This window comes from Rutilus rutilus, assembly GCF_951802725.1.
Source record: "Rutilus rutilus genome assembly, chromosome: 10".
Lineage (NCBI taxonomy): Eukaryota > Metazoa > Chordata > Actinopteri > Cypriniformes > Leuciscidae > Rutilus > Rutilus rutilus.
In genome coordinates, this window is record NC_140215.1 from 25,533,572 (window position 1) to 25,742,327 (window position 208,756).

General features: G+C 38.0%; 3 protein-coding genes across 4 annotated transcripts; 2 read left to right on the forward strand and 1 right to left on the reverse strand.

Annotated features, from left to right (window-relative positions):
• The first annotated feature begins 10,370 nt into the window (after positions 1-10,370).
• On the forward strand, positions 10,371-76,256 carry nck2a (NCK adaptor protein 2a). Its single transcript, XM_084420727.1, has 4 exons — positions 10,371-10,560; positions 64,574-64,815; positions 72,696-73,486; positions 74,664-76,256. Exons 2-4 carry the CDS (start codon positions 64,590-64,592, stop codon positions 74,856-74,858), a joined length of 1,212 nt encoding a protein of 403 aa, XP_084276853.1. The 5' UTR covers positions 10,371-10,560; positions 64,574-64,589; the 3' UTR covers positions 74,859-76,256.
• Positions 76,257-90,732: 14,476 nt separating this feature from the next.
• Positions 90,733-97,247, forward strand: ecrg4a (ECRG4 augurin precursor a). The gene is made up of 4 exons (XM_084422342.1): positions 90,733-90,855; positions 92,105-92,149; positions 93,023-93,186; positions 96,163-97,247. Exons 1-4 carry the CDS (start codon positions 90,786-90,788, stop codon positions 96,310-96,312), a joined length of 429 nt encoding a protein of 142 aa, XP_084278468.1. The 5' UTR covers positions 90,733-90,785; the 3' UTR covers positions 96,313-97,247.
• Positions 97,248-97,824: 577 nt separating this feature from the next.
• On the reverse strand, positions 97,825-175,770 carry uxs1 (UDP-glucuronate decarboxylase 1). Of its 2 annotated transcripts, XM_084422340.1 has the most exons (16): positions 175,641-175,770; positions 175,175-175,298; positions 155,926-155,953; positions 154,342-154,390; positions 148,873-148,916; positions 146,628-146,688; positions 144,892-145,072; positions 139,525-139,629; positions 133,359-133,418; positions 130,060-130,181; positions 116,203-116,322; positions 115,415-115,458; positions 103,780-103,840; positions 101,190-101,247; positions 101,009-101,112; positions 97,825-98,593 (listed from the first exon to the last, which is right to left on the reverse strand). In XM_084422340.1, exons 2-16 carry the CDS (start codon positions 175,260-175,262, stop codon positions 98,462-98,464), a joined length of 1,257 nt encoding a protein of 418 aa, XP_084278466.1. In that variant the 5' UTR covers positions 175,263-175,298; positions 175,641-175,770; the 3' UTR covers positions 97,825-98,461. The 2 variants fall into 2 exon arrangements, with proteins under 2 accessions (XP_084278466.1, XP_084278467.1); XM_084422341.1 differs by lacking the exons at positions 154,342-154,390; positions 155,926-155,953; positions 175,641-175,770 and having other exon boundaries at positions 175,175-175,248.
• Positions 175,771-208,756: the final 32,986 nt, after the last annotated feature.

Consider the following 208,756-nt stretch of genomic DNA (forward strand, 5'->3'; position numbering starts at 1 on the left):
CGTGTGCACGAGAGAGCATGCACGAGCCTAGTTCTCCTCGTGCACGCTCTGTTTACAAGTTGCATACAAGCCTACTTTCCTTTACCTGTCGAGTAGAAACTTCGCGACTGAGGCATCAGTGGGAAGCCCAACCTGTGCTTTTAGCGCACGCCAGCGTATGAAATATTCTCCCAAAAACACTCTAACTCAAAAACATTCATGCAAGACAAAATGTCAAATGCCCTTCCGAGTTTTATTTACTTATTATACTGATCGATTGAGTGAGGACTCAAGACATGATCTGCAATGGAGAAGTAGCTTGTTGCATTTGTGTAATAAATACTATGTGAACACATTGGAATTATCAAAAATGAACACACAAGGTTTTAGAACATTTCAGCGTGATACCTTTTACCATTTGGTCATAATTACTTTAGACAAATTGAGATGTTTACCGTGTCTGCACTGTGCGTGACTTGTGCCAGGGCTAGCATCGCTAATCATAGCTTACATTAACTTTTACTAGCAGTGATTTTAAATGGATTTCTCCAAATACCATGCCAAACTTTACCTGTCGAGTAGAAACTTCGCGACTGAGGCATCAGTGGGAAGCCCAACCTGTGCTTTTAGCGCACGCCAGCGTGTGAAATATTCTCCCAAAAACACTCTGGTCTTGTTTCTTTCTTCAGAGGCCTTTCTCTTCTTGTCATACAATTCGTAGACACTTTTTCTCTTGCGACCCTCAGACATTTTGAAAAAACCCGGTGAGAACGGGCGAGCTTCAATGAATGGCTGAAACCGTAGCTCACCACACATATACACCTGAAAGTGCGCATGCGCAGAAAGCGAAAACTACCTAGGGACGAGCACGTACGACGGCCTTACGTAAACATATCACCAGAATGATTGACAACTAGGAGGACCAATAGTCTTGATGATCCACCTGGAAAAAGAAAATCCTCCGCAATACCTTTAATACAAACGTAACACGTATATTTTTATAATCAATCATAACTTTAATGACCTCATCTGTCGACATGTTGTAGATGAATTGCAGAGCTGGTGCAAACATCCACATCTCTATGATCAGATGCTTTCTGACCTGCTGACTTCTCATCGCTATGATTTTTGCTTGTTTGCACATATTTTATTTACATAGGCTACTCATCTAAAAAAAAGCTCTCAGCAGCGTGGATGGCTTTGGGACGTTTGTCAATAGTATCGCTGCAAAGGTATTTCCAAGTTCTTTTTACTTCTAAGCAAAGAACGAAAAAGAACTTTTCCATGAATATATCAGTGCTTTGAATCAGTCTCTTGCATGTTACGTGTGCCCCTTTTTACAAGATGTAATATAAGTTTCAGTTGTCCCCAGAATGTGTCTGTGAAGATTCAGCTCAAAATAGAGCTCCCACAGATCATTTATTATACTATGTTGTAAATGCCAATTTTTGAGTGGAAGCAAAAACATGCCGTTTTTTTCCGCATTAATTCAAATGAGCTGCTGCTCCCCATCCCGCTTTCCAGAAGAGGGCTGTGCCTTTGCAGCTCATGCCTCTGTTAAACATCTGTTTGGTTTTGATTATCATCTCTAACTTGATTATTTCACGGTCACGCTCACTTGACATTGTTTTTTATTTTATTTTTTTATCTGCATGTGTTTTAAAGCCATTTCATTCTTAACTTCTGATATATGGTTTTCTGAGCGAACACATCCGAAGCACGCACACAGAATGCTGGATGTCAGACGGCGTGTCCTGTGAGTATTAAACTAAGTTCTCTTTCACGTCTTATTGCGCTTAAACTTGTGTCAAAAACACACAAAGTTCACATAAACAACAGTTCACATTCGGTTATGTCTGTGAACGTAAACTAAAGAAATCACATGTGTATATTAGATGTGTGTATTAAATTGAAAGCAGCGCAATAAACAGTAGCCTACCTGCTGCTATATATGTGTTAATATGAATCAAACAACAAAAGAATAACAGAAAATCACTCACTGTTCTTGACTGAATAACTTTTGTAGCTTTAATAAGAATACATGTTTTACCTGGTGCTGTTAAATGCTCTGGCGAAGTGATAAACATGGTGGACTCTGTACAGCTCACTCAGGACAAGGTCTGTTAAATGCTCTGGCGAAGTGATAAACATGGTGGACTCTGTACAGCTCACTCAGGACAAGGTCTATGCTAATAGGGGAGAGTCCGTCAGGAGTTGTGGGTGGGGCCTGTGCAATGTGACGTCACGATATCTAGAATCTGCAAATGGCTTGTTCTGAGACACTGCTTATAATTTATGGGGATTAAAAAAAGAGTAGGTGGATTTTTACCATTATAGTGTGGTTGTGTACACACACTGCCGACACACATTCATGTTCAAATGTAAAAGTGAATTCTGCATAATTGGTCCCCTTTAACGGCCACCAGTTTCGCGAATAAGGGTTTCTGAAATCTACATACAGACCATTTAACATAATACTGAATGTTACATTTTGTTTTGGAAGCCTTTTATAGTCACATCCACTCAAATTGATTTAGCATTTTTATATTTAATCTCATATTCCTCTATTTTATAGTACTTCACAAGTAATTGTGCAATTAACTTATGTCATTTTCTGCACAGATACATTTACTACTTTAATGATGCATCCTCTGGCTTGAAACAATAGTTTTATTAGTTTTATCTCATAGTCTTAACAAAGGGACTGCCATGGAGACTGGAATTCACTTCTCTGTGTCTGGGCTTTGTTGAACAACCCCATTCAACTCTCCCAGGGTGCAAAGAGTCCCCATTTTTTCTATTCTCCCTTTCCCCATAAATGCAGCACTCTTCCATGCGAAATTAGAAAGAAACAGGTGGATCCCAGCAGGAGAGAAAAACAGTTTCTTCACTGGTAGGTTGAGCAAGTCTCTTAAGAAATATGTGACACCATATCCTGCCAGTTCTTACCGACAACAATGTGGAAAAAAAATCAGGTACAATCATGAATCGTGTGCTAGTGATTAAAGGATAACAATGTTCCTCTGTCTTTATGAATCCTTGTGATTCTCTTTTACCATTTTTAGAGAACAATTGAAGGCATTCAAAGAGGAATATTTATGCAGTAGCTGATTTTGAAATTATATTAAAGTTCACAAGAATAGACGTTGGCTCAGGTCCATCCGGGAAAAGAAACTTTGGGACGGAAAATTACAGGCCAGACAATCAGCTCAAAAGAACAGTTAAGAGTATAACTGACCAAAAGAAGAGCAAAATACTAGACAACAACAATTACATCTCAAAATAATTTTCTCATAGCCAATTATCAGAATGTGCCACAGTCAATAGCATTACTGTTCATGTTCGAGGGGCTGGAAAAGGAAAGTAGCCTATACCTAAACTGTTTCTTATCAATAATTTGACTGTGATTTTACACCAGGATAACAAGAAGCATGTGAGTTCATGAATTAAAAACACTGGCACCGGAATTACATTTTTGGCCTTTGATTCTTCATTATAATGTTCCAAAACACACAATTTGATTCTATGTCTTTGTCCAAACTGCATAGGAACACGGTCACGGTCTCAACTGTTACAGTCAAGGCTAGTTTTGTTGTGGTAGCTGCAGCTCCGGTATATTTATTAGACTACAGCACAGCTTAACCAAATCCCACAAAACAAAGACACATTACCTGCCATTAAGTAGATAAAACTTATTTGCCCCTCCGAATAGTAAGCTAAATGTGCAAATATGTAGAAACGATTCAAAACAGTGTCTGTGGTCACAACTGAAAGCTCCCTCTGTTGGTGCAATTGCACGCTGTAAAACCATCATCAATCACTTGGGGGCGCTAAAACATCACAAAATATCACCCCTGTCATATCAATAAGATGATATTATATAGCCTACGTCGATAGTTGTATCTTTTTATTTCCTTGCTCATTTAACCAACCCGAAAATCTCATCTCTAGTCTAATTCTCCATGATAGTGTTTGGCTTGTTGACTTTTCAGTTAATGTACTCCAATCTCCTTTAAAATTCTCCTCAATTCCCATAATCCCCTTCTGCCTAAGAGCAGCTTTTAATGCACACCGAGTTCATTAATGGAAACACTCGTTTTGATGCTAGTGTACATTTTTAATGCACACCGAGTTCATTAATGGAAACACTCGTTTTGATGCTAGTGTACATAATCTGTCACCTTTCATTTCCATAATTATAGGGATGTTCTGAATTTTGTAGAAGACCTCCACTTCTGCTGAAACAGACAGTAGCCTACTACCTGTAGATGTTAACAAACAAAGGTAACCACTAGCCAAACATTTAAAGATAAATTCATTCGAAACTATTAATCATGACTGCATTTAATGGGTCTTAATTGTGAGAAATGCACTCTTTCCTAATCTGCAAATGATCTCATTAATCAGTCAACTTTGTCACTTGAATTACTTTGCTTCTGTGCACAGCCCAATAATTCATCACACAGAGAAAACACTGGATAATTGACCTCAATTACTTTGTTGTCTTCCCATTAGAGGAATGACAACATCCAAACCACTTCTATTATTGAAATTGATTTTCTATTTGAGGTCGAGTCATTGTCATTCTTTGTTGGTAAACTTAGGCTGTCACACTATCATTAAAATGGCCATCAAACAGACTCGAAAACCCTGCAGAGAAGGCTATATATATATATATAAGTCTCAGTAAAATCGAGTAGTTATTATATCCAGCTTGCCATCAGTGTTCTTATAGGCTCACCAGTGTTTGCTGAAACAGCATATACAGTAACCTGTTTATGCAGGCTAGTTTGATAAATACGCCACGCAAGGCTATAGATGCAGCTGTGCCCTGTTGATGAAGCAGGGTAATATTCAAAGCCAGAATGGCATATTAGCTTACTACTGACTGAAAACTGCACACTATTTCTTTAAAAAAAAAAAAAAAAAAAAAAAAAAGAATAAGTAGGTGTGTTACAATAATTGTTTTTAATTGATGCTTATCCTTTATGCAAAATATTAATATGTAATAATAAATCAGAGTGCCTGGTCCAATGAGTCCTGTTTTCTTTTACATCATGTGGACAGCCATGTACATGTGCGCCGTTTACCAGGGGAAGTGATGGCACCAGGATCCACTGTGGGACGATGACAGGCCGCTGGAGGAAGTGTGATGCTCTGCAATGTTCTGCTGGGATACCCCGGGTCTGGCTATTCATGTGGACGTCAGTTTGACACGTGCCACCTTCCTAAACATTGTTTCAGACCAGGTACACTCCTTTATGACAGGTGTGTTCCCTGGTGGAAGTGTCCTCTTCCAGCAGGATAAAGCCCCCTGCTACATTGCACACATCATCCAGGAATGATTTGAGGAACATGATGAAGAGTTCAAGGTCTTACCCTGGCCTCCAAATTCCCCAGATCTTTATCAAACTGAGCATCTGTGGGATGTGCTGGACCAAGAAGTTTGATCCACAGTGGCTCCGCCTCGCAACCTACAGCACTTGAAGGATCTGCTGCTAATGTCTCAGTGCCAGATCCCACAGGACACCTTCAGGGGTCTTGTAGAGTCCATGCCTCAGTGGGTCGGTGTTTTGGCAGCACAACAGAATATTAGACATATGTTTACACCAAAATTTAAGATTATGTATTTGAATGGCACAGTTTTAACATAAACAAACTGGTCACACTTTATATTAGGTGACCAAAAAATTAGTGCAATGTACTTATTGTGTGCATGTTGTATTGCAAAACAAGGTAACACTTTATTTTACAGTCCTGTTCCCCATGTACATACTATGCACTTATTATAATAAATGCAAGAACTAGGTACTAACCCTGCCCATACACAAAAGAAATATATTTGAAATATATATAAATATATTTTAGTTAAATATGTGAATATATTTATATGTCAATATATTTACTAACAACATATATGTTCATATATGTTTTAACTTTTTAATATTTTTTTGAACATGGTGTATTGGATGTATATGCGTATATAATGTATATATTGTAAATGTATAAATTGTATATAAATGTACAAAAAATGTATATATTGTATATGAAATACTATTATTTGAATTATTTTTACAGAATTGAATACAGTTATTTAATAGTGTGTGTATGCAGTGTTAGACACTGAGTTCTATTAAGTGTACTTCACTGTTGGAGTGTCACTGTTATACTTGCATCATAAATATTGTGCATATTTTCAATATTTAAATGACTTCAGGAAAGATGTAAATAAAACACAACAATAAATCTAATACTTGCACTCAGTGTTAGGTACGTGCCACCTAATATGGCCTAATAGTCCTAGGAAAGCAACTATCTGTCATTTTACATTGCAGTCATTTAAATGTAAGTACAGTATTTATTATAGCTGTGTGTCATAATACAGTAGTGAAATATGGTAGCCTACTGTTGTGTACAGGGGAAAAGGTAGAGGAATTACTATGATCAAAATACATTTTCGACCCTTCTTTAGCAAGCTAAACATTTTATGACCATATATTTTGTCATATATTTTACATTACATGTTATAAATGTAAATATATTTCACATTTAACATCATATATTTTTGTTATATTTCAGAATATATTTCAAAATGATAAATATAAGTGAACAACAATGCAAATATGTATTTGGAATATATGCCACATATATTTTTGACACTTTAAAATATATTTCAATATATATTTTTTTTTCTGTATGGGTGAACCTACCCCTAACCTTAACCCATGTAGTTACCGCATGTTACCCAGTACTTTATTAGGTAAGTACATTGTGAGTAAACGTATTTGCACATTCTGTAAAAGAAAGTGCAACCACTTTTGGTGTGGGATACGGGTAAGGTTAAGAATAGGTTTGGTGGTATGGGTAAGTTTAAGGGTTAATGTGTTAGGGAAGGCTTACCAATGTAATTATAGATGTAATTAGAAATGATTTACAGCTGTAATTAAATGCAGTTTTTTTTTTTTTTTTTTATGTAAGTGCAATGCAAAAACTTCTATGTACACAATAAGTGCATTGTATCAAATGGTTCAGTTATTGGTAATATGTTGGTAAGTTATGAACACCTACAGTAATATAAAGTGGGACCAACAAACTAATGAACCTAATGTGATGCATATTTGTCAGTCATACATAAATGAAAGATGTAAAAACAGGTAAGATTTACTAATACACTGAATATGACTTAAATACACAATTACCAGGTTTATATATCATCAATAATGTCAAATTGTTGGGATTTCATACATTTTAAGTAACTGAACATGGTTTGTTCCACAACCATATAATTTAGCCATGTTCCTATTTATTAACTAACCATATTTACCCAGATTCCAAAATAAAAAATATATTTAATGTATTTAAATAAAATAAGACAAATGCAAATTTGTAAAAAATCTATGCCACCATTTGTTTGAATAGAGAAATCTTACCCGTTTCATTTATGTAACAAATGTATGTGACACATATGCATCCCATTAAGTTTATTAGTTTATGTTAAAACTAAATCTTAAATTTAGGCTTAAATATTTTTTGAATGCAGCTTTGCCATGTGAAATCAGAACGTGCCAGGCACAAATCCATGATTGGAATGTGCCGTTTCCCATGTTTTCAGTCGGTAACATGCAGAGGATCACAATGACGTTCTTCAAACACAGGACTAGGCGTGATGCCCAGTTGTGAGAATTTAAAACACAGCAGACTGGCTCAGTTCATGCGGGAGAGACACAGATGCTGTATACAGTATAAATACATTGGTTTAGATAGTCCATATTGTGTTTTGTAGACATGTCCAGTGATTTCTCCATGTTGGCATCTGCTTAATTTGACACGATTCTACTAAGTGGAAGGTAATTTTGCATAAGTCACCCATATTTTGCGTCACAACCCAACAGAAACAGCCTTATAGGTGAAATTTTGTGACTTTTTTTGTATTAGTTCCAGGATATTATATTCATAGTTCCCTACTGGCCTTTCTTTGCACCGTTTATCTTGTTAACCATCATTAATATTACAGCTCCAGTTCAAAATGTGATGAACTTTGTCCATTTCTTGCATTTTCACAATAAGCACTTGTTTTATGCATGATTTAATCAAACTAAAGGGAAGAAGCATGATTAAACTGCCACAGAAAACTACTCAGATGAAAGCACTTTCGGTCATTGCATTGCAGTCAATTATTGAGCCAATAAAACATCGTTCTCCAGCCTGAGAGAAACTCTCATCAAAATCCAATAAATGTGTGTGCTTTTTTCCCCCCATCTCCTGAAACTATAAAAATCTCAGTGGTGAATCAGACTTAGTCATTCTTTCATGTGACAACGATGGGGTGACATTTTACTACAGTGTAGTCTGCAGTTCCCGTCAAGTTTTGGCAGCAGACGCGGTAGTTCTATGAATAAAAATGTTCAACGCAATGATACATTGCTGAAAACATTTACAGCTTTTACTAAAAGCTTGAAGGGAAATAGTAGAAGGATATAGCCTGTCAGTGTCACCACATGACCCACATGATTTTGAGTCATGATCCATTGCATCCATGTATCATTTGCTCTCTGTTTTGATAGAGTACACTCTTAAAAATAATGGTATGTTGTATCATGAAGAAATCTGAACGCTCTTGGAATCTTTCCTTTGCACAAAAAGATTCTTCATAGTGGAAAGTCTGTTTTTTTTTTTTTCTTTTTTTTTTTTTATTAAAAAAGGTCTTTTAAGAAATGTCCACTGAAACTGAAAGTTTCTTTCACAGAATGGTTCTTCTGGCATCACTGCGACAACCCGCAGGGCTAAAGACGCACCGGGGTAAAAGGCGCATTTGACTTTATTCTCTTTTAAACCACTAGATGGCACACAATTCAGCCCAGCAGGGATAGGTAATTTTTTTAATTTTTTTTCATCATTTACTCTCCCTGAAGTAGTTCCAAACTGGTTTCTTTTGTCTGCTGAACACAATAAGAAGATTAAAAAAAAATAATAATAAAAAAATAAAGTTTTAAGGTGGTAACCAGAGAATTGATGGGCCCCATTGACTTCCATAGTATATATTTTTTCCTACTATGGAAGTCAATGAGACCAGAAACTGTCTGGTTACTGACATTCTTCTAAATATCTTCCTTTCTGTTCAGCAGAAGAAAGAAATTCATACAGGTTTGAAACAACATGAGGGTGAGTATATGATGACAGCATTTTCATTTTAAAGTGGAGTATCCCTTTAATAATTTTCAGTTTTGTTCAAGGAAATTAAAGCAACAGTTTTTCAATAACGGAAGAATATGAAAAAGTATGGTATTTGGGGTAAAAGGTGCCCCTGCTGTTGGGGCTAAAGGCACAATTATTAACATGTTAATTATTAACATGATAATAAACAGCTGGCTGACTTTTCCATTTGCTGACATGACATGGTTAGATTCACATGGTAAATATAATTGATTATGTTGGGTGTCCACCTTAATATATGGTGCACCTTAATCACCATATTTATAATGAAACCATCATATTTAAAAATATCATATTAATCATATCATATAATAAAATGTAATATTTGTTTGTTACTAATGTAAAGCTATATTAAATTATTATGGGATCTCATTTAATGTTTTCAGAATCTTTACTTTTTAAAATAATGTAGTCTCTGTATTTTTTAAATTAACATTTTAATGACAGTATTTATTGGAGAAAAAAATAATAATTTTATTTAAATAAATCGGAAATAGTACAAACTTTGCTAAAGTGATCGTTTTGAACAAGTTTATAAATAAATAAATAAATGTATAGCCAAGCCTAATATTTTTAAACAAACAAACCACTTTTATGATTTTTTTTTTTTCTGCAGTCATACACAATGGGATTGAAAAGCACATTTTTCTTAAGGTGTGCCTTTAGCCCCGTTGTATAGGCTCTCATATGAAATCTTATCTTTTTTTTTTTCTTTTTTTTTAGGTGCAGGAAAATGGAATTATCAAATTTAAAATCCCAAAATGTAAAATAACTATATAAAAAAATAGTGGATATTCCCCTTTTTTTTCTTTTTTTTTTTTGTTAAAATAATGTAAGTCATACCATAGACAGTCTAAACCTTACATTACGGATCATTTATTTATTTATTGTAAAATATAATTGTAGGCTACTAGTAGGCACATGCATCTTTCACTTTCATTTTAAATGTATTGCAATGTATTACATGAGGGCACTGCTCTCATTCATGTATTAACTTCCACATGCTTGTAAACTTTACCCTACTTCATTAGTATTTAATATACTGTAAATGTTTCAATAATATTTGAGCAACCCCTCCATTATCATCAGCACCCCCAGAGCTCTCGCGCCTCCCTCCTCGCGCGCGCTGTGCCATGGCAGCGGTGACGTCACCCGTGCATTGACTCGCGCTGCTGGCTGAGCGAGCTAGAGGTTGAACACAGACCGAGGGTTAGAGAGAGTGAGAGAGAGAGAGAAGCAGCCTGGGCCCACGGACAAAAACTCACCGAAACGGATTTACATTCTCCACGCATCGTCTTACCCAAGTCTGCAAAGAGAGCGTGTTTTTCTGCGTGTCCTAAAGCCCGATCTATCAGGAGTTACTGCAAGGTAAGAAAAAGAACACACAAACATGTCAACTAGAGTAATAAAGGCTCGCTTAAAGTTGCCTGGGTGTGCTTTCCTAGCAAAAACTGTGTTCAGTAACGCGTCTATTGCTTCTATATCGAGGATCGGTGTATATGTTACAGTTCAAAATGAGAAAGAAACAAGAGCACTTTGAGTGATTGTCTCTCTCGCGCTCGTCTTTTGTCTCTACCAGCTCTGTTGCCACAATAGAGATCCCAACCGCCTCCTTAAAGTTGCTGGATTTGACACATCCGTGTAACAGAGAGTCATCTGTTGATTGATAGTAGCCTACAGTTTAAATGCCGCTTTTGGTTTGTTTTTGTTTTGAGACATCATATTAGAGAAAGAATGAAATGATGGCTGCTGAGAATGTCCATTGTCATTTTCTACATGTTGTGTGCTCGCGCCATGGAGTCATTCCACATTGTAAAACAACAGCTTTCCCTGACATATATATCCAGTGCCTTAAGAGATAATTATCTATATTGTTGTTTATTGTTTAAATATATATATAAATGTAATTCACTGAGGTGAGAGTGCTTTGAATGAATTAGCATGGCAATAAATGCACATTAGGCTACTACTCTGGAAGTGAATGAAACTTGGACCTTGATGTGAAGTGTGATTGTTTTCACTGGTATTAAACGGGTTATTCACCCAAAAATGAAAATTCTGTCATTAAATACTCACCCTCATGTCGTTTCAACCCCGTAAGACTTTCGTCGTTCTTTTTCGGAACACAAATGAAGATCTTTGTGGTGAAATCTGAGAGCTTTCTGTCCCTCCATAGACAGCTATGCAACTGCCACTTTGACGATTGAAAAAGTTCATAAAGAGATCGTAAAACGAATCCATATGTATTGAGCGGTTTAGTCCAAATAGTCTGAAGAGACGCAATCTCTTTATAACGATGAACAAATTTAATTTAGGCTTTTATTCACATAAACATTCAAAAACTTACACATCAGTTGTGGTAAACGGAAGCTCAAGCATGTTCGCTTGACGTGCGAGAACCAATGAGGTTCATTCTCGTGTTACGCAGCACGTTTGAGCTTCAGCAAGAACCAATGAGGTTCATTCTTGTGCGTCAAGCAGGTTCGGTTGAGCTTCTATGTTCGCTGATCAGTGTTAATATGTGAATAAAAGCCTAAATTAAATTTGGATGACTCTTCGTGACTGTTCCCCCTAATACAACTTAAATGCAATTTATGGCATTAATGTAAAATTTGACCTTGTTTCATGTTTTCTATTAGGATTTCTGCCATAGAAATCTCATGTTTTATTGAAATTGTATGTTTCAATAAACAATGTTACTAAATTTAATAACAGTCACATTCTACTTTGTGATATAGCAGAGGGGTTAAAGTTCAGTGAAATCTGCCTATTGGGTTTTGATGAAGTATATGAAGCGGATCCTTAAGTAGGCTACAGCAAAATACACAGTCTCAACAGAGGACATCGCTTGTTAAAAAAACTATGATGGCAAATGAAAATGCTTAAATAGTTGATTTTACGACACAGTTAAAGGTCATTTGAGAAGTTGGGCCCCCAAATGAAATATTTAGTTAATTTAATCCACTGTCTGATTGCTGGAGTTTGTTTAAAAATAGTTTCTTTCATGCACAAAGTAAACATGAAGCATCATGTGATTTTAGAGTTGTTGTGGATTTTCTACATTTACGGTCAGGTTCTTGACACTGTATTCCTTTCCGTCTCCCTTTCACAGACTCTCGGTACTTGCATACTTACCAGCATTATGATAATTTAATTTTACACCAGTCAGGATTTCTCCTGCCCGGCTTACTGAGTAAGTGGCTCAAATGCTGGGCTACTTTGAAGACAATAATCCTATTTTTATAGTTTCTCAAGAAACATCCTTAGAGGATTGAAAAAGCTTACATGCTTATACTTACTACACAGCGCTGGTACTTGTGCTAATATATTCCCATCACAATCACAAAATTCCAAAACCGTGTGCGTTTCAACATAATGTTGTATTTCTTGTCTGAGTAACTGAGTATCGATTTGAATGCATAATATGGAGATTTTCAGTTTCGACCGGTTCAAAGTTTCGCTCTGATCACACCCACTACTGACGTTTCTTTCACGAGTCGTGATTTGCAGTGTGTTGCCTTGCAGTGACAGGAATGTGGAATCTAAGGCATGACGACTGAACACGGTAGCAACTCTGGTTGCATTTTCTTTTACAAAACTCATGTAAGTGTCACGTTGTGTCTGTCATTGCGCAACGAAAGACAACATAATTGAGCTTACGTAATGCATCAGGCACATTCTGCCATAAACTGGGTCCCAAAGGGAAGGAAAACCCCAAAGTGTTAGGACATTTTTGGAACTGTAATCTTCAGGAATGGAAAAATGATTGACATTTATAGATTTTTCTAGAGATAGGCTACACTGTAAAATATTATATGATTAATATGATATGACAACATGTTTTTACATCGCTTTAACTCATCAAAATAAGTTAAGCAATTTTCAACTGTTTTTTCACAAGTTCTGTAAGATTCAACACATTTTTTAGAGTCAGTTTAATGTAATTTAGGTTGAAATGGCTTAAACATCCAAGTTGATTGTACTTAATTTAAGGCAGCAAATCTTTTTTTTTTTTTTTTTACAGTGTAAAATTAATTTTTATTTAAATGATTTTTAACCAAGGCTTAGAAAATCATTGCTTGGGGAACTTTTCTATTTAAAAATCTAATACAATACTGTCATCACAGTGTTCTCCTTTTATCTATGTGACCAAAGGAGGGAATTTGAATAGTCTTTTAGTGCTGAAATGGGCTAAAAATATCCCAAGCGCTCTTTTTTTTTTTTTACTTTTTTTTTTTTTACTGATCTCATTTACAAATGTGCTGTTTTCTGGACCGAGGCTCTGGAATGTGCTGTGCACATGGTACTCTCTCAGTACCAGCCACCAGTCTCCAAACAAAAGACTGTTTAGTCAAAGCGTTTCCCTCCATCTGAGCTTTGCCATTTATTTAGTACATGGGCATAGCTTTCGGTGTAAGTTCATATGTCCACCGTCTCCGACTTATGGAGCGCACCATCATTTCTGCTGTTTTTTGTTGTTGTGCATGTTATTGAGTTACAGTCTGTAAAGGCAAGATATCTATTAGTGCTGTCAGCCCTTGTTCACAAATGATGTACTTGTGATTTACAAATGAATCAGTCAATTAGAGACAAGCTTGGTTTTGCAGTTCCAGACATGATTTGTTTGAAATTATAGTTTGTGCTTGTTGGTAATTGCGTCCGGCATAGAAATCTTGCAAGGCAAGTGTTTTCTGCGTCTCTCAGCTGGCTTACGCCAACGTCTCCGCAACTGGCTCCCTCAGAACTTTGACCTAAATGTACTTTAACTTTTCTATAAAAGGCTGTAATTATAGTGTTTATGGATTTGGCAGAGTCTTGCAAGTATTCAGCGTGGCCGCAGATAGTTTGTGGTTTAGTATTTTGTAAATGTATTGATTTATCACATACTGGTGGTTAAGGCTACCCGTTTTCCCTTGCTGGGTGGATGTCCGCTAAAATGTTGTCAGTTTATATAGTAAATGTTCATGGCGCGCACATTTTTTCGTGAAATTGTGACCCTGTTTAAACCCTCTATCTAAAGCTGTAGAATGGATCTGGATGGTATGAATAAAAATCCCACTTGTCATCGTCTCCATAAATTTAGATTGTGGAAATCGTGTTGGGAGGGAAAGGCTCGCATCTGCAACATCACGTCACAGCAGAGCTTGTGGTTTGGAGCTGGAAATTGCTTTTTTTGTGACGTGCCGTTCTACAGCAAATTTTAATCTTTCCCAAAATAAGAGCCTTCATAAAAGAGAGAGAAGGCCCAGATTGCAAGCTCCGGAGACAGGCGTCCCGTCTAATAAAACGCACAGATGAAGGTTAAAGGTCAGGCTGGGGTTTTGTTATTTTTACCATAATCATTTGTAATCTCAAGCGGGCATTATGCATGCAGCTGATTTAGCAATGATGGAACTGAATTGGTCGGCTTGCCTCTGGTAAGAAAGAGGATTTAGGCTATCCTGCGCATCACAAGCGCTCCTACAATGTGTCATTCCTCTGCTTGAATGGGATTGAAAGGCTGTATTATATTTTTTCTTTCTTTAGCACTGGTTTTTATAGGTCATATGTGTAGGCTAAAGAGATTTGACTGTGAAAACGATCATCCACCGCTATTCCAGACTGTTCCACTAAATCTGCAAAAAAAAACCTCCCTTTTTTTCCACGTGGAATATTCAGTGCATGCAAAGCCACTATGAAAGATGACAGTTTGTGAAGATCTCATCTAGGGATGAATTTTCAACAATCTCACAGGTAAACATGAATATTTTACGAGGTGGCGATTCCATATGAATTTGTAAAACCGTACGAAAACATTCGATTTTTAGGGAAAAAGCATGAAGGTCCACCCCTGAACATAACCGTCACTGAGTCATAGGCGAATCGTATGAATAAAATTGTACAAATTCATACCAATTAGCCACCAATGCGCCAAAACGTAAAATAGTTCCGAATTGCCATTAGATTGTGTTGGGAACTGTGTTTGCTCGCATGTAAGATTTTAAATTTGACAAGTCTCAACAAAAGACAAATGTGATTGCTCAGGATCTTCAGGCGGTTTGTGCGTTTGCACAAAAGCCTCATTTAGCTTTGTTTTCCATGCAGACTTTGTTTGTGTCGGTTGCAATCTGGGTGTTCAGTGCTGTTGCGGTGGCATCCAATTAGAAAGGGCAATTTATTTAACGAGGGCATTGTTTGGTTAATTGTGTTTTCATTAAGGGATTGAGGTTTGTTGACCATGGGGAACGTTCTTATGAGTAACTATTAGCAGTTAAGGAGATTTTTACTGAGGAGCTGTACATAGTGTGAAAACTCACTGGAAAATTGAACTAGACTTTGTCCCTTGGCTGAACCTTTTCCTTTCACAAGCTTTCCAGGGACTATCTCAGACTTGTATAGCGGCATTGAGCATCTTTCTCTTTATGGCTTTGTTCTGTCTTTGCTGGATTGCAGTCCTGGCTGCTTCTTCCATCTATCCTCTTATCACTCTTTTTTTTTTCTGTCAGACCTCCTGTAGACAGAATTATGACTTCCCAGTTGGGGTGTAACGATACCCTCGTGTCCCGATTCGATACATATCACGATAGTGAACTCACGATACGATATTATTGCAATACTCCAAGACACATACTGTTGATTAAAATGCTAAATTTGGTATTACATTGTGGGTGTAAATGAATAGGCTTGGACTTGGAACCCAATTCACAGGACAATGGTGACACCATAAAAATATTCATGATTCTAAAGCTGAAAATACAGAATTATTTTAGACGAATATGCTTGTACTCGAACACTGACTAGATATAGGCCTATTTAAAATAATGTAGGCCACTTTTTACTGGTAACATTAGACATTTGGCATTATCAGGACCCAAAAATATCCCCCCAGTGAATATTATACACTATTTCAAATTATATAGTAGTTTAATGTAGTACTGACACTAAAACTCTGTAATAAACTAATAAAAAAAAAAATATATATATACATATTTTTGTATTGCGATATATTGTGACATGATATATTGTTGTTACACCCCTTCTTACCAGCATAAAGTTTGGCAGGCTATTTGACTGACATGTAAAGCAGCCAAGCACTGTTCGTTTTAGCATCGATATCGCGACATCGCAGGATATACGATGTACGGAGTATAGATCGTAGTTGATCTGTGATCCGGACGGACCGGCACCATGGTTTGAAACGCACATGATTCACGGATTAATTGCGAAGTTTATCATTTGGAAGTGTTTTAGGTCCTGTCAGTTTAAACATTCATCCTAATATACCCTCTGCTGTCTGTGTCATTGTCATGTTAATCAAACAACAAAATACAAAGAGAAAATCTCTTTTGTAGCTGTAACAAAGATGCATTTTATTTATATATTTATTTTTATTTTATACACTGTATATTTCATTATACAGTGAAGACTATGCAGTGTTATTTTACATTTGATTATTCAATTTATGTTCCTAAATACTGTTAGACTTACCTGAAAAACATAAAGCACTGTTTATTTAATTTGTATCTTTGTTCTATTGTATTTTTTTATGCTTGAAATTGGTTTATTGTATTATTTTCTATGCAGACCTAGTTTTAATGTTTATTAATTTATTAATATTAAGAAGTGTTTTTGGCAAGTTGCACCACATGACATTAGAGCCTGCATTAACCTAGCCATAACATTTGATAGTTTAAGTGATTATTATATTTTAAAACTTACCATGACACACAGTCAAGGTCTGTGATATCATTTTCCTGTCCATAAATTTTTTTGTATGTTGGTTGCACCACATGACTTGATTGAAATGATTGAAAAGTTTTTAAATATTTGTAGTATTTTTTTTTTACAAAAATGCTTCATCGCTTAGGCTACTTTTACTTCGAGAAATAATAATAAAGCATAATGCCAAACTACTTAATTGCTACTTTTGTTTTTAATGAGGATGTTTTCTTTGTGATATCACAACAGTTGAATAACCCTGACATTATTGATATTATATCCCAAAAAATAATTAAACAAAGTGCTATTTCAGAAATTAAAAACACACAAATAATTGAATAGGTATATTTAAATAATTGTAGTTATTAATTAATACAATTAATTAAAAAAAGTATTTACAAAATCAGCATCATATCAATGACAGATTTGTTGCCTGCAAGATTGATTAACTTCTCATCCAACCTGGTTAGATCCTGCGATCTTTGTAAGGGCTTTCCAGTAGGTCGGCAGTCTGTGGGCATAGAGATGCTTTATCATGTCACTCCATCAGCTGCTCCAGCAAGGTGATTGTGTTTTCTTGTAGCAGATATCAGACCTAATCTCCCTTATGAAAGGTTCTGTCATCTGTCTGTGTAATACAAATGCTCTCTCTCTTACGCACACACATCTTCTTAAAAAGTGCACAGATGCATCCCTTCTGAACATGATCAGACACAACATATTCAGCCCTTCTCTTTAGCACCCTATTGCCACGCACACTGAACTGATCATTAATTCATTTTCCAGTCATAAACACCCTGTGAAGGGCTTCTTGGGCTGCAATTAAGGGTCGCCTGCTCTTAACTGCATGGCTGGTTTTGAATTTCCTCAGTGAAATGGCCATTCTGGACTGGACAGGGCAGGAGTGTGAAATTCAACACTGCCTCTAAGTGCTTCATTGCAGGTCGGAGTGAGCAGCAGATTTGGGCCCTGCTTGCCTCTCTCCCCTGCTGATTCAGAGCCTTCTCCAGCCCTCCCCCTCGCTCAGACAGGACAGAGCAGAATGCAGGCTCAGGTGTAGCTAGAATTCATGAGAATTTGAAGAAGATGGCTCTTGGGTAACTGCATGTATACAAGTATAGTTTACACAAACATGAAAATTCTATCATCATTTGAGGCCTTGAGACGAAGAACCGTATAAGTCCATATTTTCAAATTTTGAATAATACATTTTTTTTTTATTTGGACTGTGAACATTATATTATATATTTTTATTTTACTTGAAGATAGACAACAAAAGCTTCCCAATTCTAATGAGATACGGTTTTTCAGTGTCAGTCTTAAAAATAAAAAGTTTTATGTTTATAGTTTTATTTTATAAAAGTTTATAAAAAGATATGTCCAGTTAATGTGGAATAACAGTATAAGTCCAATTCATCATATCGCTTTAAATCACTGGAGATCTGATTCCTTTATCTTAGTTTTAATACACTGTAGCTCTCCATTTTTTGCCGAGGTTTTGCCTATTGATGTCCGCAGCGGACATTAAAGCAACCGCCGTCTCCATTTTTCCTTAGTAGACATAAATGTTTTTTCCGCGTGAGACTATTTTAAAGTTGAAAATACAGAGTATTGGTCGAGCGAACAACGTTTCAGCAATATCAAACCTCATTCGGTTCCTGTATGTCACGTTACTTAGTGTCATAAAGACAACGCACAAGAAGATGTCAATCATTGGACTTACATTTGCGATCTTGGCCACTTGAGAGCGAATGTATGCGACAGGAAGTAAGTGCGCTACTGTTCCAGGTCTAAACAAATCCCAAAGCTCACTGCTCTTAATGAACATTACAGTAAATCCACACTATCTATGGCTTTGGAGCATTATTTATCATTTTTTATATTATAAATTATTCATAATTTATGATTTTATTGGTGCAGAGATTAGTATGTGTTGTGTATTTTGTAAAATTCTGCTTTTTGGAGTAATTAACAGACAACAGACAATAAGAAGTAGGCTATTAGATTTTAAATAACTTGGGTAATTTATAAATTTGTAAATTGGCCCTGACGGTTCCCCTCTGCACATTTGTGTTTTCGTGTTGTATTCTTGTGCAATAAACTCGTATGAATTTTGTTAATGATTAATGATTGGCTGTTGGGTGATTGGATAACATTTTTGGCTGAACTATCTCTGTCAATCAATAGGTTAAGCAGCAGAAATTCCTGTATAGTGAGTGTTTTAGCAGCTAGAACATGAGTAGATGTGTTGAAATACACCGCGTTCCAAATTATTATGCAAATTATATTTTACACTGATTTTCCTGAATAGTCGATGCAAATGATTAATTTTCAAGTCACCAACCGTTAAGGTGATACACAGGGCAACTTTTTGAGCAATGTTGCTGGGCAATGTTGCTGTCAACGGGCAACCAGATGAGACACAGGGCCCACGACCAATCTAAATTATCCAGATATAAATGTTTTGCCCATCTTCAATGGGAAAGTGCCCAAGCAACAATCGCTCAGCAAGATTGCCCAGCAACATTGCTCAAAAAGTTGCCCTGTGTGTCATCACCTTTAGGGTATGAGTTGAATTTCATTGAACAAACCACCCAACGAAAACAGTATTTAAAAAAAATAATGCACTGTTCCAAATTATTATGCACAACAGAGTTTGAAAACATTTGATAGGTTGTAAAGAACTGAAAATGGTCAATTGTTGAATTTGCAGCATTAGGAGGTCATATTTACTGAAATCAAAAGCTATTTCAATCAAACATATCTTAACAGGGCAAGTTACATGCTAACATAGGACCCCTTCTTTGATATCACCTTCACAATTCTTGCATCTTGCATGAGTTTATAGAGAGTTTCTGCTTGAATTTCTTTGCAGGATGTCAGAATAGCCTCCCAGAGCTGCTGTTTTGATGCAAACTGTCTCCCACCCTCATAGATCTTTTGCTTAAGGATAGCTCCAAAGGTTCTCAATAGGGTTGAGGTCAGGGGAGGATGGGGGCCACACCATGAGTTTCTCTCCTTTTATGCCCATAGCAGCCAATGACACAGAGGGTATTCTTTACAGCATGAGATGGTGGATTGTCATGCATGAAGATGATTTTGCTACAGAAGGCACGGTTCTTCTTTTTGTACCATGGAAGAAAGTGGTCAATCAGAAACTCTATACTTTGCCGAGGTCATTTTCACACCTTCAGGGACCCTAAAGGGGCCTACCAGCTCTCTCCTCATGATTCCGGCCCAAAACATGACCCCACCACCTCCTTGGGACATGGTGGCCATCCACCAACCATCCACTACTCCATCCATCTGGACCATCCAGGGTTGCAAGGCACTCATCAGTAAACAAGACTGTTTGAAAATTAGTCTTCATGTATTTCTGGGCCCACTGCAACCATTTCTGCTTGTGAGCATTGGTTAGGGGTGGCCGAATAGTAGGTTTATGCACGACTGCAAGTCCATGGAGGATCCTACACCTTTGAGGTTCACGGGACTCCAGAGGCACCAGCAGCTTCAAATACCTGTTTGCTGCTTTGTAATGGCATTTTAGCAGCTGCTCTCTTAATCCGATGAATTTGTCTGGCAGTAACCTTTCTCATTATGCCTTTATCTGTACGAACCCGTCCGTGCCCTGAATCAGCCACAAATCTCTTCACAGTACGATAATCACGCTTAGGTTTTCGTGAAATATCTAATGTTTTCATACCTTGTCCAAGGCATTGCACTATTTGACGCATTTCCGATGGAGAAATCCTTTTTCTTTCCCATATTGCTTGAAACCTGTGGCCTGCTTAATAATGTGGAACATCCTTCTTAAGTAGTTTTCCTTTAATTGGGCTCACCTCGCAAACTAATTATCTCAAGTGTCTGAGATTGATTTCAGTGATCCAAAGGGCCCGGAGACACAATACCATCCATGAGTTTGATTTAAAAAACAAAATATTGAATGTTTATGACACTTAATTCCAATTTGCATAATAATTTGGAACGCGGTGTAAATGTGCTGACCAATGCCAGATGTTGGAGACAGTGAGGTTAATTGTCTGTGAGTAGGTGACCAGACGCTGTGTCTGTATCTGGGACTGCTTCAGTGCTCCACAGCCCAAGGCCTGACCATTCACAGTCAGCCTCTCAGAGAAAGGTAATGACAACAGATTTGTGCTGTCAACCACATAGAAGAAGAGACAGGAGATTGAGTTAGAGGGAGGGTGAGAGATAGAAGGAAAGGAGGAAGAAAGAGAGAGGAAGAACAGAGGAGTTCACATGGGAAATTCACTATGCTATGTACCAGTGGGAAGTTGAGCGTTCACTGTCAAGTCTGATTCTGTTTGTGCAGTGTTTGCTTCTTTGTTTTGTCAGAGGGTTTGTTTGGAGAAGCGTTGGTGGCTGTTGCTCCACTTAATTTAATTAACTTGGTTTTCTGCTTGTTTGAGTCTAGTTGTGTCTAAGTGTTTGGCATCTCTAAATAAACAGTTGTGCTTGTTGCTGAGGTCCATGACCCGATGTGAGATCCACCAATCAGTGAGTTTCCCGAATCTCAGTCAAATGTTTGATTGGTTGAAATTATGGAGAGTATCTCACGTTTGTCCTTGGATGCTCGGCCGATGAGCGACTATGACATGATCCGTCAGAAATCATTCTAGCATGCTGATTTTCTGCAAACATTTCTTATTATCAATGTTGAAAAGAGTTGTGCTGCTTAATATTTTCGTGGAAACCCTGATACATGTTTCAGGTTTTGGTTTAAATAGAAAGTTCAAAAGAAAAGCATTTGCTTTTGACTTTTGTAACATTATAAATGCCTTTACTGTTACTTTTGATTAATTGAATGCATCCTTAATGAATAAAAGTATTAATTTATTAAAGAAAATCTTACCGACCACACATTTTCTCTGTTTCTTTTTTTGGTAAAACATTTTAAAACATGTAAAATGCCACATTGAACTTCCATGAACCTTTCTGAGTGATGACAAATCTTTAAAACAGACAGTCTATTAATTCCGTGAAATGGAAAGAAAAATATGCTCGTAAATTATGAGAGAAGGAGCAGGTATGGAACTGGCCCATCCACGCATGTTTTAGAAAAGGCATTATCAATAATGACCAAATAAAAAGCTTTTTTTAAATCATTACAATGATGTTTAACTTGTATTGTTAGTAAAATAATGAATACATCATTAATATCTAATATCTTGCTCTATACACACTCATAAACACACTCATACATATTAAGAAAGCCATAGCAAACATTGTGAGGATAACTGAATCCCTTCTCGGAAGGCAGAGTACATACACCATAATGTGAATTTGATACCCGGAGTCTTTCCTTATCTCCCCTTTTCTCTCAGTTCAGGGAACGGATGTAGAGAGTAGGACGTGTTAAGCTGTGTTTACATCAAGAGTTACGTGATCCTACGTATATTCTCCATCTCCGGACCTGTTCTCTCTCATAAGTGAACTTTGAACATGGGTGAGGTTTCTGTGAAATTTCTCCTCTAGTAGTTCTTTTGTAAGACAATACAGCTTGAACTCTTACCCAATTTCTTAGAAACTGTGATGGGGCCTGATAGACAATCCTATTATCTCTTCTTTTATCTTACTTTCTCTCTTCTTTTCCCCCTCAGGGTTTTTTTTTTCTCTCTCCACAGTTCCCCCCTTTTACCATACCTCTATTTCTTCTCTGAGTCTGTCATAATCTTTTAGGTTCACTCATGGTTGGAGACGGTGCTTTTTAAACCTTAACATTGTGACTCCAACAGTAGAATTTTTTAGATTATTTATTTAGTTTAGCTGACTGCTCAGGCTTTGACTATTGGCATGAAGTCCGGTCCACTTTGCAGCTTATTCTGCAAAATCCCCAAGTTAGACTCAAACCACAGTTGCCTTTGACTTCATGCTCTTAATGGGGCAGGAAAATCTGCACTGTTAAAAATCATCATAATTTTAATGTTGAAAGACTTTAAAAATGCTACAGTAAAAACCTATTAATTGGTGAACATTAAGTTTCCTTACTATATACAGTGAAGAACTATAATGAATCTAACAGGACATTTCAAGTAAGTCTAAAAGACGGTTTACTGTAAACAGTGTTTGGAAATGAAAATTTTCAGTGAAAAGCCTTAAACTGCGTTCCCAGAATTCCCTGTGTGACACTTCACATTTTATGTTTTTCTTTTCATTTAAATAATTGCTTCATCTTAGTATTTTTCTGAACACTTATTTACTTTAGGTGTTCATGTTACATCTTATGTTATTAAATGAATGTTTATTGCATTATTTTAGTGTTATGTGTAGGAATGCACCTATATGAAAATTTTCTCCGATACGATAATTCTTTATATTTGAAAGCCGAGAACTGATATATTGGCTGATCAATCTAAATCCACATTTTTATATACATTTTGAGAGCCTGATTACAAAAACAAGTCTCATTATTAAAAGCCACATCCCAAGCACACAGTTATAATGTTCTTATTGTACTTTTATGTAGCCTGTATGACAGACTTAACTGTTGCACTTAACTGTATTTTCCTTTTTTGAAGTGATTCCAATCATATTTCAAGCAATTCAAATAATGCGCACCTGAAGTGTCAGCTGAAGGAAATAATCCATTATTTATCAGCTTTAATATATCGGCCAAATTTTCTTATCGGGCCGATAACAATATGGTGGCTGATTTATCGTGCATCTTTAGTGTGTTGCCATGACTGTTATGTATTTGTGTGCATCTTCTATATTTGTTGAAAAGCTACTTGTGAAAAACTTTGAATCATCGTGTGGCTTTCTCGTTACCACGTGTTTTTATTGTGGTTGTCACTCAGTATATTATAGGCCTACTGTGTATAAATTCACTTTAATTTAAGTTCACTTTGTAAAACCTAAATTGCTACATCCACGGGTGCCTTTTTTACCGTACATTTCAGAGATTGTTCAAACAAACTCTGAATATTATTCGATGGACTGTGTGCGGGTCCGTAAGAATGTCTGGTGATTATCTGTGTCTGATCTAAGTTAAACTGTTAAGACTGTTCTTCTTTGTCTATGTCCCAGTGGTGGATCCCATCAGCCCACCGCTTTTTGAAAGTACCCTTGCATTGTGTCCACTGGCCTTGCTCTGGTTGTGCCGCAGTGTGAATTGCATGTCGGCTGAGTGTGCAAAACGCTCCTCCTTTATTCACGAAGGGGAGTGATAGTCCCAAAGAGAAAGAGAACACACACGCTTTCCCTCTCTCGGCCCTCTTTGGTGGAAGCACGTGAAAGTATTTGCTGATGAAGCTATGGTGTGTGTTTGTTGGACGGATGCCACGGGTGCTTGGGCCATTGACTCTAGGCATGGGTCAGCCGACTAGCCGTCGTCCATCAACCGGTCGACTAAGAGGATAACAGAGATTTGCGTCTTTTAGTTTTTAGACCTTTAGCATGGTATAAAAACTCTGAAAGCCATCAAAGGACCACTTTTGTAACCGATTCAGCGAAATATAGCCTAACTGTTTCAATCATAGAGAGGATCCCTGCAGAGTGCTGACCCTATTGAAGTGTCTTAAAACTTGACAGCTATATGATTTCAGGTTGTTAAGTGTCATGTGGTGCAAATTCTAAAAATGTAATAAATGTATGAATAAATAATTCCTAAATACTTTTTACCTGGAAAATAATACAATACCATTCGTGGTTCGTAAATAGAGTAGTACATTTATTCAGCAGGGACAAGTGAAATCAAAGTGATATAAAGACTTTTATTATGATTAGTGTTGTCAATTGATGAACTATTCGCACATTTTTCTGTAATTAATCGTGAATAATCGCACCTAACATTAAAGTTTTATTTTTTAATATATTTTTATATTGTAATTTCACATTTAATCTCAAAATTAATGTAGAAACAACATAAAGACATTAGCATATATTTTAAATATTTGTTTAATGGCATCTTTTTATCAATACTGCTACTGATGTTTCTATGAAATATAATTTTTCTCAATTTTAGCCATTAATTATAGCCATTCAGCATTACAGTATAATTTAAAGCCAAAGGATGACGGGAAAATTTTTTATTAATCGCGTTCGTTAAGTAACACGTTCATTTTGACAGCACTAATTACAATACAAAAGATTTATATTAAATGCATTATCACAGTTTCCATAAAAATATTAAGCAGCACAACTGTTTTTAACTTTATATTTAATAAATGTTTTTTTTTATGCATGTTAGAATGATTTCTGAAGGACCATGTGACACTGAAGACTGGAGTAATGATGCTGAAATTCAGCTTTGCCATCACAGGAATAAATTATAGTTTAAAATATATTAAAATAGAAAACAATTATAATATTCTAATATTATTTCACAATATTAATGTTTTACTTATTTTTGATCAAATAAATGCAGCTTTGGTGAGCACTAGAGATTTCATTCAAACACATTTAAAAAATGTTTAAAAAAAAAATTCTGCACACATTTAATCAATATATAAGGAAAATATCTTATTACTTTTTACTTAATGTTTCACCACATTACATCTTCACAGTAGTTAATTTTTAAAGCTATAAGTTTTTAAAAACCATATGAACCCAATATGAATGCAAAGATAACTATTTACAATAAAAATTAAAGTTTTTTTTTTAAATATATATATATAAAAAGAATACTTTTCTTTATCATGTGTACTCTTGGATGCCATTGACCGTGTAGTTTTGCACATCCATAATTGCTTCAGACTCTGGCCTTGCTTTCTGCCTCAAATGGAGAATCCAGCTTGTGTCGTTGTTGGTGGGAATTTTCCTTGATTTTCTACAAGGGGAAAAAGGCATGCATCAGTGCTTTTTTTTTTTAGATTTATGATGAGAAGTTTTCCTGTGGTGTTTTTAGATGTGTTTTCAGACAGCTTTGAATCGCAGTTCTAGCCTTGGAGATTAAACACCACAGCATCAGTTGGCAAAACCTGGAACTGTTCAGCTGTGAATGTGAGTATGGGCCACAGCTTTGATGGATGTAACAGATTGGATGCCGAGGGGTTAATCTCTGTAAACCTCAGTGCAGTAAGTATAAATGAGAATGGAAAAAATGAGTATGAATGGCAGAGAGACAAGCGACAGGAACGACCTGACCTGAACCTTCACTGTGGAGACGAGATTCTTGGGCTGCTGCCATCTCTCCTGTTTGTTTTGTATGACTGGAGCCGGAGTGGTGTGGTATGTTAGCATATTATTTATTTGTACATGTGCTCACACATACTCGGTTTCAAACTTAAGAGCTTAACAAAACAAACTCAGTCAAATTACTCACAACTATTAGCATTGTGTTAAGGGTGTGGACAAGCACAGGTTAATGAGTAAAGCTTTTATGGCACTCAGGGCCCTATTTTTACGATCTGAAACGCAAGTATCAAACGCGAAACGCAAGTAACTTTGTGGGCGGATCTCTGGCGCTGTTGCTATTATGCCGGCGGGATAAATAACTCTTGCGCTCGACGCAAATCTAAAATGGATTGATCTGAAGTTCAGACCAACCCATTTTAGATTTGCGTCGGGCGCAAGAGTCATTTATCCCGCCGGCATAATAGCAACAGCGCCAGAGATCCGCCAGAGGGCGTAAAGTGAAATAACCAATCAGAGCGTCATCTCACATTCCCCTTAAAAGCAGGCACGTTTGTTCCATGGCGGATTGCTATTATAACGGCGGATTTGCCAGGCGCACGTCATTCAGCATTACAGTATAATTTAAAGCTATTCATTTTAACATTTATTTTAGGCTTTAAAAATAAATAACAAATGTGTAAGCTAGATTTATGCCTATTTTTTCACATCTTCATGGACACCACAATGATTTCCCTCGTGTGGAATATTTTTCCTTGTAATTATGTATGGTTTGCAAAAATGTAAACTGCTGCATCTGTGTAGAGTAGAGAAGCAAAGTGTATGCACGTTGTGCACACGCTACATTATGGCATTAGTCAATAGTAGGGGTTGCACGACTACTGATTTCTGCTAGTCGATTTCTTATCAAAACAATACTCGAGTTACTCGACTACTCGTGGTTCATGCTACTGTAAATGAAAAGACATGAAATAGCTAGATCTTATCAATAAACATTATTAATTCATAGCCTAATGCAACAATTACATAAGTAAACTCTCAAAACATTATAATTATGACATTTCATTTTAAATTTTTCATGTAACAGTCTAAAGCCAAATAAATAGCCGTTCTTGCCTTTCATTTCAGACGGGGCCGTTCACATATCGCGTCTTTTTCGCGCTCAAGGTCAACATTTCAAATGTAGGCGAGCGGCGAGCGCGCTCATAATGGAAGCAACGTGGTGCGCTAGTTTTTCCAGGCGGGTTTTTCCTTCTCATCTCCAGAAATATATCTAGTAGTAAAGCTAATGCAAGGGCTAGAAATCAATTAATCCTTTGCTGATACTTCTTCGTTGTCATCATGGAGAGCACAGTTCATGGTTGGTTGCATAGCAACGACAGACGCCATGGGAGCGCAAGCGCTTGTAGGAGACAGCGGCACGGCCGCGCTTTCCGCACGTTTTTAGACGCAATATGTGAACGGCCTCTTGCAGAGTTGGCCAATTACTATATTTTTGTCATGCTTGATGAAATACTTCCACACATCTGACGTGTGGTGTCTATTGGTGACGTTCGCCATTTTTAATTCATTTATGGTTAATGGACGCTCGAGTAGTCGATTGTTTCCGACAGCGTCGACTAGTGGTTGAAGTAGTCGATCTATCGACTACTCGACTAGTCTATGCAAGCCCTAGTCAATAGTCTGTAGTATGGTCAATAGTCAACCATGTTTTGTCTTCTTTTATTCCGTGAAGTTGAAAAACTTCACTAAACATTATTTCTAGCGTGCCCGCCATCCAGTAATTGCAATAAGCTTTCGAAATCATTACTTTTGATATGAAACGGTTTCAGCTTGAATGTTGTTTTCACACACTTTAATGTGGCTTGACAGATCACTGTATCTCTTTATATTTACTACAAGTTAAGAAATAAACATGAATGAACATCACAAGGTACATTGAAAGAAACAGTACCACTAACTGAAATGTATCATCATGTAATTAGGGCTGGGTTAAAAATATCAAATTCACGATTTTAATCGATTCGCATTTTGAAGAATCGAATTTGATTCTTAAATCTCAAGATTCTGATATGAAACAAAGTCTCAGCTTTCGAATTTGGTCAATTTTATTACAAAATTCAAACAATAAGTGCCGTTTTGGTGCTGTTTAATGTGGTGTGACAGATCGCATACAGTGTAGCGCCTCAGTTCAAGAGAAGCAAAAGGAACTGATAATTTCCTCCGCTTTAATAGTTAACGCATAAAATAAACATGAATGAACATCAGAAGGCACATTGAAAGGTATAGTACAACTTACTGAAATCAGTATCATGTCTCATGTAATCGCTTAATCAGTGTTTCAACCGCAGAGAGACGTCAATAAAACAGCTTAAACAATGTCACATAATCTAACATTTACCTAAGGGAAGCAAAGTCCATCAGTGGTCATGGGCGGAGCATGTTGGCTTGATTATTGAGAGTGTTTAGACTTTTTGAGGATAAAAAAAAAAAGAGAGGAGTGAATAGATTTTTTTCATTGTATGGTGGTTGTGTCCACACACTGCAAAGACATTAATATGCAAACACCATATGAAAGTGAAATTTGCATTCGATGACCCCTTTAAACTGTTAGTCACATATTCATTATTTCATGTGTGTTTGAATAAATCTGTCATGGAAACAAGTTTTTAGTACAGACACCATTTAAATGATTTTGTTTCAACAACGTAGTGGAGTAGAAACATCATTATGTCATAAAGATGATGACAGGATCACAGATCATGATGATAGGACTACTGCTTAAAGGGATAGTTCACCCAAAAATGAAAATGCTGTCCTCATTTACTCACCCTCATGTTGTTCCAAACCTGTATGACTTTCTTTCTTCTGCTGAACACAAAAGAAGATATTTTGAAGAAAGTCGGTAACCAAACGACTGATGGACCCCATTGACTTCCATAGTAGGAAAAAATATATATATACTATGGAAGTCAATGGGGACCAGCAACTGTTTAATTACCAACCTTCTTTAAAATATCTTCTTTTGTGTTCAGCAGAAGAAAGAAAGTCATACAGGTTTGGAACAACACGAGGGTGAGTAAATGATGACAGCATTTTCATTTTTGGGTGAACTATCCCTTTAATGTGCAATTTCAGTTTTTGTAACTGTTTGTACACATTTTATTAATTAATTAATTGATCATTAAACAAACTTTATTTTCTGTTTTCTTTTGGGGCAAAATGAAAACAGTTTAGTTGTTCTGGTAAAAAAAAAAAAAAAAAACACAAATAAATATTTTGCCGCATCACTAGTACAGTATGTGTAAGTCCAGTCGCACGATATTTTTCATTATTATTTTTTTATGAGAAAACTCTTGTCATTATTGTAGGTCCACACCATATCTCTAAATGTACCAAAGGATAGCTGAAAACAAAATTGTCAATTTGGAGAGGAAGATGTAATCTCCAAAACAATATGTGTGCAAAATCATATAATTAAAAATTCCATGATGCAGGTTCCTTGAGGTTAATATAATCCCAAACAACAGTATACCATTAATATCAAATTGCATAAGTCCCAGGTCTTACTCCATAAACTGCCAATTAAGAAAAGCTTAGAAGATTTCATCTTAGAATTTGGAGACCATTGACCTTTGTAACAGATTGACCTAATTAATTGGGGTGCCATGCAGGTGATAAAAAAATGTAGTAGGTTTAGAGTCAGTCAGCCATACAAAGGATTTAAACATAAAAAGTAGGAACTCTTAATATGTGGATGAATAATTAACACACAATTATCAACAGGCTCAATTCATAGAAACTGGTATTAGTTTTTTGAGCAAAATAACATTCAGTGAGGGGAAAGCATTAATGATTCACAAATGCAAAGTTCAACAAAAAAGAAACCAAAAAATGATTGAATTTCTTAGAAAAGTATCCCAGAAATTCAAATACTCAATTCCCAATTCTGGGGCCCATTTAACATGACAAAATCTTTCAACAAAAATAAATCAGTTCATTCAAAAATTCAATTCGTTTAAATTCACTTTTTAGCTCATTTGGGGTGCAAACCACCAGTTTCACAAGTTCACATTAATATTTCTTGACTGAGTTCTCAATCCAGCATAGTAGCTTAGAGTTCATATGCTCTTATACCATTGAGTCCATTCAGACCAGCACTGAGCAACCAGTCCACTGTGCAGTTCAGAAAAAGTTTTTTCAGCACTTCAAACAATATTTACCATGGACACTCAACTGGCAAACCCAACATAAGAATATAAGAAAAAAAAAAAAAAAACTTGTTTGGTTATTTTGAGTGAACACTTCATGAAGGGGATGGAGAGCCAGTGGTTCCCGAAGATGAAATATTTTGTACTGAGACGTGATCGAGCAAAGAAACTTAACTGATTTTCAGGCTGCATCATTAGACTTGTTTGCCAGAAAGAATCCCCTTTGCCTTTCACAAACCTTCTTTTTTTTTTTTTCAATTGCTGTCCATCTATCCTGTAAGCCATTTCTGAAATGCATCCCTCTGTTTACAGAGGAAATGATGTGCACTCTGACCCAACCATTTCCTGTACAAGAGCATGTTTGTCCATTTTGTTGAGTGTCACATTCCTGTGCTGGATTTGGCAGTGTGAGTGTGTGTGCTGTTATTATTTCCCCAGCTCTTTATTCTCTTTTTTTTGCCTTTTTGCATTACGTTGCGAATGCAAATAAATGCTTTGTTAGGTAAATAAAATAGAAGATAACTTTATTAGGAAGTGCAACGTAATTCATACTTTACATGGAACTGTAAAAATTATAGTCTGACCCTCAAACAATTCAAAGACGCAACCATCTTCTGAAAAAACATCTGTTATCTGTTAACAGAGAGACTGAGAATAGACTGAGACCAAATGATGCTATGACACGGTGAGCTCAAACTTTTGGCACACATATATACAAGGAAAAAAAGACAATTTAAATTACCAAAAAATACTAGAATACGCTACACTACATAATCGCAAAGCTAAATTTTCAACAGCCATTACTTCAGTCTTCAGTTGCTGTTTCAATCTACCTATTTGTATGCGCATTTTGAAATATCACATAAAAAATTCTAAAAGCCCTGTATGCGCTCACTTGAGGTGAGTTTATGTGCATAAATTATGATGAAAACACATTTACCGAATGAATCCCTCGATGCGAAAAAAAAAAAAAAGGAAAACCTCACGTGGCTTTGCCTCAACAGTTGGATGTGATTGGATAACTGGACTAACCAGCTGACCAATTTCATTACACAGCATCTCAAATGTTGTTTTAGTTATTCTGAAATGCCTCAAAGTCTGTCATCTAGGGCTGCACAATATATCGAAAAATTATCGTTTTCGCGATAATAGTATATGCGATATCCGTATCGCAGAGAGGTGCGATAAATTGCATTTTTTTTTTATGTGCCAAGCATTTGTGTGATGCATGCATGCATAGGTTGTTTATCCAAATTCGACCAATCAAATGTGGCCTTACTATCTTTATACCCGCCTCCCCAGTAGGTGCTATTATGCTATTGGCTAGATCGGGCCCAAAGGGGAACCTAGTGGCTCAGAGCAAAGAGTGGAAAATAAAAACTAATGGCGGGTGTAGAGACAAGCGAGGAAAATGACAACAGCGAAGAACCTGTGCCTAAAAAGAACTGTACGTCTGAAATATGGCAATATTTTGGCTTCAATAGAGAAGAAGTGTCATAAATGCAGGTACTGTGTAAGGGGTCGTTCACTTATCGCGTCTAAAAACGCATGGAAAGCGCGGCCGCGCCGCTATCTCCTTCTTTCCACAAGCGCTTGCGTCTGTCGTTGCTATGTAACCATGACCTGCGTGAGCTTGAGGAATTCTGAAAAGTTGAGATGTTCTCATCTCGTCGCGGCACAGGCGGGCCTGGAAAAATGTGCTTCCATTTTGAGCGCGCTTGCCACGCGCCTGCATTTGAAATAACGAATTTGCACGCGCAAAAAACGCGATATGTGAACATAAGTGACGGTGTCACTAAGTCGTGTTGAAAAATTTTGGCCACGTCGAGAGGAAACTAATCTCCACAGTCATCTGGAACGCAACCTCAGGGAGCTATATGAAGACTTCAAAACTGCTAATGCCAAGTATCAACAACAGAGTCTCACAGACAACCATTAATCAAAGTGTTGCATGTGTAACGTTAACCCCTTATGAAAAAAACTGAGATATTCTTCTGAAGATCAGAAGAATATTTATTAGCCTACCTGTTGCCTGTTTATTTTAGTATGATCATTACATATATAAATGATTAAAAAAACTTAATAAAAATAGCATTTCTCTAGGGAAATGTTATATCGCAAGAAATATCGTTATCGCAATACTCAACAACAATATTGCATATTTTCCCAGTATCGTGCAGCCCTACTGTCATCAGAATGATTTGGTTTAATTCCCTCCCAGAAGCATCTCACAAACACCAGGCATCCGAACGCAAGAGAACACGACACCGGTTATTGTGTTTTGCTGCGGGCTCTGAGACGCAAATCTTTTATGATGTAGGAAAAAAAAAAAGCCACAGTGGCTTCCCTGATTGCAGGAACTTAAATTTTTTATTACAGATATTTTGCGGCAGGTTCCCAGGAATTGACTATTTTGTTCTTTTGAACTCATGGGATGGAACAGGTGCTTTAATCGAAAATGTTTTATGCAATATTCCAATTTTGCGCAAACGTTAAATTCGCTACTTTGGATGGAAACACAGCCTGAGTCACATGATCCTTTTAAAATCAATCTAATATACTGATTTGCTGCTCAAGAAACATTTTTACTATAGTATATATATCAGTGATATATCAGTGTTGAAAACGGTTGTGCTGCCTACTATTTTTATGGAAATCATTTCTTTCATGAATAAATAACAGAAATTTCTAAATTTGCAACCTTATAACATTTTTTTTTTTTAAATAAAAACAGTGAAAATACAGTTTCATGGCTGGTAAAATTTCCTAATTCACTCACTATACAGTATATGCAGAGGCATAAAGCTTTTGGGTGCTAATTGTAGTGTTTTAAAACTGAAGGGTGGTTCTAACTTTATTGAAAGCGCCCTGAAATGAGTGTTTTGCGTTAAGTTAATAAACTGAAACGCATACATTAGGTTGTAGGCTAACTGAGCTTGCAAATGTAGAGCGTCACCTGGGTTTGAGTCATCTGCATGCTAACAATGGCGGGCTCTTTATGGATCTCCTGGTGGGCTAATTGGATGACACATTAATTGCTTGGGCCGGTACTCAGTGAAGTGGAATGGTAATTATTGGGTGCTGCTTCTAATAAAAAGACTCCCTCATCCATCACAGACATTTGGTTGGCAAAGAGTTTTTTTTATATAGAGATTTTTGCATTACTGGCTTATTAGGCAATGGGAATAAAGCCTGTGACAGCTGCAATGCACCCCCAAGCTCAGCGAGAACATTTTGAGGAGGGCACAGCGAACAATCATGGAGCGAGTGTCCTCTCTGCCCTAAAACCTCTCTAGCCAAACCAGATGAGTGTGTAATTGAAGTTCTGTTTCATTGCCTAAGCCATCTATGTGCTGAGTTGATGTCAACAGAAGTGGACATGCAGAGAACAGAGGGATGTGTGAATACATGTTAGTGCTCCATGCTCCAAAATCCCACAATCCTGTCTCTTGCCAGCCCTTGTTTAGTTGGCACATGGCTTTACAATGACATCATCTGCGGGAAGATAAAGATGGAAATTGAGACCCAGAAGGAGAGTCAACATAAGCCAAGGACAGTCTCTCAGTCGTATATTGATAGACTGAGATAGCGAGGGATGAGGTTGGATGAATTTCTCTGCTGGGCTCTAGACTGCAAAGAAAATGGTTGCAAAAGCGCCAAAAGACAGTGACAACAACCATTTAAAAATGAGTCACTATTGATTACTGATGCGTGATATATCAGTATATCATAGGATATAAACTGATATGAGATTTTATTTTTCATTTATTGCAATCATTTCCTCTATTTTTACATTTAGATTATCTTTTACTGTCGTCAATCACATGTAAAGTTAATCTTTTAAACGCTGTTAATTTAATAACACTGTTAAATGTAAGCAAATCTCATTTGTCATACTGTACACTTTGTAAATCTTGTGATGCCTAAATTCACTTGTAGATTTATTTTTATTTTTAATCATAGACAATGGTATTTATTGGTTATCAACCAGAACAGAACGCAATTGTCATCTTATTGGTATAGGCCAGAATGTTAAAGTTGGTGCATGACTGAGGTTGTGCTAGAAGTTATTTAGTTGCACTAGGTGATCTTTATGTTTCCTTCACCACTATTCTGCATATTTCATGTTCAATGAACACAATGTTAGTCATTTGATTTGCAAACAAATGACTCTTATGAAACATTCAGAGCTGTTACTGAGTTCACAACTGTCTGAACCATGATTCATTTTCCCGGTATGTTCACTTTAGAAAATAAAGCAACTGCAAGACATATTATACCTAACATTTAAGGCTGATTATTTTTCAGTCGGTTAATCTATCGATTTTCTTTGGATATTCTATCTTTTTTTTTTTGGAAAATCTAGTAATTATTTGCTGATTAGTCAATTAATCATTTGGTTAACTTACCAATATATAATAACCATGACTTGCAATTAATCTTTTAATGTTTTAACAGCACATAAATCAACATATTTGTGTAATCAATGTCATCGATTACGTTGTTGCATTGTTCCACCCCTACATATATTAGTAAACCAGATAACTAGAAAAACTGTTTGCCGTTTATAAAATTTCAATTGTAGTCTGTATCTTGAATTTAATTGTTCCTTCATCGCAGCAACAGTGACTGTTATTAAAGGGTTGAATAAGAAGCTTTGCACTTTGCCCCATTCATTCTCAATTACCCACCTACCAAACCCACCACATGCTTTAGGGGGTGTGCTAAAAGTCAATGGTCTCAGGGGAGGCAAGAGAAATGCGCCATCCCGCTGTAACTTTACATGTGGTGTTGCTGTTTTACAGTGTTACTTTTGAAAAACAAGTGATTTATACACTTTTTAATGTAACATTTGTAATATTTGCGTTATTTTATTTTTGTAATGTGGATTATTTTCTCATTCCTTGCCTCCTCGGGGGAAACTCCCATGACTGAAGCACTTCCGTACAGCCAACTTTATTGCAAGATTATACTAAAAAGTTGCATTGTAGAAGCTGCAAGTTTTTGAGTGATGGATGGAAAGGTAGATGGGTAGGTGGAGGTAGAGAGAGGTGAAGGATACGTTTTTGCTGTCTCACCCGTAAATGCTGTTTTGACTCGGTATGACATATGCTGTGCTTTGACACGCTGCCAGGCTCTGCCCTTCAGGAGCCCAGAACACGATCTGCTCTAGCGGGACGCTTCCTGTCTTTCCTCTGGACCCTAACCTCGTTTTCCAGAACCGCCTGCTCTGTCACGATAACGCCATAGGGGTTACATAATGACCCACCACCCCCTAAGCTCGTCCCCCGTCAGGCAGCATGGAAGGGCCAGAGTGACCCAAATGCACTGTTGCATTGTGGGATGCGGTAGTCCCCTGCCAGATTTTGTGACTTTTCTCTGCCACTGCGCTAAATGCATCGTCAATGCGCTGACCTTCAAGCATCAGCTTGGCGACATCATTAACCTTTGCCCTTCGCCATAAAAGCCCCCTCACTTTCCTGACTGCTCATATTCTGCCTGAGGAGGGAAATCTTCCCAAACATTACTCTCATGTGATCTCAAAACTGTAGTGGTCTGTAGGGCCAGAATAGTTAACTGTGTGAACAATAAAATAAACAATACTTACAAAAACAAGTAGCCTAATACTTTTAGTTGAATAGTTATTGGATGGGGGCTGTTTAGGTTAAAAAATAACAAAAAGCAGCATAAAAGTAGTTTGACTCGAGCTGTATTTGTGTTTTTAAGTTATGTTATACTGTAGTGTGCTATTTGTATTTAGATATTTTTCTATAATATACTTTTACACTATAAAAATCGTAATTTTAATGGTAAAAACCTGTTATAATTGGTTAATGGTGAAGATCAAAAAGAACAAATAGGGGAGAGCGGGGCACAAAGTAACGCTTTTTGACTTTCTCAGTTTGTGTAAATCTACTTATGGTTCAGAGTATTTTTTTTTTTCCCACATTAATTTCCCACATGTCTACTACAATTATGTGTTTTTGTTTTATTAATACAGTATATACTTTTTTCTTGATATACCCCGAAAGAATGGAAGTGAAATGTGACAACATGCCCCATAGGTGGGGTACATTGTAACATGTCGAGGGGCACATTGTAACATGACCATATGACAGCTTAAAATGTTATCTGATCTAATAAAAAAAATATACAAAACAAACTAAAATATTTTCTAAATAAAATACAATTAAAAAACTTTTTCATATAAAATAATGGCAATTTTTAATAATTAAATATAAACTCATTTTTGAGTTTTGACTACGAACACATGAAAACACAGCTATACAACATAGTTCAAAACAAATAAATAATTAGTCATTTCTGAACATTGACTCTCAGTCTTTATTCACCTTTTTTCTCACGTTTTCTCAATAAAATTAATACAAGTATAGAATATAATAGCATATTTCTAATAGGGGCACATTGTAACGCAGTGTTACAACATGCCCTCGCTTGCACAACTGGGATTTAAACCCTGCTAGTGTCTTCTGCTAGTTAGCGAAGCATTAAATAACTATCTCAACTGTTAAATAATAACATATTGGAGATTAAAATAATATCAGATTTGTCTTATTTTAAATAAACACAAAAAATAGAGATGACAAATTAACTTAAGTAAGAAATTTACTTTTGCTATGGTTTAATAAATGTCTATGGATATCTTCCAAAAAAATAAATATTTTAGCGGATTTTTTTTTTCTATATAGTGTTGATATGGCAACTAGTAAATACACAAAGTTTCGTCATCCAAGCATGTGCGGAAGTATTTAAAACAAGCGCGTTACAACTAACCCCGCGTTAGGTTGTGCCCCGCGCTCCCCTAATTTATAGTGAGAAAAAATAAATATAATATATAAATTGACATTCCCAGAATTTACAGTATGATACATTTGTTTCTACCATAAATTTAAGTTACTTTGTCCATATTTTTTTACAGTAAAGTTATGGCAACCACAGTTGTATGTATTATTTATATATATATATATATATATATATATATATATATATATATATATATATATATATATATATATATATATATGTGTGTATATGTATGTATGTATATGTATATGTATATATATTATGTATGTATTATATATATATATATATATATATATATATATATATATATATATATATATATATATATATATATATATATATATATATATATATATATATATATATATATATATATATATAAAACCTTGAGCTCAAGGCAAAAGCTGAATAGTTTGATATAAAATACAATACAAAACAATACAATTAATTTAATTAATTAAAAGATTACAAATAAGAAAATGTGTGCAAAAAAGGTTGCAAACAAAACAAATGTGCAAGTATAAATTACTGTGTACAATGGAGAACACAATATACAGTAAATAATGCAATATTAATATACAAAATTATGTAATCTGCAAAACAGGAGAAATCTGTGCACTAGTTAAAATATTGAAAATAGGCTATGATGATACTGATGTGCATGTAAACATGGGCCTTAAAGTGCACCTGAGGTGTAATATGGTTACTCTACAGATGTTTATTGAGCAGCCTGGCAGCTGTTGGAAAGAAACTGTTCTTTAATCAGGAGGTTTTAGATGTTAGTGATCCCAGGTGTCTGCCTGAGGAGAGCAGCTGAAACCAGTTATGTGCTGGGTTAGATGGTTCCTCAGTGATCTACTGAGTGTGTGTGATAGTGAGTTAGATGAGAGAGACGGTTTAAGGCTCCGCAAAAAAGAAGTTTGAAATACATGACCAGCAGTAGCCTATACAGTTGGAGAACATTCCAATAACTAAAATGACAGCACTGAGAAAACAGCAGATAAGAAAGCATCTGATCGATGTTGATCTGTTTGCACCAGCTCTGCAATGCACACTCCAGTCAATTCATGTCACGTTTATATATACAATCTATTGCTTTAAAGCAAGCAGCTTTACAGTATTAAACAATGTCAGTGTCTTTTCATTAGAATTACAACTTCATTTTCTACTATAAAGCAGTGTTTTCATGTTTTTACACGCGTCTAGGGGTGAAACGGATCGCAGTTGATCCGTGATCCATATGGATCAGGCCCCACGGTTTGGCACGCATGTGATTTGCAGATTAACTGCTACATTTACCCTTCATAGAGTGAAAGTTTATAATTTTGACGTGTTTTGTCTTGCCAATTTACACATTCAAATAATTATAAACGCGGAAGAAGAGGCGAAAATCGGGACTCGCGCATTATCTGTGTGCGTATCTTCACACACCTGAAGCGCAGAGAGAGAGAGAGAAAGAGAAAGAGAGCGCTCGAATATAGAATTGATTCCTCTTTCGCGTTTCCTTGCCCTTGAACGGACACATAAACAATATACCCGTCTAAATGGCCGTCTCGACAAGTATTCTCTCGTTAATGTCATAAGTGAACAGTTGAGAAAGAAACGGATGTTTGTCGGTTTTTTCGGTCCGTGCAGTCGGTCTTAAAGTGACAGCACACACCTAATATTCCCTATTAGTAAAACAACAAAATACAGCTTTAACAAAAATGAAACTATATTTAATTTCTACAGTGGACAAGTAGCCTATAGTGTTTTTTTACATTTAGGCTTAATTATAAATTTCTGTACCTGAATACTACTGTTAGACTTTGTAACTTTGTTATTTAGTATTCATCACTGCTTGTAATTTGTATATTTGATCTTATTTTATTACTGACCATTCACTTGTTTTAAATAATGTGTGAACTTTATCAGTTAGGCTAGTAGTTTTTGATGTAGTAGCTATTGAAGAACTTCAAGTGAGCTTTAAGTAATAAATGAAAAGCAAAGTTTATGATTTCACACCAGTTAGTTATTTTATTTCGCTTGAAAAATATCGGGGCCTTAACCCTTAAATGCATGAATGTTTCACCAATCAATATTATATATTCAGGTCTTTAGCGACCTGGATCTATATCTAACAAGGATTGGATCTCTACCTGTCGCAATATTATACAACTCTCCTGATATTACAGTAACAATTACAGAAAGAGCTTGGAAGGGTTCAGTTTATATCATCATCATCTGTCCTCATCAGAGCTCATTTCCCAGTACATTCAGGATCTGGATCATATTTACGTTCTTTGCATATTGCGTTCAGTACTTGCTCTGCAGTAAATCACTGAACCATTTCAAGTTTTGCTGATGATACTTCCTATTCTTTTGTTTTCTGCCTGCTGTAACTACGAGTGAAACGTCACTTCATCACTGTGTATCAGACTTTGCCACCTTGTGGAATAAATGTGAATTGCACTTACTCAGTCATCAAAGACTCAATTATTGTTGTGCAGAAAAAGATATACTTTAGCGACCCTATACAATTTTTACAAAAAATTAATGAGAAAACAGGCATTCTTTTATAACTGTATTATTTTTTTCATGTTATATGGTTTATAATGAATTGATTGAGGAATACTAAGAAGGTTGATATCTAACTTCAAAAAATGAATGAGGATGAGGGTAATGAATGGCGTCCCGGGTCACTAAAGACCCAAGGTGTGCGTTTAAACTAAAGGCTAAAAGTGCTGTTGATTATTCCTTGCATTAACTGATGAATTGTCCTAATAATCATTAGATGAGATTCTTATCAGAATAGCACTTGTTAGTTACAGCCGTAGTCGTTTGTAGTTACATTTTATCATCTGAACTTTGGCTCTCAACCAAGTGATGTCTATATATATATTTGGAAAGACACGCGCTGCATCTGTCTCCATGAATGCTTCTCACTGATAGCTACAGGGTAAGTGCATAATATTCTCTTAACGGCATCTCTTCTCTGACAAGTGCACATATCTCAGCTGCGCTTTTTGAAGTCCTATCTTCATTGTCACAGCGGAGCTTAGAAACCAGTTTTATTTGAGACTGTTTATCTCTGTGATAACTTCACAGTACTTTGGTTTCTAAATATACCACTGCGTTCTTTAATTTGGTTCAGTCTTTAAACATGTCTTTAAGCGCACCTTCTCTTGTTTTAGATCTAATTGCCTCGTTCCCTTTGCAGCGTGCTGTCATCCTAGTTCTTGTACAAGTGTTCTATTTTTGGATGAGGGTCGTATTGTAGAGGAGGTGGCTGAGAAGAGATACGTCGAGCAGGTGAGAAGGGGTTCGCTTTTAAGAGGCTTGTGGATGCCAGTCATTTGTTCACGAGTTGCAGTTTTGCAGGTTGAGTGAATTTTCAGTCTCTGCCTACTTCCCCTGCGATTTGATCAATCAAGGAAAAATGAAGGGGAAAAACTCTATTCCGTTCAAATTGGAGCTGTCATGTAGCTGATGTGTAAATGGAGGACTATATGCCTGAATTACTGTGATGAATCTAGGCTTTTTGAGGACACTACTCTTTCACATCATTTGTGTAGATGTTCAGCTAATGCCACTGCATACTTGTTACTCAAATTCCGAGAAATTTTAAAAAAGACACGTCGAAAGCGTGTCATGAAATAATCACCCTTCAATCATGACACCATTTGCATGACGATTTACATGATGCTCGTGTTGATATGTTGGGTAGAGCCCTGAAGTCATGTGAAAAGCACTTGACGGTATAGTTCAGTCAAAAACAAAAATTCTGTCATCTTACTCACCCTAATGTTATATAAACCCATGGCTTTCTTTCTTTCTTGGAACACAAAAGGATATGTTTAGCAGAATGACAACCTTAGTCACCGTTCGCTTTCATTATACTGAAGATGCAATGAAACTGAAGGTCACTGAGGCTGTCAGTTTAAAGTTTAAACCCTTATTACACAAAAGAAAGAAAGTCCTACACGTTTGAAAAACGAGGGTAGGTTATTATTGACGACTTTAATTTTTCAGAAAATGAACTTAACAGAACCACTCATGCTATTGGTTAATGACTGATTTGGATACTCGAACAAACAGAAGTGTTTACACTTTGAGGAAATTAACCCATGAATGGCTTACTTTAACCCACTCTGGGACATCGTCATTTATAAATGATGCAAATAAATTTGCATTGAAAACATAGGCTAATAATAATATTAAACCAAAAAAACAAATTTTTTGTATTTTCATATGACATCCCCTTCAGGCAATCAAATTAAAATCTATGTGCCATGTGCGTGACATTTTTGGCAACAAGAAAGTGTAAGAGACATTAGCACATCATGTTAGGTCACATGCTGTCAAGGCTCCATTGTGAGTTCATTTTATACTAGAAAATAAATGAATTCAATTTAAAAACCCATTGCATATCCAAATAGGTTTTTGGTCATTTTAAAGTACATTTTGTAAAATCAATAACTCAAAAAGATCACAAAATCTGTGTGTTATGCATAAATGACAAAGTCCTTTTAGGGGATACATATTTTCTGTAGCTGGCACTATTGCTCAGTACTGGCAGGCAGTATAATAGCCTTTTTGCCTGTGTTTTAGGTTGACGTTAGTAAGTTTTATAGAAGACAGAGCAAAAGCTCTACCTTTTCCAGAAAGTATTGATGATAGTGATTGCAGTGCATCAGAAATTAAGGTCGTAGTAAGTAAGGATAAAGTTGAAGATCAAGTAGGATAGAAGCAGATTGAAGCAAATCAACAGATTGTTGTGGAAGTTAGCTATTTGAGCACATTATGCCAGTTTGGAAGATGTGATCCATAACACAACCAGAGGTCAGGAAAGATGCCACTGCCTATTGGCCCTCACTGACAAGCAGGGCTTCTCCCAAAATAATGACTAAACAGGTTAAAGTCCCCCTGTAGTCAATTATTTTATCCCTTATAACTCACCTTTGATCATCAAAATGACATATTTAAACGTTTTTTTTTTTTTTTTTTTTTTACTTGAAAATGTTTTCTTCATGCCTTAAAATAGCTTGAATGTAACTCTACAACCTTGCTTCATTTAGTATACGTGGTTCTATGAATATGCAAATTAGCCCCACCTCCACTCACTCATACCAGCTCAGAGACCCACTCGTTGACGATCACACATTGATCTGATTGGTTACAAGGGAGTTTATGACGTCAGGAACACCAGCGATTTCAAACGGGTTCACTGCAGTTTTAAAGAGAAAATACTCAGCAATGGTGCTGACTTGTGAGTTTGTACATGGTTTGTCTTAAAGCACATTAAAAACACCACATAGACATATAAACTACACTAAAAGCCTGAATTTCACCGCAGGGGGACTTTAAAATCAAGTTACATGTGGAAAGTGTTGGCTACACTGAAAAAGAAGAGTCTGTTGATTTTCACTTGTGCAATCATTGATTTGGAATTCCAAGAAAGAAACAATGTTAAAGATTGTTTTAATATTTTTTGAAACCCTTAGATGTGGCTTCACTACTTTCCAGTCAGTGAAATTGCTTCTGAATTTTCCCAAAATAATTTACCCTATAGGACAAAATCAGTTTTAAATGGCATCAAAGGTAAGATGTAGAAAACTAATTTTGGGAAATGATTTTAGTCTTAGATATATGTAATATATAAAGTCATTTATTATTATTTTCTAGCTGTGATTTCATAATAAGTCCCATAGAGGTTTTATTGACTTTGCACATCAAACTGGGGGAAAGTATTATAAAGGGATAGATTCAACCAAGTTTTGTCCTCATTTATTCACCCACATTGTTCCACTTTAAAGCTATTTGCTTACCTATTGTGACTTTTAGAAAGCATGCGCACAGGAGATGAATAAAAAAAACACATCGAAAATGCACTTGAAGGCTTGATAAACATTATTCACGGTCAAGTACTCATGCACTGATGTGAACACATGATTCAAAGATGCAGACCCTGAGGTCTAACTGTGAAAAGGAAAGAATGGCCCGTGGCAGGCCTGCACACTCTATGTATGTGTATGCGTGTGTGTGTTTAGGTGCATCAAAGGGAATAATTCAGCAGTGAGCAGAGAGGAAACTCTATAGTACAAAGGGAAGGTGAAGGACACACTCAGTGTGAGTAAACAGCAGTTCTCATCGGACGGCTCATTAATGTCTTCTCCATATGCACATCTGTAGAGAGCTGTGTTTGCATAAAAGAGCCTTACACTATTGACAGTCTCCTGTATCTACAAGAGCAGTCCTGTGGTTATCTACGGTTTCCTTTTTGAGATGTTGACATCTTCCATCTGTGAAGGTTTTTTTCAGCATACCAATCAACCTTCTTTACTTTGTTCATCAAGTGAAACAGTGTTGGAAAGCAGTTACTTGTTAGCGCATCTACACTGCCATTCAAAAGTTTGGATAATTTTTATCTTCGTTTTTTTTTTAAAGAAATTAAACTTTTCAGCACTGAAACATTAATCAAAAGTGACAGTAAAGACATGTATAATGTTACAAAAGATTTCTATTATAAATAAATGCTGGTTTTTTTTATGTTTCTATTCCCATTACAGGAATAAATTACATTTTTAAATATATATAACAGTTATTTTAAACTATAATACTATAATTATCAAATAATTGCAGCCTTGGTGAACATAAAATACTCTTTCAAAAACATAAACAAATATTACAACCCCAAATTTTTGAACAATAGTGTGTATCTAACAATTTAAAATACAAGGACATGTCTTATGTAAAGAAGCATGCCAGATGACTATTCTACTAGTCTTTCTCTAGCATTGTGATGGATATATATTTTAAGTATCGACTTGGTACGAAAGAGCCAGTTTTATGAGCAGAAAATATAATTTTATGAGCAAGATAGACACCAGAGAGTCCTGAAACCCCCTGGGGTTGAACATACATTGCATACATTTACATTGCATGCATTTTTTCTAGCCAATAACCCGCCTTAAAGTGATCGCATTAATAAATTATAGAGTGATTTGATTAATTCTAACCATCCGGTTATTAGGGAAACATGAATATTCTATCGTCCTCTGGTTCAGTCTCTAATATGCATACTGATGATATTTGAGGGTTATTGTCGAAGCTCTCTCTGGATTACCCGATGAGAGAGAAAGAGATGTAGAACCCAGGCTAACCTATTAAAGAAAATACCCACGTGTCTGATCCAGGGATTATGCCCGACACGCTCCAACCGGGGTGTGCTGTACATGGAGTAATGAGGAAGGGAGGAAGACAGCGAGAGACCCTCCATATGGACGTCTCAGAGGGACTGTGATGGAATGAAATGAGCAGATATGTACTGCTGTCGGTACCGTGCCATGAGAGACCTGCATATGGAGCGAAGATGAAGAGAGAGCCAAACGCACCAGTTCAAGGGGGTTTATGGTACCTCTGATCATATCACACAGGGGTTTAATTGGGCAGAGGCCAAACAGAGCAGCTGCGGTACACCACATGCGAGTCATCGGAGAGCTCATGCCTCACTGCTTTATTGAGGAAGTTGGCGATATGAATGGGTTTCCTCAACGCCTAGTATTCTAGTTAAACTTTATTTACTCTTGAGCTTAATAGGTTTTCAGAAGAATGGGCGGTAGTAACTGTGTTTATTAGCAGGTATCAATTCGTCATTCAAAAAGGTAAACTGAAACTAGGACTGCAGATTCCATTTTCAGTACCAATAATGTTGATCACTTTCTTCCAGACGGTTCATGTCTTGAAAACATTCGCACAGTGGAATGCACAGGTAAGATGACGTAAAATAAGAACAGCCTTTTGTCTATGAGTCATGACATCTTTGCCCACTTTCATCACTTTCACTTTTATTCCCATTCACCTTACTCATTTGCTAAACTGAACAGTCAATCAGGGGTGCGTTTCCCAAAAGCATCGTTAGCCAACTATGGTCGCAAGTTCTGTCGTTATCAGCATAGTTCAACGAGTCTGTGTTTCCCAAAACCATCGTTCTAATGAACATTCGCAAACAGCATCACAAATTGAGTGGTCGGAGCGACAGATCTTGTGGACTCAATTAATCCTTATCTTGAGCCAAATAAGCAAGCTGACATTCAATACAATATATTTCTTTTATTTAGAATGCATACAAATGTCATTTAAGTCTTTAAGTTTGTCAAGAGATTTAAAGCATGGTTTTTGAAGAGTGCACATGTGCGAACGTGCTCTACTACATTCATGGCCAGCAGCCAAATCACCCGGTAGCCCAAGACTGGTTGCCTACTGAAGCTAGGCAGGGCTGAGCCTGGTCAGTACCTGGATGGGAGACCTCCTGGGAAAACCAGGTTACTGCTGGAAGAGGTGTTATTGAGGCCAGCAGGGGGTGCTCACCCTGTGGTCTGTGTGGGTCCTAACGCCCCAGTGTAGTGATGGGGACACTATACTGTCAAAGAGCACCATCCTTCGTAGTGGTCGACGGATATATCGCCAAGGCCGATATATCGGCCGATATTTGTCATTTTTGAAATATAGGCATTGGCCGATACGTTTTTCTGATTGGCCGATGTGTTGGAAGCGGGACTTTTATTTTGACGGCGCTCCGGACTTTTATTTTGACGGGCGGCTCTGAGAACACCAGCGCCAGAAGAGAACGGCAACGGCAGCTCCTCAGATCAAACAGCGCTCACTCACATTCTCCGTCTTCATTCATTTACGATCTCTGTCAGTCATATCTAATACTTTGTTAGACAGAACTGGTAAACAAAGAAAGTAAATGGTATGCGAAGTAAGTAAAGTAAAGCGTTTGCTTTTATATTATTTGTAACAGAAAAGGCAAACAATCAGGCTAAAATACTTTCTCATTTGCCGTCAACATTCAGCAAATGCGCGTCTACGTCATTTAAAGGAGACATATCATGCTTTTAAATTGTTCCTTTTTACATATAAATCATACATTTGTAGTCTATATAAAGCGGAACTGCAATGCTTGGGTCTGAATTCCTCATTATTATAGCTCCACAGGCCCCTTTTCTACCCCTTTTCTGATGTGCGTCTGAGAGCAACTCGTTTTGGTGCGGTCTCTTTAAATACAATTGAGACACTTCATACCCCGCCCCCTCTCCAGGTTGCAGAGGTTCAACTCCACCCAGTTCGGCCATTTTTGTAGTTTGATAGCAGAGATACGATTATCTAGCGGCACAGAAACTTTTTATTCACACGTTATTAACAAAATGTCAACAACGGAAGACTTGTCCAGCCAGCCTTACATGTTCGAGCCAGAGTCGGAGCCGGAGCGAGATGAAAATGAAGACGACGAACCTGTAGAACAACGTCTTCATATGGATATATCGCACTGGTGTGTACTGTATTTACACATGAAACTTTGGTCTTCCAACCTTTTACCACCGTGTCGATTTATTTCGATTAATATGTGCGAGGGAGAGAGAGCAAGACAGCGTCTAGTTTGGAGACGGTGATGTCTTGTTTACACTTTCGCCTGGCTCTGAAGAGAGAGAGAGAGCGCGCGCGCGACCGGGTCTCTCTCTCTGCTCGTTCTTTCAGTTAAACATGCGCCCTTGTCACAAGCGCGGCAGTTTATCTACATTAGACGGTGTAATGAAGCGTGTGGGTTACTACATCCAACAACCGAACATTTTAACTTACCCTCTCGTAACTTCTGCATCCTTTAGTTTGGACTACAAAATTGCAGCGAGAAATAAAAATGGCGGATTGCTCGAAGTGTTGGGCCGGAAGTCAATGTCCTTATTTGGCAGTTCCGCTGCAAATACTGTGACGTAATAGTTCAAAAAACGTCATAGATAACAGAAAAATCGGAACAGGTTGAAAAATATGACCAAAACAGAATATAAAGATATACGAAGCACCTGAAGAGAATAATTTCATATTTTCTGTACTTCTAAACACTCCAAATATACAACAAAATGCATTTAAGGGCTAAAAAAGTGCATTTGGCATGATATGTCCCCTTTAAACAAATCTCTGAATGTCTAATAAACATTTAATTTCACAAACCTTGCAGATTTAACCGAATCCAGCTGTGATATCTTGTGAAGTGTGCATTACTGTCTGCAAGTGACGGTCGGTCCATGCAAAGTGAGTGAATGCGAACAGAAGATCAGCTTCACAGGAGACGCGATCGAAAAACTTTAAGTTAAATCCTTCATTTTAAAATATGCTGATATATAACCAGTTGCCAACTGTGTCATATTCATATCTGTGATATATCCAGTTGCCAACTGTGTCATATTCATATCGTTTTCACTGTGCTGTATGTAAAATTAGCGTTACCTTGTCTTTATTTGAAAAAATATGATTACCAGCACGAAATTACCAGATTACCGAGTGCCCTGTTACAGTGTTTACCTTCTTTTTATTCACATATTCATATATTTCTAAACAATTACTTTGTGAAAAATACTGTAATAGGATTGCAGATTCAAGAAGATGCCATCTAAAGTATAAAAGCATGTTTATTTTAAAGATTTATTTTCTAATTTATTTATAATTTATTTAATATTGATTAAAATAAATATATATATAAAAATATCGGCTTTATATCGGCCATCGGCCACCCTGCTCTCTAAGATATCGGCATCGGCCATCAAAAAACCAATACCGGTCGACCACTAGTCCTTCGGATGAGACATTAAACCGAGGACCTGACTCTCTGTGGCCATTAAAAATCCCAGGATTTCCTTCGGAAAAAAAGAGTAGGGGTTTAACCTCGGCATCCTGGCCAAATTTGCCCATTGGGCCCTGTCCATCATGGCCTCCTAATCATCCCCATATTCTGATTGGCTTCATCACCAATCTGTCTCCTCTCCACCAATAAGCTGGTGTGTGGTGGGCGTTCTAGCGCAATATGGCTGCCGTTGCATTATCCACAGGTGGATGCTGCACATTGGTGGTGGTTGAGGAGATTTCCCCCTTCCTATATAAAGGAAGCGCTATATAAATGTAACAAATTAATTACTACGTAAGAACAAGCCTATGATTGAATCTGGAAATAAAGCAAAATAACTTGAATAGTCAATTTGAAATAGTCCTCAGATGCCATATCCATATTTTACAGCAAAACATCGAGCATTAAATCGATCTCAAACAGACTCATTATTACTAATTAATACTAATTACTATTAATTAATTAATTAAATTAATTCAGTTATTACTCCACCACCTGCGTGACATCATTAACCAACATGGTTGAGCGACCAATTTGAGTTTGAATCAGTTTTATTATCTTTTGTAACATTCCACCAGTGGACTTTACAGTCATTTTTAATCAAGTGTTGTGATTTCTCTCAATCATTTTAAAACAAGTGGTCCATTTCCTCCTTTTTATAATGTCTCGAATCAGTGGATTGCAGGGTTTCGGTACGCCCATGTCTTGCTTCCTCAATAGTCACAGTGTAGCGTAATATAGATGTAGCTGTGTGTGTGTGTAGCGCTGCTGTTAGATATAGATTGAGATTTATGGCTGTAGGCCTATTACAGCACCGCCATGATCACACCAGGCTCCAGAAAACATCCTCTCCTCTCTCATTCCTGACAACCCCCTTTCTCCCAGCCAGAAGACTCATGTTCACAAGCCCTTTTTCATTACCTCAGTTGGAGAGAGATATGCCTTCAATCTTCGTGAATGAATTCTTCTCCGGCTCTCACAACTGCGAGCTCTCGTTCGTCTCCATCCCCAGAGCGTGTGCTCGTAATCTTGTGTTTGATTTGAAGCCCCATGTTTGATCACGGCTGTCTGTTTAGCTGCCATCTCCCCGCTCGTATCATACACGCACAGAGAAACCAGACGTGATCTGTAGGCATGTGCCGCTTTGGATGTTTGTTCATGCTTCGGCTTTGGACCGCAGGTATCCTATTTTTATTATGTACTCATGTACGTATAATAAACCACTGGCTTTTTTACTGTGTGTGTGGGAAGATGCGTGTCTGTTCTGATTTAGAGCTGTGAGAGATACATGTTTGTTTTAGCGTGTGTGTGGGAACATCCGTGAGAGCTGTATGTAAGTATGCAGTGGATACATCGCCGCTGGGATACAGAGTGAGTCATTAGTTGTCCCAGTGGAAGCAGCTGGATAACACACACACACACACACACACACATACTCACGGAGAGCCTGAAGTATATTTCAGGCCAGTCTAGTTAGGGCTGCCATGCGGTTGGATTCATTAGCATCTCATTTGTGTCTTTAGATGTCTTATTTTGGAACTTATACCTGTAATCCTGAGATCGTTGCCAGGGCTAAAGGTTGTAAGGGAAATCTGGAATTGGTGGTTTATAAAGCTTCAGAGAAAAGCATTCCTCCAATGAGCAGTATAACAGCCCATTTTTGGTGCTTATTACATCACACATTAGGGGTGGGAATTTCAGCTGTTGAAAAAAAAAGTTGTTACATACAAATATGTTGTTTAATGTTCGCCATGCTGTTTAAGTTTAAATGAATAGTTCATCAAGAAATGGAAATTCTGTCATGATTTATTCTGATTCTTTTTGTTCCAAACTAAAAAATCCACTGTACAATTTATTTATTTTTTAATTTCAGTCTGTTCCTCACACAAAACTGTTGTATAGCTTCAGAATACTTTAACTATAGTGCATAAGAACCACATTTATGATGCTTTTTTTTTTCATCAGTTTTGAGCTTGACAGCACCCATTGACTAGCATTTTATGCAAAGATTGCAGAATCATTTGAAAAAGCCCTACAATTCATCTGTGAATCAATTCAGCTCCAATTCAGATCTTACTATATACAGTACCTTATCATAATTGCTTGTACGCAGAACACCATGAACAGGTAGAGCCAAGCCAAGCGTCTGTGAGGGGTAAAGTGGGCTAATTTTGTGGGCAGGCTTGGATGTCTCGTAAAAGAATTCATTGTGCGGCTTGACTGAGATCTCTTCTGGTTTGACTCAGCGGACATGTGTGCCGGGCATGTTTGTTTTGACAGGTGCTGAAGCCCTTCTGTAGCGCTGCATTTGTGCTCAGTGTAACTGTAGCTGAGAGCCATGCGGGTTAGTGAACGCTGGTTAGCCTCGGTTTGCCTCTGGCGCTGTGGAAGTCACGAAGAGCGCTTGTCAGGGGTCTGCCCTGTAGCGGAGTCAAGGTCAAACCCTTGCACAAGGGAGATAAAGTAATGAGACACCAGAAACCTGTGACATCCTATCCTTTCTGTAAATGGCTGTCTTTGCTGTAGGGCCTTTTGTATTTTTGTCCGTACCTGTTTCGTGATGACACTGTGGGTGAGTTAATGGTAGTTTTTTTTTTACATGTGCTGTTTATTATGCATGCGTTGCTGCAGAGCATTGCTGCTGGCATGCTTGGTTCCCCGCATATCCTTTTGATCACAGCAGGAATACTTGAAGATTGTATCATGAAGATTTGCAGCACTTCAGTTTGGTATGATCTGATTTACTGCAGGTCTATGGTGAACGGAAGACCTCCCTGACTTTAACTGCTGAAGGATGTTCATTCTCTGAATGAATGAATCCATCAACCCAAGTCTTGCATGTTATGGTTACACACTAGAAAAAAAAACTCCTATAGAGTATTTTACTGACAAAGAATGTATAAGCTTTGATTTGTTTTGATGTGGAAGGGCGGGGAAACGGCAAACTGGATTTCTTAAAGCACAGGTGACCTACATCCAATTTGTCAGTGTATGCTTAAAGGGGTAATTCATCACTGGTAAAATGGGCTTTTTATGAAACTTGGTTGAAACGCTGTAAACGAATTGTTAAAATTGGTGCTACGTGGTTAGAGAAAAGAGAGAAAAGGGCTGTGGCATTCTCTTATGCTAACAGCTTCAACACCTATAATGCACTTTTGATTTTGTCTGTCGACTGTTTTAAATTTCTGAATTAAAATTAATTTTGATATTAATTTAGGGACCAATATGTAGAATAAAAAAACTGAAAATTGTAGGCTAACTGAGAAGACTTCTGCAGATCCTTTTTAACTGTGTGTCAAGGTCCCCCTTAAAATACCAGATAATTTGAGAAGGCTAGCTTAATTTAAAGGTATAGCGGAGGATTTTCCTGAATTTTAGAAAAGCACCGCCCTCTCCACTTTTTGAAAAAATGCACATGCGCAACACTCTACCTGCTCCCGAGAGGGAACGCCTATTAAACGTGTGCACGAGAGAGCATGCACGAGCTAATCATAGCTTACATTAACTTTTACTTGCAGTGATTTTAAATGGATTTCTCCAAATAGCATGCCAAACTTTACCTGTCAAGTAGAAACTTCGCGACTGAGGCATCAGTGGGAAGCCCAACCTGTGTTTTGAGCGCACGCCATCGTGTGAATCGTGTGCACGAGCACGTACGACGACCTTACGCAAACATATCGCCAGAATGATTGACACTTAGGAGGACCAATAGTCTTGATGATCCACCCGGAAAAAGAAAATCCTCCGCTATACCTTTAAATAGTAAAATGTCATGTGGTGTGACCTCTCAGGTACTTTTGGTATAGCCTTGTATTTATGAATTAGCCTAAAAGTTTGTAATAACATTCAGTATATTTACATTTTTAAATATTGTTTTTACTTTTTACTTGGTTACGCCACATTTTTTAATTTAATGTAAAACCAACATAAATACAAAGAGTACCTTCCATTAGTCCTGTTGTCGTCAGACTCAAGTGTGTGGATTACGTCAGAAACTGAAGCCAAGTGATTTTTTTTAGCTCTATTTTGCTTTCGACGCTCACATCCAGTGTAGGCAAATGTCAGCCGTTAAGCGACTGAATGACAGTGGGCAGGGCCTATGGTGCGACGATGTATATCTATTTGTGCGTCTATTGTATCCAGTGTAGACAGCGTCAGTGATTTTATGAGCTCTATTTTTCTTTCGCCGCTAAGCGCTGCTCACATCCAATGTAGGCAAATGTCAGCCGTTAAGCGACTGAATGACAGTGGGCGGGGCCTATGGTGCGACGATGTATATCTATTTGTTGAAGTCTTACACTAGAGGCAGTCAAATGACTGTTTAACGTCTCAGATCCTACAATATCAAAATGAGACATTTTTGGATCTGGATTAAATTAATGTTTTGTTTATAATGAGGACGAAGTTTTAAAGTCATGAAACTTGCAGGATGTACAAAGACCTCAAAAGATCAAGGCAGATGTCAAAAGATCAAGGCAAATTTGATTTCTCATGTCAGGAGCCCAAAAATGTCCTCAGCGTTTGGTCGCAAACTTTTGTTCTTCTTCAATGTCATTGTAACACCATCCCCTTTGAAATCAATGGATTCTCAGTGTTCTTTGATGAAGTGTGAACTAGTGAGTAGGCGCCCTTAGCTTTGTTTGTAAAACATTTTTGTTCTTTTTTTCTTAAACCTTGAGGAATGTCTGCGTTCAACCTCGTCTCTGTCTAAGGCAACAGTTGTACTCAGACTGATGGATTCCATTCAGACTAACATGGAAAACACCCTGGGGTGATGCATCGGGATGATTTGATTAGCGACTTTAAACTACTGAGGAAATAAACACCACAGGGAGGGAAGAATCTCTGAGCTGAATTTGCAATACATGCCAAATGCTCTACTGAAAGCATGTTTAATGTAGCTTGAGCTCAGTTGGTTTTCTAGATCGGTTGAAGTCGCCAGTAGCATTTGTGGACTGTTTTTCAAACTATGCAGTGTTTAATTGTAACGGATAAGGAATCACTTGCAATGCATGTCAGCGCTGGGTTGTAGAACAGGATGGGCTTGTCGACCTTAGACAATATCCTGCCTGTTGTGTGTGATATGTGACCCCAATAGGGCTGAAAGAGATAGCATGCCATAGAGCAAGTGTTCCCACAAATGTGGGCTTTGACCTCTCTCTGACATTTTCTGTGAATAAACCATACAACATCATTTCTATAGGGAGAAGACAGACATCGTAAGTGGGTAACACTTCAAAGCTTTTGTTCTCTGTGTATCTCTTCTTTCCGGTATGTTAGTGCGTGCAGTGGGAATATTGTTGAGCTCACAAACAGGAAAATAAAATAAAATAGATAACCTCATTCTGAGGAGCAACCAACCAAACAAGCAGCATGAGAGGGAATTATGAGTTGTTTGAAGGAAGTGTAGGAATCTCAGAAGAGGAAAACCAAGAGACACAAGAAGTTGAATAAGGGAAAGTTATTATCTTGTTTTAAAGCATGGCATGATATCATATACACTATAGTTCAAAAGTATGGACTTTTTTTAATGGACATTTAATATGGACATTTTATAATGTTACGAAATATTTTTATTTCAAATAAATGCTGTTCTTTTGAACTTTCTATTTATTGAAAAAACTTGGAAAAAAGGGTCATGGTTTCCACAAAAATATTAAGCATCACATAACTGTTTAGCATTGATATAGGCTAATGATAATAAATGCCCAAAATCAGCATATTAGATCTTAGGATTTCTGGAGGATCATGTGAGACTGAAGACTGGAATAATGATGGTGAAAAATAAGCTTTGCAATTACTGTAAAAGAATTACATTTTAAAATAAAACTGGAAAGTGTTATTTTAAATTGTAATAATATTTCACAATATTGCTGTTTTAATGTACTCTTGGTCAAATAAATGCAGCCCTGGTGAGCATAAGGTACTTCTTTCAAAACATTCAAATAATCTTACTGATGATGACAGTAATATCTTTTTCCATTGAATTTCCAGCAAAATTAACTATACTGCTGTGATATACTGATATACTCATATCATTATATATGCTTATAGCGCCCACCCCTAAAAGCACTGATAAGAAAATAAATGATTAGTACCAGTTTTCCTGATTTTTAGAGAGTGAGCAAGCATTTTGGAAAAGGAATCCAAACTATGCGATTTGCCATTCAGGACCACCTGTTCAGTGCATCCCTGGTGTGCTGGGCATGGCAAACCCTTTTGTTTCAGTTTGTGTGGGCTTCAGTCTCCTCTCTCTGTTCAGCTCCAGACACCCGTCCGCCTGTCTGTCCCTCGCTACAGAGAGGGTTTGGCCACTGCATCCATAGAAACCTGCAAACAATGGCCCATACTCTTATGGAGGAGAGGAGAAAGAAAGGAAAAGGCTGAGTGAGAACGCTTAGCACGGGAAAGGAGATCTGTGTTGCACGGTAATCTGTCCTGGGGAGATGAGCGTGAGAGCTGTCAGACCTATGACATACATGGAGGTTACCCACATTCCTGTGTGGCGTAAGGAATGGCAGTGTTCATGTGTATCCCAGGAAACAAGTCTGATGTTTAATTGTCATCTTAATCTGTGGTCACATTTACCGTTTTTCGGTGAATTTTTACTGACAAAATCCAGCCATTTCAATGAATTAACGCGATCTGGAATCTCACGTGAGGGCGAAAGATTTTCCCAAACAGATTTTGCTATGGGTTCAACTCAAGATTGGCCCGCTAATTTGCCGTGTTGACCGACCAAAAACTGCTTGGTTTGAAAGTGGCTTCTGTGTGAGATGTGGAGCTTTTATATGTTTTTGTTTCATAGTCCTACATTTGGTCAAACAAGCACAGAGTTGGTGTCATTATATTTTAGTCTGGTGAACATTTTTTTCAATAAATGCATAAGGGATGGGTCAAGATGGTCAACATGTGATCCAAAAATTGACTAGGTGATTTGTGAGGTTGTTTAGTTTTAGATTTTTTTAGAAGTGTGTTTTTTTTCTTTTTCTGACATATCTTAAATGCCTTGGCAAGTTACAAATTGTTTGATGTAGAGCTGCATGATTTTGGATTAACTGAGAATCACATATTTTATTTTTATTTATTTTTTCAAATAGAGATCATGATTCTCCCACGATTCTGATCAGACAACACAATAATATGTAATTTACTAGGGGTTCTGACCAAAAAAAAAAGAAAAAAAAAAGGTTTGAATGAGTGATTCTATTCTATGATTCCTAAATATTTTGCTTGTTTCATTACTGGATGAATTAGCTTTCTGAACGATTCTCTTGAATGCATGATTCAATGACAAGTACATTTTTAACAGTCACTTGTGGCCACCTGGTGACATAATGTAATCAATACAATCGTTTCCCTCCATAGATATCACTTTCTAGCCGAACTTTAAACTTTTATCCCAGTACTTCTGTGATTTGAATATTTATAACCTGTGAATGTGATTTTGTCATGGCCGAATCGTTGTCATTTAGGAATGAGATCATGTGGGTGTTTGAATCGAGATCGTGATCTTTTAAAGATTAATCGTACGGCTCTAGTGTGACGTTTAAAAAAACGTGTGTCGAGACATCCTGCATTCTGCTCCTTTCCGTTTCACCCCATCCTGCTGTGCTGAAACACACCTAAGAAGCTTGTCTCATCTGGGTCAGGTGAACTCGAAACCAGTTTCTTTTGGTCAGTGTTTCTCAATCGGTGAGTTGGGTCGCATGACCATTATATGTGATCGCGGAGTGTGCATTCAAGGAAACAATTTTTGTTTTTAATTCCAAATGTTTTTCTGATGCAAGACTTTTATTTTGAAAGACATGCGTGAAAGCAGTTGACTCTTCTGTCAGACGCACTTAAAGTAAAGTGCCTGAGAAGACATTGTTGCCTAATTCAGTATCTGCGGTCAGATGAGATGTTGTCGTGTCATTATTCCATGCATTATGTGTTTTATTTACCATGGTAACTAGTTTCCATAACCTTAACCCCTTAACATTTTTACACTTTGTGTCATTTGTAACATTTTTGATGACTGTGGTGACTCATACCAACTTGCTAACCCTATAATTTATCAGTGTGAGTGATATTCTTACAATTTATGTGAATGTTAAGTGAAGTGGGATGGTACTTGTGTGTGTCTCAATGACTTTTGAGAAACAAATTTGATTGATTTAGATTCCTAAAAATGTGGGTTGTTGTGCCTTAATGACCACGGAAAATGTGGGTCCCACTGCCAAACCAGTTGAAAAGTACCACCACTTTAAGTCCTTGTAGTCAAGTATTCATTCAGACAACCCACCAGCTGGTTGATATTAAAAATATGTAATTTTGCACATCCCTAGAATGCATAATATTTAGGCCTATTCATAGATTTTGAATAATAGATGATCTTTGATGGTTTTTCGAACTTCAAAAGTATTCAAATGAAAGTCAAGATTTTCTTATGACTGGTGAATATTTGTGTGGGTTTTTCTTTAGGCTATTGGTCAGGGTTCAGGGGTCATTTCAGGATCAGCGGGTTCTTTAGATTATTACTCAGAGGTCTGAGATGCATGTTAAACAATGGAAAGATTGTTTGCTGAACAATGCCGAATTCATTTGTGGAAAAAGCATTGCTGGAACAAAGTAGAAGAATGACATCAAAGACAACCAATGCTTTTTCACTGCACTCAGAGTCTTAATTCAGATCATCCTCATTATGCAAAGCGATGACAGAAACTTTCCTGATTCGGTTGTGACACAAACAAGGTTGCTATTTTTTTTAGTGTAAGCTATACATGAAGTGTAGCATACAATCACATCACCTTGGGACCTGCTGCAAGTCATGTGCTGTATTATTTTGTAAGGTTTTGCTTAGCAATGTGGTTTAATCAGTCACTGAAATGAATTGTTAATTTGTGATCAAATGTTTGTAAGGAGAGTGGGACCTCAGTGGAAATCTGTTCACCATTAGCCATATGCTTTTGCGTGAAAGCTTCTATGATATCACCAAGCTGTCAAACAGTCATTAATTTTCTTTTTATTGCTTACTGAAGAAGAGCAACCGCTAACCCCATCAGAGACATTACAGCATGAGTCACCGCAAGCACAGCCCACTGTATTGGAGTTTGGACTTTAGGATGCTTTTTATTTGCTTTGGATATTAGCCGAAACAATAAATGTGACATATTTAACATAACAGAACTGGTGAATCTGTTATTAGTGGTACACCAATCAAAATTTTAGATCAATATTAATAAATGGTATTGTAACTTTAATTTGCTGTTAATAATACGCAATCTCATGGCAACTATTGTGAATTCCAATGAATTAGTTTGTTTTTGTAGGATTTGCTTACAAACTGTTATTACTGGTGTTGTGATGTACATATGTGGTTTGTCACAAACTAGTTTTGATGAGTACAAATTGGTGTTTTATTATGCAAATGTATTAACTTCTGCTTAAGACATGCATTTAGAAATGCATTATTGTAGATGGTGTTTAGGGACATACACTGTAAATCTGGTCAATTTTAAATGTGTATCTTAGCAGGATTGGAACACTGCATCAATCAATGAGCATCCATGATAATAACTAACTGTTTTAAATTATATAGTTCTCATAGCGTACCATGTGAATGTGCTTTTTACTGTAAATCTCACAAATATTAGGCCTAGACATTTTCACCTTTATTTCGAATACAGATTCAAGTAGTTGCTTTGTCCATATGTAACATATCACAAGTTAAGTCATCCTTTAGCATAACTGCTGTTGACAGTCTACTGACATTTCATCATCTCTCATTTTCACAAATAACTGGTTTGAAACTGGTCTCGCCATGTCGCTGTCAAACTTGATTCCTTCTTACCACTTTCTATTTTAAGCTGCTCATCCATTTCTCACTGTTGTATGATGTAATGTCTTGTGTTTTTGAGATCACCCGGTCGGTATGTGTGTGTGAAAGTTCATTCCCTGGTAAAGGTGTGTGTTGAGTTTACTGGTGGTTCAGACTAATCATTAACACCAGCAATGGGAAAACACATGTATCTGCCTTTTAAAGGTCCTGACCCGATTTCTCTACCGCTTTCATACCGGGACAAATTTACTCGGTCCCCTTCTGCACACTCCACAACATTAGCTTAATTCTTGAGCCTGTTTGGATGGTTCTGAATGTGTCTGTGTTAGTGCCAGAGATGTTTGCTGGAGGGAGATGAATGTGCCAGTTGCTACAGACATGACAGGAATCCAAAAGAGGCCAGGAAAGCGTAAAATAGATGATTGGTAGATTCATTCTTTACCTCTGTACTGATGAATCCGGTGGGCCTTCTTTTTGTCATCTCTCTCTTTACTTGTGCTCCCTCTTTTCCCCTTTTCCCAGTGTTTTTGTGCTGTGTATAAAGCTCGAGAGAGTCTCTATAGAGTGCTGATTCAGCCGGACAGAACCCTTTCTTTAATTCCCACTCAAAATTCCCACTTGAGGGGGAAAGCCAGGCCAGCTGGATTTGGGGAAAGTAATGGTACATCTACAACGTCCTCTTTCTTGATTTATCTTGTGCTTTCTTTCTCCTTGATCTTATTCTTTCTTTCTTTCTTTTCTCCCCAGGATACTGAAGCAACATTTTCCATTTGTTCATCATTTTTTTGTCATCTTTTCGCTTTCTAGTACAAACAATTGAGACTTTGGAGAGAATGACTTGACTACCCTAAAAATGATGCATACTCCATAAGTATTGGGATATTAAATACAAAATTGATCTATTTGCTGTAGAGTCAAGAAATCTGTAAATATGATTAACAAATGAATATGAGAATGTCACTCTTTATAATTGGCTGTTTCAACACATGTTTTACCAACTAAGAAGAACAGCACATTCAGAGTTTCATCCCTCTATCTAAAAAGGTTCTTTTGGGAACTCAAAATGGTTCTTCAATGGCATTGCTGCAAAAACACCTTTTAGGAAGCTTTATTTTTTAAGGGCAGTGAATATATTTTAGCCAGATATTTGACATCTGCTTTGCGTGTGAGAGATGTTTAGTTGGGTTAAGCGAATGTTAGCTGGACGTTTGCCTAGCGGATGTATTAGTCGTATTAAATGCTTTTTCTCCCTCGAGAGCAGGGCTCAGAGTGCTAAGTGCTTCTGGACTATGAGAACTCATCTTGGCTAGAGGATAGATCAATTCAAGGTCAGAGAGTGGCTTCCTTCTCTTCTTGTCTTCACAAACATTGTACACTAAGACATCATGGCTACCGGACGTAAGATCTGAAGTGGAGTGTGAGTGATTTTCTGCTTGTGGTGAGAAATGTTTATAACCCGGCTAATTGCCTCATTTTGGTTAAAAGGCTTCTCCCATGCGTATGTGTAAGTGAGCGTAAGCTGACATTGAGCTGGGAAAGATTGATCATTACCAAGCAGCTTTCCGGCATCTGAGTGAACGCCAAGCCTTGAGGATTGATCTGCTTTCCCGCGGCAGAGCCATCGTTCTTCTTAACAGCCTTGATTATGAAGGAGGTGGGCTAAGCTGTGTGGATATTACAGGGGGCGGGGCTCCGATTAGCCAAATGAGTGTCATCTATCACCGCGCTGCCGGGACAGAGACTGAAGAGGAGAGAGGGGAAAGAGATGGACGGACGACCTTTAACAGCGTCTTCCGACACAACGACCGTGATTCTGTCCTGATTCGTAGAAACAACGAGTGATGATAGAAATGCAGTGTCTAGTAGATGTGCGATTATATCAGAAGCTGGTATCCATCAATTTCTTTTTCTACAAACAAACTTTTTTTCAAATGGTGTTGTTGATTTTATCTCAGCAGATGGTTGACAAAACATTATGTGGAAATGTGAAAGTTTTTCTGATATCTGTTCTCACTGCACAAGAATATTCTGGCGCATTTAGTATTGTTTTGTCATGTTGGTGATACAACCATCGCAAATGCTGGTATCTGACATGGATGATAATGTGCTACTGTTCGGCACAGCTGGCATTTCACGCATAAAGTTGTAAAAAGGGTTTTGTGAACCTTTAAATATTTTTCAACACATAAATAACTTAATCTGTGTCTTTATCCATCACTCAAATTCAGATGAGATGTTTAACAAAATCAGTCGACTAGTCTTAAGTCAGCCCTGTGTAATAATTAGTCTGTCCACATGAGTCTGATCAGAAGTGTTTCTTAGGGATTTGAGGTTTCAGATGAATTTGTACTGTATATGTCTGTAGCAGCAGTGCTTTATTTGAGATTATTTAAGAAGACTGTACAATAGCTGCACACTCTATGAGCAGTTACATATCTTAATCATGTTATAAGTGTTTACATTAAATCAGAAGTTCTCAACCTTTTAACTTAAACTAAGGCCAACATAAGATTCAAAGATTTTTCCTCTGGTGTTTCTATTGTAATTATGACAGCATACATTGTTTTCGAACAAAAACTGGAAATGTTGATACATTCATAAATACATTTGTCGTTTATGCATGCATGCATGCATGTATTTATTGTGTGTGTATGTGTGTGTGCATTTAGCATTTTAATTATTACTTTTTTAAATTTAAAGTCATCATTTGCTGAGGCCCCCTGATTGAGAACTTCAAATTTACATTGCACCACCACCAAAGATTTTAGTAATTGACTTACTAAGTCAGTTGTTGGATGACTAGCTGATTAGGTAACCATTCTGGCCCATTCCTTACTTATAATTTTTTTTTATATGTAAAATTTTTGTTTCTCCCTAAAGAGTAACTGAATGCATTATGCATTTAAAATTATGATTGGTGGTCGACCAATAGCCTATATTGCCATTGCCGATATATTGCCATTTTTTAAATGATCATCATCAGCGTCTTTATTTGAATATGGCTAATATATGTTGAATAGTTGAACATCCACTAGATTTACTAGATGGAGTGCACTGGTGGTTACAGTAATGACTTCCTTTTTACTCATCTTTTTATTTTCATGTATTTATATTTTCCAAAATGTCTTTATTTTTGAAAATGCTATACTAAGATTGCAGAATCAAGAAGTTAATATCTAATTTTAAATGTTTTTTTTTTTTTTTTATCATAATATTTTTTTTTAACTGTACTAATATATATATATATATATATATATTTATTTCCAGTTATTTGCCATGTCAGTTCCATCTTTCCCTCTCTTACCTGTCTGCATTCATTGACAGTGTTCAGTGACAAGCTTTGGCCTGCTCTTCCCGCCTTTATCTCCAGTCCTCCGCTCTGTATGCCGGATAGAGAATCCCGTTTAGCAGCTCCTTGTTCCCCGTGGCTCTCTTTCCCACCCTGTACTGAATCACCAGAGTGAGGTCACACACTTCTGGTAACCTTCTGAACCTGAAGCTCACAGCCAGCAGAGTGGAATGACTGATTTAAAGCACGGGGACATTTCTATCCAGCTGCTGCGCTGTCTTAGCCAGCCTCTTTCCTAATTGAACTGTCATTTAACGACCACTTTTAAAGAAAACGATCTCTGCCTTCGAGCTGCCATATTTGCATTTATGAAATACAGCCCAGCGTGGATAGATACTCATCTCACCAGAGGTAATGAAATCCTTTATGTGGTGTAATTGTGTGCGGCAGGCATCTCTTGAGTTATATGCTGCGGTGTGATGGGAGTTAATATTAGAATTGCCGCCTCATTAAAGAAATAAAACAAAGGTAAAATAGGGCCTTGTGAAATCATTTTTATTTTTCACAAAAAAAATTCTCCATTTTAATGTTTAAATTAAATTGTAGTAATTAAAAACATGTCTAATTAACTGAAATCACAAAACATTAACAATTTAATCATTTAAGTTTTTTTTTTTTTTTTTTTTACAATAATAGGACCCTATGAAATGTTTTATTTTTTCAGAATTTTGTTGTTGTTTTTCTTCTGGATTTATGATTTGATACAAATTATCATCAAAAACGGTGGTAATCAAATGAAGGCATAAAACATTAACAATTTAATAATTTGATGATTATTATTACTTTGACAAGTGCATTCTGCTATACAATAGTATTTCAAGAAGTCACAATTTCAAGTCAAACCTACATTTTTCTTTTGACGAGTTGTAGTGAAGACCTTTGAGTTTCTGTAAGTAATGATATGACGATAGTTTTTATCAAATGAAAAGGTGAAATGCTTGTGAAGTAACTCTCAAAACTGTGGTGTGTTTATTTGCATTTTAGTTTTAAGCCCATAATTCATGGGTCAAATTAGTCTTGTGTAGCCAGACTTGGGCATAAGGTCTGGTCCACATTGCAGCTTGTTCTGGCCAAGAACCTCCCATTTAGAGAGAAAGGGACCATCTGAACCACAGTTTGTCTTGTTTTTACTTGCAGTTTGGACAATTGTGCAGTATTTGCCAGTTTTATGTGCAATATGCATCAGCCGGTCAGTGGATGTTCTGTGGGCGTTCAGCTGGTGTGCTTCCTGAGGCTGAGCTACGACTTCGCTTTGTCAAAGCAAATGAAATACTGTAGCGACCTTCCGAGGACAGTTACATGGAGATCATGCGGGACCTGAAGTCCTGTGCACTACACACTACAGCCAATATTTATTTTAAGGGAAGGTCTGTTTATTCTATAGTCTAGGGTCTTATTGCTATCATGAAGACCCATACCAGGAGAAAAACGTAGCTAGACAATAGAAATAGACTCACAACAGCATTCAGAAACCTGAAAGCTTTGCATATTGGATCTGAAACACTTGAGCGTTGTAGGCAAAGCGTGAAATGAAAGCTGTTGCTCACACATACACACCCACATGCGTATACACTCTCAGGCTCACTAGGTCTGCCCTTTCCTTCTAATGGCTGTGCATCTGACTTAGTACCCGTGCCTGAAGCCTCTCGCAGCAGGAGCACAGAGCTTTAAGTGCGCTTTCCTGAAACACCATCAATACTTAATCAGTCCATTACTATTCAGTGCATATTTAATCCTTCGGCAACTCTCCCTCATGTCTCAGGCAAGCCGTTTAAAATTGGCCATGCCAATAAACCCGCCTACTTATTCATTTATGGGTTTAGCAATTGCCTACTATCATTTCTGTCATTTTGCTCAGAGGAACAAGAACACTCCATGTATTTTGAAAACTTCTGCTCAGCCTTTGACAGTCTCAGTCATTTTTAATGGCTTTTCTGTTTGAAGGTTTAGCTCTTTATTTAATGAGACCAATGGCATGGATTAAGTGGCTTAACCTTCGCGACTCTGAGCGAAAACACTTTTCTGCCTATATCGCTTTCCCTTTATCACTTGCATTTTATTACTCACACTCTTAAGATTCATTGTTTGCTCTGTTTTTTAGGCTTGTTAGTGCTGTTGTCAGCTATATTTATATATATCCGGTCTCACTGTTTAATGCAATGAGGATGTATATCATTTTTTGCGGTGAACCAATATAGGTTTTTAATGGTCAAGAAGACAGAACAGAACAGGCTGTCGGATATAATGCCATAATGTGATATAATGCATGTATGTTAGTGTTGGAATCAAATTAATTATTATATACACAAAAAATTCACCAAAGAAGAAATTGTGCTTTGTTAGTCTAAGGGAGGCAAATATCCAAGCATGCATGGTTATGATTTGCTGATCCTAATATTGTCAATCAGTCTTTCACGCTTTATCAACAGTTTGTATCTAAACTTGAGGTGACGTGTAATTATGTTTTTTGCCACTGACTTGTCAACAAACGGAATTACAAAAATAATGTTTTCAAAAAAGTTAACCCTTTCTGCTAGCTTCAACATAGTTCAGCAATTCTGTGTTGTTTAAAAGCATAGTTACAACGAACATTTGCAAACAGCATCACAAAGTTGGGTGGTTGGAACTACAGTTCTCGACCTGTGGTTAGAAGTAGGCCTAGTTTCTTGTTATGATGACGTGAAAAAAAAAAAAAAAAAAAAAGCAAGCAAATATTTAGTACAATCTATACGTGTGTCTCAATTCATGTACTTGTGCACTATTCTATGCCATTTACCCTAAAAAATTCCCAAAAGAAAAAGTGTACTTCAAGTACCTGGATGATGCACCTAATTAATGTGGAATTTTGGACACTTCATGCACTGCCGCAGATTTCTTGCGTACTGGAGAAGGAAAGGCTATCAGACTCTGATGTTAGATACATTTTTTTATTTTTTTTTCAGACAGGAAATAGTGAGACAAAGATTAGCCTTATAGATATTTGTATTGAATATACTAATAATCACATGTAAAACCCAAAGTTACAGAGAATACAATATAAACAAAGTCATTTTACGGAATGAAAGATAGGGACAATATAAATTTCATTTTATGTGAATTAGTTTGTCAAGATAATGAAAGAAGTGAACATGGTTTGAACAGATGGTTCGAAATTACTACAATTTCAAGAAACAGTTGTGACTAGCTAGTTAATTTCTCCAACAATTAATTATACTATTATACATTGTATGGGAAACGCTGGCTGGGGTTCTCAAATGAACAGAGCAATGTTTTGATAGCACCAAAGTGAGCCAAAGTGTTTACACTTTTCAGAGAAATTAAACTGTAAATGACTTACTATTTGTGTCATCTTTAACCTGTTAAACTAAAGTATTACTGTATTCTCCAAACTCCCTTTTGTTTCTTGACTCCTCCGGTTTGTCATTGTCTTCTCTCCCTCGCGCTGGTATATTGGCTGGGTGGAGGGAGTGTGAGCTCACCTGCCGATTAAGATGTGTTAAATAGAGCATATGTAATCATGTCTGTCTCTTGTCTGAGTCATGCATTTGTCATAGAGGGCTTGACTTACTGTCTTACTGCAAAGATATTGTCCAGACCTTTGTAAGGGTTTTCACTCTTATCTGTACATTTTCCTTGGCACTTAATGATTGTAATAGTTGGTCAGGTAATGGAGTTAGCTGTTCTACCATAATTGATTTCTTTCTCTTTCTCTCTTTTGGTAGTGGGACTCGATGAAAGATGACAGAGGAGGTGATTGTTATAGCCAAGTGGGACTACACGGCTCAGCAAGACCAGGAACTGGACATCCGGAAGAACGAGCGCCTGTGGTTGCTGGATGATTCCAAGACCTGGTGGAGAGTCCGCAACGCATCCAACCGCACCGGCTACGTCCCCTCTAATTACGTGGAGCGAAAGAACAGTCTGAAGAAAACCTCACTTGTGAAGAACCTGAAGGATACTCTTGGTAAGACGTCTCACAGTTCAGTGAAGCATTTCACCAGTTCACAGTCCTCCCGAACTAGCAAAGTCCCTTTAGGGCAAGTTTGTTAATTCTGCAGCCATCTTGGCAACACCCTCAGGAAGCTATTTTTTATTTAGGCAAGTAGAATATCTACTCAAGTAGTGAGAAAACAGAAATCTCCAGAACCCAAGTTTGCATGTCCATAGCACATGCCAAATCAGCGAAATCTGTCAACAATTTTTGAGGCTTGCTTTCCCTTGTTTTGGTTCAGTGCTGAATTTGACAACAGGCATTTTCATGACTAAATCTCCTTAGTTTTTGCAAAGGAGACCAGTCAGATTTAAGGCTCTGCTCATTAGCTAATGGTGTTGTTTGGATCTAAATGTCATTCTGAAGAGCTTGTGCAGGTCTAGAGCTTGTATTCCTTCAGTAGGAGATGACGTGCGAAACACCCTCACAGTTGCCATGCCCTACTTCCCCCATACGCCTCCGGAGCTTCATGCCTTTAACGCTCAATCTGTTATCTCAAGGCACTAAGGAAGACTCTTGGGACTGTCGTTTTTTGCAGCGAGTTGTGCACAAGCCAACAACACAAAACAAACACTAGGATTTTGGAAGCAACTGAACCATTGAAGTGCCTTTGATTGCATGTGCTATGCTTTACAAAAATGATTTAATTTATTGTTGAGGTACTTTGATCTAAAATCAGTGTGCGTTCATTCATTCATTATAATGAAATGTCTTAATGATATCATTTGTATCACAACACCGAGAGCAAGTGAAGCATCTAAAAATCACTTGCCTTAAGTTTTTGATGATTTGTTATGGTTTGTTAAGATAGGAGCAATGAAAATGATTGAAAATTGTCACTGTTTAAAAATGTATCTCATGTTCAAGATCAGCGTGGCCCTTGGGGCTGACATTGGAAGTCAGGAGCCTGCTGTCCATTACCAAAATCCTCAATACTCTGTTACACTATACAGTTTAGACCTCAAAGTAAACACTGATGTATTGTACTTTTATATTTGGAAATATTCAGAAATGCTTTTTATATTTTGTGTACTCTTGCTTAGATTATTATTTTTTTTTTGATCTGTTATGTGCAGAATCATATTTTCCATAACTGGCCAATATTTTTTTCACAAGTGCAAGTTATCCATCAGTTCTCCCATGGGCCATCTCAGGACCTACATTTTGGTAAGACAGGTGTGAAGGATTAATGGATTTCTAGCTCCAGTGCATCCCAATTTCTAGGCCAGAGCCAAGCAATTGAGCCTAGTGTTTCCATTTTCATGTGCTGCAGATGGAGAAAAGAATTCATGGGTTCTGGTTGAGAATGTAACCTGGAAAGTTTGGAAAGAGAATTTGGAAATCCATCCACACTGCACTGACCATGCAAAACATTAGAGAATGCTTATCCCCGTCTATGCTTTTGTTTATCCCATATGTGATTACCAAGAGTTAATGAGCTCTGAATAACATTTTGTTATTTTGTTAATGAGCTCTGAACAACGGGAAGCAGGGAATCGATAATGCCTCCTTTGCTGCAGGGGGTAGAGACGCAGAGAGGTTTAATAGCTACTGAAGTTGTTAAACGCAATGCATTTTCCCTGTGACAGCCAATGAAATTGGAGTAGGCTACCATTCAGCTTTCATGAAAAGTGTTACATTTTACCTGCTTCCTTTCCATTGTGTTCCATTGTGTGTGAGTGAATGTGTGTGAATTCCAGGCAGGTTCAGTGGAGAACTGTTAAAGCAGGTTAGGCAAGTGTTGAAATGAGACTCCTCATTCAGATTTAATCTGTTCATCCACAGCAAAACGTTCAGCTTGGGATAATGAACAGTACAGATGGACCAGCGTAGTGGGAGTGACTTGTTCTTAATTTGTGAAATGATTTGGAGTTATGATTACATTAGTATTCCTCCATAATCTGTGAAAGAAAGATTACAGGAGGATCTTCGAAGAGGAAGGTCATGAATATGCGGCAGTGACCTTCTAAGTTAATTCTGCATTGGGAATTAATTCCCACTGAAAGGCCACAGGGGACCTCTGATTGGTGGTTGTCACGGATACCTGCAGTCAAACCCTCCCTCCATCCTGTTGAGCTCAAAACCTGTCACTCTTTGAAGATCAGAGGATCTCGCTAAAGAACTGTCAGCGTACCCTCACACACACTTCCTCTTGGCACCACTGAGTTCCAGCACTCACACCTACCATCATTCCACTTGCATCTCACGAGAGTTGTGCTTTGAATTGGCATTTCCTAATAAACCATTCCATCAAGAGAACAAAAAAGTGCAAAGGATGTAGCTCTGTGGTGCTAATAGCTCTATTTGTTTTTGGGTATCCCAAACCAGCCCAATGCAGCAACATTAGCTTGACTGAAAAGGCCTATCCTTTTAGTAGAAGTTGCTTGGCTGGTGCATATACTTTTGAATGGCTGTCAATGGAGAAAGATGCTTTGAAAGATGTGCCCATATTGGTGCAGTTACAGCATCAAACCTTGATCCCTTGGATTCTCCATCTGTTTGTCTAACCAGTGGCAGATATTTAAGTTAAACATAACTTTAGTTGGTTGGTTAGTGTCTTTCGTTATTGACTTTTGCTTTGTCTGCTGTGGATTCCACAAAAGGATGCATCAAGGGTGCATAGTGACCTCAAATAGGTTCATGAGAAGCTTTATGAATCATAAAATGACACATGGGGCACCCTAGGGTCTCATGGACTCCAAAGAGTAAAGTTCAGCATTTGAGCAACCAACTGTGTTTACATTAAAACCACATTAAGACATTTTGACCAAGAAATGCATTATATCGTCCACAAGCACATTATTGCACAGCATGGAGACTCTTCATAGAGCATGCATTCACATTTTTCCTAACTTTATTATTGGCTTGTTACTTAAGTACTAATGCTTTTGACACAAGTCTTGCCATTTTTATTTTCCTTTATTTACTACAGCTAATTCCTTAGTCTATTCCGGTCGGGGGTTCTATCCACTGATCTATATAGAGAACTAGATTGCTCATGATGTCACAAAAAGTGAAGCAACCGCGCCACCATATTGGTATTTTGCCATATTGCCTCACATTCTATTGAATTAATAGGAAATCATCTGATTTTAATGAGACAACGTTACCTAACAAGTCAGCGTTTTTATATCTGAAGGAAGGCTATACATTCTTACAAGGCAAACATCTTAAACGTTTAAAGTCGGGAATTTCCCCTGCTTATTAAACATTACGTTCATCTTCATTATACAGTAGTGAAAATCAAATCAGCTGACGTAAAGGACACCTCAACATTTGTGTAACAAATATCGAAATGATTCTGTGATTCTATTCACTGTGGTTATGTAAATAATATGTTATGTAACTTGATTGTATTCGTACAGTAACTGTAAATGATTCAATGGTGTTTATGTATTTAAGGACATTTCCAAACATTTATACTTTCGTTTCGAGCAAGATGATGCATGGTAAACCTTAGATTTGAAAACAATTCAGTGCAATATAGTAATAGGGAATTGTATTAAATATTTTGAATATTTAATGTAGGCTATATTCAAATCAATTTCTGCGAATAATCCCAGATTTGTTCATGCTTAATATTTCCAGCATAATTACGTACATAAAGAAATCTATTTCTGTTACCTGTGTCAGCAGTGTGCAGTAGATACACTCATCTTATCGATTTCTATATATCGCTAATCCTGCCCGAAAAGACCATAAAGTATCAATTAATGTGCATTGTGCATACATATCTTAAAAACTATTTATGTGCGACTGATCCATGGAAAATGGGGTTATTTTTGGGCAATGTTTTGGCAATGATGCCCTCTGTCGGTAGGGAATAGTAAGATGGCCGCTCGCACTCTTCCGGTGGCTTCACCGCCTGCTAGCAGTTTAGAACGCAATGAGCAATCCAGTCATTTATATAGATCAGCGGTTCTCACCTTCTAAAATATCAACACTGGATTATGTGGATGTGGTGCTACGATAGGAACAGACTCCCTGTCTAAAACATTCTTAATGTGCAACGTTGTATTTCCTTAATAGAGGCAGGACTCAATGAATGGCAAATGGAGCCTGCAGGTTTACTGTGGGGTAAGTTCCAAGCTAATTACATAGATGGGGAGTTAATTGAATGAAGAGATATTTGGGTAATATTGTGGTATGGAGCTTAATGCACAGCATAATGGAAGGGGGAGCACCATTATTGCAGCTTTGATGGTTGGATGATTTTGCCTCTTAAGAAGTCATTTTTATATTGGACAGAAGACATAAACCGAAGGTGTAAAGGTTAAAGAGAAATTGGTGATTGCTTTCCGGAAATGTGAGTTGATGGATGGTTATTTTGCCAACTTGTAAAAGCAGAAATTAGGGCTTTGTGGGTATACAGTTGTGTGAGTGCCTTTGTGGAATGGTGTAAGAATACTGTCTGGCTGTGTTCAAATTAATGTGTTGGAACGGCCATGAGGGAGTATTTGTTTTTGTATTGCTTGCAGTAGTATGGTGTGCCATGTTTTTGTCACTTGAGATGGACCAAATCAGCTCTTTAAATCTCTACTCAAATCAACAGCTTCATCCTTCTTTGGGACTTTTGAAAAGAGGTTTCACATTGCTTCACCTCAAAGACCGCTTGCATTCAGTTTTCATAGATTTTTTTTCTGTCTTCATTCTCCTCCTTTTTTTTAAGCCTTCTCAGGCGTTCCTCTCACGTATTTGTCACTGGTGGTGGGACGTGCTTCTATTTCTAGATTTCCCAAAAGGTCTCTGTTCTGTTTGTGTTGCAGTGTTCATTCCCTGTCAGCCCGAGCCTCAGAAGCACACAGTCTCAGAGTTCCAGCATAGGGGGAAGTTTCTGCTCCCTTTGAACTGGAAGATTGACTTTTAACTTTTCTTGTTTGCAGTCCAGGTCACTCCCCCATCATAGAGATTTGTTACTGCTCCAGACTGCAAGTCACTGTTTAGAGCACTGATGCCAACTGACACTTTGCTAGGCCCCATGTTAAAAATGTTACTGACCAATCCTATCTTAGCAACTATTCCTATCCATTATATTATCAGACAAGCTTTTGCTTAAAATCTAAGGATCTGCACGTTCGGATAGTTTAAAGTTTAAACAGACTTTTCCTGAAATTATCTACAAATATTGTCATTGCCGGGGCATGTATAAAATTTATGCAAGGAACTGAGTTCTGTGTAACCCTTATTCCGAAATGAACATGTATAGCGTGAGCATCAGTAAGAACAAATACATTTGCTTTAATTTTAATTCACGTTAATAATTTTGTATCATGATTGATCATTGTTCTTACTTCAGTGTAGTCAGGTACTCAAGCCCATCCCTACCTTCTAGACTGCAAAGGGTTGATATATCTTACTTTAAAGTCCTGTTAGTTCTTACCTCAGAATTGACAGAGGTATTTCCAGGTTAATGTGCAGTGTGGTGTGAGACTGACATTCCTAGGGGAATTACCTGTTAAGTGTACTTCAGTGGTCAAGGACCCAGGAGTTGAGGACTAATGGAAAATGGGGCTTCTTTTTTTGTCTTCACGCATATCTGTTAGTGCCTAGGCATGCGACTCGCGTGCAAGAGATGTTTGTGTGTATGTGTATATGCAGGCACGCATGAATGCATTTGTGAAAGCTTTGCAGTTCATTTGATAGGCTCCTAGAGAATTGTGACAGACATCAAATGTTCTCTGTCATTCTGTGCATCATTACTTGTCAAACTGATTTCTCTTTCTCCTGTCAACTCACGTCAGGATGAGTTTCTTTAGAGATTTTTCTCATCCTCCCCTTGCACCTTTCCCTGTCTTATCAGTATGTAGCAGCTCCGGCATACTGCCCCTGTTGCCTGGGAGGCCCATTTCGCTTTAGTTGCTCACAGACAGCTGGGGTTTGGAGTGTTCAAGGAGTTACCAGGCCTCAGCTCAATTTCCACAATTTCCACACCTCAGTATGTACTACGTACTAGTACTAGTGTTGTCAGAAATATTGATAATTTGATATGTATCAATACTGAAATATCTTAAACTGTTCCAATACTCCTTTTCTGCAGTATCGATACACCGATACCAGCTATGCGTTCTTGCTCTCTCTTCTCTCCGACGGTGACACACACCCGTCTCTTCTTATTCATTTGACTCATTTGCTCCTGTTGAATAGTGTTCAACTATTATGATATGTGTTGTATGTGTCTACATAGGATCAGTAGAGGAGGCAGTGGTAGATCTCCTCTGTTACCTGGGAACAAGTGAGAGGGCTTATTTTTGGCTGCCTGTCAAACCGGGGTCCTTCTTAGAATACGGCAGGGTCCCTGTCTATTTCACTGGCATTTAGAGAATGAATGTATTGACATGTACGAAATGCTCATTATAAAAACCAAACAACAACATTTTTAAATCATAAGGCTTTTTCTCGTTTTGTCACCAAAACATGCACAAGACATTGAATACGCAGCCAGAATGCTGGTAAACGTGTTTATATGCAAAGCAAAATTGGAAAATGGGCAAAGACCTGTGTGAGCTGATCTGGTTTTGCTAAAACAGTTTTTGACCTATATCATATAAAAGAACACTAGATTTTAACCTTACACATCACCGGGTTATTAATAGGGACGAGTCACTGGTTTGACTCTAAACAACGATAAAATTCCTGACATTTAGTATTACCGTTTTTAGATTTTAATTGTCATGAAAACCGTATTTGAAATGTGTGCCAGTGTGTGTATCAGTACTTTTTGTATATTTCCAGCACATTTTAACAATACCATGATAATATTGATAACCGTGATAATTTTGGTCACTATAATTGTGATTTGAAATTTTCATACCGTTTCATCTCTAGTTATTAAGCCTTATCTGTACAAGATTTTTTCTTTTTTGTGATAGTGATGAACGTGCATGTTTTTAGGGTCTGTGCTCAAACCATTGTCTGTTTTAGGTTACTTGTTCCTTTGTTAGATAATCAGATCATAGTAATCCCATTTCTCTTTAAAGCTGAATTTGAAAGTCTTCAATCCTTAATCTCTCTTTTCTTCCATGGTTCCCAATGCACCCCCAGGACTCGAGTGTTTACTTTCCTCCTTGGCCTTTATCACAGCCTGCTCTGTCAGATCACTAGTCAGAAGTGGTGGCAATTTTTTATAGTAGGAGAAAATGTAATGCTTCAAGACATCAGGGAACTTCAGGGTACTTGGCAGTCTGTGGTTAGAGAGTAGGAATGGGAATTGTAAGGAATTTAAAGGAGACGTCTGATTTCTGCACCAGTCATATCACCAACAGATTGGCAAATACTTTTTGTCCCATTTGGCATTTAAAGGTGCAGTAATTGATTTTTGAAAAATGCTGTTGAATGTGGATCATACCAAGCACCACAACAAGCTTGTAGCCAATAAGCAGGAAGGGGGCGTGTCCACTCATGATGGGAGAGGAGAGAGAGTGAGCCAATCAGCAGAAGGGGGCATGTCCACTCAGAATGGGGAAGGAGAGTGAGCTGAGCAAAAGGGAGATTTGATGAAAAGAGAGATGGCTGAGAGAGAGACATTACAGAAGAGAAAAGCTCATAGGAATATCACTGTAAAAAGGAGGGGATATGATCAGGTTATGATTTAAAATATCAACAATGTTCAACGACGATTTTGAAAAATCACATACTGTACATTTAAAGCAATACATTTTCTGTCTTTGTGACCGATTCATTCGAAAGAACCATTCAATATGTGTTTTTCTGGTCACTGAATCCAAGTACATTGCAATAAAAAGGCATGTCGTCTGTTTATTGTCAAATCAATGATCTGTATAGACTCAAATGAATCAGTAGTTTTTTTCAGATTCTCACTTCCTTACTTTTCTGCCTCTTTCTATTCCTCTCAGGACTGGGAAAAACGAAAAGGAAGACCAGTGCTCGTGATCCATCTCCAACACCCAGCACAGAGGCAGAATACCCATCCAATGGCAGCACAGGAGGGGGTGGAGGGGGCGGGGCCGAGCGGATCTATGACCTGAACATTCCCGCAGTGGTGAAGTTCTCTTACGCAGCTGAGCGTGAAGATGAACTCAACCTTGTTAAAGGGGAGAGGGTGGTGGTCATGGAGAAGTGCAGTGACGGCTGGTGGAGGGGTAGCTATGCCGGCCGTGTTGGTTGGTTTCCATCCAACTATGTCCAAGAGGAGGTGGGATACGCAGACAATGACGGGGTCTTTGGGGACACTTTGGGGGGCTTCCGGTCTTTGAAGGTTGGGCAAGGTGCGGCAATGGCCAACGGCCGGCCAGGAGGCTCCGGGAGCTCTGTTCTGCATGTGGTCCAAACTCTGTACCCCTTCAGCTCAGTTACAGAGGAGGAACTGAACTTTGAGAAGGGCGAGACTATGGAGGTTATGGAAAAGCCAGAGAATGATCCAGAGTGGTGGAGGTGTAAAAACAGCCGCGGCGTGGTCGGCCTTGTGCCCAAGAACTATGTGGTAGTGCTCAATGATGGGCCAGTGGCGAAGGGCTTAGGGTCAAGTCATGGCTCGCCTCACATCAGTCACACGGTGCCCTCACGTACAGGCAAATTTGCTGGAAAAGATTGGTATTATGGTAGCGTGACACGGCATCAAGCAGAGTGTGCGCTTAATGAGAGAGGAGCGGAAGGGGACTTTCTGATACGGGACAGTGAGTCATCGGTAAGTTAAACTGATTTTGAACAGTTCACTTACATCTATATGCCAAACTACCTGTTGCAAACAACCTTTCACGTAGTAATGTAGTCTTATTTAGGTATGTCATTTATGGGAAACCAAACTAGTCAACTGAACCGCACAGTGTTAACCAATTATTTGTGCGACGCACAGGATAGTGGATCTGTTTACTTGCACAACCCACTGACTGAATTGTGTGACGACAGATCTATTTGGACAGTGCTAAATAAACCGTGAAACTTGCACAACTTATTTGAATTCCTCAATGGAATTCAAATAAGTTGCATGGTTATGTGCATGGTACACAATTTGACTATGGGAAGTCAAAATCTCAATGACTTTGACTTCCCATAGTCAAAGTGTGTAGGGGTGGACAGTATGACCAAAATTTTACACTTAACCTCCAATCGCTCCCCGGGCGCCGCAGTGAATGGCTGCCCACTGTTCCGGGTGTGTGTCCACGAGTATGTGTGTGTTCACTACTCAACGCTCCTAATGTGTGCACTAACTTGGATGGGTTAAATACAGAGGACAAATTCCGAGTTTGGATTACCATACTTGGCCTTCATGTCATGTCACAATACATATACACACACCTGTGGTCACATGTCATTTGAACTCTATAGTAATGCACCAAGTTGTAAATCTTGGCAACCATAAATCTACACCAGATGTGAGTGGATTGTAGCAACATGAAAATCTAAATCACCCACACAATTTCAATATATTCCATAGTTTTCTGCATATGACATTTTAAAAACCATGCCATGGTATATATACAGTATAGCAAAATATCCACTGGTTGGCCTCATGTCCCTCAGTCCCAAAAAAATAGTAATTTGTCATTTGGAAATTATTAAAATGAAAGCTAGAAAATTGCATTTCACATTAAAAAAGCTAGTCGTCAGCTTTTCAGTGATCAGTGATTTAGGAAGGAAAGAACTTAGAAACCACAAGGAATAATTAAAGATGTTTTTATTATGATTAATTTCATTAAAGAAATCTTAGATCAAATTCTGGTGCCCACGAATGCTACATTCTATTTTGGCTGTAATGTGGCCTTATTTAAATCAATGCTGCCATCTGGTGTTAGGCATGGAGGAGCAGCAACAACAATGTCCCATTCATTTCTCTCTCCGTATCTCTGTCCGTTGTTTTCCAGCCCAGTGATTTCTCCATTTCTCTGAAGGCTGTGGGGAAGAACAAGCACTTCAAGGTGCAGCTTCAGGACGGGGTGTACTGCATCGGCCAGCGGCGTTTTAGCAGTATGGAAGAGCTCGTTGAGCACTACAAGAAAGCGCCCATCTTCACCAGTGAGCAAGGAGACAAACTCTACCTTGTCAAGCCCCTTGCCTGAATCTGGCACTGTTTTAACGGACGTTACCTCTTCCCCCGTGCACCTCTGTTTCCCTCTACTCTATCTTTTCTTTTCTCTTCCTGCACACTCCTCTGACTTTACTGAACCCTTGACTGAGGGGATGAAGATATACTCCTTAACCAACCAACTTCAAGGACTTCTAACTCTACATCGCCTCCACGCTAGTAGGGAGCAGTAGCAACTTTATCATTCTTTTAAAAAGAGATGTCCATCTTGATATATGCGTCCTGTTTAGTTTTTTAAAAGTGATTTACAGCCACCTTGGAGATTTTAGCTGAAACAGACAAAATGCCATCCTCACTAAGCAACATCTGTAGAACTCTCTTTGGACAGCTGTTCTTTTGCTCTTCCTGTTGCTGGTAGAATCCACAACCTCAACCCACATTATATTGGTTTACATTTCTCTGCCTGAAAGAGCATTACAGTATGTACAATTGTAGCTTTTGTACTGAATTATCAGAGGAGAATAGGATTCATGTGCATGTCTTAACCTTGATCCTTCAGAGCAGATGGCCATGTGAAGAATGAGGAGTGTGATTTGGTTCCCAACTGAAGATTTGTCTCCATTCAAAGAGCTCATACGAAGACCACGCAACATTTCTGCGTGTTCACACCGGTTGAATCCAAATCCGATCCAGTAGTTGGAATGACAGTCCGATTTCGCCCTGAAATAAAGCGGTGCTGTCCCATCCTCTGAGCCTTTACAGACACTGTTTTTGCATCTACAGTCCGTCCAGCATTCATGAAGGCAGTGTTTGGACTTCTCTGCTCCTACAATGCGAACATACACAGCTTTCCAGGTATTTCTCTTGGATCCGAGTCACTTCAGGGTTTCTTCAGAATCAGGGTACTTCATAAAGGGAGATAAATGCCGCAGGCGTCAAAAGAGACTGGGATGAAACGAGATTGTAGCTTCTAAGAGAGAGTAGTTTGAGAGTTTTTGAATGTGTGTCCTTTCAACCAAATGTGCCACCCACTTCCAGTTCTGCTACTGTTGATGTCTTATTGCACCTCACCAACACGTCTTCTCTGCTCTCAGTAACACATAGTTGATTGTGAACACTAATTCAAGAGTAATAAAACAAAAAATATGATTTTATTTCTGTACTTTTGTCAATTACTATGTCTGTTTACCAATAAGCGTGTTGGTCAAGGGGTTTTCAGATTTTTAAAAAAAAATCTTTTTGTCTGAATGTTATTGAGCAATGTTATTTAATTCCTCTTTCCACTGTATGTACATATATATATTAAAAGAAAAAGATATGGTGCATATATGAATCGTTTAGATCCAGCATTATGGTACTGTATTGAGGACAGTGTGGTGAGAATTGAAATACTTTTGTTCAATAAAAGTTTTGCAGAATAACGTAAAAGGACCTTCTGCGATGTTGCCTGTGCTTTCTTTTCTCATTTTTCCAGCAATCTGATTTCTGTGGTGCAGAGAATAAATGTATCAGTGCATCACAACACCTGCTGATTGATATTTTAAGAAAATAAATATCACATAGTTTAAAAATCTGCATGTGTGCAGTTCACCAGTAGATGTCACTATTAGACAGCGCTAGAGTAAAGCAGAAAAATAAAACAAACGATGTACCTTCTCAGTCTTTTCAGACCGTATGCCCGTTTGTATCCTTTTAGACCCATTTTCTCTATCTTTGACAATAATGTCAAGCGCCTTCATTTCTAAGCATATTAACATCCATTATCATAGCCTATTACCTAACTGTGATTAAACAAATACACCTTGTGGAATATTTATTCACTTTTTTTGTCAGAAATTTTGAGAGAAATTAATATCAGAATGATTTCAGCGTCTGACGTACTGCAAGGCCTATGACGTTTGTTGTAACTGACGTTTGTAGTAGGCTACTGTTAAACTTTGATGATATGTGACAGGGACCACTTGTGCTTTTAGGGGGCATGTATAGTTCACCTAAAAAGGAAAATGCTTTCATCATTGACATTTACACCCTCATGTTATTCCAAATATGACTTTCTTTTCTTTCTTCTTTTTTTTTTTCGTCTTTCATCGATGTCAATGGGCACCGAAATGGTTTGGTTACCAACAATCTTCTTATTTTATGCTCAACAGAAGAAAGAAACTCATACAGGTTTGGAACAACATGAGGGTGAGTAGGCCTAAATGATGACATTAATTGGGTGAACTATCCGTTTAACCTGTTTTTCTGAAATCTCTACACGTGAACTAAAATTTTCCAGTTTAATCTAGCTAAAATGTGTTTATTTTACAAGTAATCTTGTATTGTAGTGTGATGAGCAGTGATGACATCACACACATGTGTAATATCTAGGTACATTTCTGCATTTGTAAACTACACATACGATATAACAAATCAAATTGATAAAAAAAAAATCTACTGCATAATCTTTCAGATGGGCCTAACACATATCAACAGACAATTTATTTATCTGTAGTAATATCATGAATGCTCAATTTATAAAAGCAAAATTAAACCATTTATATTATGGGTTATTCTGTAGCCAAGGCCATCCTTTCTCTGAGGACTGGCTAATCTCTGGCATCACATGAATGCACAAAACAAAGAAATATATATGAAGAGTTCAGATGCAAAAGCCTCTAAGTGCCATCTGAAATTTTCTATCGTATATATCGTATATTTAAGTTCAATAATTTCACTTAAATGGCAATGCAAATTACCTATTAATTGTCATTTAAGTGAAATTACTTTTGCATCTGAACTCTTCATATATAAATATAAGCTAGTGACTGGAGATTGAGTAGGCTACCATTAGTACAGTGATGGGATCAGGTAATACTATGGTATATCTTGCCTGATCGTGGAATTAATGTACCATGGTACTCTGATTCATGTCCAAAACACCATGGTAATAATACCATGGAACATTTTGGTACTTTTATGTTTATGACAATGTGTACAAATGTGAGTCTATATTTTTGGAAACACACATGGTAATAAAAAATGTTTATTGCATGTGCCACCTTGGTGAATTAAAAAAAAACACACACATAAAGATGTACAAAGTTATACTGACATTGTATATTTCGCACGACTTCTTCCCAACTGCAAGCGATCATGAATGCACCATATATAGCCTATAGCCAATTCCAGTGACAGTGAATGTCACATATAAAGCAGAATATGCTCTTGAGCTCTGAGTTTCTCTTCACTCCTAGTTAAATTAGTTCAGATATAGGAGGGATTTCGAATATTGTCTCCAATATATTGTCTCTAGAACCACTACTCTTGAGGAATCACTGTAGATCTCCGGCATCACATAAATGCACAAAACTTAGAAATATATACTAATATAAATATAAGCTACAGTGACCAGATATTGAGTACCATAGTACAGTGATGGTAGAACTTTTGCCAAGCGTGTCAGAGGTTCTGGGTTCTAATCCGCACTCTCTCTCTCTCTCTCTCTCTCTCTCTCTCTCTCTCTCTCTCTCTCTCTCTCTCTCTCTCTCTCTCTCTCTTCAAAACCTGTGGGGACATGTCCCACCCGTAAATTACGACTATGCATAGATTACAACAAAAATCACTTCATGACCATATTAATGATCATTTAGGCTACTTTATGATAGGCCTAATCTTTCTAAAGCATTGGTTAATAAGTTAGATTAATCTTTTTTTTTTTTTTTTACACAAGCAACATACACATCTCTGCTACAAATGAACACTTCAAGTTTTTTTCTAGGACCTACCATTTTCGTACAGTTGCACTGAAAGTAACAGAAGTGCAAATGTTACAACTCACCCCATATGCGGGGTTACTTGTAACAGACAGAGGGGTTAGTTGTAACACTTGTGTGTAACACATAATTCATTACTATTTCATTTGTATAGTTTGATATTGTTTGTGCATCTGTATAGATAGATATCCATAGATCCATCCCTCATCCAATCATCCTTCTATTATGGATCAATATCATGGATAGAGATATGGAAAGGGCTGGACAGTTTTGCAATAAATAAATAAAATCATCAAATATTGTAATTTCTATTGAATTATATTTGTGTGTGGCAGCTGCATGCAAAATTATCATTAATAATAATAAAAACAACAGTAATAATAATGAAAATGAGCTTAAAATCACATTTTAAAGGCTTTAAACAATTGCATAAACAAATATGAAAAAAATCAGTCTTTGACATTTAAAGCAACACTATGTAACATTTTTTTTACCTTAAAATAATGTTTCCAAAATCGTTTTAGTGGTTCATCAAAGTCGTAACAGGGTGAAAGGCACTTATGCATTCGCTTTGCAGTCCTTTATCTGCTATAACCAGACTATGTAAGATTGCCAGATCGGGTCGTGTTTCTGTAATTCTAATGAGACATAAGAAAACTACAAATTTTACTTGCTTTACGGCAAGCGTTACAATAGTCATTATTTTGTTTTTCTTTGTTTCTGATGTCGCAATACATCATACTTTCATAAAATCATGCATCATACTCTACCTTGTCTGTGGACATCGTTCATTCCAAAGCCGGTGCTAGATAAACAGCGAGCGTGCGTGTGACAGTAGGCTATATGCTAAATGATTTATGACAGCGGTAATGGACAATTCCGCTTCCAACCTGTAGGGGGACCGCAGAGGAAAAGTTCTATAGTGTTGCTTTAAATTGCAACATTGTTTGTGGAAGTCCAACAAAGTTAAATGTGGCAAAATAAATATAAAAATAAATACTCAAACCTGAAAAGTTGTGTGGCTCCCTGTTTTCCTTTCATTATCGTTATTATCCTTTCATTATCTGTGCTACAACCAACCCTGCTGTGTAAAAAATAGTTTAAGCCTAGCTAACAGTTGCTAGGAGTTGCTGATATGTTTCAAAATGTTTTATGTCTATGTAGAGTGCTATGTTTTAGCCAACAAGACAGTGATTAAGGTAATATAAAGTTAGATTTGGTGACGTACACACCCAACTCAGAAACCGAAAAAAACGTATGATGAAAAAATTTACTTGCATGGTGTCAAAACACTCTTTGTCAAGTATCTTCTCGAAATCTTATCAAAACTTTCCACAAATCAGCGGGAGGCTGTCTTCTGGTAGCAAGAGAAAAAGAGCGGAAAACACAACCTGCTTGACCCTGACTAACTATGTAGAAGGTCTGTTACATTTAACCCCGCGTTAGCCGCACTCCCCTACAACAGGGCTAAAGGCACATCTTAAGAAAAATGAGCTTTTCACTGCTCCCATAATGCATGATTGTAGAAAATCTATATATGTTTGTATTGAACATTGATGGAGCAACAGATTTTGTGTGAAAATAAATCTTATAAATTAATAAATCCACACACGGGATACCCATACACAAAAGAAATATATTTTCTGGATATGTTTTGGAATATATGCACATATTTGAAATTGGCCCAATAAATATATTTCATACTTATATTTCATATATTTTTGTTATATTTCAGAATATATTTCAATGTATTTTTTTCTGTACGGGTCCCCAAAAGTGTCAAAAATATATGTGGCATATATTCCAAATACATTGAAATATATTCTGAAATATAACAAAAATATATGAAATATAAGTATGAAATATATTTATTGGGCCAATTTCAAATATTTGCATATATTCCAAAACATATCCAGAAAATATATTTCAAATTTAATTCTTTTGTGTATGGGTAAAACCAGCATGGGGCAAAAAGCACGAATCATTCATACAAACACTTCATCTAAAATAATATGATCTCTAAGGTTTGTACTATTTTCTGTTTATTATTATAAAATAATTCCTTTTTGTTCAATAAATATACTGTCATTAAAATATAAAATATGCTATTTCTTGCATCTGTTATATATGTATGGATGGATATTCTGTAGTGAAAATCTCTTTTAGGCCACTGATTACCACTTGATGCCCTGAATTTGGCTCACTGTACCACCGTCCTGTAATAGAACATAACAATTTTGTGAAAAAAACACAGTTCTGCAAATACAGGACCGTTTTCAAACCTATTTTGTGGATACGATGTCATCTAACATTATGAATATTCTTTTGTTTTCTTTTAGATTTTCAAGGTTGGATCATAACCATATAAAAAAAAAAAACTATCCACAATCCTCATTCACATGGACTGTTTGCACAGATGTGTGATTGGCGAGGGTTTCTCTTTGGTTGATTTGTCAGACAGGATGATCGTTGTGCTGATGAATGCAGGGAAGATGTGAAGGTAGTTCAGTCTCTCTGTCTGTGCTGATGACTTATGGGTTTTCACTCCCACACCTGAAATCTGTCGTGTAAATACAATCTTGTATAAACATGAATGACATTGTGACCATTAAATGTACCACTGATACTTTTTACTTCTACTTCTGCTTGGCAATTTCTTCTGTCGGTGCAATCAAAAACAGTCCTCACCGCTGAAGTAACAAGGACATGTTGTGTCTGGCTTGGAATAAGAACGTGGCGTCTTTTCTTGCTGTTATTTGTTGTTCAGTAGCAGAACCCTGATTTGAGAAGAACAGACGCAAACTCAGTCATTAGAGTTTAGACTCACTCGTACAGGTCTTTCTCTGCTTCTTGCTTCTAGGTAAGTTTCCTCTCATGGTTCTGACAGCATTATTTTGAAAACTATTTCTATTCAGCAAGATTGATAACAAAAAATTACAGTAAAGGTGTTAATAATCATTTCTATAGTTCAAATAAATGTTGTATTATTTAACTGAAAAAAACAGTTATGCATTCTAGAGTTCACTTAGTTTTTATCATGTTTCTGCTGAATGAACACTTAAAGTTTTTTTCTAGGAAATTTCATGCAAAAATAAAGATGCAATGCAATCCACTGCAAATCAAAGCATTGTTGTGACCAACTTCAAACTGATTCATCCATCCATAAACGCAGTTTCTCATAGTCTTTGTCGAACCTTTGTTCTTGTGGCAATTCTACACTTCTAAACAGTTCAATGAAACTCCCAGATGAGTCCTTTTAGCTTTCTTTAAAGAAAGGAACTGAATAGCCTTCACCTGCCAAAAGAATTATAGACTGGAGACCTTACAAAAGGTAGTATTGAAAAGTTTTTTTTTTAGGGAAACCAAAATAGGACTTTAGAAATGTACAAATGCTATGTAGAAATAATCAAAACTTCAGGAAAGTACAGTTTATTGCAATTTTCACACTTTGTTAGAACAAAAATGTACTAAGCGTATTTTCAAATCGCGCTTAAAATGATTTTGTAAGGGTGACACAATATGCAATGAGTAATGACTGCGAAAAATTGAGCTTTCACTTATTTTGGACTCTATTTTTCAACTAAAAACGTTACGTTTCTTCAGAAACTTAAATTCCAAACTTCTAAATGACAGTGTATTGAAATCACAGAGCTGCATTAAGCCTGTTTGACTGATAAGAGCTTATTAATGTCATTATGTGATATCATAAACCTATGAAATAACACTTTTGCAATCATTCTCTCCCATGATCTGTTCAGCTGCACGCAGGGGGACGTGATGTCTCACATCCGTATATTTGTGCTCCTCTGCACCTTCCTGATGATTTTCTTCTGTGCAGCAGGTAAGATCTCACTTCTCCCATCTGCAGATGTGATTAACCATTCTTAAATATGTATTTGATTTATTTCTTATTTAGTCTGTTCCAGCTTTAGCCAGATCCATTAACACCACCGGACTAAACAATCCAAACATTTGGCCAGCAGTTCTGGCTCAAAGCATTATGGGAGCTAATTACACAGGCCATTTGCCAATAAAAAGTTTAAAACTAACTGTGGAAGTAACTAAATGTTATGTAAGAGTGCTGTATCAGTCGAATCAGGACATTCTGTTCTTCACTATGTTGAAATGGTTGGTTAGTTGAAGGTTATTGCAGCAGTCTTAAATATTTGAGATTCTCTCATTGATAAGAAATGTTGTCTTCTCTCATTGTGTGTGTGTGTGTGTGTGTTTAGAGCTATAAAAGAAACATACAGTATTTGTGTTAAATATTTAAGGGTTTCTTCAGTTTTTAAAACTTTAAGCCCTGTGGACTTAATAATAAATAATACATTTAAAAAAAAGCTTTATTTGGGACAGAATAATTTGTTGACGCCACAACTGAGGGACGGTTGTTTGTGTAAAATTGATAGGAATAATTTTCACGCGATAAATAATGAAATAGTTTATTTCACTTAAATTTGCATCACTTAACAAAAAAATAGAATAATATTTGGTTTCGCTTTATTTTGATGGTCCCTTTAACACATTCTGTTGCTTGCACCTACATATAACTCTCATTAGAGTGTTAGTAGAGTATTAGTAGACTGGTAGGGTTAGAATAAGTCAACATGTACTTGCAAAGTTACTTATAGGTAGAATAACGTCTGTTGGAGGAGCATCACAATCAAGAGTTAACAGATATTAAGCAGACAGTCTACTAATACTCTAATGAGAGTTAGTTGACATGTAGTTGCACATTTACTGTAGTTGCACAACAGAATGTTCAAAAGGGACCATCAAAATAAAGTGTTACCTAATATTTTTCTGATGGACTGCTTTCATCAAATGTCTGTGACTAAGACATTTTGAAAAATAAAAAATGAACATAAATGTGCCTGAAGTAGAGGATATACCCTTGTTGTTTCTGTCTGGAAGGTGTTCCAGCTCACACGGAGATCCGGGTGAAGAGGAGTCTACCGTACTGGAACTTGTGGTCCTCTGATTTCTACGGCTGGGTGGACGAGTTGCGATCTCAGAGCGGATATGACACGCTGCTGGGCTTGGCCAGAAACTACTGGGCTCACTTTCCCATTGCTGGTTTTCTAGGTTACGGAAGCACCCCAGGGCAAGAAGACCATCAAGTGCTGGAAGTTGAAGACTTAAAATAACATGCCATTGTCTTTTCCCACTGGGCTTCCTCTGTGAAAAGTTTCCCCTCCATTAGATGCCTGGGTTATACTGTCTCTATTACATGTCTTTTCCTTATGGAGCATCCCCTTGCGGCCTTACTCTCACATTTGAATCATTTTTACAGGTTTTTCTCTCGCTCACCCTTCAAAGATGTTTAATGTAAGCACAACATTAAGCTCATTTTTGCAAATCAGTACAGAAATAAATGCACTTTGCGAAAGACATTTGTATTTATTTTGCCAGAGTTTTGGAGCCCAAACTGTTTTATAATTACATTATTAATGTGTTATGATCAGGGCTTTTACATTAACACCCGCCATCCCGCCAAATGCGTGTGGATTTCAGCAGTGGTGTGTAATGCAGTTATCACTACTAGCCACTTTGGTGGGCTGAATTTGATCTATAATATATACATTTTTCAATTGCAGTCTTTTAAAAAGGCATCTGAAATAATAAACTAAGTACGATGTAGTGTTGTCATAACTATAGATTTTTTCGAGACACATCCATAATATTGAAATATCTGAAATGCTTCCAATACTCATTTTCTGCAGAATAGATAGACGACACCAGCTGTGCTTTCTCTCTCTCTCTCATAATCTCTCAGACAGCGAGTTGACACACAAACCCGGCTCTCCTCAATCACGAGTTTCATTTGCTCCGGATGAATATTGTTGGTGTTACAGGGCTTGAATTTCGTCATGGGATTGCGCGTATTGCTCTTAATTTGACTCATTCCTGCAGATTTTCCTTAAGTGCCCACACATAAAGCTGCCTCTCAGTACTAAATTGAGTTATTTTTCACTGCTTATTGTGCTTAAAGGACAATTCTGGTATTTAACACTTTGAGTCTATTTTGTAGTTTGTTTTGGATGAACAAGAGTGGTGGACAAAGATATTTTGACAATGGTTCCTGTCTCGACTTTTTGACTATTTTAGAATTGCCCATGACCGCTTTAGAATGGGAGTCTATGGCCATGCACAAACATGTCCTTAAAACAACCCTTAACGTTCGTTTTCAAAACTGTTCAACTCACCGAGTGGTTAGTGGTGTTCGTTGATGTTCCAAAACAAGTGGCGTAGCGAAATACAGTTTCTGTCGTGTTTTATTTGGCATTTTGTAAAATCCCATTGATTTCCGTTGGAGGACTCATTGCTCGTTGATATTGCGCTACCGGAAACGGAAAGGGGGCGGTTTACATTTGGTTGTAGTCTTTTAGGTCTTTTCGCTCGGTTCTCTCCATAGATATCATATATAAACGCTAGATGTCTTATGGCGCAGTCACTTCCGGCATCATCGTTCGGCCATCTTGTGACAGTGCTCTGTGCATTAAGGTGAATGATCAGCACGCACACATACACTGTATGCAGTGTCATAACTACATCTCTGACGTTTATAACAAACCAAACCGTTTGAAAATCGGTAGAAAAATGAGCAAGTTATGGTTATTTAAAAGTACATGCACCATTGAAGTAGTGAGCGACACTGTCGCAAGATGGCCGCCACGTGCGGACGTCGACCTCCATTGGCCAGCAGTGCGCACGAGACATCTAGCCTTTATATATGATATCTATGGGTTCTCTCTGTCTCTCAGAAGGCTAGCGTGAGCAGAGCAACGGAAGTTGCGGAAGAGCGGAAGTTTATACGCGGTTGTGAGGTATCTGAAAAAATAGTTCCACTATAGAAAAATAAACGGATTGGAATCATACATTGCGCCGATATATTTGTTTTTAATCATCAACGAACACCACTAACCACTCGGTGAGTTGCACAGTTTTGAAACCGAACGTTAAGGGTTGTTTTAAGGACATGTTTGTGCATGGCCATAGACTCCCATTCTAAAGCGGTCATGGGCAATTCTAAAATAGTCAAAAAGTCGAGACAGGAACCATTGTCAAAATTTCTTTGTCCACCACTCTTGTTCATCCAAAACAAACTACAAAATAGACTCAAGGTGTTAAATACCGGAATTGTCCTTTAAACAGTCAAAAACACACAAAATAATGTCAAAATGCGTGAGTATTCACGTAAACACAGTCAGTTATGTTTTAAGGGAACGTAAATAGTTGAGAAAGAAAATGCATGTCCAACAGTATAATCTGTGCATCAGATCTTAAAGTGACAGCAGCCTAAAATACCTGCTGACAAATTATGAGAGAATATTAAAAATATCTAAATGACAGTTTTCCCCCATGGTATCAATGTCAAAATTATGGCTAATGAAAATGCTGAGTGGCTAGTAACTTTGGTAAACAGCTAGCCTCAGTGGCTGGTGAGCAAAAAAAATTAATACCAAGCCCTGGTTATGATGATTAAATTAAATTTATATGACCAAATTAGTCATGCTTTGACACCAGTGACATACAAATTACAATAAATATACTGTAGCAAATTAGCTCAAAGGGAAATATGAATAATTAAGTCATTATAATTCATTATAAATATCTGGATCAGTTGAAAGAATTAGATTGAAGTAGCAGAATTAACATTACAATCAATTAACCTGTTCGTCTAACGAACACTCTATAATAATGAATTTTATAATTACTCATTCAAGTGAAGTACCTACTCAAGAGAGTATGCGATTTCGGACACAGCCAAAGAATAGAGGAAGATATTGCCCTTTTAACTCCTGCAGAGGACACACCTCTCAAGTTTGGCTTGACCAATGACAAAAGTGTAATTTCAAGCGGGACAAAGTTTATTTGTTTGGAAGCTGACTCATTTGGATAATCAGGGTTTGCAAATTTGTGTGCCATTAAACTGCCCAACTCACCCCAATTTTCATGAAATTAAGATGTTATCACTTTGAAATGAAACATGATATGATATAAGGTTATATAAACTAGTAGTTCAATCATAAAGCATGCATAAACAGGTATACAATACAAAATGCAATGTAAAATACAGTAATAATACACACAATGTCCTGGGATGCATGTTAATTTATAGAAAGGTTTGTCTTATGGGCATTATGAGTCTGATCCAATAGGGAATGCAGTTGTTTTTCCATTTTCTTTTAACTTTTATGTTTTGAAGCTTTCATCTATAGCTGAAATGTATTAAGATCTGAGTTCATATGTCCACAAAAATACAATCATGAATCAAGAAAGTGTAAATGCTGAAAGACAATACTAAAAGATTTAAAATGTCAAACACACACAGCCCTTTAAAGGTGTTTTTAAATACGACTGTTCTTCAGATGATTTGCCATCACTGCTGTGATACAAATTGTTTTCTCACAAGCCTGAAGTCTAAAATTGTGATTTACTCCCATGCTGAGAGAAAAGCTCAGTTGCAGAGTAATTGAATGGCATTAATGTTACATGGTGTGTTCTGTTGACTGATTTACTTGTCATGTCTCTTCATGTTCTTTTATGGCCTCCTATACAGCTCCATGTTTCTAGGTTTAATTTTCTCATCAGGCTCCGTTATCTGCCGTGAACATCCGGCTCAGAGGGCTTTCAGTGAGTCATCGTCCAATCACTTTCTCACCGTTTGATCATCTACTGCGAAATGTCATCATTTTAATTGAATATTCCTGAGGTTAAGAAGGACATGATGACACAATTTTCACTTTTGAGATGACTATTCCTTTATGGTTTGCCTTCACTCAAGTACTTTGATGTGTTATTATAATTATATGTAGCACAAATTTTCCTCCAGAATAGTCATATTGTCCCTTTTTCTCACATTTATTTTTTATGTTTATTGTAAGTACAACATTAAGCACATTTTGGTTACGCTATTGCAAGGTGTCCTTGTTACAGAGTAATTATGCATTTAAAGGGTTATTCAACCTAAACTGAAAATTATCCCATAACTGACTCAACCTCAAGTCATCCTAGTAGTAAGCTATATTACTTTCTTCTTTCGGCCAGAACTCTACTCGCGTACGGAAGCCAGTGTCTGTAGTATATAAAGTTTGAAATGGATATTATTAACCCCCTGGAGCAGTATGGATTACTTTTATGATGGATGGATGCATTTTTTGGGCTTCAATATCTCAGTTTCTATTCACTCCCATTATTATATACCCAATGTATATTTTTAATATAACTCTGATTGTGTTTGGCTGAAAGAAGAAAGTCACATACACCTAGGATGGATTGAGGGTGAGTAAACTATGGGATAATTTTCATTTTTGGTGAACTAACCGTTAAAGTACTGAGTAATATTACTTAACATTGGGTACTTATTATAGGGTTATGATTGGGTTTATGGTTAGTTGCTTGTGATTATGCACAATTTATAGTTGTTACTAAAGTAAGCACATGCAACATCTAACAAGGACACTGTAAACTAAAGTGTTACCCACATTTTGTAAATCAATGATTCAAAATGTAAGCACAGCAGTAAATACATTTTGTGAAAAGACATTTGGATTTATTTTACCAGGGTTTTGGAGCCTACACTGTTTCATTATCACATTATTAGTGTGTTATGATGATATTACAAAGCAGACAATAAGCTTCCCGTTATGTGGTGGTGGTTTTGGCATGAACAGCACAGATGTGACTGTTATTTGAAATATGTGAAATATCCTCAGTATCACACACTTTTTGCCCAGTTGCTCAGAAACAGTTTCATTATTATTTCTTGAAAGTAGAATATTTTGTATACATTTTTGGACATTTCACAGGACAAACAATCAAAACTGTTTCTGCTTGATGTTTTTCCTCTTTCCAGCACACTCAAACATTTGCTCTGTCACTCTTTTTAATGATGCATGACATTCAAAACAGATCTTTTACATTTATTTCTGTATGTGTGATGACCTTTAACCCATTCCCAGTATTCAATATGACTTTCTTCTTAATGTCATTGTGTGTTTTTTATTGATGATGACACAAATTCAACATGAATATGTTGTGGACTTTTTTGCTTTTGAGTGACTATCTTCTTGCATTCAATCTTGTAATGCCTAACAGCCAATGCAAATCTCTGGTAAATACTACTGACGACATAATTTTTGCAGGAAAGTCAATAATGAATACATTTCCTTCAAGTTTTGCATTATGTAAAATAAGGCAACCATGCCTGCCAGAGGGGAATGGTGAAAAATGGAACATTCACAGCATGGGACCGCATTCTCATGAAATGTGGTCCATGCTGTGAACTGCGTGGAAATTCAATTTGTGAAATAAAAATCATTACTTTTCCTTCCAGACTGTGTTTCCATTTATTAGAGTGATGCAGTTCTGAAAGTCGCTAAGTTCTGCATGCACAAGAGTATTTAAAGCATTTACATTCTGAGAATCACTGACTTTGAGCAGACCAAACATTCACTTATGCAAAGTTAGGATCTTAGTTGCTGGCAGTCAGTCTACATCATCTCCTCTCAAAAGAGTACAATGCAGTTGTTAAATTTTACATTTCTAAAATTCATTCCTGTGATATTATACACAATGTTTCATAAGAAACATCACTGCAAAGTGAAAATAAACTCTCCGGCTGCACTAAAAGGCTGGTCTCTAAAGACATGCAGAGTGCTAAAACCCCACTGAGACAACACTCCAGATAATAATCACAATCTAAGCTTCAACCACTTGTCTTTAATTATAAGAGGATTGGAATGAAATTTCTAACAGTGATTCATCAGGTACACACTCTAGAAATCCATGCATATTCACAATCACTAATCTGAGCACTTAAATAGAGCAAGTGAAGCAACAACTCCGCTATGAAGAACATAAACTCTTCACTGCATCAAACTCATCATTAGGAATCACAGTGCTATAATATGAATATGATGTTGTTTGCATAATCACAAAATCTATACCTTTCAGTAATCCACAATAAATCAAAGGAGTCATCTTTTTCCCCCGCACCTAAACACAACAGATGAATCTCAGGATCTGGTAGTCTGATACATGTCCTTCACATACTGGTGATCGGTTTTATTAACGTTACTGGAATTACTTTTTGTTCTTTTTTTTATGTTGGCTGAACCATGTCAGAACTTTCTGCCAAATTTCTGGAACGTTCCCTGTTAGCTGTGTAGGTAAACGCCTGTGCCCGGTTTCTGTTATCAAGGAACACCATGGGGAGTGTCTTAAATTAATACAGTGGACAGGGACATGAGACATGACATCCCTTCTGCTGATACTCCCACTCATGCAAGCCCATATAATCCTGTAGTCAGAAAAATACTCTAACAAGGTGTCTCGGATTTCCTCGGTCACAGCTAACAACCAGCAAATTAGTGTGAGCTTGTACTTCTCCTCCTCTACCCTCTGGGTTTGTAGACTTAGCCTTCTGACTACAAATTGCCATTGCCTGTTTCCAGGCCCGTAGGGGGTCGGCTTGACGAAAGGGGCCAACTTCACCTCCACAATCTGAAACAAACAATTCCTACAACTCTGTTCAGTCCAAACAACTCCAAACCACATGCATCTGATTAATACAGATCACAGTCTGAATGAACTGATGCAAAACTCATTTTTGATCTGTGCATGATTCAAATTTTGATTCATTTTGCACAAAGTTGAAGTAAGTTGTGGATAAAACAAAGATTATTGGATTCAGTGTGTTACTTGCTGTTTCTTTGTGAAAGTTACAAGCAATTTCTGAGTTAAAATTGTTTAAACGAATCATTCTACACCATTTTTTCAAATCCTAAAAGCTAGTGAACCGTGAGGGTTTGGTCATTTAAAGCTTTTGGCAACAGTTACCTAAACTCAAAATGATTCAAGATGAGAAGGCTTAAAGAAGACAACTCAAAGTTGTCCTAAAACAAGAACGGGTATTGTATGTATAACTTTGATGAAAGGTTTTGATCCACTTCAAATGGTGACTACTATAGAATCAAGGGCTGCAACTGCATTGAATGTGGAAAACTACTCACGCTGCACATGTGTGTTCACTTAAATTTACAAGGAGACAGGGTCTTTCTGTCAGCCGACTTACAGTAATTTGCCAGCTGCAGTTTCCGTTGAGAATGTATGCGTGGGCTTCCCTCGGGCTCTCTCTCCTCCTCTCTCCACGTTTGCTTGCAGACCGTTGTGCAAATCGACGGAGAAGGCGGCAAGAAGTCATGGTTTCTGAGAAGTTTTACCTGCGCCTGCTCACCTTTGTGGCCCTACTGACTGTGCTGGCTCTCTCAGGTCATTTTTTCCTCTCTTTTTTTCTTGTTCGTTCTTGCACTTTGCAGCACCCTTTTTTCGTTTAAAAGTGTCTGCTAAAATGTGCTTGCTCTCTGGTTATGTCTGAAGTATGAACGTGGGTGATTGAAATGGAAAAGGTGGGAAAGTTCAGTAAATGTTATGTGCGCAGAATTTTTTTTTCTTTGTCATTTTTTCAGGGTGAACGAGTATCATTTTTTTCCCACTTCACAGCATGAAAGGAACACTAGAGCGATGTGTAAAAGGAACACTAGAGCGAATAAACAGCTGGAGAGATTCTTGCAGGAGTTTTTGCAGTCGTATGTCGCACTAAAAGTGTCAGAAGCTCCTGAAATTGACGTCTTCTTGCAGGTTATTAGGACAACTTGTTTTTCATCTTTGCATAGGCTTGTTATAGTTTATGATCTCCCTCCGTCCCCCTATCTATAGTGTCTGATTGAGTCACACTTTCCAGAGAGTTGGAATGCAGGAGGATCTGTTCAGTCCTTGAATGAAGGCTTGGAAATACTAAACGTAGTTGAATGTTATTCACTTTTTTTTTAAGGATGTTCATTTGTGATGCTATTTGTCTCTTTGTACTGTACTGTTTTGTACTGTTGAGAGTTTAAATGAGATGTTTTGTAGGCTCGATTATTACAGCAAGCTGCACGATGACAATGTTTGAGGTATTACGGGATGGTCATTTGTTTAAATATATATAATTAAGTAATATTATGTCAATATACTAAGCTATTTAACCAAAAAAGTAACCACCATGATAAAAGAGGGTAAAACAGAAAACCACATGATGAATCGGAGTTTCCAATTTGTAAAACATGGCCAATATTTTAATTTATTTATAAATGCACAGGATCATCATACACACAAACACCATCAGGATAACACACAACACTAAAATAATGCAATAAACAGGAAATAAATAACAGGAAATCTAACAGAAAAATGTTCATTACCGATAAAAATGAGAAGAAACTAAATTATTTATATAAAAAAATATAATCACATGTGATGTGAAATTAGACAGTATTTACAGTAAAAATGTGTTACATTTTTCACTGTATATAGTAAAGTAACTTACAGGTAACCAATTAAAGATGTTTGTACTGTAGCATCTTTTACTGTCAATATAACATTTTTACAGTGTATTTTTAAAATAATATTATGTAAACACACACACACAAGCACGCACTTAAAGTATAATCATTCTAATTCAGTTTGTAATATTTTCTAGATGTTGCTAGTGAGAACACCCTGGAAAAACTCTTGATGAAAAGAGGTGACTTTTTGTATTTTTTAATTGCATGTTTTATTTTGTCAGCAACAAACTGAACAAAATCAGTAATAGAGTGGTGCATGTATGATATCACTTTGTAGGCCGATCGGCAGTTATCATCACGCTGGTTCCCTTGACAAAAATCCAATATAGGATATTCCCACAGGCTTTTGGATTATCGCTAAAAACAAGCTCTGTGATCAACAAAAGTTTATAATACTTGCCTGTTTTGTCCATCAAGATAATTATCACTGATGAACACAACTTTTATACATTTTGAAGCCTAAATGCAGTCGCCAGAAGTAAAAAGCTAAAGGTAGGATATAAATGAACACCACCACGGTCCCACGAATTCAACGTTATCATCACTAAGCTTCCGACAACTCTTTCAGTTTTTATCTAAAAACATTTTCCCAGAACATTTGAGTTAGAATAGTTTGTAAGAGCAGTTATAATCCAAATGAGCCTGTAAAAGCGGACTGAGTTTACCTGTTCGGCGTGATGACGTTAAATCTCTTCGACAGCCTCTGTAGTCCCATTTAGCCACTTGTTAGCAACTGCCTTTTTCAAGACACGTAACAGCTTCAAAAAATCTCGAGTGGGGTAATATTAATGTATTTTATGTCGTAGAATAAAACGTGAAAGTGTCTTGAGCTTGTGTTCACCACAGACCTTTCAGCCACTTAACCAAAACCGCATTCAAAAAAACCCATTGACTTCGGGACGATGGAACCGGAAGTGCTAAAATGCTAACTCGCTTCCACGTTTCGACCTACAAAGTGATGGCATACCTGCACCACTCTATCCCCCCGGCTGTGGGTGTGCTTTTTTAACCATATTTGTGTCCTCCTGTCCCGTTGCTTTGTCTCCCACTAGTGGACGCTGATGTAAAGCCAGCTGCAGCTGTGGCTGTGACTCCCTCCAAGGCCAAACAGTTCCTAGCCTCCCTTAAAAGGCCCAGAAGAAACCTGTGGGACCGCAGCCGGCCTGACGTTCAGCAGTGGATCCAGCAGTTCATGTACATGGGCTTTGATGAAGCAGTGAGTACTTGTGTCAGCTTTTAATATACCATAAACCAGTTTGATATATAAAAGGTCTCAAAATAGCTTCAGGTATAGCTACACCTTTATGTCATTCTTTACTTCTCACTAACATTAATGTAAGACAAAATTATGCCACAATTTAAGACGAAGTTAAGGCAAACACATAAGTAATCTCTGTCCAGAGGTGTTTAAGAACTTGATACTTCATGACGATACTTCATGGATACTTCATAAAATACTGTATCTGTATATTTTGCTTCTTTATCACCCTCATGTTTCAAGTCAGTTTGTTTTTGAATAGATGTTTGTGAAAATTTCTGTCTTGCACGGCTTTGTTTCTCCAGCCTGCATCTGAAGGGATTGATGTTGCTTGCACAAAAAAAATAAAAAAAATAAAAATCGCCAACTCTGGCCCTCGAGATCCACTTTCCTGCTGAGTTTAGCGCCAATCAAATACACCTCAACAAAGCGAATCAAGGTGCCCATATAAATAAATAAATAAATAATGGGCATGAAATATTGATTTGTGTGGCAATTATCTTGTAACTGTGGACGCCCAAAACATAAGCACATCTATATGTAGGAGACAGCGGTCAGTCAGGTATAGAGTGTTGCATAAGACCTTGGACACATAAATAACATTTGACTGCTGAATGTCATAACTGACCAATCAGAATCAAGAATTCCTCAGGTCCATTTGATTTAGTTGAATCAAATCCCATATGGGATTGACCTGTTACAAAAAGGCTACAGCCAATTTAAGGTCCAACTTTTTATAAAAATATATGTACATTTGAATAATTACAAAAGCTCATTTGTGTGTGTGTGTGTGTGTGTGTGTGATATCAATTTTGAACTCTCTTAATGCTCTACCTTAATGCAGTTCAGACATAAAGGTCTTCACAAAAGTAGGCTTTTTTTCCTCAGTTTTTCTGTCCTTGAGGGATACAAACGTTCTTCCAGTAGTGTTAATACATTTCATTCAAAGTTATCTGGTTCTTAATAATGTTCTCAAAAGCACTTTTGTAAGAACATTTTTTTTTTCTGTTTGTTTTAGTTGGACATTTTTTAAATGTTACTAGTTTGTTTCAGAACATTCAAAATGAACGTTTCCATAATGTTTGAAGAATGGAATGTTGCCTTTACATTCACATTACCAAAAAAAAAAAAAAAAAAAGAATGTTTTGTGCGTTCAGAGAACATTCAGAAATAAAATTTTCATAACTTAATGGGAACGTTAGAAAAATGTTCTTAGAACAGCTTCTGGCAGCGTTTCTTAGGAATCTTATCCCATTCCTCATGATCAATGGCCTCCAATTCAGTAATATTCTTGGGTGTGTGTGCTGCAACCACCTTCTTCAAATCCCACCAGATATTTTCTATGGGGTTCAAGTCCGGTGACTGTGATGGCCACTGTAGAATCTTCCAGGACTTATTCTGCGACCAAGCCTTGGTGGAATTTGAGGTTTGCTTGGGATCATTATCCTGATGGAAGTTCCAAGCTTCAGCTTCCTCACTGACGGCATGACATTTTCACCTAAGATTTCCTGATACTTCAATGAATCCATCTTGTATTCCACACGCTGCAGGTTTCCAGTGCCAGAGGATACAAAGCAGCCCCAGAGCATCACGAGCCACCATCATGCTTAACTGTAGGCACAGGGTTCTTTTCAGCATATGCTTTATTCTTCTTCCTCCAGACTTCCTTCTTCCTTCTTCCTCAGTGTCTGTTGCCACCAAGTCTTGCTGCAGATCTTTTGCAGTCACTCAAGGGTTTTTCTGAACCTGCCTTCTCAGAAATCTGGTTGCTGTTGTTGATAGCTTCCTTTTTCTGCCCCGTCCAGGTAGTGTAACCACTGTTCCTTTAACTTTGAACTTGCAAACTATGCTTCCAATGGTGTCTTTAGTGCCTTCGCTATCTTTTTTGTATCCTGTTCCTTGTTTGTGAAGGGTGATGATATATTCTATTAACTTTTTGGACCATTCTTTTGAATTTGTCACATTTTACTGCATGTTAGAAATATGGCTCTCAATAAACTTAGCCAGATCATATATTTCATGTGTTCTAGCTCAAGCACACCTGGTGCAACTAATGAAGCCCTTGATTAGATGCGTCAGGGCTGCTTGAGACAACACCTGTTTTGCAGATTTTTGCTGATTCTATTCAGGAGTTTGAATAATTTTGAGACTGTGGAAGTTGCATTTTCAGTTGAATTTGGGGAAACCACTGGAAGCATTAGTTGTGTTGAGCTATTGCAATTACTTTTGTTAGATTTTTTGTCATTGCAAACAGCTGAAAGCTGAAATTTTTGCCAATAAACCTGATTTGTAATGGGGGTTGAATAATTTCAATTACAACTGTATATTGTGTGCAAGATTTAGTTAAAATGAGGGAACAAATTAGTAAAACATTCTGACATATTAGTAAGTCGTGGAAACAAATTAATTTGTGGCCACAATATAAATCTTTTTTTTTGTCCACCGTCATGTGCGGAGAACAGCTATTGTTATGCGAAAAACAAATTTCATACATATATACTCATTGTCCTTAACCCTTATCATTCACAAGGGCTCACAGATATGGTCATTGTGATTTTGCAAAGTAAGACACATTCCTGGGTCAGCATATTTTTGAACAATGATAGTTGAATAACACTGACGTAGAAGCACCTAACCCTGGTTGTGAGCCTAAATGTGTGTGCATAAACTTTAAACTTGTCCCTCAAATCTGATTGGTTGATTAGAATGTTGTTCCAGGAACAACTTGGTAAAACAAGTTTAATACTTGGTAAAATCACGCTCACCCACAGATTTTAAAAATGTTTTTGGCACATCTTAAAAAGTACATTGATTAAACAATTAATTATACAGTGTGTAGAACAGAAAGTTAGATGGTACAGAATGCCATTATTTAGTTGTTACATCTTATTTCAAACTTTGATTGAACCTTTTTTTCCCCCTCATTTCCTACAGAGACTTGAAACTGATCTTGCCTATTGGATGGACCACCACCAATCCAATGACCAAGGTCGCCAGCATCACTATGATGAAAACTCTCCCATAGGGCCTCGGAGCGCTGGGTCATACAGGCATGGAGCAAATGTCAACTATGACTACTACTAAAACACCATGTCCTCCCAGAACCACGTCACTGCTGCCAAGAATACAGTTCTAAGACATAACCGCTGATTTACCGCACAGTGATGTCAGCTTGCTTCTTTTGTAGCTTGTACTCCTTTTGAAAATTGTAATAACAGATAGAACAACGCTATCTCACGACCAATTCGTACGAATTCGTACAAGTGATTAAAAGGTGGCTAATTCGTACGACCTCACTCGTACGAATTTGTACGATTTGTCTAAACCCACGTGAAGGGTAGGTTTAGGGGCGGGGTCAGGGGTAGGTCATTCGTATGAATTCATACGAATTGGGCAATTCGTAAAATATGTACGATTTAGCAAAAATCGTACGAATTCGTATGAGTGAGGTCGTATGAATTCGTACGAATTTGCCACCTCGTAGAATTCGTACGAATTGCCGTGAGATCAGGCTGGATAGAACATCAACATAACGCCCATTTTTAAAGAATAGTTCACACATAAATGAAAATTGTATCAGTACTTTTACTCCAAAATGACAACAAATCCCAGAAAAAATATCAAAGTAGGCCATATGACACATTTGTGATAAGACTGAAATGTAGTTCATTACTGATAATCTTGTCCTCCACTGTAGGATTTTAGAGCTTGATAGCCCCAGTCTTCATTAGCTTTCATAACAATGATATATAAAAAAACAAAACAACATCTTATGGGTTGGGAACATGAGAGGAAATGATGATGGGATCATTTTTGGGTGAACTATCCTTTGTAGTTGCATAGACTGTCAATGGAGCAACAGAAAGCTTTCATTAAAACATTCATTTGTGTTACAAAAGTCTTACGTGTTTGAAACAACTGGACACTTTTTTTTTTAGTGAACTATCCTTTAAGGTCTTCTATCTGGTGTAGTTTTAAAAGTCTGGAAGCAGTGTTACAATAAAGACCACAAAACCTAATTTTACATAACCGTTTTTGTTTTGTTTTTCTCTTTTTTTTAAAGAAATTAATACTGTTATTCAGCAAGGATGCATCAAATTGATAAAAAGTGACAGTGTCGTGTTACAAAAGATTTATTTCAAATAAACTTTCTATTCTTCAAAGAACTTTCAAATTGTATCATGGCTTCCTCAAAAAATATTAAGCAGCACAGCAACTGTTTTTTTTAAGCATTGATAACAATCAGAAATGTTTCTTGAGCAGCAAATCACCACATTAGAATGATTTCTGAAGGATCATGTTACACTGAAGACTGGAGTAACGATGAAAATTCAGCTTTTTAAAAAGTTAATTATATTTTACAAAATTAATGTTATAGTATTTTTGATCATACAAATGCAGCCTTGGTGAGCCAAAAGTCTGTCAAAAACATTAAATATACAGACGTCCATTTTTTTTTATGCACCCAATAGTGGTAAAGGGAAGAGGGGAAAAAAGAGAGAGAAGGATTATGAATGGAAATGCAAAAATGGGAAATAATCAGCCACTGAGCAGAAGAACAGAGAAAGTGAGATTAAAAAGGGAATACAGTGAAAATCACAGTAAATATTTTATTAAAATATTCTTTTCACCTGAAATCAATTATAGATTCAAAGTTCTGTATGAAGTTTCACAAAGGTAACAACAGATTTTACTCAAAATCATCACAAAGAACATTTTCCAAAGCTTTTCTTTAATCCGTGTGCTCAAATTTCAGGACGGAGCTGGATGAGGTTTCCTGCTCCAGACCAGACATTCAAGATCTTTAAATAATATGCAATCGCTAATTTCCAAAATTTCCTGCAGGCGTCCATTAAAAAAAAACAAAAAAAAAAACAGATCACATCAATTAAACGGCACAGAATGTAAACACAACAAAAATGCACAAGATGATCTAAGCTTGCTTTAAATAACAGACAGACGACTGACAAACCAAAGTGCAAGGCAAAGTTTGTAAATTGGATATTTTTGAGGCACATTTGACTGAAAAACAAACTCTTTAGAGACAGCTCTTTGCCTGAGCCGCTTTTCAAAACATTTGCGCAAAAATCATGAGAAAAAAAAATCCTTTTTTTCTTCTTCAAAAAGATGTATCAGTAAGTGGGAGGTGGGAAACCCACACTGTAAAATGGCTGCTGGATGTGATGTCTAAGGTCCTCCAGTATCCCAGCATTCCTGAGATGAACACAATTGATCAGTTGTGTCTGGGTCTTCCTTTTTTCATCCGTGCAGCTTTGGGTTTGGGTATGTACTGATTATTGGCTTGATGCTCCAGCTCTCTGCTGAAGTACTGGATGGTTTTGTTCAAGCCTTCCTCCAGTGGCACCTGCAAACACAAATTACATTTTAATAAACGGGCTGTTTCAACTCGGAATTATGATTGGATCAACCACAACTGAGACTGTCGTAAAAACTACATGCATACTACGTACATACTATGGCTGTGTCAGAAATCCTTAAATTTTGAGGGGAAAGTCATTTATAGTGGACATTTTTGAGTGCACGCATTCAATCCCAAAATGCACTGCAACAGCTAGAGAATACCCATAATGCACTGCGAGGGTCATGCCGATTCAATTGCAGATATATTCCTTTGCTTGTTTTGGATCTGGAGATGCTGTACTATTGCAGAAGAACAAGACCCCCTACTGTATAAGACTGAAAACAAGGATTGTCGGACAAAAACTTGTCAACGTTGGGGAAAGAGTAAACATACATACAGTACTGTATGTCTTATGGATGTTAGTATTGCTGTAGTGTGTCAGTAGGAAATATCAGTTTTACATTTCCAAACATTCCTTTTGGCAATAATTGTAGTAATCCAGTTAGATTTGTGTATGCACGAGGAGTGTGACAACAGCCGGTATGATCTGATCTCACCATCATCGAGTCTGTATGTGATTACATGAAGAAACAGAAAAAACTGAGACAGACTAAATCCAGAAGAAATGAGGCGCTTGAAGAAACCTTCCTGTAAAGCTACAGTATTGTGAAAAGTTTTAGGCACTTGTGTAAAAATGCTGAAGTCAGGATGCTTTCAAAACTAATATCATGAACAGATTTTATTTATCAATGAACTTCTATGAACTAAATCAAATCAATATTAGGTGTGACCACCGTTTGCGTTTAAAACAGCTTTTGTCCTCGGTACACTTGCACATCGTTTTTCAGATAGCTTTGCAGGCAGGTTTCTTAATGCGTCTTAGGCCTCGTTTACACTGTCAGTGAAATGTGACCCAATTCCGATTTTTTGCTCATATGTGACACAGATCCGATGTGTTCTATGACAGTGTAAACAGGAAAAAAAACGCATGTATTCGGATATTTCGAGATCGGTTTCAGGCCTCATTCATATGTGGAAATAAATCGGATATGTGCCAATGCGACTCATGTAAACAGGCAGATCGGATTTTCTGAGGCATTAGGCAACGACGAGAGAAACCCCGACATGCATCTGCAAAGGGACGTCTGCCCAATGAAACGTTGTGTCGTCGTAGGAGAGGAATGTGAAAAAACGTTGACACAACATATTGTCGTACACAAAAATATTTCAGACCCACTGCTCCTCGTTAAAGCCAATATGCTCCCACCAGTCCTAAGATCTCTCTCACACAATATAACTGAAGCATATGTGCAATGATGGCACTTTTCGTCCTCCTTCACCTCAAAATCATGGTGATGTTTGGCAAACTTCGCATATATTGCAGAGCTAGCATCAAGCGTATTTCGTGTCCACCCATCTGTGCAAGAGAATTTAACCCTTTAAGCATGCACGATGTTTCAGATAGTATGGCAAGTGTAAACACATGAATCGGATATGGGTCACAGTTGAAAGACCAGTTTTGACGTGTAAACGGACGATCAAAAAAATCGGATAAAGGTAACAAATCAGAATTGGGCATCAAGACCGGCAGTGTAAACGAGTCCTTAGAGACGTTGCTGCAGTTCTTCTGAATTTAGTCTGTCTCAGGTTTTTCTGGTTCTTTATGTGATCCCATATGGACTCGATGATGGTGAGATCAGATCTCCGTGTGGAGAACAAAAATCTCACTGGATTATTACAATTATTGGCAAAAGGAATGTTTGGAAATGTAAACTGATATTTCCTTCTGAGACACCACAGCAAAATATATAAATAACTGGCTTTTTTGTGTGAAAATAGTAATGTGCCTAAGACTTTTGTACAGTACTGTATGTATGCATGCATGGATGGATGGATGGATGGATGGATGGATGGATGGATGGAAGAGTATGCATGGATGGACGGATATGGAAAATGTATGTATGCATTTATAGAAGTATACCTATGGATGGATGGAAGAATGTGTGTCTGTATAAATGGAAGAATGTATGTACGCACGTACTGTATACACTGTATGCATGGATGTATGCATGTATGGATGGATTATTTTTTATGTAAAGCACTTTGGTCAACCACGGTTGTTTTAGCAGGACAAGATGAATATGGATTCATGGATGAAAGAATGTATGCATGTACGTTTGTATGTATAGATGGATGGAAGTATATATGCATGCATGGATGGATGGATGAAAAAATTGATGCATGGAATGATGTATGTATGTGTTTGTTTGTATGTATGTATAGATGTAATGGAATAATAAATATGTATGGATGAATGGAAGAATGTATGTATAGACGTATGTATGGAAGAATGGATGGATGTCAAATAGGTATTGAATGGGTAAAACAGTGAGATGTTATGATCAGTCTATAACTCACCACAGGTTCCCAGCCCAGAAGCATTTTGGCCTTGCGGATGTCTGGCCGTCTCCTCTGTGGATCATCCTGTGCTTCTGGAAGGAACTGAATATGACTGCGGCTCACTGAGGAGACATTCAGCGGCTGGGTGTTAATTCAGATTCTAACACCCCATTTGCAATTTTGTAGAATTTCTACGTACCAACTAGACTCTTAATAAGTTGTGCAAACTCCAAAATGGTGTGTTCCTCTGGATTGCCCTAGAAGAGAGGAGCGAGCGGGTATGAGGAAGAGAGATCAATGGTGTTAGGTGGGAGAAGGTCAATACAGTCTTCATAATTAAATGACTAAAACCGAAGGCCAAGCAATTCACCCCTTGGACAATGTGCCCAGGGTAAAGAGCTTTCAGTTCAATTCAATGTAACACAAAGGCAGAATATTTCTGTAAAATAGCTCTGAAATGTGGAATGATGTGACAGGCAATAGATTGGTCTTTTTAGATTTATAGTATCTGTCTAGTCCATTTAGAACAAACAGTCATTTACTAGCTTAACCCTTTAAGTCCTGATGGCATTTTTAGAGTTGTTTTTTTCCCTGAGTGACATACACAAAAGTAAAGACTCATAACTCCAAAACTAGAGCAAGGAGAGTAAAAAGTTAGGTGTTGATTGATAGAAAACTTTGTACATTTTTAGAAAATAAACTTTTTAATTACATTTGGACATTCTGAGACATGCTGAGAAACTGTTGTTCCCCTACATGTAAGCTGCTTCTGGATCAAATGTTGTGGAGATAGCATAAAGTAATCAAAAGTTACAGCATTTGGAACCAAGGTTGGAACTTTTTTGTTTAGCTCCTGACACCCGGAATGCAGTTTTAAAATTGTTGCTTTCTGAGTGACGCACACAAAATATAAAATCTTTAGATCTGAGTGATGGATTATGTTGAGTTTGGGCTCTTTTTAATTGGAAGAATCTGCTATAAATAATGATGGGCCATTTTCCACGATTTATGCATGTCTTATGAAGTTACAAGTGAAAACGCCACGTATTATTATAATTTTTTTTATTGGCTACATGTGCATCTGTGGTGTTTTATGTGTGTTATAACTACATCTAAGTGACAGATTATGGTGAATTTTGGCTCTTTTTAATCGTGAGAATCTGCTGTAAATGTATGTGCACTTTGGGTTTAAGGGGTTAAACATATTTTCATGTAATCAAATAACCAAAAATCCCATGTGTTTTTGGTTATTACAACGTATGCAATTATTTTTAACATTTCAAGTGGTATAAATTATTAATGTATTATGAACGAACAATAACAAAAAATTATAAATAGTATATTTGTAAATTAACATTAGTGTAGATTAATAAATGCTGTAACCCCCCCCCCCCCAATAATAATAATAATAATAATAATAAATAATCATTTTTAGATACATTTATTTACATTTTGTGTTTCTGTCATTTTTTTAATTAAATTTTTTTATGTACAGCCGTGGCCAAAAGTTGAGAATAACACTATTAATTTTCTGCCTTAGTTTTTATGATGGCAATTTGCATCTACTCCAGAATGTTATGAAGAGTGATCAGATGAATTACAATTAATTGCCAAGTCCTTCTTTGTCATGAAAATGAACTTAATCCCCCCAAAAAACATTTCCACTGAAAGGACCAGCTGACATCATGTCAGTGATTCTCTTGTTAACCCAGGTGAGAGTGTTGACGAGGACGTTTGATTGAAGATTTTTGGAGGGTGGCCAAAAATAAGAAGAAAGGGATTGGACGGCTGAGGACTGGGGTAAAGTCATTTTCTCTGATGAATCCCCTTTCCGATTGTTTGGGGCATCCGGGAAAAAGCTTGTCCGGAGAAGAAAAGGTGAGCGCTACCATCAGTCCTGTGTCATGCCAACAGTAAAGCACCCTGAGACCATTCATGTGTGGGGTTGCTTCTCAGCCAAGGGAGTGGGCTCACTCACAATTGTGCCCAAGAACACAGCCATTAATAAAGAATGGTACAAAAACATCCACCGAGAGCAACTTCTCCCAGCCATCCAAAAACAGTTTGGTGACGAACAATGCCTTTTCCAGCATGATGGAGCACCTTGCCATAAGGCAAAAGTGATAACTAAGTGGCTCTAGGAACAAAACATCCCCAGGAAACTCCCCAGACCTGAATCCCATTGAGAACTTGTGGTCAATCCTCAAGAAATGGGTGGACAAACAAAAAACTCCAAGCATTGATTATGCAAGACTGGGCTGCCATCAGTCAGGATGTGGCCTAGAAGTTGATCGACAGCATGCCAGGGCGAATTGCAGAGGTCTTGAAAAAGAAGGGTCACCACTGCAAATACTGACTCTTTACATAAACTTAATGTAATTGTCAATAAAAGCCTTTGACACTTATTAAATGCTTGCAATTATACTTCAGTATACCACAGTAACAAGATCTAAAAACACTGAAGCAGCAGACTATGTGAAAATTAATATTTGTGTTATTCTCAAAACTTTTGGCCACGGCTGTATAAACCTTTTATACATTTTTGTATTTTTTTTGTATTTGATTTAACACATCAAGTTAAACTCTTGCCAACTAGCTGAAACAAAAAGTTTTAATATTTCATTTAAGTAACAATTTCTTATGATTTTAGTTCCACTTAACTGTAATAATCCCATACTATTTTTGTTTTCAATTTGTAGGGATAAAATGATCATTATAGCCATTCAACAATATTATAACAACTGAATGGCCTGTAAGGCTTGTTAATTTATGCAGACTTATAAACTCACCAGGTTAACTGGACTACTGATGTTACTGTTCATCAGGGACACCAGACCGTTCACCAGATCACTGGGGGGAAGAAAAAGAAACAACGGCATCACGACACAGTGCAGTGAAAGGATGATGCAGATGTGATGACAATGTGAAGTGACGGGGGAAACAAACGAAAAGAATGAATACAATTATAAATTATTGAAACTCATTAATTCAACAGAAGCATTTGGCAATTTGCAAATCCAGTTGTATGAAGGAGTCACGGGTCATTTCCTCTTCAGGGCGTTCAGACACGCATATATGAATTCCTTGTGCACGTGTGTGTGTGTGTGTGCGCATGAACACAGTGGGGCAGCAGAGAGCTCGCTAACACACCAGCACAGCCATTCTAACATTCAGGTCCATTCAGTCTCACACGCTAAGACTATTAATAACTGCCTTTCATCAACACCTCAAGAGCTGTCATCTACACATCTACAAGGACAAACCAAATACACCCTATCAGTACAAGTCCATTGAAAAGCATATTATTTGGGGGGGGGGGGGGGGGGGGGGGGTAATAATAAGATCCAAATAAGATCCTTGCACCTTTCTCTCAGGTGTCTGCCTCCAATCCCTTCTCTAATAAATGCCAAATTACAATGAGAAGTCACAAAGCATTTATTTGAATGCTTTGTTAGCATTTCTTTTGCACTGGACCCAGTACCCCAGCCCACTGTGTGATTACATTGGCACACAATTCCACTGTAGATGAATCACCTTTTCTTTTGATTAGCAATTATTGTGTCAGATGGTGAATCAGTTTTTTACTTGACACAATAATGGCTCAGTGTGGCTTGTTTTTTTATTTATGTCTGCTTAGAGAACTGTGTTATTTATCATTCCAACATGTCCTAGGATTTAAAATTGAACTTTTATAGTATGACGTTTTTTGTTGTTGTTGTTGAAAACATACCTCAAATTATAATTTCAATATTTCTTTATCTGCCTCTTTTGCTCTTCTCTCTGGTTCCGTTGTCCACTGATATGAATGTGTGAACTGGTGATTTAGTCAATAACTTACTAAATGGCAGCTGCCATAATTTGTGTTTAGCTATTCATATAAAAGTCTAAGAAAGTGAATGACGTATAAACCAATAAATTACAGCAGAGAGCTAGGTGCCGCCACACAGACCTTTATATTGTGCGAGGCAGTCCTAAAGCCATTATTATGTAGGATGGAGTAATTGGCATAGGTAAAGATAGCAGGAAATCAGTGGGTTTTGTGTTGCTCTTCTTACCACAAATTGTCTTAAGCTATTTGCTTTATACTCTTGCCTAATGCATGGGGGGGTTGTGAGAAAATGTTTGGAATAAACAAAGGAGTTGACGGAGAACATCAAACATCACATTTACTCATACTTAAGGTTAGCGATTTTTCAACCCCCCCAAGTGCTAAATACTTCCTACGCGTTTGTGCTTCACACATGAATTAGAATCACATTCACATTGTGTGGCTTTGGCTTGTTGAGGAGAGGTTTTCTGGTTGGCAAATGATAAAATAGGTGTAAAAAAAGTTTTACACTGAACAGGGGCCTGCACAGCATAGTTTGAAATCCAGGATTTCTTGCTTGCACGTGTCCAGTCATAACAGTGCTGTCCTGTCCACATCCAAATTCACACAAACAAACCTTCACATAGAGTACACCTAATTTTATGCAGGCCACAAATGCATACTTTAGAAGATCTAACAGCTGGATTCATCAAAGTCTGCAAGGCTCAAGAAATCAAATGTTAATTTGATATTCAAAGACTTGTTTAAAGGGTAACTCCCGCCAAAATGCAACCTAGGGTCTTTTTGTTAATCTACCGAGAGGCAAACTTTTGTTTAAAAGCATAATTAGAATGGAAACGCCACTGGTATTTTCGTTTTTGGTCAAATTGCCTTTTGAATGGGAGTGATTGGGGCATTTCTATGATAGCATAAAAAAAATCGCTATTTTTAAAACACTGAGAAGGCTCGACACAACATGAAACTTTGCTCGAAGTATCACCAGGGGCTCTACACATGAACTCGAGCATTGAGAACATTGTTTGTGTACACAGAGTTTACTAAAAAGAAAGATTTTGAACAACTGTAGCTGTTGTTGTTTCCGTCCACCGGCATTTTGTCAGTCAAAAATAGTCGATCTCCGAATGCGAATGAACTGACTCTGAATTTTAGTATTGTTTCTTATACAAGGATCCTTTTTCAAATTCAAGGTCAATACTGATTTTCACTAACGACAAAAAAAAAAAAAAAACATTATCCGTGAATTTATTTGGAACTAAGCTTTAGGAGCTTTCCATCTTTACTCTACTGCCTGTTACGGAGATCGACTATTTTTGACTGACAAAATGCCGGCGGACGGAAACGAAGTGAGTTGTTATAAATCTTTCTTTTTAGTAAACTCTGTGTACACAAACAATGTTCTCAATGCTCAAGTTCATGTGTAGAGCCCCTGGTGATACTTCGAGGAAAGTTTCATGTTGTGTCAAGCCTTCTTAGTGTTTTAAAAATAGCGATTTCTGATGCTATCATAGTAGTGTCCCAATCACTCCCATTCAAAAGGCAATTTGACCGAAACCGAAAATACGGTCAAACTTAAAAGTGGCGTTTCCATTCTAATTATGCTATTAAACTAAAGTTTGCCTCGGGTAGATTAACAAAAAGACCCTAGGTTGCATTTTGGCGAGAGTTACCCTTTAAAAGATATAGATTTGCTGTGAGCAGACAGTATTAGAAGTATTATATCGTTTGCCTTTCGTTATAATGCTTTTTTCACATAACCTTTTTCATAATATTTCATTAGACAGAACTGTTAAACAAAGACAATAATCTAATGAAGACAGAGAATGAAAGCATCTGTGCTCAGACACTGAAGTTCGTTATTAGCTGTCAAAATAAAAGTCTCTGTGCTTTCAAAATAAACACCCACTTCTGACACTTATCGCAGGGCCTAAAACTAACTTTTTGCCACACCTGCCAACGGCCCGTGACTTAAGAAAATCTACTGGCCATAAATATATTTTTTACTGGCCACAAAACTGTTTTCGCAAAACCCCCAGCTAAAACTAACATAAATTTAAAACATTTTTAAAGACAAGTAAACAGTCTTAAAGGTGCATTGCGCAACTTTTCATGTTAAAAATACCCGTTTTCTAACCCATACATGCTTAAACAATTGCCTGATGGGCTGACTGAGCCCTTCTCTGATCACTGCGATTGCCTCTATAATCCTGTACAGTAAAATAAATAAGAGGGATTCGGGTCGGAATCTGAGACTGGGCGTGACGTCATGCGCGTTCACAGCACGCTCATATGTCTGGCAGGTTTGTGTATGCGCCGACGCCGCCATTCTCCGTAGAAAATGGATTCTAAGAGACCGGCTTGTAGTTAATTTCAAACACCAACGCAAACTCCACGTAAGATAAAAAAAAAAAAAGAACTTTTGTCTAGTGCAACCAAAAGGTCCAAATTGGAGTCAGACAGGCGTCGGGGTAAGACGAGAGTAAACATAGGGAAGGCTTTCAACAAATGGAGAGATCTCCGGTCTGCTCTAGGGCTCAAACGGGATCCTCAGTTGGCTTTTTTCTTGATAAAAAGGTAAGATATATCCCATTCTCTAATGTCTGATACGGCCAATAATGACAATAAATGACGATCCATAAAATGTGTAATGCTTTAGCGTAAGCTAGATAAATGTACAATCGGAATAGGTTTTACTAACTTACCATTGTCAGTGATCAGGTTCAGAATGATTGTGATATAAAATGCTGATATATAAGTTAGATACTTAGACACAAATTTTGAGCAAATTACTGCTTAATTACGATGTATTGCTATTGGAATATGCTACTTAGCTGATCAATAAAACAGGCTAAACCCCCGCAAATCTTCGGCGGATTAGCCTGTTTGGCTTTTATGGTAACGTCATAGTGCCACTTGATTGTTTATTACCTTGAGACATTTGGGTGTACTTTGTTGACCGACTGTGTATGGTATGGTATCATGATTACAATTTTGAGCTTTTACAAAGTTATAACTTATATTGTTCATGAACGTGTTTCCATAATAATAGTCATAAGTGGATACAGTAAACACATAACACAGTTCAACATGGAGATAGATGGGAATAAAAAACGAAGTTTTCTACTACCCCCATTTTTTCCCTCACACATAAGTGTGTTATTTACTCAATTGTCTTTCCTTTCACATATTTTAAATTACTTGCAGATTTAAAACTTTATTACCTCTGAAGACATTATGATTGTAAACAAAAGATTTGTGCGGCTGATGCTCCTTGGGTTATGACCAGCTCGAGCTCGTGCAAGCATGCGTGTGCGTGTGGTCCGTGAGCGTGCACACCTCTGGTTGCAGTTTCGCTTGCCGCCAGAGGGGGCGTAGTTCTGCGAAAACTCAGACTCTCGCGCAATGCACCTTTAATAATAAAATAAAATAAACAGTGCTTTTCAGGTTTTTCCAGGTAGGTCTGACAGTAGTTTTCAGGTACAGAAATGTAATGCAAATGTAAAATTACACTGCACAGTCTTCACTTTAAAAATTAAACATCAATATTAATTAATCCTTATTAAAGTTACACAAAGGTTATCCGGTAAAGAGCAGTGAGTGACTTTTTAATTTGTCCTTTGTTGCTTAATTAACATTAAAAACACAGACAGCAGCAGAAATATTAGGATGCTGTCACTTTAAAGCCCCCCTGTAGTCAATCATTTTATCCCAAAATTACACATTTAAATATTTTTTTTCCAGAATTTTTTTTATTTATGCCTTAAAATAGCTTGAATACAACTCTACAACCTTGCTTCATTTAGTATACGTGGATCCATTAATATGCTAATTAGCCCCGCCTCCACTCACTCACGCCAGCTAACAAATTCACTCTGCCAACTTACTGAGGTAAACTATGCACAATGGTATCACTCTTTACAACGTCGGACACATAACGGTAATTAATATGATTAGCCTTTTGCTTGACTTCAAACAGCTAATAAGGTGTTGCTAATGTTACACAAACCATGTTCCTGTTCAGACAGCTGCCTTCTAAAAATGGTCTTTTTGTGTTCCATGGAAAAATACAGGTTTAGAATAACATTCAGGGGAGTAAATAATGTCTGAGTTTTTATCTTTGGGATGAACTATTCATTTTAGATGTGCACTGAACACTAGCCCCAAGAATTGCCTTTGATCTGTCAATACAGTAGGAAAGACGGATGGTGAATTGGTCTCTTTCCCTTTAATAACACTATGAGATCAATCATACTGGTCCATCATCTCTTCACTGAGTGTACACTGCTTATTTGAGATAACACTCCCATATTTATCTTTATGATGAATCAGACAAGGGCTGAAAAGCTATCTCCTTGAACGGTGTGGGCTCTGACCTGTGAGGGTATCAGAGCCTGTGAAGCGACGTTTCCAACCAAGTTCCAAACTGAGTTTTCCTCCAATCATCTCTCCCATTCTTTAGTGCGATGGTTGACTGATGCCTTTTCCTCCAGAACGAATGTATATTAATATTTAAGGTTTGGCATAGTAACATCCTTATTTGTAAAGTAGGTAGGCTTCATCTTGAGTATACACACTTGGCATATTTGGTTTGATTAAACTCTGGTGCGATTGCTCTGTTAGTTTGAATAAGTGTGAACGCTGCCATCTGAACCCTGGTGTGCACCAATCAGCAAACCGAGACCCACTTTTCCAAACGAATTAGTGCAGTTCGAGTGAAATATGGACGCAACACAAATCAAAGCTTTCTAAAAGGACCAAGAACAGGACTTGATGTGATAATAAAAAGGACAGAATGCTCAATGTGGTTCTTTTTGTCACAGAAGTTATGTTGCCCATTACAGTTCAATACAGGTGTTGGAACCGCATCTCCTTGCATCAGATCTTCGTTTGTGTGCAACACAGGAATTCCTGGATCTGTTTTGACTAATGTACTCATTTTAAAAGCTCTTTCTGATTTCTTAGCTGGAAAAAATGTCATCATATGTAACGCACATAAAACAAGACCATTTAGCGGAGCACCCAGCATTGTTTTGGATGTTCGGTAGGTTCAGTCGCAAATACGTCATAAAAGCTGTTTTGTTTTTTATCTTTAGGAATGGTGTTAAAAATGACAGTGTGAATACTAAGTGAACCAGGACTAACTATCATTTTCTTTTTTGGTCTGGACCAAAAGCAGCAAACTACAAGTGTGAACACACCCTAAAACTGACTAAAAAATTGAAGAAAAAAAAAAAAAAAAAAAAAAAAAAAACACTGTAGATACACAGATACTGTAAGATTGATCTTTCTGGCCAAGATTGTATGGACACCATGTTTAAGGGGCAGCAGATGAAACTATATGCTGCTTACACTCACCTAAAGGATTATTAGGAACACCTGTTCAATTTCTCATTAATGCAATTATCTAATCAACCAATCACATGGCAGTTGCTTCAATGCATTTAGGGGCGTGATCCTGGTCAAGACAATCTCCTGAACTCCAAACTGAATGTCAGAATGGGAAAGAAAGGTGATTTAAGCAATTTTGAGCGTGGCATGGTTGTTGGTGCCAGACGGGCCGGTCTGAGTATTTCACAATCTGCTCAGTTACTGGGATTTTCACGCACAACCATTTCTAGGGTTTACAAAGAATGGTGTGAAAAGGGAAAAACATCCAGTATGCGGCAGTCCTGCGGGCGAAAATGCCTTGTTGATGCTAGAGGTCAGAGGAGAATGGGCCGGCTGATTCAAGCTGATAGAAGAGCAACTTTGACTGAAATAACCACTCGTTACAACCGAGGTATGCAGCAAAGCATTTGTGAAGCCACAACACGCACAACCTTGAGGCGGATGGGCTACAACAGCAGAAGACCCCACCGGGTACCACTCATCTCCACTACAAATAGGAAAAAGAGGCTACAATTTGCACGAGCTCACCAAAATTGGACAGTTGAAGACTGGAAAAATGTTGCCTGGTCTGATGAGTCTCGATTTCTGTTGAGACATTCAGATGGTAGAGTCAGAATTTGGCGTAAACAGAATGAGAACATGGATCCATCATGCCTTGTTACCACTGTGCAGGCTGGTGGTGGTGGTGTAATGGTGTGGGGGATGTTTTCTTGGCACACTTTAGGCCCCTTAGTGCCAATTGGGCATCGTTTAAATGCCACGGCCTACCTGAGCATTGTTTCTGACCATGTCCATCCCTTTATGACCACCATGTACCCATCCTCTGATGGCTACTTCCAGCAGGATAATGCACCATGTCACAAAGCTCGAATCATTTCAAATTGGTTTCTTGAACATGACAATGAGTTCACTGTACTAAAATGTCCCCCACAGTCACCAGATCTCAACCCAATAGAGCATCTTTGGGATGTGGTGGAACGGGAGCTTCGTGCCCTGGATGTGCATCCCACAAATCTCCATCAACTGCAAGATGCTATCCTTTCAATATGGGCCAACATTTCTAAAGAATGCTTTCAGCACCTTGTTGAATCAATAATGCCACGTAGAATTAAGGCAGTTCTGAAGGCGAAAGGGGGTCAAACACAGTATTAGTATGGTGTTCCTAATTATCCTTTAGGTGAGTGTATATAGGATGTCTTTGATACGCTAAACTGCTGCTTCTACATTGTTTTGAGTGTGATGCAACACAACAGCTAATCCTGAGTAGGTTTGGGCAATCCTGCTCTGATCTGTATCATGTCACAATCTCTCCCAGTCTTTATATTTGTAGCGAGGTTAAGAGAGGTAAAAAGCTTCTTTTTTTTCTCCTTCTTCCCAGTAAATGCCTCTTAAAATGCCTCTTAAAATGTAGCTACTTTGAGTTTAAAGGATTGGCCTGAATCCAACAGTTGAAACCCAGTGGTAAAAGAGATGTTTGATTATAAATTAGGATTTAAGCTGCTCTACGGCTCTGAAAAATGTACAGCAGGCTAAAATGAAATAATAATAAAAATAAATAAACAAAAAAAGTATATATATATATATATATATATATATATATATATATATATATATATATATATATACTTTTTTTTGTTACTGCATTGTATATATATATATATATATATATATTTTTTTTTTTTCACAACACAACTTTATAAGAAACTCCAAAGACTATATAAAGAAAAACGTTCCTCTAAATATCAAACTCGAGGTAAAATGGCTTTGCAACATTACCAGGCAGTACAAACTCACCCTTAATTTCCTTCTGAATTATTGTTTGAATTTGCCCGAATCATGACTTTAAAGAACTCCCCAGTGCGCATCAATGCCAAAAACTATTCCCTCAGTAGAGTGGCCAGTAGTTTACATATGAACAGATGTTTAAAAACTGTGTAGAGCTTTTAGCAACTCAGCCAATGTCTGCCATTTAATACAGTGACCTCAAAGAAGAGTCTGAAAAAGATTCAGAGAGGAAAGTTGGAGAAATTCTGCGGTCATTCCTGTGTCTTATATTGCAAGATCCTAATTAAGTGAACTTTGCACATCCAGGAAAATGTTTGATCTGCTGAATTAGTGAGACTTCAAATAACCCACGATAGCTCTGTTCTCTTACCCCACCGGAGTGTGGAAAATAAATACTTCTAGATGAAACTAGCTTGATTATATTACACTCAAAATGTCGACTACAAACATTGCCGTGATTTCTTTTGAGATCATTTCTTCCTTTTTGTTCCCTGGAGGTGGAAAAATGTAATGGTCAGATGAAACAGGCATTTAACAATTCCGCACACAACTGGTGAAGGTCATACAACACTAACAACGTGGCTCTGCCATTCTTCCAAAATGTTATATTCAACCAGACTATTTTACTGCCATACAAAAGAAAAACACAGTAACTATGCCAACAGACTAGGAAAAGTGGATATCCTTTTCCTATGAATCCAAGCATAGTTAACCCAAACCTGTCTACCCCCAAATATATACATCCCCCCTAAGTTGACACTTCCTAAAAATATAAAGGCAGCTATATATTTTCCTGTATAAGAAGCTATTTATACCATAAAAATATGATCAAAACTACATGTGTAGAACATCTGGAAAATTTGGAAAGAATGATTTTGAATGTGCTGCTCTTCACAAAATGAAAGCTTTTTACAAAGATACATTCATGATATGTGATATGATTTGAAAGCGTTATGAATTCAAAAAAGAAACACATCCAAAAAACTTTTGGCAAGTGCTCGATCAAATAAAGCATCAAAGTGGCACACTGCCACTTCTGCTCCCAAGAATTTATTAAAAAGAACAACGTTTCGACCCAAAGGGTCTTCGTCAGGCCAGCAACAATCATAGAAAGGTACAATTTATATCAGTATGAACCGTCACACCTGACCTCATTAGTGAACTAATTACCCAATCATCCAACGCAGTAATGACCTAATCAAACCCAAATATAACCAAAAAATAATAATAATAATAATAATAAATACAGAAAAATAACCAATATGATAAAACACACACACACACACACACACACACACACACACACACACACACACACACACACACACACACACACACACACACACACACACACACACACACTGGATGTTCACAATAAAAATTTCAAATCAAACTCCATATTCAAACCTTTTGGAGAAAGAGAATTAAGTGTATATATAAAAGGCTTCGCTCTGTAGTAAGATCTTATTAATGTCACCACCCCTTCTGGGTACTCTTACTAGTTCTATACCAAAGCAGTGAAGAGTCGACAAATTGTGTTTAAAACATTGAAATGAACAGCAATGGGGTTCTTTTGGTCATTCAAACGTATATTACTTCTATGTTCTGCAATGCGTGTTTTCAAACAACACTGTGTTTTACCTATGTATGCTAAACCACATGGGCATTTCATCATATAAATTACGTTTTGGTGTTACACGAAATTATTCCTTTAATTTTTAGCTGTTTCCCAGAATGAGGATGGCTAAAAGTGTGACATTTACTTGTGAAATTACATTGTGCACATTGTCCACACCTATAATTACCATCAGGGACTGAAAAGGGATTGCTTGGACGATCACACACTTGGTCGGCTCTTGGTCGTATTTTAGGAGCTTGTTTATGTACAAATCGTGGAGGATCTTTACAAAAGTGACTAATTGTGGGATCTGAACTTAAAATATGCCCGTGTTTACGCACTGTATGTGCAAACTCCTTACTTAACACAGAATATTGAATAATGCAAGATACCTATTATCAGTAGACTTAGAGCGTGTTCTAGCAAGGCATTCTTGCTGATCAATATTTTCAAAACGTGCTGCAGCCTCTCCAATCCAATCATCTTATATACCCCCTCTCATGAAACCATTGACATATACCATAAACCTTTGACATAAACCATTGACTATGATTGTAGCTTGCCTGACGAAGACCCTTTGGGTCGAAACGTTGTTCTTTTTTATAAATTCTTTAATAAATTTTGAGTTTGATGATTTGAAAGCGTAACAACTAAACGTTTTAACATAACATCGGTCAATCAAGCGTTTTTTTTATGCTGGTATGCAACTTATGCTGGTAGGGATGATTTGCACATTACTAATATTAATATGATAAATTTGCTTCCAACAAACCACCACATCATCAGTCTGTACAAAAACACGGCAGCCATAAAAAAAAAAAAAAAAAAAAAACTGAGATTAGCCTTTGAAATACCTTCAATGCAATTACCAGAAAGCATTAGTAATCCCATCAAAAGCAGACCTCCGTCTTTGAAAACGCCATAGAGCAATCTGTCAGGAACTTCTGTTTTTCCCCAAGGTTCATTTCATTTAGACAAAAGATAGGACTGCGCTGATGCAGTTAGGCTCATTTTAATATTTTTTTTTCCTGTTGACGCATTTCATTTATGCACTTTTTTTGACATTACAGAGACCAGATGGGCTTTCTCACTACTCTTATCATTCACATGCACAATACCATTAGAAAGAATAATACACAAAACTAGAGGCGACAAACACGGATAGAAATGGAAAGAAAAAAGGGACAGATGGATGTGTTGCATAATTCTTTGTTCATGGCTGTAGAAAAAAAAAAAATCCATATTGCTTTAAACACTCCAAATGCCTTGAAAGTTACAAGCATGGAGTTGAAGCTTTCATTTAAACACGCAAAATACTAGTATATTACATTCCTATATTTCATTGCTTTTGTGTTTTCATAGCTTTTGTTTTGCTGTATTGTTGTACTGGTAATTACGTATCATCATTTCAACTGTGTCAATTACACATACTCTAAAGCCTGTTTTATGCTTCTGCGTCGAACTGCCGCCGTAGCTACGTCGTAGGCTGTGTGTAGCGCGCGTACCCTACGGCGTACCCTGACGTGCACCTCTCCAAAAATGTAACAACGCGTCAATTCTACGCGGACACAAGCGCTGTGATTGGTCTGCCAGAACCCCTCCCTCGGGGTTTCACACGCTCCCTAGGTACGCGTCAACGCGGACAACGACACAGAAGTATAAATTAAAACCAACACGTTGCCTACGGCGTATAGGCTCCGGCGTATGTCCGACGCAGAAGTATAATGAGGCCTTAAGAGCTCTTGGGAGGTATGAAACAAATGAAAACACAGCGATACTTCTATTTTAGCATCATATTAGTGCTTACCTCACATATTGGAAAGCTCTTGTCTGAGAGCCTGAACCGTAAACCTGAAAAAGGTGCAGGAGAAACACACACAGAATTATAATCGATAAGAGTTGTCAGAGCACATGCAGCAAGAGCTGCTTCAAAGCGACTGAGGAACAATGACTGATTGAAGGTGCAATCCTCATGTGAGCTTAAGTGTTTACAATAAGGAAGCACGCACATTTAACAGTGTTTCTTCAACTAGGCACTTTTATATCCCTGGGGTGCATTTCTATAGATTTAAAGGTTTATCTTTTTGTTATATGAAGGTCTTGGAAACATTTACCATGCCTTCATCATTTTTCGTTACTTTCCAATGCCTTATATGTATAGGGAAAAAAATTAAAATCGAATTATAGCATGACATTATGCATAAAATTTGAAATATTTTTTATTTTTTTAAATGAAATTACTTTTTGAAAATGTAATTTCCACCACTGTCATTTTCATCATAAAATAATTGGTGATTTGAGATGACAGTTTCTGATAGGTGAGGAAAAAGTCAGAATTCTGTATAGATGCCCACTAGAAATTAATTGTAGATTTGATTAAATAAATTAAGTGTTTTGTTCATTTCACAAGGTTTTCACTCTCTTTACTCCACTCAATCCAGCTTCACACAAACACACATATGAGTGTTACTTCAAATTGCAAGTAACACCCATATGTGAGTCTGTGTGAAGTTGAAATGACAGTTGCTGTAGAGTTAGGAGGTGTAATTAACACTGCACATGGTTCATAATTTTAATGAGGTGAACGGCTCTTACCGTCAGCGGCTCTCCCTGTAAAGCCTGCAGAATGAAATTACTGACCACTCGCCCGTCATTCATGTGCATGCGAGACCCGAAAGTGTTGAATATCCGAGCCACCCTCACCTCCACTCCTTCCTGTGAGACACAGCCACATGCAAACCTCATCAACACGAGTTTGGATGCAAGTGTTAATTGCTTAGTGACCATGCAGCAATATTCAGTGAACAACACATTAGGATTATATGCAGATTAAGCTCTAAATGTATACCTTTTTCTTAAAAATATTGTATTGATACTTGAGATCCTTGTATCAATACATTCACATTTTTGTTTAAAGGTCTGAGGCCTCTAGTGAAAATGCATCTATTTTGGTTTATTTTCTGACTGAATCAAAATATAAGCAAAACATTTATTGGACGAATTCATGTCCATGAATTTCAGAATGCATTCGTATTTGGTCTGTTCCTCTTTTGCTTTTTTTACAGCAGCACTCGAGAGTCAAAAACAAGTGTCAATCTGTAAACACACTCACAGTGTGTATGGATGCCATTTGTAATTTAACAGTGTCATAAGGCATCTTATTTCAAGCAAATGTGACATTAATCATTACATTTCCTTGGTCCACCTGTCAATTGTTGAAACTCTCCCATTAAAAACCATGTGGCCACACACAAACATTTCCAAGGTATTGGTCAATGATGGAAAGCCTGTAGCTCTGTGAGCAGCACCACAGGGGAAGACGTGCTTTTGCATTATGCAAATGTCAGTGCTTCTGAATCAATCTCACAACATATTTTGGGCTGAAAGTGCAGCTATGTTCATTTCAATAGCTTGTTAATATATATAAATATAACAGTATAAGCCTTAAGGCAGCTTTAAAGTCCTTGGAACTACTATTTATGCTTCTCTGAAGTGGAATGATAAAACAAATAGTTCTCTAAGATAGTTCAAAAGGTTTGGAGTATCAAAAGACGGTGTGTTTCATTTCCACACTGATAACTACCAATACTCAGCTTACTGAAATAACCAATTTTACTGTTTTACAGGCATACCAATAACCCAGCAACACAAGAAAACCTTGATTACAAGAAGAAAATCAGGTTATTCCCCAGCAGCGTCGTCAAAACCTAATCATCCGTGTATCTGACTCTGAGTGTTCCATTTGTGTGGTCCATGTGAGCTGTGATGTTAAATAAAGCATAATTTTTTTTTCAAAATGTTAGCAGAAAACATGTACAGACTCATTTTCCTCTCGTTTTTACAACTGTACCACTTATACATAGGGCTGGACGAGATGAGAACAAATTTTTGGGAATTGTCTTGGGTCATGTCAGAGTCAGAGTACACATCCTCTTATTTCTTCCTTTTCTGTTTCTTCAATGCCATGTCAAACTGACACATAACAATTACATTAACTTATAGGCTTGTTATATGACCGGTTGTGAGGAACACTGCGAGTATGACATTTTATACCTGTTCAAAGGAGAAACATTATGAACAAACAACAGGTCCAATATCAATATCCAAATGAATATAATACCCTTAAATTATGTATATTTACACATATAGAGTGACGTATTGGTACACGCCAAGCCTTTCTTGAGATTTTCCTGCTTGTCACCTGGACATACAGTGGGGAGAACAAGTATTTGATACACTGCCGATTTTGCAGGTTTTCCTACTTACAAAGCATGTAGAGGTCTGTAATTTTTATCATAGGTACTCTTCAACTGTGAGAGACGGAATCTAAAACAAAAATCCAGAAAATCACATTGTATGAGTTTTAAATAATTAATTTGCATTTTATTGCATGACATAAGTATTTGATCACCTGCCAACCAGTAAGAATTCTGGTTAAACCTGTTAGTTTTTCTTTAAGAAGCCCTCCTGTTCTCCACTCATTACCTGTATTAACTGCACCTGTTTGAACTCGTTACCTGTATAAAAGACACCTGTCCACACACTCAATCAAACAGACTCCAACCTCTCCACAATGGCCAAGACCAGAGAGCTGTGTAAGGACATCAGGGATAAAATTGTAGACCTGCACAAGGCTGGGATGGGCTACAGGACAATAGGCAAGCAGCTTGGTGAGAAGGCAACAACTGCTGGCGCAATTATTAGAAAATGGAAGAAGTTCAAGATAACGGTCAGTCTCCCTCGGTCTGGTGCACCATGCAAGATCTCACCTCGTGGGGCATCAATGATCATGAGGAAGGTGAGGGATCAGCCCAGAACTACACGGCAGGACCTGGTAAATGACCTGAAGAGAGCTGGGACCACAGTCTCAAAGAAAACCATTAGTAACACTACGCCGTCATGGATTAAAATCCTGCAGCGCACGCAAGGTCCCCCTGCTCAAGCCAGCGCATATCCAGGCCCGTCTGAAGTTTTCCAATGACCATCTGAATGATCCAGAGGAGGAATGGGAGAAGGTCATGTGGTCTGATGAGACAAAAATAGAGCTTTTTGGTCTAGACTCCACTCGCTGTGTTAAGAAGGATGAGTACAACCCCAAGAACACCATCCCAACCGTGAAGCATGGAGGTGGAAACATCATTCTTTGGGGATGCTTTTCTGCAAAGGGGACAGGACGACTGCACCGTATTGAGGGGAGGATGAATGGGGCCATGTATCGCGAGATCTTGGCCAACAACCTCCTTCCCTCAGTAAGAGCACTGAAGATGGGTCGTGGCTGGGTCTTCCAGCATAACAACAACCCGAAACACACAGCCAGGGGAACTAAGGAGTGGCTCCGTAAGAAGCATCTCAAGGTCCTGGAGTGGCCTAGCCAGTCTCCAGACCTGAACCCAAATGAAAATCTTTGGAGGGAGCTGAAAGTCTGTATTGCCCAGCGACAGCCCCGAAACCTGAAGGATCTGGAGAAGGTCTGTATGGAGGAGTGGGCCAAAATCCCTGCTGCAGTGTGTGCAAACCTGGTCAAGAACTACAGGAAACGTATGATCTCTGTAATTGCAAACAAAGGTTTCTGTACCAAATATTAAGTTCTGCTTTTCTGATGTATCAAATACTTATGTCATGCAATAAAATGCAAATTAATTACTTAAAAATCATACAATGTGATTTTCTGGATTTTTGTTTTAGATTCCGTCACTTACAGTTGAAGAGTACCTATGATAAAAATGACAGACTTCTACATGCTTTGTAAGTGGGTAAACCTGCAAAATCGTCAGTGTATCAACTACTTGTTCTCCTCACTGTATACTGTTTACATACAGTGGTGACACACAGCAATACCTTGACGTGCTGACTTAAGTTATTTGATTTATTTGATTCCGTTTTATATTCTGTTTGAATTTTATTAATAATAGGCTACTGACACAGGCCCCGTTTACACCTGGTATTAAGATGTGTTTTGGTCGATGGACGACGCTAAATACAGGTGTAAATGGGGTGCCAGACTCGGTGGGCTACAAGAAATACAGCAGCTGGACGATGGCACATACAGATTCATCGGAAAGCCACGGATCAGCCTTGCTATGCAACACCAGAATCGCTCAGTCGATCATCTCCGTCACCACTAAATCAGAGCACATAATTGCCAAGCATTTAGAAGGCAATCCTAAAATATGCTTCGTGTCCGCATACGCCCTGACGGAGACATCAGATTCTTCAGCAAAAGACACGTTCTACGACAATCTCGACAAGCTAATAAAGTAAATTCCGCCACACACGGTCACCATTCTTGCCGGCGACTTGAACGCAAGAATTGGTAAGGACAGTCACGACACCAATCCTAGAGTGGTAGGCAACTTCAGCTACCACGCAATCTTGAACGACAATGGTCGAAAGCTAATCAGCATGTGCGAGTTTTCAAGCCATGCCCAGCAAACTCTTGGTTCCGCAATCGACCGTCGAGACTTCGCACATGTAAGAGCCCAAAAGGAGACTTTGCTCAACTAGACCACATTGTCTTCAACACCAAGTGGTGGAAGTCAGTCAAAAACTGTCGCGGTTACAACACCTGCACCATTGGATCAGACCACAAGATGGTGAGCACCAAATTCAAGATGGTGAGCACCAAATTCAAACTGGCGCTGAGAACAGCAAGAAGCTCATCCATGACCAGGTGCACCTTTCAGAATAACAAGCTGAAAGACGTGAACATCAAAGCGAATTTGTCGAGTCAAACCGAAAACGCCCAGAGCCTAATACAGCAAAGAGCAGACACACTCAACACTGCGTTGGTAGCAGCGAGTGAAAAGGTCCTGGGCAAAAGACCAAAGTCAAAACAGCCAAGCTGGGTCAGCAGTTCAATATTGCATCGCAGAAGAAGAAGTGGCGAAGGACGATTTCAAGCGCAATCAAACGAGAGAAAAGAGAGATCAGTGGAGAAACAAGCAGTCGAGTGTCAAGGCAGCTTTCGAAACTGACAAAGAGGCATATTTCGACACTCAACTAGAAGCTCTCGAACTGGCAAACCAAAAACACGAGCATCGCACAATGTGGACTCTAATCGACAAAATCTCAGAGATGCCGCAAAATGCTGCAGCAAGCAAAGTCCGAATGCTCGATGGCTCTCAACCAAACTTGAAGACCGAGCTCATTAGAAACTGGGGCAAGTACTTCTGCAGACTCTTCAACAACAAGAGCGCGAAGGTGGAAACAGTCAGCTTTCCAGAACCAAGACCAGACATCGCTATTTCAACATCGAGTCCAACTTGAGAGGAAGCAGTGAGAGCGATTGAACAGCTTATGCGGAACAAGTCGCAAGGACCCGATTATGCAATGACGGCAGATGTCCTCAAAGACGGCGGCGAATTCATAGTAAATGAATTGCACAAACTCTGCAAGCTCGTTTTTAAGCATTGCTGCGCACCGAAACATTGGACGTCGAGCCTGATCATCCCACTGCCCAAGAAGGTCAACCTACAGCTGATGAACAACTTCAGAGGAATCAGCTTGACGTCCATCGCAGCAAAAACATACAATCGCATTCTCCTCAACCGCATCCAGAATCCAATCGACAAGCTGCTCAGAAACAACCAGGCAGGCTTCAGGAGCGGGCGCAGCTGCACACAGCAGATCCACATCCTTCGAAGAGTCATCGAAGGAGCAAGAGCACAACTACTACCCTTGTACATCACGTTCGTCGATTTCAAGAAGGCATTTGACTCGATAGACAGACCTATGATGTTCGCAATCCTGCGACACTTCGGCATCCCACAAAAGCTTGTTGATGCTATCAGAGTCTTGTACGACGGATCGGCGAGCCAGGTGTACTTGGAGGGCCAGCTCTCAGAGCCATTCGCTGTCACAACTGGAGTATTACAAGGCGTCTTTCTAGCTCCGTTCCTGTTCATCATAGTAATAGATTACGTCTCCAGGCTATCTGCTGGAAGCTTCGGATACCTTACACATAAAGGTCCTCCGCCCAGGAGTAATATGAGACTGCAACACGGTACAGCAATAGCCAAAGAATCTAGAGCCGAACGCAATCTTAACAATTTAGCATTTGCCGACGATATTTCACTCCTGGAAAATGATCTCACCATGGAACAACAACAGCTCACCCAACTACAACAAAAAGCTGGCACAGTCGGACTAGAATTAAACGAGGAGAAGACTGTCCAAGTGCAAATGAATGCTTCCAATGACTATAAACAACATCTAATCAACAGAAAGTACTTTGAACGCTAATGTTTGCTGTAATGATAATGATAAAAGTAATGATGTAGTGTCAATCAGGCATGTTTATTTTATGGCATCCCTATAGAGACTAAAAGTGTGGTGGGGCGTCCGAAATGGTTGACCACTTCTGCTCTAAAACACTCTGGTCTCCCATCACAAAGTAACATATCATTATTGTCCACAATGGTTATAAGGCCAGAACACACGGTTACACACATTTAAAACATTAAATAATGATCAAAAGAGAGATAAGCAAAGTGAAGAAAAGGTCAATGATTAATTATGTCTGCACTACTAGCATTCTCATTCAATGGAACTGCAAAAATAATGCTTTCCAAAGACTCATAAGGACCCTTCAGCACCACAGAGCCACAGTGTTTAAACTTTTCAGGGAATTTAAAATATGAATGGCTTACTTAGTCATCTCTGCACAATAAGCTTGGTCAGGGCAAAATATTTTAACATGAATATCGTACCACTGTTCACATGAGCAATACACAGTACCCAAACTACAAGAATGTCCATGTAATGACTATGAAAGCGAAATTGACAATTCTTACTTTTTATGAAATGTTGCAGTGTTTATTAATGATTTATCTATGAACTGAACAGCTCTAATATGAGCCATGAAAATAAAACAATACAGCTTATAACTGCAAAATATGATATTAGCTACATAAATCATTAAACACAGTCCATGACATTGTAAAGCCTGTACTTGTGCCCACATCAAGCACTGGCCTTGGAACAACGTAAGAGAGGTATAGAGAGTTTACCAAGAATAGTTTAATGATTTAGGTTCAGTAGTTCTATAATTATCTCTGTGGGCATGAATAAAAACATGAAAACTCTCATAAATAGTAGGCCTATTATAAATGAAAGATGGGTGGCAAAAATGCCAGACAACACATAACAAGGACAGCCATCAGTGGCCTTTTTAGCAAGGAAAGGCACCCGCCTGATTGCAAGGCTATCATGTGATTGCATGGCACGCTTTAGTTGTGATGAGGCTGTGTGTTACCGTGATTTTACTACTGTTCAGACAGCCTAAAGCAAGTGTGTGATGCCAGTGACTAAAATGTTAGGTAACTTGAGTAACCTTGAATCTTTTAATGAAAAAAACAAAAAAAACAAAGTGGCCTGTGCTCATTCACAATCGCAAACCAAGTTTGAGTCCAGCTCAAGTCATTTTCTGATCCCAGGCCCAGTTTTCCCATAAGCACTATTCTTAAATTGTCACATTTGTAAAAGAAAGTCGGAAAAAATAAAGAACAGACACACTCACGTTAAGGACTGTAAAATATCAATAACGTGTAGCGAAGCGCATCACATTTCGACCTAAATTGACACCTTCAAAATACCCTGGAGCAATACAATTTTAATTATATTTATATATATTTTAAAACTGAAAACAATATAACCAACTTATATAAATGGGGGTCCGTGTTTTATGGTCATGTTTTTATTTTCATTTTCATCACACTTTCACCAAATGAAAACACAATAAAACCAAAATGGATAAACAGCTTGAATATTCGATCTCTACATGGGTGGGAATTAAACGCCACTTTCCACTGATTGGTCAACCAAACATAAAACTGTGCCGTCATCAGTTGTTGATGACAGTAAATTATAACATGACTAGTTAATTAAAACGGTCGAATATGTGAAAAATGCAAGGTTTTTTCGTTTCCTGAAAAAAATAAGAATTCGACTTGGTTTCTTATTTTGACTTGAAATCAGAATTTTTTTTTAAACGGTGCCTCTTTTGTGTTTCATAAAAAAAAAAAAAAAAAAAGCATTATGCATGATTTCTTTCAGCTTGATAATGGTCTGCACTTCACTACAATGTAAATACATTCGCTTCAGGCTGTCCAGTGCGTCACGCAGCTTCGCCACACAGATTTTGATAGTTTGTCAGATTAATAAAACAGGCGATGTGCCAAATATATAGGCTAGGGAGTAGATGTGGGAGCAGATGGGAAGTCAATTAATATTATGAGATAAACTAATATTTCATGCATAGGTTGCCAAATTTATGCCTACACAGAAGAAAGACTTGTCTAGGCTCTGCCCCAGTATGATTGGTGTCGAGCCATTCGTTTGGTTGTTTGATGAGAAAATGTAGTTGCAATGAACGCTTTAAGAATCCTTACAAATGTAGCAGCGGATGACTATTGTTGAACGGAACTGAGGAAGGACTGATGATGGCATTAAGGTTTAGTTATGCCAGCCCATGCAGAGGTTGAATATTCTAAGCTGTGTATTAATATTCTACCACTGAATGTATAAACAAAAAATCAAGTCGAATTCTTATTTTTTTTGGGAAAACGAAAAAACCTTTCATTTTTCACATATTCGACCGTTTTAATTAACTAGTCATGTTAATATCATTAATATAATTCACTGTCATCAACAACTGATGACGGCACAGTTTTATGTTTGGTTGACCAATCAGTGGAAAGGGGTGTTTAATTCCCACCCATGTAGAGATCGAATATTCAAGCTGTTTATCCATTTTGGTTTTATTGTGTTTTCATTTGGTGAAAGTGTGATGAAAATGAAAATAAAAACATGACCAAAAAACACGGACCCCCTTTTATATATGTTGGTTATATTGTTTTTAGTTTTAAAATATATTTAAATTTAATTTACACACTCAAAGCATTATAATCTTACATACCACATTATTTAACAAGTGATCACATTTTTTTTTAAATATCGTGTAGCGTGTATAGTGAACAGCATAAGCAATAAGTAGCGCTACCATACCACATGTCCACTGAGTATTAATATAGTATCTATATACATATTTGAACGGATTTATCCATTTAAACAATGTATGCATAACAACAACTTTGACAAGTATGCTTTTGAAAGTGTGGAAGTAAGAGATTTATAAATCCTACTCCTATCACAAAGGAGTGTTAATGTGTGGTCAGAGGAGAACGGAGTCTGTCTGTAGTCAGAAAAGAAAAGAGCAATCAGATGAATAGAGAAGTCAACTGCTATGGAAGGAAGCACATCATTTCAAGAGTGAATAGACTGAAGAGTAAGTCTAATTGAGCATGAATGATTGCAGGGAACAGATGAAGCACTTCCACCAGCCCGATGATTTCACCTCAGACACAGATGTTAAGACGGGTAAGAGAAAGATGGACAGATAATTATAGAAAGGAGGAGTGTAGTAGTAACCCATAGTACCCCATAGTGCAGAAATGAAATAGCTAGGGGAAGGAGTGGGCACAAATGAGAACGGTCATTTCTAGGTCTACCTAATCTTAAGTTTGACTACTAGCTGCTGATATTGGTGAGATACTTCCCGGTGAAAAGTCATTTAATGCTTTGAATTACAGGAGAATATTTCAGAATGGCTTTCTTCCCACAAATAAAAAGTTGTTATCTTAAGAGGAATAATCAGATGCTATTTTTAAACAATTGTCCTGTCCAAACTGTGAAGACAACCAAGAAGTGGCTTGAGAACAAGTCCATTAGGCTGATGTTTTGAACCCTATAGTGCGTAGCAATGGCATACAGTAGTATGAACTGCACTGTATGAATTACATATACAGATTCTTAATAAAGCTATGAAAAATATTTAGTCAAGAGTAGTACATAATGTTTTTTCTTTTGCTGTTTGATTAACATTAACGACAAGCTTATATGAGGCTGCTGTCCCTTTAAGACCTTAAGCATCGATCCAATATAATGATAATTTCACCAAACTGTTTACTTTCACTTTAGACATAACTGACTGTGTTTGCGTGAATACTCGCCAAGATGGGCATTTTGACAAATGTGTGTATTTGACTGTTCAAGTGAAATAAGCCATGAAAGTAAACTGAATTCAGCACTTTTCAGTGCTATTGTTAATATTTGGTCTCATATTAAACTCAAACGAGCTGGGAGACATTTTTCAACTACTCATGAACTGTTTGAAGCCATTGAGCGGAACAACACTGACTCTTATTCCTGTAAAAAGCTGTCTGCAAGTTGGGGAAGGTTATTCCTGTGCAATTCTTTCTAATTTCCTGACCAGTGATTTATGATTAAAATGGTTAAGACAATTAAAAGACCACAAAATATTTAGCCATTTTTGGCTTGGCCTATTTTTTATTTTTTTATTGACCAGGAGTATGTTACACATACGAAAGAAAGAAATACAGGTTTAAAATGAGAGTGAGTAAATGATGACAATTTTCATTTTTGGGTGAACTATCATTTTAAGTTGTGTTTTACGCAAAAACAAAAAATCAGAAAGATGTTTGAACAAAACTGGCCTATTAACTTGCATTAAGGGTGGTTAACAGATTATTTTTAAGCAAACAAAATGACATTTTTAAATAACAGAAAAATAACTTATTTTTCTCCAGTCAAACCGACTTTTTTCCCCTCAAATGTCACTGAATTTCCTTTTAAAAAGATGTCAGTGTCAGATGCCACATTTGCCAGATGCCACACGTCACTGATGATATTCAAATCAAACTTGTGAGGCAGCATTTCTCATGTGGTGACATGTAGGACAATATGTGGATTGGTGGAACAGTGAATGCGATAAAGACAATCTGAGAGTGACACCAAGTGAAGAAAAACAGATAAAAATCAACTGCACCAAAGGGTGGTGCCAATCAATCATATCAGAATGTTCAACCAGAAGACACAGACAGCAAATTAAGCTGTCACAGAGAACCAGATGATCATTGTGATCAATGTCTCAGAGCCCAAAGATATCAACCATTAGATAATGCCAAGGTGTGCATGACTTCCTTTTGCCCTATTATTTATTTATTATGTTTAGCCCCTAAATGTAAGCATTAGGCAGTTTAATTTTGCATCTAACACTAATCCATTTTAAAGGTACATTATATAACTTTTATTTGTTTAAAATGTGCAAAATTTAAATAATGAGTGAGTATCCATACATAATCGCTATGGTATTCTGACTTTATAACACGCAATTCGGACTTCATAACTCGCAATTGTGAGTTTATATCTAGCAATTCTGACTTTATAACTAGCAATTGTGAATTTATATTATTTATATCAGAATTGCGAGATGTAAACATGCAATTGCGAGAAAAAAGTCAAAATTGTGATATAAAAAGTCAATTTTTTTATTTTTTATTTTTTATTCAGTGGTGGAAACAAGCTTCCATAAAAGTCTGATGCTCTCACCTTGTGTTGACATTGTGAAAATTGAAGATTTATAAATTATGCATGGTGGGCCACATGTAATATATTTTAATTTATTCCTAGGTTTTTATTTTATTTTATTTTTTATTGTGAATGAATACATTTTAGTACAAAAATAATCGGTGAATCATGATTTTTCTTTTTGTGAAAACATTCATATGTAGCCTTCACACACAAATATGTGCATGCGAACGCTTGCTGAATAACAATAGCCAAAAATGCTGTAAATGGTTTGGCTCACCATTACTGTATGCTTTACATTCAGTTTTTCAGCAAACCGTGCTGCTGTTGCCAAGCTCTCTTATTTTTTTTCCACACAAATATTTGTCAGTCCTCCAAGCATCAAAATGCTAGCCCTTTGATCTACAATAAATAGCTGCAATTCTTGTATCATTATTTCAAGTTCTTAGCTTCTTCCTCTGGTAATTGGCTCTTACACAATACGTCTACTTCTATGGTATGCTGCTTGGGTAAGAATGCGACAGCATAGAACAGAATAGACTAGAATAAGAATGGGATGGCACATTTTTCAGCTCAAACTCCCAGGTGGCTAATTCTCTACATTAATACACCTAGAGAGCAGAGTGAAAAAAAAAAAAAAATCACGTGCAGAAATCCAGATGTGACTGTTAATTTTGTCAATTTAGCCTTAGCCTGTGTCAAATGTACCTTGTCCTGTTTTTGTTTAGTCAAGTTTTAGTTGGCTGTTTTAGTCACTAAAATGTCACATACTAGTCCTGCTGTATAATGGTTCAATTGATGATTATTATTTTGTTAAAAAATTATAAAAGCGATAATTAAATGTTAACACACTCTCTACATTATTAAAACTGGTAATACAAGAAACTTCTGTCAAAAAATTTAAACGGTGAAATTCCTAATAGTAATTCCTGCTGAGCGGTATACTGGTTCATAACGAATACCGATGTTTATTTTTGTTACGAGTTGAATTTTTTATATATATCGTGATATGTCGCTTTAACAACGATCGGAAAGCGACGCGACACTGTTTGAGAGGGGTCGCTTTTCATGGTTGCACTGTGGTGAGGGCACCGCTGTATGTGTTACTAAGCGTGACGGTGAAGATGGATAGGTTAAACTATAATTGATAGCTATCAAATTATATTACAGTGTTTCCCATATATTGGCTCACAATACCAACACAGCCTTTTGGAAAATCTATTTGTGGTTGGCATTGACATTGTTGAATAAAACATGAGCACTGCACTTTTCAAAGTCAAAACGCGGCACGGTTTTTATATGAATGTATCTGAAGTGAACTGACGGTCTTTAGAAAAGTTTTGACATTATTTCGATTTAATCTTTCGTTATCTTTCCAGTCAGATAAAGCAGCGTTTATAAGCTCTGCGCTGCTTTGTGTACAGCCGTTACCGGGGAAACCGCTGTTTCTGTCACTCCTAAAGCGCCTCCTGCTGGCCTGGCACCTCTTTGTAAACAGCCTTGCAAACCTGTATTAAAGGTGCTGTATGTAGGATCCAGCGGCCTCTAGCGGTGATGTTTCAGATTGCAACAACAGCGCTCGTGCTCGTGAAAAGCAATAAAGTTACAACTGTAGTCTTTCACATCAGATAACGTTAGCAAATGGTCGGCGTTAGCTGGTGAACTAATGAGGTCTAACTTGAGCCAACTAAAGCACAAAATCACAATATATTTTACATGCTTTTAAGTATTGTTAGCTTACCTGTCCAAAAGGATGAAAGCCAACTCAGGGTCTGTTTTTATACCTAAAACAAAGCGGAGATCTCTCCATAATTCAAACGCTCTGCCAATGTTGATCCGTGTTTTCGTCCTGAGTCGATCCGATTGACGTTTGGCCTGACGAGCTTCAGCAGATAAATTATTTTTTTTTTTTTTGTTTTTTTTTTTTGGAGTTTGTGTTGGAGTCTGTGTTGTGCTGGAGGCAGGTCGTTTTTTGGTGTTATCAGACTCCATGTCGTTAGCTGCAGTGCCGTCGCAATAGACTATATATAAAATGGAGAGGCTCGGGAGCGCGCATGCACGTCACATCCGGTGGATTTCGCAGAAAATCCGACCCGGAGACTTCACATAAAAATAGGAATACTGGTCTTCAGAGGTAATAGCAAAACGCGAAAAGTGGATCATTGTAATGTGTGATTGCAACCCCTTCACAGACGGGCAATAAAAAAAGGATTCATTTTATAAAAAAAGTTACATACAGCACCTTTAATACTAGTGTGATTTTTTTCTACAATATTCACTCATGGCAGTAAAATAGGGCATTCTAAGTCAATATACAGCAGTATTTCCGATCTCTGTCAGTCAGTATGTGGTTAACACCCAGTCATGCTTGAAAAAAAAAAAAAAAAAAATTCCCGTGATATGGATTTTTGGTCATACCGCCCAGCACTAGTAATTCCAATAATTCCAAATTACATTAACATTATAATAAAACAACAGCAAAAAAGACTGTATTCTCACACAGAGAAGTAAGTGCATTTATTCAGCAACCACAGTTGAAAACAACATAGTTCAATGTTTGGATTTATTACAGTTCACCGCTGAGAAGGTTTGATCGCAGGTTTAGTCGCAGCAAACAGCGCAAGTGGCTCGTGAAGAAACACAGACTGACTGAATGAAACTTTAAGCAGAATATCTCAAATGAGAATTGCTGACCTCCAGCTTGTTTGTTGATGTCTTCTGTGTTTTCAGATCATCGCCTGCGCTGCCAGATTGCAATGATTAAGTAAAACTTTGGGCAGAAAAAGTAAAAGAAAAGCTCTGATTGGGGGATTTAAACTCTAATTAAAATTTGGCAACCGAAATTTGAAAGCTCGTAGAGCTGCAATATTTTTTCGACAAAAATATATTGCAGAGTTTTTGCTAAGGTTTTTTTTTTTTTACTACATTTTAGCCTTGTCCTTTTTCATCAAAGGCTTTGCATGCTGATATAGTCACAGACATTGTTTAATGACCTTGGTGTCGTCTTGTCTTAGTCATGGAAAAAAGATCGTTGATGATTTTTTTCCCCCTCAGTTTCACTCCTACCTGTTTCATGTAGGCATAGCACATCGTCTCAGCAACACGCTTTCCCTCATCATAACAGGCCCGGGGACCAATAGGGTTCACATGACCCCAGTACTCCTCATTCTGGGGGTGCACCTCTGGGTCTAGCAGATGACACAAACACAGAAATGAATTACAAATGAATGAAATACAAATATAAAAAATTTTAAAACAAGAGGGAGAACTATAAGGGATGAAATTGAAATATAAACTAGAAAAATATAAATCCTTCACACTTCTCAAATTTGCATCATCACAAAAAAAAAAAATTTGACCACAATGTTGCTCATTAAAAATATTTTTAAACATTTTATTTGCTCAGTTGGGAGTCACACTTGTAACTGAAATGTAACTTTCTTTATTCTCGGTAAAATCAATGTTATATATTTTTGTATTTTAAGAGAATTTTAGGTCACTAATTATTATTTATGCAATAATTATGTTCAATTTTTTCCCATAAAAAAAAAAAATTCTTCTTTTTTTTTATTATTACTTTCAATTAAAGCTGTATTTTATGTAAAAATACAGACAAGGTCTTTAAAATAGAAGGCAGATTAGTGTCATCTGGTGGGAGTAAATAAATAAATAAAACTATATAGCTCTAAATCAATTCTTTATTTGATTAACACATAAAACTTGTTTTTATTAGTGGAATTGGATATATATTTAGACATTCTCAAAGACTACTTTTTGTCGAGGTCTAGATATTTTTTTGTTTGAAATGTGTCAGTTTTTCCATTAATTTTACTATAGTCAAACCAGAACACACAGAAAGACATTTTGTTACATATAACATCAAAATGCAATAAAATGAACCAAATTGAAAAGGAATTCTTTATCTTTAATCAGTCTGAGTCTGATCTGGTTTCAACCTCTTATTTGAGTCTTCTGGCTCAATGTGTCCATTTTGCACTTGATATTTTAGAGTATCACCTCTTCCCTGCTGTGCCCACCCAAATTGCTCCCTTTTTTTTCATATTTTTTTGTATTTCACATTAATTACCTATACAACACAAGTGTGAATATTATTATTATTTTTTTATATGATCATTTAGTATTCCAGCAGTTTTGCGGAGTGACTGTGACTGACTACGAAACCTTGAAAACAAAAAGTAGACAATTAGACAATTTTAAAGGCCTGTTCACACCAAGAACAATATAAAGATATCAACTATAAAGATAGTTTTTACAATAACTACACTGAACAAAATTGATTATTGCACAGGTGTGCCTTAGGCTGGCCACAATAAAAGGCCACTCTAAAATGTGCAGTTTTACTGTATTGAGGGGGTCTGGGGGGGGGTCTGAAATCTGGTGTGACTCTGAAATCTCTATTGTGGCCAGCCTAAGGCACACCTGTGCAATAATCATGCTGTCTAATCAGCATCTTGATATGCCACACCTGTGAGGTGGATGGATTATCTCGGCAAAGGAGAAGTGCTCACTAACACAGATTTAGATAGATTTGTGAACAATATTTGAGAGAAATAGGCCTTTTGGTCGATCATTTACTCTGGTGAGAAGAAATTATTTTGAATGATCATTTTACATGTAAAGTTAATTAATATTATAATAGTTTAGATTCAAATTATATAATTCCCTCAATAAAGTATGTTTATGTTCTCAAACCAATTTTGCCATTCAGAGTAAAAGAGTGGTTCTTGGATTTCAATGCAATTCAGTGTTCTTGGTTCATTAAAAAGGCAGATTTTGAAAGCTTGATTGCCAAGGCAATAGCTAGGGTGAAAGCAGGATAATTTTTTTTGCACATTCAAACAAACAATCCTTTAAAGCAGCCATCATGACGAATAGTAACTCAAGCAGTTTAAAGGCAATCAATAGCACAACAAATTATTTGATGGCACTGTCACTTTCTAGTGATAATGGTTTATTTCTTGCATGTAATAAATGCCATTAGCAAGAGAGCAAACAGAAAAAATATGCATGACAAACAAACAAAACATTAACTGCATATAACCAATTACTACGGCTGGGTTGAAAATATTGATTTCTCAATTTTAATCGATTCTCATTTTGATAAACCAATATTGATTAAATCCAAAGAATCAATCTATTAGTCTATGATGTTTTCAGATGATGCCTGAACAAACATGATGCCTATTTACTTATGATATGAGACATTCTCAGCATTCAAATTTCTTCAGTTTTATTAAAAATTTCAAACAATAAATACCACTTTTGTGCTCTTTATTGTGGCATGACAGATCTGTCCTAGGACAGTTATACCTAAACCACTGTTAAAAAAACAAAAGAAAAAACAATTGTCATTAAAATTATTATTAAAACTGCCTTCTTTGTGCAATTAAAATGTATACAAATTTGTTCATTTTAACCTTTAATATAGTAATGTACCAACTGACAGGGAGCCCTAAATAGTTATAACAGCATTAGTTGAAAGAGATTTCTTTCTTTGAGAATTTCTTTTTATTGTACCTGATAATTTTTCTCTTGGATAGAAATTCCTAATTCCCAAATGAGCTGATTATCCAACCATCAAAATGCTGAAGATCAATTGCAGTTTCCTCTCAGTTGTTCAAAAAAAGTAAATATACTCATTTCAAAGAGATGTGGGATCACACAGAGAAGGTGTGGGTGAGACGGGTCAAGTTAGGTAATCTGGTAAACAAGTCTGCCATTTCAGGTGCCACAACCTCTCAGCAGTGCAATTATTACTTAATTAAGGGGAACTGTCTAATTAATATGACATGGCCATAATATTTAATTTCCTTTTAGGACAAATTATTCGTGTTGTGACAATTCAAGAAGAACTCAAAGCAGCTTCCACTACATCACTTCTATCACCATGCTTCACAACTGGGATCGGATTCTTTATTTTTACATAGAACAGCCATAGAATCCTACATTTACCAAAATCTTTTCAAATCCCAGACTCATGCACTCTCAAACTGCCTGAAGCACTTCATCCCTGTCTCTTCTAGCCTTTGATCTCAACTCACATACCTAAAGGCATATACCTAAACTAATGTCAACTTGACTACAGGTCTCTGATACCAACAACCAGGTTCACACAGATTTAGTTCTGTCTGTGTCTGAAACTTTAGGTCACTGTTCTGCTACAGCAGACTACTTCTACAACAAACATCTAAGGAAAAAAACAACAATAGGAGAACAGCAATTGATGTGTAAGTGCGTTTATGAGAGATATAAATAATATATTATTATATAATATGTAGCCAATATTATATAATGTCCCCTTCCCATCACTGTAAGCATTAGAATGGAGACATTTGTACACATACCTCCATACACTTCTGAAGTGGAGGCAAGGAGCAGGCGAGCTCCGACTCGCTTGGCCAATCCTGTGGACAGAGAGAGACATGAACAAATCAGTTGTTAAATTGTATCTACAAGACAGAGTCTGCCTCATCAATCAATTTGTGACTCCCATTGGGTGAGTCGGAAACAACCAGACCAGACATCAATCAGAAAAAGGCTTCAAGGAAAAAGCAAAGACCATCCTGATCAGGATATCAGCCAGAGAAAAATAACATTCAACAATTCACTTTTCACAGCTTAAAGTATGAATTGAGGTGTTAAATTCTCATTTACAAAAATAAAAACATTTAGATTACAAAAGGACGTGCAAAGGATGTACAATATGAACGATTCTCTACAGACTGATGTCTTGAGATTTGATTTAAGCTTATGTTTGCAGCTGGTTATGTGACGCAAACGTCAAAATGTATGTTTACGCACTATGGTTAAAAGGTTTTGAGGTCATGGTACTGTGTAGGGGTGGGGGAAAAAATCGATTCTTAGAATAATTCTAATAGATGCATCGCGATACGGACGTGGACGAATCTGAATCGAATCACAAATGTCAAAAATAGATTTTCTAAATGTTAATTGATAACGTAATGTTGACGGAACGCAAAAGGCGCATGGACAGTCTGTGGCGTTCAGCTGTGCACATAACAGCAACACATGATGGTGGAGCGAGAAATCCGACCGGAACCCTGCATTAAAATCTAGCGTAACTTTGGCTTTATGAAGTTGAAGGGAAAAAGGACCTGGATAAGAGCCACACTTTATGCAAGTAGGGCTCCAGACTGCAACCAAATGGGCGACAAGAGGTCGCACTCGTGTGTGACCACCACATTGTCCAATTGATAAGAGCTGCAACTTCTGTTTCATACGTGAAATATCAAACGGCAAACGAAACGAAAGTGAAACGAAACTGTGCTATTCGTTTGAGCTGCAGCGCGAGCTCAGAACAGGTTTACTCGTGGGCCGATCTCAATCACACGACACTGTTATTACACAGTGCTGGGAGATGCAGTCAGAAAGTGTTTGAATTCACAGCAGAATTAATAATATCGCAGCGAGATCTAATTGGAAGCATTCAAATTCGGCGCAGAATTCTGTTATAAACCACACATGTCAGATCAAACAGCGCTGATGTGGAAACCAGGACAACCTTAAAAGCTTCTACCCAACTCGGAAAAGGCAAAGCGAACAAACTCTATCAAAACAAATCACTTCTATCTGTTTAATTAATAAAACATATTTTAAGTAAATTCATTATGGATCATTACAAATACTTTCTTTTAAAAGTACCAAGTAGTCACACAGTGAGAAAAAAGAAAATCTGTATAGAAAAAAAAGATGCATCGATAATCGTTTTATCATCACATTGCAGCCCTCTGAATCGTAATCGAATGGAATCATGAGGTGCCTAGAGATTCCCTCCCCTAGTACTGTGCAAGGAATTGTGTATAATTAATAAGTCTTCATTAGCCTAATGGAAAATATGTCCCTGTATTCACAATCTGAGTAAAAATGGCCAAATATATATATTGGTATATTTTTGCTGTTTTGCGAAAAATATAGCCAGTCACTTATTTCCAATGAGCCTGGGTTGCATTATCTTAATATGTGTCCACCTTATTATTTGTCCTAGTTGTCTATTTTTAAAATGTGGCTGGTTGGTTTTTTAATATGGCATGGTTTCAAGACCCTGCAGTCTGTTTCTTGCACTTCTGAGCACCCAGGTACTACACTTTAACTGGCAGCTTAAGGCAAAATCAAAATATTGATTTAAAGGTGACATATTATGCCTCTTTTCACAAGATGTAATATAAATCGTTGGTGTCCCCAGAATGTGTCTGTGAAATTTCAGCTCAAAATACCCCCCAGATCATTTATTTAAAGGGATAGTTCACCCAAAAATGAAAATGCTGTCCTCATTTACTCACCCTCATGTTGTTCCAAACCTGTATGACTTCCTTTCTTCTGCTGAACACAAAAGAAGATATTTTGAAGAAAGTCGGTAACCAAACGACTGATGGACCCCATTGACTTCCATAGTAGGAAAAAAAAAATACTATGAAAGTCAATGGGGACCAGCAACTGTTTAATTACTAACCTTCTTTAAAATATCTTCTTTTGTGTTCAGCAGAAGAAAGGAAGTCATACAGGTTTGGAACAACATGAGGGTGAGTAAATGATGACAGCATTTTCATTTTTGGGTGAACTATCCCTTTATAGCTCGTCAAAGTTGACCCTTTTTGTGTGTGTCCCTTTGAATGCAAATGAACAGAAAAAGTCAGATTTTAGATTTTCATGATATGTCCCCTTTAAACTCACGGAGGAGCGGAAGCATAAAAGGAGGAGTGACGACGGTGAAGGACGAGAGAGGCCAGGCCTGGATTTTATTTGATGTTTTGTTTCTGTTTTATGTTCCCCTTTACTTTAGTTTTTTTTTAGTTAAATTTTTTTTTTTAAATCTGTTGATTGTTCGCTGGTTCCCGCCTCCTCCTTCCCATAACATCTAACCTTGCTACACTAACCTTTTCAAACATAACAGGCAAAAGATCAAATTGAAGTAAATGGTTTTTACACTTGGTGCAATTTTCTGACTTTACTGCCACAATACAATTACCAAAGCCAGAGGCTGTTACACCTTGTTACCCGGTAAACAGTACCTGAAAGCATTTAGTTTATATCACAGCTCGTCCAAAGCCGTTAAGTTCGGTAAAGCCGCAGTTTCCTCCTAATCTCTAACCGTTTCTCCACCATATCGCTTTAAAAAAATAGCATTCTCTGCAGAATTCAAATAGATCCGATACAATTTCTGGTCTGCGCCGACTCGTGCACATGAGCCGCTCTGTGCTTTCGCTTTTCGCTGCGGCGGTTCGCGTGATTAACGTGAAACCAGACTTCATTTTCCCCAATGGAAAGCAAATTTACACTGTCTGAATCGTTCCCTATCCTCTATATAGTGCACTATGTGCCACTCACCATGTACAAGATAGTAAATGTGTAAACAAGTGACCAAATTTAGCCGCAGTTCCTATTTGGGGGCGGGGCGCTTTAGATTCTAGAGAGCATTTGATTGTACAGAGAATCTGATGAGAAGCTGAAGTGCAGAGTGATGTCATCAAAATCATTGATTCATATTGGTAGAAGTGAGAGACTGTAAGTTTTGAATGCTTATATCAATGTCAATGTCATTGTTTTGGAGCACACTAGATTATTGATAACAGTAAGAGTAACATTCATACTAAAAGCCAAAAAATAAATAAATAATTATTTCATGGGGACTTTAAAGATTGCTAACACCAGGGCCCGTATTCTTAAAGATCTAAGAATCCTCACAGAAAGCTCCTAATTTAGCTTGAAAATTTATACGTAGGAGTCTTGGCATAAGAGAGATTCGGGACCAAACTGAGAGCAACTCTGAGCGAGGAAAAGAAAAATGTTCATCTTAGTGAGAAGGCAGGGCTGACCCCATTGCTAGGCATGACAGTCTTTTGAAGACTGTGATTGATTGTCCAAGAAGGAAAAAAAAAAGAGCGCTTTTAAGTATTGGGTCTATTCTAAGCCTTTACTTTGACATTACAGGCGTAATTTTTCCTGTTTTACCCAACTCAAAATTGTTGCTGTATACCCCTCTGACACTGGGCAGTTGCGCCCCTGCTCTCACTCACGCAATTGACACTATTCGCACGCTCTCACGCCATAAATCCATTTTCTCACGCGAGAAAAATCGCGAAGCAAAGAGGACACTGACACCGACAGACAAGACAGAGCAGGTTACTTTTGATATGAAACAAATTCTCAGCTCTCAAATTCTGTCTATTTTATTACAAAATTCAAACAATAGCGTTTTGGCGCTTGTAAATGTGACGTGACAGTCGGATCGTGGTCGTGAACCGAACATCTCTTACTCTTTACTAGTTAATAGTAAATAAACACGAATGAACAATAGGGGTGTTGAAAGATAAAGTAGGCTACAACTTACCGAAATGCTTATGCCTCATACATAATATCAATCAATCAGTGTTTTTCAACCGCGGAAAGAGGTCAATAAAACAGCTGGAGAACATGTCACATAACGTTACATATACTTTAGGAAAGTCATTTGATAGCACGTTGGTTGGATAGACAAATTATAGAGAGGAGTATTTTGCTAAATATGTGCACTATATTAAATATTCATTATATTTTTACTCATATCATTAAAATATTGCAACATTATTAGGCTATAGCCTAGTAAATAACACATTTAATTTGAGTTGTTATTTTTAACCTTTAATAATAATAATAATACCAGCTGACAGGGCTCTCTGTATGTTTACAGCACTGGGTGATATATATATTTTTTTTCTTGAGAAAAACAAAACAAGTATCTACTGTACCTAATATTTATCCCAATGAATCGATACTGAATCAAGATCGGAATCAAATCACAAGATTTGAGTTGAAATCGATAATATAATAAATAATAAAAACAGTAGCCTACCAGTCATTGTACCATGTAAACATTGTAACATGTTGTCACTAAACTTAACTTTCTGTTTAGTTACTAAATGTTTTGACAATCACAATACACATCCTGCTTAAATGTCCCTGTGTGTCTGGACAGAATGTTCAAAATATCTTATTTTCATGAGAATACTTGTTTTTATTTATTGTTCTATGCATTTTATACTATTGAGACAATAACAAGTTTGCAGTAATGTAAAGATGTCATTATTGCATTTTGTAAAAAATATTATTTTAATTTTAAAGTTGTTGTTGCTAGTTTGAGTTGAGAAATACACATTTCAGCATTATCCCTAATCTGTGTGTGCATTTTCCTTGAGAACCAAGCAAGTTGACTCATGAAACCATTTGTTTATTATATCGCAATCACAATATTGACCTCAATAATCGCAATATGACATTTTCCCCAAATCGTGCAGCCCTAACTCACACACACGCAAATGGTATTTCAGCGCTGTGTCGGAGATGTTAGCGTGTCTCTAATAAGATCGATCACAAACATGATCCCTGCACGATCGAATGTGTAGCGTCTAATTAACTCACTGACAAGCATTGTGTGCAACACTTTTCTTCTCCCTCTTCACGTTTTGTCTATTTTCTAAATGCTAAATAAACTCTTAAGCCTCTTAAAAGTCCTTGTCCGTACTCCTAACAATTTTGGACCTTAAGACCTCTTTTGTCACTAGGAGCAACTATTTGCACTAAGAGTTTTCATGAATACAGGCCCAGATCTGTTAAATGGTCATCACAGATGAGACAGTTGAGGTACAAGATTCGACCCAATCAGCAACAGTAGAAGAGCATGTAACAACACGAAAGTAAAATGGTAAAGCAAAGGCGCTGGTCCATCATGCTGAGTTCAGTTTTTCTGTTCAGTTTGAGGCACAAGATAAGAGAGAGCCTAATTTTTACCAAGTAATACCTAAAACATTGGAAGTGTCTTTTCGTGATCTTTCCATGGATTTTACAGCATATCAGATGGTGGATGCCAATTGTGAACGTCTTATGACAGCAGCCATTGGAATTGCTAACAGCTCTTACTATGGAGACAAAATGACCCTTGATTCGGTCACTTATTGCAGATACCCTTTTTCCATGACACACACACACACACACACACACACACAAAATGGCTTTGCACTATCCTCTAAAACCTGCTGGTCTTGAACCAGAAACCGCTAATGTCATTCCACCAACGTTTCAAAAGTTCACAATAACTTTGTAAAAGTAATACATATGAATTGAGAAGTTTAAATCAAAGAGGCACAATCACTTTATATGAAGAACAAATTTATTCACATCTAAACATTAATCAACACACATAAACATAGAACATAAAATACTGAAAACGGAAGCTCAAATGTGCTTGCTTGACTTTCAAGAACCAATGCGGTTTGTTATCCCAAGTCACACAAGCAAGTACGATTGCTGTATGTATGTGCATTGATCCACGTTTATATGTGAATAAAACCCTGAATTAAATCTTTTCTCCAGAATTGAATTAAGCAGCTCTATTTCACATGGATTACGTATGATATGGATCATGGACATTTTAAAGTGTCATCATTTTGGTGGAATGGACATAAATCTCTCAGATTTTATTAAAAATAAAATAAAATATTTTTGGGTAATACTCACCAAGCATGTTGAGAGTACCAATAGTATTCGTTTTCAGTGTCTTGATAGGGTTATACATGTAGTTGGGTGGCGATGCAGGCGAGGCCAAATGATATATCTGGTCAACTTAAAAAGAGGGGTAAAAAAAAACAGAAGTTGAAAAGTGAGAGGGGAACTGTTTATTGAGTGATTTTCCATTTAGAACCAATCCTCTCGCCAGAGGACAGATTAGACAGATAAAAATCAAACACACACTTCAATTTATTCCAATATAAACATCATCCAACTGTACAATGATTACAGATACTGAATATGGCCTAAAGCTAATCCAAAACAACAGCCCAAATAGATGGTAACCATCTGCCCATTCATATGCCCAAACAAATGAGCTGTCTTGTTAATGCAAATTATTGTTTAAAGAGGGTTTGACGGCTAAAGATCTTAATCAGTCTTTGAATCTATAATTAGGAACCAATTTTTTTTTTTAAATTGTGCTTTTCCTGTTTTCCAAGAGAAACTTATTTGTACTCAGCCATTGGACCAATGCTACAAATGAAGGCTTACTGCAACTCAAACTGGATGCATGATCCTTTGGCACACACACAGACATGGCAGAAAGGTCATTCTCATTACCATTAGTCAATGTTCTGTCTACTATATGCAATCTGATGTCAAACAGACCAGGCATAGGCAAGTCAATATAACGGATGCAGAGCATAAACAGACAAGTTCTCATTCAACCTCCCCCAACTTAAATGTAGCGATAGGCGGGGATCAGTTTTAGAGGGCTGAGGAAGGAGATGAGTCAAAAGAGTAGCTGACTGAGGCTCAATAGGAATGGAAAATCAAAGAGAAGAGACATGCTGGTCCTATGGTTTAGTTGGCATGGAGGAATGGTGCAAGAGCCTTTTAAGGTCAACCCCAGGAGTCTTCAAACTGTTTCAGGCCAAGGACTCATTGGTAAATAGAGATATCTGTTACAAACTTTATAGCATTTGAGTGTTGCAATTTTTAGCCTGGCCTATGATAACATGTGTGTAGTACCATATTAATGTATTAACATACTTTAATATGTTTACTTTAGAATTACAAAGCCATTAAAGTATTCATTAATAATTAGTGATAATCCTGTACATTCCATTTAATGAGACAATAAACATTTAGTTAAACATTAGCCTCTTTAGCTTTGTCGAAGTTTGAAACTGAACTTTTTTTTACAAAAATTAGTTTGAGATTAAACAAAATGTGGGCCCTGGTCTACCTAAATGGTCTTTCTTGAGGATATAAGAGGCAACCCAAGAGCCACAGCCACTTAGTCAGTCTCAGAATTTCCATCTGAAACAAAAACAATCAAATCGACAAAAAAGTGGGATATACAGTTGTGCTTGAGGACAAGTGCTAAGTTACTTTCTACTTGCAAGTTTAAGTGCCTCAAGCAAAACACTTTGGTAACACTTTATTATAAGGTGACGTAGTTACACGTTACTACGTGTACTACTATAGTAATAACAATAAATTATGCATAATTACAAGTAATTAACTAAACTCTAACCCTAACAATAACTCTATAGTAAGTACATAATTAATATTTCTCACATTACCCAATCTTACATTTAAGCACAATGTAACTTAAACTAAAATGTAATCAACACCTGAATAGCTTTTAAAGACTCAATGACATGAACAAACTCTGCAACTAGCTCCATTATCAGAAGGGCTCTTTAGCTGCTTTTCCACTGTCGGGCCAGTGTGAGCCAGGGCTAACAACGTGCCGGGTGGGGCCAATAGCCTCGTACCTCAAGCACAAGGCCAAAATCAAGCTGCGTTTCCACTACTGGGCCAGTAGCCATGCGGCACTACCTTACAACTCGCCCTTAAAGGTGCAGTGTGTAATTTTTAGCGGCATCTAGTGATGAGGTTTGTAGCGCTGTTTGTTCACTGTCGGCTACAGTAGAAACATGACGTCACAATATGTCGACCTTCATAGAAGGTGGGTGCCCGCGGTTATGTAGATATAAATGACTCATTCTAAGGTAATAAAAACATAACGGTTCATTAAGTAAGGTCTTTATACACCACTGAAAACATAGTTATGGATCTTATATTACATTTCTGTCAATAGATGCTCAGAAATATTACACATTGCACCTTTAACATGCCTCAATAGAACAACGTCACAAAATCCCACCATTTCAAAATGAGCATGACAGAAGTGAACCATTGGTCTTTCCTTAAGACTCCAGCATCAATATTTAACCACTGATCATGCACTCAGTTATGAGGGGAGCCAGGGAGTTGGCCACCCTGCTCACGACTGCTGTTTCTTTCTTTTTTTATCTTGACCAGAATTGAGATAGACAGAACCGTCTCTTCACAACCACAACACAGGGAGACTTTTCAGGGTTGCACGCAAACTTCGCCTCAGTGCCAGGCACAAATCAAACAAGAGTTGAAAACAAAACAAGAAAAAACTAAACAAAACAGAGGTGCCGAAGAAGACTTCCAACTTAACAAGTATTTGTTATACATACGTCACATTTATGAACATCACCCTAAAATGTATACTGCTATGTGAGCTCACAATATAAGGCACATATTAAATTAAATTTTTACCTTTTTTAATATTTAGAGTCCTGTTCATTTGTAATCGAATACAGACGCCACTTGATCTATTGCACCACTACCTCAATTACAATCAAGTACAATGTATTCAGTTGGGTTGTAGGCACTAAAACCAACCAGTACTTTATAGTCAAACTCATTTTTTATGTTTGATTAATGAACATTTCTGTGCCACCCCACCCAGACAGGTTGCTGGCCACCCCTAGGAAAATATCCTGGCTCCGCCACTGCTAATTATTATCGCAATGGTTAGCATAAGTCGCCTTTAGTATTGTATATTAATATATTTCTGCCTCACACGGTGATTCCCATCGGATCACAATCTTAATTAATTTCACACTTGCTGGTGCCTTAAAAAAGTGAGTTTTGAGCTTAAAATTGTTTTAAAAGTCTTGACGTAATGTTGAAGTTAGCTGGTAGCCTGATTTGAAAACATAGGAAATGAGCAGTGGTGTTGACCCTCTCCATACGCCACGTTAATGACCACTCCTTAAAACCCAGTTGGCCCGCTTTGGACCAAGGTATTCAGCGGGCTAAAAAGGTCTGGCCGTTGGCCCCGAGGAAGCCCTAGAAGTGACAGTGGTAATGCAAATGGCCCTGGCATGCACAACACAACCATGCTCGCTTTTGGCCCGAAAGTGGAAATGCAGCTATTGTAGCAGCCTGGTTACTTGTAAACCAAATTATGACAGGCTGAAAAAATCCTGCTCATGGAAGCTGCCAGACTGAAAGCGACATCTAAAGTGCCTGCTGACAGAATATCTGCTAATTGACCTTTATATCACAGTAATTTGACTGGCTTTGTTAAACACAATCCAGTGTGACATATATTTAGCATTTCCTGTGAAGCACAAATTTCTTGATAACATATTACTATTAAAATCTTAGTACAAATGCCATATCTAACTCAAAAAAACATGTTCAGTTTCTTAGTTTAAATGTCAACATATCTGTGACAGATTTTAATTTGTGTACAATGAAACCACAGTAACAAAAACTAAAATAGGCATTTAGTTTGCTAAACGTTTGACCATTTGTTAACATAAAAGTTACATGGGTTGCCAGAGACTGCCAACCAGAAGTAAAAATGTGCCTTTTTGTGTTAACAATGCTGTAAGATTAATGGTTTGAGCATGTACAAGATTTGGCGCAAGACGTTTGTGGTTCAAGAGTTGGGCAAATCATAAAGTTCTTAACGAACTGATGCAGTTTCGTTCATGCGGTTTCATTGTGGGCCTATAATGTGAAAGTTAAAAACTGTGAATATCCACTCTAATCTAGACAAACACTGCTGACGTCACTGAGAAATAATAGCATTTTGGTGGATAATGAGATGTGTGCACCACAGCAATATGAATAAAAGATGGAAAGCCATTGTGTTTGTGGCTGTGGTACATTTACCGCAGAATTCAAACAATTTGACTTATTTAACGGTTTTCTAGTGTGAATGTGGTTTGTGTCACAGTTGAATGTGTCAACCCTGTACTCATCAGGGGTTGAAACACACTGCTGAGATTTTCCATTACAGAGTCATTGTTTTTAATTATACCTCCAGCCTCTCCTGGTTTGATTAGCAGAAGTGGTAGGAGGTGTGATGCTGCCTGACAAATAGGGGCAAAGAGAATGACCTGAAGGTCCTCTAAGCTCTACATCACTTCATTCAAGGATCCACTGTCGAGTCTAATCACTGACAGTGATTGTCCTCAAACCGGACTGAATTTATGAAAGCAGCCTCTCTTTAATGCTAGTTGTTTTTGTCAGTCCCCAGCTCTTGAACTTTCACATTAAATATAAATAATTTCCTGTCTTTGACAGTCCTCTTTCAGTTCCAATAACAGTGAACTGAAACTTCTGAACACTCTCATCCTTCACAGAAATACCTTGTAATCAGCAAGTGGATTTCACAGACAGTCATTGAGTGACACAAAGTTTCTATTATTATTATTTAACTCACTTCCCTATGTGCCTACTTTGTACCTTTCACTACGGAGCAATGAAAATGAACATTGCCAAGTTTCTATTATCTTCTATTATATTATTCTATTATCTGTTACATTTCATTTCCAGTGTTCACTATTTGTATTTACTTACTTACTAACTAATATTTCTTAAACATTTTGCATGTTCACAAGTGAAATATCTAAGGATTCTTAATAACAACCAGTGTTTGTGTAGTGCAAGAGAACAAACCATACATCTGTGGGTTTTTTTATAATAAATATCTGTGATTTTCAATTATAATAATTTAACCATAATCAATTGTCATTCAATTATTCAATTCCTCTTGTCTGGTTTCCTCTGTCATTCCCTCAGGCTCATAGAAGACTTTTAGACTTTTAGTTAACTGCTTTGGATATCAGACAAAACCCTGCAGGCTGGTTTTGGATACCAGACATAAAGGATATCTTCTGACGGAGTATAGTAAAGAGACTAGATCCAATATTCATGGTGTAGAGATTTGATTTAACATTTTACATTTGTAGTTTGAAGGATGTTGGCATGATCTAACACAAGGCAATGCTCTTCAAACACATTGTTATTAATGTGTTTTTACTAGGGATGTTAATGATTAATCGATGATCGTTTAATTGTCGATAATTTAATCGATAAAAAAATGATAGTCAATTATGCAAGGTCATGCGCATGCCACGAAACACGAAAAGCAGAGCCGAGGAAAAAAAACAGGCCCAGTGTAGAAAAACCCGTAGTCTTTATAATTGATTATCTGTGATGAATAAAGCATTAAAAGCAATTGGTGGTGCTCACCTTCAATATAGAGAGGCTCCACCACATCATGGTTGATCAGCTCAAAGTTCTCATGGCCGATCCAGTGCTCTACATTGCGCTTGCGGCCAGTGAAGAAATTATCCACAACAGTGACCTCATGACCATCCATCATCAGCTTATCAGTTAAGTGGGAGCCCACAAATCCTGCCCCACCGGTGATCTACCAGAGGAAAGACTGTATATTAGGGCTGTGACGGTGGCAATGGACCAACTACAGGCGGTGGTGCGGTGATAGGTGGGTTGTTTTGAAATGCAAAAAAAATCGAATTGTTTATTTGAACAAAAAAGTGTTTATTTGAGCAATTCCGTCAAAAAAACAACACACTAAAGCCTGTAAAGCATTTTACTACTTTACTACAGTAAAGAATACAAATATAATAGGCCTAATTAATATAATAGCGAACCAGGAAGAAACGTTTATAATCCCCTTAGAAAATGGGTGAGACGTGAGTGAAGATTTGGGAAAAGAAACGAGATTCCATGCAGGGCTGAGTCTCGATTTTTTTATATTCTATTAGTTTATTTAATAATAGAATATTGAATAGGTTGTGCGATTATTCTCTAAAATAAAATCTCCATGTTTCCGGTGCTGATGCGGTGGTGGTTCATGTAACCAGAGGGTGACGCTGCCAATAACACACATAACAGCTGTCACAAAGAACCAGCAAAAGTAATGATTATGAATGTGTCAAATACAGCAAGGAGACATTTTAATTGTTTATTAATAAACTAGTATTTTCTGTGTCAGTGTCGGCAGCAAAGATTAAGTTGACGAGGCTGACTCGTCATCTTCGCAGTGAACGCGCCTATAGAGAGAACTGCACGTTTAGTCGCTAGTCGGTTTCTTTTCGTTTTGAATTGTTTCGTTTAAAAGTAGACAATTCAAGCTTTCTATATGGAACAACTAATTTGTAATATATTTATTGATAAATTTGCTGATAATCGGGGGACCAGATCGCAAAACAGAATTCAAAGTCGACAAAGCTTAAATTTATGGGCTCCACGCACAACTCTCTTATTCGCCATGAATCCCAATGTTTCCATGGCTGCGATGTAACATTTAATTGCTAACTTATTATTTATTTTGTAAACAAAGCTTTGTGCTTCTCTCGTGTCATAATATTCATGTAAAACAGCATTCACATACAATTTTTTTTTTCCGTGGTTGTCAAGTTTACCGGCACAGCCTTACTGTATATCATTTCATAAGCCAAAATTATTGACGTATATAGAGTCATACAAGTTTGAGAAACATTTGAATAAGTTGCAATCAGACGGGATTAAATAACAACATGGGGCTAAATCAGCACAGGGAGTAATCAGAGGAATTTGAGCAGTGTTTCAACTCCCTATTGTTTCTCGTTTCCTCAACGCTTCTACACACTTCCACTCTCAATTATCTGTGTGCAACACAGCCTGTTGAAAAGCTCCCTCTGAAATAACTAGTTATTTTACAGCTGCCAAATTGGATATGCTTCCAATGTTTGGATATGCTGACACTATAAACGCAGGGGATTTTATTTAATAACATTTCAATTGGAGGAAGAAAAATGCCAGCGATCTATCAAAAAGTGGAAAATGAACAACAAAATGTCAATGAACTATGATGACCACCTGTATGCCATATATATATGTTACAGACAGACAGAGACATGCATTATTGAAGAAGCAGTTCTGTACACCGTAGAAGACAAAAAAAAAAAAAAACTCCTCACCAAAATCCTCTTTCGGTCCTTCTCGGATAAGAATTTTACAGGTGGGTACTTCTGGGTAAAACTGTAGAATAAAAGAAAACCTTAAATGAGCAAGATTCAAGAGTATTTAGTATTTGTCTTCTATATGTCAAAAGCGCCAGACTATTCAGTCACACACAAAAGCATTTAAAAAACTGATGAAAATGATCCACATTTAAACATTCCAATCTTCTTGCTACTCTATCAACACATTCCAGTACAAATTCACTTGTCAGTATTGAATATGTCAGTATCTGAGCACAGAAACTCAATAACAACTCAATTATCTAGGGGGATGACTCTGTGCTTGTGAATCTCTCATCCAATTATTCTTGAGTTTCTCAACTCAGACACAGAGATATTGTAGATACTCTCCCTAGTCCCCTGACTTCACTGATAACGTCATCACTGATCATTTCAATTGTCTCACTGATCCCAAAGAGGACACAGTCCCATAGAGACAACTCTGATCAGGGTTTTTCTTTTTCTTTTTTTTGTATGCACTCACATTGAAGCCTCATAGAAAAACCTGTACCAATGCATGTATAAAATAAGTATTTTTCTTAATAAGATCTGGTTTAATTTAGCCTAGAAATCTAGACGCACCCTAGCGGCAGCAAATTTTATTTTGCAGCCAGTGTCTTCTAGCAACTCTCCGTTGACTTTCGAGCTGGAAAAACCAAACTCTAGTCAGGCCAATCACATCGCGTATAGAGTCGGCGGGCGGGCTTAACATAATGACGACAGAGTTGTGACGGTTCCGTGTGAATTCCCTGCTACTTGAAAACAAAGAAGAACTGCTGCTGGCAAACAGCGGTCTTTCGAATCGGCTTTGGCCACGACTATGGAAGACTTGGAGTTAAGCCTTTCTTTGAGAAAAGAACAAAGAATGGCACTTAAGTCATTCTTAAAAAAAGGAAGATGTGTTCGTAAAAGTTTAATCTATCAACTAGCTCCGCTGGTGGTTGGTTGTAGCGCTATCCTATTGCGTGCAGAGGGAATTTGAAAGACAACCGTTTATCCCGCCCCTCGGATTGAGCCCTGCCAATGGTGAGTTCCCAGACCCAACATCTTGATGTGGGTCTGGCTTGCCAGGCTAGGTTTAATTTCCTTTATTCTGTAAACCTGATTTCATGTCTGTAGCTTGTGTTGCTGTTGCTATACTTGTGTCTTGCACTTGGAGATGCATTATATTCATTAGTGCTATAAGTCATATTCGAGCGAGCGACACTTCCAGTCAGAACCTATGTACACTCTCTACACTCTTAAAATATGAATTGTTCTTCACAATAAGAAAACAATATAGTTATTTTAAGAACTGTTCACTGAAAGATTTTTTGGGGAACCAAAAATGGTGGTTCTATGGCATCACTGAAAAAAAGTGGCTTAGATTATCAGAAATAAACTCAAAAACACACACTAATAAAATACAAGGAAGCTGTGAATTTATGTTTTTGTTGAGCAATGCCAGAATTAAAAAAATGGACCACAGCACATGCTGATAATGCTGGTGAAACCCTGTTACAAATGTCTATCCAAAAACTGTTTTTGTTACTTCGGCCAAACTAATTTGAAATGTAGATTCATTTGACACTGCTGCCATGACACTTGTGCCTGTTTGACGAATCTCCTAACACAGGTAATATACTCTGAGATTATGTCAGTGCCGGGTTTAGTCGGGGCCCGGGTCAATCAAACAGCATCAAGTAATCTCCTTTAGGTCTGGCTGAGATGCGGCAAAGTGAGGAGAAAAAAAAAAACCCAGACACTTCTCCGGAGACCTTACACCTCATCACTGAGGACTGACAAAATATCATGGTGCAATTTTAACTCCATCCTGACATGCCAATCAAAGCTTGATGCACATTGTGCTCCAGCTTCCTGTCTCTTCCTCTATTCAACCCTGCGTACACTTCTCCAGACTGGCTGTTTTATGGCACGCACTTACTGTGATTTTTTTTCCTTCATAATTACAGGCTGTGGAATGTGCTCATGTCATTTATAACCTATTCAACTTATTACTTGCTCATCAGGGTTTTTTCTCACAATTGCACAATATATATATGAAGTGTGGATACATTCAAAAACAGCAGTTATAAAAAAAGGAAATGTACTGAAATCTCAATGTGTTTTATTATGTGTAAAAGACCACGGTGTGATACCAAGCACGGCAAGACTTGAAGCTATAGCATAGTGTACGTTTTTTGGGTGCAGATGAAAAACATACCTAAGCTCAAGTTCCCGTATCTTCTCCCTGAGAGGTGCCACTGCCTGTGAGGAACAGAGTGAGATATGACAGTGAGAACGGGACAGGAAGGGCAAAGAAAAGATACATGAGACAAAGAGTAAGAAACAAAGAGAACAGGAGAGTGAGGGGACTGCATTAATTACCCAGTTGAGACTGGGACATTTAAAGCCTAAGGAAAACAGAACAGATAAAATGGCAGAAATGTATGTCCGACTTAGACACAGTCGTCAAGCACGATCAGCCCTCAAACTGATTTACAGATTAATCTGAGAGTAGCTGTAAGGTTATGTGAAAGGAAGAATGAAATTGAATGAATTTTTTTTTTTTTTTTTGAGGGAACAGAAATAGTTAAAGTCCCCCTGTGGTGAAAATCCAAATGCAAATGCTGAGTATTTTCCCCTTAAAACTGCAGTGAACCAAAGACGCCCAAAAACGCAGTTTGAAATCGCTGGTGTTTCTGACATCACAAACTACCTTGTAACCAATCACGTCAACGTGTCATCCTCAACGAGTGGATCTCTGAGCTGGTGTGAGTGAGTGGAGGCGGGGCTATTTGCATATTCATAGAACCGAGTATACTAAGGCCCAATCCCAATTCTATTTTATACCCCTTCACCTACCCCTAACCCTTCGCCTAACCCTTGCCCCTTGAAACAGAGTGCCAAGGCGTAGGGGTGAAAATATTCCCCTAAGAAATGGCACACCACTACTACACCGTTTCATTATACGTCGTCGCTATATATAGCGCCTACGCCACAGGAAATGCGCCAATGTTTATCACAAACTTCCAAGATGCCGTCGTCAGCTGTAGTCTTGCGTGAGTTACAGCTATTTTTTGCATTTATGAAGTTCGCAGAAAACAACGGAGATGACGATTTCTTCGACGCCTAATGCTGCCGCGTTCACACCAAACGTGAATAGAGCGTCTTGCGTGAGTGATTTCAATGTTAAGACGCGTTTAAGCGCATCTGGAGGTCTTGCGGCGCGAATGAGACGTTTAGCGCGACGCGGTGGACGCGAATTCGCCTCATTCGCGCGTCCACTTCGCTTCAAACTGCTTTTTACACGCGTCATATTGTTAACGAACTTTAGCGTTTTTTTGCAACCGTTTCTTTTAAGAACATGACCGTAAATATGAACACAAGATTGAATGTGACAAAGAAAATGATTATTGGCAGTCATGTTGCCTCTGTAGCCGGTGTATGCAGGTACATTTTTCATACCCCTTCGTTTGAAGTGTGGTCCCGAAAAATCTTCGTTTCAAGAGCTATCTGGCCCTTCCCCTTACCCCTAACGTTACCCCTCCAACCAAAAGAGAATTGAGACAACCCTACCCCTTCACAGGAACGCGCAAAACAGAGGGGTAGGGCCAAGGGGTGAATTGGGATTGAGCCTAAATGAGGCAAGGTTGTGGAGTTATATTCAAGCTATTTTAAGTCATGAAGATTTTTTTTTTTTTTAAGGAAAAAACGTTTAAATGTGTCTTTTTAGGGATCAAAGATGAGTTTTAAGGGATACAATTATTGACTACAGGGGGGCTATAACAGATTATTAATCTTTTAATCAGTACTCTTTCTTTAATTAACCTACTAATAAGCAGAAAGTTAGGCCTGCACCAAAGAAAAAAAAAAAAAATGCAGGACCGACTACAGCTTGTATGACTTGTATGTGTTGCTAATGCATGTAATTAACTTTGATCAGTTTAACCAATTAGCATATCATGTAATTTATCTGATTGCTTTAATCAATTTAAGCACTATTCCTAATTATAAGTCATGTTCAGTAAGTAATCCTAACTTCATTAACATTCCGAATGACAGTTGAAACATCAGACATTTGCCCCAGAACAACAAGATTTAAGATCTGGGTCGAAGGACATTTCCAAACTGTAACACTTCTTTAAATGAAATATCAAACATCAGACAGGAGAATAAATGTCATAGTTTCTAAAAGCTATCGGAGATGCAGACAAACAAGCCTCGGTAGGTGTTGAGACGCTTTGAACCTTAAGGTCAGGCAGATATGAGAAAAGCGGTTTCTAATGAACTTCTGCATGCGATAAGCAGACATTTGGGATCTATAATGAAACGATAGAGATTGCAGTTATAGCACTGACTTTTAATGTGAATGTATGTGCAAACAAATCAGCCTCAGTCAAATTAAATGGGTTTCATTCAGCTTCACACACTTTCGCAAACATGCTACATGGAAAAAATTAATTTGACAAACTAAAGATAAAGCAATCTACACTGAGTGGTTTTCAAACGGTTCTGAGTCGTATAGAGCCCAAGTCTCTATGATATTCTGGTTGCTAGTTACGGTTTGGTTCTCTCCTTCAGTGTAAGCCAATGCAATATTTTCACCTGTTTTGTCATTCACCAGGTGAAAATGGTACATCTGATCGCTCATAAACATAACAGGTTACCTCACTTCAACAAGCCGCTTGATTTGAGGCATCATTCACGTCAATAGCACTACGGTACGGGGGGGAGTTACGACGTGTCAAATTTTAAAAGCAACGTGAAGAGTTGTTCATATTCTACTCTTGAGAGAACCAGGATATTCAAAGAGAAAAAAAATAAAAAATAATGAGGACTGGACTTGATCCATTCTGGAACTAATTGGAGAGTAAAAAGATGATTCTGTCTGCACTGACAGGTGGCTGGAAAAAAAGAGGGCTTGGTGACGTCAGACCAAAAAAAAAAGTTCATGAAACCCTCTAAAATCAAACATTTTGTGTGTACTGATGAATCATTCATTTCCATTAATTAATTAATTCATTAATTCATTCATTCCATTAATTAGTTTTGAATGTTGTATTTGTTTTACTTCATTCATTGGAAGTTGGTGATTTTTGTGGCAGTTGCTGTGTGAAGAAACAAAAAAAATTGTGGGCATGAATAAAAAAAAGGTTAAATGGTATTAAATTATTATCTCTAAAACGACTCTTACAAACAGGGAACTCACATATGTTTAAACTTGACACCTAAGTGAGGAATAACAGAGGGTTAATGTTCCAGGTTTTATCAAATCAACCAACGGTAAAAATAGCCTCCTTGGGCTTTACATCACACACAATTATTTTAAAATTATTTTATATACAATAGTGGCAAAAATGTTTTAAATATTTTAAATCTGAAAAAAAAAAAAAAAAAAAAAACCACTAAGCTTGGTTAAGGTATTTATCTGACTAAATTATGTGCCAACTACAGCTACAGATTTTATTTTAATATGCCAAAAAAAAAAAAAAAAAAATGCATAGAAAATCAAAAAGCTCACAGGAAAAAGCATACATTGACTACAATAGAATTAGTCATATTTCATTGGTTCTCTCTTGTTTTTGCATGTATTCATAATTTCTTTGTATGAGAGTCTGGCCAAAACTTATGTCCACACAATTTGGCAGGTTTCATTGTGTTATCACAAACAAAACAATTGACTAAATGCCCAACTAAATATTATGATTACAGAATCTTTAACCAATTTTTTTTAATATTTTAATAAAGGTCAAATGTATCATTTTTCCTACGTCTGACATTACTTTTGCCCACTACTGTATGTATACCTGTTGTTTTTACAAAACAGCTTAAAAGCCCATCCACACACAATTTAAAAATAAAAGAATAGCAGAGTTCACACCACAAATATCGTTGAAATCACTTTCAGAACTATATTTTTTTTCCAGCTGGTGAATGTAAAACTTTGACAGCCAATCAGAATCCATCCTGCTTTAAAGCGCAGAAGCATTTAAAGGTGCAGTAAGCGATATCTGGTAAACGCTATTGATATCTGAAATCTCCAAAACAAACACACCCCTACCCAAAAGGATCACACCCCAATCTCGATGCCTCCGCCCCCACATCCACACACACACTATGCAACGCAGGCAACGACTATAGTGGAATCTGCTGTGCCTGCCGCCGAGGCTATGATGAAAATAAGTGAAAGCCGTTTGTGTTACTATGATAATTTAAAACAAATGTCTAATTGTTATTTAGCTCCTCTACTACTTGGTCATCCCTTCCATCCCAAAAAACAAACAGTTTCCATGAACAGCCCCCTACATAACTTGATAGCCCAAGTAACTAGTATATTACAAATGTGACAAGAAGGGGTTATAACAATCACTAAAAGGGGAACCAAAAGACAACCCATATATTAGGAATATGTAATCTCACTTTTCAGACACACTTTGGGAGCCGATGCTTGAAACTGGTGGTGGAGGAGGATCCAGGAGGTTAGAAGTTCCAGGCTCATTATAATAATAATAATAATAATAATGCAAATGAACAAACAAGCGAAGATGGCACATGAATATATTCAAACAAAAGTTGGATAGTTCAGTGATACACAGCAAAACCAACGTTACTCACATATCGAGAAGAATTAAAGCAACCTCAATGTTCGTTTTCAGGCCTTCACGCTCCTTAAGGTCTCTCCAGTGCTGGAATGCTTCTCCGATATTATAGCGGGTCCTATCTCTCACCTCATCGTAACCCTTCATTTTAAAGTTAAACTTTTCCTCTTTTGTAATTATATTAATGTCTGTCTTGTGCACCGAGCTCTCTCTCCTCCTCCATCAGCATGAGTGTATACGCACATTACTGCTGATTGGCTACAAGTGTGTTTTGATGCTCGGTCCGATAAACTTATCAACAGCGTTTTTTCAAAAATCGCTTACTGCATCTTTAAAGCGGCAGATGACGAAACTGCAGAACGCGATTAGGTGTGAACACTATTATCCTTACAGTTGTATTTATAGTTATGGTTATTGGTGTGAATGCGCCTTAAGGCTGGAATACACTACACAACTTTTAACCAGATTTTTGCCCGATTTGAAGTCAGCCTGAGCCAATGTGAGTTGCCGAAAGTCAGAACCAGTCTTTTGAGTCGAAATTGACAGCGTTTCAGAGAAAACTGCATAGAATAATGGGCAAAGACTCTCTTTTTAGATTTGGACAGTGATTCTCAGTCGTTTAGTGTATGATGCCCAGTTTTTCTCTGTAACCACATACAAAGTCAGGAAGTGTATGATGCCAAGTGTTTTAAAATCTGTTCAAATTCAAAAAGTTGTGTACTTTTTTCAAATAACAAAGACTGGGAAACATCACACATGTAGTCAGGACAGCATCACAAGCAGAGAAACGGTATTTTGGTGGTTCCAAGCAGAGCCTAACAGTATAACATAAGATCACCACAGCTTGTTACTTGCCCCCTGACTATGAAACGTAATTGCTATCGAATTAAAATCTTAATTATATTGCGCTCTTGGGTAGCTGCACAATGTTTCCCGAGAGCTTGAAGTGTGGATATCAGCTGTTAGGTTTATATATAGTTTCCAGTAAAACTGAGGTAGGTGATCATAAAAAACAAAAAGCTGAACTAAAAACACACAAATGTAAAAAAAAAAAAACTTGAAAACAAACATGAACAGCTTTGTTAACAAACCTCATCTATCCTCTGTTCAATCTTCATTTCTCCGTGTTCCTGTATAGACCTGTGGGAAACAACAACAGACGGCTTTATCACAGCCACACAGACACACAAACATTCATACTTGCACAGCAGAGCTTACTGAAGCACACACTACTCTCCCTCAGCTCAGTCTGGACATATGATGAAGATGCTCAGAGTCAACAGTACCACATGCCTGAAGTTGATCTATAATAAAGCTCGTTTTCAATCAGTCTCCCACGGCCACGGCCACGGCCCAGTGAACAGGTCTAATCTCTGTTTCTGATTAACGCACAGTGCAGTGGTCCTTCACAGGGGTCTTGAGATACGTGGGCTTTGCAATATTTAAAGACAAGGGCCACTCAGTATCGATGCCCACGGAAAGTGACGCAGTTTCAAACACCAGTCGCCAACAATATACTACATATCAATACATACGAAGATAAGATATTCAAGAAGAAAGAAAAGAAAGAGCAGGGCTTGAATTCATTCTTCTTGAAATTATTTGAATGTGGAAAGTGGGTGTTGCATTAAATATCATTGGTCTGACTTTGAATCCCTGGAAACTAATATTTTAAAAGTCCCCCTGAGGTGAAAATCCTGCTTTTAAATGTTGTTTATATGTCTATGTGGTGTTTGTAATATGCTTTAAGTAATATACAAACCATGTGCAAATTCATAAGTCAATCAACACCATTGCTGAGTATTTTCACGTTAAATCTGCAGTGAACCAAAGGCAGTCTCAAAAACGCGTCACAAACTACCTTGTAACCAATCACATCAACGTGTGATCCTCAACGAGTGGATCTCTGAGCTGGTGAGTGAGTGGAGGCGGGGCTAATTTGCATATTCATAGAACCGTGTATACTAAATGAAGCAAGTGTGTAGAGTTACAAGCTATTTTAAGTCATGAACAAAACAAAAAAAATTTCATTTTTGTGACCAAAGATGAGTTTTAAGGAATAAAATGATTGACTACAGTGGGACTTTAAGGGTCTATATTGATTTCATTTAGACTTTGTTTACATATTTTACCATTTTTTAACCTATTCTGCAGAATACTTTCCAGCACAATCAGTCCATTGCAACTTAGGGTGTCACAATATACCAGTATTTGATGATAACCAGGATAGAAAAAAAAAAAAAATGAAATATTTATATTGTGTTTATACAACACATATGATAATATCATAAATAATCCAACATCAGTCTGGTTGACACTGATGTTGTCTCGTTGACATAGTATGTGGTGCTATTGCACCTTGGCGCTTGTTGCCAGCCATCACAAAATAGAAAAAAGACGACACAGTGTGTGCCTATCACACAAAATCATGTCGAAGGAATTGACAGACAGAAGCGAGACACTAGCTGCACCTGAAAAAAGATATCCTGCCAGTGTGGGATTTTTGGGGATTCTGTAATAGACACCCCGTCGACACGCAAGTATGCAGGAAGTGCATCTGTGCAGAATGACTGTATATCTGACATCTACTAGTTTTTCCAACATTTACAGAAGAGCTACATTTTTTAGCAGCAGACTGAGCTTGCAAATACAAGAACAAAATATATCATAATTACCTCATATTTGTGTAGGTTCCCCAGACAGCTAAAAGAAGAAGACATGAGACATCAGTACCAAACCTATAACATTGATTCTCAATACACAGAGACACAGTTTTACATTCATATCCATTACAACATTGCTAATAAATACACAGTCAAGCTGTTAAGGCCGGGACACACCAAGTCGACGGTCGGGCAATGTCAGGCCGTTTTTGAGCGTCGGTCGGCTTTTTTGGGCCGATTCGGCATGTTGAATCGGTGTAGGGCCGTCGGTGAGAGAAAGAACTTTGATTGGCTGTGCAGCTTCGAGAACGAGTCTTGTCGCCTTGAGTTTTTTTACATCGGCTTGGTGTCTCCCGGGCTTTAGACCCTTAAGCAGGGGCTAATAAGTATTTTCAGTTGAAAAGTGAAAAGATGTGTTATCAAAATACAGTTCATATCCAATATTTATAGCAGAGAGTACATGCAAGTGAAAATGTTTGTTTAAAGGGTCATGAACCCCCCTATTTTAGCACGGTTTAGTTCTCACCACAGTTTTGAAAAATGCTACAAAAACAAAAAACTGGCCGTGTTAAGCTGCGAAGTGGAGAGGAAAAGGGGGAGACAGACAACACAACGCATTCTGAATCAGTTTTTTTTTTTTTTTTCACTGAGTTAAAAGCATCAAAGGTCCCCCCACATATATTCACCACAGCATAGATCAAGATGAACAAATATATTAAACAAGGGTTTTGTAAGCTCACAGTAAAATACACCCTATGATTCAAATGCACACATAAATGCACAGCCGTTTGCTTTTACACTCTGCATCGTTAATATATGAATGTAGCACTTTTAAAAAGTTTTTCAGCATTTATATGCCGTTTGATCGGTTACATCAAGCTCTAAAGATGCCACGCAGAAACTCTTACAAAATGAAAACAAACATTCGACACTTGAAATTCATGAAAGCATCTCTACTATTCATGATGATCTCACAGTTTGAAGCGCCTGTAGGGAAAGCAACACATGCTGGCGTGAAAAATATGTCTCTCATAGGATAAGAACACGCAGTCTAATGAATAATTATGGACACTGATGAGTCGCTGATGTACTATAATGTGGCACAAGGAAGATTTTAAACCCAGAAGATTTAAGCTCAAAAGCTCAAAATTAACCAGTTTTCTCCTGCAATTAATTAACTGATGATAACACTGTCTTTTATAATGTGCAACACATACACACCTGTTAAAATCTCAAACATGTAGTTTAGTGCTTTATGCGCCTCTAAAAGATGTAAAGGAGAGGCAGTTCTTAAGTCAAGTCTGCTCCAATCTCAAAGACAATACGAACAAACGCACTCACATAAATGATATAGCCTAATAAAAGTGAAACATCTATTAACAATATTAACATGATATATGTAATGATCACAATCAAGTACCTCTTCAAGATCGGGACGGGCAATGACGGGCTGTTTTTGTGCGTTGGCTGGCTTAGTTTTTCGGTGTGTTCAGCACCATTGGCTCTAGGGCCTAGAGGTGTGTATAGCCGTGCTGGGCGACACTGGTAAAATTACACGAATCACGATCCTCTCGTTCACTCTCGTTCTCCCTGCTCTGCTCATGCTCTGATAAAAATAGCTTTGTAGGACTATACTTTATTTTGACAATTGGTCAAAAAATAAATCTGTTAAATGTGATTCTGCTGCATAGAACTGATTGAAGAATAATATATTGATATTTTATATTATTTTAATATAGGTACCAGTATTACAACCTTGTATCACTCCGCTTGTCTGTGTTTGCGCCACTTGCATCATTAAGCCAGTAGGTGGCGACAAGTGACTGTCTTTATGAGTGAACAATTGAACTTTAAACTGATTAGTGCCAAAAACATTGATTAACTCAGGAAAGAAACAAGTTGCTGAAACCAATCTTTAATGCTAATATAAACTGCTCATTTGCCTCTGGACACAAAAAGATTGCACTGGTTTTTGATTGAAATGTAACATCTATGCAAAATAATCCTTGAAAGATTTCTCATTTAAGGCCATTCCTGTTTGGAATATGTGATTGTGTAATTGTCAACAATAAGCAGAAACATTCTGCATTTCCATTTTGTAGTGTGGATCATTCATTGCAACATTTATCCTCATTCTCATTTTTAAGAATCTGTTATCTTGACAAATAATTTATGCTACTGCCCACTTACATGCTTTTAAAGCTATTGTTATCCAAAAAATGTTTTGGCCTTTAAACACCTTAAAATGTACATATGTAGGTCCGAGAAATACAAATTTTATTGGGTAAGCATGTCCCCGAACCCCCCTAACTACCTCACATTTGAATACGCATGACTGTGTGGTGGTGTGGCTACAGTGCCAAGGCTGACTTTTTGAGCCAGTTTGCCCCTGCATATATACAATATACATTATTCTCTGTATCAAATCATTATTACCCAGCCCCTGATGTTTCGGGCTCATCCCCTGATGTTTTTAAAACCTAGAAACACCCCTGCAAATGCATATACAATATTTGTAACTTAAATAAGTAATAATCAAATAAAGAGACAATATATTAACATTTTAAAAGTCTTACAGTTACAACCGGCCCTTTGAGGGCAGCCATAATGCTGAAGTGGCCCTCAGTGAAAATGAGTTTGACACCCCTGCTCTAGGCAATCGATAAACTATCTAATCAAAGTACACGCATGTAGAAAAAAATAATCTGAATTGGGTATGTGAGGTCTAACCTTCATAAATAAATCATTATTATTATTACATTAATATTGTAAACATCTGCCCTTTACTCATTCCTCTCTAGAACATGCACAAGGATACATATCGCAAAGACAAATTACTCACACCTGGCAATACACATCAAACAGCTGAGTAGAAATTGAGCGAGTGAAAATCACAACTATAAATAACAAACCATCCTCCCTGCACACTTGCTCCAGGCGAGTTTCGTCAACAGCAGATAACTGTTCTTTGTTTCAAACGAGGGGGTGAACTTGACAAAAAAAAGAAAGAAAAAAAAAAGAAAGAGTACGATAGAAGAAGAATCTAAGGCAATAGGTGAGTGTAAACCGAAAACCTGCTCTCCAGAAGAGAGTTGGAGAGGTAATTATGCAAATCCCTCTGTTCCCAATCTGGCCAGTTCTTTCCCAGAGGCCTTGCTGCTGTCACCGCAAATTCCTGGGTGTAGCGTGATTTACGGCAGGCTGTTTTGTGCATGGCCAGCTTGCTGTGTGCCACCTGATGCCATGCCAATGCAAATATGAAAGGAGAAAAAAAATTATATCTGAATCACACAATCTATTTGAGGGGGGCAGAACCAGAAACCTGATTGGGGGGACCGTAACAATCGAGGAAGAAAATTGTGGTAATGCAACTGTTCACTCAAAATAAAAATTCTGTCATCATTTACTCATCCTCATGTCGTGAATTTCCTCTGTGGAGCATAAAAGATGATATTTTGAGAAAAATCGAAGGCCCAATCCCAATTCTATGTTATACCCCTTCGCCTACCCCTAACCCTTCGCCTACCCCTTACCCTTGCCCCTTTAAACAGAGTGGCAAGGCGTAGGGGTGAAAATATTCACAATATAATCTTGCAATACAACAACCTGTGACATCACCGGATTGGTTGTCTTGCCTGAGTTCAATAGATACAACAATAGAGAGACAGTTAAAGACAGACAGTGGAGGACAGACAGTGAAAGATGGAAACTGGAAAGCCACAGGGCATCAGAAGACGGCAAAGGACAAAAGAGTCCATTTTCATAAACTGCTGCTGAAACGAAGGACGGTACTGCTTCGCTTATCAATAAACATTCAGACACGTCCCATGGCCTCAAGCTTTCCATAGTCAAACTTGGATATAAAATATGTTGCCAAAATGACTGTCCAAAATGAAAATGAACCACAAGCATTATAAACACCCATTTGTCATTCCAAAACATACAGAGAAGTTGAAGCAAACAGCAAAATAAATGTTTCTCACCGTGATTCCATATTTGCCTATCTGGACACCATATGTTGGATAATTCCAGTGGATAATATCCAATTTTATCATTTTGCATTGTGTGCAATGTTTTTCAACTTTTTCCTTCTCTTCCTGGAGTCCTGAATTATTTTTATCAGCACATCGCCTTGCAAACAGCACTAGAGCCCACTACTAAATGCTTCCATGAAATGTTCTTATCAAATTTATGTTTGAAAGAAATGTTGTGTGTGAGTACAACTGTTGAAGAAAATGGAATTGAACCCAAATTGTAGGTTCATGGTGAAGGTAGACATTAAGGCTTTTCACACTGCGCTTAACCCCAGGTTATCGTCTTTCTTAACCCTGCTTTTAACCCTGGGTAAAGGAACGTTTCACACTTTTAATTTAAAAGGTGGGTTAGTGCACTTTTTACCCAGGGTTATGAAACCTGCTCTTGCTGTGTTAACTCTGCATTGCGGTGCCAAACTTGTACAGTGTGAAAAGATGCAGTGTTAAGAATTTTAAAGGGATAGTTCACCCAAAAATGAAAATTCTGTCATCATTTACGCACCCTCAAGTTGTTTCAAACCTGTATGAGTTTCTTTGTTCCGCTGAACACAAAGGAAGATATTTGGAAGAATGTTTGTAACCAAACAGATCTCGGTCCCCATTGACTACCATAGTATATAATTTTTCCTACTATGGAAGTCAATGGGGACCGAGATCTGTTTGATTAAAACATTCTTCCAAATATCTTCCTTTGTGTTCAGCAGAACAAAGAAACTCATACAGGTTTGGAACAACTTGAGGGTGAGTAAATGATGACAGAATTTTCATTTTTGGGTGAACTATCCCTTTAAGACTAGATGCTTAGCAACCAACCACCAATTGCCTTATATTCGCATGTCTTGGGCAGTCACGGAAACAATGCGCAATGCATATAAACAGTCGTTTCTGCATTTGACAGGAAAAAATATCAAACGCGACGGCAAAGGCGACAATTGTTTCATTTTTCATACCTTTATAGTTCAAAAAGTTAATTCAGAAAAAAACTTTATAGTACAGTCAGCAATGTGTAATATGAGGACGCGCAATACTAGAGCCTTTATGTAAACAGGTCACATGCTGTGTTTGTCCAGTCAGTGACACTGGCGCATATGCAAATAAGGACATTAACCCAGGAATGTATAGTGTGAAACGTCACCTTGTGAAAACCCAGGATTCGTTTTTAACTCTAGGTAAATTTTGAAAAGTGCGAAACGTGAAGCAAGATAACCCAGGATTCCATTTACCCGGGGTTTAGAATGACCCAGGATAGACTATTTCAAGTGTAAAGAGCCCTATTCTTATGATGACTGATTGTAAAAATGAAGAAAGAATGCAAAAATGCATTTTTTTTCCCCATTCTGATTCGAGTTACCAGTTAAAAGTTAGAACAAAATAAAATGCATATAAAATGATCTTATTGTAATCTTATTATCTTTTTTAACTTGAAAATTTGTTAAGTAAAAAAAAAAAAAAAAAAATTATATATATATATATATATATATATATATATATATATTGTATAGTCAATTTCCCGGTAAAAAGCTCATAAACCACCAATACACAAAGTGAATGCCGTCCAATACCCACAACAACACATAGAAAGGACTTAAATGACATTCACAAATTGAAGGTTTCCAGATCAAAAAGTGTTAAGACAACAAAATAAAAAAAACAGTTACACAATGTCTCAAATGACCAAAAAAAACCTATTGAAAACACAAACAATACCGAGGAGATTGCTGCTAAAGTTCACTTCATACTTTAATTTGATTTCACCAAAAAGAGTCCCTGATTCACAATACGTCTCAAAACAAATGAAGTTCTTTTTTTTAACTCAGTTTTTGTAGAAAGTATTCAATTTCAACAAAAGAGAAAGGAGGATTGTTCCTGAAACAAGAAAGAAAATAATTACAACATGCGATTGACTCACTCATTGTGTGTGCGTGTATGTATGTATGTGTGTGTGTGTGTGTTGACTGCGTGAAGCAGGCTGCGTTGCGGTCACACCACAGAACCTTCAGGGTCTGGAAAAGAGTTTGGAAACTTGGCGTGGGGTTAAAAGATGATGGACATCAGTGTTAGTACCTGTGGCAGGTGAAACAGGCTGGAGTTATGTTGCACCAGGGCAGGTGAACCGTGCAGAGCTCAATTCCTCCGTCACTTTGCGATCGCACCCGGTCAGCGCACACAAAAAATCCAGCAACAAATAACAGCGACTGGCCTTCAGGCAGCATGTGTCCCCAACCTGAACTTTTTGATTCTCTCTCTCTTTTATATAATTTGCCCTTTACTTCCTCATTGGTTTCAGCCCATTTGGAAAAGTGAAAGAGACTGTATGGATTTTTTCCGTATCGGAACCTTTTAGAAATGAAAGCTTCTGAAAGAGCTTAAGACTTACAGACTTTAAAACATGTCCTATTACATCTGGTCAAGACCTTAGTTGTAGAGTCTGAATTATTTTTAGTGCTGCCAGTCAGTAGGTGTGAAAATTGTGTTTTGGGGCAGGTAGGCACAGCGGAGGACTGGTTTGTCAAGGTCACTCTCTTTGTGAACCTGGGGCCTCTTTAGGGATATAAAAAAAAAAAAAAAAAAAAACTGGAGCAGTCATTTCTCAAAGTAGCATTCCACATGACCCAAATTCATCTTTCTGAATTTCTCCACCCTGGTTTTGGGGTCTCTAGTGATGTTCGGACTACAAAATATGTGTAAGTGATTGCAGCTGTGTGTCTGAAGTCTTGGCTGAGTATTAACTAAAGCTCAGGTTAATGAATGTATTACGTAAGAGTTGTATTCGCTATAACAACCGCCTCGCTCTACATTATCCCGCTTATTACATGGCTACCTACCAAATAAATCGATTTACTTCCGCTAAACAAAATAGTCCGTTCCGTCTCTATGGTTAGAATCCTGCGTCCATAGCAACGCTCTGTTTTTCATGGCAACGGTGTGTTATACTTAGCAGTATAACATTTAGGGCTGGGCGATTTAAATCGTGAGATTGTTATGCGCATCTCGTCAGTAAAGCCGGTTCCTTGATTAGTAGTAAATCGTCATCACCTGCTTTCAGATCACAGCCACTTATGCAAAACAGAGTCAGGGCCGTGCTAAATAAATATGCTGACATGGATGAAACGGTTGTAAGAGAGGTTACAAGTGCCGTGTCAAAAAGTAACATGACAACTTTTTTTTTTGCCAAAGATGGACCCTTAGGAACTGCTAAAAGGAGAGCAGCCTATGTACGCAGAGAGTTTCCACTGGTAAACCCCATTGAATATGTTGTGGAAAAAGACCAAAAACCACTTGCATATGTCCCCATTCTTTCCATGCTTCAGAAGTTGCTTAACAAAACCGATGTGTTAAACCGTGCTATGTCAGAAAAAGTCCATCTGCTACATGAATACAGATTGTGCCCAGATGGGCAGTACTTTAATGAAAACTCTCTTCTTACAAGTAAGTGAGTTCACAATTGCTCTTGGCCTTTACATTGATGACTTTGAAATCGCCAATCCTCAAGGAACATCAAAGCTGAAACACAAGATGTGTGCTGTATACTGGGTCATTACCAACATACCTGCAAAATATAGGTCAACCCTCAACTCAATCCAGCTTGCTCTACTATGCAATACCTCCACTGTCAAAAAGTGTGGTTATGCAAAAGTTCTGCAACCTCTTATCTATGATCTAAAGCTATTGGAGCAAAATGGAGTTTACCTGGAGAAACTAGGTAAAACTTTGAGAGGTACAGCCTTATTTTTTGCAGCTGATAATCTAGGTGCCCATTCTCTTGCAGGATTCCTGGAGAGCTTCTCTGTTAAAAAGTTCTGCAGATTCTGTTTGGCAAGCAGTAGTGACGCTGAGCAGCAAGAGGTACGTTCTGGTTTCTTTCAACTCCGAGACAAAGACTCCCATGATAGGCAGGTGCAGGAAGTGAGAAAGGACCCAGAATTGAGTCAAACTTATGGTGTGAAAGGAGCCTGTCCTTTAACTGAGAATCTCGATCACTTTCATGTGGTCACTGGTTACTCTCCTGACATCATGCATGATGTCTTAGAAGGCATCGTTCCAATTGAGTTGTCCCTGTGTCTTAAAGACCTGATAGGCAAGACTTATTTTACTCTAGATGTGTTAAATAATGCCATCAGGTACTTTAATTACACGTTTACTGACAAAATGGACAGCTCTCTCCTCTCTCCATCTCTCCAGCTCTCTCCATCTCTCCACAGACTATTGGTGGAAATGCCCATGATAATTGGTGTCTCATACGGCTCCTTCCGTTTCTCATTGGTAAATATGTCCCTGAGGGTGATGACACTCATGCTTCTCAAAGACATTATTGAGCTAGCTGTGGCACCAAGGCATACTGAAGAGACACTGCATTTCCTGGAATGTAAGATAGCAGAGCTGCAGTCAACATTTCCAGATTTTCATTTAAAGCCGAAACATCACTATATGGAACATTACCCTCATCTAATCAGGAAATTTGGCCCCCTGTGTGAAGTTTGGACAATGTGATTTAAGGGAAGGCATAAGTTCTTTTAAAAGGCAATTCGCAATACTCGCAATACTCAAAATGTTGCAATGACATTTGCTACCAAACACCAGAAAGCAATCATTTTTCAAACCATCAGTTGAGATGGCAAAGGTCATCCCATTTTTCCTTGCCTCTTTCCCTTTGAATGTTCAGAGTGTAGGCTAATTGCTCAAAGCATTACAGACTTGATCAGGTCTTGATGTGTCATCAGTCTGTTTAGATGGTATCAAGTATCATCCAGGCATGATTCTCTCTACTAGCTCATGCTCAGGTCTCTCTGAATTTGCCCAGATTGAGAAGATTGTTGCTGTTAACACAGACATTTTGTTTGTCTGCCACAAAATGACAGCATGGTACTGTGAGCATTTGAGATCTTACCAGCTTCTCTGCAGTGATTCCACCTTAATGATGTTGAATGATGTCTTCCCATTGTCAGCATACAAGGTGCAAGGAGAACTTATGGTAACACTAAGACGATATGTTATTTGCTAAAAATATCTTATTTTTTCCCAGATGGCTGTCCAACAGAAATTAACCATGGGAGTTATTATCTCTGAGGAAGACGAAAAATGACTATGACAAGACAACACAACCCGACAGACTTGAAGATTTGACTGAGTGGCTCAAAAACAATCTTCAAACAAACTACAGCTTCACTTTACAGTACCAAGATCCGGAATTTAACAATGAACTGTGCAATCTTACAGATATCTCTGAGCTTCCAGAAAAACCAATCATCAAAATCATCCCTGTAATTAATCTCACACCAATTCCTGCAGAAACTGAATGTTTTAGTGAAACAAGCAGCCAGGAAGACACTGAGATCCTGTCCAACTCCTCTCTGAATAGAAGTTCTCAGTGGCCAGATATATTTCACATTACAAAATTTTCTGTTGATGTCGAGTATCGACTTCGTCAAGGTAACCTGCTGTATCTGAAGGATGGAACAAATCTGAAAGTAATGAAAGAGATGAAGCATGATATTTTTGAGAAGCTGGCTGAGACCATGTGTGAATTTAAAGCATATCCAACAAAGGAAGAATCTGAAGCTGTTGCAAAAGCCTTAGTACAATCAAACCCATGTCTGAAAGAGCAAGGCTCATCCTCTGGTTGGGAAGGATGGAAAAATTGTTTAAAATTCAAGTTGGGAAATTATAGGAACAAAATGCGCCAGCTGGGTCGACTTGAAGTCACTGTGAATGGAGGTAAACGTGGGAGGCACACTACAGATGGCAACCCTCCCAACAAAGACATCAAGAAGCCAAAGAAAAGGGAAATAAATTTCCTACCTGAAAACCTGAAAGGAGTTCGTCAGGTCCTTGTCAATGAAATGAAAAAGCCAAAGCCAAATGGATCCCTTGTTAAGAAACACATGGCCATGACATTTGCGCTTCGCAGAAAAGTTGTCAATGAAAAGCCTGACATCAGCAAGATGGTTCTTTATGATCTCTGTTTACAGAAAGCCAGGTAAGTTTTTGTTTTTTTAACTTGAGTATTTGAATAAACATATGTATAAATGAAAATGGGCATTTATGACCACTTATGTCATAAACTGTGACTAAAATCATGTAGCATTGTGGTCATAGATGTGGTGACGGTAAGCCAATATGGTTTTCTATGTTTTATTTGACCTTTATTTAGGTTTATTAAGTTCAACAGAGTGGTGGGAAAAAAATCTCACAGAACTTCTTTGATTCACTTGATCATTACTCTCCAAATCTGATGGAAATCTTCAGGAAAAGAAAGGCCTCACCGACCAGCTTTCTGTCTGTCCCTTCAGTGACAGTCTACACAACTACCACTTCCAAGCCCTAGAAAGGTCGTAAAGACATCATTAAAGTAATCCATGTGACTCCAGTGGTTTAACCATGCGTTATGGTGCTCTTGTGAATGTGCATTGGAGATATATATTTTTGTAAATAACAATTATTATTATTTATTTATTTAGTGCACACCAAGCATTCACATTGCTTCATAAAATTTAGGTTAAACCACTGGAGTCATATGGATTACTTTAATGAGGTCTTTACTACCTTTATGGATCTTGAAAGTGATAGTTTTGCAGACTGTCAATGGAGGGACAGAAAACTCTCAGATTTCATTAAAAAGATCTTGATTTGTGTTCTGAAGATGAACGAAAGTCTTACAGGTTTGGAATGACATGATGGTGAGTAATTAATGACAGAATTAAAATTTTTGGGTGAACGAAGCCTTTAAAGGTGAACTAAGTAACTTTTTTTACCTTAACTGAACAGCTTCGGAGTCATTGGAATGGTATAATACTTATTTCGGGTTGAATGGTGGTCGTTTCGCACCCCCCTGGTGCCCTTGAGCGGAAAATGCGCACTTGCAACTTTGAGCCGGCGGGCCGCCGGCCGCCGCGTCAGGAAGTCTCGCGTGATATCAGGTCTCGCGATGTAAACAATTGCTTTACGACCAAAAGAAATCTGCTAAAATGCTGTCATTATTGCACTCCCTCACGCTGTTCGAAACCGAATGAAGAAGACGTTTTAAAGAATGTCCCATCTGCTTTGATGTCGTTGATCTACTAGCCTCTGGTGTCTGAGAATCGCCAACGAGTTTTTACAACAGTGTTGTCAAATATCTATTCCGAAGCTGTGGGGGAGCTCTAGAGAGAAACCTGCGAGCAAAAAGCGAGAATACAGCAAAGAAATCCCGAAGTTACTGAATGCAGCTTTAAGTACAACTGAAAGTAATACCTTTTACAAATGTCTTTTGAGTTTGAAGGACAATGCTACCCGAAATGGATTTATACATTACAAGTATTGGTAGCAAAACAGCAGTGAATGTGGCTTGGCAGCTAACCAAAAAAGTTTGTGCACAAATGGGGCTGAAAATGTGTAAAATATCCAGTTAACGAAGAACTCCGTTTAAGACTGGCATTGTTTTTTTGTTTTGTTTTGTTTTTTAAATGCATTTCAGTGTAGTTTACATTGTATGATGATTTTCATTTTTAGTTGGATATACTAATGATTGAATTTTAGTTGAATTTTAGTTGACAACACAGTATTATCTAACTGGAGATTGCTGGTTATATATTGTTTGTCCTAATGGTGGTTGAATTTTTAAGTGTGCCAAAGGTTGTGGGTCCTAATCCACCATAGTATAGGGGCCTAGTTCTTTTTTTTTTTTTTCATTAAAACCAAAGATGTTCATCAGTGATTAAAAAGAGCAGGGACACGTTTGTGTGTATTTTGTTTGGTGATTCCACCAGAACGAATAGAGCAAATCTCCGCAACAGCCTATAGTGCTAGATTGAAGAGCTTGTTTGTGAAGCACGAGTGCCAAGAGAACACTGTTGCCTTCTGCCACTAATAACAGCGGCAACAAGCACTCGGCATGATTTCAAAAACAACACATTCCAGCGCCAGTTAGCCTCTTATTTAACAGAAATGAATGAATTGCTAATCAACTAGAGGTATATCTTCTTTTGTATTAGGTGCATCCGTGCAGCCAGATGTTTAAAAAAGTGGTGGGGACAATATCGACCATGGTAAAAAGTGGTGGGGACTAGGGTTGCAAAATTCTGGGAATTTTCAAAGATGGAAACTTTCCATGGGAATTAATGGGAATTTAAGGGAATTAACAGGAATTTATGGGAATAAATGGGAATAAACTGGGAATTTTCAAAGTTGAGGGTTGGCTCTTCATAGGTAACTTAAATTAAGTATATTTTAGCATAATCTTGACTAAAACAAACAGATGCCATTCAAATACACTTGAATATCCATGCCATTCCTCAATCACATGCACATAGCACACTGCTTACTGCATGGCTATTGAGACCACACCCCCTACTGGCAGTTTGCATGCCTCCATCACATGTACAGAAGCCCAAAGCACAAGACTATTGAAGGCACACATTTGAGCCTGTGGACTAAACAAAGTGAAGTAAGTTTTGATGATATTATGGGGAAATACATTTATTAAATGTTTAAATTGCAAATATCACATACAAATGTATTCATCTAGTAGATAGCAAGCTGATCAGTTAGATGCTAAATAAGCTAGCATAACTTTATTTACCACATAAGTAGGGCTGGGTGGTATGACGGTATATATCGTTACCGCGGAAGAAAATGTCAACCGTAACAGATTTTTTTACTCCGTGTATACCGCGACATGTAAATAAGTAGGCGTGGTTAACTCATGTGCAGCTTGCGTGAGACTGAGACACTGATATTTGTCAAAGAAACATGAAGAATGACCAAGAGGATCCGCAAAAGGAATTACGTTTTCAAAATTAACGTGATATTTTCGGGGGGGAAGGTGCAGAAGTCAACTAGAACAGTGCAGCACACTTAAAGTTTAGAGAGACGCACATGCTCGCAAGGGGCTTACTTGACAACAAGTTCATATATCAATATTCTAACGAATAGAAATAACCTTAAATAATGTATCTATCCGTCTCTTATGTGTACAGTTACTTTCAGAGTGGACGCGCAAGCGGTTGCCGTGGTAATGAATATTTCCAAAATTCCCCAGCTTAACTTCCCATGGAAATTTACCGGAAACTTTCCGGAAATTTACCGGAAATTTTCCGCCCCTTTGCAACCCTAGTGGGGACAATATCGACCATGGTAAAAAGTGGTGGGGATGATATCGACCATGGTAAAAAGTGGTGGGGACATGAACCACCAGCAAATTACACTTATGGCAAAAAAAAACAAAAAAAAATTTAAACGTTACATTTTTATTTTATTAGCCTATATTTTAAAAGATTAGAATATTTCAATTCTAAAAAGAGTGTGGTTATGTTTGGTAAAACCAAAGAGGACCTTAAACAAAATTTCCCTTCATTCTCTGGGTGACCAAAGAATTAAATGTGGTGAATAAATTAAAATACTTGGGTCACAGTGCTGTAAGTTGTATGGACAGGCAAATATGCCGGCTCATACATTTTATGTGTGCACAGATACAGATGAAGAGCTCTTCTTAGATCGTACTGTACTTCACTTTATACGGTGCACCTGGTGTAAATATAGTAAAGCTAGAATTAAAAAGCGTATAATGATGCATTAAGAATCTTCCTTAATTATTTGTATCTAATAATGTTCCCATTGCATGCTATTAATGAATTGTATACACAATTTCATATGATTAATTAACTGATAAAAAATAAATAAATACAGTAATAATAATGGTTTTAAATGATCTTACATTTAGTGACATGGTATTTCTCCTGTTTTTGGAAGTGCTGGAAAAAAATTAGTTGTTTGTAAATTTTTTTTTTTTCTGAAATAAAGAATGGATTGAGATTGAATTGCTGATATTTCGCTTCATTTAATTATAATTTTTTTTAATAAGAAAAAAAAAACACTTAATAAAACGTTGTATTCCTTAAATTTATTACACTTAGTTTTATGAATTCAATTAATTAGACATGTTTTATTTAAACAATTAAAATGGGAAAACACAGAATTTGGAAAAATAATAATAAAATGGATTTCATAGGGCTCCAAATTTTTTATTTTTTGTTAAACTTTTAATAAATTAAGGTTAAATTGAATTGGGAGGAATTTTTTTTTTAATTTCTTTAACATTTAAAGTTCTACATCTACAGCCAAAATGACGATGTGGCCAAACCGGTAATTACTGCAGATTGAAGCTGGCGCAAGAGTCAGGCTGTTTTTGAGAGGATTATCCCATAAAGGGCATCGAATCCTCTAGAGATGTGGAGCATGGACAGGGGAAAGACAGGGATGGCATCAGCAGGTTAGGACAAAGACAAAACCTAAATAAGAGTGACCCAAACAAACAGATTTTAGTGAAAATAAATCCCTGTAAATCCCCTAAATGGCTCTAACAAATGGGACAAAAAACATCTTAATGCAATCTTAATAACAAACTCATTTTGAAAGGAACTGCATCATATGCAATTCCATAACTAGGTCGAATATGGATTCCTGTATTCCTTAACAGCCAGGAAACTAGGTTACGGTTTCTTGTGGCAATTTGAATGCGTCTAATGGCAGCTCAGATGGGCTTTTTTGATGTCAATGAAAACTCTAAAAGTCAGGTGTTCTGGGGCTGTAGCAAAGACTAGCTGTGTTCATGTAGCATGGAGGAGATGAATGGATTGCATTAGTGAAGAGGAAATTGTCAGAAGGGAAAAATGTGCGAGTATTACCAATAGTGGTGCATGATGTCCCTTATGTCTCTCAGGATCTAAGCACATTGCACAGGCAAAGTAAAGGAAACGTTAGAAGGAAAGGAAATCCTTCTTTTTCTAGTGAAAAAGCTAAGCCTCTACGGTCTAAACACAAAGTTCTGTGGCCTTCTGGTGACTTTCTGCTCTATGGTGCAGAATGTTTAAAGATATGTGTCCTGGTTGTGAGTGCTCATGCTGTGCGCACTGCTGTGCTTTACTAAGAGATAGCCAGAGCACTGACCATTAGCCGATTGATTTTCACTGATCCCCTGTCTCCTGCTTTAATCTCCATCTCTGGGGCTTTAGACAACCAACACTTCACAGCATTGACCCCAATAAAGCCTCATGGAAACCTCAGCTGGTCACTGGTCTCCTTTTTGTTACACACTGATCTTACACAGGATTAACATGCAAATCATTAGTGGCTGACTGAAAGATAAATCTTATAAAATGACTATTTATTTAAAAAAAAAAGCACCATTACAAAGACTGTGATTTAATTAAATAAATATGAGCTGCATGTTTGCGAAAATGGGGGCACCTTGATGTATTTAAAAAAATATAACCCTATGACAACAAACTCACAAAAATCTTACCACTATAGACTGCTAACAACTATCATGAACAAAGCAAATAGGCCTATGTTTCGATTTAAAAAAAGATCAAATCAGCTTTATAACTTTACAGAGCTATTGGTCGTTATATATGATGTCACGCTCTGCAGCGTCTTTACATGAATTCAACTAATAAAAAGTAATATACTCAAAATTACAAAAATATACAATACAATATCCTCGACTTTAGTGCAAAAATATCGTTCTATTAATTCAGCCAAGTCACGCCGTGACGTATCTATCTACCTGTCACACGTCTTCACGTGATGCAAATTCGCTGCTTAGAGTTCACCAAACTTAAACTGGAACGCAGCGAAATGCAAAACTTTTTGCAGGAGCTTGTGTTTGTGGTCTGATGCATACACGTGTGTATGAATGGAAGTCAATGGAATGAAAAGCGTAGTGTGACCGGCCCTGTAACACATAAAGAATAAAGTCATAGTTCCTTTTTTTATCCATTATTCTTAGAATTTTCAGTCTACATCATTTTCTTCTGCGTATCAGAATAACACATTGTGTCATTGCGTTCATGGTCAAATGTAGGCCTACCGCTGTATCAGTGTCCTTTTTTGCACCGACATTGACCGTCACGAACGGATTTCAGCGCTTCCAATTCATTAACTAGACTGTGGCGGCCGAATAAATATATTTAAACTTCTCATAAAAGGTCTTTAATGTCGTATTTTGCGCCATTGCTGTCAAACAAACTAAAATCGAAAGTGATTCCTTATCAAAAGACTTGCCCTGTCCAAATACCCACACTTGCGGTCTTGGCCACTTGAGAGCGAGTGCACGCGACAGGAAGGAAGTGCGCAAGACTGTCCCATGTCTTAAAAATGCCAAAGTGCAGTGCCCTTAATGCACACTAAACCCACACTATCTTGTACTTCGGAGCTAATTCATTAGCCAAATTATTGAAAATAAATTATCTGTATAGCAGTACATATGGCAGTTTCCCCCATGGCATTGAAAATGGTATTGAATATCGATATTTTTCAGAGTATCATATCGAAGTTGGAAATTCCAGTACTGAACAACACTAGTGAGAAGATAGAAAAGGGGCTTTAACTTAAGTGGCTCAAAGTACACTAACATGGTTTAGCCTATCTAGTGCACAGCATAATAATACATTTACACAGGCCAATGATGGCTACATAATACTCTTTCAGAACTGATTTAATTCATAAGGAGAGCTTATCACACACTGAAATGTTCCAATCAAATTTTTCATGTATTATGCTTGTCCTTCAACCAAAGCTAATAAAGTCGGTCAGATTCTTCATCTAACTGTGTGTCTGCTAGACGAAGGTCATTGGAATAATTGGAAAATGTTTTTATTGGATTATTATTGGTGTTGTGACCCATGGAAGCTTATCTGCAACTTGCCCTAGAGCTGTCACAAACACAAAGTTGACCATTTCATATCACAGATCCAAAAATAGGTTAACAACAGCAACAACCCTCTCTAACTCTCAGGGAGACAAACACACAAACTCAACAGCACACTCTATCTACACAGTTTAGATACAATTAATGAGCTTGACTAAATGAGTTCAATGTCCTCAGTGATAAAAAAAAAAGATAAAAAAAAGAAAGAGGAATGAGAAGCAAATGGGTTACATTTTAAGTGCTGTATATAAAGCAGCTGCAGACATATCGATACATGCAAAGCCTGATGCACAGTCCAAGAACATGTAATTATGACACTGCCAAAACAGTAACAGCTGCTAAAAAACTCCCAGCTGGCCAGCACTTTAATATTGGGCAACACATTTACCAACACAGATACGAGGGTCAAACAGAGAGAGAGAGAGAAAGAAAAAGAAAGAGCTAACAAAAATGATCATGATTATTCATGTTGTTAGTGATGCGAACAAGGAAGACAGCAGCAGGGTTATTATAGTTAGGTACAACTAAAATCATAGAAATAATTTCCATTACTTGAAATAAAATATAACTGAAATAAATTATAAATTTGATTTATTCCAAATAGTTGCCAATTAAATAGGCTATTTTCTCATCTTCATTTTTTTTTTACTTGATGTTGTTGATGTATTGCAATTAGGCTAACTAAATTTGAAATAAATATTAATAAAACACTTTTTTAGACTAATAAAAATGACAATACACAACAAAATGACTAAACCTTTAACGAAATTAAAATGCTAACGGATATAAATTTTTTATTTAGAATCTTAATAAAAACATATAGCCTAACAATGTCTCGATACTAAAATAACACTGGAGCCCTGCACTCAAAGATTAAATAATTTAAAGAAGGAAATACATTGTTTCATGATTTTAAAGGCCTGGAGATCACAATTTTAAAATTAAAGGTGCTCTAAGCGATGTCACGCGTTTTTTTAGGCCAAAACATTTTGTGTCACATACAGCAAACATCTCCTCACTATCCGCTAGCTGCCTGTCCCCTGAACACACTGTAAAAAAACACGGTCTCTGTAGACAGCCCAGGCTCCACAAACGGCAAGAAAAACAAACTGGCCCAGCCTGGACCACGAAACATAACAAACAGTGTTCCAGCCAACAACCCACAAGAATGATTTGGGGGTGGGGGTTGGGGGGTTAGTGCGCGTGCACATGAAGGGGGGTGTGGAGGAGAGAGAAGCATGAAGAGGGAAGCTAGAGGAGAGATGTCCTAGACAATGACAATGACTAACGTAAAACATTTATATTCTTGAGAATTTTTATATGGCCAACACAACCAAAGAGACGACGTTCCGATGAACAAATAACAAAGAAGAGGGAAAAGGAGAAGGAACGCGCGAAGTCCCGAATTTACATCGGAAAAGCGGTCAAATGGTGGCGAGAACTCCGCCGGCAGAAGAGCTTCCAATCCGAAATTCAGGTGGCTCTGTTTTTGCTGGACAGGTGCGTAAATCCAGTTTGGTTTTTCTATAGCCCCTTTCACACAGAGATTCCGGAAAATACACGGATAAAGTGACCTGGGATCGTTTGATTTTGGTTCATTCACACTGCCAGTGATTTTCCGGAATCAGAGAGTGCGTTCACACACAACCCGTAAAAATCCCGTAAAGACACGTGACATCGATGTGACTTGAAATGTCTCAGCAGCGTCTTCAGTTTGCTTATGAGCTGCGATTTCTCTCTCGAGAAACCACGCTTGTGCAATCTCTGATTCGATTATAAACTTGCGCATTACGTACCGTTTCACTAGCTGGCGAACGATCCCGGCTTCAGCGTCATCACTACGACACGGCATTATTACGGCTTTTGTTCACACAGCGCGCGTTCCGGGACTGAACACGGCAATGTTACTAGGTCACCAACCCGGCATCGATGTCGGCATCAATCCCGGGTCGTGTTTGCGTTCACACAGAGGGCGTTCTGGCAATTTGCCGGGATCATCGCGCTGTGTGAAAGGGGCTTAAATGGTTCATGACTGTTTCAGGAAGCACGGAAGGGAGGGGGAGGGGACAGGATGAGGAGGAGGGAGGGTCGAGCTAGCAATACTTTGAACGTCAACAAGAAGTGACTTCACCCAACATCGCTTAGAGCACCTTTAATTGATATGATTCAGTGACTGTGGGAACCTTGCAAACTACCACTATATTTTCTGTTTGTTTGTGGTGGGGTAATACCACAAGTATTTGGGCATGTACCTTAGGAATACCATGACATGTCTGACATGTACCAAGGTCTTCTATTAAGTGCCATTAAAATACCATGCTTCAGTTGGGCCATGGGCTGAACTATGGTACTCAAAACTATTTGGGAGCGAGGCGAGATATACATTTCCTGAACTTTCCATTATTAAAGTACATTATTTTCAAGGAAATATTTCCAAGTTTCCCATTATCGTAGAAACAAAGTAGAGCAGACAGACAGCCAGTACGTAGCCTATGTTTCATCTCATGTCAGTGTGTCAGTTATTGTAATATAAGTTACTCACAGGCGATGTAAGCAATGAGAGCGAGGGCGATCAGGATCTTCATCATTCTTCTGTTAATGACTGTGATCATCCAGCTCATCCGCATCATCCTCCAGCACACACGGCATTGAGCTCTTCCTCACATCTATCACATACTCATATACTTTACATGAGATTCAAGCCTGATGCTTTCAAATAAACAGCAGCTGCACAAAGCTAAATAGGCTAAGTTATTCTCAAAACAATTTCCGCATCAAAACAAAATATCAAAGTAAGTTAGTCCAGCGCGTTTATGTTCAACAGGTGAATTCAGTTTATCGCTTAAAGAAAGTAAAAGGGCATCCTGGTTACCAGTTATTTCTCTTAGGTCAGTTAGCAATGTAGCGTCATGACTGTGGACCTGTAGCTAGAGATGCTAACTAACTACTGTAATATCATGCAGTATAACTGGTTTCTGTTTAGATCCAATCGCTAGTCCAATGCTTACTTTTTATCGATAATTTAATGTCATTTATCAAGAGTCCCGCGGTGTATATATTTAGCGATAGAGCGATAAAACGTCTCCACATCGAATGTTCAGAGCAGGATAACATTAGCGATGCTTTCTGCTGTCGATTAACCACCCTGCCGCGATAGCAAGTAAGTAAAACTATTTTGTTTTCTGCTCAAATAGATGCATGTGTCTGACGAGCTCGTGTAAACATTTTTTTATTTTATTTCTGGTATGCGTAAATATAAAAAGACGTAGGCTTTATCATTATGCTTTCTTGTGCGTTGTCAGGGGAAAGCAATCGAGCACAGATTTGTTCACCATGAGAACAGTGGCCCATTCATGAATAACATGAGTCGAGCGATGCTAAAAAGTTCAGTGATTTTCCACGTTGACTCATACCCTTGTGCTTCATTTGACTATTTGTTGGTCTTTGTACTGCCCTAAGAGAAAAACAACACAATGTTTACTTTTTTTCCCCAGCACAATTTCCAAAGGCTATTTGCATAAATATTGCATAGGCAAATAGTTATGTCAGTTCTCAACTGAAAACTTCTGGATCCAGATTTTACATTGGAAATCGAATGTCTTTAAAAATCAAACACTGACATTTATTGAAATCACCATTAACAACAATATGCAAAATAATTTAATTGAAAAAAAAGAAAATACAGTTTTGTAAAAGTGTGATTTTCCAGCCAGACACAGTGCTAAAAATGAATTGAAACCGGGAATGTTTGTAACATGGGGAGAGCTGTAACACCACCAATTCCACCAATAAGGGAAATATGATTTCAGTTTACCCACTTCCTCAAAGATCCTATATGAATTGTTGTCAAGGCTTTGAACATGCAGATTTTATAAAGAAAAAAAGAAGATATTTTTAGGTAAGAATGTTTTTTTCTTTTTTACTAAAACTATATTTTGTTTAGTACTTAAACACTTTCTCAGGCTAAATGTGATGCATTTTTAAACTGCTAATTTCAAACCATTATGCTAATATAGCTAGCTAAATAATGGATGAATGGGGTGGGGTAGGTTGTAACACAACCATCCAGCTAGCGCTACATACAGTTTTTTTTATAGGAAAATTGTTTGTCTAATTGTTACAACTTACCCCAGCATGTGTTACAACGTACGGTGGGTACTTAGTATAAACGTTTGAGCACTTTTGTATAAAAGTTTGAGCACTTTAGCTAAAAAATTCAGTGAGTTACAGATGCTGAAGCAAAAAGTGTTACAACCCTGTCTGCCCTAGCCATATTACCAAATGATGTAAAGTGTGCATACCTCCTTTGACTTTAGCACTGTATTTGTATTTTACATTTCTTTTGTTTTTCTTGCGATCTTGCTTGGAATCATATGTATGGAATTTGCCCACATCACAATCACTAGCATTTTTGAACATGGAGGAACGTCACAACCCAGCAACATTTGTATTTATACAGTACTTTTATACATGCTTTGGTACATTTCTCAGATCAGAATTGAAATTCTCAAAACTACCTGTTCAATCTTCACATCGCTGTGTCACTTGTGCACATCAAAAAAGCAATTTCTCATTTCTTTGAACAAGTTGCAAATGCTTTGGTACATCCATGCAAATGATTATGTACAATTCTCTGTTGTTTCCTACATTATCAATTGCTTATGTCATGTTGATCAAAATGTATTATAATGGGTCTCTGTTGAATAGTCTCACCCCCCACAACATTTAGGCAGTAGTTCATAGCATAAGTCTTTACATGCAAAATGGTTGTCATAATATTTCAAGCATATTTCTATACATTTCCATTAGACTTTTTTTCTAAATCTGTCCTGAATTGGTAAATTGCTCCCAGGTGAATCGTAACTTTCTCTAACGAAGGTGCATCTCATGAACCATCAACTGGCAAGTATATATATATATAGCCGGAGCACAACACAATGTTTCAATGTCTGACAATGGAAGGACAAGGAATTGGACGGGGTCAACAGCCAGAGAGAAGAAGAAGAGCAAGAGGAAGAGGAGTGAGGCTGTGTGGCGGAGGAGTTGGGAGGCAAAACAGAGGAAGAGGCAGAAGAGGCCGAGGACATATGCGCGTTCCTGATGAGATAAGAGCCACACTTGTAGACCACGTACTCAATCATGGGCTTACAATGGCCGAGGCTGGTTGAAGGGTGCAGCCATTTGTTTGGAGAACGACTGTGTCCTCAATCATTCAGACGTTTCGTCGACAGAACAGGTATGTAATCTAACAATACTGTACTGTAATACTGTATACTTTCTGTAATGCTTCATACAATATTACAGTATTCTACTTGCATTTTACAATATACAGTAAGTATACTTTAAACAGTGACATTTTATCTTACTCAATTTTGTGTTTTGCATTACTATATTTATTTCCACATAGGACTGCAAGACAACTTCACAGGGGTGGCAGAGGGCTCCTTTTCACAGGAGGAGGCTATTTGCACCATGGTTGTGGAAAACAATGCCATAAGACTAAGGGAGATAAAGAGTGCCATTATAGAGGACAACAACATCTTTGAAAACATCCAGTCAGCATCTCAACCATTGACAGGGTGCTGAAAAGACACCAAATTAATATGAAGCAGCTGTACACTGTTCCATTTGAAAGAAATGGTGAAAGAGTGAAGGAGTTGCGCTACCACTATGTACAGGTAACATGTATGAGCATGCAGCAACTGTACCTCACAGTAAACAGTACAACATCGCATAGTGATATACAGTACAGTGAGTGTGACCTTTACACATTTGCTATGGCTGTAGAAAAGAAGATGCAATATGTGCTGTATACGTTTGATGTAAATGTATCTTGCCCAAAATGAAAATGCATGTAATTCATAAAACTCATTTTGTGTCTTCTGGATATAGTGTATAATGGAACTGGAAGCAAGTGAACCACCGCACAGCTTCATACATGGATGAGGCTGGCTTCAACCTAACGAAACGCAGAAGGCATGGGCGAAATATCATCGGCCACAGAGCTACAGTTCAGGCCAACTGGGCGGGAACATAACCATGGGTGCTGCTATCTCTAAGAAAGCTGTGCTAACGCATTATTCCCATTACTGGGCCATACAAGAGCATATGGTCACTTTTTTAGACACTCTCTACAGGGATCTCATCCCTGAACAAGAGAGGGGTCAGATTGGAGATGATCTGCCAAAGTACATGATAGTTTGGGACAATGTCAATTTCCATCGCTCCAACATCATCAGGCAATGGTTTTCAGCCCACAACAGGATGCTGATGGAGTTCCTCTCACCCTACTCCCCATTCCTTAACCCCATTGAGGAATTTTTCTCAGCATGGAGATGGAAAGTATATGATCGCCAGCCACATGCACAGATGACCCTTCTGGCTGCCATGGATGCAGTGTGTGATGATAAGACACTCTAAAAGATTCTTTCCACGCTGCATCGCAAGAGAAGATATTCGTTGTGATGTGGATGAGAATTTGTGGCCCAACAGACAGGAACGTCAGGGGGTGTAGGAAGACTGCACTGTAATTCCCACAGCACTGCATGTACCGTTTTCCCAAAGGAGATTGCCCTATGTTCACATTTCTACTTTAGTTTTTTAGTTTTTTAGTTTCCTTTCTGTATCGCAATGCCATGGTCTGTCAACAAATTACAGTACAAACAGTAAAAGCGTAAATGTGAATCTTGTCCAGTCTCTTGCAATCAAACTCCCACATACACTAAGGTGTAACCTACAATTTACAATGATTGACATCAAAACTTTAGCCATAGTTTTCATCAGAACATCCCTCCAGAGTACACTGTTATCCTGACAACACGACTAAGCAATTTGACTTATCCGTACACAATGACACAAGGACTTATCATTCTGATGGCACTGACATGTTCATTGACACAGATATTTCCTTTGAGAGATGAACTAAGGATTTTGAGCAAGAGACTGGCTTTTGCAGGTAATCCATGGTGTTTTGCTATTTGTACGAATTGTTTTGAGAAATGCACTTACTGTTTTGCAAATGTCGAGGATGATTCGAGAAATGTACCAAAGTGACTGAGAAAAAGACTAAGACTAAGCAAAAATAACACGGAACACTGAACACTTAACTGATGACTTAAATTCAATGGAGAGCTAATAAACTGAACATATGTGTAATTAATTAGGAGCTGGAAACTAATAAGCACAGGGAACACAGGCAAACCAGAAGAGGGAAAACAGAACCGTTACAGTATGCCCCCCTCCCAGAAGGCAGGCAGGCTAACTAACAGACAGACGGATGGATGGATGATAGAGACACAGACAGACAGATAGATAGATAGATAGATAGATAGATAGATAGATCATTTTTCACCTGTGCAGAATGGGGAACAGAGTTTGACCACTCCAAGCTCAATATTGTGAAATATTACCAATCTGTCTTTGACATTTGGAAATCAATAAATCAGTGTTTGCTTCATCTTGATTGCAAGTAATGCTTGTTATATCACCTTAGCACAATGATTCATTCTGCACCTTTTGACCATAAGGCTCTATGCTGTGCTACAATAACAGACAGCTAAATATCATTTTGGAAGGTTCTCTTTCTTTTAGAGAAGGTGAAAGGCTGATTACAGTACTATTAGGCCGGGAGCCAGGTCCACTCCTCAGGATGTTTTTGCTACCTTTTTTTCACTATTATTTCCTATTATCTTATACCTTGGGCCATCACAAGTTGATAATGACCACCCCCAACTCGGCCCCGTTTGGTCTCAGGGGCCAAAAAACACCCTTTTTGGGAAAAGCTTTTGGCGGAATGATGTAATTGTGAATATAAAGGTACTGCAGCTACATAAATGGCCATATAACCCTAAAATTTTGCATGGTGTATCCTGACACATAGGGGAAACTAGCAGAAAAAGATTCTGGGCATTGCTGCCTTTTTTCTGTCAAATATCACCCTCAACATACCCCAAAAGACTAAAAAATGGCTGTCCGCCTGACAAATTGTCGTCAAAAGTGATCATTTTCAAGCATTTTATTATATATATCACTGCCTCAAATGTACATGAAAAACTTCCCAAGTTTATAAGCTTCAATTTAAGTCCAAGATGACCTTTCTATCTAGAGGATTATAGCTGGTATAACCAAAGTTCTCCACTGTACCTCAAATCGGAGAAAACAGTACTTTCAAGCATTACCATTCCTTATGGGTTCCATAAGTCCACAAAGTCCTCGCAACACAAGGAATAAAGATGACTCTAGTGTGTAGTCTGTTATAAAAAAAACAACCTTCAATAGAGTAAACGTTAGTAACCTTCTGTACAGGTAAACATTCTTTACAGCCAAATGGTGACACTAAAATACAGCTCAAACATAAAATCGAAAACATTTATTTGGTTCTTAGATCTTTTTGCTGCTTATCCATGCTGTACTTCGACGACTGGTCATGTTAGTGTGTTGTATTAGTGTAGAATATAAACTCTCAATCATCATTTTCCTCATCTTCATCTATATTTGTATGGATTTTATCAGTTTTTGGAGACAAGCACTTCGATGTGTTCTATGTACATTCAAGGAGATTGTGAAACTGAGCGAGCTTCTTCTTCTTCGGACCTCTCCACACTGGTGCAGGTGACAGCACAGCAGCGCGAGCAGTCTTTTTTCTCTCTCTTTCTTTTCTTTTTGCTTGTGTTTTGACTTGAGCAAAGCAGACTGAGACCATCAAGCACATCCTGCCGCGGCGGTCAGCTGCTGCCTCCACCCCATTGCCCGCAGCCCCTCAGTCTGACGTCGCCGGGGCGGCCTTCTGTGTCTGCCCTCGCTCCCGCGCCGCAGCAGCAGCCTCCACCTAAGCGGAGCCAAGGAGCCAGTCGCAGGCAGGCCCCCCCCACCCGTCCAGGCCCCTGCCAAGCAGGGCGGTAAAGCCAAGAGCAAGCAGCCATAGGACGGGCGACCCGGAGATGGATCGGGCCATCCACTCCACTACAGTGAGAGCAGCCGATGCCCATGTCTTGCGAGCAGAGATCGCAGTCCTACTAGGACGCGATGAGCCAGTCCCTCCAGCCGATATGAGGTCAGGGCACTACAGTCCCTACTTTATTGTACCCAAGAAATGTGGTGGGTTCAAAATGCTCATGCAGAAACGCATTTTCGAATGCATCCGTCCCCAAGATTGGTTTGCAGCGAACGACCTGAAGGACGCGTACTTTCATGTCTTGATTCTTCCTCGACACAGGCCATTTCTGCGCTTTGCGTTCGAGGGTCGAGCATATCAGTACAAGGTCCTGCCCTTCGGGCTGTCCCTGTCTCCCCGTGTCTTCACAAAAGTCACGGAGGGGACCCTTGTTCCCATGAGAGAACAGGGAGTGCACATCCTGAACTATTTCGACGACTGACTCATTAGCACACTCTCGAGATCAGTTATGCGAACACAGGGACCTCGTGCTCAGGCACCTCAGCCAGTTGCGTCTTCCGGCCAACTGGGAGAAGAGCAAACTCGCCCCCATGCAGAGGATCTCTTTTCTCGGTATGGAGTTGGATTCGGTCTCACAGAGCAAACGCGCTCAGTCGGTGCTGAACTGCTTGAACACCTTCAAAGGTAGGACCCTGTGCAAAGTCAGGGAGGACGAGAAGCAGGTCCTTCTGGTGGCCCCCTATTGGCCCACCCGGACCTGGTTCCCAGAAATCATGCTCCTCGTGACAGTCCCTCCCATTCCTCTGAAGAAGGATCTTCTGACTCAGAGACAGGGCACCCTATGGCACCCGCGTCCGGACCTCTGGAAACTCCATCTCTGGTTCTAGGTGACTTACCCCCAGAGGTACTTAACACCATCACTTCTGCACGGGCGGCATCCATGAGACGTGTGCCTTGAAGTGGAACCTGTTCGTCAAGTGGTTTTCTTCTCGCCGAGAGGACCCCCAAAGATGTTCAATAGGGTCCGTGCTTTTCTTCTTGCAGCAAGGGTTGGCGCGAAGGCTGTCTCTATCCACCCTCAAAGTACATGCTGCTGCTATTTCAGCTTATCACAACCACATAGATGGCAAATCAGTTGCCATCTATGTGCCATCTATGGAAAGCACGAACTGGTCGTCAGGTTCCTTAGGGGGGCGAGAAGGTTAAACCCTCCTCATCCCTCCTCGTCCCCCCTCCATACCCTCTTGGGACCTTTCCCTGGTGCTTCAAGCTCTTCAGGATGCTCCCTTTGAGCCTTTGAAGTCAGCAGACTTAAAGATTCTCTCTTTGAAGACTTTGCTGCTGATTGCACTGGCCTCTATCAAGAGGGTAGGGGGCCTGCAAGCATTTTCGGTTGACGAATCGTGCCTAGAGTTCGGGCCGGGTGACAACCATGTTGTACTGAGACCCCCGGCCTGGCTATGTGCCCAAGGTTCCTACCACTCCCTTCAGAGATCAGGTGTTAGGCTGGGTTCCATATGTGTATACTTCCACGGCTGCTATTGATCAAAGCCCCGTGTCTTTCCCTTGGGCTAAGTTACCCAATATTCATATGCAGTACAACCTTCGGGCTAGTCCATATGTATTTTTCCACATAACTCCCTTGAAGAAAGTGGCTTCCGCAGCGTTCCCCTTCCATAGAATGGGCACGCTTTCCCAGTGTTATCCAATAATCTCACTGTATGGGTTATCATGGAACAACAGTGATGGATGCGCTCTGTGTAAGCCCTTTCCTATCGTCCGTCCAGGCAAGAAGGGGTACAGGCTTACACCGGGCGCTGGATGGGGTGCAGCAGCTGTGGCGCTTTGGTAGGGATTCCTATCAGTCGGTCAAGACATACGTCGAGAGTGACCGACCGATAAGGGAACGTCTTGGTTACATATGGTAACCCTCGTTCCCTGAGAGAGGGAACGGAGACGTACATCCCATCATCACATCTGCTGCTGCCCATGGGGACGGCCAGCTTACCAGGCTTGGCTCCTCAGCAAAAAAGGAGCTCACCTCGCACCTGCTGCTCATTATATACCTGCGCTGCGAGGCTTAACAGTTGATGCAAATGACTGCATACCAATGTGTATTGGCTCGTTTTAGTTTTACTCGAAGTAGATTGGCCTCTCTAGCGAGATTCCTATCAGTCGGTCACGACGTACGTCTCCGTTCCCTCCCTCAGGGAACGAGGGTTACCATATGTAACCGAGATGTTTCGCCATTTGGCTGTAAACAATGTTTACCTGTACAGAAGGTTACTAACGTTTACTCTATTGAAGGTTGGCTTTTTGATAACAGACAGCACACTAGGGTCATCTTTATTCCTTGTGTTGTGAGGACTTTGTGGACTTTAATAAATCTCACATTTGGCTAATTGATTTTGTGTGAATGTACCCTATGTTGCACCCTGACCCCAGTCCACCTAGGGCAGGGCTATTCAATTGGCCAATCATCTCTATCTGTCCCAAAGGCACTCCAACCTCCCTCCGCCTCTTTTCCTGGCGGTGTGGCTACATTTGGTTAGATGTGCGAGTGGCCGTAGTGGCGCGTGTGCTGTGCATACCATGAACGCTCCCTAACCTGAGAAATGTTTTCAGTCCGAATATTTCAGCAGTTATTATGTGTGTCCCGTATTTCTGTCGACTGAACCAGCGATACCAATCATTTGTGAATGGTGCGAATCTTTTGTTCGATCTTTGGTTCAATTATTTCCTTTCCATGAATTGGCTAAATGCGCTTGCATTATGGTCTGAAACGATTCAGATTCGTTCGGACCGCTCTGTTTCTCGGTCAGTAACAACAAATATAGAACAAGTAGCGCTGTTTTCAGTTTAGTTTCAGTTCAACTCGCAGTTTAGTTTACTTTGAACTACGCAGCACCGCCCAGTGGATAACGGAACGCAAGCTTAAAGGAGTTGCGTTTACTCCCGGTTCTGGGGCCTCATTTATAAACGTTGCGTACACACAAAAGAAGGCGTACGCGGCTCTCTACGCAATAATTGGTATTTATAAAAAGCAAACTTGACGGGAAAATGTGCGGCCCTTCACGCAAACTCTGACCCAGGCGTACGCACAAAAACGGGTGAAATGAGAAATGGCGACACCATCGGCAGATGGAAGAAACGCACGTCCTATGTTTCATCCGTACGCCACTTCTGACGCAAATCCTACGCAAAGTTTTATAAATGAGGCCCCTGGACACTATTATTAAACAGCATTGCGACATCCAGTGAGAAGTGGTTCAATTCGACACACCTCTGTTACAAACCACAAATCACTCGATGATTTAACTAGTTTTAAATCAGATGAAACCGCCTCAACATTCCCAACACACCTGGGGCCTCATTTATAAAACTTTGCGTAGGATTTGCGTCAGATGTGGCATACGGATGAAACATAGGACGTGCGTACGCACAGAAATATTCGGATTTATAAAACCGTGCGCACGCACATCCTACGCAGTTTTCCTTTAATAAATCACAATCAATTCTAAATGTAGCGCAGCTTTTGCGGCTTCATGTCACGCCCATAGTTGCCCATAAATAGTCTGTGAAACGCCCACAAGTTAATATTCATCGATTGCGAAATCATGGCAAACACAGAGAGGAAAACCAAGAAAGTAACTTCACTCAATATGAAGTAGAAATTATCGTTAGCGAGGTGGAAAAGAGGAGTAAAATGTTGTTTGGAGGGCACAGTGTGGGCATTACTAATGCCAAAAAGGCACTTGAGTGGCAAAAGGTTGCAGACGCCTTTAATGCTGCAGCCTCACAACCTCGGACCGTGGCCGAAATAAAAAAAGAAATGGTCGAACATCAAAGTCTTCTTGCTGTCTGAAGATGCGTTCACTTCGAATCCTTCCATTTGCCACATCTTCTAAGAGCGCAAGATCAGCCATTGTGCGTCATTACGCATTGTGATGGCATCATGGCATTTTATTATCATCCATTTGATTGCATCTGACAAGCTACATATTTCACATTTCTTTTTGCAAATATGTGTTAATTTGCATTTCTGTTGTACTCTTCGTTTGATTTGGTTTGTTTTACACTGCAGATCGATCAAACGGGTGTTCGTGTAGGCTGTTAATTGTAAGACTTGCTTTGTGAAGTCTTCATGTTATTTATGAGAGGCAGTATTGCCATTTCTTTTACACAACGGTCTACATTTTCACACAATTTCATACACTTTCACGTGTTTCTTCCATCTGCCGACGCCATTTCTCATTTCACCCGTTTTTGTGCGTACGCCTGGGTCAGAGTTTATGTGAAGGACCGCACATTTTCCTGTCAAGTTTGCTTTTTATAAATACAAATTATTGCGTAGAGAGCGGCGTACGCCTTCTTTTGTGCGTACGCAACGTTTATAAATGAGGCCCCTGATGAGGTAAACAGCAGAAACATTGTGCCATGAACGAAGTTAGAAGACTTTAAATCCCCTAATCACCACCTTTACATTTACCATGAATTGTACTGTAGTAATTTACTATGGTTTGGGCAGAAATGTGGAATATTTATACTGAATACTAACTTATAGTCATTTAGGCCTATATTGCAGTAGATTAATTAGGTTGGTAGAGGAATATACAATTCATTTTGTGTATAGTTTTTACCTGTGTTTAGGCATTTTGTTATACAGTGGTAGTGAGTGAGTAACCATGTATGGTTTTACCTGTGGTTATCAAGTCTCACTGTTAGAATAGTTTCATTTAAGCCTATAATAATTATAAATAAAATAATTCTTACCAATAGCTATGATCTTGTATAATTCATATTTTTGTACATAGCTGTAAATTAGTTATTTATTAAATACTCATAAATCTGCATACTGTTGGGTACCACATTTCCAAGTAGATACAATACTTTTTTAGGTTTACCTCAGCTTATTTATTGATACTGTTATGTTTCAATAAGTAATAAATAAGGTTTCAATAAATAAGCTAAACCCACCGGCCCTCCTCAACATTTCGATTTAATAATCCGGCCCTCGAATGAAGCTAATTGAATAGCCCTGACCTAGGGGCATAACATTACTCACTTTTCATGCAATTAATTTCATATAGTATAGCTCATAAGTCAAGTCTCAACTCTTGTTTAAGACATTGTTCATATGTAAAAAAAATATGCTTAATCCAATATGGAATGGTAATGCTTGAAAGTACTGTTTTCTCCGATTTGTGGTACAGTGGAGAACTTTGGTTATACCAGCTATAATCCTCTAGATAGAAAGGTCATCTTGGACTTAAATTGAAGCTTATAAACTTGGGAAGTTTTTCATGTACATTTGAGGCAGTGATATATATAATAAAATGCTTGAAAATGATCACTTTTGACGACAATTTGTCAGGCGGACAGCCATTTTTTAGTCTTTTGGGGTATGTTGAGGGTGATATTTGACAGAAAAAAGGCAGCAATGCCCAGAATCTTTTTCTGCTAGTTTCCCCTATGTGTCAGGATAAACCATGCAAAATTTTAGGGTTATATGGCCATTTATGTAGCTGCAGTACCTTTATATTCACAATTACATCATTCCGCCAAAAGCTTTTCCCAAAAAGGGTGTTTTTTGGCCCCTGAGACCAAACGGGGCCGAGTTGGGGGTGGTCATTATCAACTTGTGATGGCCCAAGGTATAAGATAATAGGAAATAATAGTGAAAAAAAGGTAGCAAAAAACATCCTGAGGAGTGGACCTGGCTCCCGGCCTATATCCACAAGAGCTAATGCTTTGCTTTAGTACATTGTCAGGACTTGATGCTCTGCTGAAATTAATTCAAACCAGAAAAAATAATGGGGGGCCGGAAGGAAAATATACAATTTTAAAAAGTATAATTTTGGAAAATATTAGATATTATTAATTAATATTAGAACGGAAGTTATGAAAATTAATGGGTGAAAATGATTATAGGTAAAAGGGTTCTGAGAACTGAATCCGAAGCAGTAAAATTATAGACTGGCATTAAAACAAGTTATAAATAACCATGTATGTTTATGTTGTATTCTCAGAAATCCCTGGGCACATAATTAAGAACGGATGAAATTCATATATGTGCCTTGGTTAATTTAAGTTTGGTTAAGCACTTTAAATCATTAAATTGATTAAACACCGCTCTTATATCTGCTGGAAAATCTCTGAACATCAAATATCCTGGTGTTTTTTTTATATATACTTACTAATGCACAGTTAAAAATGCGTCATTTGCCAATGCTGGGGAGTTTATATTACCTCTGACAGGTTGAGAGTGTCACTTGTTTATTTATACATTTCACTATTTTTGGAAGCGTTTAAATGTCTCTGATGGATTGATCATGAATTATTCATTCTGATTTAATACCAGAATATCAAAACACCTGTGTTGAGTAATATATCATTTCACTGCTGAGTTGCTGTTTGAGTCATTTTACTATTTTACATATTTCTGAGTAAAACGATAAACAAGAAAAAAATGTAGGAAAGAACTTGAATTTATCTACCTGGAATTGATTGGATGGTGAAAAGTGAGTCTTAACATTAACATCTACACTGCCATCAAAAATCTATCAGATGAAGGTATCTCAGGAGACAGGAAGTGAAACTAACTTTGCATTCGGATGTGCCTTGATGCCTTCCGACCTTGGAATGTGTCCTCTGAAGGCAGCATTTATCAGTTTTTGTTCGCAGAGAGAACTTAAGTACTGGTGATAACCAAGTGCACACAGCTGAACTAAATGACAAATCAATTAACCACTATGACAACAAACTAAGGGGAACGGTGCAAACTGAAAACAAGGTCCAAACAGAGTGAGTGTGTGTAACGGAGGCCAGTTAGTAGTTGCTGCAGGTTTTAGCCTCCTTTTTAGAGCACCTGACTCTCATGCCGGAGACCGGGGTTCGAGGTAGAGGGGTGGAGGGGTGGAGGGGTTACATCTGACAATACTACTTTACAGAATATATGGGCAAAGAGGTAGCACATGCAGTGATCCATTGTTATATTTTGTACTTATTATTTTTTATTTTATTTTTATAATTTCACGGCTTGTTGCAGGCAGCAAGGATGAATTGAGGCTGGATCTAAATCACAGCAACTTTAATAAATAAATCATAATAACAAATACTGAGGAGCACAGGATAATGCAAGAATAAACAGCAAACCACCATAGTAGCGACAAGAACCAACTAAAATGAGGGATCTGTATAGACCTTATGCACCAGAAAAAAGAAGCGCGCCGCCATCTTTATAATTTTGTCTTTGACATTTTTGTTGATTTCTATGGCATCGCTGTCGAGGAGCAATTTTCTGGTGAAGTGTATTTACTTACTGTAGAGTTACCGAAAGTTATCATGAGCATTGTAATGTTTGAAGTGGAAGTCATAACAAATGTCAGTAGACCGCGAAGATTTTAAATTGAGTGCTTCATTGGCAAAATCCTTCATGCTGTGGAAATACAATCCCGAACACAGAACACAACGAGCGCAGCGCTGAAAATAGGAGGGGCTACATAAGGTAACCTAACCCTAACCCTAACCCTATAGGTTAACTGAGGAGGAAAACAAGGCACAGGTGAGGACTAATCAATCGACTTATGAATCACTATGACAACAAATGCAAACATACTTAGAAAGCAAAGAAAAAGGAGGAAACAACAAGAACCAAACTAAAAGTCCATGAAACATTAAACTGAAACAAGACTGCTGTCACGCTTGTACTGAGAAACGAAGACACCAAGATAAAGTGACAAGGTTTATTGATCAAGCATAAGCAACTTCAGAATACTTGAAGGCTTGTAATGTCCCACGAAGATGGAAGTCCCCGGGGATACTTGTGAAGGAGTGAGGAGGGTAGAGCTTGAATGGATCAGCTGGATCTTACGATAGGTTATTAGAAGTGTCGATGATCCGTATGGGAGAACCCCAGGAAGGTTAACGTGCGTCCCTGGAAGCCCACTTCACGGACGCTGCGGAGGAGATATAAACAGGACGTTAGGAAATGGTATAAACCACTTGAAGGAATCATAAACTTGAATCCGGATGAAGATCTCCAGGAACCAGAGAGTCAGGTAACGAAAGACGAGACCGGACACTGAATGAATGTTGACTGAGGTTATATAACAGCGTTCATCAGGGTGAGTGAGATTAACGCGCAGGTGGTAGCGATTAGAATTCCGGGGATGACGAGCGTGACCAGGTGCGCTGAGTTGATATTGATGGAGTGGTATCATTGATGATTGAATCCGTGACAGTACCCCCTCCTCCACGGCCAGCTCCTGAGGGCCGTATACCCCGACGACGCGGACGCCCCCGCGGACGGGGTCCTGGACGATCCGGATGATCCCGGTGAAAGTCTTGAAGGAGAGTGGGATCCAAGATGTTATCCCGATGCACCCAGCTGCGTTCCTCCGGTCCATACCCCTCCCAATCCACGAGGTACTGAAGCTGTCCTCCCTGACGACGGGAGTCTAAGAGGGTGTGAACCTGGTATACTGTATCTTCTGTGGGGTCTACTGAGGGGGGAGGGGGTGTTTCGTCGACGCTTGATTCAGTGGGTCGAGATGAGAGGGGTGTGATGTAAGGTTTTAACAGAGATACATGGAAGGTGGGAGCTATCCTGTAGTGACGAGGAAGTGTTAGGCGGTAGGATACCTGGTTGATCTGCCTCTCTATCGCAAATGGCCCGATGTACCTGGGACTCAGTTTACGTGAAGGCAGCCGGAGGCGAATATCCCGAGTCGAAAGCCACACCAACTGGCCTGGAGTGTAGAGAGGAGTGTCTCTGCGACGAAGATCGGCCTGAACTTGATGTCTCCGAACTGCCCCTCGTAGATGAACATGGGCAGAATCCCAGACCCTTTCACTCTCCACGAACCAATGCTGAACTGCTGGAACATCAGATGGTTCCCCAAACCAAGGGAACAATGGTGGTTGGTAGCCTAAGACGCACTGGAAAGGTGTTAGACCAGTGGAGGACTGACGGAGGGAGTTTTGGGCATACTCTGCCCATGGTAGGTACTTGTTCCAGTGATCCTGTTTATCGTGACAATAGGTCCGTAGGTACCTCCCGATCTCTTGAATTTTACGTTCCGCCTGACCGTTAGACTGGGGATGGTACCCCGACGTCAAACTAACTGATACACCCAATAACTTAAAGAAGGACTTCCAGACGTGAGATATGAATTGGGGTCCTCGATCAGATACCAGGTCTTCTGGGATGCCGAAGTGGCGAAATATTTCTGTGAACAGGAGTTCGGCGGTTCTGAATGCTGTGGGAAGTTTGGGAAGTGCTAGTAGTTTGCAGGATTTCGAGAATCTGTCGACGACGACTAGTATGCAGGTATTGCCTTCAGATGAGGGTAGGTCAGTTATGAAATCGACAGCGATGTGAGACCAAGGTCGATTCGGTATGGGTAGAGGCATCAGTTTGCCCTCAGGCAGACGCCGAGGTACCTTGGCCATGGCGCAGGCTGTGCAACCTTGTACGTATCGTAAGACATCCTGGCTCATCCTGGGCCACCAATAGTGTTCTTGGAGTATTGTTAAGGTCTGATGGCTACCTGGATGTCCAGATCCCAGCGAAGTATGCACTGACTCCATAAGGGCTATGCGTAGTTGGGATGGAATGAAGATTTTACCCTCAGGAACCCCCGGTGGAGCAGGTTCAGACAGAGTGGCATCAGCGATGAGGTCGTCGAGATTCCAGAGAATGGGACTCATGATGAGGGTTGAAGGAAGGACGGGTTCACTACTTTTCGGAGAAGTTTCAGGTTGGAACAAGCGAGACAGAGCGTCGGCTTTGAGATTCTTGGTTCCAGGGCGAAAGGTTACAGAGAAATTGAAACGGGTGAAGAACAAAGCCCATCGGGCTTGGCGTGGGTTTAACCTCTTGGCGTCTCGAAGGTATTCCAAGTTGCGATGGTCTGTGATTACTTGGAATGGATGGTTTGCTCCTTCCAACCAATGTCTCCACTCCTCTAAAGCTAGTTTGATGGCCAACAACTCCCGATTGCCCACATCATAATTCTGTTCTGCTGGTGTTAACTTGCGAGAAAAGAAGGCACACGGTCGAAGTTGAGGAGGAGACCCCTGCCGCTGAGATAGTACAACTCCGACACCGTTGGACGAGGCGTCGACTTCCACGATGAATGGTTTATCTGGATTCGGGTGGCAGAGCATGGGAGCGGAACAGAAAGCTTTCTTTAAACTCTCGAAGGCTTCAGTGGCTTCCGGAGACCAAGTGAGATGTTTGACCTCCTTCCGTACCATGGATGTTACCGGAGCACAGGTCTTGCTATAGTCCTTGATAAAACGACGATAAAAGTTAGCAAAGCCAAGGAACCTCTGTAGTTCTTTCAAAGTCTGAGGCTGGGGCCAGTTGAGAACCGCCTTCACCTTGGCTTGATCCATGGAAATACCTTCTGGACGAATGACGTAACCCAGGAAGTGAATGGTTGTTTGGTGGAACTCACATTTCTCGAGTTTTAAATACAACTGGTGCTCACGGAGCCGTTTCAGTACTTGCTGTACATGACTTACATGTTCCTCGGGACTGATGGAGTAGATGAGGATGTCATCGATGTAGATTATGACGAACCGGTTAAGGAAATCACGGAAGATCTCATTCATGAAACCCTGGAAAACTGATGGTGAGTTGGACAGGCCGAAGGGCATGACCCGGTATTCATAGTGACCTGCGGGGGTAATGAACGCCGTCTTCCACTCATCACCCTTGCGTACACGGACCAGGTTATAGGCGCTCCGTAGATCGAGCTTTGTGAAGATTACTGCAGATCGTAGTTGTTCAAGAGCAGCCGGTACCAATGGCAGTGGATATCTGTATTTGATTGTTGAAGCATTCAGGACCCTGTAATCGATACATGGACGAAGACCACCGTCCTTCTTTCCGACAAAAAAGAAACTAGATGCGGCTGGAGACGTGGATGGTTGGATATATCCCTGACGTAACGCCTCCTTCACATATTCCTCCATGGCCTTATGTTCTGGAATGGACAGGGGATAAACCTTCCCTCGCGGTAGAGTAGCCCCAGGAAGTAATTCAATAGCGCAATCCCAAGGTCGATGTGGCGGAAGTGTGGTGGCCATTTGTTTACTGAATACGTCCTGGAATGTCTGGTATTCAGGTGGGATGATCGGGACTGCATCAGAGACTGGACTTTCAACAGAAGTGGATCCCAGAAGCACCGGAGTGGAGGGTTTAGACGGATTCCTCTTAACTGACTGAAGGCAGTTCTCTTTACAGTATTCGTTCCATTGACATACCTCACCGGTGGACCAACGGATGACAGGAGAATGCTGATCGAGCCAAGGGCGTCCCAGCACGAGGTCTGCAGTCGAATCCTCCAACACATAAAAAGAACATTCCTCACCATGTAAGTAGCCAACAGACAGATGTACCACGGGACTATAATGCTGAATGCTACCTCTCCCCAGTGGTTTGCCCAGAATGGAAAGGATATTCACCGGGTGCACTAACCGTCGACGGCGGGCATTGAGGCGGTTGAGTAATGATGCTGAAATGAAATTCCCCGCCACGCCGCGCCGGAATCTATAAGGGCTTTTGCTGGAACAGAGTATTCACGATACTTAAGAATTACAGGGGTTAGTGTCAGATTAGAAACTGAATGAGGGAGATCGATGGTACTCACCGCCGAGCGTCTGGGGCGAATAGGACAGTCCAAGCGATAGTGATCGGCTGCTCCGCAGTAGAGGCACAGATTATTGTTGCGACGGCGAGTACGCTCAGTGGTGGTTAGATGTCCTGCACTTATCTCCATAGGCTCAGGTGCTGGGAAGTTTACAGACGAAGAGTGTGGTGAAGAGAGTTCAGAGGACGGTCTTGGGCTGCTGGCGAACGAGGATCGCTGAGGAAAAGGTGTGGAAGAACTGAGACAAGCAGTACGATGTTGTGCAATAAGGATCGATCGCTGAATTAGTTTCTCGATTCCAATCGAATCTTCATAGATGGCGAGCTGCAGACAGATATCTGAATTCAATCCACGTCGATATGCAGTCATTAACGCGACTTCATTCCATCCACTGTTAGCGGCAATAGTGCGGAACTGCAGGGCATAGTCGGACACCGTAGAACGGCCCTGACGCAATCGTAACAGCTGATCGTGGATGGATACAGCATTAGAGGTTTGTGCGAAGACAACTTGAAAATGTTCCACAAAACAATTCAGCGATTGTAGAGCAGGTGCATTGGAATTCCATAAGGCTTGTGCCCAACTTAGTGCACGACCGGTAAGTAAAGAAACAACAAAGGCTATCTTGGCTCTTTCAGAAGTGAATTGAGGGGCGTGGATCTCCATGTAAAGTCGACACTGTAAGAGGAATCCACTGCACTCCTCTTCTCCAGAATACGATGAAGGTCGAGCCATAGGGCTGTTGGAGGTGGGTCTGAGGCTCTGTAATGTGCGACTGAGTTCAGCGAGCGTTTCTTGAAGTGTAGTGGGCGGAGTGGATGATGCCGCGGAGAGAGACGAGCGTACCGGAGCAGTCGATATGGTGGCACCCTGATCGGTCACTGCACCGGGGAGCGGGACATCAGAAGCCGATGAAGCTTGCATGGTGTGGTCCGGTCTTCTGTCACGCTTGTACTGAGAAACGAAGACACCAAGATAAAGTGACAAGGTTTATTGATCAAGCATAAGCAACTTCAGAATACTTGAAGGCTTGTAATGTCCCACGAAGATGGAAGTCCCCGGGGGTACTTGTGAAGGAGTGAGGAGGGTAGAGCTTGAATGGATCAGCTGGATCTTACGATAGGTTATTAGAAGTGTCGATGATCCGTATGGGAGAACCCCAGGAAGGTTAACGTGCGTCCCTGGAAGCCCACTTCACGGACGCTGCGGAGGAGATATAAACAGGACGTTAGGAAATGGTATAAACCACTTGAAGGAATCATAAACTTGAATCCGGATGAAGATCTCCAGGAACCAGAGAGTCAGGTAACGAAAGACGAGACCGGACACTGAATGAATGTTGACTGAGGTTATATAACAGCGTTCATCAGGGTGAGTGAGATTAACGCGCAGGTGGTAGCGATTAGAATTCTGGGGATGACGAGCGTGACCAGGTGCGCTGAGTTGATATTGATGGAGTGGTATCATTGATGATTGAATCCGTGACAACTGCACGTTACATATGAGGGGAAAGCATTAAATCACTGTACCTTTTATTATAACTTCTTATATATTTTTGACATATCTATTTAATATAATATATTATAATTCATCATGTGAAAACCGTTTTGAAATTGGATGATTGAGAGGTGAGCAAGATCTTTTAATATAGCCAAGATATATTCAGAGGTGACAGAAAGGATGTTATAGAATAATAATTTAATGAAAACCCAATTTTGACCAAAAACTGACATTCAACCTATAGACCTTACTGAAAACGTACCAGGGCGACATCCGACGGGCTTTCCCTGATCGCATCACATATCTTCTTTTATATATATTTTATATATTATCTTTTATAATTTCAGATTTACATCACATCTCTGAAAGAACTCATGTATTTTCAGCCTGAAAATGTGATACTAAATTGCAGTAAATTATGCTAAAAGGGCCCACATACGCATGGTAGAGTTCCTTATCTAGACAGAAAACTCAGTTTCACTTTATTTTGATGGTCCCTTTAACACATTCCATTGACTATAAGTGACGCTACATATAACTCTCATTAGAGTGTTAGTCGAGTATTAATAAGTTGACATGTATTTGCAAATTTACTTATAGTCAACAGAATGTTCAAAAAGGACCATCAAAATAAAGTGTTACTGAAGTGTTATTCTTCTCCACAGCACAAAAAGCTGCTGCAGTTGATTTTTGTTGAAGTGGCTGTAACAATAAATTGAAGTGGAATGCACAATTGCTAGAGAATAGGCTACAGCGAAATTGTTGACAACAGCAAGTTAGTTGGACAGCAGGTCAAATAATGATGCTGAGATACAAGCATATAAAGATACAAAACAATCCATCTACACATCAGAGCAATAGAATGACAGAAAAAAAAAAAAAACCATTGTAATTTAAGATGGGTTAGAAAATGTTGTTCTGTCTAAAAGCACAACAGGAACACGCTGAGAAAGGTCCTGACAGTTTAGAAAGTATACGCTGTTGTTCTCTAATACACTCTCATGAACACACATGCTTGCTCATAATGGTGGAGAGAGACAACAAGAGCTGTTTCTGACATGATTGTGATTCAATCCTTTAAATCCAAAGCGAAAAGCAACTCAGCAGAATGGCAGTGTGACTAAAAGACTTTTACGAAGAATGGACTGAAAGGCTTGTTCACCTTCCATCTCGCCAAACTTCTCATATTGCAAGAAAACGGAAGAACTACTGAGAAATGACTGAATGCTTCTACATGCAAGCTTGTATGTTTGTGTGAAAGTAGACAAAGTTTTGGAGAATCCGGTAGCAGTTTATTTTAGAGTCCTGTTCCTCGTGTACTTATTATAGTAATTAATGGGTAATAACTAGGTAATAACCCTGAACCTACCCCTAACTCTAACCTTAACTCATGTTGTTACCTTATATTACTGGATACCTTTTTAGTTAAGAACACTGTACATGCAAGTGCATATATACTGTAAATTAAAGTGCAACCAAGAATATTAATTTATTTGAATCAGCAATAGTCATTTCCAACAGTCTAAATGTCTTTACATTCTTTTTTTATCAATTAAATGCAACTGGTGAAAAGGTGAATTTTTCTTTCAAAGACATTAACATTTCATTGTGATTCTCATAAACACATTCACATACAATTCCATGACAGTATCATGGATCATTGTACATTAATCATTAATAACACTCAATAACTAGTGATGAAATAGATGGCACTTCAAATGATAAACATTGAAATATGTAATGCACATGATGTTGATGAAAAAACCCTCTGTGGTGGACTATCATTAATATATTTTGATCATATGTCAACTTCACACAGGTCCAACCTTATTTATATATTTTTTTTCTTCAGGTGTAAGTCAATCCGTGCGTCAATACTGGCATTTGTACTGGGCATGCCACTGTAAACGTTCATTTTCTCAGAGAATTAAATTTGAAAGTCATGTTTCTGTTAAAGCTGCATTCTTTCACAAACCAATAAATCAAATTCACATCTATGGTGTAGTAACACTCCACTGCACAGCATTACCCTAAAGCAACACAAAATCATTTTGAGTTATAAGGTTTAGATATGATGTGTTGATTGTTGATTGCGTATAGGAGGAAAACTGTTGAGACCATGTGACGAGAACAGAAGTAGGAATTGTTTTGCATTATCATTACTAATTAGAATATCTAGAGTTTCACATTAAAATGATTCAAAAACATCTTCAAATGCTTACTTTTTATGAGGTTTCTGGGTGTTTTGTTGCTTCAGGCAAATATTTATATTGCTCTATGTAAGATAATGCCATTACATTAGAAATCTTAAAAAGTCCAAAGAGGAATGCGATGTGGCAGGGCAGGAAAAAAGGGCATTCACAGGTATCAGCAATTTCCTTTTAAAAATGACATATTTGTCAACAATGCAAGAACTATGAAGAATTAACAAATTGAGTAATTTGAGTAAATTGAGCAAGTAGGCCCTTTTTTGTTGTTAAACGGTAGCTCTTTCACACAGCGCTTTGAACCCGGGAAATTGCCGACAAATTGCCAGAACGCCTTCTGTGTGAACGCAAACATGACCCGGGATTGATGCCGGGATCGATGCCGGGTTGGGGACCTAGTAACATTGCCGTGTTAAGTTCCGGAACGCGCGCTGTGTGAACAAAAGCCGTAATAATGCCGTGTCGTAGTGATGGCGCTGAAGCCGGGATCGTACGCCAGCTAGTGAAACGGTACGTAATGCGCAAGTTTATGATCGAATCAGAGAAAAAAATGCACAAGCGTGGTTTCTCGAGAGAGATATCGCAGCTCATAAGCAAACTGAAGACGCTGCTGAGACATTACATGTCACGTCGATGTCACGTGTCTTTACGGGATTTTTTACGGGTTGTGTGTGAACGCACTCTCTGATTCCGGCAAATCACTGGCAGTGTGAATGAACCAAAATCAAACGATCCCGGGTCACTTTATCCGTGTATTTTCTGTGTGAAAGGGGCTTTGGATTGCTGAGATTCATGAAGGGTATTAATTCTCCTTTTGCTTAGCCTTACTTTGTGTACTAGGCCTATATAAACTGCAAACTATGGTATGGTTCAACTAATTAGTTTAGATTCTCATATACAACAGAATTCACTATATATGTGATTCTGTAGTATAGCATTTAGAAGATGTTTTGTCCATTTTCTAAGTTTCCACAAAAAGAAAAATATTTCTTTTTTAATCTGTGGCTTTATGTGAATCAGCTTAGGAGAATGCTATAAGTCTGTGAGATGAAAAAGAAATGAAGAAAAGCTTGTCCTTCAGGCAGCATTTGAGGGGCATTTAAGGATAATAGTACAGAGTTTGTATACCACCCACGTATGAGATTCATATCAGTTTAAGCTGAAAATTTTACATTTGGAAATTCAAATCAAAATTATAGCCGGAAGCCAAACATTGCATGTAATAATATTAGACATGGATCAAGTAAATGTGTAGGCTATTGCATAAAAGGAATAGTATATATTTTAATAAGGCCGATATGAAGTACTCATTTCAAAGGCAGTGCTAAGTGATCGTGATTCATTTTAATTTGAACGCTCTTTATATTCCTGTTAACGCCCTTAGCCTGCAATGGCACTCAATTACGTGAAAATAGGGAGTGTGGCCTTAGAATCTTTCTTCTTCAAAGGATGCGGACAAGCCTCATTCACCATCGAATCTTTACGAAAAGTGGATTACTTCAAGAAGAATCCCTTTGAGCGTTCTGGTGGAACCAGGATGAGCTTCAAGCTTTGTATCACTTGCGTGGAACCCATAGAGCTCCCAGACGACCACGAAATGTGCGTTGTGTGCCTGGGTTGCACACAAGCAGAAGCGACCATTGAGGAGCCCAACTGCCCTCATTGCAACGCTATGAGTGTAAGGACTCTCCGGAGATGGATAGCTCTCCTGCTCAGCAAGGAATCGGCCTCTGGCTAGCCGTCGCTTCCCCCCGCCACTTCACCACAGTGCGATGACGCCACGTCCGGGTGACGTCGGAATCTGAGGATTGGTTGGCCAGCCATTTTGAGGACTCCGCAGTGATGCTGATGAGTCCTCTGGCCACATCGACAATGAGCCCCTGCGTATCATCTCCAATGAGGCAGAGAAGCTCAACTTGGAATGGTCTCCTCCTGCTGAGCCAGAGCATAGTAGATCTTCAGGGAGTTTCGCAGCTCCACCTACTTGGCCTTACAAGCTACCAAGATGACAGAGCAGTCCATCGGCTGCGCTATGGGAAGTCTGCTTGTGCTCAACAGACACCTGTGGCTCACGTTAATGGACGTGAAGGACACTTGAAAGTCCATCATCCTGAATGCTCCTCTGAGCCTAGTGGGATTTTTGGTATCTCTTTGAATCCCTCGCTGAGTGAGCGTGAAAAGTCTTCAAGAATTGGTGCAGTTCGAAGGGCCATGTTGGTCAGCTGCCCAATTTCAGTCATTTTGTCTTTTTGTAAGGACCACTCGTAGGTCCAACGACGGAATCCAATGGCATGGGCAAAGGCATAATGCGTGTAGGTCTTTTACTAGCATTCCAATTTCAAGTGATTATTTACATTTAATATGATTCCGATTAATAGCTGATCATAAGATTAGGTGTATTTGTTAACACTTCACAATAAGATTCATTAGTTAACATTAGTTAATGTATTAACTAATGTGAACTAACAATGAGCAATATACTTTACTTTATTAGTTAATCTTTGTTAATGTTTGTTAATAAAAATACAGCTTTTCATTGTTTGTTCATGTTAGTTCACAGTACATTAACAAATGTTAACAAATACAACTTTGATTTTAATAATGTATTATTAAATGTTGAAATTAATATTAACTATGATTAATAAATGCTGTAGAAGTATTAGTAATTATTAGTTCATGTTAACTAATGTAGTTAACTAACGTTAACAAATAAACCTTATTGTAAAGTGTTACCGTGTATTTGAATAATTTGGATATTTGTTCACTCTGGGCATTGCGTACTTTAAATTTTTCATTCATCAGGGAATCGATGCCGCATAGAGTCACACGCTGGGCGAGTTAGGTGGATGTCACGGACACAAATTAGCCAGTCTGCTCTTTGTCAGAGGGTGCAGGGTTAGCTACTACCTTTTTAGTTGGTTGTCTTTTGCTCACCCATACAAAAAGTGTATTTTTGGGAAACTTAGCTAAAACTTGCTAAGTCACTGATAGAGGTGTTTGGTGTTTTTAGCCCCCAACGGCGCCTTCCAGGCAGTGAGGGGATAGGTTTAAGGTTGAGGTTATGGTTAGCTGCCTGGAAGGAGCCATTGGGGGCTAAAAACACCATCGAGCCACTGATAGACAGGAATCGGGTCTCAGGTGACTCATTCATACGTGAGCCTTCAGTTTGCTCTATCCTGGACATACATTTCCGGTAGCATCAGCCTTCCTCTTGATCTACTGGTCATAATGATTTCAGGAGAATACAGAATAAATCAAATATAACATTTTATTTTGTCAGGTAAAAATGTATTTGTGGCAAGCAGGATGAGGCAAAGGGCCGTGAGAGAATGGCGCAAGGCCAGTGGCGTAATTACTGATGAGCGCCAACTGCGCACCGCACTGGCCTCGTATCTCACGGAGGAGCTACGGAAGCATAAAAGGAGGAGCGACGACACTGAAGGACATGAGGACCAGGCCAGGGATTGCTCAAAGAATGAATAAGAGTAAGAAATGCATACATGACATGCTCGAGAAATGCTCGAGACAATTACACACCACTGTAGACTATTCTACCAATCGTAATTTAAAATGATACCAAACATGAAAGGGAAAAAAAACAATAGATTCACAAGATACATATGCGTTATCAACATTCTTAGTGAACTTTCAGTGACTTGAGTCAGGGAGGAAAAAGAGGAAGCAGGAAGAGGGGGATGCATAACTCTTTCTTTGAGATCTTCTCTCCAGATAAGTGAGTTTTATTGTTTTATGGCTGGGTGTTTTATCTCATGTTCTGTCTTAGCAGGGAAACCAGTCTTACATTTCTACAAGAACATCTGGATGATGCTCAAAGTGGCCGCTATATCAGCTCTTCACACTGAAATTGATAAGCTGTTAGTGGGAAGAAATAATTTGGTGATTACATTTCTATGAGGCGTGAGGCGACCTGTTCTAGCCAACCTGGAAGCATGAGGTGTCAGAGACACAAGGTGTCCAGAGGAAGAAGATTGGTGTATTGTCTCCCCATGTAAGCTCCACAGCTGTGTGTCTATCTCTGGTGAGAAGCTGTTGTAACAGGTATGTGCTGCTTATTCTTATGCTTTGTGGCAGCACCATGCATTGCTGATGTTATACTTAAAGGGCCCTATCATACACCTGCCACAATGCAGCTCCAGGCGCGACGCAAGTGTGTTTTGCTAGTTTCAGCCAAACGCAGTTATCATGTTCACATCCTGCGTTGTTTAAATAGCAAATACATTTGCGCCCATGGGCGTGCTGGTCTGAAAACGAGTGCGATAGTAATGTGCGCCCATAGGCGGGTGCACAACATGTGTACACTCTGCTTATTACACACACAGGGACTCGCAGCAGCACATAAACATGCCAAATATAAAATATTATTATTGTGTACATAAAGATATGGTGGAATCCGGCTTGTCCCGTTGTTCAGTATTACCGCTTGCAAATTCCACCATGTAAATCCGCCATTGTGCAAGCGCAACAGGCTTTTAACTTTTAAAGGGAATGGGAAATGACACTCAGATTGGTTTACTGCACGTTACGCCAAAAACACACCCATTACTCATTAGAAAATAGGGACAACTCTTTTAGACCACGTGCTGAGCGCGCCAACCATTTTTCCCGTCGTTAAACTAGTGAAAGCGTATTCGGACATGCCCTAAGTGAACCATGTGCTTAGATTCTTAAAATAGGGCCCAAAATGTCTCCCTTTATGCTGAGCATTTAATTCATTGTTAATGTTTTTTCCATATCTCAAATATCACGCATCTCAAACTTGAACAACAAACAAACAAATTTGAATGCTGAAAGGGTATGGATTCCCCCTGTTTGACTGTCTGATTAGCTTTTATTATTATTTTTAGCTCAACTTCGTCTTTCCATTTGAACTGATTTAATTGCGAAATACAGACTAGATAGAAAGTCTGGAAATAGATACTCCTTTGGAATCATTGCTGTGGAATGAAGGCAAACTCTCCTATCATGTAGTGAGGACATTAATCACTGTTTAGTCCTAAACCCATCTGCTTGAGGCTTTTGAGGACACCAGTCTGTTCATGAACCATTCAGCATCTGCTAATGATAGAAGCACAACTTTCGTATAGTAAGGGCTCAAGTTTATAGCCAGGCTGCTCTACAGCATAAACAGACCGTATCTGTTTCCTCTGATTGTGGTAATAATCTCTTTTTATTTAATCTAAGCATCTAAGCAGTAAGAAAAGCGCAATGACACTTCTTTAGTATCTTTAACAAAGATCCCTGTTTCTATGCAACCCAGGCTTGAAAAAAATATATGTTCTTGCCCATTTCACAACACTTTTAAATTGAAATATGACTAGTTTTTAAACCAGATGAACTTGAATCTGGAAACATTTTATTATGTTGGTTGTTGTACGTATCGGAGCAGTTCAGAAATGAAATGTATAGTGAGTGGCACTAAAAGGTATCGTAACATTGCGGTTGAAACATAGGAGGAAGCAGGATCCATGTGCAGCACACTTTATTTAAACAAACTCAAAACTTGACAAAGACAACAACATATCCCACCAACATACAACATCAAGAACTCACAAAGACTGAAACTAGACACAGGGCTTAAATACACAGGCAAACAAGCTAAACAAGCTAGCAAGGGGGCGTGGCTAATTAGAAACACCTGGATAGACTAATAAACAAGAAAAACTACAAAGGACTACAAAACATGGCACAGGACAGGAAATGACAAAAGTCCACACAAGACAAGGCGAACACAAGACAGGAATCATAACAGGTATGCTGTTTTGAACATTTTAAAATGTAACAAGCTTCACCCTAAAAGCTATTTCAGCTTGCTTCTAGAAGTCTTTGAGCTCTTTTATTGTGACTCGTTATTCATGGGATTTGTATCCAAGCGCTTCGAATCACAAGTGCAATGCGGTACCAGGTGAGTTACCAAGCAAGTTCAGTATGTCAAAAAATCCAAACATAATGGAGCTGGTTATGTGATGCAAACATAAAGTGTTTTGAGGTCAAAACATGATATTGTGCGACAAAATCAGTCTTTATATAATTCTATAATTTATGTAATTATAATGTGCGTGAAAAGGAATAACGTTTTTTAAATTTTATTTTACTATTAATTTCAGCTGGAAACTGCAGTGAATTGTGTGTAAAATGTAAAGTAGTGCCCAAAAGTGATGTCCGGCCAAGGGAAAATTCACCCTGATTTTGATGTCCCGGGAGTCCATTGTTTTATTTGTGAATACGCAAAATTGTGCACGATACTTTTTGTCCAGGCTGTCATTCAAAGAAATTATTAATACATGCAAAAAAATAGAGAACCAACAAAATATTAATACCTGATTATGTTGTAGTCAATGTATGCTTTTTCCTGTGAGCTATATTTAAAAAGTACTATGTGTGCAAAATATGTACACAATTATGAGGAAAATATATATTGTGATGTATATTCTTATGATTGTTTTTATATTTCTATTTATAAAATCTCTCACACCACACCATGCCACAACTTTAACAATTAAATTGAATATTTAGTGTTTATTTGAATATTAAATCTTAATATTTAGTGGTTTATGGACATTTTGTACAATAACAGAAACGGGTGCAATTTGAACAATGAAAGGGTTACACAGTGCTTAGTCTTTATATATATATATATATATATATATATATATGTACAGTATATATATATATATATATATATAATATATAATATATATATATATATAATATATAATATATATATATATATATAGTATATAATATATCAAAATCTGTTTGTGATGTACAGGTTGTCATCTTTTGTCATCAACTGCTGGAACCAACAATTACTTTTTTCTTTTCTTTTTTTTTTTTTTTATCTCTTGAGACTGGCTGAAATAACCTTCACCGAATATCACCATTATATAGCAATATAGCAATCAGATTGAAAACACACTGATAGCATTGACAAAATACAACATGCTTATTATAAAGTAAAGGTTAAGCTTTCAAAGAAATGTATTTTAGTTTATTTGTTTGACTGCCAAATGGTAATTGTGAGCTTTTGAGCCACAGCAATTGTTGTGGTTTGATCTTGTGAAAAGAAACATCACTGGAGATCTTATGATACTCCATGTTGCCAGGACTTTAACAATTCAATTGTCCAAAAATCCTAACATTTTAATATTTGTTTTCAGTAAACATTTTTTCCCCTCATATACCATATTTTTATATATGAAATATGTCAAATGCAAACAATGAAGTGAGCAAAAAGTTTATGAATATGTGTTCAGCTTTGTGTAAACCCATGTGTCGACTCGAATTAATTGAGTTTCAGTGCAGCTATTACATACACAAATGCAGTGCAATTTGTCTTCATTGCTGTATCAATATATAGCCATACAATGTCCATGCATATATTTCAGTATATTGAAAAATATAAGCACTAGTTTCCCATACAAGTGAGTGTGTTATTACATTATATTTTCCAGTATATTCGCATGTTTTTTGCTTTGTAGGGGATTCCAATGTGTAACCTGTAAGTGTTGGGCTTTTCAGAAAAGTATACACTTTTTTCAATTGCACTTTGCACTTTGCACTTGCTTTGCCAAATCGCAGCACATCCCAGCCCATTCCCAGCAAACATTGGCACTGTACCCATGACTTCTGGTATAACCAAGATCTCAGATTCAGCTGAGACAAACTGACTGGGAGTGCATCCAATAAGAAGTCAAGGACACACCTAATTTAAATATGTCCAGATCATCCCAGATAAAGGGAAAGAGGTTGTATCAAACCGTATTCTCAGCTAATTGCATTTTATTAATCAAAAGCTTTTAAAGATACATTAGCCTGCACATCAACAATCAAACAACTAACATGACTCCAATACACAATGCTCTTTTCTTTATTCAAAGCCTCTATAATTATATAAAAACAATGTGCAGCAACAAATGTGTTGGTCATTACAGGCAACTTTTAAAAACAATGTTATACTGCTTTTACACTTAAATTAGCATTGGTTCTTTATCATCATCATAGCCTTTTAGTAAAGAGTATGATTGATGTCATCAATCCCCTAAATATATATTTGACAAGGAGGCCCCGCCCACCCATGGGGAAAACAAATGCATAACAATACCATAAAAATAAGACTGACAGACATATTCTGCTCCTTTGCGAATGTAGCCAGACACATTTGAACTCTGCCACTGCAGTACAATGAAGACTTGTACTAATGAATATTATTAGCATCTTGATGTAATGTTGAAAAAGCCTAGACTGATTTAACTTATTAGTTAATATATATATATATATATATATATATATATATATATATATATATATATATATATATATATATATATATATATATATATATATATATAAATAATGCCTGTTTTCCCATTAATTGTTTTTGTTGTAAAAATGTTATAGGGTCGCTGATGCAAGGAGGAAGTCCAGTCAGATGATTAAGTCAAATTTTATTTCTTAACAGCAGATAATCAAATAATAAATGAGAAATAATAATAATTCATCCATAATCAGGATTAAAAGTTTAATAAAGAAACATAAAATTAACAGTTAAAATCACTTTGAATATGTCTAATTAATATATGTCACACTCTGATTATAATATTCTTGCCTAAAGAAAAGTAAAGTGGTTGAGAGATCTCTCTTCGAAAGTTCCTCTTTCATAGCATATCGTATCCGAGCAGACTCCTCAAGACACAAAGATATCTGTAGCTTTCACGGTTTCACACCCTGGAGTGCGTTCCATCCATATCAACTAGTACCACCATATGTGTCAGAAAGTTGATGATCTCAATACAATGCACGAAAGAAACTGCTACACAACATGTCCCTTCTGCAAGATGTTTAGCCAAGATAACATTTGTTTACCACTTTAACTGAGACATACGGGCTACTTGGGGTCTGTCTATCTGAAACGTTTAGGTTTTCGCCCCCATCTCACATGCAAGTAGCCTACAAAAGTTCACCATAAGTCAATCAGCTACATTGAGGCATAAAGATTAATAAAATAAAAGCATTTAACATGATAATAATGATTTCTAAAAATATGATTGATTACATTTGATTAAATTATATTTAACATATAAATAATTAAATGATAAAAACATAAACAAGATATATATATATATATATATTATTATTATTTTTATTTTTTTCTCTTTCTGATTCATTAGTAGCTAACGACCCGAGGTGTGTAACAGTGTAAGTATATATTTTTTTTCTTCTTCTGCACAACAATAATTGGATCTTAGATGACTGAATAAGTGCAATTCACGTTTATTCCACAAGGTGGCAGTGTCTGATACACAATGATAAAGTGACGTTTCACTCATAGTTACTGCCAGCCCGATCTCACGGGAAAACGTACATATTCTACGAGGTGGCTTATTCGTACGAATTCATACGACCTGACTCGTACGAATTAGTAAGATTTTTGCAAAATCGTACATATTTTACGAATTGGCCAATTCGTATGAATTCATACGAATGACCTACCCCTGACCCCGCCCCTAAACCTACCCATCACGTGGGTTTAGACAAATCGTACAAATTCGTACGAGTGAGGTCGTACGAATTAGTACGAATTAGCCAACTTTTTATCATTCGTACGAATTGGTCGTGAGATAGCGTTGTTACTGCAGGTAGAAAACAAAAGAATAGGAAGTATCATCAGCAAAACTTGAAATGGCTCAGAGATTTACAGCAGAGCAAGTACTGAACGCAATCAAATATTAGTATCCACTGATGGTGGATCTGGTGAAGAAGCTGTCAGCGATCAAAATATTGATTTTGAAGATGTTTTTAAATTATAGTTTTGAGAATATGTTTGAGATCGTGAATATGAACCAGATGCTGAGCACTGATGAGGACAGTGATGATGGTATAAAAAATCTGCTCAAACTGAACCCTTCCAAGCACCAAAAGGTAACAAAAAATGCTTTGTTTTTATTCTTCTGTAATTTTTATTGTAATATCAGGAGAGTTTTATACTATTGTAAAAGGTAGAGATCCATCCATTTAGATATAGTTCTGTGTCTGATACATTTACTGCTCTGAGACACAAAGGTTGAGATCCAAACACAGCTTTTGAGTAATCCAGAATCGAAATCCAAATATAGGTAAAGGTTTAACCCCTTCCGCATCACCCCCAATTTTGGAAAGTGCTGCATACATGACATACCCAAATTAAAAAGGTTGCTGCTCATAAGTCATTCTGAATAGACACATAACCAACATATATTTAGAAAGCCAACCCTTGAGAGTTTACAGTTCAAGACTCAAAATTAACCAGACTGTTGAGATATACAAGTTGAGATACATTGAGATATACAAGCTCAAACATAAAAACAAAAACAAAAAATATTAAGCAAGACTTTGCAGTGAATGACAGTGTGAACATGGTAAATATAAGCTGATACTAACAAGTAAATGATACACAGCTATAGACAATCAGTGATAATGAAACGAGAGAGGATTATGGGGGATGTAGGCTTTGATGAAATGCTTTGAACACTAGTCCGCGATGAGCGCCCCCTGGTGGTTCTCAAGGGCACTCCAGCTAGTAATTGTGACAGTGTCGCTAATGACCTGAATATTTAATAATGATTGGTGAAACTTTCATGCATCTAAGGGTTAAACAAAATATTATACTTTAGTAAAGTATAAATTATTACTGAATATTTCTGGACTTGAAAAAAACAGCCTTCACTTTTCCTATGTATAACAGATAGAAGCAGTCCTTTTCTTCACTGCCATATGGTGCATACTGTGACAAAATCATTATTTGTTCTCCTCAGAAGAGGATGATTAATATGAATTCTGCCCCTCTAAAGATTTTTGCCACATTGCTCACACTCTCCGTGTGAGTGTGCGTGAGAAACGGCACCCTGAGGTCATGTTTGGTCTTTGTTTTATGGGATAAGAGATCTCCTCTGATCTTTTGAGCATTCTGCTCACTACACAGCTTAAAGGCTTTATTTGAGACGCCAGTGCAGGGCAGTTCTTCATGTTCTCTACTTTAGGAAAATCAACAAGGTGACTCTGCAGTTATAGAGGAACATCAGACTAAAGCATTACAAGCCACCAATACAAACAAAGCTATTGACATTTAATGGTCAGCGACTGTTTTATGACTGCAAGTTCATGATGACATATTTGTGATTCCTCTGTTCTAAACAGCAGGTCCAGCATTACAAACAGAACCATTAGCAACAACTGTATTACTGTATTCTACTGTATTTATAACTGTATTTTTACTCAATTAGTCCGACAAACTGAGTAAAAACAATGTATTAATCATCTGTCATCTTGCTAACTGAGATGATTTGAAGCTCTAATAGAGACCTGGGTGTTAAAAATGGGCAAAATGTCATTGGCCTCTAATAATACCAATGTACTTGGTATTACTTTGGTAATGTAATACCAAACATTACCAAAGTAATTACATTACTTTGGGAATGTAATACCAAATACACACATATATGGATTTATGTAGACAGCTCTGTATAAATATATATTTTTTACCATAAAAAAGCTAAAAATCCTTAAAACAATCCTTACACTTTCTTGTAAACAAAATTGCATAAAATATTAGACTTAAACCTGATTTTAGAGAATATACTTTGAATCAATTTTTCATTTTCTTTCCCCAATTTTTTCTTCTTGTTTTAATCATAGATATGTTAATTTTAAGAGGTTTATGCTGAAACACACGGAGAAAAGATGGGGCAACAAAACTTTTACACAAGTTTTTCTTAAATATATCTTGTTTTATTGTTGTTTAGACAATTCTGATAAAACACAATTTTTAATCAGTCAGTGACTGACTGATATTTCACAAAATATACAAG

Bases quoted from the DNA above. Each gene is read 5' to 3' on its own strand.
- nck2a (XM_084420727.1), top strand. From the start codon at position 64,590: ATGACAGAGGAGGTGATTGTTATAGCCAAGTGGGACTACACGGCTCAG. The intron at 64,816-72,695 runs GTAAGACGTCTC...TATTCCTCTCAG, and splicing joins GAACCTGAAGGATACTCTTG to GACTGGGAAAAACGAAAAGG. The intron at 73,487-74,663 runs GTAAGTTAAACT...GTTGTTTTCCAG, and splicing joins TACGGGACAGTGAGTCATCG to CCCAGTGATTTCTCCATTTC.
- ecrg4a (XM_084422342.1), top strand. From the start codon at position 90,786: ATGGTTTCTGAGAAGTTTTACCTGCGCCTGCTCACCTTTGTGGCCCTA. The intron at 90,856-92,104 runs GTCATTTTTTCC...AATATTTTCTAG, and splicing joins GACTGTGCTGGCTCTCTCAG to ATGTTGCTAGTGAGAACACC. The intron at 92,150-93,022 runs GTGACTTTTTGT...GTCTCCCACTAG, and splicing joins AAAACTCTTGATGAAAAGAG to TGGACGCTGATGTAAAGCCA.
- uxs1 (XM_084422340.1), bottom strand. From the start codon at position 175,262: ATGATGCGGATGAGCTGGATGATCACAGTCATTAACAGAAGAATGATG. The intron at 146,689-148,872 runs GTATGTTTTTCA...TTTATTCTACAG, and splicing joins ATACGGGAACTTGAGCTTAG to TTTTACCCAGAAGTACCCAC. The intron at 145,073-146,627 runs GTGAGGAGTTTT...TTCCTCTGGTAG, and splicing joins AGGACCGAAAGAGGATTTTG to ATCACCGGTGGGGCAGGATT.